At 46.2% G+C, this 288,358-nt stretch overlaps 3 protein-coding genes across 3 annotated transcripts; 1 reads left to right on the forward strand and 2 right to left on the reverse strand.

The window, feature by feature from the left end:
• The first annotated feature begins 17,545 nt into the window (after positions 1-17,545).
• Positions 17,546-19,110, forward strand: LOC139242972 (transmembrane protein 215-like). The gene has a single exon (XM_070870609.1). The coding sequence runs from the start codon at positions 17,998-18,000 to the stop codon at positions 18,619-18,621; it is 624 nt and encodes a 207-aa protein (XP_070726710.1). The 5' UTR covers positions 17,546-17,997; the 3' UTR covers positions 18,622-19,110.
• Positions 19,111-45,928: 26,818 nt separating this feature from the next.
• LOC139261308 (atrial natriuretic peptide receptor 1-like) lies at positions 45,929-210,200 on the reverse strand. The gene is made up of 25 exons (XM_070877062.1): positions 210,124-210,200; positions 205,975-206,113; positions 200,976-201,081; positions 193,005-193,146; positions 190,961-191,084; positions 188,026-188,130; positions 176,601-176,703; positions 175,368-175,507; positions 175,170-175,242; positions 162,145-162,153; positions 155,019-155,157; positions 152,720-152,806; positions 125,493-125,636; positions 118,499-118,620; positions 117,964-118,105; positions 114,416-114,468; positions 96,584-96,681; positions 96,351-96,470; positions 84,756-84,849; positions 83,295-83,382; positions 51,815-51,954; positions 50,428-50,580; positions 50,163-50,261; positions 48,479-48,570; positions 45,929-46,126 (listed from the first exon to the last, which is right to left on the reverse strand). Exons 1-25 carry the CDS (start codon positions 210,198-210,200, stop codon positions 45,929-45,931), a joined length of 2,787 nt encoding a protein of 928 aa, XP_070733163.1.
• Positions 210,201-229,144: 18,944 nt separating this feature from the next.
• Positions 229,145-255,406, reverse strand: LOC139268956 (thioredoxin-like). Its single transcript, XM_070887853.1, has 5 exons — positions 255,298-255,406; positions 250,584-250,688; positions 235,020-235,079; positions 233,121-233,186; positions 229,145-230,089 (listed from the first exon to the last, which is right to left on the reverse strand). Exons 1-5 carry the CDS (start codon positions 255,322-255,324, stop codon positions 230,027-230,029), a joined length of 321 nt encoding a protein of 106 aa, XP_070743954.1. The 5' UTR covers positions 255,325-255,406; the 3' UTR covers positions 229,145-230,026.
• Positions 255,407-288,358: the final 32,952 nt, after the last annotated feature.

Consider the following 288,358-nt stretch of genomic DNA (forward strand, 5'->3'; position numbering starts at 1 on the left):
GGCAGAGTCTCGGTTGAGGAGATCTTCGAAATGCTCCTTCCAGCGGTCCCAGACTGTCTCGGTGTCTTTGATGAGTGTTTCCCCATTCTTGGCCAGCAGTGGGGTGGGGCCTTGGGAGTTTGGACCGTAGGTGGCCTTGACTGCGATGAAGAATCCTCGCACATCATGGCTGTCGGCCAGCTGCTGTATCTCGCGTGCTTTCTCTATCCACCACCTGTTCTTCAGGTCCCGGGTTGTTTGTTGGACCTCAGCCTTGAGGCGTCTGTAATGCTGCTCTGTTGTTCCGGAGTTGGGTTGTTGTTTAAGGCTCAGAAATGCTCTGCGCTTGCGATCTATTAGCTCTTGGATCTCCTGCTCATTCTCATCCAACCAATCCTGGTGTTTCCTGGTCGAGCGACCGAGCATTATTTGCAGGCACTGGTTATGGAAGTCTGGAGGGCAGACCAAGCGCTGTGGGCATTCTGCATTTCGGGGTCATCAAGGCACGCCAGGTTAGCTGTGAGGAGCTGACTGTATAGCGCTCTCTTAGCAGGGTCTTTAAATGCCCCGGAATTGACTTTTTTGCGGCACTGCTTCTGCTGCCGCCTCTGCTTTGGGGCTATGTTGATGTCAATGACGCATCGAATTAGGCGATGATCCGTCCAGCAGTGGTCAGCTCCTGTCATGGCGCGGGTGATGCGCACATCCTTGCTGTTGTGTTACATAATGTATTTACTGTAACATTAGACCACTGAATGTATTTTTACACTGTATACACCATACCTGTACCACCAGAGGGTGCTACTGGTGGAGACCCAAGGATCAGCTGCACACTGCAGGTAACCAAGTATAAAAGGGAGCTCACCTCACTGCATCCTCATTCAGGGAGCTAAATAAATGGACTAAGGTCACAACAGTTCAAGTACAATACCTTACCTCGTGGAGTCATTACTAGAGTGCTTGCATATGTAACAACTGGCGACGAGATTATGAATTTCCACGCGCAACATGGTTAACCTAAGCAACTTTCAAAAATTCGCTGATGGAGAAGATTGGGATAGAAACATAGAAACAAACAAAATAGGTGTAGGAGTAGGCCATTCAGCCCTTCGAGCCTGCATCACCATTCAATAAGATCATAGCTGATCATTCAAGTCAGTACCCCATTCCTGATTTCTCTCCATACCCCTTGATCTCTTTAACTGTAAGGGCCATATCTAACTCCCTCTTGAATATATCTAACGAACTGGCATCAACAACTCTCTACGGTAAAGAATTCCACAGGTTAACAACTCACTGAGTGAAGAAGTTTCTCCTCCTCTCAGTCCTAAATGGCTTACCCCTTATCCTTAGACTGTGACCCCTGGTTCTAGACTTCCCCAACATCGGGAACATTCTTCCTGCATCTAACCTGTCCAGTCCCATCAGAATTGTATTTGTTTCTATGAAATCCCCTCTCATTCTTCTAAACTCCAGTGAATACAAGCTCAGTCGATCCAGTCTCTCCTCATCTGTCAGTCCTGCCATCCCGGGAATCAGTCTGGTGAACCTTCGCTGCACTCCCTCAATAGCAAGAATGTCCTTCCTCAGATAAGGAGACTAAAACTGAACACAATATTCCAGGCGAGGCCTCACCAAGGCCCTGTACAACTGCAGTAAGACCTCCCTGCTCCTATACTCAAATCCCCTAGCTATGAAGGCCAACATGTCATTTGCCTTCTTCACCAAGTGCTGTACATGCATGCCAACTTTCAATGACTGATGTACCATGACACCCAGGTCTCATTGCACTTCCTCTTTTCCTAATCTGTCGCCATTCAGATAATATTCTGCCTTCCTGTTTTTTCCACCAAAGTGGATAACCTCACATTTATCCACATTATACTGCATCTGCGATGCATTTGCCCACTCACCTAACCTGTCCAAGTCACCCTGCAGCCTCTTAGCATCCTCCTCACAGCTCACATCGCCACCCAGCTTAGTGTCATCTGCAAACGTGAAGATATCACACTCAATTCCTTCATCTAAATCATTGATGTATATTGTAAACTCCAGTGAATACAAGCTCAGTCGATCCAGTCTCTCCTCATCTGTCAGTCCTGCCATCCCGGGAACTAGCACTGAGCCCTGTGGCAACCCACTAGTCACTGCCTGCCATTCTGAAAAGGACCCGTTTATCCCGACTCTCTGCTTCCTGTCTGCCAACCAGTTCCCTATCCACGTCAATACATTATTCCCAATACCATGTGCTTTAATTTTGCGCACAAATCTCTTGTGTGGGACCTTGTCAAATACCTTTTGAAAGTCCAACTGCACCACATCCACTGGTTCTCCCATGTCCACTCTATTGGTTACATCCTCAAAAAATTCTAGAAGATTTGTCAAGCATGATTTCCTTTTCATAAATCCATGCTGACTTAGATCGATTCTGTCACTGCTTTCCAAATGTGCTGCTATTTCATCTTTAATAATTGATTCCAACATTTTCCCCACTATCGATGTCAAGCTAACTGGTCTATAATTCCCCATTTTCTCTCTCCCTCCTTTTTTAAAAAGTAGTGTTACATTAGCTACCCTCCAGTCCATAGAAACTGATCCAGAGTCGATAGACTATTGGAAAATGATCACCAATGCATCCACTATTTCTAGGGCCACTTCCTTAAGTACTCTGGGATGCAGACTATCAGGCCCTGGGGATTTATCGGCCTTCGATCCCATCAATTTCCCTAACAGAATTTCCTGACTAATAAGGATTTCCTTCAGTTCTTCCTTCTCGCTAGACCCTTGGTTCCCTAGTATTTCCGGAAGGTTATTTGTGTCTTCCTTCGTGAAGACAGAATCAAAGTATTTGTTCAATTGGTCTGCCATTTCTTTGTTCCCCATTATTAATGCCTTTGTGGAAAGGCTCGAACACTTTTTCATCGTGAACGCGAGACACACCGACCTCGCTGGCTGATAAGTGCAGAGCCATCCTGCTCAGCAGTTGTGGGCCCACTGTCCATGGCCTCGTCAGGGACCTGCTAGCCCCAGTGAAGACGACAACCAAAATGTACACGGAGCTCGTAACAATGCTACAGGAACAGCTGAAACCTAAAGAGAGCATCCTCACAGCCAGACACCGGTTCTACACCCAGCAGCAGCCCGAAGGCCAAGAAATCGCAAAATATGCTGCAGACCTGAGACGATTGGCTGCACCGTGTGATTTTGGCGACCACCTCACCAAAGCACTAAGGGACATCTTCGTTATTGGAATCGGCCACGAAGGCCTCCTCCACAAGCTGCTCTCTGCGGAAACTATGGTCACCCTGCAGAAGGCAATTAAAGTGAGTCAGGCATTCATGATTTCGGCCTGCGATTCCAAGAGGATGATGACTCACCCCTAGGACTCTAACCCGACAATTACAATTAAGCGAATGGCGCCTTTCAGAGGCAAGGCTGCTACCCCGAGTCCCGCAACCCTGAGTCCACCACATGGGGCCAACCGGCCAGCCCCATGCTGGCGCTGTGGAGGAAATCACAGAGCCCACCAGTGCCGATACAGAGAATATAATTGCAAAGGCTGTAACACTAAAGGTCATCTCCAGCAAATGTGTAGAAGAAATTTTACTCACCGAGTTGCTGATGAATTGGCCGATTACCCGGGCTCCAGCACTGATGAAGACGAAGGAGTTAGATGAAGTCCTTACTACTAGGGGGATCAAGGGGTATGGCGAGAAAGCAGGAATGGGGTACTGAAGTTGCATGTTCAGCCATGAACTCATTGAATGGTGGTCGGGCTAGAAGGGCCGAATGGCCTACTCCTGCACCTATTTTCTATGTTTCTATGTTTAATGCAGCCTACCTCGTGGAGAGAAAGAAGATGGCACCCGCACCACGAGGTGAAACACCTGAAATCAAGATGGCCGTGACCAGACCACAAGGGGCAGCGTTGAGGGAGCAACACGTGATGCCGAGCAGCGAACCGGATTGGGGTAAAGATTGCAAGGCCCTTTTAAAGGAGATCGGCAACCCAGCACAATTAAAGGGACAGTTCCACTCTTTGTACAGTGATGCCGGTGACCCTAATGTAAAAGATGTAATCAACAAATGCAGGTATCTAACTGTAACCTTGCACAGAGATGCTGATAGTACACAGGAAAGTGATATAATTGACAAATGTGAATTTGTAAAGACAACTAACAATTTTGAGTCGGTTGATTGCGGTCGGAGCCAGTGTATCAGGAATGCCAATGATGAAATGAGATGTGATGGCGGGTTCTACGTGCACGCCGACAAAGCTGAGGGCAACCTCCCGTGGGAAGCACCCAGGTCCAATGGGCTACCCGATCATGTAGCCTGCAACTCCAGGACCAATATGATGCCCCAGGGAGTGTGGCCACACACACAGTGGGAGCTTACCCACCGCCAGCGATCAATGGACGGCACAGGCACCACCACTGGCACCCTGCCCCAGATCGACCCTTCTCTAGGGCCAACACCGGGAGCAGAAGGCCAGCATCCTTGGGCCCTCCCATCGGGACCTGGGATGACCAGCCTCACACCATTGCTGAAGGGCAGCAGGGAGATCCTGCAGCCCTCAAAGGAGGACAGCGAGACCACACATTCCGATGTCTCTGCCCACCACTAAGCAACGGCAAAGGCCATGAGACACAGCCAGGTGAGCAATCCGAGCCCACCCAGCTGGCAAGGGGGCACAGTCCGGTTGATCTGGAACGAGCGTCCTCACCCACTTGCACCCACACCCCAGGGGCAAGATTGTAATACCGCGTATGTACCTTACCTGTAATATGTACTTGTTCCCTTGTTCCACTGCTGAACTCAAAACAGTGATATAACTAATCCTATCAGTCATTCTCTGTACATGGACGCCAATGCAGATGTCAAGCCCCACATGGTCTATGTATGGCAGGGGGGGCGGGGGGGTGGAATGGATGTATGTAACCATGGACACACATGGATCACACCCAGAACCCACACCAACACTCACCACAACTTCCAACCGTCCACTGCTAACCATTTCCCAATAACGTGGCAATAAGGACTTGCAGCTCTACAGGGAGAGAGCCGTTCCCAAGCACAGTCAAAGTGCAAGGACTTTGGGCACTCAAGTCGAGGGCCAGAGCACACAGCGCAAAAGCCAATGGCACAAGACTTAGGGGGGAATGATGTTGTGTATGCATAATGTATGTATTGTAACATTAGACCACTGAATATAACTTTACACTGTATACACCATACCTGTACCACCAGGGAGTGCTACTGGTGGAGACCTAAGGGTCAGAAACTGTAAGGGTCATCTGCACACTGCAGGTAACCAAGTATAAAAGGGAGCTCACCTCACTGAATCCTCACTCAGGAAGCTACAATAAATGGACTAAGATCACAACAGTTCAAGTACAATAACTTACCTCATTGAGTAATTACTAGAGTGCTTGCATATATAACACTTGCAATTCCTGGCTCGGACGATGACATAGTTGAGCAGGTACCAGTGTTTGAAGCGAGGGTGTTGCCACAATGCCTTTTATTTGTCCCTCTGGCGGAACAAGGTGTTGGTGATGACAAGTTCATGTTCTAGACATTTTATCAGGAGTAGGCTACCGCTGGAGTTGGTTTTCCCTACCCTCTCTCTGCCAATCACGCCTCCCCAGAGGGCTGTGTCCTTGCCAACCCTGGTATTGAAGTCACCGAGGAGGATAAGTTTGTCGTCCGCGGGGACGTGGAACAGGAATTTTTTGAGTTTGGAGTAAAAACCCTCTTTGGTCTCATCTGTTGCATCGAGTGTTGGGGCGTACGCACTGATGACTGTGACGCATTGATTCCAGGATAGGGTGAGTCGAAGCATCATGAGGCATTCGTTAACCCCGCAGGGGGAGTCTTTGAGGCGGTCGACCAGCTTGTTTTTGATGGTGAAGCCGACTCCGTGGAGGCGGCATTCTTCCTCTGGTTTCCCTTTCCAGAAGAAGGTGTAACCTCCATCTTGTTCCTTGAGCTGGCCTTCCCCTGCCCACCGGGTCTCGCTTAGGGCGGCGATCTCGATATCAAAGCGTCTAAGTTCCCAGGCAACTATGGCGGTGCAGCGTTCCGGCCTGTCACTGTTGGGGTTGTCCATGAGGGTCCTGATGTTCCAGGTCCCGAACTTCATGTTAGAGGAGTGGAAGATGCCTATACGTGAGTTCTTTTAACATGGGGTGGTCGTTGCACACTGGCTACCACACGGGCTTAGCTGAGCAAGGTCTTGGTCCAGTGGCAAGGGGGTCCAAGATGACTGGAGACAAGGCACTGCTATATGGGCCTAGTTGCCTACGGCGAGATGTTGGCCACAGGCTCGGCGCTCCGAGGTGGTCCGAGGTTTGGTTGGGGGAAGGCATTGGGAGGGTCAGTGACCCACTGGGGTTCAGAGTGGGAGGTCAGGGGAGTCACCGCCATGGTACTCACCACATGCTGGAGGAGGAGGAGAGCTCCAATTGTCGCTGTAATAGGAGGAGGTCACCTGTGGGGAAGGAGAGGTCCAGCCGTCGTCGAGGAGGCCCAGGCACCGTTGTGGAGAAGAGGTCCAATTGCCGCTGGAGGGGTGAAGGCCCGCTGCTGGAGGGGTGATGGCCTGCCGCTGGAGGGGTGATGGCCCGCTGCTGGAGGGGTGATGGCCTGCCGCTGGAGGGGTGAAGGCCCGCTGCTGGAGGGGTGATGGCCTGCCGCTGGAGGGGTGATGGCCCGCTGCTGGAGGGGTGAAGGCCCGCTGCTGGAGGGGTGATGGCCTGCCGCTGGAGGGGTGATGGCCCGCCACTGGAGTGGTGATGGCCCGCTGCTGGAGGGGTGATGGCCCGCCACTGGAGTGGTGATGGCCCGCTGCTGGAGGGGTGATGGCCCGCTGCTGGAGGGGTGATGGCCCGCCACTGGAGGGGTGATGGCCCGCCACTGGAGTGGTGAAGGCCCGCCACTGGAGGGGTGATGGCCCGCCACTGGAGGGGTGAAGGCCCGCCACTGGAGGGGTGAAGGCCCGCTGCTGGAGGGGTGAAGGCCCGCCACTGGAGGGGTGAAGGCCCACTGCTGGAGGGGTGATGGCCCGCTACTGGAGGGGTGATGGCCCGCTGCTGGAGGGGTGATGGCCCGCTGCTGGAGGGGTGATGGCCCGCTGCTGGAGGGGTGATGGCCCGCAGCTGGAGGGGTGAAGGCCAGCCACTGGAGGGGTGATGGCCCGCCACTGGAGGGGTGAAGGCCCGCTACTGGAGGGGTGATGGCCCGCCACTGGAGGGGTGAAGGCCCGCTACTGGAGGGGTGAAGGCCCGCTACTGGAGGGGTGAAGGCCCGCTACTGGAGGGGTGAAGGCCCGCTACTGGAGGGGTGATGGCCCGCCACTGGAGGGGTGAAGGCCCGCTACTGGAGGGGTGAAGGCCCGCTACTGGAGGGGTGATGGCCCGCTACTGGAGTGGTGATGGCCCGCTGCTGGAGGGGTGATGGCCCGCTGCTGGAGGGGTGATGGCCCGCTGCTGGAGGGGTGATGGCCCGCTGCTGGAGGGGTGAAGGCCCGCTATTGGAGGGGTGATGGCCCGCTGCTGGAGGGGTGATGGCCCGCTGCTGGAGGGGTGATGGCCCGCTGCTGGAGGGGTGAAGGCCCGCTACTGGAGGGGTGATGGCCCGCTGCTGGAGGGATGATGGCCCGCTGCTGGAGGGGTGATGGCCCGCTGCTGGAGGGGTGATGGCCCGCTGCTGGAGGGGTGATGGCCCGCTGCTGGAGGGATGATGGCCCGCTGCTGGAGGAGTGGTGGCCCGCTGCTGGAGGGGTGATGGCCCGCTGCTGGAGGAGTGGTGGCCCGCTGCTGGAGGGGTGATGGCCCGCTGCTGGAGGAGTGATGGCCCGCTGCTGGAGGAGTGATGGCCCGCTGCTGGAGGGGTGATGACCCGCTGCAGGAGGGGTGATGGCCCGCTGCAGGAGGGGTGATGGCCCGCTGCTGGAGGAGTGATGGCCCGCTGCTGGAGGAGTGATGGCCCGCTGCAGGAGGGGTGATGGCCCGCTGCTGGAGGGGTGAAGGCCCGCTGCTGGAGGGGTGAAGGCCCGCCGCTGGAGGGGTGAAGGCCCGCCACTGGAGTGGTGATGGCCCGCTGCTGGAGGGGTGATGGCCCGCCGCTGGAGGGGTGATGGCCCGCTGCTGGAGGAGTGATGGCCCGCTGCTGGAGGGGTGAAGGCCCGCCGCTGGAGGGGTGAAGGCCCGCCACTGGAGTGGTGATGGCCCGCTGCTGGAGGAGTGATGGCCCGCTGCTGGAGGGGTGATGGCCCGCTGCTGGAGGGGTGAAGGCCCGCCACTGGAGTGGTGATGGCCCGCTGCTGGAGGGGTGATGGCCCGCTGCTGGAGGGGTGAAGGCCCGCCACTGGAGGGGTGATTGCCCGGTTGCCTGGTCTGAGGCTCACTTGATCACCGGGCGTCATCGTGGATCGACGAACCTGGTCGTCGTCGCCGATGGGTGGTATGGTGGGAAGCTTGAGGTAGGCCCGATCTTGTGGGATTGGCAGAGTTGGGTTTAGAGTAATGGTTTAAGTGTTTAAGACCTCCTACTAGGGCCTATTAGGGCTAGGGAAGTTTAGATAGTGGGAGGGGGGAGACTGAGGGTGGAGAGTTGCCGGATGGTAGAAGATGGTAGTTGTTCAGCAGGGGTGCTCCCTAAGGAGCTGCCACCCCTGCAACCATCTGTATCAATTAGTAACAGTATCAATCGAAGCACAGAGCATGAAAAGATTTCGGCCTAGAACTGCATTAGAGCCCTGCCCGTTGTGTGGGTGTAAAATGGGCGCCAGGCATCCAATGTGATGTGCAGAATGTGCGTGTGCATTCCATGCCAGACGTGCCCTGCCCGCCGTATTAGTAAAGTCTCCTGCATAGGCGTCCAAGGCCCACGCCTTAAACGGGTGTTAGTTGCATATGTAAATAGGGAGCCTGAGTGTAACACACTTACTTCTATCACACTTCTCAGTCACCTGTCATCATGATCAAACTTATTATAATTATTCCCAAGTTGAATAGCACTTTGTGAGTTGAGCAGGTCTTCCTGAGAGTGGATTGTTGTTGCTGATATTTCCGTGAACAAAGATAGAATTGAGGAGTAGATGAAGAATCTGGAGAAGCAGAGAATAACCTTTGTAGAGGATTTACAGGGAAGGACTAACTACTTTGCATGAGTGTGTGTGCGTCAATTCCGTCTTGGCAAACGCATCCTGACATTTCATGTGTTAGGTGCCGAGATAAAGTCGCCCTTCTTCACAGCGATTACATTCACTGCCTGTAGCTTCGAAGTTATCTGCAGCTATGGCGAGCATGGCAGATTCCTTCGAGGCACCTCTGAGTGATCACAGTGGAATCCCCGCTAACAATGTGCAAGCCACTCAGGAATCTCTGATGCACAACTTTCAAATTTATTCACTTTACAAAATATAAGGAGCCACAGGTTTGCCACAAAGAAGCAGTTCCATTGCACGGCAGTCTTACCATGTAAGTTGCGAATCAACAGTTCTCTTCATGTGAGGAGAGGGGCTTCTTGCCACAATGCTACGGAATATCTCAAGTAGAAGGGCTGTTATTTCCTGTACATTTGTAAAAAAATGTTTAATTAATTCTCAGGATGTGGGTGTCTCTGGCAGGGCCTGCTCATCTCTATTTTCCCTTGAGAAAGTGGTGATGAGCCGCTTTCTTGAAGCGCTGCAGTCTGTGTGGTGAAGGGACTCCCAAAGTGCTGTTAGGAGGGAGTTCCAGGATCTTGACAACAATGAAGAAATGGCAATATACTTCCAGGTCAGGCTGGTGTGTGACTTGGAGGGGAACGTGGAGGTGATGGTTTTCTCAGATACTTGCTGCCCTCATCCATCTAGGTGGGAGAGGTCACGGGTTTGGGAGGTGCTGTCGAAGAAGCCTTGGCTGGTTTCTATGGTGCATCTTGTAGATAGTACGCACTACTGCCATGGTCCATTGGTGATGGGGGGAATGGATGTTTGAGGTGGTGGATGGGTGTTGATCAAGTGGACTGCTTTGTCCAAAATCTAATTCTGCAGATGTCTGGGAATTTCCATGGGTTAATTCAATCCCAAGTTCCTTGGCTATCTATGAATGTGTTTAAATTCTCCAGTGAACTGGTAAGCTAACAGTGCGTGACAAAAAATAAGCGTCTTTGTGTTAGGCTATTGATTCGGTTCTTTTATTGTTAGTCATAATACACATAACATTAATGTTTGCTTCTTCAAGGTCCAGGGATACACTCCAAAGACTTGGGCACAAGATATAGGCTGACACCCCCAGTGTAGTACTAAGGGAGCGCTGAACTGTCAGAGGTGTCGTCTTTTGGATGAAATGTTAAATCGAGGTCCTGTCTGCTCTCTCAGGTGGACGTAAAAGATCCCATGGACTATTTTGAAGAAGAGCAGGGGAGTTAGCCCCAGTGCCTTGGCCAATACTTATCTCTCAACCAACATCACTAAACTAAAACATTATACCTCCTTATCCTTCTTGACCTCTTTGCAACCTTTGACATGGTTGACCCCACCATTCTCCTGCAACGTTGCTCCTCTGTTGTTCAGCTTAGTGGGACTGCTCTCACTTGGTCTCATTCTTATCTCTCTAACAGTACCAACAGCATCAACAATGATACTCTTCTTGCCCCCATACCGTAATCTGTGGAATCCCCCAAGAATGTATTCTTAGCATCTTCCTTTTCCTTATCGACATGTTGTCCATAGATGACATCATCCAAAGACCTGGTGTTAGGTTGTACATCTACGCTGATGACATCCAGTTCTACCTCTCCACCACCATTCACAACCCCTCCACTATCTCTGGGTTGTTAGACTGATTGTCAAACATCCAGTCCTGGATGAGCCACAATTTCCTCCAATTAAACATTGGGAAGACTGAAGCCAGGCCCCCACCACAAACGCTTACCCTTGCGATTCCACCAAGGTCACTATTTCAAGTTGAACTGTGGCCTCTTCTGTATCTCAAAATCTCTTTGCCCCACCATTGGTGGCCGTACCTTCAGTCATCTAGGCACTAAACTCTGCAATCCCTCCCTCTCCTCTTTTAACATCATCCTTAAAACTCACGTCTTTGATCATGCTATTAGTCACCTCTCCTAATATCTTCTTCTTTGGCTTGTTTGATTTTCATCTAATTATGCTTCCATGAAGTACCAAGGGATGTTTTTCCATGATAAAGGTGCTATATAAATGCAAGTTGTTATAGTAGTAGTATACTCCTGTTGATTTCTTCAAACTAGCGGGTAAATCATGTTAACAGACCATGTAGTACAGGTTAAAATACTAAGTAGAATTTATTGTACAAAATAAAATTATATAGAATAAATCAGTAGATAAAAACATAGACTAGTACAGCACAGAAGGAGGGCATTCAGCCCATCGAGTCGGCACTGGCTCTTTCAAGGAGCAATCCAATTAATCCCACTGCTCTTTCCTGTATCCCTGCAATTTTTTCTCCTTCAAGTATTAATCCAATTCCTTTTTGAAAGCTACTATTGAATTTATTTCCACGACCCTATCAGGCCGTGCATTCCAAATACTAACCACTTGTTCCATAAATCTTTTTTCCTCATGTTTCCACTGGTTCTTTTGCCAATCACTTTAAATATATTCCCTTTCGTTATTGACCATTCAGCCATTGGAAACAATTTTTTACTCTATCTAAACCCATCATAATCTTAAACATCTCTATCAAATCTCCTCTTAAACCTCCTTGCTCTAAGGAGAACAACCACAGCTTGTCCAATCTATCCACATAACTGTGAGCCCTCATCCCTGAAACCAATCAGATAAGCACAACCAATACAATGGGCTGGATTTTCGGCATGTTGTTGCCTCAGTTCACACCCCAGAGGGGCAGTAATGGCTGTGGAAATAATTTCCGGCTAGGTGGCCAACTTCATGCACTTCGCTGGGACATTTGGTGCCAGTTTTGTGGAGGGCGTAGAGCAGTACCGCCCGGGAGAGTCGAGCCAGTGTGCAACGCCCCTGTTTGCAACATGTTCTGAAATTTGTTTGCAGCAGGACCCATAGTGCCCTGTAGCGCGCCCTAGTGGGACTGCCTGGGAAAATGGGTGGTCAGAGCTGTTCCAGCTGGGACAGGAAGGAATGATTACCTCAGTGTGATTGATTTTTTTTTGTTTTATTTTTACGATTTATGTTTAGGTGGGGTGAGCAAGGTATTGGGAACGTGTTTTGTGTTTTTTTTGCCGATTTTTTTCCCCATGGAAGCCATTCTTAGGGCGCTCCGAAGCCGGCTCTTTAGCTCGGGATTTTCAGTTGCTCAGCCGGCTGAGCGCCTTAAAAGTGGTGTGAAACACCTCCCTTAGCACTCCGCTCCACACTCAAGGCCCAGCTGATGAATTTTGTGGCTGCAGACGCAAACCATTTCCCGGTGCAAAATTTACCATCCAGCCGCCATTAGTGCCCTAATTAGCCTCCAACCGAATTTCCGCCCCAATATTTTTTACACAATTTATTCTAAAACAATGAAACTTTTGAAGATTTACCAGTTATTTGCAGTAATCTAAGAATAAGACTCCCGAATATAAAACTATGCATGAGAAATTAACCTCCGATGCCCCTATTATCCCCCAACATGTATAGCAACATAACAAAATTAGGAAACTGAAGAATACGGGGCATCAATCTGGTTCTAGTTCACAAGAACATAAGAACATAAGTAATAGGAGCAGGAGTAGGCCATTTGGCACCTCAAGCCTGCTCCACCATTCAATAAGATCATGGCTGATCTGATCCTGGTCTCAACTCCACTTCCCCGCCCATTCCCCATAATCCTTGACTCCCTTATCATTCAAAAATCTGTCTATCTCCATAAGAATTAGGAACAGGAGTAGGCCATCTAGCCCCTCGAGCCTGCTCCGCATCTTAAATATGTTCAAAGCCCCAGCCTCCACAGCTCTCTGGGGCAGAGAATTTCAAAGATTCATGACCCTCTGAGAGAAGAAATCCATCCTCATTTCTGTTTTAAATGGGGGACCACTTATTCTAAAACTATGCCCCCTAGTTCTAGATTCCCCCATGAGGGGAAACATCCTCTCTGCATCTACCCTTTCAAGCCACTTCAGAATCTTATACTTTTCAATAAGATCACCTCTCATTCTTTTAAATTCCAAGGGGTATAGGCCCAACCTGCTCAACCTTTCTTCATATGACAACCTCTTCATCTCAGGAATCAACCTCATGAACCTTCCCTGACCTGCCTCCAATGCAAGTATACCCTTCTTAAATATGGAGACCAAAACTGTATGCAGTACTCCAGGTGTGGTCTTCCCAACGCCCTGTACAGTTGGAACAGGACTTCCCTACTTTTATACTCCAGCCCCTTTGCAATAAAGGCCAGCATTCCATTTGCCTACCTGATTACTTGCTGTACTTGTATGCTAACTTTTTGCGTTTAATGCACAAAAAAAACCCAGATCCCCCTGTACAGCAGCATTTTGTAATCTCTCTCCATTTAAATAATAACTTGTTTTTTTATTTTTCCTACCAATTTTTCCACATTATAGTCTATCTGACAAATTTTTGTCCACTCACTGAGCCTATCTATATCCCTTTGTAGATTCTTTGCATCATCCTCACAACTTGCTTTCCCACCTATTGTAGTATCATCAGCAAATTTGGTTACATTACACTCTGTCCCTTCATCCAAGTCATTAATATAAATTGTAAATAGTTGAGACCCCAGCACTGATCCCTGTGGCACCCCACTAGTTACAGTTTGCCAGCCTGAAAATGACCCATTTATCCCGACTCTCTGTTTTCAGTTAGTTAGCTAATGAAACTGAACACTGTGCAATCATCTGCGAGCATTCCCACTTCTGACCATATGATGGAGTAGCTGAAGATAGTTGGGCCTAGATCACTGCCCTGAGGAACTCCTGCAGTGATGTCCTGATGCTGAGATTATTGGCCTCCAACAACCACAATCATCTTCCTTTGTGCTAGGTATGACATCAGTGGAGATGCCAGTGTTGTAGCTGTACTAGAACAGCTTGGCTAGTGGCGTGACTAGGTTTGGCGTATAAGTCTTTAGCATGACAGCTGGTATGTTGTTGAGACCCATGGCCTTTGCTATATCCAGTGCGTTCAGGCATTTTTTTAATATCATGTGGAGTGCATCAAATTGGGTGAAGCGTGGCTTCTGTGATGGTGGGGACCTCAGGAAGAGGCCGAGATAGATTATCGACTTTGCACTCCTGGCTAAAGGTGGTTGCAAATGCTTCATCCTTGACTTTTACAGTCATGTGCTGGACTCTGCCATCATTGAGGATGGGGCTATTCATTGAGCCTCCTGCTCCCGTTCGTTGTTTAATCATCCACCATCATTTACGACTGGATGTGGCATGATTACAGAGCTTTGATCTGATCCATTGGTTTTGGGATCTCTTATCTCTGTCTACAGCATGCTGCTTCCGCTATTCAGCATGCATGTAGTCCTGTGTTGCTGCTTTCTCAGGTTGGCACCTCATTTTTAGGTATGTCCGGGCTCTTGGCATGCTCTTCTACACTCCTCATTCAACCAGGGTTGGTCTCCTGTCTTAATGGTTATGGTATAGAAAGTGATATGCCGGTCATGAGGTTACAGATTGTAGTGCAATACAATTCTGCTGCTGCTGATGGCCCACAGCTCCTCATGGATGCCCAGTTTTGAGCTGTTAGATCTGTTCTGAGTCTGTCCCATTCAGCATGTTGGTAGTGCCACACATGATGTAGGGTGTCCTCAGTGTGAAGACGGGACTTTGTTTCCACAATGACGTCTCTCTCTCTCTCTCTCTCTCGCCTGATCTCTCTGTCTCTCTCAAGCTTTCTCTCTCTCTCTCTCCTTCTCTCTCTCTCTCCTTCTGTCTCCTGCCTTCTCTCTCTCTCTCTCTTTCTCTCACTCTCTCTCTCTTGCCTGCTCTCTCTCGCATTCTCTCTCTCTTTCTCACTCTCTCTCGCCTTCTGTCTCTTGCCTTCTCTCTCGCTATACCTCTCTCTCTCGCTCTCTCTCTCTCTCTCTTTCATTTGCCTTCTCTCTCGCCTTCTCTCTCTCTCTCTCTCTCGCCTTCTCTCTCTCTCTCTCTCTCACCTTCTCTCTCTCGCCTTCTCTCTCGCCTTCTCTCTCTCGCCTTCTCTCCCTCTCTCTCTCGCCTTCCCTCTCTCGCCTTCTCTGCCTTTCTCTCGCTCTCTCTCGCCTTCTCTCTCTCGCTTTCTCTCTCAATCTCTCTCTCGCCTTCTCCCTATCACTCTCTCTCTCTCTTTCTCTCTCTCTCTCTCTCTCTCGCCTTCTCTCTCTCTCTTGCCTCCTCTCTCTCGCCTTGTCTCTCGCCTTCTCTCTCTCGCCTTCTGTATCTCACCTTCTCTCTCTCTCTCTCTCGCCTTCTCTCTCTCGCCTTCTCTCTCTCTCTCTAGCCTTCTCTCTCTCTCTCGCCTTCTCTCTCTCGCTCTCTCTCTCGCCTTCTCTCTCTCGTCTTCTCTCTCTCTCGCTCTCTCTCTCACCTGCTCTCTCTCGTTTTCTCTCTCTCTCTCTCTTTCTCTCGCCTTCTATCTCGCCTTCTCTCTCTCTCTCGCCTTCTCTCTCTCTCTCTCTCGCGCCTTCTCTCTCTCTCTCTCACCTGCTCTTTCTCGTTCTCTCTCTCTCTCTCGCCTTCACTGCTACTAGTGCTGTTATGGACAGATGTATCTGCAACAGGTAGATTGGTGAAGCCGAGGTCAAGTAGGTTTATCCCTCGTGTTGGTTCTCTCACCATTTGCTGCAGGACCAGTCTGGCAGCTATGTCCTTCAGGCCAATTCGGTCAGTAGTGGTGCTACCATGCCACTCTTGGTGATGGACATTGAAGTCCCCCAACCAGAGTACATTCTGTGCCCTTGCTACCCTGTTCTTCCAAGTGGTGTTCAACTTGGAGGAGTACTGATTCATCAGTTGAGGGAGGGCGGTGGATGGTAATCATCAGGATGTTTCCTTGCAATGTTTGACCTGAAGCCATGAAACATCATGGGGTCCGGAATCAATGTTGAGGACTCTCGGGGCCACTCCCTCTTGACTGTATACTACTGTTGCCACCTCTGGTGGGTCTGTCCTGCTGGTGGGATGGAAGGTATGTTTCTGTGAGTGTGACTATGTCAGGCTATTGCTTGACTAGTCTGTGGGGCAGCTCTCCAAATTTTGGCAAAAGTCCCCAGATGTCCGTGACTTTGCCGGGTCGACTGGGCTGGGTGTGCCATTGTCGTGTCCGAATCCAGTGCTGAGGTCGATGCCGGGAGATCCGTCAGATTTTCTTATTATTATGGATTTTCATAGCGGTTTTGTACAACTGGTGGCTTGCTAGGCCATTCCAGAGGGTTGTTAAGCGTCAACCACACTGCTGTGGGTCCAGAGTCACATATAGGCCAGGTAAGGACTGCAGGTTTCCTTCCCTAAAGGGCATTAGTGAACCAGGTGGGTTTTTACACAATCCGATAGTTTCATGGTTACCATTATGGACATTAGCTTTTTATTCCAGATTTATTTATTCATTATTTTATTACTTGTACTCACGTCTCTGGCTCATTAGTCCAGGCCTCTGGATACTAGTCCAGTAACATAACCACTAACCTACCGTACCCCCAAGTAGGGCTGGAGGAGGTTACAGAGAGATGAAGGGGCTTGATGTCAAATGTTGTCTGAGAACGCCTTGGGACAATTTACTACATTAAAGGCGCTAAATAAATGCAAGTTGTTGTTGAATTCCTCCACTTCACATCTCTCATCTCCTGCTGCCCATTTTAGAAAAAAAACACTCAGCATTGAGGAGCCTCCACCAGTGCCCAGATCGAGTGCCCAGAAATGCCAAGAGTCCCTCTTCCATGTGCTATATATAGGAGGTGCAACCGAGGCGGGCCGCTTGTCACTGGATGGGTTTTCATAACGAAAGTGTTTCGGATGTCAGAGAAGTTCCTTTGCCGAGATACATACTCATATTTCTCAACCCAGGGGAAACCAGTTCCGAGTTGAGGAAGTACTTAAAAGGGAGGAGAAATACTTTTGGCAGCTTGTGAGTTTTTTTTTGTCCATTTGAAAGATTGCACAATCGCTTCCCAGGGGGGAATCGTGTGTCAGTCATCATTGTTACCAAAAACTTGGTAGGTCTTTCTATAACAGCAAAGCGCTAATATTGTGTGTGTAACCGTACACACACTCCATGTGTGTCTAACCCGTGAGTGCAGTTACACAAATGTTTAACTTAACGGCATTCCCTTCACTTGGTGACTATTTAGTGCCCTTATGATTAACCTGGTCAAATACAGGTACATGCATTTGCAATATAATCCAGGTACAGTTAAACTGTATTGAGGGGAGAGAACTCCCTTTCAATAAATGCAATCAATATATAAAGAGGAGGACGTCATTACATGAATGCTGAATATTAATGGTAACACTAGAGACAGCGGGAGAGATGGACAGCATCTCCATCGGAATTCGTTAGCAATTTCCAGCGAAGTAAAGTACAGACTGTGTTGCATGAATGTGTATATAAGCAGTTCTAGGCGTTTAACCAGAGTTAAATGTAAAAGGATATCTGATTAAGGAGAGCTGGATGATAAGATGATCCTCTTAGTTCATCACGACAGTGTCTCGCTGATTAACACACAGCGACCGGGCTCTCTGATGCCCCAGTCAGTATGGGAAGGGTTTCCAGTTACTCTTGGCTCTTCTCGAGTTTCTGCTCATTTTATTCACCCTCCATCTCTCTTACTCCGATGTGACCCGATGACTGAAGAGCCAAGTCTGTTTGCTCAGAGTCACTAACACACTTCCAGATCATCAGACGGGATACCAAGGCTGGCTGAAGTTGGAGCCCAGAGGGTATAATCTCCTCTTATCAGAGAGAAGACAAAACAGGAGGGAATTGGGGGAAAATACCCCAGAAAAGGACCGTCTATCCCACTCTGTGACAAGAACGTCTTCTGGGTTTTCAGCACCCGGATTGTTAATTACCAAACCTAATGCTTCACAATGAGACCTGACAACATCAACCCTAGGACAGGGCTAGTGGTGGCTCTGGTCAGTGTCTTCCTGGTGTTTGGGTTTATGTTCACGGTGTCTGGAGTCAGAGGGGAGACCCTGGGGGATATTCCTCTCATTGCCATCGGGCCTGCCATCTTCTTACCAGCACTGGCTGCCATCCTTCTGGCCAAGAAGACGGACGGATGCTCCAAGTGGCCCGCCTGCGGCCGTCCCACCACCAAAGGAGGTGCCGAGGACCAGCTGCTGGCTGACCAAAGCGTCGGAGGGAGCTGGCAGGATGTGTCCAAGAACTCCACCCGGACCCAAACCCCCGAAGTCGAGGAGGGAGGCTTCGCCGTGGACTCCAAGAGCCTGATCAGGAAGAGCGACCAAGAAGCGGCCAGGAGATATCTGGAGACCTATTACCCGTCCGGTGTCTTCAACTCCTGCGTCTTCGACCGCCTCTGCTCGAACCGGGACAGCGCCTTCTACACCAGCGTCTACTCCACCCGGGACAGCGTGGTGTACTCTCCCCGAGACAGTGTGCCCTATGGGAGGTATTACTGCTGTTACCCTAGCCCGGGGGAAGCCCGGCACGTTAGACTTTGCTGGGACTACGAGACAATAGTGTGAGCAGGCTCGGAGATATGGGAGAAATGGATAAGGGGACAAACTTGAACCCGAAGTGCAGCCGCCGCAGCCGAATAGCGGCTCCTCTCAAACAAGTTCCAATGCTTAGCCTCATCTTTGGGTGGTTTTAATGACAAACCGAGATCTGAATTTTAGGTTGCAGCCATTAGAATTTAAAAAAATGCGTGTATTGTAAATTAAATAAAAGTTGACACGAGGACAATTCAGGTTTAAGTGTTATTAAATATTAAGATGGCTTAATGTGCAAACTGTGTACATTGGACAAGTAGCTTGATTTGTTCAGTAGACTCTTAACCTTTGCATTATTTTCTGCAGCGACTAATGTTTTAGACTAGAATTTGATTTGTACGCGTTACATTACACAAGAACTTTGCCTGAAGTATGTTAGAAGGAGCGTGGTTTTTGTAAATCCGCATCGAGGTTGCAGTTTACAATGACCCAAAACATAAAAACATTCATTTTTTAAATTTATCTTATTGTTGTCATTTTTCTGTCGCTCTCTTTATTGCGCGAGACCATGAAGGGTGAATTGTGAAGGGAAGAGTGAGTCTTTTTAAATTTCACTCGATTTTTCACTTACAGGGAAACTTAAGCGGGGGTGGATGGCTAAACTTTGAAGGCCAGTGATCGTGTTTGTCATAATATCACGTTCAATTGTGTACTTCGGCGTCATTTATGTCAATGCTGTGTTCGCAAACACGTTTTTTTTAAAGGCTTGTCTCTTTAAACAGCTTCCGCTTTAAGAAGCAATCGGTGCTCCGGGAGCAAATTGTGCCCAAAATTGCACTAATTTTGAGAAGTGTTATTTTTTCTTTCGAATTTCTGCTTAAACTCACTTGTATATCGCAGAACACAAAATCTGCCACAAACCAGCGCAATTGGGCAGCGTTTTAAAACGCAATTAAAATAAAATTGCTTTAAAAAATATTCCTTGATATATTTAAGAATGGTAACTTGGTGCAGTTTATTAATACAGTTGAAAATGGATTTATCACAAAAACATTTTCAGTCAGTGTCAATCCACCACCTATGAATAACCCGATTTAAAAAACTATACAGAATCATTTCCTAGTCACATTACATTCAAAAGCTTTTAAAACTTGTTAATGAGTGCCCTTACACCCAAAAGAACCAGCTTAATTTTTAGAGCCTTTTCGAAGGCTCGCAACTGAGCGCAATTAGTGGAAACTCCCAATAGTGATTAACCCATTCAAGGTCAATTTTGTGATTTTTTTTTAGTCTAGCGCTAAAGATCGCGGAAACCCGATTTGCACTGAATGTAATTTGAGCTTAAAATTTTACCAATTATTTTTATTCATTCACACGATGTGGCATTGTTGGCAAGGCCAGGATTTATTGCCCATCCCTAATTGCCCTTGAGAAGGTGGTGGTGAGCCACCTTCTTGAAGCACTGCAGTCTGTGTGGTAAAGGGACTCCCACAGTGCTGTTAGGGAGGGAGTTCCAGGATTTTGACCCAGCGATAATGAAGGAACAGCGATATATTTCCAAGTCAGGATGGTGTGTGACATGGAGGGGAACTTGGAGGTGTTCCCATAGGCCTGCTGCCCATGTCCTTCTAGGTGGTAGAGGTTGCGGATTTGGGAGATGCTGTCAAAGAAGCCTTGGGAAGTTGCTGTAGTGCATCAGAGTGTCAGCTGTTTCTCAGTGGGTAGCACATTCGCCTCTGTGGGTCAAAATCCTGGAACTCCCTCCCTAACAGCACTGTGGGAGTCCCACTCCAGGGGCTTGAGCACAAAAAATTTGGGTTGACACTCCCAGTGCAGTACTGGGGGAGTGCTGCACTGTTGGCGGTGCCGTCTTTTGGATGAGACATTAAACCTGCTCTCTCAGATGGACGTAAACGATCCCATGGCACTATTTAGAAGAAGAGCAGTTATCCCCAGTGTCCTGGCCAATATTTATCCCTCAATCAACATAACAAAAACAGATTATCTGGTCATTATCACATTGCTGTATGTGGGATCTTGCTGTGCACAAATTGACTGCTGCGTTTCCTACATTACAACAATGACTACACTCCAAAAGTTTTTCATTGCTGGTAAAGCGCTTTAAGACGTCCGGTGGTCATGAAAGGCGCTATATAAATCTAAGTTTGCAGATGGTTTTGCGATGGTTACTGTAGTGTATGGAGAACGAGTCAGACTGAACACTGTGAGCTCAAAGTAAAGTGTGACCTTAGTCTTTTATTGCAGACGTCTCCAGAGTGCCTCTCCAACCTGTGAAGCCTTCTTAAATACCTGTGCTCCCAAGGGATTATGGGATCCCTTGGGACTCTGGGGAATGAGCCCTCTGGTGGCTGTACAGAGTAAATACAAGTCCACATCTATAACAACATTCCCCCCCAAAGTCAATAGTGTAACTATTTACAATGTGAGTCGATCTGGGGCCCTTCTTGCGCTGGTTGATCATCTCGGTGTGAAAGCTGGTGTTGTTGAATCATTTGTTGGGCCATCGCTGGGCTGCTGTGCAGCTGGCCTTGCTGGGCTGCCTGGTGTGTTGGGTCCTGTAGGGCTGCTGTGGATGATGGGTTCTGCTTCGTGGTCAACTGTGGTGTTGGTTGCCACTGGTGTGTATGTTGGGGGATCAAAAAAGGTAGGGTCCAAGGTGGGTTGCTCAGGGTAGTCCGTGAATCTGAGTTTGATTTGGTTCAAGTGTTTCCGGTGAATGAGTCCATTTGAAAGTTTGACCCGAAAGACCCTGCTCCCCTCTTTGGCCATGACAGTGCCGGGAAGCCACTTGGGACCTTATCCATAATTTAATACAAATACAGGATCATTGACTTCAATCTCGCATGACACATTTGCGCTATCATGGTATGCACTTTGTTGAAGCCGCCTGCTCTCTACCTGTTCATGTAGATCAGGGTGAAGTAATGAGAGCCTTGTCTTAAGTGCTCTTTTCATGAGCAGTTCAGCAGGTGGGATCCCAGTGAGTGAATGGAGTCTTGTGTGGTAGCTAAACAGGACTCGGGATAGGCGAGTCTGCAGTGAGCCTTCAGTTACCCTCTTCAAGCCTTGCTTGATGGTTTGCACTGCTCTATCTGCCTGACCATTGGACGCTGGTTTAAACGGGGCAGATGTGACATGTTTGATCCTGTTACGGGTCATGAATTCTTTGAACTCAGCACTGGTAAAACATGGCCCGTTGTCACTCACCAGGACATCGGGTAAGCCGTGAGTGGCAAACATGGCCCGCAGGCTTTCAGTAGTGGCAGCGGACGTGCTAGCCGACATTATCTCACATTCAATCCACTTAGAGTGCGCGCCTACAATCACAAGGAACATTTTACCCAAGAATTGGCCTGCATAGCCGACGTGTACCCTAGACCACGGTTTGGAGGGCCAAGACCATAAACTTAGCAGCGCCTCCCTGGGTACATTGTTTAACTGCGAGCATGTTTGAATGCATCGATACCGGGCCACCACACGTGGGATCTGGCTATCGCTTTCATCATTACCCGATGCCTGGGTGGGTACTGTGGAGGTCATTGATGAAGGTGTCTCTGCCCTTCTTGGGGACCACTACTCGATTGCCCCACAGATGGCAGTCTGCCTGTATAGACATTTCAACTTTGCGTCGCTGGAATGGCTTTATTTCTTCCTGCATTTCCACTGGGATACTGGACCAGCTCCCATGAAGCACACAGCTTTTGACTAGAGATAATAAGGGGTCCTGGCTTGTCCAGGTTTTGATCTGCCAGGCAGTGATGGGTGATTGCTCACTCTCAAATGCTTCCATAATCATGGCTAGATCTGCGGGCTGCGCCATTTCCACCCCCATGGTGGGCAATGGCAGCCTACTGAGGCGCAGTTTTCTGTGCCTGGCCTGTGGCGGATGGCATAGTTGTATGCGGACAACGTGAGCGCCCATCTCTGGATGCGGGCCAATGCGTTGGTATTTATCCTTCTATTCTCGGAAAACAGGGATATAAGTGTCTTATGGTCAGTTTCCAATTCGAATTTTAGCCCAAACAGGTATTGATGCATTTTCTTTACCCCATAGACACACGCTAACGCTTCTTTTTCAATCATGTGTAGGCTTTCTCGGCCTTAGACAGACTCCTGGATGCATAAGCAACCAATTGCAGTTTCCCGAAATCATTAGTTTGGTGCAATACACACCAAACGCCATATGACAAAGCATCACATGCTAGTACCAAACGCTTACATGGATCATACAACACAAGCAATTTGTTTGAGCATAACAATTTTCTCGCTTTTACAAAGGCATTTTCTTGGCTTTTGCCCCAAACCCATTCGTCCCCTTTTCATAGTAAGACATGTAGTGGTTCTAGCAGTGTGCTGAGACCTGGTAAGAAGTTACCAAGGTAGTTCAAGAGTCCAGAAATGACCGCAGCTCCATCATGTTCTGTGGCCTCGGTGCTTTCTCGATTGCCTCCGTCTTCGCGTTGGTGGGCCTGATACCATCCGCCGCAATCCTCCTTCCCAGGAACTCCACTTCAGGTGCCAGGAAAACGCACTTCGAGCATTTTAACCTGAGCCCCATGTGGTTTAGTCGACTAAGAACTTCCTCCAGGTTCTGCAAGTGCTCAAGTGTCGTCCTGGAAGACCACGGTGTGCGGGACCGACTTCAGTAAACTTTCCATGTTTCTCTGGAATATCGCCGCCACTGATCGGATTTCAAACGGGCATCTGTTATAAACAATAAGACCTTTGTGTGTGTTGATGATTCCTCCAGTTCCTGCGTCATGTAGGCTGAAGTCAGATCCAGCTTCGTGAACGTCTTTCCTCCCGCCAGCGTTGCAAAGAGATCGTCAGCTTTTGGTAGTGGGTATTGGTCCTGCAGGGAGAAACAATTGATAGTTACTTTGTAATCGCCACAGATTCTGACAGTGCCATCTCCCTTGAGGACTGGGACAATAGGACTGGCCCACTCGCTGAACTCAATCGGTGAAATGGTGCCCTATCCTTGCAGCCGGTCTAGCTCGATCTCGATCCTTTCTCTCATCATGTACAGTACTGCTCTCACCTTGTGATGAATGGGTCGCGCTCCCGGAATTAGGTGGATCTGCACTTTTGCTCCTTGGAATTTCCCGATGCCCAGTTCGAACAGCGAAGGGAACTTGTTTAAGACCTGGGCACACGAAGTGCCATCAGCGGGCGATAGCGTTTGGATGTCGTCCCAGTTCCAGCGTATTTTTCCCAGCCAGCTCTTGCCGAGCAGCATGGGACCATCACCCGGTACCACCCAGAATGGTAGCTTGTGCACCGCTCCATCGTAGGAGACCTTTACGATAGCACTGCCGATTACAGGAATCAGTTCTTTTGTGTAAGTTCTTAGTTTTGTGCAAATTGGAGTTAAGACTGGCCTTGAGGCTTTGTTGCACCACAACCTTTCGAAAGTCTTTTTGCCCATGATGGACTGGCTTATGCCCATGTCCAGCTCCATTGACACCGGGAGTCCATTTAGTTCAACATTCAGCACTATCGGGGGACAATTTGTGGTGAATGTACCTCTGCCTCCTGTATCTGAGGTTCTGTTTCGTCGTGATCTTCCATGGATCTGTCCTCCTCTGCAGTGTGGTGTTTTGCAGGTATCACAGGCTTAGCAGCTCACCTGCACACTCGTTGGAGGTATCCCATTGTTCCACAGCCATTGCAAACGTATCCTTTGAATCGGCAAGAATGGAAACGATGATCAGCCCCGCTGCGCCAACAAGGTGTTAATGGCCTTGCATTCATCATCCTTGATGGTGGACTCTGAGCCATCTACAGATGTGCAGCTGCAGGCATGTGTGACCTGCCCTGTACATTACAATTCGAAAACAACATCACTTTGTTCACAGTACTTGTAGCAGCACTTGTGTGCTGAGAGATTTGCTTCATATTGTCACTGGTGGCTATGAACGCCTGGGTTATCGCTATGGCCTTACTCAAGGTTGGGGTCTCTACAGTCAAAAGTTTGCGAAATATGGTTTTGTGGCCAATGCCAAGTACGAAAAAGTCTCTGAGCATGTGCTCCAAATGTCCTTCAAATTCACAATGTCCTGCAAGGCGTCTTAGCTCAGCGACATAACTCGCCACTTCCTGGCCTTCAGACCTTTTGTAGGTGTAGAACCGGTATCTCGCCATCAGAACGCTTTCCTTCGGGTTCACATGCTCTCGGACCAGTGTGCACAAATCGTAGTATGATTTCTCCGTGGCTTTCGCTGGAGTGAGCAGATTCTTCATGAGGCCATACATTGGTGCCCCACAGACGGTGAAGAGGATCGCCCTTCGTTTGGCAGCACTCTCTTCCCCATCTAGCTCGTTGGCCACAAAGTATTGGTCGAGTTGCTCCACAAAAGTATCCCAATCATCTCCCTCCGAAAATTTCTCCAGGATGCCCACTGTTCTCTGCATCTTTGGGTTCGCTATCTGTATCTCATTGCCAGTTGTTGTGTATGGAGAAAAAGTCAGACTGAACACTGTGAGCTCAAAGTAAAGTGTGACCTTAGTCTTTTATTGCAGATCTCCAGAGTGCCTCTCCAACCTGTGAAGCCTTCTTAAATACCTGTGCTCCCAAGGGATTATAGGATCCCTTGGGATTCCGGGGAATTAGCCCTCTGGTGGCTGTACAGAGTAAATACAAGTCTACATATATAACAGTTACGTCAATTTCGGGCGAATTCAGCTGAAAAAAAAACAGCGCAACTGAGCGGAAACTCTACCCGCTGTGTTTATTTCAGTAACAGATTTGCTATGGGCTGGAGTGGAATGTTTGGATGAAGAAACGATAATCTGCATTTAGTCAGCAGAAATGGTCTGGGTCAGAAGTGTCCATAGGTTAGCGGACTTGTTGTCTCTCCCCTTCCCCCCCAATGGACTGGACCATCTGCTTTAAAAAAAAATTAAAGTTCAGTTTTAGACACATCAAATTAGCTTCTTTATTTCTTTAGATAGAATGATTTAACAGTTGCAACTTTCAGGAAGTAGATCTTCCCAAGAAAATTTAAAAAAATGTTCCGCGTGAAGTAACTATCGACATTATAGCACCGAAATGCAACCTGCTCTCTCGAGTATCACAGCCTTTTTGCTTCAAGTGCGAGAACGATCGATGTGCCCCAGAGAGAGGCCACATTAAACTGCGAGAAGAGGATTTAAGCAAAAGTTGCAAACCCGAATGAGAAGGGATTTTGATCTGGATTATTCCTGTGCTATAGAATCATAGAATGCTAAAGCACAGAAGGAGATCATTCGGCCCATCGTGCCTGTGCCGCCTCTTTGAAAAAGCTATTCAATTAGTACCACTCCACTGCTCTTATCTCACAGCCCAGCAAATATTTCCCCTAGTTAACGTATCATAGAGGGACTCCTACACTTAATGAGAACATACCCCACCCACATTAGGTGGAGAGATATGCAGGTGTGTCTGCAGAGAGATTAGGAATAACTGGCTGAGGCGCCAAACTCTATTAGAACTCAATGGCCCAAAATTTGTGGTCGGAGGCTCCCTGCAAAAAATCTAAGGTTCAGCGCATTACGCTCCTGAGCCTCGATGCGTAGGCCTGCGTAGAGGCCCACCTATCCCGGGGGTGCATATGGTTTGCAAGCACCTCTGGGATCACGTGGGCTTGCCCAACTAATTAAAGAAGGGAATCCCCATTCAAAGTTTTGAGGAGTTCCATTTTTAGGGAACTCCCATAAGTATAAATTGGGATAGCTTAAAAAATACACGACCACAGGAAATAAATTTTAAAAAATCATTACATATTTAAAATGAATTAAAATGCCATTTAATTAAATATTTTAAACAAAAATGTAATTTTTTGAAAAACAAAATTATGGGGTGGAAATTCGGTTGAAGGATACTTAAGGTGCTAATGGTGGCGGGACAGTAAATTTTGCACTGGAAAAAGGTTTGCATCTGCAGCCACAAAATTCAGTAGCTGGATCCTGAGTGTGGGGTGGAGCGCTAAGGGCACCTCTCTTAGGGCACTAGGCCGGCTGAGCAACTGAAAATCCGTTGCTAAAGAGCTGGCCTCGGAATGCCATGAGAGAGGCTTCCCTGGGAAAAAAAAATCACCCAAAAAAACACAAAAAACATTTCCAATATCCACATAAAGACAAATAGCAAAAATGAAAAGAACCACAATCACACTTACCTCAGGTAGTCATTCCTTTCCTCACTGCTGCCGGGACAGCTTGGACCGCCCACTTTCCCAGGCGGTCCCTCTGCAGCGTGCTACGTGGCACTACAGAGTCAGCGCGAAACAAAAATCATAGCGTTGTGGAGCAGCTCGACGCTCCTGGGCAGTACTGCTCAGCACTGGCACACTGAATGTGCTGTGTGGTGCGAATTCTGGTGCTCACAGCTTCGACCTCTTTAGGGTCCCTGTTCCAACCCTTTCCAGGGGCGCTCACCGACTGAATTTCTACCCCCTGATGTTTTAACGGGACTAAAAATAAACTTACCTTAATGGACAGGGTTTATCACGTATAAGTGATTGATAACATTTTATTTTACTATTTTTAAAAACTCTTACGCTGGTAAAAGCAGACCTTATGCCTGCTTTTACCAACGTAAGAATTTCAAGGGCATTCGATGGGCAGAAGTTGGGCAAATAGACCAACTCTCTGCCCGTGGAGGCACTTTTCTTTCGCTTTGGGTTCTGGGTTTTAGGCGCATGCGCAGTGCATGCCATACCTGGAAACTGCGGGGCCTCTAAGGACGCATTGCTCATAAATAAGTTTTACTGACAAATAAGCAAGAAAAAGATCCACTGCAGTTGTAGAAGCATAATCCTGGTGTAATTAAGGCTCACCCCATCCCCAAAATCAAAATTAAGCTCTGATGGTATGTTGCGTAAGCATAAAAATATAAGTAATTAGAAAAAGGATAGCATGCGCTTCAGTAAGTGATTCCAAAGAAGATTCATGTTCCTCCTTTTTTGAGAACAAAGGGAAAGATATAGAATTAGGAGCAGGAGTAGGTCATTTGGCCCCTCAGGCCTGCTCCCCCATTCAATAAGATCATGGCGGATCTTCTACCTCAACTCCACTTTCCTGCCCTATCCCCATATCCCTTGATTCCTTTAGGTGCAAGACCACCCCAACCTCTGTCGTTGAACTACAGTATGCGGGCGGCGCCTGCGTCTGCGCATATTCAGAGGCTGAACTCCAGGACATAGTCAACCTATTTACTGAAGCGTACAAAAGCATGGGCCTTACGCTAAACATCCATAAGACAAAGCTCCTCCACCAGCATATCTTCGCCGCACAGCACTGCCCCTCAGTCATCAAGATCCACAGTGCGGCCCTGGACAACGTGGACCATTTCCCATACCTCGTGAGCCTCTTATCAACAAGAGCAAGCATTGACGACGAGATTCAACAGCGCCTCCAGTACGCCAGTGCAGCCTTCAACCGCCTGAGGAAAAGAGTGTTCGATGACCAGGCCCTCAAATCTACCTCCAAGCTCATGGTCTACAGGGCTGTAGTAATACCCGCCCTCCTGTATGGCTCAGAGACATGGACCATGTACAGTAGACACCTCAAGTCGCTGGAGAAATACCACCAACGATGCCTCCAAAAGACCCTACAAATCCCCTGGGAGGACAGACACACTAACATTAGTGTCCTCGTCCAGGCCAACATCCCCAGCATTGAAGCACTGACCGCACTTTATCAGCTCTGCTGGGCAGGCCACATTGTCCGCATGCCAGACATGAGACTCCTAAAGCAAGCGCTCTACTCGGAATTCCTTCATGGCAAACGAGCCAAAGGTGGACAGAGGAAACATTACAAGGACACCCTCAAAGCCTCTCTGATAAAGTGCAACATCCCCACCGATACCTGGGAGTCCCTGGCCAAAGACCGCTCTAAGTGGAGGAAGTGCATCCGGGAGGGCGCTGAGTCTCATTGCCGAGTGCATGCAGAAAACAAGCGCAGGCAGCAGAAAGAACGTGCAGCAAACCAGTCCCACCCACCCTTTCCCTCAACGACTGCCTGTCCCACCTGTGGCAGGGACTGTGGCTCTCGTATTGGACTGTTCAGCCACCTAAGGACTCATTCTAAGAGTGGAAGCAAGTCTTCCTTGATTCAGAAGGACTGCCTATGATGATGATGATGATGATGATGATGATGATGATAGTGGCCAAATATCTATCAATCTCTGTCTTGAATATACTCAATGAATGAGCATCCGCAGCCCTCTGATGTAGAAAATTCCAAAGATTCAGAACCTTCTAAGCGAAGAAGTTTCTCCTCATCTCAGTTCTAAATGGCTGACCCCTTATCCTGAGACTAAGTCCCCTAGTTTTAGACTCTCCAGCCAGGGGAAACAACCCCTCAGCATCTACCCTCTCAAGCCCTCTCAGAATCTTATGTTTCAATGAGATCAGCTCCTATTCTTCTAAACTTCAGAGTTTAAAAAGGTGGAAGGTAACCCATATTGTGGAAAGTGGGAAAGTGGAGTGAGCATGCACAGCCTCAACTTCCCCCATACAGCCCCATTAATGGTTTGGGCCACATTTGGAATGCAGCTCTCTGATAATAACCGGTGATGGTCAAAATGGTCTATTTATATTAAGGTTGCCAACTCTGGTTGGATGTATTCCTGGAGGTTTCATCACATGACCTCCCACCCCCACAAACAACCTCCCCCCACCCCATCTCCCAATATTTTAAAAATGAAGAAACAACAGTGTTCAAAGAAAATGAAAAAAACCCACCATCTTCTTGATGGCCCTGTAATATTTATCCCGAGTGTTGCTCGTTAATTCCTGGAGAAGCCAGGACAATGCTCGAGGGTTGGTAATGCTGACTTATACTGAAGAGTTTGCACAGGTAAAAATACATGACAGTCCCTTCCCTCTGCCTGCCCATCTGCTAAGATGTTGTGTGCCAAGATTCTGGAGATCTCAAAATACATATTTTTCTCTGTGTTGTTTCTGGTTGATGCTAAAAATAGATAGAAGAGAAGTGATGATATTTAGGTTGGAACAGTTAAATCTGCTAAATAGGGTGATAAGGTGTCTTCAGGAGGCAGTCAATTTAGAATTAATTCGATGTTTGGAGCCTGACAAGGTTACGTTCACAGGAATGCAACATGCAATCCATTTTGGTGAAAAACTAATATTTGAAATGTTTAAATTACCCTGGGCTTATAAAGAAATTGTCATGTATGTAGACCATGTATACTAACTATATAGTTAAAAAAGGTGTGCCACCAGAGGGCACTGCGGTGGGAGACCTGAGGGTCACCTGCATCGGTATGCATGGTCCAGTATAAAAGGCTGCCTACCATGCTTGAGTTACAATAAATGGGACTAAGGTCACAACAGCTCAAGTACAATACTAGACCTCATGGAGTCATTCATAAGAATGTTAAAGACATAACAATTGGCAACGAGATTATAAACTTTCACACAAAAATGACTAACGGTGCATTAGAAAAGTTTTCAGAGGGTGAAGATTGGGAAGCCTTTACGGAGCGGCTCGACCAATATTTCGTAGCAAAGGACCTGGTAGGCGATGATCCGGCCACGCTGGCAGGTAAACGCAGAGCTATCCTGTTGACCAGATGTGGGCCCGCGGGCTATGGCCTCGTCAGGGACTTGCTTGTACCAGAGAAAACAATGACCAAGTCATACGAGAAGCTGAAAGTGCTAATTCGGGACCAACTCAAACCGAAGGAGAGCATCCTCACGGCCAGGCATCGATTTTATACACACCGCCGCCCCGGGGGCCAGGAAATTGCGAAGTACGCTGGCAGGACCGTGTGAATTTGGCGCATCCCTTGCCGATGCATCGCGGGACGTCTTCGTAATTGGCATCGGTCATGAGGCCCTACTGTCTGCCGAAACCACCATCACTCTGCAGAAGGCCATCAGCATCAGCCAGGCGTTCATGACCTCAAGCAGCAGCTCCAAGCAGATGATAACTCACTCTCAGGACTCAAATCCAACAAGTACTGTAAATAGAATGGCGCCTTTCACCGGCAGAACTGTTGAAAGTGAATCTGCCCAGGGCAGAGCGTACAGGCCCCGAGTCCTTTAACTCAGAGTCCGCCGAGGGGTGCAAATGTAAGTCGAGTAGCACCATGCTGGCGTTGCGGAGGTAATCACAGGGCTCATCAGTGTCGGTTCAGAGACTATCTGTGCAAAGGCTGCAGCACAAAGGGCCATCTCCAGCGAATGTGCAAAAGAGCTGTGACTCACCACGTGGAAGAAGAGTCAGCAGATGGCTGTGAATCCAGCGCGGATTACAAGGAGATGGCTAGAGAGGCAGCTCAGTGTATGGAGTATATACCTGCACCACAAATTGTCCTCCAGTGATAATGGAAGTCGCGATAAATGGCATTCCAGGCTTCATGGAAGTGGACATGGGGGCGAGTCAGTCAGTAATGAGCCAGGAAGCCTTTGAAAGGCTATGGAATGCTCAAGCTGAACGACCCAAGCTGGTCCCGGTTTAGGCAAAGCTGCGCACCTACACCAAGGAACTGATATTAGTTGTTGGTAGTGTGGATGTAAGTGTATTCCATGATGGCACGGTGCACAATTTACCACTGTGGATTGTTTCAGTTGATGGACCAAAGCTACTTGGAAGAAGATGGGTGGGGAAGATTCATTAGAACTGGGAAGACTTTATCCTTCCAGCGATCGACATCCCCTGTGCTCAGAGCAAGCCTCCACCTTCGGTTGGACCAGGCACTGGAGAGCAGATCTGCGCAGCCCCCGAGGTACAGACCGCTCATCACGGCTGCATGGCGATGATCCGGCCGAGGCGACCCGAACGCACCTTCCCGGTTTCAGTGGAAGGACTCCTGGGGAGAAAGATTGGATCCAAGGGCGCCTTCCCAGCTTCATTGGCAAAATCCCTGGGAAAGAAGATCGCGGCAGTTGACGTCATGGACAGGGAAAAGATGGAGTCCAAACCATGAGGTGCAGCACTAATGGAGCAACGACATGTGGTTCCACACAAGGAAGACGGATAAAAGTAGTAAGGCCATTTTAAAGGAGGCCAGCAACCCGCCATTTTTGAATGAACTGCTTGAAATTGGTAACCAATGTAAAAATCCAGCTGTAACGAGAAAAATGTTGTTGAGCGATGTCGGGTGCAAATTGCAATCAGCCAATGTAGATGGCGAACACCTAACGGTTGTACACAGGTCCAGCGGGCTACCCAATGCTGTAGCCTGCATCCCCGGGACCCACAGCTGACAGAAGTAGGCAAACCGCAGAGTAAATGATCCCCGGAGAGCAGAGGCACCGGTAGCGATACCCTGCCTCAGATCGGTTTAACATTGCAGGCAGCCGATGGCCTGAACCGCCATGGGCCAGAAACAGTAAATTGCGCCTAAGCTCGCAGTCGGCTACCGTCGCCCACTAACCGGGTGGTAAAGGCACAGCCCACAAACCCACTCGCCATGGCAATGCCCAAGAGTGAAGGGTCACCTGCAACGGCTCCTCCGAACGAGACCTGGACCAGCCAGGATCCCAAACTAGAGAGTGCTCACAACGGTGCCCTCAAGAAAAGCGAGTCAGCAGTCCCCTGCTAACTGCTAGACAAGACGAGGCAGCCCCACCATCGCTTAGACGAAACGCTCACCCATTCAGACCGTTTCCCAGGGAGCAGCAGCGAAATTGTGCAAACGAAAAGGGCAGAGAGGTCACAGACACATCAGCTGTCTTTGGGCCTGCCCGACAGTAGGAGTAACGGCAAGAGCCCTGAGCTCCGGCAACTTGAGCAAAACAAGCTCACCTCGCCCACAGACCCACTAGCATGGGGCACTGCACCACCACCAGACGACCCGGATCTCATCTGGCTGTGCTGGAACTAGACTGTCCTTGTGTACCTGTACTGATATACCTGTACTGATCATGTAAATGTACCACACAAAAAGAAACGCAACTGTAATCCACCCAACAAATGTACCAAGATGTAAATATAAAACCCCATGTGATGAACTTGAATACAACTTGCATGTAATGGGCCATTAGCATGATCTCTGTGTGGGGGGGGAGAATGGAGTAGTCATGGACTCACAACCTGAAACCACGGGGACCTCCACTGGCAACAAATCTCACTACCAACCCACCCAAGCTAGAAGCGACACTCCAATGGTCAACCAGGAAGAGCAAAGCCCAGGTCACCGTCAATGTACGAGTCAATTTGCATTAAAGCCTTGGGGGGAACTAATGTCATGTATACTAACTGTATAGTCACATAAGGTGTGCCACCAGAGGGCACTGCGGTGGGAGACCTGAAGGTCACCTGCATAGGTGTGCAGGGCCCTGTATAAAAGGCTGCCCACCATGCTTGTGTCTCACTCTGGAGTTACAATAAATGGGACTAAGGTCACAATAGGTCAAGTACAATACTAGACCTCGTGTAGTCATTCATAAGAGTGTTAAAGACATAACAGAAATAAAGACATGCATTTATATAGCACCTTTCATGACCCAAAATGTTTTACAGGAAATGAAGTACTTTTGAAGTGCAGTCACTGTTGAAATGTAAGAAATGTGGCAACTAATTTGCACACAGCTAGGTCCCAGAAACAGCAATGTGATAATTTCTGTTTTAGTGATGTTACTTGAGGAATAACTATTGATCCAGAACACTGGGTACAACTCCCCTGCTCTTCTTTGAAATAGTGCCATGGGATCTTTTACATCCACCTGAGAGAGCAGACAGGACCTTGGGTTTAATATCTCATCTGAAAGTCGACATCTCTAACACTGCAGCACTCCCTCAGAGTCAGCCTAGATTATGTGGTCAAGTTTCTGGAGTAGGACGAACTTTCTGATGCAGAGGCAAAAGTGCTACCCAATGACACTTTATTGTCACAAACAGCTGCTGAATCATTTTATTTAGCCTGTTTAACTTCTCTCTATTACTACAAATCAAGAATTAGAAAATGGCCAGTCTTGGTTTTTAAAGAGAAGTATTTTCATGTCTTCGTGTAAAGGTCCTGCTTTTTTTGCGCTATTAGTTGCTAACATTGCCCCTCCCCCCACTCTTATGCAGGACAATTCCTTTAAAATAACAACTAGTTAAAAATCTTTCCTGTAAAATTACCTGGCAATCATCAGCTTTGATTGCACTACAAGCCAAGTATATTTTATGCCCTTTGGCAGTGCAGGTCGTGGATATGAGGTAGGGCACTAGATAGTAGAAATGTTACTGTATTATGTCCACAAAATGAGTACCTTCTCTTTTAGGCAGTGAAATGTCTTACGTTTGTCAAATGTAAATTAAAAATAAGATTGTACAATTTCAGCATCTAATTTATTATTAAAAATCTATAAATATCTAAGCCAGTTTTGTATGCGTTCATTTTCTTTTGGAGAAGGAGGTAGCAGTTTGCCCGCATCGAGCTGAGGTATGTCAGTTTTTTGAGGGGAATGAAAGATTTTCAGTTTGATGTTCAAACCTCTTGTTTCTGATTGGGCGTTTTGAGCTCATCCTCCTCTGAAAAGCCTGTGCGCTCAGTGCCTTGCTCCTCATGCAGCATTAATCCTCGCTATGTTGTGCAACGCGCAGCAGACCACGATTCTGGAGACCCTGGCTGATGCGTACTGAAGGGCTCCTCCAGATCTGCCAAGGCATCTGGAGCATATTTTCAGCATGCTTATTGTTTGCTTTATGACACATCTGGTGGGCAAGTGGCTTTCATTATATCTCTCCTCTGCTTCAGTACTTGGCCTCCTCAAGGGTCATGAGCCACGTCTTTAGTAGATAGCCCTTATCTCCAAGCAGCCAGCCAGAAAGTCTGTTTGGAGGAGCAAAGAGCTGAGGGAGGGTGGACTGGTGCATGATGAAAAAGTCATGATGGCTGCCAGGGAATTTGATGATCTTCCTATGGTTGCAGACGAGCTCCACATTGAGGGAGTGGAAGCCCTTGTGATTGACAAACACACCTGGGTGATGATGGGGGTGCTTTGATGGCCACATGTGTACAGTCGATGACGCCCTGCACCCGTGGGAAGCCAGCCAGAGCAGCAAAGCCCTGCGCCCGCTCAGTAACACTGGCTTCACCAGTGGCAAAGTTGATATAATTGGCTGACTTGTCAAACATGGCATCGATGAGCTGCACGGTGCATCTGTGGGCGGCCAACTGTGAGATGTCGCAAGTGTCAGATCTCTGGAAGTTGCCTGAGGCGAAGAAGTTGAGGGCGCTGGTGACTTTGACAGTCACTGGTAAGGCGTGTTCTCCAGGTCCTCTGGCTGTAGGTCTGGTTCCAGCAAGCTACAAATGCCTGCGACGACCTGGTGCGATAGCCTGAGTCTCCTGAAGCACTGCTGCTCAGTCATCTTGAAGAAACTCATCCTCTGCCTGTATACTGTGTTGCGGGTATCGCCTATGGTGCGGAGCAGCCCTGCATTGATGGTCGCTCGCCTCTGCTGTTTGGGTCGCGGGCGCGCTAGCAAATGCACCTGAGTTAAAGGCGCGTGGAGACGGGAGGGTGGCAGGATGACAGCAGGTTGTTGACCCATTCTGATTTATTTCCACTTTTATTCCCGACCTGCCTACAATCCCGCCGCACGGACGCATTAAAATTCCAGACAATTTTTTTCTACAGCCTTGATCAATAAATATTCTTCAAAAATGGCACTGTTCGGTGTTCCTAGAATTTATTTTCTCTTTTCCATTCCCTTAGCCCCGCTACAGGAGCTTGGGTGGGAGGCATGTATGCAGGCTCTGCCATTACCCCTCTGAAGCTGGTTCCTGGGAGGCGAGTGAGCGAATGATGCTCTGTCTTGTTTCCACTTTCCCTCCCTGGCTATACAGGGAGTCCGAAACTGGAGGTCATAAATATAAGATAGTCACCAATAAATCCAATAGGGAATTCAGGAGAAACCTCTTTAGCTAAAGAATGGGAAGAATGTGGAACTCGCTACTACAATGAGTAGTTGAGGTGAATAGCGTAGATGCATTTAGGGAGAAGCTGGAAAAAGCACATGAGGGAGAAAGGAATTGAAGGATATGTTGATAAGGTGAGATGAAGAGGAGCGGGAGGCGGCTCGTGTGGAGCATAAATGCTGGCATAGACTGATTGGGCCGAATGGCCTGTTTCTGTGCTGTAGACGTGATGTAACTCTGGTTGGCTGTATACCTGGAGGTTTCATCATATGACCTCCTGTCTCCAACCACTGCCCAGTCAAACAGCCCTTTTCCCCAACTCCAATATTTTTATAAGTAATAAACTAAAGTGCTCAAAGAAAATGAAAAAACTCTATATTGTTTTGAATGCCACTATGCTTTTTCTCCCGGCTGTCAAATCCCACCATGGCAGCTGAGGAATTTAAATTCACTTAAATGAAGTTAATTAAATAAATCTGGACTAAAAGGCTAGTAATGGTGGGCGCAGAAGATCGGGGCGCAACGGCGCAGCGCCACCGCTAAATTCCCGCCGAATATGGCGGGAGTCGTTGCCAGCAAGTGAAAGGTGAGAACAAGGGGAACTCTATAGTGATTTTGGGGGGGAGGGGAACGGGTGAGGGCAGAAGTGCAAGAAATGGAATGGACACGGCTGCGGGCCATATCAACCATGGTAGAGGGGAATCCTTGGTTGAGGAAAAAGGAAGACATATCGGAAGTACTAGTATGGAAGGTGGCATCATCAAAACAGATGCGACAGAGTCGGAGAAACTGGGTAAATGGAATGGAGTCCTTACAGAATGCGGGGTAGGAGGAAGTGTAGTCCAGGTATCTGTGGTAGTCAGTGAGCTTATAGCGAATGTTTCTTGATAGCCTATCCCCAGAAATGGTAACAGAGAAGTCGAGGAAGGGAAGGGAAGAGTCGGAGATGGCCCATGTGAAGGTGAGGGAAATTGGAAGCAAAGTGAATGAAATTTTCAAGTTCAGGACGAGAGCAGGAAACGGCACCGATACAGTCATCAATGTACCGGAAAAAAAAGTGAGGGAGGGGAATCGAGTAGGAATGGAACAAATAATGTTCCACATATCCCACAAAAAGGCAGGCGTAGCTAGAACCCATGTGGGTTCCCACAGCATCACCTTTTATTTAGAGGAAGTAAGTAGAGTTAAAGGAGAAGTTGATCTTGTAAGCTTTCTATAATGGGTGGGCAATTCTAGTTGGCTTACTGCCCAAGGTGAAATTGATCCCCACAGAGTTTCCCCTCTTAGCTGTGCCACCAGGACTAGCTGTTGGGTGAAGTGAAAATTGACAAGTGAGTCACCTCAGGCCCAACCAACCTCGAATTTCCTCAGAGCAAATCATCCTCTCTGGCAGTCAGAGGCTAAAAAAATCCAAGTTATTACGTAAATGCAAGTATTGATATTTATAGATAAGACTTACTCAAGTTACTGATGGTATGGGGCGGTTTTGAATACCTCCTTCATGCCAGAAACTGAGCAATAGGGTCCTAGAAATCATAGGGATTGACTTATCGCCTTGTTCCTGCCGTTGCTGTAACCGCTGCAATCTTCCCCCAAGCGGGAATACTGGAGTGTCCACAAGAATAGGTCAACTATCATAGAGAAAACGAATGACAGTTTTAGTGTGTGTCTATAACCAAATAAGGTTATCTGTCAATAAGGCTATATTTTCAGATATGAATAGCAGATGAAATCCAAGACTTGAGTGATCTGGGCTGACACTTCAGTGCCCTACTGAGGGTGTGCTGCAATGTCAGAGGTGCCGTCTTTCAGATGAAACCTTAAACCAAGGTCTCATCTGCATATTCAGGTGGATGTAAAAGGCAGTCAAGGAAAACGCAGAGTTCTTTCAGTGTTTTGGCCAACATTTGCCCATTAATCAACACTACCCAAAAATAAACAAAGTAACTGGCCCTTTTCTTATTTACCATTTGTGGGACCTTGCTGTGTGCAAACTGGCTGCAATATTTGCTTGTGTATCAACAGAGGCATGCTGTAAATGTGAAAGAATCATAGAATTAGAGAATGATCGAGCACAGAAGGCGGCTATTCGGCCCATTGTATTAGTGCCGGCTCTTTGAAAGAGCTATGCAATTAGTTCCACTCCTTGATTCTTTCCCCCATAGCCATTCAAATTTTTCCCCTTCAAGTATTTTGAAAGTTACTATTGAATCTGCTTCCTCCATCCTTTCAGGCAGCACATTCTAGATCATCACAACACTTTGCGTAATTTTTTTCCACTCATTTTCCCACTGTTTTTTTTGTCAATTACCTTAAATCTGTGTCCTCTGGTTACCGACTCTCCTGCCATTGGAAAAGTGCTATGTAACTGCCAATCTTCATCTCGTGTCACATGTTTCAGTTCCCTCAATACAAGTTTTATTGGTAGATTAATTGAGTCAATTAATTGCATTTAATATTTTGGCAGATATTATTGTGAGATGAGCTACTGACTGCATATGCTCAGATTGCAGAATCTATCTTCTGTTTCAGAGAGTTACTCCACTGGGCAAAAACATCAATTCCAAGCTCAGGCTTATGGGAGAGGCTGAGCCCTTCAAGTAAAATCTTTGACAAAGGTATTAAAAGCCACAGAAGATAATTCAAAGAAAAAAATTAATCATGCTATTTGTAATTTTTCAAATTTATTATTTTGTTTGAAACCTTATTTTATACATTAGAAATGTCAATTACAGAGTAAAAAAGGCAGACCTTTTTTCCTCAAAAGTGATTTAATTGGTTCATCAACAAAGTGTGACAGTAAAATGTTGACATAGGGGTTTCCCATTATAAATATTTACATAGTCTTTTTTCTTTCTGGCATGGCATATGGGATTTCCAGTATAAAAGTGTGACACAGGATGTAAGTGGTCAGGAAGAGAGAGACAGGACAGAGCCACCAGAGGTGGAGGCACAGTGGTATATAGTTGGGAGGGAGTGGCTCTGGGAGTCTTCGACATTGACTCTGGACCCCATGAAGTCTCATGGCTTCAGGTCAAGCATGGGCAAGGAAACCTCCTGCTGATTACCACCTACTGCTCTCCCTCAGCTGATGAATCAGTACTCCTCTATGTTGAACACTACTTGGAAGAAGCACTGAGGGTAGCAAGGGCACTCTGGGTGGGGGTCTTCAATGTCCATCAGAAAGAGTGACTTGGCAGTACCACTATTGACCGAGCTGGCTGAATCTTGAAGGACATATCTGCCAGACTGGGCCTGCAGCAGCTGGTGAGAGAATCAACATGAGGGAAAAACCTACTTGACTTCGTCCTCACCAATCTACCTGTCGCAGGCGCATGACAGCATTGGTAGCAGTGATCACTGTGCAGTCATTGTGGAGACAAAGTCCCAACTTCACACTGAAGATACTCTCCATCGCATGGTGTGGCACGACCACTGTGCTAAATGGGATAGATTCAGAACAGATCTAGCTGCTCAAAACTGGGCATTCATGTGGGCCATCAGCAGCAGAATTGTATTCCACCACATATATGTAACATCATGGACTGTCATGTCCCTCACTCTACCATTACCATTGAGCTAGGGGACCAAGCCTGGTTCAATGAGGAGTGCGTAACAGCATGTCAGGAGAAGCACCAGGAACACCTAAAAATAAAGTACCAACCTAGGAAGCTGCAACACAGGACTACATGCATGCTAAACAGTGAAAGCAGCATGCTATAAACAGAGCTAAGCGATCCCATAATCAACGGATCAGATCAAAGCTCTGCAGTCCTACCACATCCAGTCGTGAATGGTGGTGGACAATTAAACAACTAACGGGAGGAGGAGGTTCCATGAATATCCCCATCCTCAATGATAGCGGAGCCCAACTCGCAAGTGCAAAAGACAAGGCTGAAGCGTTTGCAACCATCTTCAGCCAGAAGTGCCGAGTGAATGATTCATATTGGCCTCCTCCTGTAGTCCCCACCATCCCAGATGCCAGTCTTTAGACAATTCAATTCATTCCAAGAAATGGCTGAGCACACTGGATACAGCAAAGCCCATGGATCCTGACAACATCCCGCTGTTCTGCTGAAGACTTGTGCTCCAGAACTAGCCGTGCCTCTAGTCAAGCTCTTCCAGTACAGCTACAACACTGGCATCTATCCGACAATGTGGAAAACTGCCCAGGTATGTCCTGTCCACAAAAAGCAGGACAAGTCCAATCCAGCCAATTACCGCCCCATCAGTCTACTCTCAATCATCAGCAAAGTGATGGAAGGTGTCGTCGACAGTGCTATCAAGTGGCACTTACTCACCAATAACCTGCTCACCGATGCTCAGTTTGGTTTCTGCCAGGACCACTCAGCTCTAGACCTCATTACAGCCTTGGACAAAAGAGCTGAATTTCAGAGGTGAGGTGAGAGTGACTGTCCTTGACATCAAGGTAGCATTTGACCAAGTGGGGCATCAAAGAGTCCTCGTAAAATTGAAGTCAATGGGAATCAGGAGGAGAAATCGCCACTGGCTGGAGGCATACCTAGCACAAAGGAAGATGGTTAGGGTTGTTGGAGGTCAATCATCTCAGCTCCAGGACATCGCTGTAGGAGTTTCTCAGGGCAGTGTCGTAGGCCCAACCATCTACAGCTGTTTCATCAATGGCCTATCCTCCATCATAAGGTCAGAAGTGGGTATATTCCCTGCTGATTGCACAGTGTTCAGTTCAATTTGCAACTCCTCAGATAATGGAGCAGTCCATGCCCGCTTGCAGCAAGACCTGGACAACATTCAGGCTTGGGCTGATAAGTGGCAAGTAATATTCGCGCGAGGCAATGACCATCTCCAACAAGTTAATGGACAATGGACAATGGACAATGGCCCTTGACATTCAACGGCATTACCATCGCTGAATTCTCCAACATCAACATCCTGGGGGTTACCATTGACCAGAAACGTAGCTGGACCAGTCACGTAAATAATGTGGCAACAAGAGCGGGTCAGAGGCTGGGTATTCTGTGGTGAGTGCCTCACCTCCTGACTCCCCAAAGCCTTTCCACCATCTACAAAGCACAAGTCAGGACTGTGATGGAATACTCTCCACTTGCCTGGATGAGTGCAGCTCCAACAACACTCAAGAAGCTCGAAACCTTCCAGGACAAAGCAACCCACTTGATTGGCACCCCATCCACCATCTTAAACATTCACTCCCTCCACCACCGGCACACCGTGGCTGCAGTGTGTACCATCTACAAGATGCACTGTAGCAACTCACCAAGGCTTCTTCGGCAGCACCTCCCAAACCTGCGACCTCTACCACCTAGAAGGTCAAGGGCAGTAGGCACATGGGAACACTATAACTTGCATGTTCCCCTCCAAGATATACATCATGCTGACCTGGAAATGTATCGCTGTTCCTTCATCATCGCTGGGTAAAAATCCTGGAATTCCCTCCCTAACAGCACTGTGGGAGTACCTTCACCACAAGGACTGCAGCGGATCAAGAAGGAAGCTCACTACCACCTTCTCAAGAGCACCTGAGAACTCACTTTTAATAAATGCTGGCTTTGCCAGTGACGCCCACATCCCAAGAACAAATAAAGAAAACTTACTGTGCCACCTAACAATAGAAAAAGAGCTGTTGGCAGTTTCCTCTATCTTACTGAAAAGATCCCTCTGTAAATGACAAAAAATGACTATTACCAAGAACATAGTTGGCACTGAGTCTTTGTCCAACAAATAAGATATAAAATGGAAGGGATCGAGGAGGCCCTGGAGCTGGTAGCCAGGAACACTGGTGGCAGAGGGCTCCCAGTGATCCCGGAGCGCGGCACTGCACCCCAAGGTGACGCACCCCCATTGAGAGCCAGCAGCAACATCTTGCTTCTGGCTCGGAGCACGTTCCCACCTCGGGACCGTCCTCTCCCATATCCGTCCAAGCAGCGTTTTGGCCGTCACCACCGCCGCCCTCCCTCAATGAAGCATCCCCTGAGGAGCTCCTCGGCTTAGCGGCTTGGAGTCAGCAGGAGAAGGGGAAGGGGTAGAGGTGGGGAGGAGAAGCGGGGCCAGGTGGGGGGGGGGGGGGTGGGCAGGGGGAAGGGATGGTTTGTACCGAAATACTGATTATTTCAGACTAATGTTCGGTTTAAATGTTTTTTATTTAACAAAACCTTGAAGCGCATTGGCTCAGATAGCTGCACTGTTACACGCTAGTGATTCCTTAACATCAAAAGATATAATGACACTTCACTTCAATCAACTTAAACTTCAACTGTCACCAAGGTGATGCCCAGCAGTGTGTCAGCCTTGTAAATAACATCAACGTTCTTTCAGGCAAAGCGATCATTGATGAGCTCCCAACATAAGGCTCTTGCAACTATCATGCCACCACGGGCCCTTTCATACGGTCTACAGGGGGGCGGGGGCATGGCTTCAGCATCAGCCTGATTGTCTGGGCCGATGTCAGCATCTGCCTCCTTGTCCTCCTCTTCCTCTCTCCGGTGAGGTGGACTGTCAGACACATCAGGCAATTCTTGTCCCCTCCTGATAGCCAAGTTGTGCAGCATGGAGCACACCACCACGAATTGAGCTACCTGCTCAGGGTGGTATTGGAGATTGCCTCCTGAGTGGTCCAGGCACCTGAAGCACTGCTTCAGCACTCCAATGGTTTTCTCCACGATATTGCGAGTTGTTCTGTGGCTCTCGTTGTATCGCCTCTCGGTTTCGATGTGGGTGTCACGCAGAGGGGTCATCAGCCAGGTGACGAGGCCATATCCTTTGTCACCAAGCATTCAGCATTGACCTTGTGGCTGATTGTTGAACAAGTCAGATACAGTGCTCTCACGCAGGATGTGAGCATCATGGATGCTGCCTGGAAATGGAGCATTCACTGCCAGTATAATTTGCTGGTGGTCGACAACCAGTTGGACTTTCAGGGAGTGGAATCCCTTGCAGTTCCTGAAAACCTCTGCATCCTGAAAAGGTACCCGCATCGCGATGTGCATACAGGCTATTGCTCCCTGCACCTTGGGGAAGTTTGGAATTCTGGAGAATCCTAGAGCCCTCTCACTCTGTGCCTCCCTGGTCATAGGGAAGCTGATCAAGTCCCTCCTGCGTGTGTACAGGGCTTCAGTGACCTGTCTAATGCAGCAATGTGTGGCATGCTGAGATATACCGCAAATGTCTCCAGCTGTGGCCTGAAAAGAACCCGAGGCGTAGAACGACAGTGCCACAGTGACTTTGACCTCGACGGACAGTGCAGTAGTGATGGTGCTGACAGGCTGCAGATCTGCAATGATCAGCTGGCATACCTCAGTGATAACCTCTTTGTGGAAGCGCAGTCTCCGAAGGCAAGTGGTGTCGGGCAAGTTGAGGTAAGACTGCTTCTCCCTGTACCTGCGGGGGGTGTAACGTCTGGTCCTCCTCATCAGTCTGGCACGTCTCACACTGGGCACATAATGCTATGGAGCGTACCTTCGGTGATCTCGAGTCTGCTGCGTGTAATTGGTCACCAAGAGAGGGTGAGAAAGGACAGGCCACATTGCAGTAGCTCTCTGTTTTCCACCGATTGGTCACAAACAAGGTATGTCCTGGCGAAGACAGCTATTCAATTCCAATCGGTCACAGTGTGGTCAAGATGTTTGTACAGATGTTCACATCAACTCTAATGACCTGCAGAGTACATCCGAACTCCCCCGAGGTTGAAGCACAGCAGCCTTTTAAAGGATGCGACATGTGATCTAGAACATGGCGTCCATAACGCTGTGATTAGTTCCGGTTAGTTCCACTTTTTCTGAGCGTTTTTTTGGGCGAGTGATATTGTGGGCGATATGTGTGCGAGGTGGTGAAATTGACGATGGGCGATCTCATGGCCGCTAGTATCGGTAAATATGCTCTTTACAACAAAATAAAGTGGGCGGGCGTTAATAGTGAATCTCGGCGTTAAATCAGTGTGGAAAGTAACGCTGGGTGATATTATGGACGTTGATTTCGCCCATTCTGATGATTCCGCCCAAAAAAAGTGGGCGGGTGGTAATATTTTTTCCCGGCGTTAAGCACATGGAGAAAGTAACACTCAGCGATAAGTTTCCTAAAAATGCCTGTCAGTTTCCATTTTGTGCCAAAATGGGTGATATATGGGCATTATACGTCATTTCAGCGGTAAAATGGGCGTTAAGTGGGTGTTAAGCATGCAAAAAAAGTGGAGGTTCGAGCCCATAAGAATCTGAGGTTGATTGACAGGGTAAATGCTGTGAGGTTGATTCCCTTGGCTGGAGAGTCTAGAACTAGGGGTTATAGTCTCAGAATAAAGTGTCGGCCATTTAGTACTGCGATCAGGAGTAATTTCTTCACTCAAAGGGTTGTGAATGTTTAGAGAATTCTAAAGTGGATGCTCAGCCATTGAGTATATCTGTTGGGCGAGCCAAATTGTCCACATGCCCAACACGGGACTCCCTAAGCAAGCACGCTACTCGGAACTCCTATACGGCAAGCGAGCCCCAGGTGGACAGAGGAAACGTTTCAAGGACACCTTTAAATCCTCCTTGATGAAGTGCAACATCCCCCACTGGGAATCCCTGGCCCAAGACCGCCCAAAGTGGAGGAAGATCATCCGGGAGGGCGCTGAGCACCTCGTGTCTCGTCGCCGAGAGTATACAGAAATCAAGCACGGACAGCGGAAGGAGCGTGCGGCAAACCAGACTCCCCACCCACCCTTTCCTCCAACCCTGTCTGTCCCACCTGTGACAGAGACTGTAATTCCCGTATTGGACTGTACAGCCACATGAGAACTCACTTTTAGAGTGGAAGCAAGTCTTCCTCGATTTTGAGGGACTGCTTATGATGATGATGATATTCAAGACTGAGAGGGATAGATTCTTGGGAATCAAAGGGTATGAGTTAAAGCGGGAAAGTGGAGTTGATGTAGACATTCACCCATAAACATTGAATGGTGGAGTAGGCTCGAGGGGCTGTATGACCTACTCCTGCTCCTATTTCTTATGTTCTTAACTACGCAGAATATGTTTCCTCCATCTTGACCTAGTATAGGGCTCTTCAGAGTACAAAATATGGATTTAAAAAAGAATAATTTATGGGATGTGGGCGTTGCTGGCAAGACCAGCATTTATTGCCCATTCCTAATTTCCCTTAAGAAGGTGGTGGTGAGCCGCCTTCTTGAACCGCTGCAGCCCATACTGCTGTTCGGTAAGGAGTGCCAGGATTTTGACCCAGCGACGATGAAGAAATGACAATATACTTCCAAGTCAGGATGGTGTGTGATTAGGAGGGGATCTTGGAGGTGGTGGTGTTTCTATGTGCCTGCTGCCCTTGTCCTTCCAGGTGGTAGAGGTTGCAGGTTTGGGAAGTACTTCCGAAGAAGCCTGAGTGAGTTGCTGTAGTGCATCTTATAGATGGTCCACACTGCTGCCACAGTGTGCCAGTGGTGGAGCGAACGAATGTTTGAGGTGGTGGTTGGGGTGCCAATCAAACGGGCTGCTTTGTCCTGAATGGTATCGAGCTTCTTGAGTGCTTCTGTGTGTGTCATATAGAATACGTGCAAGTGAATTACATTGCAATAATCCAATAAAGAATGTTCAAATGGCGTCATGAACCATAAGAGAGAAAATTGAATCATTTATGTTCTAATTCTGAACCTAGTCTTAGTCTCTTCCCTTCAAATCACATACAACACTTGATTATATAATCTGGGCCAGGCTTCCCATTAGATTTGTGACATCAGAAAATTACCTCACTGAATCACATGATGGTGTAATCTGTGGCTCAGTAGGTAGCACTCTCGCCTCCGAGTCAGAAGGTTGTGGGTTCAAATCCCACTCCAGTCACTTGAGCACAAAATCTAGGCTGGCACATCCAGTGCAATACTGAGGGAGTACTGCACTATCAGAGGTGCTGTCTTTTGGTTTGAGATGTTAAACTGAGGCCCTGTCTGCTCTCTCAGGTGGATGTAAAAGATCCCATGGCACTGTTTTGAAGAAAAGCAGGAGAGTTCTCCCCAGTGTCCTGGCCAACATCACTTGAATTGTCTCTCATAGTCTTCTATATCATCAACCAACATCACTAAAAACAGATTATCTGGTCATTATCACATTATCACATTACTGATTGAGGGATGTTGCTGTGCGCAAATTGGCTGCCGCGTTTCTCACATTATAACAGTGACTACACTTTAAAATAGCATTTGATTGGCTGTAAAGCGCTTTGGGACATCCTGAGGTCATGAAAGGTGCTGTAGAAATGCAAGTATTTCTTTCTTTATGACATGGCTTCCAAAATTACAAGTTTCTTGCAGCAAATTACAAAAAAATTGTCTAATTGTAGATTTCTTTAGTTAACTATTACTTAGTTGTTGAACACACAAAGGTAAGGTTGCTTCCACTCAGAAATTGTCTATGTAGCACTTGAAATGCTGAAAATATTAAATTACTTCTACTTGCTGGTCTTAAATTATAGATTTGTGGGCTACCAGGCATTAGATTGACGATCATTGTTCAACACCCCAGGAATTATGCTATATGTCTCTTTCTCTGACTCTGGGATGGGAGTGATGTTTTCCAGCTGTGCTTTCTTCAGTGATGCATTCGTTGGTGTATTCACTGATGTGTTTGATGATGCACTTTGTTTCCCTTCAACCCAGTAAGTCATCATGTCGCCTTTCCCCTGCAAATGATAGAAGGTGTGAGACAGATTACATAGAATTACTTGGAATCTACAGCATAGAAACAGGCCATTTGGCCCAACTGGTCTATGTCAGTGTGTATGCTTCCCACAAGCCTCCTTCTATTCCTTTCTCCCTCATGCATTTATCTAACTTCCCCTTAAAAGCATCTACGCTATTCCCTTCAATCACTGCACGTGCTAACGAGTTCCAGATTCTGACCACTCTTTGAGTAAAGAAGTTTCTCCTCAATTCCTTGTTTAATTTATTGGTGACTACCTTATATTTATGGCCTCTAGTTTTGTTATCCCCACAAAATCAGGCCATTCTGTGAAGGAATTCTACCTTATAACTTCTGAAAAAATAAGACAATTGTTGAAATAGCAGTTCTGAATTGGCTAATTTGGAATCCTAGCTATGAAAGAATTCTAGCCTTCAAAGGCTGAGCCTGGATAAGTAACTTTATTAACTTCTTAAACTAAGACAATTGTTGAAATAACAGTCAGATGCATTACCTAATTTGGATTCCCCATCGCATTGACCAGAGCTTGGTAATCTGACAATGGACATATGTGGACACTGTCGTTAGTTCAGCCAAATTGACTAAATTTGAAATAGCTATCGCATAAACATGACCAAATTCTTGGGACTATGGATAGTTATTGTATGACTTCTTAAAAAAGGACACATGTTGTAACAGCAGTCAAGTGCCACATCGCACAAACAAATGGCACCTGCCCTTTGACCATAGATGATAACATCACAATAGCCATATGTTGACACAGTCAGCTAAAAAATAACTAGCTTTACTTAACTTGGTCAACAAAAGGCACTCGTGGCTAGCAAAAAAAAGAAAGGTATAAAGGGTATAAATATTGAGAGCTTGGATGAGTTTTTTTAGACACACTTAAACAGGCATAATCGTCTCTCAACTATCAGAGCAAGGCAGAAGGCATTGGTGCTTGCTCTATAGACTTCTACTACTAGGAGATTTAAGGTAAATGCTACCGTGATAATTGATGGATATCCTGCTTAAACAATTTTAAGAACTGTAATAATGTAACGAAATTTAGATTTAAAAGTTAGATTCTCTACTAGAAATAAGATTGTATTTTTGACCTTTTTTAAGAACTGTTAATGTTGCAATTGACTGACTCACCAACTGTAAATTGCAGATCAGTTCTTTAATAAACCTCTATATATCTTAGAATTGTCTCTCATAGTCTTCTGTATCATTAACTCACGAATCACATCTCTGTACACTCATTTGGTGAAGAGCTGTATTATCGAGGAGACGCCCTGGACCCTTATAATATCTGGGACATTACAATCTGGCTGTAACAATCTCGAGTTTTTAATTTCCTTCAGGGAGAGATAGACCAGACCGTCAGACTCATTCAGCATCTTTAGGACTTGGCTCCCTCAACCTTAAGTTGAGTGAACACTTGAGAAGTACGCCTGATCCGGGATAGGCCCAAAGGGTGGTAAAAATCACCACAATTCAGCCCAACTGGTCCGTGCTGGTCTTTATGCTCCACACAAGCCTCCTCCCACTCTACGCCATCTCACCCTGTCAATATAACCCTTCTATTCCTTTCTCCCTCATGTGTTTATCTAGTTTCCCCTCATAGGCATCTACGCTATTCACCTCAACCACTGCATGTGGTAGCGAGCAACACTCCTGTGGTCTGGAGGTCCCACGCAGGCCGCTCACCGGCTTTTGCATGCGTGAAAATTTGAATGCACCGCGCAGCCAGTTAAAGAGACCACGCATGCAAAAATAATTTGAGAGAATATTGGTAGTGAGTTCCACATTCTCACCATTCTCTGGGTAAAGAAGTTTCTCCTGAATTCCTTATTGGATTTATTAGTGACTATCTCAATTGGATGGCCCCTAGTTTTAAGAACATAAGAACATAGGAATAGGAGCAGGAGTAGGCCATTTGGCCCCTCGAGCCTGTTCCGCCATTCAATAAAATCATGGCTGATCTGATCTTGGCCTCAACTCCACTTCCCTTGGACTCCCCTTTGAGACTGCATAGCCCTTCTAATTCTGTCATTGACCTACACGGATGAAAGCCATTCCAAGGAAATGCCATCAAGCTTGGCTCTGTTTACATTTACTTTCTCTGAGATATATGCAATCAACCTGGAATGTGAATTAAAAATAACTTTGACGCACGGAACTATTAGCCTGGTCAGGGGATCAAATTAACTCATGACTCACGAGTTTGATTTGATACCGTGATAAGGCTCAATATTCATTTTAAAAAATTATTTTGTGCACATCATCATCATACCTATTTTTAATTTGTCCCACTAAAAATTCATCATATAACGCCAAGTTAATGTACCTTTATTTGCAATGTGCCGCGACATATTAAGATGTATCCTCCAAACTGCTCCAGTAGACTATATGTGCTGGAACTACATTGTATCTTCAGTGCTAAAATATAAGCAGTTCAGTATTTAGAATCATGGAATCATACAGTACAGGAGGAGGCCATTCGGCCTGTTTAGAAGAGCTATCTAATTAGTCCACCCCCCCCCCGTTCTTTCTCCCATAACCCTGCAAATTTTTCCTTTTCAATAATTAGGGCCTGTTTCACATCCTTGCTGATATATTTTTGCAACCAGACTCAAAAATGTGCTGATTGTTTTATAAATTTACATTTTTTCCCTATTTTACCACAGTTTACCTCTTCCCCCAATGATTACTTACTTTCACACATATGAACATAGGAAAATGATGGGCAGGAAAGGACCAGCTGGTCCATCATGCCTGCCCCACACTCATGATTCCTGGACCATATCTACTGTTATCACCATCAATGATTTCTAGTCTATAGGCTTTGACTGGTAGCCCATGGTACAACCTTGGGCATGGCTGGAAGGCCGTAAATCTCTCCTTTTCACTGCGCTCGCTATCATTGTCCTTCTCTTTCTCTTTTTTTAGCAGTATGGTGGGTAAAGGATGTCTAATTGTTGACAGAGGTGATGATACACTATAAACAAAGAAAGTATTGACTCCAGCATGGAGGCAGGCGGAACTTACAGCAGGACTTACAGCAAACAGTCTATTTTACATCAAACAGCAAACAGGGTCTCATCATAGGCAGTCCCTCGAAATCGAGGAAGACTTGCTTTCACTCTAAAAGTGAGTTCTCAGGTGACTGTACAGTCCAATACAGGAATTACAGTCTCTGTCACAGGTGGGACAGACAGACGTTGAAGGAAAGGGTGGGTGGGGAGTCTGGTTTGCTGCACGCTCCTTCCACTGCCTGTGCTTGCTTTCTGCATGCTCTCGGTGACGAGACTCGAGGTGCTCAGCGTCCTCCCGGATGTTCTTCCTCCACTTAGGGCGGTCTTTGACCAGGGACTCCCAGGTGTTGGTGGGGAGGCTTTGAGGGTGTCCTTGAAACGTTTCCTCTGCACAGAGGAAACAGAGTCATTTTAAACAGAGTCTATTTAAAAAGAGTCTTGATGAACTGCAGCAAACAGAACGTATGACCAAAATTTCAGCAAAGGTTCCTGATAAAAGCAGGATTACTTCACCAGTAAAATGAAGTGAATGGAGGATAGTTACATAATACAAATTCTGTGCGTAAGATCAATCCCAGACACTTACAGCAGTGCGGTTTCCACACGTGACTGATGGGTTAATTACCCAATCATCTCCATTCTGGATGAGGTTGGTGGTGCTACTGTATGCTGCCTACTATAAAACAAGGAAAGCCTTTGGCCGAATGCAAGCTGTGAATTTCTTTGATCCAGCGCTTGTAATTCCTGCTTGTGTGCAAATCTGACTGCAGCACCTTTTTAAGCTGTTTATAGTTCCCAGGCCTGGAGAACTGGGAAATTCTACTTCCTGATTGCTGAGTTTTGACTAATCAGGAAAGAAGCTACAAGCTGGGGAATGTTAAGGAACTGATGCGCTCTCTCACTCTCTCTTTCTCCCTTTAGTATTTGTCTACACCCCCATCATTATTCAGAAAATAGTATTCAAAGGTGCCAAAACAATCACAACATGCAGTCCACCTTCACTTGTTGACTCCATCCTTGAAGCTGTGTTGACGGTGTCACCAAATAAACAGTAACGAGGCATCTTCGTCCCAACCACACCGGCAACCACAGGTCCTGCAGTTACCAACATTACCAAAAAAAAACAGAGTTCAGTGTATTTGCAACATGTTGGTAGCTACACGTGCAACGGTGTGATAAAATGAGACAATAGAATATTAGAACAATGTCAAAAGGCTTCACTATGGTACTCTTTCACCTACTGATGTCTGGGTTACATTACCTGAGTGGATTCCAGCCCGTATCTTGAGTTTTGTTTGAGGTTTGTGCGGAATTTTGAAAGTGTTACACACAGCTACCAAATCCAGGGCCATACTTGCTATCTCACTCGCATGACCAATGCCATTTTCCTTTGGCACGCCTGAAACTACCATATCTGCAACATAAAACATCAGAGCACTTTGCACCTTTCCAACCTTTTTATTTGTTGTTGAAATCTTACTTTTTAAAACACCTGAGATTTGCAAATTCTGTACCTTCTCGGGTTAGTGTTCGGGCACAGGGACAGCGATGGGACTGGAAGTTGAGGGCCTTTCCTGTGTCTGTTGGGTTTTCAGCCCAATGATGCAACCACAGCAAATTCTGATGGAGAGGGCATAGTGGTACTTCTTCTGCCTACCCCCACACCCCTCCCCTCCCGACCAACCATCGTCTGGACTTCAGCTTGGAGGGGATGTTTGGGGGAGGATGTTGGCGGTTGTGGGGGGGGGCCTGGAATGTCAGATGTGTTGCCATGAGGCCTAAAGCAGGCCTAGGTACCATTCTAGGCCGCAAATGGGACATCTCAGGCAGACAACAAATGGCATTCAAACCCTAGATTTGCCATTGTTTCTTGGTCGGATTGTGCAGCCATATTGACCCGTTTGGCTGCACTGAAAATCACTACCAATTTTGCCATAAGGTTGCCAACTCTGGTTGGACCTATTCCTGGAAGATTCATCACATGACCTCCTGTCTCCAACCGCCAACTTCAGTCAAACAAAATTTTTTTTCTCATTTCCAATATTTGTGTAACTAATAAACAATAGTGTTCAAATAACGCAATTTTTTTCTAATGGCCCTAATATTTTTCTCCCTGGGTTGCTCACAACAAATTAACCTTTAATTCCTGAAGACTCCAGGACAACGCTGGAGAGTTTGCAACCCCTATTTTACCAGAACAACCCTACATTCAAGCCTCCTCAATGGGTACGGTATCTTTGTTTTCATATCCTTCCACGGCCTCACCCCTCCCTATCTCTGCAACCTCATGCAGCCCCACAACCACCCCCGAGATCTCTGTGCTCCTTCAATTATGGCCTCTTGTGCATCCCTGATTTGAATCACTCCACCTTAAGATGCCTAGGCCCCAAGCTCTTCCTTAGCCTCTCTGCCTCTCTACCTCCCTCTCCTCCTTTGGGATGCTTCTTAAAAACTACCTCTTTGACCAAGCATTTGGTTACCTGTCCTAATTTCTCCTTATGTGACTCGGTGTTAAACTTTGTTTGATAACACTCCTGTGAAGTGACTTGGAACATGCTACTATGTTAAAGGCGCCATATAAATACAAATTGCTGTAAAAGAAACAATTAACTACTAAGATTTAAAAAAAATCTAAGTGCAATACATACATGCATCTCCTATAGTTTCCACTTTGTAGACGTCATGATTGTCTATAATTTCATCGAAGGTTGTGTATAATTTGTTTAGCAATTCTACAACTTGATACGGTGTACTAGTACTTGACAGCTGTGTGAAGCCTTCAATATCACTGTGAAACAAAAAGAACAATGTCTAAATATAAACTTCTTTACCCAGAGAGTGGTGAAAATGTGGAACTTGCTATCACAGGGAGTAGTTGAGGCGAATAGAATAGATGCATTTAAGGGGAAGTTAGATAAACACATGGGAGAAAGAAATAGAAGGATATGCTGATGAGGTGAGATGAAGTAGGGTGGGAGGAAGCTCGTGTGGAGCATAAACACCGGCACGGACCAGTTGAGCCGAATGGCCTGTTCCTATGCCGTAAATTCTGTGTAATTCTATGTAGAACTCACTGAAAGGAATATACCATAATATGATATACCCGAGCAATAAGAACAAGCTGTTTGTATGCAACAGGACTTTACATTACATGGATATCTGCAATTGTCTCCCCTCCACTTGCCCAATTGTTCATTCTACACGTATGAGCCTATCCAATCATGGGGCCATCACAACTCAACCCAATGTGTAGATCCAAGGTGCCACTGCCACCTTAGCTGAGATTAACTAACTCAACACAGACATAAGGTGTCATGTATGTAACCATCACACAACTGTAACCTTCATGTAACAACTGCACACTGTACATATATCCTAGAAATGCACACCTTGACCACAGGGGGTGAACTTGAGGGAGACACTCCTCACCTGGGCATTCAGGTATTTAAAGGGAGGTCCCATGCAGGGTCATCATTTCTTGGTCATGGGAATAAAGGTTAAGGTCACACAGTGACCATGTCTGCAGTACATGCCTCGTGTGATTTTGTAGCAAGGTGCAGGGACACCACATTTGGCGACGAGAAACGGGAATCACCGAACCACGAGGATGGCCACCGGTAGCACGGAGGAACATTACTGTGTGGGTGAGGACTGGGACGACTTCGTTGAGAGACTCCAGCAGAGCTTTGTCACGAAGGACTGCTGGGAGCGGCAGCGGCTGACAAGCGGAGGGCGCATCTACTGACTAGCTGTGGACCAAAGACGTATGCGCTGATGAAAGACCTGCTCGCACCCGAGAAGCCGGCGGACAAGTCCTTCGAAGAGCTCAGCCAGCTGATCAATGAGCATCTCAAACCAGCGAGTAGCGTACACATGGCCCGGCACCGGTTCTATACACACCGGCGTTGGGAGGAACAAAACATCTCGGACTTCGTTGCGGATCTGCGGCACTTGGCCAGCCTCTGTATGGTCACAGACGCCTGCAGGGGGGAGATGTTAAAGGATTTTTTCATTGAGGGCATTAGTCATGCTGGGATTTTCAGGAAGCTCAAAGAGACCAAGGACTTGACTTTAGAAGGGGCAGCGTTGATAGCTCAGATCTTCATGGCAGGGAAGAGGAGACCAAGCTAACTTACACGCGCCGCCCCGGTTCCAGGGAGTTAACATGGTGAACGCGGCTCAGGACCCCGCAGGCAGGCAAGGGCATTTCGAAACCGCCCAGGCAGCAACAGACTTGAGGGTGGGCCCGCAACAGGGACAATGGAAAGGGGATCGGCAATTCACGCCATCACGAGGAACAATGCGTCACGTGATGGGACCATTGACACCCACCACCAGAGTGCTTAGAAACAACCAAAGGGACAATCAGAGAGGAATGTCTGGTAACAGCCCTTTTGTTAACAACAATCTCAGCTCATGCTGGAGGTGCTGGGATAGACATACTGCGAAAAGCTGCAGGTTCCAGCAATTTATCTGTAGGAATTGTAACGTCAATGGACATTTGGCCAGAATGTGCAGAAAGGCTGTAGCGAGGCTAATCTACGAGACAGAGGAACCAGACGGGGGGTCTGCAATGCAGGATGATGCTTGGGGCAAAACCATGGATGCTGAGGTTCAGCGGGTTCATGTGGCTGACGTCCACAGCTCATACACCAAAACGCCACCCATGATGATGAAAGTTTTATTGAATGGCATCCCGGTAAGCATGGAGCTGGACATAGGAGCCAGCCAGTCCCTTATGAGCGCCCAACAATTTGAGAGACTATGGCCACACAGAGCTAGCAGGCCCAAATTGGAATGCATTGACACGCAGCTACGGACGTACACCAAAGAGATTATCCCAGTGCTAGGCAGTGCAAACTTGGTGGTAACATGTAATGGATCACAGAACCAGCTGCCACTCTGGATTGTCCAGGGAAATGGCCCTGCGCTTTTGGGGAGGAGCTGGCTAGCCGAGATGAACTGGAAATGGGGGGATGTGCACGCCATTTCATCTGTGGAGCGAAGTTCATGCTCACAGGTCCTACAAAAATTCGGGTCACTGTTTCAACCCGGTGTCGGAACTTTCAAGGGCACCAAAGTAGTGATACACATCACTCCGGACACCAGACCAGTGCACCACAAAGCCAGAGCGGTGCCGTATGTGATGCATGAGAAAATTGAAAGTGAATTGGACAGGCTGCTCAGAGAGGGCATAATTTCGCCCGTGGAATTCAGTGACTGGGCAAGCCCCATCGTTCCTGTCCTTAAAGCGGATGGCTCGATCAGGATTTGTGGCGACTACAAGGCCACCATCAACTGAGTGTCCCTGCAGGACCAATACTTGCTCCCAAGAGCGGAGGATCTTTTTGCCATGCTGGCAGGCGGCAAGCTGTTCACTAAGTTGGACCTCACTTCGGCCTACATGACTCAGGAACTGGCTGAAGAATCCAAGCTTCTGACCACCATCACGATGCACAAGGGTTTATTTATCTACAACAGGTGTCCGTTTGGCATACGTTCAGCGGCTGCTATCTTTCAGAGGAACATGGAAAGCTTGCTCAAATCCATTCCTGGAACAATCGTATTTCAAGACGACATCCTAATAATGGGATGAGACACCGAGGAACACCTCCACAACCTGGAGGAGGTGCTACACCGACTGGACCGGGTAGGCTTGCGGCTGAAAAAGGCCAAGTGTGTGGTTTTGGCCCCAGTGGTCGAGTTTTTGGGCAGGAGGGTTGCCGCAGACGGGATTCGGCCCACCGAATCTAAAATGGAGGCGATCTGTTGTGCACCCAGACCCGGCAACACATCGGAGTTGCGATCATTCCTGGGACTTTTGAACTATTTTGGGAACTTTCTGCCGAACTTAAGCACATTGTTGGAGCCGTTACACGTGCTCCTGCGTAAAGGTTGTGAATGGTTTTGGGGGGACTGTCAAGAACGGGCTTTCAATAGGGCGAGGAACCTGCTTTGTTCTAACAAGCTGTTGACCTTGTACGACCCCTGTAAAAAATTGGTTTTAACGTGTGATGCATCATCCTATGAGGTTGGGTGCGTGTTGCAGCAGGGTAATGATGAAGGCCGACTCCAACCGATGGCTTATGCCTCCAGGTCGCTCTCCCAGGCAGAGCGTGGATACGGCATGGTCGAAAAGGAAGCACTCGCTTGTGTTTACGGGGTGAAAAAGATGCACCAGTACCTTTTCGGTAGACGGTTCGAGTTAGAAATGGACCACAAGCCGTTAACATCCCTGTTGTCCAACAGCAAGGCTGTCAATGCCAATGTGTCGGCTCGCATACAGCGATGGGCCCTCACGCTGGCTGCATATGACTACACCATACGGCACCGGCCAGGCACCGAAAATTGCGCTGATGCGCTCAGCAGGCTCCCACTGGCCACCACGTAGGGGGTGTCGGAGCAAAACGCTGAGATGGTCATGGCCGTTGAGGCTTTTGACACCGCAGGCTCCCCTATCACAGCCCGCCAGATCAAAATCTAGACCAACAGAGACCCCCTTCTGTCCATGATAAAGGAATGTGTTCTGACTGGGGATTGGGCGCCCGCACACAGGGCGTGCCTCGAGGAGGTCAGACCATTTCACAGACGGATGGATGAGCTCTCCATCCAAGCTGACTGCCTGCTATGGGGTAGCCAGGTAGTCATGCCCCAGAAAGGAAGGGAAGCATTCATCGGGGAACTCCACAGTGAGCACCTTGGCATCGTGCTAATGAAGGCCATTGCCCGGCCACATGTATGGTGGCCGGGAATTGACTCAGACCTGGAACACTGGGTTTTCAGGTGCACGACGTGCGCCAGCTGGGCAATGTCCCCAGGGAGGCCCCACTCAGTCCATGGCCCTGGCCCACCAAGCATTGGTCACGTATTCACGTAGACTACATGGGCCCGTTCATGGGAAAAATGTTCCTGATCGTTGTCGATGCATACTCGAAATGGATCGAGTGCATCATATTAAACTCGTGCACGACATCCATCGCTGTGGAGAATCTGCGTACGGTTTTCGCGACCCACGGCTTGCCGGACATTCTGGTCAGCGACAATGGCCCGTGCTTCACCAGCCATGAATTCCAGGAGTTTATGTCGGGTAATGGTATCAAACACGTTCGGACAGCGCCTTTCAAGCTGGCTTCCAATGGCCAGGCGGAACGTGCGGTCCAAGTCATAAAACAAGGCATGCTTCGTATTCAAGGACCCTCCCTTCAGTACCGCCTATCGCGCCTCCTGCTGGCCTATAGGTCCCACCGGCACTAGCTCACGGGAGTCCCGCCAGCGGAACTCCTCATGAAACGCATGCTTAAAACGCTGCTGTCCCTCATTCATCCAGCCCTGAGGGCAAGCGCCAGTCCCAAACTGAGTGCCATGATCGAAACTCAAGGGAGAGGTGCATAGAAATGGATGACCGCATATTTGTTCTTAACCATGCTTTGAGACCCAGTGACTTGAGGGCACCATAATTGGCAAAGAGGGGAATAGGGTCATAGTGGTCAGATTCAACAATGGGCAGATATGCCGCAAACATTTGGACCAAGTAAAGAAAAGGTTCAGCATAGACACTGAGGAACCTGAAGAAGAGCATGAGATGTCACCCACACCACTGCCAGTGGACGAGCAATGAGGACAATCCACAGCATGCACAGTCCCTGCGGCCAGCCCGGACAGGCCGGAATCACCTCAGGTGACAGAGACGCATGCCGAGGCTCAGCCACCAGAGCCCCAACTGCGGCGCTCCACGAGAGAGCGTCGACCACCTGAAAGATTTGACCTTTGACACAAAAAGATGTGAGGGGGGAGGTGATGTCATGTATGTAACCATCACACAACTGTAACCTTCATGTAACTGTAACCTTAATGTAACCACTGCACACTGTACATATATCCTAGAAATGCATACCTTGACCACAGGGGGTGAACTTGTGGGAGACACTCCTCACCTGGGCATTCAGGCATTTAAAGGGAGGTCCCACGCAGGGTCATCACTTCTTGGTCCTGGGAATAAAGGTTAAGGTCATGTAGTGACTGTGTCTGCAGTACATGTCTCATGTGATTTTGTAGCAATGTGCAGGGATACCACATAAGGGGCTAGGTTTTACATTTTTGTGCAGATCGCCCAAAAATGGGTGGTATTTCTGGCATGGGCGGTAAGAATGGGTTTCAGATCGCTGGCTTGTCGCCCATTCTCAAAGCCCCTAGTCTCTATTTTTGAAATTGGGCGTTACCACGAGTGATATGGAATGGGCGTTAGCATTAAACCTCTCTGACCTTCTGCCGAAAAGTGGCGCCGTCCTTAGCAACGGCACAGCAACGCGTGATTCCTGCGATTTAGGAGGTCAAACGTCATCATGACATGCGCAGAAGAGGAGACAGAGAGAGAGGGAGCTGAGAGGGATTGAAGGCTTGTGTGGATGTGATGTGGCTGCTTTGGGAGGAAGGAGGGAGAGTTTAGAGCTTCAGAACAAAAATTAGCTGTTACCAGCCAGATATTTACCTGAATTTGGCCTATAATGGAGGGAGAGGAGGAGGTCTATCAGCAGATGTGAGGTCTTTCACTTTTATCGGGAATGTTGTAGTCAAAGCCTGCGGTCACGGTGAATGACTTTATGTAAAGAATGATAATTATCATAATAATCATGATTACATCTGTCGGTTATGTGTTGTATCAGTCTTTGTGACAGTACCTAGCAATGATATCACGCAATGATCTCATGCCATGTCGTCCTATCACCTTTTACAGAAGAAGCTCTCGACGATGAGGTCCATGCAGAGGCAAACGGGTGGGGGGCCATCAGTTCCCAGTGACATCACTGAGATGGAGGAGCGGGTGTTCACACTCATGGGGAAGCACCACCGGACAGCCACGCAAGCATCTGCAGACCCTGAAGTGAAGCAACGTGAGTAAAGTTTACACCATTGCATGATATAAAGTCAATAGATGCCACACCCACTCATATCCGAACAATCATATATGATAGATGATTTCTAAAATTGTCCTAGAAATAATGCTGGCCTAATGAAAATCATTGCAATGCACAATGTGTTGATGGTCATGAAATGTGATGTCTGTGATGATCTTGATAGCGGTCATGCTTTTGTCATGCATACGCTGTGTGAAGTGCTGGAGTCACCTTGTGACCCTAGCACCCTCTTCTCCTCTAGTAACCTCATTTGTGTTTTGCAGCTCAGACAGCAGTGCAGCCCCAGGTAAGACCACAGAGGCCAGAAGATGGGGGCGCGGGGCCGGACTCGCCGGACGATCCTACATCTGGTGCTGAGGAGCTCCGATTTTCTGCTGGGTTTGTTCGCTACAGATGAGAGCGGGGACTTTGAGGAACCTGCATTGCCACGTACCAGAAGCCATTCCACCCCGAGGCCATCTCGTGCTCCTCCGGTCATTGCTGCCTCCACTCTGGAAGTACTGGCCCCAAGCACCTCGCCACAGGGCACCCCATTTGTCCCCAGGATGGTGCCAACCCCATGGAGGTTTCGTAGATGTGACAGGTCTGGTCCACGAGCCCGACATAAGAGTGGAGAGATGGTACAGTTATCTAGGAGGACTGTAGACATTGGTGACCAGCTCCTCGACGCATTGGGGGACATATCCCGACAGCTGGCCATCATGACTGAGTATGTCCCACGGATGGCGGAGGCCCTGGAGGCGATAGCCAGGAACATTGCTGGCACAGGCCTCCCAGTGGTCCCAGAGCACGGCACTCCACCCCAAGGTCCCGCACCACTACTGTGAACGACAGATGAGAGGCAGGACCAAGATCTTGTTTCTGGATCAGAGAATGTTTCCCCCTCGGCACCCACCGCTCCAGTATCCGTGCAACCACCGCCTTTGCCTTCATCCCCCCCAATGAGGCACTGGCTAAGGAGCTCTTCGGCCAGGCGGCATGGAGCAAGGAGGGGAAGGGGTAGAGGTGGGGAGAAGAAGGGGAGGGGGGAAGGAAAGTGAGGTACATGTCGGCAGGTGATGGCTGTGTTATATCTCCATCTGGGTGTATGCAATTTGTTGTAATGTATTGGGGCTGGGGACCACCCTCCTGCTTTGCATTTGTATTCTGTGTTGTTGGACATGTTGACCATTTGATTGATGTCAAGGTGGAAAAAGTGGTGTGTGGGCGGGAGTGGGGTGTTTTTGCCCGTGATACTTATGATTTCAGACCAATGTTGGTATAAATTGTTTTTATTGAACATAACCTTATTGCGCATTTTCTCAGATAGCTGGACCGTTACGCACTGGTGATTCCTTAATATGAAAGGATTAAATAAAATGTAACTTCAATAACGTAAACTTTAACTGGCACCAAGGTGATGGCCACCATTGATGTCTGAGCTGCTCACAGCAGTGTGTCAGCGTTGTCACTCACAACAACATTCTTTCAGGCAAATCGTTCAGATATCAGCTCCTCACGTAAGAGTCTTGCAGCTATGTAGCCACCACGGGCCCTTTCCTGTGGTCTGGAGGGAGGCGTGGGCATGGTTGAGTAGCCAGCCTGATTGTCTGGCCCGAGGTCAGTGTCCAGCTCCTCGTCCTCCTCTTCCTCTCTCTCCTGAGGTGGACCATCAGTCCCTTCTGGCAATTCTTGGCCCCTCCTGATAGCCAGGTTGTGCAGCATCGAGCACACGACCACAAATTTAGCTATTTGCTCAGGGTTGTATTGTAACTCCCCTCCTGAGTGGTCCAGGCTTCTGAAGCGCTGTTTAAGCAGTTATTGTTTTCTGGACCACATTGCGTGTATCTCTGTAACTCTGGTTGTATCTCTTCTTGGCTTCGGTGTGGGTATCATGCAGAGGGGTCATCAGCCAGGTGGCTAGGCCATATCGGTTGTTACCAAGCATCCAGCAATGTCCTTGTGGCTGACTCTTAAACATGTCAGAGACAGCGCTCTCACGCAGGATGTGAGCCTCATCGAAGCTGCCCGGACATTTGGCATTCACTGGCATTATGATCTGGTTGTGGTCGACAACTAGTTGGACCTTCAAGTAGTGAAATCCTTTTCTGTTAAGAAAAACCTCTGGGTCCTGAGAAGGTGCCCGCATGGCGATGTGAGTGCACTGTATTGCTCCCTACACCCTGGGAAACTTAGCAATGAGGTAGAATGCTCCAGCCCTGTCAGTCTGAGCCTCCGTGGTCATGAGGAAGCTGTTAAGGTCCATCCTTCACACGTACAGGGTCTCCGTGACCTGTCTAATGCAGCGATGTGTGGCATGGTGAGACAGAGGCGAAATCTCGAGCGCGGAGGCCCGAAAGGAACCGGACGTGTAGAAAGACAGTGCCGCGGTGACCTTGACCTCGACCGACACTGATGTCCTGATGGCAGGCTGCATATGTGGCCTGATGGGCTCACATATTTCATTGATCACCACCTTGTGGAAGCGCAGTCTCCGAAGGCAGGTGTGCTCGGACACGTCGAGATAAGACCTCTTCTCCCTGTACTTGCTGGGTGTTTATGGTCTGGCCCTCCTCCTCATTCTTGCACATCTTAAATTGGGCACGTAATAATGTGCATCAGACATTGAGCCATTTGCACTCTGCAGCATCTGCATATTAATCGATGCAGGCTGAGAAATGGCTGGCCCCATTGCAATGAAAGTATAATAGCGCTTAATCAGAAGCAATAATTTCCTCACTAAAATACACCTAGAGTAAACCCTCAATAGTCCAGAGTCTGAAACTATGTCTGTTGAGATGGTCACTTCACCTGAGAAGAACTCCAGAGTCAATCCAAACTCCCTCGAAGTTGAAGCAACCTTTTGAATGAAGCGACCTGCGATTTTAAAAATGGCGCCCACACTGCTGTGATTCGTTCAGAACAGTTCCACTTTTTCAGAGCGGTGTTTTGGGCGAGCGATAGTGTGGGTAAGATGTGTGCGAGGTGGCGAAAGTGACGCTGGGCGATCTCCTGGGCGTTAGTTTCGGCAAATGTGATAATTACGACAAAAAAAAGTGGGCGGTCGATATTATTGAATCTCAGCATCAATTACGTGTGGAAACTAACGCTGGCCGATATTATGGGCGTTGATTTCACCCATTCTGATGATTCCGCCCCCAAAAAATGGGCTGACGGTATTATTTTTTCCCGGCGTTACGCACATGAGGAAAGTAACACTCGGCAATAAGTGTCCGAAAAATGGGCGTCAGTTTCCATTTTGTGGCTAAATGGGCGATATCTGGGCGTTATAAGTCATTTCAATGGTAAAATGGATGTTAAGTGGGCGTTATGCATGCAAAAAAAAGTGAAAAATCTAGCCCCTGAACACTATCCTGGAGGATTCCTCACATGACCTCCTGCCTCCAAGCCCAATCAAACATTTAAGAATTGAACAACATGCCTTCTCAATGGTTGCTGCATCCTGGTTTTCAAATCCCTCCATGGCCTTGTCCCTCCATTTCTCTGTAACCTCCTCCACCCTTACAACCTTCAGAGAACTCTGCGCTCCTCCAATTCAGGCCTCTTGCACATTCCCGATTTTCATCGTTCCACCATTGGGACTGTGTCAGCTCTTTGAAAGTGCTATCCAATTAGTCCCATTCACCTGTCCTTTCCCTGTTGCCCAGCAAAATTTTCCTTTTCAAGTATTTATCCAATTCCCTTTTGAAAGGTACTTCCACCACTCTGTCAGAAAGTGCGTTCCCGATCATAACAACTTGCTGAGTAATAAATTTCTTCTCAAGTTGCCTCTGCTTCTTTTACCAATTACCTTAAATCTGTGTTCTCTGGTTACTGTCCCCTCTGTTAGTGGAAACGGTTTCTCCTTATTTACTCTATCTAAATCCTTTATGATTTTGAACACCTCTATCAAATCCCCCCTTAACCATCTCTGCTCTAAGGAGAACAACACCAGCTTTTTCTAGTCTCTCAACATAACTGGTACCATTCTAATAAATCTCCTCCGCATCCTATCTGAATGTGGTGCCCAGAATTGGCCACGATACTCCAGCTGAGGTCTAAACAGTGCTTTATAAAGTTTCATAATTTTCTCCAGTTCTTCAACACACCCATTGAGATGTCTTGTGGAGCACTACAGAAATGGAACAACGGAGTTTGCTTTTGGGAGGGATAGAGTATTAAACTATCAGCATTTTCTATTAGCCGATCACAGAGAAAATTGGCCAATGGCAATGGAGGAGTCTACAGCCCAATATCTTACTTTGAGAGTGATTGTGGTGTTTTTAAGCAGCAGATGAAAAAAGAGCAAAATATTTCTATAGCATCTTTCACAACCTCAGGTGTCCCAAAGTGCTTTACAGCCAAGGAAGTACTTTTAGTCGCTTTTGCAATGTTCGGGAAACATGGCAGGCAACGTGCTCACAGCAAGCTATCACAAACAGCAATGAGATAAATCACCAGATAATCTGTTTTAAAGATATTGGTTGAGGGATAAATAATAATAGAAGAATTTTAATGGAAAAGACATTTTTTTAATTGTATCAAAAAGGTACATTTTCAGACTTCAAGTGATCATTATCAGCAAATTTCAGACCTGCTGTGACAGAAAGCACTGTGATGGTCAAAAAACAACATTAAAGGCCATTAAAGGTCAAGAAAGGACCAGTCTTTATCTTATTTTATCGTACATCTTCCAGCTCCGATTCGGAGCAACAGTTGCCTCAGATATCGCAGTGAGCTCTCTGTTACTTTACAGTGCTGAGCAGCAATTTTCTAGTGTTCAGTCACACGTGTATCACCACTATCTTCTTGACATTACACTTTGGGATACATGCATATACACCCTTAACCTGTTCCGTGCAAAACTCTGTCCTCTGCTATTTTACTCCAGCCCTCTATCCCTCCAAGATCTCTGCGCCCCTCCAATTTTGGACTCTTGCGCATCCCCGATTTGCTTCCATTGGCGGCCGAACCTTCAGCTGCCGAGGCCCTAAGCTCTGGAATTTTTTTCCCCAAACCTCTCCGTCTCTCTGTCTCTCTTTCCTTCTTTAAGACGCTCCTTAAAACCTACCTCTTTGACCAAGCTGTCCTAATATCTCCATACGTGGCTCAGTATAACATTTTTGTCTCATAACTCTCCTGTGAAATGCTTTGGGATGTTCTACTACATTAAAGGCACTATATAAATGCAAGTTGTTGTTGTTGTGTTAACCCATTTATTTTAAACAAAATTAATGACACCGGTTTAAATAGAAGAGAAAGAAATTTCATGAAAATACATTAAGCTTTCATACATTACTGTCTCATGATGGAATTGCAAGGCCAGTGTATTTTAGTAGATCATGTATACATCACATTGCAAATAATTAGATTCGTCTTGTATCACATGGCATGTTCACACTTGACACATGGATTAGTTGCCATATCATACATTAAGACAGAATTTAAGGCTACAACTTAGTTATAATTCTCCCACTACCTGGAAATGTTCATAACATTCTCCAAGTGGATGAGACGTTAAACCATCTGCCATCTCAATTGGACGTAAAAGATCCCATGGCACTATTTGAAGAAGAGCAGGAGAGTTCTCCCCGGTGCCTTGGCCAATATCCCTCAAGCAACAATATTTATCTTATTCCTGTTTGTGCGACCATGCTGTGTGCAAATTGGCCGCTGCATTTTCTACATTACAACAGTGACTATACTTCATAAACAGTACTTCATTGGCAGTAAAGCACTTAGGGTCATGAATGGCAAGTTCTTTCTTTCATGTAATTGCCACCAGAACCTTCTACAATGTTCTAACAAATTCTGTACAAACTGTAATAAGTAAAGTTATACATTATCACAACAGCATTTATTTATCAAAAGTACAGTAAACAGACTTTAGCAAACAGCTCATCATTTTACTTTTATATGCTGACTGTCATCTTTCCTGGCACTGGTACATGAAAACATGGCAACGTGAGAAACAGTGTGAAATACATACTGGATCAAGTGTCTTCCCCTCATAGTTTTAATGTGCTTCTGAAGTGCGATCAGAATTTAATGGCCCAGAATTTGCTGCCAAAATACATCAACTATTTGGAGTTGGGAATCGGAAGTACAATTCTGGAATTTAGAGACGACACTAAATTGGGGCGTGTAGTTAATAATAAGAACATAAGAACATAAGAAATAGGAGCAGGAGTAGGCCTTACGGCCCCTCGAGCCTGCCTGCTCCGCCATTCAATAAGATCATGGACTCAGCTTCACTTCCCCGCCCGCTCCCCATAACCCCTTATCCCCTTATCGTTTAAGAAACTCTATTCCTGTTTTAAATTTATTCAATGTCCCAGCTGCCACAGCTCTCTGAGGCAGCGAATTCCACAGATTTACAACCCTCTGAGAGAAGAAATTTCTCCTCATTTCTGTTTTAAATGGGCGGCCCCTTATTCTAAGGTCATGCCCTCTAGTTCTAGTCTCCCCTATCAGTGGAAACATCCTCTCTGCATCCACCTTGTCAAGCCCCCTCACAATCTTATACGTTTCAATAAGATCACCTCTCGTTCTTCTGAATTCCAATGAGTAGATGCCCAACCTACTCAACCTTTCCTCATAAGTCAACCCCCTCATCTCCGGAATCAACCTAGTGAACCTTCTCTGTACTGCCTCCAAAGCAAGTTTATCCTGTCTTAAATATGGAAACCAAAACTGTACGCAGTATTCCAGGTGTGGCCTCACCAATACCCTGTATAACTGTAGCAAGGCTTCCCTGCTTTTATACTCCATCCCCTTTGCAACATAGGTCAATATACCATTGGCCTTCCTGATCACTTGCTGTACATGCATACTATCCTTTTGTGTTTCATGAACAGGTACCCGCAGGTCCTGTTGTATTGCGGCACTTTGCAATCTTTCTCCATTTAAATAATAACTTGCCCTTTGATTTTTTCTGCCAAAGTGCATGACCTCACACTTTCTGACATCATACTCCATCTGTCAAATTTTTGCCCACTCACTTAGCCTGTCTATGTCCTTTTGCAGATTTTTGTGTCCTCCTCACACATTGCTTTTCCTCCCATCTTTGTATCGTCAACAAACTTGGCTACAGAGGAGGATTGCAACAAGGGACAACGGCAGCAAGCGCATGAGAACACCACCACCTCAAAATTCCCCTCCAAATCACACACAAATTCTGGCTTGGAAATATATTGTGTTCCTTTATCGTCGCTGGGTCAAAATCATGAAACTCTCCACCCAACAACACTGTTGGTCTACCTTCACCACATGGACTGCAGCGGTCCAAGAATGCAGCTCACCACCACCTTATCTTGGACAATTTGGGATGGGTAATAAATACTGGCATTGCCAGAGACGTCCACAGCTCATGACTGAATTAAAAACATACAGGAAGACTGTTATGTCTTTAGATGCTCTGATAATGACTCCACGAGGCAATGTGTTGTACTTGAATTGTAGTGACCTTAGTCCTTTATTGATAACTCCAGAGTGAGGATCACACCTGGTGGCCTGCCTTTTATACTAGGCCTGGCACATCTGTACAGGTAACCTACAAGTCTCCCACTGCGATGCCCTCTGGTGGCACACCTTGTGATAGTACAAGCAGTAACTATGTAAGATACATGACATCATTCTCCCCCAAGCCTTTAGTACAAATTGCCTTCCTGCATTGACTGTGCTCTGGGCATAGCTCTATCTGGTTGACCCTTGGAGGGTCGTTTCCATCTTGGGCGAGTAGCTGGTGCTAGTAGTTTCTGTTTGTGCATTCATGACCACTCCATTCTCTCCCCTCCCACATATAGAAACATAGAAACATAGAAAATAGGTGCAGGAGTAGGCCATTCGGCCCTTCTAGCCTGCACCGCCATTCAATGAGTTCATGGCTGAACATGCAACTTCAGTACCCCATTCCTGCTTTCTCACCATACCCCTTGATTCCCCTAGTAGTAAGGACTTCATCTAACTCCTTTTTGAATATATTCAGTGAACTGGCCTCAACAACTTTCTGTGGGAGAGAATTCCACAGGTTTACCACTCTCTGGGTGAAGAAATTCCTCCTCATCTTGGTCCTAAATGGCTTACCCCTTATCCTTAGACTGTGTCCCCTGGTTCTGGACTTCCCCAACATTGGGAACATTCTTCCTGCATCTAACCTGTCTAACCCCATCAGAATTTTCAACGTTTCTATGAGGTCCCCTCTCATTCTTCTGAACTCCAGTGAATACAAGCCCAGTTGATCCAGTCTTTCTTGCTTGGTCAGTCCCGCCATCCCGGGAATCAGTCTGGTGAACCTTCGCTGCACTCCCTCAATAGCAAGAATGTCCTTCCTCAGGTTAGGAGACCAAAACTGTACACAATACTTCAGATGTGGCCTCACCAAGGCCCTGTACAACTGTAGCAACACCTCCCTGCCCCTGTACTCAAATCCCCTCGCTATGAAGGCCAACATGCCATTTGCTTTCTTAACCGCCTGCTGTACCTGCATGCCAACCTTTAATGACTGATGTTATGCCAGTGGCTCATTATATTCATATACATTCAAGTCCAGAAAAAAAAACATTCATTTACATCACTACATTTGTGGTACAGTTGTGAGGCAAGTAGATTTGACTGGTGAGGTACATACTTGATATAGACTTGGAATCAGTACGGGTGTCAACACCAGTGCATGAGGACAAGCTAGTGCCAGGATTGCTGGATGGTGTCCAGGTAGTCTGGTGGCGGCGCGGTGCCCAGTGCTGGCAGTGGGAACCTGGTTGGCTCAAGTTGCCTGCTTTTGGGGCCTTTGCCGTTGCTCCTAGCGTCGGGCAAGTTCACAGATGCCTGTGACCTCCCTGTCCTCTCCTTGCACCCTGGGTGCTGCTGTTCCCTGAGGAGCAGTCGTCTGGCAGTGCACAGGGAACTGCTGACTCGCTTGCCTGGGCGTTATTTGGTTTATAATCCTGGCTAGTCCCGGTCCCATTTGGGAGAACAGTTGCGGGTGACCCTTCGTTCCCGGGTGTAGTCTTGGTGGCGATAGGGTTTGGGGGCTGCGCCTTAGTGTGGTTTGCTCTTTCAGGCTCGTGGCGGTTGGTGACATCGGGTGCCTGAGAGGTGGAGCCGATCAGGGGCAGGGTATAGATATCGGTGCCGTTGCCCTCCTGAGATCGCTTGCTCTGCAGCTTGTATGTATTGGCTGCTTGTGGCCACACTCCATGGTGCATAACTCTGGTCCCAGGGATGTAGGCTACTACATTGTGTGCTCCTGATGGGTGTCTGCCCGTTGCATTGACTGAATGCAGTTGAAATCCTACATCACACAACGTTTCATTACTCATAGTAAATAACCTGCAGCTCCGATCGCGATCGCGTGACTTTTCTTTGCTTATTGCATGTACACAACTCTGATCATCAATTGCACATTTTACATCTAACTCATAGTTGCTCTTACATTGATTGAGAATGTAGAACTGTCCCTTTAAGTGTGGTGGGTTGCAGGCCTCCTTTAAGAGAGCCTTGCCATCTTTACCCAAATCCTCTTCTCTGTTTGGTGCCATGTGTTGCTCCATCAGCGCTGCACCTTGTGGTCTTGCCGCCGCCATCTTTTTCTTCAGCGCATCACCTCGTGGTTTGGGCGCCATCTTTCCTCCATCCACGATGTTAACTGCGGTGATCCTCTTCTCCCCGGTTTCTGCCACCGAAGCTGGGAAGTCGCCTTTGGATCCGATTTTCTTTCTCCGGAGTCCTGCCACTGGAGCCGGGAAGGTGCGTTTGGGTCGTCTCAGCTGGATCCTCTCCACGCAGTCGTGCTGAGCGGTCTGTGCCTCGGGTGCTGTGCTGGCCTGCTCTCCGGTGCCGGGTATCAGGTGAGGGCTTGCTTTGCCTCTGAGCACCGAGGACGTCGATCATTGGAGGGATGAAATCTTCCCCGCTCCAATGGATCTTTTTCATCCACCTTCTTCTGAGTAGTGTTGGTCCATCACCTGCAACAATCCACAGAAGTAACTTGTGCATCGCGCCATCATGGAGTTCCTTTATATCCGCACTACCAACGACTGGGATAAGTTCATCGGTGTAGGTGTGAAGCTTTGCCTGAACCAGGACCAACTTGGGTCGTTCAGCTTGATTGTCCCATAGCCTCTCAAAGGCTTCTTGATTCATTACCGACTGGCTCACTCCCGTGTCCACTTCCATGAAGACTGGAACGCCATCTATCTCGACTTCCAGCCTCAACCGGGAACACTCGGTGGTGCAGGTAAGCATGCCATATACCTCATCATGGGGCTGAGCTGCCTCTCTGACTATTGTTTCATAATCCGCACCGGATTCATGGCCATCTGCAGTCTCTTCATCAACACAGTGAGTCATATTTCTTTTACACATTCGCTGGAGGTGACCCTTTGTGTTGCATCCTTTACAGACATAGTCTTTAAAGCGGCACTGGTGAGCCCTGTGATTCCCTCCGCAACGCCAGCATGGAGCTACTCGATTAGCCCCCCTCGGCGGACTCTGAGTTAAGGGACTCGGGGGCCTGTTCTCTCTTCCCTGAGAAGGTTCACATTCTACAGTCCAGCCTCTAAAAGGCGCCACTCAGTGCACAGTACTTGCCGGGTTTGAGTCCTGAGGATGAGTCATCTGCCTAGAGCCGCAGGTCGAGGTCATGAATGCCTGGCTCACAGAGATGGCCTTCTGCAGTGTCACTGTGGTATCCGCAGACAGTAGCTTATGAAGAAGGCCCTCGTGGTTGATTCCAATGACAAAGATGTCCCACAGCGCTTCGGTGAGGTGGTCGCCGAAATCACCCGGTGCTGCCAGCCTCCTGAGGTCTGCAACATATTTCGCGATTTCTTGGCCTTCGGTGGGTGTAAAACCAGTGTCTGGCTATGAGGATGCTCTCTTTGGGCTTGAGTTGTTCTTGGATCAGCTTCACAAGCTCTTTGTACGTCTTGGTCATTGTCTTCGCTGGTGCCAGCAAGTCCCTGACGAAGCCATAGACAGTGGGCCCACAACTGGTTAGCAGGATAGCTCTGCACTTACCAGCCAGTGTGGCCGGGTCGTCTCCTGTCAGGTCGTTTGCTGTGAAGAAATGGTTGAGCCTCTCCAGAAAGGCGTCCCAATCACCACCATCGGCGAACTGCTGCAACGTACCAAGGGTAGCCATTTTCATGTGAATGTCCGTAATCTCGTCACTAATTCTTATGTCTTTAGATACCCTGATAATGACACCGCGAGGCAAAGTGTTGTACTTGAACTATAGTGACCTTAGTCCTTTATTGATAACTCCAGAGTGAGGATCACACCTGGTGGCCTGCCTTTTATACTAGACCAGGCACACCTGTACAGGTAACCTACAAGTCTCCCACTGCGGTGCTCTCTGGTGGCACACCTTGTAATAGTACAAGCAGTAACCATGTAAGATACATGACAAAGACATTAATAAACTTGCAGAATGGACGTGAAATTGGCAAATTAACTTCAATATAGATAAATGTGAGGTAATATATTTTGATCAGAACAAGTAAGAGGCTACATACTCCTTGTAAAATAAGTGTCTAAAAGGGGTAGAGGAGCAAAGGGATCTAGGGGTACAGATGCACAAATTACTAAAAGTAACGATTCAGGAGAATAAGACCATTAAAAAAAAGCAATCAAAGGACTGAGATTCATTTCTAGAAGGAAAGAATTGACAAGCAGAGAACTTATGTTAAACTTATATAGAACCTTGGTTAGACCACACTTGGAATATTGTGTACAGTTCTGGTCTCCATATTATAAAAAGGGTATAAAGGTACTGGAGAAGAAAATCATCATCAGAGGCAGTCCCTCGGAATCAAGGAAGACTTGCTTCCACTCTAAAATTGAGTTCTTAGGTGACTGAACAGTGCAATACGGGAATTACAGTCTCTGTCACAGGTGGGACAGACAGTCGTTGGAGGAAAGGGTGGGTGGGACTGGTTTGCCACACACTCCTTCCGCTGCCTGCGCTTGTTTTTCTGTATGCTCTCGGTGACAAGACTCGAGGTGTTCAACGCCCCCCTGGATGCATTTCCTTCACTTAGGGCGGTCTTTGGCCAGGGACTCCCAAGTGTTGGTGGGGAAGTTGCATTTTATCAGGGAGGCTTTGAGGGTGTCCTTGAAATGTTTCCTCTGCCCACCTGGAGCTCGCTTGCTATGTAGGAGTTCCAAGTAGAGCGCTTCCTTTGGGAGTCTTATGTCAGACATGCGAACAATGTAGCCCGGCCAACGGAACTGGTCAAGTGTGGTCAGTGCTTCGATGCTGGGAATGTTGGCCTGATCGAGGACGCTAATGTTGGTGCGTCTGTCCTCCCAGGGGATTTGCAGGATCTTGCGGAGACATCGTTGGTGATATTTCTCCAGTGATTTGAGGTGTCTACTGTATATGGTCCACATCTCTGAACCATACAGGAGGGTGGGTATCACTACAGCTCTGTAGACCATAAGCTTGGTGCCAGATTTGAGGGCCTGGTCTTGGAATACTCTTTTCCTCAAATGGCCGAAGGCTGCACTGGCGCTCTGGAGGCTGGTGTTGAACCTTGTTGTCGATGTCTGCCCTTGTCCAGGGCCACGCCTGGGTGGCAGTGCTGAGTGGCAGGGTCAGATTGGTGGAGGACCTTTGTCTTACAGATGTTTAGTGTAAGGCCCATGCTTTTGTACGCCTCAATAAAGATGTTGACTATGACTTGGAGTTCAGCCTCTGAATGTGCGCAGATGCAAGCATCGTCCTCATACTGTAGTCCGACAACAGAGGTTGGGTCATAAGAACATAAGAACATAATAAATCATGGCTGATCTTATCTTGGCCTCAACTCCATTTTATGAAAGGGAAATCAAGTTTTACAAATTTGCTGGAGTTCTTTGAGGATGTAATGAGCTGGGTGGATAAGGGGGAACCAGTGGATGTGGTGTATTTGGATTTCTGGAAGGCATTCGATAAGGTGCCACATAAGAGGTTATTGCACAAGATAAAAGATCACGGGGTTGGGGATAATATATTAGCATGATAGAGGATTGATTAACCAACAGAAAACAAAGAGTCGGGATAAATGGGTAATTTTCTGGTTGGCAAACAGTGACTAGTGGGATGCAGGGATCGGTGCTGGGTCCTCAACTATTTACAATCTATATTAATGATTTGAATTAAGGGACCGAGTGTAAGGTAGCCAAGTTTGCTGATGATACAAAGATGGGTGGGAAAGTAAATTGTGAGGAGGACACAAAAAATCTGCAAAGGGATATAGACAGGCTAAGTGAGTTGGAAAAAATTTGGCAGATGGAGTATAATGTGGGAAAACGTGAGGTTATCCACTTTGGCAGAAATAATATAAAAGAAAATTATAATTTAAATGGAGAAAAATTGCAAGGTGCTGCAGGACAGAGAGACCGGGGGGTCCTTGTGCATGAAACATAAAACGTTATTATGCAGGTACAGCAAGTAATCAGGAAGGCAAATGGAATGTTGGCCTTTATTGCAAGGGGGATAGAGTATAAAAGCAGAGAAATCCTGCTACAACTGTACAGAGTATTGGTGAGGCCACACCTGGAATACAGCGTACAGTTTTGGTTTCCATATTTACCAAAGGATATACTTGCCTTGGAGGCAGTTCAGAGAAGGTTCACTAGGTTGATTGAGGAAAGGTTGAGGAGGTTGGGCCTCTACTCATTGGAATTCAGAAGAATGAGAGGTGATCTTATCGAAACATATACGATTTTAAGGAGGTTTGACAAGGTGGATAAAGAGAGAACGTTTCCACTGATAGGGAGCTAGGGAGCATAGTCTTATAATAAGGGACTGCCCATTTAAACCTGAGATGAGGAGGAATTTCTTCTCTCAGAGGGTTGTAAATCTGTGGAATTCGCTGCCTCAGAGAGCTGTGGAAGCCGGGACATTAATAAATTTAAGACAGAGCTTCTTAACCGATAAGCGATTAAGGGGTTATGGGGAGCGAGCAGGGAAGTGGATTTGAGTCCATGATCGGATCAGCTATAATCGTATTAAATGACAGAGCACGCTCGAGGGACCGTATGGCCTATTCCTGCTCCTATTTCTTATGTTCTTATGTTCTTATAATGAAGGGGCTTGACAAGGTGGATGCAGAGAGGATATTTCCATTCATAGGGGAAACTAAAACTAGGGGACATAGAGCTAGAACATCCACTTTTTTTGTATGCTTAACGCCCACTTAATGCCCATTTTACCACTGAAATGACATATAACGCCCAGATTTGCCTATTTAGCCACAAAATGGAAACTGACGGGCATTTTTCAGAAACTTATCACCGAGCATTACTTTCCCCATGTGCCGGGAAAAAATAATACCGCACACCCGCCCAAGGCAAATGATATGTTGGCCTTCATAGCTAGGGGGCTTGAGTATAGGAGCAGGGAAGTCTTACTGCAGTTGTACAGAGCCTTAGTGAGGCCTCACCTGGAATATTGTGTTCAGTTTTGGTCTCCTAGTCTGAGGAAGGACGTTCTTGCTAAGGTTCACCAGACTGATTCCCGGGATGGCTGGATTGACATACGAGGAGAGACTGGGTCGACTGGGCCTGTATTCACTGGAGCTTAGAAGGATGAGAGGGGATCTCATAGAAACATATAAAATTCTGATGGGAGTGGACAGGTTAGATGCAGGAAGAATTTACCCGATGTTGGGGAAGTCCAGAACCAGGGGACATAGTCTAAGGATAAGGGGTATGCCATTTAGGACTGAGATGAGGAAAAAACTTCTTCACTCAGAGAGTTGTTAACCTGTGGATTTCCCTACCACAGAGAGTTGTTGATGCCAGTTCATTGGATATATTCAAGAGGGAGTTAGATATGACCCTTACGATTAAAGGGATCAAGGGGTATGGAGAGAAAGCAGGAAAGGGGTACTGAGGTGAATGATCAGCCATGATCTTATTGAATGGTGGTGCAGGCTCGAAGGGCCGAATGGCCTACTTCAGCACCTATTTTCTATGTTTCTATGTTTTGGGCAGAATCATCAGAATGGGCGAAATCAACGTCCACAATATCGGCCAACGTTAATTTCCGCACTGATTTAACATCGAGATTCACTAATATCGCCCGCCCACTTTTTTTTGTCGCAAGTAAAGATCATATTTATAGAAACTAGCGGCCATGAGATCGCCCAATGTCACTTTCACCACCTCATACACATATCGCCCACAATATCACTCGCCCAAAAAAAACTCCCGGAAAAAGTACAACTAACCGGAACTAATCACAGCATTATGGACGCCATGTTCTACACCATAAAAAGCTGCTGTGTTTTAAACTCGGTGGAGTTCGGATGTACTCTGGAGGTCGTTGGAATTGATGTGAACATCTCTACAAACATCTTGACCATACTGTGACCGATTAGAATTTAATAGGTGTCCTCATCGGGACAATTGTTGTTTGTGACCAATCGGTGGAAATCAGAGAGCTGTTGCAATGGAGCCAGTCCTTTCTCACCCTCTCTTGATAACCACTTACATGCAGCAGACTCGAGATCGCCGAAGGTACGCTCCACAGCATTATGTGCCCAATGTAAGACATGCCAGACTGATGAGGAGGACCAGACTTTACACCCCCCGCAAATACAGGTAGAAGCAGTCTTACCTCGACTTGCCTGACACCACCTGCCTTCGGAGACTGCGCTTCCACAAAGAGGTTATCACTGAGGTATGTTCATAAGGGGAGATCTGCAGCCTGCCAGCACCATCAGTACTGCACTGTTTGTCGAGGTCAAAGTCACCGTGGCACTGTCGTTCTATGCCTCGGGTTCTTTTCAGGCCACAGCTGGTGACATTTGCGGACTTTCTCAGCATGCCACACATTACTGAAGCACTGTACACATGCAGGAGGGACTTGATCAGCTTCCCTATGACCAGGGAGGCACAGAGTGAGAGGGCTCTAGGATTCTCCAGAATTCCAAACTTCCCCAAGGTGCAGGGAGCAATAGACTATACGCACATCGTGATGTGGGCACCTTTTCAGAATGCAGAGGTTTTCAGGAATTGCAAGGAATTCCATGCCCTGAAAATCCAACTGGTTGTCGACCACCAGCAAATTATACTGGCAGTGAATGCTCCATTTCCGGGCAGCATCCATGATGCTCACATCCTGCGTGAGAGCACTGTATCTGACTTGTTCAACAATCAGCCACAAGGTCAATGCTGGATGCTTGGTGACAAAGGATATGGTCTCGCCACCTGGCTGATGACCTCCCTGCATGACACCCACACTGAAGCCAAGAAGCGCTACAACGAGAGCCACAGAGCCACTCGCAATATCGTGGAGAAAACCATTGGAGTGCTGTAGCAGCACTTCAGATGTCTGGACCACTCAGGAGGCGAGCTCCAATACCACCCTGTGCAGGTAGCTCAATTCGTGGAGGTGTGCTCCATGCTGCACAGGAGGGGGCAAGAATTGCCTGATGAGTCTGATAGTCCACCTCACCAGAGAGAGGAAGAGGAGGACAAGGAGGCGGGCGCTGACATCAGCCCAGTCAATCAGGCTGATGCTGAAGCCATGCCCCCGCCCCCCTGTAGATCGCATGAAAGGGCCTGTGGTCGCATGATAGCTGCAAGAGTCTTACGTCAGGAGCTCATCAATGATCATTTTGCCTGAAAGAACGTTGGTGTTATTTACAAGGCTGACACACTGCTGGGTGTGCAGGTCATACATCAATGGTGGGCATCACTTTTGTGACAGTTAAAGTTTAAGTTGATTGAAGTTAAGTGTCATTATACCCTTTGATGTTAAGGAATCACTAGCATGTAACGGTGCAGCTATCTGAGCCAATGCGCAACAAGGTTTTGTTAAATAAAAAACATTTAAACTGAACATTTGTCTGAAATCATCAGTATTTCTGTAAAAAACAACCCTCCCCCCCCCGCCCCGCTGCCCCCACTTCTCCTCCCCACCTCTTCCCCTTCCCCTTCCCCCCCTGACTCCAAGACACCTGGTCGAGGAGCTCCTCAGGCGATGTTTCATTGGGGCGGGTGGGGGGGGGGGAAATGATGGCCGAAACGCTGTTTGGATGGATATGGGAGAGGACGGTCCTGAGGTGGGAATGTGCTCCGAGCCAGAAGCAAGATGTTGCTGCTGGCTCTCATGTGTGGTTGGCAATGGGGGTGCGGCACCTTGGGGTGCAGTGCAGCGCTCCGGGACCTCTGGGAGCCCTCTGTCACCAGTGTTCCTGGCTACCAGCTCCAGGGCCTCCACCATCCCTTCCATGTTATACCTTATTTGTTGGACAAAAACTCGGTGCCAACTATGTTCTTGGTGCTTAATAGGCTTTTTGCTGCTGGTGAATCTCCCTCATGCCTCCCACAACAGCCAAACAAGCACACATCACAGCCACACACGCTTTCAGTGCCTCTGAGCTCCCGCTCTCTCTGTCTCCTCTTCTGCGCATGTCATGATGACCCTTGACCTCCTGAATTGTGGGAATCGAGCGTTGCCATGCCGTTGCTATGGACGGCGACACTTTACGGTAGGTCAGCGAGATTTAATGCTACAGCCCATTTCATACCGTTCGCGGTAATGCCCATTTTCAAAAATGGAGACTAGATGCTTTGAGAATGGGTGAGAAGCCGGAGATCTGAAAACCCTTTATTGCTGCCCATGCCGGAAATAACGCCCATTTTTGGGCGATAAGCGCAAAAGTGGAAAATCTAGCCCATAGTCTCAGAATTAGGGGCCACCCATTTAAAACTGAGATGAAGAAGAATCTCTTCTCTCAGAAGGTTGTAAATCTGTGGAATTCTCTGCCCTCGAGAGCAGTGGAGGCTGCGTCATTGAATATATTTAAGGCGGAGATAGGCAGATTTTTGAGTGAGAAGGGAACAAAGGGTTATGGGGAGTGGGCGGGGAAGTGGAACTGAGTCCATGATCAGATCAGCCATGATCTTATTAAATGGTGGAGCAGGCTCGAGGTGCCAAATTATTTCTTATGTTCTTACGTTCTTATATTCCCTGCCCACTCCCCATAATCCTTGACTGCTTTATCGTTGAAAAATTTGTCTATATCCACCTTAAATATATTCAATGAACCAACCTCCACAGTTCTCTGGGGTAGAGCATTCCAAAGATTCATGACCCTCTGAGAAGGTGCAGAAAAGATTTAGTAGAATGATACCAGAAGCGCCAGGAAAGATTGAACAGACCGGGTCTCTTTTCTCTCGAAAAGATAAGACTGAGGGATGACCTGATAGAGGTCTATAAGATTATGCAAGGATTTGATAGGGTAGGGTGATACCCACATGAATTGCGAATCGCAGCCTGTTATACATCTCTCCCATTGACTTAAATGGAAATGAAAATCAGGAGCGATGTAAAACATGCTGTCAATTCGTTAGTTAACCCTTTACACCCTGCCATCATGCTCGTGAATCTGCCCTTTACCCTGTCCAAGGCCAGCATATCTTTCCGGTAGTTCTATCCTCGTAACTGAATGCAGTACTCCAGATTTTGGCATTTTTTTAGGGAATATTGTATAAATAATTGAAACAGAGGAAAGTGCAGGGGTACGTGGAGAGAGTGGGGCAAATTGATTTGTTTTCTAATCCGCCAGCAAAGAGCTGGCACAGACACAATGGGCTGAATGGTTCTATTTGCACTTTGGCCCACTCTGAAACCTCCACAAAAACAATCTGTTTCAATACCTTATTTGTACAGGTATTGTAATTTCTGTATATATCTCTATTGGCGAATAAACCTACATAATGGATTAGCTTGTTATACCAGTGCCTGGTGCGGCTGATATCATCTCTCTTCTAAAATGCAACAGATAGAGTAATGGAATCCCAGCATGCTATAGGTAATAATGAAAGGAGTTATTTAATTAGAAATTGGTTGGTGCCAACAGTGGCCATGAGCCAGGCAAACTGTTATATATGCAGACTATAGATATACTCTCTGTGTAGTCACTATAGTTGCATAAGATGGAGACTTGTTTTCCTGATGTACTGTCAGTAAGGTTTACACTGTGTATATACATGCTGGCACCATTAGAGGGTGCAACTGGTGGAGACCAGGGTTTCCTGCCCTGGTGGCAGGGGCTGTATAAAAGGGTAACCACCATGCGGCTGCCTCACTCTGGAGTTACGAATAAAGGACCAAGGTCACTACAGTTTGAGTACAACACATTGCCTCGTGGAGTCATTCATAAGTACATTACTGGCGAAGAGAATACGGACTTTCACGCGATTTTGGCTACCTTTGGCACACTAAAAGACTTCGCAGATGATGATGATTGGGATGCCTTCATGGAAAGGCTCGAGCAAATGACCTAGCAGGGGAGACGGACGCATTGGCGGAGAAGCGCAAGGCAATATCGCTGGGCCCGAGGTCTACCGCCTCGTCGGGGACTTGCTGGCACCCACGAAGGATAAGACATACGATGAGCTGACTGAACTAATTCGCGACCAACTAAAACCAAAAGAGAGCATCCTCATGGCCAGGCACAGATTCTACACTCACCGCAAACCTGAGGGCCAGGAGATTGCAAAATATGCTGCCGACCTCAGGAGACTTGCTGCACCGTGTGATTTTGGCACGCATCTCAACGAAGCATTGTGAGACATCTTTGTTATGGGAATTAGCCACGAGGGCGTCCTTCACAAACTATTATCTGCCGACACCAAAGTCAACCTGCAGAAGGCCATCAGCATCAGTCAGGCGTTCATGACCTCGACCTGCAGCACCAAGCAAATTATTCATCCTGTGGACTCAAACCCAGCAAGTACTGTACACAGAATGGCGCCTTTCACAGGCAAGACTGTAGAATGTGGCTCTGCCCAGGACAAAGAGCACAGACCTCAGGGTTCCAGAACTCAGAGTCCGCCGAGGGGTGCTTATCGAGTAGCACCATGCTGGCATTGCGGAGGAAACCATAGGGCTCACCTTGTTCCGCCAGAGGGACAAGTACAAGGCAACACCCTAGCTCCAAACTCTGGCACCTGCTCGACTATGTCATAGTTCGAGCGAGGGATCGCAAGGACGTGCACGTCACCTACACCACAACAGGAGCTGACAACTGCTGGACGGACCGCCACCTAATCCGTTCCATCATCATCATTAATATAGCCCCATAGCGTTGACGGCAACTGAAGCAATGCCACAGAAAAATCAACATCGGGGCTCAAAGACCCAGCTAAGGGAGCCCTATACAGCCAGCACCTCACTGCCACCCTGGCGACCCTCGATGACCCTGAGACGCAGAGTGCCCACAGTGCTTGGTCTGCCCTCCAACCCACCATAACCAGTGCCTGTGAAGAGACACTCGGTCACTCAACCTGGAAACACCAGGGTTGGTTTGATGAGAATTGTTATATTTGTAAACCTGTAAATACCATGTTTAACCACCAGAGGGCTCATCCCCTGGAGTCGCAAGGGATCCCACAATCCCTTGGGAGCACCTGTACATAAGGAGGCCTCAGAGGCTGGAGAGGCACTCTGAGATCTGTAATAAAGGACTACGGTCACACGTTACTTTGAGCTTACAGTATCTAGTCAGACTTTTTATTTGAGATGTAACAACTGGCGACGAGATACAGATAATGAACCCCACTGCAACAATGCAGAGAACCGTGGGCATCCTGGAGAAATTTTTGAAGGGAGATGATTGGGAAACCTTCGTGGACCAATACTTTGTGGCCAACGAGCTGGAAGGAGAAGCGAACGCTGCCAAATGAAGGGCGATCCTCCTCACCATTTGCGGGGCACCAACGTATGGCCTCATGAAAAATCTGCTTGCTCCAGCGAAACCCACAGAGGAGTCGTGCGATGATTTGTGCACACTGGTCCGGGAGCATCTAAACCTAAAGGAAAGCGTTCTGATGGCGAGGTACCGGTTCTACACGTACAAGAGGTCTGAAGGCCAGGAAGCGGTGAGCTACGTTGCCGAGCTAAGGCGCCTTGCAGGACATTGCGAATTTGAAGGATACTTGGAGCACATGCTCAGGGACTTCTTTGTACTTGGCATTAGCCATGAAGTAATACTTTGCAAACTTTTGACTGTAGAGATCCCAACCTTGAGCAAAGCCATAGTGATAGAGCAGGCGTTCATCGCCACCAGTGACAATACCAAATAAATCTCTCAGCGCACGAGGGCTGTTGCAAGTAATGTGATCAAAGTAATGTTGTTTTCAAATCGTAACATGCAGGGTAGGACTCACATGCCTGCAGCTGCACGTCCGCAGATGTCTCAGAGTCCACCATCAAGGATGGTGAATGCAAGGCCATTAACACCTTGTTGGCGCTGCGGAGGTGATCATCGCTTCCATTCATGCCGCTTCAAAGGATACGTTTGCAAGAGCTGTGGAACAATAGGACACCTCCAACGTATGTGCAGGCGAGCTGCAAATCCTGCCAATCCTGCAAACCACCATGTTGCAGAGGAGGACAGATCCACGGTGGATCGCAGCGAACCAGAGCCTCAGGCTGAGGAGGCAGAGGTATATGGGGTGCACACATTTACCACAAAGTGTCCCCCGATAATGCTGAAGGTTGAATTAAATGGACTCACAGTGTCAATGGAGCTGGACAGGGGCGTGAACCAGTCCATTATGAGCAAAAAGACTTTCGATAAATTGTGGTGCAGCAAGGCCTCAAGGCCAGTCCTGACTCCCATTCGTACTAAACTGAGAACGTACACAAAGGAACTGATTCCCATAATCGGCAGTGCTACTGTAAAGATCTCCTACGATGGGTGGTACCGGGCGATGGCCCCATGCTGTTTGGCAGGAGCTGGCTGGGAAAGATACGCTGGAACTGGGACGATGTCCGAGCACTCTCGTCCGTCGATGACACTTCATGTGCCCAGGTCCTAAACAAATTCCCCTCGCTGTTCGAACCGGGTATCAGGAAGTTCCAAGGAGCAAAAGAGCAAATCCACTTGATTCCAGGGGCGCGACCCAGCCATCACAAGGCGAGAGCGGTACATGATGAGAGAGAGGGTAGAGATCAAGCTGGACTGGCTGCAATGAGAGGGCATCATTTCGCCGATCGAATTCAATGAGTGGGCCAGTCCGATTGTTCCAGTCCTCAAGGAAGATGGCACCGTTAGAATCTGTGGTGGTTACAAAGTAACTATCAATCGTTTCTCCCTGCAGGATCAATACCTGCTACCAAAGGCAGACAACCTATTTGCAACGCTGGCGGAGGAAAAACGTTCACGAAGCTGGACTTGACCTCGGCCTACATGACGCAGGAGCTGGAGGAATCATCGAAGAGCCTCACCTGCATCAACACGCACAAAGGCCTCTTCATTTATAACAGATGCCCGTTTGGGATTTGATCAGCCGCGGCGATATTCCAGAGAAATATAGAAAGCTTACTGAAGTTGGTCCCACGCACGGTGGTCTTTCAGGACGACATCTTGGTTACAGGTCGGGACACAAGCGAGCATCGGCAGAACCTAGAGGAGGTTCTTAGTCGACTCAACCACGTGGGACACAGGTTAAAATGCTCGCAGTGCGTTTTTCTGGCGCCCAAAGTGGAGTTCCTGGGGAGAAGAATCATGACGGACGGCATCAGGCCCACTGATTCGAAGACGGAGGCAATCAAGAACGCACCGAGACCACAGAACGTGACGGAGCTGCGGTCGTTTCTAGGACTCCTGAGCTACTTTGGTAACTTTTTACCGGGCCTTAGCACACTGTTAGAACCACTGCACTTTTTACTGCGTAAAGGAGATGAATGGATATGGGGTAAAAGCCAAGAAAATGCTTTTGAGAAAGCTAGAAAACTGTTATGCTCAAACAAATTGCTTGTGTTGTATGATCCATGTAAGCGTTTGGTATTAGCATGTGATGCGTCGTCATACGGTGTTGGGTGTGTATTGCAACAAGCTAATGAATCTGGGAAATTGCAACCGGTTGCTTATGCATCCAGAAGTCTGTCTAAGGCCAAAAGGGCCTACAGCATGATCAAAAAAGAAGTGTTAGCATGTGTTGATGGGGATAAAGAACATGCATCGATATCTGTTTGGGCTCAAATTTGAATTGGAAACCGACCATAAGCCACTTATATCCCTCTTTTCTGCAAGTAAGGGGATAAATACGAATGCATTGGTCCACATCCAGAGATGAGCGCTCACGTTGTCCGCATACAACTACGCCATCCGCCACAGGTCAGGCACAGAAAACTGTGCCAATGCTCTCAGTAGGCTGTCATTGCCCACCACAGGGGTGGAGATGGCACAGCCCGCAGATTTAGTTATGGTAATGGAAGCATTTGAGAGTGAGCAATCACCTGTTACCTTCCAACAGATTAGAACCTGGACGAGCCAGGACGCCTTACTGTCCTTAGTAAAAAAAACTGTGTGCTCCACGGGAGTTGGTCGAGTGTCCCGTTAAGATACAGGAAGAAATAAAGCTGTACCAGCAGCGCAGAGATGAAATGTCTATACAGGCAGACTGCCGCCTATGGGGTAATCGGGTAGTGGTGCCAAAAAAGGGCAGGGACACTTTCATTAGTGACCTCCACAGTACCCACCCAGGCATTGTAATGATGAAAGTGATAGCCAGATCCTATGTGTGGTGGCCCGGTATCGATGCAAACTTAGAGTCCTGCGTGCACAAATGTAACACATGTTCACAGTTAATCAATGCACCCAGGGAGGCGCCACTAAGTTTATGGTCTTGGCCCTCCAAACCGTGGTCCAGGGTCCATGTCGACTATGCAGGTTCATTCTTGGGAAAAATGTTCCTCGTGGTTGTAGATGCCACATCCAAATGGATTGAATGTGAGATAATGTCGGCAAGCACACCCGCTGCCACCACTGAAAGCCTGTGGGCCATGTTTGTCATGCACGGCCTGCCTGATGACTTTGTGAGTGACAATGGGCCGTGCTTCACCAGTGCCGAGTTCAAAGAGTTCATGATCAGCAATGGGATCAAACATGTCACTTTTGCCCCGTTCAAACCAGCGCCAAATGGTCAAACACAGCCAGCAGTGCAAACAATCAAGCAGAGCTTGAAGAGTGTAACTGAAGGCTGACTGCAAACTCGCCTATCCTGAGTCCTGCTTAGTTACCGCACAAGACCCCACTCGCTCACTGGGGTTACCCCCGCTGAACTGCTCATGAAAAGGGCACTTAAGACAAGGCTCTCGTTAGTCCACCCTGATCTACACGAACAGGTAGAGAGCATGCAGCTTTAACAGAATACATATCATGATTGCGCAAATGTGTCATGCGAAATCGAGATTAATGATCCTGTATTTGTGTTAAACTATGGACAAGGTCTTCCCGGCACTGTCGTGGCCAAAGAAGGGAGTAGGGTGTTTCAGGTCAAACTTTCAAATGGACTCACCTGCAGGAAACACTTGGACCAAATAAAACTCAGATTCACGGACTATCCAGAACAACCCACAATAGACTCTACCTTTTTCGACCCCCCAACACACACACAAGTGGCAACCGACCCAGCGGTTGACCATGAAGCAGAACCCATCACCTGCAGCAGCCTAGCAGGACTTACCACGCCCAGCAGCCCAGCAAGGCCAGCTGCGCAGCAGTCCAGTGAGGACCCAACAAACAACTCACCAAAACCAGCATTCGCACCAAGACGATATCCCAACACGAGTCATGCTTCCAGGAGAGGAGAGGAGAACATTTGAAATAAAAGGGGTGGATCGGTTGCAGGGTTTAAGTTTCTCAGCTGGGCAGTTGTGTGCTTGGATGCAGGATCATTTCGCGGAGGGTTTTGCAGCAAAATGGTTCCACCATGTCAACAATAAATACATATTAAAGAAAGCCTGAGATGCAAGTTCTCCATTTTTTACTCTCTGCCATGATGGCGAGGCTTGATGCAATTTAATTAATTTTGTTTGTTTCCAAACAAATATTACGAAACAATTGGGAACTGTTTTTCATTCACAAAGGGGCACTGTTTCTCTGACATTGTCAGGATTGCTCACTTGCTAAACAGCAATAGTTGCTGACAGTGGTAGCAAATATATATATACAGCTATGCTTCCTGTCACTCAGACTGAAGATGTTACTTCTGTAACAGCTTGCTGACACTTTGCTATTCAAGACTGCTTCGTGTAAACTGATTCTTTTAATAGAATCCCTCTCATTTTACAATATTCTGCCCTCTTTAGCTGGTACAGTGCGTGGTCAATATCCCTGGCGTGCAGTTTACAGACTGGGTCGGTCGAGAAGACGTAGCTCATTTTTTCTCTGCCCACATTTATCCATTTGTCACATACACACAGAGTTGCGCATATATTTACCTGAAGAATATTGTTGCGCTAGCATAGTTCTGAGCTTGAGTCATGATTCCTTGCCTTAGGTCATCGGCTACTTGCTTTGGCAACATACCTGAAACAGGAACAATATTTTAGACACACATACAAACCAAATGTAAAAGAAGTGCAATCTGTCAGTGCAAATGTCCTCTTCTCATGTTTTCCTAAGAGGGTCAGCAGATCCCAACCCATTTGCCAAGCATAGATTTTTTCTTCCACTGCATTTAAAACAATTTAGGATTGTGTTCCCTCTGTAACCTCAAATCTTAAATGCATAGAGTTGGGTGTATTTTTGCATATAGTTTATAAGGCAATATACAGGATATATGGAAACATACTTGTTCCCTGCATACAGTAAGACCTGGACGACATTCAGGCTTGGGCTGATAAGTGGCAAGTAACATTCGCGCCACACAAGTGCCAGGCAATGACTATCTCCAACAAGCGAGAGTCTAACCATCACCCCTTAACATTCAATGGCATTACCATTGCCGAATCCACCACCATCAACATCCTGGGGGTCACCATTGACCAGAAACTTAACTGGACCAGCCACATAAGTACTGTGGCAACAAGAGCAAATCAGAGGCTGGGTATTCTGCAGTGAGTGATCACCTCGTTGAGTGCAGCTCCAACAACACTCAAGAAGTTCGACACCATCCAGGACAAAGCAGCTCGCTTGATTGGTACCTCATCCACCACCATAAACATTCACTCCATCTACCACGGCGCACCGTGGCTACAGTGTGTACTGGGAGTGTGTACAAGGTGCACTGCAGCTACTCGCCAAGGCTTCTTCAACAGCATCTCCAAAATCTGTGAGCTCTACCACCTAGAAGGACAAGGCCAGCGGACGCATGCAAGTTACCCTCCAAATCAAACGCTATCCTGACTTGGAAATATATTGGCGTCCTGCATCGTCGCTGGGTCAAAATCTTGGAACTCCCTCCCTAACAGCACTGTGGGACTGGCTCAAGAAGCCAGCTCACCACCACCTTCTCAAGAGCAATTAGGGATGGGCAATAAATGCTGGCCTTGCTAGCAACGCCCATATACCAACAATGATTAAAAAACACTATATAAAGAAACATACAGTATATACTCCCACGTAAGATGGCCACATTAGTTTCTAGCCAAGAAGGCTTGACAAAACATCTGTCCCACAAGATGAAGGTTAACATTCTAACCCATACAATGACATTGCTCTGCCTAAAAATAGGTTAATGCTTCTGCCAAAACAGTGGACAAATTAATATCACCTGACATCATTAGACATTCACCTTCGGACACTGCTAATGATAATTTATAGACTTGCCTATAATCTGGATTCTTCAGAGTAAAGCATAAGGAGGGCTGTTTCTTTAAATCATAATTAATAATCATATTTCTCTTAAACTGTCAGAAAGCGAGTGGGTTTTTTCAAGGTGTGACTGCCTCAAGACTTACTGTAAAGCAAACGATCTGTTTTCTGTTTCTCGTGGACTAAGTCTTGCGTCCTTTCAGCTACCAAAATTTCCAGGTGCTTGCTGTACTTCTCCATCTTAAGTACATAGACACAAATAAGTTAAGAGCTAGCCAGTCATGTAACAGAATCAGAATAAGTCCTAACTTGTTTCTTTCACTATAGTATGGAATAAACACCATTAAATTTCCAACCTGAAGTGTGGGCCAGGTGAGGTGATCTCTATTTAGCCCATGTTTTGGGCCATGTTTCTGTTCTGCTTTGTAAAAATGGCTAGGCCCAACTTCCGTCATGATGTTGCCCGCCGTTTATGCACCTTTGAATAGGGAACTGTCAAGGTGAAACCGGGGAAAAGAACTGCCTTCTTACTGCTAGAGGCTCCACCCATTTATCACTGGTGGGTACACATGCGTATTTCCAGAGGCCCCATCTACCTCCTGCCAGATGCCCCACCCACTTACTGCCAGATGCTCCGCCCACTTACTGCCAGATGCTCCGCCCACTTACTGCCAGATGCTCTGCCAACTTACTGCCAGAGGCCCCACCCATCTACTGCCAGAGGCCCCATGCACTTACTGCCAGAGGCCCTGTCTACCTATTGCCAGAGGCCCTGCCTACCTACTGCCAGAGGCCCTGCCCACTTACTGCCAGACGCCTGCCCACTTATTGCCAGAGGCGCCAGCCATCTACTGCCAGAGGCCCCATGCACTTACTGCCAGAGGCCCCGTCTACCTACTGCTAGAGACCCTGCCTACCTACTGCTAGAGGCCCTGCCTACTTACTGCCAGATGCTCTGCCCACTTACTGCCAGATGCCCCCCCCACTTACTGCCAGATGCCCCCCCCACTTACCACTGGAGGACCTCTGATTTAGGCAGCCAGTGTTCCTGGCGGAAAGAGACAGGGATCTAATTCAGATATTCAAACTGAGGGGTTCACTGATGTTGTCAGGACCTCCCCCATGCACCATTTTCATGTCAATCAGCACTGCAACAACTACTTCTTCATCCCGCCCATGAAGCATGAGCAGTAGAGGCTGAGAGGTAGTCATTACAGCACTAATTAAAGGGATCTTTAGCTGTTGACTGCCGCTCATTTCATCTTCAATCTTGAGAGTTTTCAGCTTTTTTCACACAAAATATGGAATAGATTCCCAGATTGAGTAAAACGAAAGAAGATCTTATACTGTGTCTTTCCAGAATACAGTACTTCCTAATGTGCTTTACTTTCGAAGTACTTTCGAAGTGTAGTCACTGTTGTAATGTAGGAAACGCGGTAGCCAATTTAGGTACAGCAAGCTCCCACAATAGCAACGTGATAATGACCAGATAATTTGATTTTTGGTGATGTTGGTTGAGGGATAACTATTGGTCAGGACTCTGGGGATAACTCCCCTGCTCATCTTTGAAATAGTGCTCTGTGATTTTTTTTATGACCATCTGAGAGGGCAGACGGTTTAATGTCTCATCTGAAAGACGGCACCTTCGCCAGTGCAGCACTCCCTCAGTGCTGCTCTGGGAGTCAGCCTGTATTTTGTACTCAAATGTCTGGAGTGGGACTGAAATCCATGACCTTCTGACTCAAAGGCGAAGTACTGGAAGCAAAAACCTTGCAGTTATTGAAGAAACAATTGAAAGCTGCAATGAGGAAGTTTCTAGATGTATGAACTAAGATAACCTTCCTCATTCATAAGTATTTTGTGATCTTGTAAACTAAAATAGTTTAATGTATAATTTTTAGATCATACGTCATCAATTAGGAAGGGTGTTTTAGTATCTGAATGTAATGTGATATATTTTATGTTTTTTTTGACAAATTGCTTCAAAATTGAAGCCTTTCCTAAAATCCTACAATTGACACTCGCTGGCAACATATCTCAGGATATGGTAGTGTAATGGTTATATTACTGGACTGGTAATACAGGCCAGGACTAGTAACCAGAGAGCAAAGTTCAAATCCCGGTTTGAGAATTTGAATTCAGTTTGAAAAACCTGGAGATAAAAAGTTGATATCAATAAAAGTGACCATGGATTGATGTAAAAATCCAACTGGTTCACTAATGTCCTTTACGGAAAGAGATCTGCTGTGCTGACCTTGTCTGGGCATATATGTGACTCCAGTCACAGCACCAATGTGGTCAACTCTTGACTGCCCTTTGAAGTAGCCTAATTTGGGCAATAACTACTGGCTTTGTGATGCCCATATGTGAATGAATTTTAAAAAAGAACTGAAGGGTTTTACTTAGAATTACATAAAATGTACGGCACAGAAACAGCCCATTTGGCCATTGCTACACACGAGGCTCCTCCCACCCTAATTCATCTAATCCGAGCAACATACCCTTCTATTCCTTTCTCCATCTTGTACTTATCTAGTTTCCCTTTAAATGCATCTATTCCATTCGCCTCAACTACGCCACGTTGCAGGTTTCACATTATCACACTCTCTGAGTAAAGAAGTTTTTCCTGTATTCCTTATTGGATTTATTGGTGACTATCTTATATTTATGGACCCTAGTTTTGGACTTCCCACAAGTGGAAACATTCTCTCTAAGTTTATCCTTTCAAATCACTTGATAATTATAAAGACATGTTGAATAATTACTTGTGTCTAGCATGCCGGACATCCCAAGGAAATTAATATTGAATTAGGGATGGGGACAAACCAAAATTAACGTAAGCAAAAATAACAGTAATGAAGAAAATAATGGCACTAAAGAGTGACAAATCTCCAGGACCAGATGATTTCTATCCCAAGGTTTTAAATGTGAGAACATTGCAGATGCCCTAATTATAATCTTCCAAAGTTTTCTCGATTCAGAAACTGTTTCTTTAGATTGGAAAATTGCACAAGTCACTCCGCTATTTAAGAAAGGTGAGAGAGGGAAATCAGTGAATTATTGACTAGTTAGTCTAATATTTGTTGTCAGAAAATGATTGGAGTCTTTAATTATGGATAGAGTGACTGAACACCTTGAATATTTTCAGCTGATCGGAAAGAGCCAGCATGAATTTGTAAAGGGTAGGTTATGCCTGATGAACCAGATTGCATTGTTTGAAGGGGTGACTAAAGCAGTGGACATGGGAATGTCTATGGATGTTATTTATATGGACTTCCAGAAGACATTTAATAAAGTCCCTCATAAGAGACTGTTTGCTAAAGTTGATGCTCATGGAATTGAAGGCAAATTATTGACCTGGCTAGGAAATTGGCTGAACGGCAGGAGACAGAGAGTAGGGATAATGGGCAGGTACTCTAATTGGCAAGAATGGTGTCCAACAGGAATCTGTGTTGGGGTCTCAACTATTCACGGTATTTATTAATGACTTAGATGATTGGAGAGAAAGCCACATATCCAAGTTTACTGATGACACAAAGATAGGTGGCATAGTAAGCAGTGTAGATGGAAGCATAAAATTACAGAGATATTAATAGATTGAGTGAATTGGCAAATCTGTGGCAAATGGATTTCAATGTAGGCAAGTGCGAGGTCAAACACTTTGGACCTAAAAAGGATAGAGCAAGGTACTTTCTAAATGGTGAAAAGTTAGAAACAGTGGAGGTCCAAAGAGACTTAAAGGTTTATGTACATAGATCTTTAAAATCTGATGGATAGGTACGGAAAATAATCAAAAAGGCTAAGGGTCTGCTGGGCTTTACACTTAGAGGACTAGAATACAAGGAAGTAGAAGTTATGCTACAGCTATACAAAGCATAGGTTAGACCATGCCTGGGGTACTATGAGCAGTTCAGGGCACCACACCTTAGAAGGATAGAAGTCTTGCAGGGAGTGCAGCGTAGGTTTACCATAATGATACCCGGACTCCAAGGGTTAAATTACGAGGAGAGATTATACAAACTAGGGTTGTAGTCCCTAGAATTTAGAATGTTAAGGGTGATTTGATTGAAGTTTTCAAGATATTAAGGGGAACTGACAGGGTAGATAGAGATAAATTATTTCTGCTGGTTGGGGAGTCTAGGACTAGGGGATATAACCTAAAACTTAGAGCTAGGCCTTTCAGGAGTGAAGTTAAGAAACACTTCTACCTGCAAAGGGTGGTAGAAGTTTGGAACTATTTTCCATAAACGGCAGTTGATTCTAGGTCAACTGATAATTTTATATCTGAGATTGAAGGCAAGCGATAAAGTTAGGTTAAAGATCAGCCATGATCTCATTAAATGGCAGAACAGGCTTGAGGAGCTAAATGGCCTATTCTAGTTTTTTGTTCCTAAGTTCCTATAAGACCTGTATCAGACCACTCTCGGCCTTCTCTTTTATTTCAGTATTTCCTGATAGGCATAATCCAGTTCTGGTATCATCCTTGTAAATCTTCTTTTGCAGCTTCTCCAGTGCCTTTATATCCTTTTAGTAACATAGGGTGGAATTTTACTAACCTCGGTGGGTCCGTTGGGGGCGATGTCGGTGGCGGATCCCAACCCTGCTGCTGGCTCCATCCCACTCTGTGAAATGAATTTCCCTTGATAGGGCTTGTTAAGCACATCCAGCGCATGCAAACACTGACAAGCACTGCACAGAGGTGCATGGCTGCACCCAGGCTCTCCCATGACTCTCCATATGTTTATGGAGGGAGTCGCAACATGCAGGGAGGTCCTCTTCCCTTTCCATGGGTGGAAGAGATCTCCTCAGGAAATCAACACAGCCTGGTTGCACATTGCACAGGAGGGCACAAGCAGGGATGTGTTCAGGAGGACCTGGCTGCAGTTGCGCAAATGCTTCAATGATCTCAGTAGATCATGAAACATTAGTACAAAGCCACACTCAACTTCATCCTGCTGTGCCACTTATCACATCCCCCTCACTCTGCCTTCCCTACCCTACTCCTGCACATCCTTCCTCACATCAACTTACCTTGGGCCTCCACCCATCCCTCTCTATCTCTATGATCACATCCCATCTCACTAGCCACCTCTCACACTCACCCTCATCCTAGTACAATCATACCAACTAACAAAACACAAGGGTGCTTTATGCAATGTTCATGTAAAGTTTCTGTTAATGTGATGCCAAACATTGAAACCTTTATTTTCAATAATTTGCATTCTTGGACAGATCTGTGTGCATCTTTGGAAGTGATTTAGTGAGTTGCAGTGAATGGTGAGACATAACTGTACCCCCGCCACCCGCCCCCGCCGCCCCCCCCAACCCCGCAATGATCATGAATGTGAAAGGAATGAATTGGGCATAGAAACTGTCATGTATTCAACCAGCATTGTAACCCATGTATAAACTGACCTAAGTTGTACACCGTGAGAACACTGACCACTAGATGGGAGACACTCCTAACCTGGACCTTCGGGTATCAAAGGGGAAGCTCCACCCACCTTCATCACTTGAGTGCTAAGGAATAAAGGACAGGTCACAGACTGACCTTCTCTCAAGCATGGGCCTCGTGTGCATTTATACTGTGTAGTAAGGACGTATCAATGGCGACAAGAAACTGGGATTTAAACCACGCGAGCATGGCCACTAGCAGAACAGACGAGAGGTACTGTGTTAAGGAATGGTTGGGACAGAGATTCAACATTGTTAAAGCAGCACACAGTTCTCCAGGCAGACAAGGGCAATCGGGCATGCCCCAACATGTAGTCGAACCCAGAGGGGGAGTTCGACAGAGACAATGGCAAGCTGAACAGCGATTCACACCATTGCAAGGGACAATGCGGCCAGTAATGGGGCCATCAACACCTGTTAATGGTGCACTCAAGGACAATAACAGGGGCAGTCAGGGACAATCGACTGGCAAGGGACCTTTTGTTTCAAACCGCAACTCATGCTGGAGGCGTGGAGGCATACATTCAGCTGGAGTTTGCAGAGATGAGCAAAATACCTGCAGAAATTGCAGACATGGACACTGGGGGAAATCGCTGGAAGCTGAAGTTCAGCGAGTTCATGTGGAGCACGTATACAGTTCATACACCAGGACGCCACCGATAATGATGAAAGTGCTCCTCAATGGTATCCCAGTATCAATGGAGTTAGACACGGGTGCCAGCCAATCCCTGATGGGTATCAAACAGTTCGAAAAGTTGTGGGCATCCAAGGCCAGGAGGCCAAAATTATCGCCGATTGACGCACAGCTACGGACTTACACAAAGCAGATCATTCTGGTGCTAGGTAGCGCCACGGTAGTCGTGACCCACAAAGATTAGGAGAACAGGTTGCCACTCTGGATTGTCCCAGGGGACGGTCCCGCACTACTGGGGAGGAGTTGGCTTGCTGTCATGAACTGGAAATGGGGCGATGTCAATGCAATTTCCTCTGTGGAGCGAGTATCATGCTCACAGGTCCTGGACAAATTTGACTCATTATTTCAACCCGGCATTGGGGGCCAAGGTAGTGATTCACATAAACCCGGACGCCAGACCAGTACACCACAAGGCCAGAGCGGTGCCGTACGTGATGCGGGAAAAGATAGAAGGCGAATTGGACCGCCTGTTGAGGGAAGGCATCATCTCGCCAGTTGAATTCAGTGACTGGGCGAGCCCGATTGTGCCGGTGCTCAAGGCGGATGGGTCGGTCAGGATATGTGGCGATTACAAGGCCACCATCAATCGGGTGTCACTCCAAGACCAGTACCCGCTACGAGAGCGGAGGACCTCTTTGCGACGCTATCCGGTGGCAAACTTTTTTCAAAATTGGACCTGACCTCAGCTTACATGACCCAGGAGCTGGCAAGTGAGTCGAAGAAGCTGACCACCATCACGACACACAAGGGGTTGTTTGAGTACAACAGATATCCGTTCGGGATTCGCTCGGCCGCCGCGATCTTCCAACGAAATATGGAAAGCCTCAAGTCGATTCCATGGACGGTGGTTTTTCAGGACGACATCCTCATTACAGGTTACGATACTTAAGAACACCTCCACAACCTGGAGGAGGTGCTACGCAGACTGGACCGGGTAGGTCTGCGACTGAAAAAGGCGAAGTGCGTCTTCCTAGCTCCAGAGGTAGAATTCCTGGGGATGAGGGTAGCAGCAGACAGGATCAGCCCTACTGCATCCAAGACGGAAGCGATCCAGAGAGCACCCAGACCCCGTAACACGACGGAGCTGCGTTCGTTCCTGGGGCTCCTGAACTATTTTGGTAACTTTCTTCCCAAATTGAGCATGCTGCTAGAACCGCTACACGTGCTCCTACGCAAAGGTCACGAATGGGTTTGGGGGGACAGCCAGGAAAGGGCTTTTAATAGAGCACGCAATTTGTTATGTTCCAACAATCTGTTAACGCTATATGACCCATGGAAGAAACTTGTGTTAACGTGCGATGCGTCGTTCTATGGTGTCAGGTGTGTGTTGCAGCATGTGAATGCCAAGGGTCAGTTACAGCCGATAGCTTATCCCTCCAGGAGTCTGTCCCAGGCAGAAAGGGGCTACGGGATGGTAGAAAAGGAGGCGCTCGCATGTGTATATGCGGTAAAGAAAATCCACCAGTACCTGTTTGGCAGGAAATTTGAGCTGGAGACAGATCACAAACCCCTAACGTCCCTTTTGGCCAACAAGGCCATAAATGCAAACGCATCGGCCCGCATACAGAGGTGGGCACTCACGTTAGCCGCCAATGACTATACAATTCGGCACAGACTGGGCACTGAAAACTGCGCCGATGCACTCAGCAGGCTCCCACTAGCCACCACCGAGGGGGCTATCGAGCATGGTGCTGAGATGGTCATGGCTGTTGAAGCTTTCGGAAGCGAAGGCTCACCCGTGACAGCCCGTTAGATTAAAGTCTGGACAAATAGAGACCCGCTATTGTCTCTAGTCAAGAAATGTGTCCTGAATGAAGACTGGGCAGCCACGTACAGGGCATGCCCTGAGAAATTTAAACCATTTCACAGGCACAAGGAGGAACTCTCGATTCAGGCTGATTGCCTACTGTGGGGAAACCGTGTAGTCATGCCCCAGATGGGCAGAGAGGTGTTCATCAGAGAACTCCACAATGGTCACCCGGGCATTGTCACAATGAAGGCAATTGCCAGGTCACACATTTGGTGGCCAGGGATAGACGCAGATCTGGAACTTTGTGTTCGCAGGTGCAACACGTGTGCCCAGCTGGGCCATGCGCCCAGGGAAGCCCCCCTTAGCCCCTGGCCATGGCCCGCCAAGCCTTGGTCACGCATCCATGTGGACTACGCAGGTCCTTTCATGGGGAAGATGGTTTTGGTTGTAGTAGACGCCTACTCCAAATGGATCGAGTGTGACATTTTAAATTCAAGCACATCCTCTGCCACGGTAGAAAGTCTACGGGCAATGTAAGCCGCCCACGGTCTACCGGACATCTTGGTCAGCGACAATGGCCCGTGCTTCACAAGCACTGAATTCCAGGACTTCACGGCAGGCAATGGAATTAACCATGTTAGAACGGCACTGTTCAAGCCGGCCTCAAACGGCCAGGCAGAACGAGCAGTGCAGATAATCAAACAGGGGATGCTCAGATTCCAAGAGGGTTCCCTACAAACCTGCTTATCACGCCTCCTGTTGGCCTATAGATCACGACCACACTCGCTCACAGGGGTTCCATCCGCAGAGCTACTCATGAAAAGGACGCTCAAAACCCGATTATCCCTTATACACCCCACCATGAAGGAAATTGTCGCGAGCAGGCGCCAGTCACAATATCACTACCATGACAGGAATGCGAGGGCACGATGTATTGATGTAAATGATCCTGTTTTTGTCCTCAACTACGCTGCAGGGCCCAAATGGCTCGCAGGCACTGTGGTTGCCAAAGAGGGAAATAGGATTCTGGTAGTTAAACTTACCAATCTGCCGCAAACATGTGGATCAAACAAAAAGGAGGTTCAGCAACCCCATAGAAGAAGCAGAGGAAGAACACGATATAGAGTTCACTCCACCACAGGTGACCGAACACCGGAACCAAAGGGAGGAGAGCCCAGTCACTGTGGGCAGTCCGGACAGGCCTGAGGCAGTGCAAACAGCAGACATTCAGGCCAGCACCCAACAACCGAAGCCCCAACTCAGGCGCTCTACAAGGGAGCGTAAACCACCAGAGGGACTCAACCTGTGATCCCAATAAGACTTTGGGGGGGGAGGTGATGTCATGTATTCAACCAGCATTGTAACCCATGTATAAACTGACCTAAGTTGTACACTGTGAGAACACTGACCGCTAGGTGGGAGACACTCCTAACCTGGACCTTCAGGTATAAAAGGGGAAGCTCCACCCACCTTCATCACTTGAGTGCTAAGGAATAAAGGACAGGTCACAGACTGACCTTCTCTCAAGCATGGGTCTCGTGTGCATTTATACTGTGTAGTAAGGACGTATCAGAAACATAGAAACATAGAAATCTACAGCGTAGAAGGAAGCCATTTCGGCCCATCGCGTCCGTGCCAGCATTGTAGGGATGCTTTATGGTGTAGGTGTGGGGTGCTGAAAACCTGGCACATCATGTGGCAGTCAGGGTGTGCAGCATCAAGTGAAGTAAATCTGATCATGGTGAGGCCATCCCTGGCCTCCCAGGCAGCATTGTGGTCGGATGCTGATACCCTCTCTCCTGTGCAGCATCAGATTATTGCGGAGAAGGTCGGTGGTGCTGTTGTTGATGCTGCTGGTGTGCCTGGTGCTGCTGGTACTGAGACTGATTGTGGTGGGATTCTGAGCACCAAGGTGAGAGACTATAAAGGGGACCAATGCTGATGGAATTGATGGCAAGTGAAGTAGAGATGTCAGAATTGATCTGTCAATGGTGAGAGAAGTAATGAGGTCAGACTGTATGGAGACTTGTGTAAAGACTTGCAACATGGTAAATCTGTTGTGGAAATGCAGTGACTCAGAGCTTGAGGCTGAGGGAAGATATCCCTGTAAGGTCGGAGCTTTTACTTTACGTTTGAAGCTGTCACCTCAGCAGCTGATTCAATGGCCACTGAACTCCCACCTCAGCTTCACAGACGTGGTCCATGACCAGTGTGGACCCTTTGGGCAAGCTATCAAATGCAAAAGGTAAGCTGAAAATCATTCTTAAGTGGCTCTAAACAAGCCACTAATTACTTGAATTGTGTCCCCCGCTGCCTGTCGGGTCTGCTCACGCTGACAGACCCAACATTGGGAAAGGCGCAAGGCGGCGGGTTTACAGCAGGGTCCCAACCTGCCACCGATCGCATCCACTTACCCCTCACAAAATTCCAGCCATAGAGACCAGAACTGTGCACAGTGTGGTCCAACCATTGTTTTATACAAGTTTAACATAACTTCTCTGCTTTTCAATTCTATTCCACGAGACATGAACCCCAGTGCTTTGTATGCATTTTTCTTGCACTCAGCTGGTTCTCTCTTCCTTGCCGCAGGAGACTGTCTTTACCTTGTTGACCCTTCTATAGCTTGGGACTTCAAGCCAACAGTTGATAAATGATTTTTATTGCTCCTGCGAGCACACAAGTTCAGAACTTGGGGCAAGCCCAATTCCTATGGCCAAGTTTTCTATTCCTTTGTTGAACGTGATCAATCAATCACTAGTTAGGGGATTTTAATCATTCAATTCATATATTTTTTGATGTGCTGTAAAACTGGATGACGGAGTGTGCCAATGATTGAAGCACATGATGTGTTGTGCCAGCTAGCTAGGGAAAAGCAGATAACACACATATAATTATATAGCACAGAAGGAGAGCAATTGGCTCATTGTGCCTATGCCATCTCTCTGAAAGGGCTATCCAATTAATCTCACTTCCCTGCTTTTCCTCCATAATCCTGCAAATGTTTCCTTTTCAAGTATTTATCCAATTCCCTTTTGAAAGTTGCTATTGAATCTGCTTCCATCGCACTTTCAGGCAGTGCATTCCAGATCACAATGACTCGCTGAGTAAATTAATTCTCCTCATCCCCCCTCTGGTTCTTCTGCCAACCTGTGTCCTCTAGTAACCAATCCTTCTGTCAGTGGAGACAGTTTTTCTTTATTTACTCTAACAAAACCCTTCATTAATTTTGAACATCTCCATTAAATCTCCCCTTAACTTTATCTGCTCTAGATTGAAGGAGATCTAAGGAGAACAACCCCGGCTTCTTCAGTCTCTTAACCCAAGGTGCTTAGGTGCACTTCTTGGTCAATCAGCCAAGTTGCAACATTCTTAGGCTGGACTATCCTTACCTTCTGATTTAGGAGAACAATTGTGCAATAGAACTGAAAAACGAACAGGGTAACAATTTAACTTTATATCCAACTAGGATCCATAAATATAAGGTAGTCACTAATAAGTCCAATAAGGAATTCAGGAGAATGGTGAGAATGTTGAACTTGCTACCATGTTGGGCAGTTGAGGTGAATTGTATAGATGCATTTAAGGGGGAGCTGGATAAGCACATGGAATAGAAGGATATGCTGATCGGCTGAGATGAAAAGGGGTGGGAGGAGGCTTGTGTGGAGCATAAACACCGACATAGACTAGTTTCTGTGCTGTACATACTATGTAACTAAAATATATATATGTAACATATAACCTTGGACTTTGCAGCAACAATTAGGGAGGATATCAGCACTTGTATTTACTGTGATTGATTTGTTTTAAATAATATATACTTAAATTCCAATTTTCCATCAGTACCAGGGCCATCATCATGTCCACAGGGCTGACTTTATTGGGATTAATTTTATGCAGGTACTTCTTGATCTGTTCAAACGTGGGTCGCTGGGTTAGATTCTGTGCCCGGCACTTTCTAATCAGCTGTGGAGCAAAAGGATAAAACCAAGTTGGTAAAAAAGGTCCACTTTACTCACAAAGTTATTTAATAATTCCTGTATTAGCTCAGAGGGTTTTTTTTGCACTGACTTCCTTACCATGATATATTCGGTGGGGCAAGGGCAGGCATTTTCTGATTTTCCACTTATTAATTCTGGTAAAGGTGCGCATCGCCCACATTCAGTAGAATTTCCATCTTCTCTCTGAAGTATAATTTAAGGACACGTGTTAAAAATTCTTGTGGACAGAGTCATTTTTGATTAAAAGATGCGTCACAATTTTCTCGGTGTCAAACTTCTTGGTTGAAACAGGCCCAACCTCCTGTTTCCATGATAATACTGACCATTGGCACAAAGCAACAAAATGCACTGCAGCAACTCACCAAGGCTTCTTCGACAACACCTCCCAAACCCGCGACCTGTACCAACTGGAAGGACAAGGGCAGCAGGCGCATGGGAATACCATCACCACCAAGTTCCCCTCCAAGTCACACACAGCGTCCTGCCTTGGAAATATATTGCCATTCCTTCATCGTCGCTGGGTCAAAATTCTGGAACTCACTCCCTAACAGCACTGTGGGAGTACCTACACCAACCGGACTGCAGCAGTTCAAGAAGACGGCTCATCACCACCTTCTCAAGAGCAGTTAGGGATGGGCAATAAATGCCGAAGGGACCACACCCTCCACGACACCCTAGTCCATTCCGCAGTCACCCCCAGCAACCCCTCCCCTTCCCATGGCACCTTCCCGTGCAAGAGCAGGAGATGCAACACCTGCCCTTTTACCTCCTCCCTTCCCACTATCCAGGGCCCTAAATACTCCTTCCAGGTGAAACAGTAATTTACTTTTACTTCTTTCAATTTAGTATACTGTATTTACTGCTTACGATGTGGTCTCCTCTACAATGGGGAGACCAAACGCAGATTGGGTGACCGCTTTGCGGAGCACCTGTGTTCAGTCCGTAAGCGTGACCTCGAGCTTCCGGTTGCCTGTCACTTTAATTCCCTGCTCCACTCCCATTCCGACATCTCCGTCCTCGGACTCCTACACTGTTCCAATGAAGCTCAACGCAAGCACTTTACAGCCTTCTGGACTCAACATCGAGCTCAACAATTTCAGATAACCCCTGCCCATTTTTGGCTCTCTTGCCAGCCTCCCCCCCCTACCCCCCCAGCCCGATTTTATGTTTTTTTTTCTCTTTGTCTCCAATGGCAGCTGGTCATTATTCCACCGTTTATACCATTCTGGACTAACTTTTTTCTAACATCTGTCATTACCATTTCTTTTCAGCTCATCATCCCTTTTGTCTCTCTGATCTCTCCTGTCTTCCACCCTATGCTAATGTGGTATCTTTGTTTAAGAAGAGAGAAAGGGATAGACCGAGTAATTACAGGCCAGTCAGCCTAATCTCAGTGGTGGGAAAATTATTGGAAAAAATCCCCGAAGGACAGGATAAATCTTCATTTAGAAAAACACGATTAATTAAGGACAGTCAGCACGGATTTGTTCAGGGAAGGTCGTGTCTGACTAACTTGATTACATTTTTCAAGCCGGTAACCAGGAGGGTCAATGAGGGCAGTGTGTATGATATAGTATGTATGGATTTTTGCAAAGCTTTTGTTAAGGTCCCACATGGCAGACTTGTCACGAAAGTAAAAGTCATGGGATCCAGGGCAACGTGGCAAGTTGGATCCAAAATTGGCTCAGAGGCAGGAAGCAAAGGGTAATGGTTGATGAGTGTTTTTGTGACAGGAAGGATGCTTCCAGTGGGGTTCCACGGGGCTCAGTAGTAGGTCCCTTGCTTTTTGTGGTATACATCAATGATCTAGACTTGAATATAGGGGGTATGATTAAGAAGTTTGCAGATGATACTAAAATCGGCTGTATGGTTGATAATGAAGAAGAAAGCTGCGGACTGCAGGAAGATATTAATCAACTGATCAGGTGGGCAGAACAGTGGCAAATGGAATTTAATTTGGAGAAGTGTGAGGTAATGCATTTGGGGAGGGCTAACAAGAAAAGGGAATACACATGAAATGGTAAGACACTGAGAAGTGTAGAGGAACAAAGGGACCTTGGAGTGCATGTCCACAGATCCCTGACGGTAGCAGGCCAGGTAGATAAGGTGGTTAAGAAGGCATTTGGAATGCTTGCCTTTATTAGTCAATGCATATAATTCAAGAGCAGAGCGGTTATGCTTGAACTGTATAAAACACTAGTTAGGCCACAGTTGGAGTACTGCGTGCAGTTCTGGTCACCGCATTACAGGAAGGACGTGATTGCACTGGAGAGGGTACAGAGGAGATTTACGAGGATATCGCTGGGATTGGAGAATCTTAGCTATGAGGACAGATTGGATAGGCTGGGTTTGTTTTCCTTGGAACAGAGGAGGCTGAGGGGAGATCTCATTGAGATGTATAAAATTATGAGAGGCCTAGATAGAGTGGATAGAAAGGGCCTATTTCCCTTAGCAGATGGGTCAACAACCAGGGGGGCATACATTTAAAGTAATTGGTTGAAGTTTTAGAGGGGATTTGAGGGGAAATTTCTTCACGCAGAGGGTTGTGGGGATCTGGAACTCACTGCCTGAAAGGGTAGTAGAGGCAGAAACCCTCACCACATTTAAAAAGTACTTGGATATGTACCTGAAGTGCCGTAATCTACAGGGTTACGGACCTAGAGCTAGAAAGTGTGATTCGGCTGGATAGCCTCTTGTTGGCCAGCATGGACACGATGGACCGAAATGGCCTCCTTCCGTGCTGTAAACTTCTATGCTTCTATGAGCACAGACCTTCCTTTTTGTTCTTTCTTCCCCTCCCCCTTTCAGTGCTCCTTAAGAATGTTCTTTTCGAACTTTCGCCAGTTCTGACGAAGGGTCATTGATCTGAAACGTTAACTCTGTTTTTCTCTCCACAGATGCTACCTGACTCGCTGAGATTTCCAGCATTTTCTGTTTTTATTTCAGGTTCCAGCATCTGCAGTATTTTGCTTTTGAATAAATGCTGGCCTTGCCAGTGATGCCCACATCCTGTGAATAGATTTTTAAAATGTAATTTTAATTCCTTCAAAGTTGCACGATTTTCCCATTGATTTCCCTTCAAGTATTTATCACATTATTTTTTAAATGTTACTATTGAATCTGTTTCCACCACTCTTTCTGAATAAAATCTGAATAATTAAAAATAAAATTGTCTATAAATATTCAGCATGTTATGGGATCAGTGTTGACGAGAGCCAAGGAAAGTAGCACTGTATTGAGGAATGTGCCGTGCGTGGTATTCATACAATAAGTAATTGTTTTGAGTTACAGAAAAAAACGAGAGAACCGAGAGATATAAAAAAAATGCTGGGAATCTCAAGTAACAACAAAAAGTATGGGACAGACACAGCAGATGTAGGGCGAGTTTTGATTGGTCATGCCTGGAGAGTCTTGAACTATGGGGCAGAGTCTCAGGATAAGGGGTCGTGATTTAGGACTGAGACGAGGAGCAATTTCTTCACTCAGAGGGTTGTGAATCTTTGGAATTCTCTACTCCAGAGGGATGTGGATGCTCAGCTGTTGAGTATATTCAAGACAGAGATCGATAGATTTTTGATTACTAAGGGATATGGGGATAGTGCAGGAAGATTGAGTTGAGGTAGATCAGCCATGATCTTCTGAAGGGCGGAGCAGGCTGAAGGGCCCATGTGGCTTACTCCTGCTCCTAATTCTTATGTCTACCAAGACAAACCAACTATTTCTGCAGGCACGGGCCTATCTACATGCCAATAGCCTTCTCAAGGTCCGAGACAGTGGAAAGGCAGTTGCAAAGGTTTTGCCATTTGGTTGAAAGACACCTGCCCTGCTGCACACCACAGGGCCTGGGGGTCATCTGTCCAGTGCCACTAACGTTCAACTGTGGCAAGAAGGCAGGTTCCTGATCTTTGCGGCAACATTGACCTGTTGGGCGGTGGAGCGGCACTAATGGCGACCCAGCTCATACCCCACCTCCATTGCAACAGCTATTGAATGGGGATTGGACATTGGCCGTACTCTGTCACTTGCCTGCAGACTATGGCTGCACTTATCTATCTTTCCCAGGTCTCAGACCTGGGTCTATCTGTGCCAGGTTTATGCATCCTTGTCTACTTGTCCCTTTCAGTTGCAGTTCATGTGCCTTTTGAGGCTCATCAAAGAATTTTTCTCAGTCTGTTGTGTCACTCAATTGTTCCCCATCCCCTTAAGTTTCACATACATGCAATCCTCTACACCCACCTCCTCTACTCCTGCCCGCATATCCACCTTTAGCTAAACTAATGAGCTGACCAGAGGAGGCTCAGGGACTTCCCTTGTGCCTCGGCCCTAATATTTCTCTTTGAGTCTGTCGCAAACCCATCATTTGGGTTCAACCCACTGCAAAAGTGGAAAGTTGAGGCTATTGTATTTAACAGACAGATGGGGAGATTTTTCACTTGTAGCATTTGAATGTTAAGTATTACTGAGGCAAAATAAATCAGGCGAGGAGGACTGTGCACTTATAAAGGAGCCTGCCTGATTTTCTGCCCATTAAATGAAGCAGGCTCCAGCAGAGATGTTCGATTTTCCATGCCTGAGCCTTTACTGCCGAAGCACTAAAGAGGAACATCTGTCTTTATATTTTCTGGGCAGCCGTGAGATACGACAGATGCTTCTTGTGGTAACCAAGGTTTATTCAAGATTACTTTCAACTATGAGTTATCGGCTCAACTTCCCTTGCGTCGATAATTAAGGCTGACCTACGATTTTCTTGTGTGCAAACTGAAAAGTGCAGTCACTTCATACGTGCATAACCTCGTCTCCCATGACCATTCCATTGCCTGAACAGAAAGGCTCAGCATTCTTTTTTTTTAAAGGTGCTTCCCTCCTCCTGCCCGCCTCCCCCTCACCAAAAAGGTAACCTAAATAAAACTCCAGAATAGCTGCAAGATCTTGGGGTAGAAATTCCGACATCCCCGGGCCTGTACAAAGTTTCTACAGACCCGGGAAGACATCGGAAAAGCTGGTTTTCAGCACGCAATGCGTATGCGCTGAAAACCGGCTTTTCCGATCTGTCAAGCTGGAGCTTGACAGATCGTAGTCAGATCGGGAGCGAGGACATTTGTATGGGCAAGATTGCGGGACTTACCCATATCTTGCCTGGCAAATGTCCTCAAAAATCTTGCGCCTGAAAAGACAGGCGCATAGCCTACCTTACAGGCGCAAGTGTTTTAAAACACACAAAAACATATTAAAATAAAGTTATGAAAATATATTTTATTGTTAAAAACCCTCCCCACTACGGTAAGTTTATTTTAAGACATAATTAAAAACTTTTTAAAAATTGGGAAAATATATATTTTTTATAAGACATTACATAGAAAATAGAAATATAGGCCCCAAGTTTCCACATGATTTGCTCCTGATTTTTAGGAGCAACTGGTGCAGAACGGAGTATCTTAGAAATCGGAATTCTCGTCATTTAGTTTGCTCCAGTTCTAGTCAGTTAGAACAGTTTCACTTTGGACAAGAATTTTTTTTTCAAAAGGGGGCGTGTCCGGCCACTTATGTCTGTTTTCAAAGTTTCGTCAGTGAAAACTTACTCCAAACTAACTTAGAATGGAGTAAGTGAAGATTTTTGTACGCTCGAAAAAACCTTGTCTACACTTTAGAAAATCAGGCGTAGGTTACAAATCAGGCGTAGGGAATGGTGGGGGGGGGGGCGGGGTTTAAAGGGAAGTTTACAAACATTAAACACTTCAGTTTTACAAATAAAGAGCCATCATCAATAATAAATGATAAATACATCAATAAATCAACCAATAAATCAATCAAAAAAAATTAATAAGAAATAATTTTTTTAAAAAATCAATAAATAAAACATTTTCTACTTACCGACTGCAGCACCGGGAGCCCTCCAACAGCATGCTGGGATGCCCCCTCCAGTGTGTCTGTCAGTGTCTCTATCTCTCTCTGTCTGTCTGTGTGTCTCTCATTCTCTGTCTGTCAGTGTCTGTATTTCTGACAGCGAGGGGAGGGGGAGGAGGGGGGTAGAGGGAGAGAGGGGGGGAGCAGAGGGAGGGAAGGGGGAGGGATGGGGGAGGGAAGGAAATGGGGGGAAGGAGATGGGGGGAAGGAGATGGGGGGTGAAGGAGATGGGGGGGAAGGAGATGGGGGAAGAAGATGGGGGGGAAGGAGATGGGGGGGAAGGATTGGGGGGGGAGGAGATTGGGGAGGGGGAAAGGAGAAAGGGGAGGGAGGCTGAACGGGCCGGGCCCGAGACTTCGGGCAGGCCCCGTCCCCAGCACCAGATTTACAGGTAGGTGTCGGCGGGGTGGTGGGAGGGAGGTCGGTTCGGTTCGGGTTGGGGGGAGGGAGGGAGGGAGAGGGAGGTCAGGTCGGATCCAGTCCGGGGGCGGGGGCGGGGGGGTGCGGGAGTCGGGTCGGGTCCAGTCAGGGGGGGGTAGCGGGAGCGGGAGTCAGGTCGGGTCCAGTCGGGGGTGGGGGGGGGAAGCGGGAGCGGGAGTCGGGTCCGGTCCGGTCCGGAGGCGGGAAGCGGGAGTCGAGTCGGGTCGGGAGGAAGCAGGAGCTGGCCGTGGGAGGATCCTTATTCACGCAGCCCCAGTGAGGCCGTTCGGCCAGGGCTAGGGGCTGCGTGCTTCTGCCCCTCCCACGCAGTTTCGTGCGCCTGGAGCTACTGCACTTGTGCGCCCACTGTAGTACGCATGTGCAGAGGTCCCGGCACTGTTTTCAGCGCAGGGACCTGGCTCCGCCCCCTACAGCTCTTGCTGCGCTGCGCCGAGGGCCAGAGGACCTGCAGGGAGGTGGAGAATACGGAGGGTTTTTTTAGGCGTACTTTGTGGCGCGAAAAATGGGCGTCCAGGTCGGGACTGCGCCGTTCTAGGCGCGGCTCGAAACTTGGGCCCATAGAAAATAGGTGCAGGAGTAGGCCATTCGGCACTTTGAGTCTGCACCACCATTCAATAAGATCATGGCTGATCATTCACCTCAGTACCCCTTTCCTGATTTCTCTCCATACCTCTTGATCCCTTTGGCCGTAAGAGCCATATCTAACACCCTCTTGAATATATCTAATGAACTAGCATCCACAACTCTCTGCGGTAGGGAATTTCACAGGTTAACAACTCTCTGAGTGAAGAATTCTTTCCTCATCTCAGTCCTAAATGGCTTACCCCTTATTAGACAATATCCTCTGGTTCTGTACTTCCCCAACTTCGGGAACATTCTTCCTGCATCTAACCTGTCCAGTCCCGTCAGAATTTTATATGTTTCTATGAGATCCCCTTTTATCCTTCCAAACTCCAGTGAATACAGGCCCAGTCGCTCCAGTCTCTCCTCATATGTCATTCCTGCCATCCCGGGAATCAGTCTACTGAACCTTCGCTGCACTCCCTCAATAGCAAGAATGTTCTTCCTCAGATTAGGAGACCAAAACTCAACACAATATTCCAGCTGAGGCCTCACCACAGCCCTGTACAACTGTAGTAAGACATCCTTGCTCTTATACTCAAATCCCCTTGCTATGAAGGCCAACATACCATTTGCCTTCTTCACTGCCTGCTGTACCTGCATGCCAACTTTCAATGACTGATATACCATGACATCCAGGTCTCGTTGCACCTCCCCTTTTCCTACTTTGCCGCCATTCAGATAATATTCTGCCTTCGTGTTTTTGCCCCCAAGTGGATAACCTCACATTTATCCACATTATACTGCATCTGCCATGCATTTGCCCACTCACCCAACCTGTCCAAGCCACTCTGCAGCCTCTTAGCGTCCTCCCCACAGCTCACACCGCCACCCAGCTTAGTGTCATCTGCAAACTTGGAGATATTACACTCAATTCCTTCATCTAAATCATTAATGTATATTGTAAAGAGCTGGGGTCCCAGCACTGAGCCCTGCGGCACCCCACTAGTCACTGCCTGCCCTTCTGAAAAGGACCCGTTTATCCCGACTCTCTGCTTCCTGTCTGCCAACCAGTTCTCTATCCACGTCAGTACATTACCCCCAATACCATGTGCTTTAATTTTGCACATCAATCTCTTGTGTGGGACCTTGTCAAAAGCCTTTTGAAAGTCCAAATACACCACATCCACTGGTTCTCCCTTGTCCACTCTACTCGTTACATCCTGAAAATATTCTAGAAGATTTGACAAGCATGATTTCCCTTTCATAAATCCATGCTGACTTGGACCGATCCTGTTTTTTAAAAAGAGTTGTTACATTAGCTACCCTCCAGTCCATAGGAACTGATCCAGAGTCGTAAGACTGTTGGAAATGATCCCCAATGCACCCACTATTTCTAGGGCCACTTCCTTAAGTACTCTGGGATGCAGATGATCAGGCCCCGTGGATTTATAGGCCTTCAATCCCATCAATTTGTATCTTCCTTCGTGAAGACAGAACCAAAGTATTTGTTCAATTGGTCTGCCATTTCTTTGTTCCCCATTATAAATTCACCTGAATCCGACTGCAAGGGACCTACGTTTGTCTTCACTAATCTTTTTCTCTTCACATATCTATAGAAGCTTTTGCAGTCAGTTTTTATGTTCCCAAGAGGCTTCCTCTCATACTCTATTTTCCCCCTCCTAATTATACCCTTTGTCCTCCTCTGCTGAATTCTAAATTTCTCCCAGTCCTCAGGTTTGCTGCTTTTTCTGGCCAATTTATATGTCTCTTCCTTGGATTTAACACTATCCTTAATTTCCCTTGTTAGCCTTGGTTGAGCCACCTTCCCCGTTTTATTTTTACTCCAGACAGGGGTGTAAATTGTTGAAGTTCATCCATGTGATCTTTAAATGTTTGTCATTGCCCATCCACCTTCAACCCTTTAAGTATCATTCGCCAGTCTATTCTAGCCAATTCACGTCTCATACCATCGAAGTTACCTTTCCTTAAATGAATAACTAATTTAAATGAATCTAAAATATGTTGTATATATTTTCTATTTTTTATTCGTGTTTTGGGTGTTTGGGGGCGGGGGGGGGGGCGGTTTCTCATTCATAATAATGGGAACTCCAACTTACGAAGTTCCCATTATTATGAATGAGAAAATACTGTATCTTGATTGGCTGGCCAGAGCCTTGTGACTCCAGCTCCAGCTCCAGTTTACAGACGTTCCTTCGAGCATGCGCTGCGACAAGCAGGAAGAGGAGGCCTGTGGATTGGGAAATTGAGCGGGCGCAGCAGCTTCAGGTAAGTGTACATTATTTCTCTAAAATCTAGTCGAACGCCCACGGGAAGGAGAAAGCGGAATTTCTGTGCCCTTATCTTATATTTTATAGTTTCCAGACCAGTTGCTTTATTTCCAATGACTAAGTCCTTGGTCCCACCAGCTCAAGAGACACCAGTTGATCAATTCTATCTGCACTTGTCATTTCCAAAGAAATCTAAGGCACGCATTGAAGAGAATAATAATTTGTTAACATTATCAACAACCAATGTTCACCAGAATGATACCGGGGCTAAACTGGTTAAATTACGAGGACAGGTTGCAAAAACTGGGCTTGTATTCTCTTGAGTATTGAAGATTAAGAGGTGATCTAATGGAGGCATTTAAAGATGATTAAAGGTTTTGATAGGGTAGAAACTATTTCGTCTGGTGTGGGTGTCCAGAACAAGGGACATAGGGCTAGATTTTCCACTTTCATTTGCATGCTTAACACCCACTTAACGCCCATTTTACCGCTGAAATGACGTATAATGCCCAGATATCGCCCATTTAGCCACAAAATGGAAACTGATGGACATTTTTCGGACACTTATCCCCATATGCGTAACGCTGGGAAAAAATAATACCGCCCGCCCTCTTTTTTGGGGTGGAATCATCAGAATGGGCGAAATCAACGCCCATAATATCGCCCAGCGTAAATTTCCACACGTAATTAACGCTGAGATTCAATAATACCAACCACCCACTTTTTTTTGTCATAATGATCACATTTGCTGAAACTAACGCCCAGATTGCCCAGCGTCACGTTCACCACCTCGCAAACATATCGCCCACAATATCGCTCGCCCAAAAAAACGCCCGGAAAAAGTTCTGAACTAATCCCAGCGGTGTGCGTGCCATTTTTAAAATCACAGGTTGCTTCATTTAAAAGCCTGCTTCAACTTCGGGGGAGTTTGGATTGACTCTGGAGTTCTTCTCAGGTGAAGTGACCATCTCAACAGACATACTTTCAGACTCTGGACTATTGAGGGTTTATTGTAGGTGTAATTTAGTGAGGAAATTATTGCTTCTGATCAATCGCTATTATACTTTCATTGCAATGGGGCCAGCCATTTCTCAGCCTGCATTGATTAATGCTGCAGAGTGCAGATGGCTCAATGTGTGATGCACAGCATTATGTGCCCAATTTAAGACAGCAAGAATGAGGAGGAGGGCCAGACCATACACACCCCGAACGTACAAGGAAAAGAGGTCTTACCTCGACGTGTCCGAGCACACCTACCTTTGGAAACTGTGCTTCCACAAGGTGGTGATCAATGAAATATGTGAGCTCATCAGGCCACATATGCAGCCTGCCATCAGGACATCAGTGTCAGTCGAGGTCAAGGTCACCGCGGCACTGTCTTTCTACGCGTCCGGTTCCCTTCGGACCTCCGAGGTCAAGATTTCCCTTCTGTCTCACCATGCCACCCATCGCTGCATTAGACAGGTCACGGAGACCCTGTACGCTCGAAGGATGGACTTTATCAGCTTCCCCATGACCACAGAGGGCTGGGGCATTCTACCGCATTGTTAAGTTCCCCAGGGTGCAGGGAGCAATACAGTGCACTCACATCGTCATGCGGGCACCTTCTCAGGACCCAGAGCTCTTTTGTAACAGAAAAGGATTTCACTCCCTGAAGGTCCAACTAGTTGTCGACCACAACTAGATCATAATGGCAGTGAATGCCAAATGTCCGGGCAGCTTCGATGATGCTCACATTCTGCGCTGCGTGAGAGTGCTGTCTCTGACATGTTTAAGAGTCAGCCACAAGGACAATGCTGGATGCTTGGTGATAACTGATATGGCCTAGCCACCTGGCTGATGACCCCCCCCTGCATGATACCCACACCGAGGCCAAGAAGCAATACAACCAGAGCCACAGAGACACACGCAATGTGGTCCAGAAAATAATAACTGTACTTAAGCAACGATTCAGACGTCTGGACCACTCAGAAGGGGAGCTACAATACAACCCTGAGCAAGTAGCTAAATTTGTGGTCGTGTGCTCCATGCTGCACAACCTGGCTGTCAGGAGGGGCCAAGAATTGCCAGAAGGCACTGATGCTCCACCTCAGGAGAAAGAGGAAGAGGACAACGAGGGGCTGGTCACTGACCTAGGGCCAGACAATCAGGCTGGCTATATAACCGTGCCCACAATCCCCTCCAGACCGCAGCAAAGGGTCCGTGGTGGCTATATAGCTGCAAGACTCTTACGTGAGGAGCTGATATCTGAACGAGTTGCCTGAAAGAACGTTGCTGTAAGTGACAACGCTGACACACAGTTGTGTGAGTGCAGCTCAGACATCAAAGGTGCCCATCAACTTGGTGCCAGTTAAAAGTTTACGTTGTTTGAAGTTAAGTTTTATTTAACCTTTTCCTGTTGAGGAATCACCAGTGTGTAATGGTCCAGCTATATGAGACAATGCGCAACAAGGTTACATTCAATAAAAAAAAATTTATACCAACATTGCTCTGAAATCATAAGTATCACGGGCAAAAACACCCCGCCCACACCCCACTTTTTCCACCATTGACATCAACCAAATGTTCAACATGTCCAGCATACAAATGCAAAGCAGGAGGGTGGCCCCCTCCTCCAATACATTACAACAAATTGCATACACCCAAATGGAGATATAACACAGCCATCACCTGTGGACACGCACCTCACTTTCCTTACCCCCGCCCCTTCTTCTCCCCATCTCTACCACTTTCCTTCCTCGCTCCACGCCGCCTGGCCAATGAGCTCCTCAGGCGTTGCCTCATTGGGGGGGATGAAGGCAGAGCTGGTGGTTGCACTGGTACGGAGTGGGGGGTGCCGAGGGAGGAACATTCTCTGATGCAGAAGCAGGATCTTGGTCCTGCCTCTCATCTGTCGTTCGCAGTGGTGGTGCGGAACCTAAGTGTGGAGTGCCTCGCTCCGGGACCACTGGGAGGCCTATGGCAGCAGTGTTCCTGGATATCGCCTCCAGGGCCTACGCCATCCGCGGAACATACTCAATCATGGTAGCCAGCTGTCGGGATATGCCCCCAATGATTTGAGGAGCTGGTCACCAATGTCTACTGTCCTCCTGGACAACTGTACTATCTCTCCGCTCTCCTGTCGCGCTCGTGGACCAGACCTGCCGTGTCCACGAAACCAGCGAGTGGTCGGCGCCGTCCTGGGGACAAATAGGGTGCCCTGTGGTGACGTGCTTGGGGCCGGAACCTCCAGAGTGGAGACGGGAATGACCGGAGGAGCATTAGATGGCCTTGGGGTGGAATGGTTTCTGGAGCGTGGTGATGCAGGTTCCTCAAAGTCGGCGCTCTCATCTGTAGAGAACTGACCCAGCGGATTGACGGGCGAGAATCGAGGCTCCTCGGCAGATGTAGGATCGTCAGGCCCTGCGCCCCTATATTCTAGCCTCTGTGGCCTTGCCTGGGGCCGCGCTGCTGGCTGAGCTGCAAAATACAAATGAGGTTATTGGAGGAGAAGGGGGTGCTATGGTCAGAAGGTGATTCCAGCGCTATACACAGCATATGGACGACAAAAGGACCACTGCTATCAAGATCATCACAGACATCACATTTCATGACCATCAACACATGGTGCATTGCAATGATTTTCATTAGGCCAGCATTATTTGCAGGCCAATTTTAGAAATCATCTATCATACATGATATTATGTCTGTGATGTACTTATGAATGAATCCATGAGGCAATGTGTTGTACTCAAACCTTGGTCCTTTATTTGTAACTCCAGAGTGAGGCACAAGCATGATGTGCAGCCTTTTATACTGGACCCTGCCACCAGGACAGGAAACCCCCGGTCTCCACCAGTTGCACTCTCTAGTGGTGCCAGCATGTATATACACAGTATAACCCTTACTGATAGTACATCAGGTAAACAAGTCTCCATCTTATGCAACCACACAGTGACTACACAGAGAGTACATCCATAGTCTGCATATACAACATCACTCTCCGCCAAGCCCTTTGTGCCAATTACCTTTTCACTATGTGCTCTGGCTTAGCTCTCCCCAAACTTAAGTGCCAATAGCCCTTGCACCTTGGCTGTGCTTTGGCTTGGCTCTCTCCCTGTTGACCCCCAAGTCCTTTTGAAACAACGTCGGGTGGTGGTTACCAGATTAGATGGTTCGAGGTTCCAGTGGGTTCTGGATGTGCTCCATGTGTGTGTCCATGGCTACATACATCCATTTCACCCCCACCCCCACAGCGAGATCATGCAGCTGGCCCGTTACATTAACATACAGGATCGGACACAGTGCAAGTGCATTGAAAGGAAGAAAAAAAATGTTTTTTTCAGTTTGTATCGTGACACCTTGTTCAGTGATTTACATTTATTGCGTTTTATGGTCGTGTGCCAGGATTGGGTAGATTGCATTCATGGTTCAGTCATGGTCAGTACTGAGGTAGCAGTACAGGTATGCGAGGACGCTAGTTCCAGAACAAGCGGACAGAGTCCTAGTCTGATGGCGGCGCTGCGGCCCCTGCTAATGAGGTGGGCTTGGTTCGCTCACCTTGCCAGGACTCAGGGCCATTGTCGTTGCCTAGTGGTGGGCAGAGCCACAGATGTGTGTGGCCTCCCTGTCCTCCTTTGAGGGCTGCAGAGTCTTCTGCCTGCTCTCTAATGGTGTTGGGAACCTGGCTGTTCCAGGTCCCGTTTGGGGAACTCGTTGGTTCTGACCTTTCGCTCCTGGACATGGCCGAGGTAGCGACTGGGTCTGTGGGCTGCGCCGTTTCCACCCGGGTGGTGGACAACGACGGCCGACTGTACGTATTGGCGCAGTTTTTGTTTCCAGGTCCGTGGCGAATAGTGCCATCGGGTGCCTGCAACGTGGGATAGACGCGGGGCAGGGTATCAGGATCAGTGCCTTCACCCTCCGGAAGTCACTCGCTTGCTATTTTTGGGGACACTCCATTCCCGACATCTCGCAACAACATTTTGTTCTTTACATTAGGAATAGTACCGATAATTCACAACAATATTTTGTTCACAATCTTAATTGGTTCGTTACATTGATTGCCATGCATACAATGTCTCTTTAAGTTCAGTTGGTTGCAGGTCTACTTTAAGAGAACCCTGCTGGCTTTACCCCTGTCAAATCCTTTGTTAGACACCACGTGTTGGTCCCTCAGTGTTGCATCTCGTGATATTGCCGCAGCCATCTTTTTTTTCCAGCCATGCTGCACCTCGCTGCAGCAGGGACGCCACCTTGCCTCTGTCCTCGAGGTCGACAACCTTGATCCTTCTCTCCAGATTCTGCCACAAAAGCTGGAAGAGTGACTGTGAATTCGATCTTCCTCCCCAGGAGTCCTGCCACTGGAGCCGGGAAGGTACTTTTAGGTCGTTCCGGTCGGATCATTGCCACGCAGTCGTGATGGACGGTCTGTGCCTCAGGTGCTGCGCTGGTCTGTTCTCTGGTGCCTGGCCCAAGCGAAGTTGAGGTTTTGCTCTGCCTCTGAGCATGGGGGACATCGATTGCTGGAGTGAAGAGGTCTTCCCATTTCCACTGGATCGTCCCCATCCATTTTCTTCTGAGTAGCGTTGGACCATCACCTGCAACAATCCACAGAGGTAACTTGTGCACCACGCCATTATGGATTACACATACATCCGCACTACCAAGGACTGGGATCAGCTCCTTAGTGTAGGTGCGCAACTTTTCCTGTACTGGAACTAGCTCGGGTCGGTTTTCGTTCCATAGCCTCTCGAAGGCATCCTAGCTCATCACTGACTGGCTCGTTCCCATGTCCACTTCCATGAAGACTGGAATGCGGTTTATCTCGACTTCTATCTTCACTGGAGGACAATCGGTGGTGCGGGTATACACTCCATTCACTTCTTCTTGGGGCTGAGCTGCCTCTCGGGCCAAATCATCATACTCCCCGCTGGATTCAAAGTCATCTACCAACTCTTCTGCTAGACGGTGAGTCGTATTTCTTTTACACATATGCTGGAGGTGGCCCTTCATGTTACAGGCTTTACATACGTACTCAGCAAACTGACACTGGTGAGCCCTATGGTTTCCTCCGCAACGCCAGCATGGTGCTACTCGATTAGCACCCCTCGGCGGACTCTGAATTCTGGAACCCTGAGGTCTGTGCTCTCTGTCCTGGGCAGAGCCATGTTCTACAGTCTTGCCTGTGAAAGGCACCATTCTGTGTACAGTACTTGCCGGGTTTGAGTCCACAGGATGAATAATTTGCTTGGTGCTGCAGGTCGAGATCATGAACGTCTGACTGTTGCTGATGGCCTTCTGCAGGCTGACTGTGGTGTCGGCAGATAATAGCTTGTGAAGGAGGCCCTCGTGGCCAATTCCCATAACGAAGCTATCTCGCAATGCTTTGTTGAGGTGCATGCCAAAATCACAAGGTGCAGCAAGTCTCCTGAGGTTGGCAGCATATTTTGCAATCTCCTGGCCTTCAGGTCTGCGGTGAGTGTAGAATCTGTGTCTGGCCGTGAGGATGCTCTCTTTTGGTTTTAGTTGGTTGTGAATTATTTCAGTCAGCTCATCTTATGTCTTATCCTTAGCCTTCGTGGGTGCCAGCAAGTCCCTGACGAGGCGGTAGACCTCGGGTCTACAACTGGTCAGCAGTATAGCCCTGCGCTTCTCCGCCAATGTGTCCGTATCCCCTGCCAGGTCGCTTGCCACAAAATATTGCTCGAGCCTTTCCGTGAAAGCATCCCAATCATCACCCTTTGCGAAGTCTTATAGTGTGCCAAAGGTAACCATGATCGTGTGAAAGTCCTTATTCTCATCGCCAGTTATTATGTCTGTGATGTACTGATGAATGACTCCACAAGGCAATGTGTTGTACTCAAACTGTAGTGACCTTGGTCCTTTATTTGTAACTCCAGAGTCAGGCACAAGCATAGTGTGGAGCCTTTTATACTGGGCCCTGCCAGCAGAGCAGGAAACCCCTGGACTCCACCAGTTGCACCCTCTAGTGGAGCCAGCATGTATATACACAGTGTAAACCTTATTGATAATACATCAGGTAAACAAGTCTCCATCTTATGCAACCATACAGTGACTACACAGAGAGTACATCCATAGTCTGCATATACAACATCTGATTGTTCGGATAGAGTGGGTGTGGCATCTATTGACTTTACATCACGCAATGGTGTAAACTTTACTCACGTCGCATCACTTCAGTGTCTGCAGATGCTTGCGTGGCTGTCCGGGGGTGCTTTCCCACGAGTGTGAGCATCCGCTCCTCCATGTCAGTGATGTCGCTGGCAACTGTTGGCCCCCCCACCTGTTCACCTCTGCACGGACCTCATCGTTGATAGCTTGTTCTATAAGAAGTGACAGGACAACATGTCATGAGATCATTGTGTGATATCATTGCTGGGTACTGTCACAGAGACTGATTACACATAACCGACAGATGTAATCGTGATTATTATGATAATTATCATTCTTTACCTAAAGACGTGCACCGTGACCACAGGCTTTGAATACAACATTCCCGGTAAAAGTGAAAGGCCTCACATCTACTGATAGTCACTCATGACTGTTACAAATCAAATTATATAAATACATGTAATACTTGTAATACTTATAAATAAATGTAATACTTACTCTTGCGGATCCCACAAGATCGTTCCATTGTTTGTGGCATTGGTTGTCCTCATGCACCACGTTGGTTGCTGATGAGACCACCTCTGCTATCTCGGTCCATATCTTCTGATAGGCCTTTGGGGTGGGCTTCCCACGCTCTCCCTGGGTCAAATCACCCCAGCATAACTCGACCTCCTTATGGAGGGAGGCATTTGCCTCGTCCGAGAACCTCCTCGCTCTTTTGCACCTTCCAATGTGCTCCTCTCCCAGCTCACTGCTCTTGCCAGTGTCAGTCTCCACAGCGTGCTGTGATGCCTCCTCCTCTCGCTCCATTAAAGGCCAAATTCAGACAAATATCTGGCTGGTAACAGCAAATTTTTGTTTCCCTATTTGCTCTAAAGCTCTAAACTCTCCCTTCTTCCTCCCAAAGCAGCCACAGCACACCCACACACGCCTTCAGTCCCTCTCAGCTCCCTCTCTCTCTCTGTCTCCTCTTCTGTGCATGTCACGAAGAAGCTTGACCTCCTGAATCGTGGGAATCGAGCATTGCCATGCCATTGCTAAGGACGGTCAGAGTGATTTAACACTACCGCCCATTTCATATCGCTCACGGTAACGTCCAATTTCAACAATGGAGACTAGGTGCTTTGAGAATGGGCGAGAAGCCGGCGATCTGAACACCCATTTTTACTGTCCACGCCGGAAATAATGCCCATTTTTGGGTGATCTGTGCAAAAATGTAAAATCTAGCCCATAACCTTTAAATTAGAGCTGGGCCATTTAGGGGTGATGTCAGGAAGCACTTCTCTAAATGAGCACAGTTAGGGCAGTGGAAATCTGGAATTCTCTCCCCCAAAAAGCTGTTGAGGCTGGGTGGCAGTTGAACATGTCAAAACTGAGGTTGATAGATTTGTGTTAGGCAAAGTGTATCAAGGGTTACGGAACGAAGCCGAGTAGATGGAGTTAAGATACAGATCAGCCATGATCTAATTGAATGGCTCGAGGGGCTGAATGGTATCCTCCTGTTTCTATGTTCCTAATAGAAATACAAATATATAACAGGTTGTCATAGAGTCTTGATCAAAGGATAGTGTTGGATTCTGCCTCACACTTTTCATTAAACTTACCGGCACAGGGTCACTTCTGGTTGCAATTTCTAGTAGAATGATGGCATAGCTGTAAGAATAACAAATATCTTCCTTTAACAATCATTTCCAGAAAGGATTGTAGAATTTACCAATATCTCGCAAAGATTCCAGGTACCTTTCCCCTACAGAGGAGAAGAATCCCTTTCTGGGCTTTTAAAATGAGTTTAAAGGGGCAGACGAAGCCAGCGGGGGATAAAAGGGGATGCATTCATGGAGACCCCACCCCCAGTGTTTGGACTCATAGGAAAGGGAATTCAAAACGGACCTAAATTACAGAAGCTTGAGATCCCCTAAACATCTATGGAAAGGAGCATATCAATTTTAAGATTCTACAACATTTTGGCTGCGAAAAAAAGTTACCAAATACAGGAGGTGGGGCCAACCTCTGAAGCAAATTCGTGTATTAAGGATCCCAGACTATTCACCCCCTAAGAGATAATCGAATTACCCAATCAAGCACAATGGAAATCATGGTCAGGAAACTGCAATCCTAAAACAATGCAAAACCAGTGATAGCACATTCTCACACCCTAATCGAGTTACTGCTGACAAAGGAGACATTTGAAAATCAATGGACAGAACAGTTTAAACAGAGCCCAAGAGATTTGATGGGAGATAACGGAGCCTTTTTTTGGGATATATCTATCCCCCAGTTTTACAAGGAAAAACTAGCAGAACACAGACTGGAACTCGCACAGACTCGAGCAGAACACAGACTGGAACTCGCACAGAAACTAGCAGAACACAATCTGGAACACGGACACAGACACAAGCAGCCTGCTTCCTCTACAGTGGAGAAATGGAATAGTGAAGGAAACTACCAGAACTCATCAAGAACTGACCGAGCACAAGGCCCACGAAACAAAAGGTTGTCAGCAACCAAATTGACAACCACTCTACAATCTACTTCTGAACGACCAACGGGGGAGAAATTACCAAAAGGGACTAACTAAAACTATTCCTAACCAAAGAAAGTGGGTACTTACCCCATACATCCAAAACGCAACAGCGCATCAACGGACGCAGCCCAACTGAAGACTACGCAGTCCGAAGTCCTCTCCTCCGTTCGGGGTACGGCTCGCCTAGAAGGCCAAGTGCAGCGAACCCCGAAACCGCGATTCACCGGCAACTGTCTAAAGGGATTTGTGAGCATAGCCCCTGAACCACCAGAGCTATAACTTAGTTAGTTAGGGGAATTGGGAGGGGGGAGGCTGGGATAACTTGTGAAAATGTATCTGCATTCTCCTCTTTACCCCATTTAGAGTTTAAGCTGTATTCTTTTCTCCACAGGCTGTAATTTGACATTTTATTCAATGTGTTGTACCCCTCAGTGTGTATTGGTCTGTGTGTGCTATTAAAGGTGTTCCTTCTACTTCTTTTTTAAACACAATAAAGCCATACCTGCTTTCTACCTTGAAACCGATCGTCTGTCCAAGTCTGTCACAGTCCCTTCATAATTCCAGTGTCTAGAACCAAGGGTGTGGGAGCGATTTGGAACCGCTCATATAAGGTCAGAAGGGAAAGCTGACCCCTCCGAAAACCACCCCTTACAGGATAGATGCTGGCACAAAGCTTCAGTCCTGGACATGAAGCTGTAATGAGCCCCATTTTACTTTGGCGTCACGCATGCATTACTTCAGTACATTTTGTTTAGTTCCTTTTCCACTTTGTAGAATCTCCATGTGCAATGCATCTTTCCCAGCTAAAATGGCGACTTAATTTCCATTGCCCCAATTGAGCTCCACTGGCATAAGTTGGGTACAGGAGGCCCAATTAAGTTGGGACTTTTGGTGGGACCTGGTCTCTGCTCAGATGGTGCTCACATCAAACTCATACAGGGTGCCTGGGGCAGGTGGAACTTTCAAACATGATTGGCGTCAAAGGAGGTGGAGCACGGGGGAAGAAATTCCCCCGCCAGGAAGCAAGCCTCTCAGTGGTTGTACCACTTCCCTTCTCATTATCAGCACATCCAACTAAGAAACAGAATGAGAAGGATTGGAAGGGGAGCTCATCAGAGTTTGGATCCTCAACTAGTCCAATGCTTTCCAGCAAGAGACCAATCTCTTCGTATCCTGCATATCACCAAATGATGGTCCACGTGACACACCTGGCAATCGAACCTCCTGTAAGTACGCATGTCCCAGCATCTTGCATGTGATGGACACCAACAGTCACACACCTCAAGGCAGCAAATAGCAGTGGCTTTTACTTTCACTTGCACCTTAGGGTTTCCAACCCTACAGGATTGCCCGAGAGTCTCCAGGAATTAAAGATTAATGTCCTGGACACTGCTGTGAGCAACACCCAGAGGATAAATCATAGACATTCAAAGAAAATTGTGTGTGATTTCAAAATATTTCTTTGAACATTTATTAGTTATAAAAATATTAGAGGCGGAATTAAAAAGGCATGTTTGATTGACAGTCAAGCGTCATCCAATTGGGTAATTAAAAGCCTGTTTGCTTTCCAATTGACGGTGGGAAGACTGGCGCTGCGATGATGGACATGTCAGGCGACGAATGATGGAAGCGTGGGGGCGGGGCAACTGGAGACCAGAAGTCATGTGAAGTAACCTCCAGCAATACGTGCAACCAGAGTTGGCAACCCCTATTGCATCTACAAGTACAGAATTGCGGATGCGCTCTGGAGCATTAATTGAAGGCTAAACACTCTTTAAAGAGGGCATGTTACTTTCTTATATTTCTCCTATTTTTCCACATCTCCTGCTACCGCTATGCATCAAACCTCCTGAAATTAATTACAGGGCAAAAAGGTCTCTGAAAATACCATTGCTAAGCCAATTTCTAAGTAGCATACAAGAATGGGCTGGTGACAACTTGTCCCAATGTCCGTCCCTTGCTCCACACAACGCCTAACCTCTGCCCAGTCGCTCAGCAGAGCAGAGTAGCTGACATTACAAAGTTATTGGGGTTGGCGAGCCGACCTGCATGCCACAAGTCTATGGTACCACACATTTGTGCTCCAATGAACTGCACTGATGCACGTCCTCAAACTAGATTGCCTTGTGGGTGTGCATGAATATACACTTAAGAAGAAAGCCTTGCATTTACATAGTGCCTTTCACAACCTCAGGACACATCAAAGCGCTTCACAGACAATGAAGTACTTTTGAAGTGTTGTCACTGTTGTAATGTCAGAAACGTGGCAGCCAATTTCGGCACAGCAAGCTCCCACAAACAGCAATGTGATAATGACCAGATCATCTGTTTTTTTAGGGATGTTGGTTGAGGGATAAATATTGGCTAGGACACTTTGTAGAACTCCCCTTCTCTGCTTTGAATAGTCCCGTGGGATCTTTTACGTGAGAGGACAGTTTAATGTCTCATTTGAAAGATGGCACCTCCGACAGCACAGCACTCCCTCAGTACTGCATTGGAGTGTCAGCCTAGATTTTGTGCTCAAGGTCTGTGGAGTGGGACTTGAACCCACAACCGTCTGACTCAGAGGTGAGACCCACTGAGCCACGGCTTAAAATAATATTTTGATTCATTCTTCTGGTTACCTGTACACATCTGTAGCAGGAGATAGTTCAAAGTTTGATGTAATCTGGGCCTCAGGAGGTAAGTATACTTGAATCAACCTCTGTCGGTATGTTGTAGGGGGCTCCGCGAAGTCCTCCTTTCTGTAAACTGGCAAGCAGAAGTCTGGTGGAAAACACAGGATACTTTATGAACACAGGACACAAATTTAAGGCAATTCGCAAAAGAACCAGAGGAAGGTGAGGAGAAGTTTCTTTACGTAGCGAGTTATTATCATCTGGATTGCACGGCCTGAAAGGGTGGTGGAAGCAGATTCAGTAGTAACTTTCAAAAGGGAATTGGATATATACGTGCAAAGGAAACATTTGCAGAGCTATGGGGAAAGAGTAGGGGAGTGGGACTAATTGGATAGCGCTTTCAAAGAGCCGGCGCAGGCTCGATGGGCCAAATGGCCTCCTTCTGTGCTGTATCATTCTATGATAAGAAGGTTTGAATGGATGGATTCAGAAGCTGGGTGACTGGCAGTTTTCTGAATTTTAATACATTACCATTTCTCACCTGTAAGTTTGCAAACCCAACGGTCATCAATCACCGTGTTTGTGGATTTTAATCTGCCGTGGTAAATTTTATTCTGGTGAAGGTAAGCCATCCCTCTGGCGATATCAGTGGCAAATGAAAATCTGGGGTGAAACCACACAGTATTATCCGACATTTGTCAGGTAAAGTACACAAGACTGAAATACAATTATATCATCTAATATTACCCCAGGTCTTCAATAATCAGCTAAATTCAAAGAGGCAATGTCTTCATGACAAGCTTTTTTGTTTGTTTGTTTACAAAATACACAATAGCCAAGATTTTGCTGTCAAAGTAACGGTGTGACTAATGGCGATCGCCGTTTCTTAAGTGTGACTGCTGCAGGAACTTCAGACGAGGGGATGATGCGCAGAAAAATGAAACTATCCAAAGGTTGCTGTCTGAGTTGCACCACTTTGCCGTTAGCTTCTTGAAAATGACATCTCGCTGTCTACCTCATCAGTGATATTGCATTGATCGGCATAAAGTTGCTGCATTTGTGCGGTAGATACGAACTAAAGTGTAAAGTGTTAGCCGTGGCTCAGTAGGTAGCACTCTCACATCTGAGTCAGAAGGTTGTGGGTTCACGTCCCACTCCAAAGACTTGAGTATAAATATCTTGTTGGTTGAGGGATAATTGCTGTTCAAGACACTGGGAATAGCTCCCTTGCTCTTCTTTGAAATAGTGCCATGGGATCTTTTACGTCTATCTGAAAGGGCAGATGTGGCCGCCATTTAACGTTTCATCCAAAACATGGTACCTTCAACTCACAACCTTCTGACAAAGTTTGGATGGAACCAGGGCAGGTGGGCATGGGGGAGAGGGCAGAAAACGGCACTGGGTTACACTCTGCCATAACCCCACTCATTGGACACCCATCAATGATCACACCCGTTGGTCCCTGTTGTTCAGTGCTGCTGTGGGTAGAGCAAAGACTAGTTGTAATTTAAAGACCAAAAATCCTGTGCAATTGATCATTGCGAATAATTTATTGCGCAAGCCTTATTGTCAGAAGCAAAAGAATTGAAGCAAGCTGATCCATTCTCCATCCCCACTGCACATTAACCCAAGTTGTCCACATCTTTATGGTGGATCTGTATGTGTGAGCATGTGGATATATATGTGAGTGTATATGTGTGAGTGTGTGGTTATATGTGTGAGTGAGTGTGTGTGTGTATGTGTGAGTGTGTATGTCTGAGTGCGTATGTGTGAGTGTGTGTGGGTATATATGTGCGTGTGTGTGGGTATTGTGTGAGTGTGTGTGTGGGGGGGGGATTGTGTGTGTGTGTGTGAGTGTGGATATAGGTGTGAATGCGTGTGGGTATTGTGTGTCTGAGTGTGGATATAGATGTGAGTGTGTGTGTGTGTGTGTGAATGTGTGTGTGTATATATGTATGTGAGCATGTGTGGGTATTGTATATGAGTGTGGATATAGGTGTGAGTGTGTATATGTGTGAGTGTGTGTGTGCATATGTGTGAGTGTATGTGTGTATATGTGTGTGTGTGAGTGTGTGTAGGTATTGTGTGTGTGTGTGTGTGTGTGTGTTTATGTGGACAATGGATAAGACATCAGTGGGTTTGTCTGTGATGTATCCCAGGTTAAATAGTCAAGCAACACTCAATGGCAAGATCCGCACGTCATTCGGTTGAGATACAGGAGGGTGGTCTTCGCTCTTGGAAAGCCCATCCAAGAGGAGGCAGCAATTTCAGGACTTAGAGAAAATGGTGGTGGGAAGTGTAATCATAAGTATAAGAATATGTCATTTGCTGTAAAAGTTTACTGTAACTTGACCAAACTTAAAATCTGACCAAATTTAATATACCAGCGTGCCTTGAGAGGCCAAGAGATTTTCTGCTGAACAAATGTAAATATAAAACCGCTGCGGCTGCAAGCTGTTAATCACAGATAAGGAAGCGACAGACCTTGAGCAGGAACAAACTGTTGGGCAGTTACAAACAACAGGAACATCTGACAAATGGTGTAACCGGCCTTGGGGCCCAATGATTAACTGATTAGTTGAACTGATTAGTTGCTAAGACGAAGAGAAAACCAAATGCCGACGATTTGACACATAGCTGGAGACATGCATACAGTGCTGGGCTGCCAAGTTTTGGGTTATAAAAAGTGCTGCTAAAAGACACAGAGGGCTGCAGTCGGGCAACTTTGTCAGTTGCCAGGTACTAATCATCGCCGAACCGACCACTCGCTGGTGTTAGTACGTATGTATTTTGCTTATAATCGCTTGAGTTTCGAGTGCAGGTTGTAGACTGTGCATGCTTACTTAGAATATAGAATGTGGGTCATAGCCTGTGTGTGTAAGGATAAGGTGCAGGTTGTAGCCTATGTATGCTTATTTGTAATACATATTCTTGTGTGAGCTTGCTTGTAACCTCTTGTTGATTTTAAAGTTAAGGGGCTAGATTTTCCATTATTTTGGCATGCATAACGCCCACTTAACATCCATTTTAACGCTGAAATGAGGTGTAACGCCCAGATATCGCCCATTTAGCCACAAAATGGAAACTGACGCCCATTTTTCGGAATTTATCAGTCGGAGTTACTTTCAGCATGTAATTAACGCCGAGATTCAATTATACTGACCGTCCTCTTTTTTTTGTCGTAAAGATAAAATTTGCCGAAACTAATGCCCAATATATCGCCCAGCGTCATTTTCACCATCTCGCACACATCTCGCCCATAATATCGCTCGCCTAAAACACCGCTCTGAAAAAGTGGAACTGTTCTGAACTAATCACAGCGGTGTGGACGCCATTTTTCAAATCGCAGGTCACTTCATTGAAAAGGCTGCTTCAACTTCGGGGGAGTTTGAATTAACTCTGGAGTTCTTCTCATGTGAAGTGACCATCTGAACAGACATCTTTTCAGACTGTGGACGATTGGGTTTTACTGTAGGTGTCTTTTAGTGTTGAAATTTATTGCTTGTGAACAATCAGCATTATATTTTTATTGGAATGAGGCCAGTCATTTCTCAGCCTGCATCGATTACAATGCAAATGCTGCAAAATGCAAATGGCACAACGTCTAATGCACAGCATTATGTGCCCAATCTAAGATGTTCCAGACTGAGGAGGAGGTCCAGACCATACACACCCCGCACTTACAGGGAGAAGCGGTCTTACCTCGACATATCCGAGAACACCTGCCTTCAGAGACTGTGCTTCCACAAAGTGGTGATCAGTGAAATGTGTGAGCTCATCAGGGCAGATCTGCAGCCTGCCATCACCTTCAGGACATCATTGTCCGTTGAGGTCAAGGTCACCGCGGCACTGTCGTTCTACATGTCTGGTTCCTTTCGGGCCTCCGCGGTCGAGATTTCCCCTCTGTCTCACCATTCCACACATTGCGGCATTAGACAGGTCATGGAGGTCCTGATTGTGCATAGGATGGATTTTATTGGCTTCCCCATGACCACGGAGGCTCAGACTGACAGAGCTGGAGCATTGCTAAGTTCCCCACTGTGCAGGGAGCAATACAGTGCACTCACATCGCCATGCGGGCACCTTCTCAGGACCCAGAGGTTTTTCGCAACAGAAAAGGATTTCACTCCCTGAAGGTCCAACTAGTTGTCGACCACAACCAGATAATAATGGCACTGAATGCCAAACGTGTGGGCTTCGATGAGGCTCACATCTTGCGTGAGAGCGCTGTCTCTGACATGTTTACCAGTCAGCCACAAAGACAATGCTGGATGCTTGGTGACAAACGATATGGCCTAGCCACATGGCTGATGACCCCCCCTGCATGACACCCACACCAAGGCCGAGAAGCCACAGAGACACACGCAATGTGGTCCAGAAAACAATTAGTGTGCTTAAGCAGCGCTTTAGATGCCTAGAGCACTCAGGAGGGGAGCTACAATACAACCCTGAGCAAGTAACTCAATTCGTGGTCATGTGCTCCATGCTGCACAACCTGGCTGTCAGGAGGGGCCAAGAATTGCCAGAAGGGACTGATGCTCCATCTCAGGAGAGAAAGGAAGAGGAGGATGAGGGGCTGGATGCTGACCAAGGGCCAGACAATCAGGCTGACTATGCAACCATGCCCACGCCCCCCTCCAGACCGCAGGAAAGGGCCCGTGGTGGCTACATAGCTGCAAGACGTACGTCAGGAGCTCATAAATAAGCGATTTGCCTGAAAGAATGTTGCTGTTATTGATAAAGCTGACACACTGCAGTGTGTGCAGCTCAGACATCAATGGTGGGCATCACCTTGGTGCCAGTTAAAGTTTAAGTTGATTCAAGTTAAGTTTAATTATACCCTTTCATGTTAAGGAATCACCAGTGTGTAACGGTCCAGCTATCTGAGATAATGCGCAACAAGGTTATGTTGAATAAAAAACATTTAATACGACCATTGGTCATAAGTATCACAGGCAAAAACATCCCATCCCCACCCCACTTTTTTGACCCTTGACATCAATCAAGTAGTCAACATGTCCAGCAACACAGAACACAAATGCAAAGCAGGAGGGTGGTCCCCTTGCCCCATACATTACAACAAATTGCAAACACCGAGATGGCGATATAACAAAGCCATCACCTGCGGACATGCACCTCAATTTCCTTCCCTCCTCCCCTTCTTCTTTCCACCTCTACCCCTTCCCCTCCTCGCTCCACGCCGCCTGGCCAAGGAGCTCCTCAGGTGGTGCCTCATTGGGGGTGATAAAGGCAGAGGCGGTGGTTGCACGGGTACGGGAGCGGGGGGTACTGAGGTGGAAACATTCTCGGCTTCAGAAGCAGGATCTTGGTCCTGCCTCTCATCTGTCATTGGCACTGGGGGTACGGGATCTAGGAGTGGAGTGCCGCGCTCCGGGACCACTGGGAGACCTGGGCCAGCAGTGTTCCTGGCTATTGCCTCCAGGGCCTCCGCCATTCGCGGAACGTACTCCGTCATGGTGCCGGAGATGCTGGCCAGCTGTCGGGAAATGCCCCCCAGTGCATATAGAATCTGGTCACCTATGTCTACAGTTCTCCTGGACGACTTTACCATCTCTCCGCTCTCATGTGGCGCTCATGGACCAGACCTGCCGTGTCCACGAAACCTCCGCGGGGTTGGCGCTGTCCTGGGGACAAATGGGGTGCCTTGTGGTGGTGCTTGGGCCCGGTACCTCCAGAGTGGAGGCGGGAACGGCGGAACGAGCACTAGATGGCCTTGGGGTGGATTGGCTTCTGGAGCGTGGCGATGTGGATTCCTCAAAGTCTGCACTCTCATCCGTAGAGAACAGACCCAGCTGATTGATGGGCGAGAATCGGACATCCTCTGCAGGAGATGTAGTATTGTCCGGCGAGTCCGGCCCCACGCCCCCATCTTCTGGCCTCTCTGGACTTGCCCTTGGGACATGCAGCTGGCTGAGCTGCAAAACACAAATGAGATTATTAGAGGAGAAGGGGGTGCTAGGGTCACAAGGTGATTCCAGCGCCACACACAGAATATGCATGACAAAAGCACCACGACTATCAAAATCATCACAGACATCACATTTCATGACCATCAACAGCTTCTGCATTGCAATGATTCTCAGGAGGCCAGCATTATTTATAGGACAATTTTAGAAACCATCTATCATATATTATTGTTCAGATATGAGTGGGTGTGGCATCAATTGACTTTAGATCATGCAATAATGTATACTTTACTCACATGGCATCACTTCAGGGTCTGCCGCTGCCTGTGTGGCCGTCCGGGGGTGCCTCCCCACGAGTGCAAGCACCCGCTCTTCCATCTCAGTGATGTCGCTGGTGACTGGTGGCCCCCCCACCCGTTCGTCTCTGCACAGACCTCATCGTCGAGAGCTTCTTCTGTAAAAGGTAACAGGACGACATGGCATGAGATCATTGCGTGATATTATTGCTAGGTACTGTCACAGAGACTGATACAACACATAACCGACAGATGTAATCATGATTATTATGATAATTATCATTCTTTACCTAAAGACGTGCACCGTGACCGCAGACTTTGACTACAACATTCCTGATAAAAGTGAAAGTCCTCACATCTGCTGATAGTCACTCATGACTCTTACAAATCAAATTATTTAAATACATAAGTACATGTAAATAAATGTAATACTTACTCTTGCAGATCCGACAAGGTCGTTCCATCGTTTGCGGCATTGGTTGCCCTCACGCACCTCGTTGGTCGCCGACGAGGCACCTCTGCTATCTCGGTCCATATCTTCTGTTAGGCCTTTGGGGTGGGCTTCCCACGCCCTCCCTGGGTTAAATCACTCCAGCGTAACTCGACCTCCTACAGGAGGGAGGCACTTGCCTCGTCCGAGGACTTCCTCGCTCTTTTGCGTCCTCCAATGTGCTCCTCTCCCAACTCACTGCTCTCGCCAGCGTCAGTCTCCACAGCATGCTGTCACGCCTCCTCCTCTCCCTCCATTATAGGCAGCAAATTCGGGCAAATATCTGGCTGGTAACAGCTAATATTTTTTACACAATTTGCTATAAAGCTCGAAACCCTCCATCCTTCCTTCCAAAGCAGCCACACCCCATCCACACACGCCTTCACTCCCTCTCAGCTCCCTTTCTCTCTGTCTCCTCTTATGCGCATGTCATGATGACCCTTGACCTCCTGAATCACGGGAATCGAACGTTGCCATACCGTTGCTAAGGACGGCAACACTTTACAGCAGAAGATCAGAGAAATTTAACGTTAACGCCCATTTCATATTGCTCGCGGTAACACCCAATTTTTAAAATGGAGACTAGGGGCTTTGAAAATGGGTGAAAAATGATTTTTACCATCCACGCCGGAAATAGCGCCCATTTTTGGGCGATCTGCACAAAAGTGTAAAATCTAGCCCAAGGAAACTTATTCCAGAAATCTTTGTCTTGAGTTGTCTGTTCCACGGGTTTGACCTCTATAAACTGTTGGACGGGTTAAAGAACAGGGGAAGTAAAACGTCTTACATAAGTTTATGAAATTCTCCACTTTAAATCCATACCTGAAACCCCAGTTTAATGGGATATCTTCATTGAGGAGCACATCATTCAAGCTGCCTTTCGGGCAGTACTCTGTTATTATTGCCACATTTGGTATTTCAATACAACCACCATTAAACTTGCAGAGGTTCGGATGGTCAAGTTCCCTGTCAAATCCAAACAGAGGTAAAGATTGTAAAGTTAACAGATTCCTTAAGTTCCTGGTTAACAGCACATGTGTGTGTGGTAAAGAAAAAGCTTGCATTTATACAGTGCCATTCACTGCCTCAGGATGTCCCACAGCACTTTACAGTCAATTAAGTTCTTTTTTTGAAGTGCGGTCACTGTTGTAATGTAGGAAATGCGACAGCAAGCTCCCACAAATAGCAACATGATAATGACCAGATCATTTTTTTTTTGTGATTTTGGTTGAGGGATAAATATTGGCCAGGACATCAAAGAGAATTGCCCTGATCTTCTTCGAATAGTGCCATGGGATCTTTTACGCCTGCCTTGGTTTAACGTCTCATCTGAAAGACGGCGCCTCCAACAGTGCACTGCACCCTTAGTACTAGCACTGGGCGTTTCAGCCTATATTGTATATTCAACACCAACAACTTGCATTTATATAGCACCTTTAATGTAACAAGACGTCCCAAGGCACTTCAGAGTAGCATTATAAAACAAAATTTGATGCCGAGCCACATATGCAGGGACAGATTAAGGGTGCCTTGGGCCCTGGGCAGTACCCCGGCCATGGGCCCCCTACTCCCATTCACATTCTGCAGTAAATTACTTTAGTGAGCTAAGTCACAGGGCACTATACTGAGTATGCATCAGGTCAAGGTTAGGTCAGGTCTACATCTCAGTTTTGTTTTCATTGATACTATGACGACACTAATTTAATATTTTATTATGTTACCAAACAATCAAACCAATACTTTGATGAAACCCTGTATAAACAATAAACAATGCTTTAATTTTAAAAAATCCTTACATTTTGAAATTAAATCAACAATGACAACACTTTAGAACAAGACAATGCAATTTTTTTGGAAGACCATCATTTATCATTTGCATTCCAGTTTCTCCACAGAGGCAACTACAAGTATAACATTACATTGGTCTTTTCCTAGATTTTTGTCAGCTTAACTCGTCAATGATTTTTGAGGCGTCAAGTCCTCTCAGTAGGCCGCACTCAATGCTCATGATTGAAAAAGTATTAAGTTGATCTTGTTCCATTCGGTTCCTGACCTCAACCTTGATGTATTTTAGCTTCGAGAAGGATCGCTCACCACTGCAATTTGATACCATCATCGACAGATATATCCGAAGAGCTATTTCGATGTTAGAAAAGTTTTGGGAGAGGGCTTGTGTATGGAGGAATTGGTGCATTCTCAGCTCTGCTGACTTAGTTTGTTTGACATAAATTGAGGTTTGAAGCTCTGTTGAGGGTGCCACCAAGCTAGAAAACTGGATGAATTCACTTTCAATCATAAGTTCCAGATCTATGGGATAGGAACGGGCAAGATTTACTGCGGCTTACTTGATCTCATGAGTCGAGAGAGTAGCTAGCTTGGACAGGAATTCAAACTTACAGTTGATTTCCTTGTATGCTTCAAGGTGGTGTTTCAAGGTACTGATTAGTTGATCAATGAGGACGAGGAACACTTCAGTTTTTAATTTCTCTTTGGGTGACAGCACAGCGTTTTCAGCAACACCATCATCATAGCAGCGGTTGTGTACTTGGACGGGCCTCTGAGCTGAACTGTACTCGTTGTGACCACACAGTTTAATCCCTGAGTCTTCGAACTCCTCAACATCTGACCGCTGGGTCTTGACAAAATCGACAAGGGACTCAAGTAAGGACAACATGACATTCAGATTCCAGCTGGTCTCTTGAAGCGAGAGATTGGTCAGGTGAAAGCGCTTCAGGACTGTGTTCCAAATAACAATGACAATAGCTGAATCCAGTTCGCCCAGTTTGTCAAGTTTCAACTGAGCTTCATTTCAGCATTCAACTTTCAGTTCCACGTCAGTTGCCAGGAATTCCAACACTTTGCATATGGGAGTGTAACCTTTGAGCAAGGCTGACACTGCTTCATACCTTGTTGACCATCAAGTAGCAGAAAGCTGTTTGACGACAGACAGCCCTAAAGGCTTTCGTTTTTCATAAAGCAGTCTCCAGCGATACAGCGATGCAGAGAGAAAAGTGTACATGTACGATGTCAAAAAATCTGACGATCACTGGGCTATTTTCGGCACTGTTTTTCCGCACAAGGTTGAGTGAGTGCGCTGCACATGATATAAATATCGCATATGGGCATTGCTCTTTGATGATAGTTTGGATAACAATGTATTTCCCACTAATATTTGAAGCATTATCATAAGATTGTCCGCGACAATTTTATATGTCGATCCCATTTGTCATGTATCTCACATTACTGTATATAATTGTATCTTACCATGCTATACATGACTGTAACTGGATATGACCTGTAACAATATGCATACCTTACCACCAGGGGTGCACTTGCAGGAGACACTCCATACCTGTCCCACTGAGGTATATAAAGGGAGGTCTCAGGCAAGTGCAGCACTGGAAAGCTGGAATTAAAGGTGCAGGTCCTGAGTGACCTTGACTTCAGCATGTGTCTCGTGTAAGTCAGTACATTAGAGTCAGGACTTAACAGTGGCGACAAGTTACGGGATCACAGAGTCCACAGAATGGCTACCAACAGCTCAGATGAGAAATACAATGCTGGAGACAATTGGGATGACTTTATAGAAAGGCTCCAGCAAAGCTTTGTGACCAAAGACTGGCTGGGCGACGATAAGGCAGACAAGAGAAGAGCCCATCTCTTGACCAGCTGTGGCTCGAAAACATACGCTCTAATGAAAGACCTGCTGGCACCCGAGAAACCAGCAAGCAAGTCGTTTGAGGAGTTGAGCACACTGGTGAGAGACCACCTGAAGCCAGCGAGCAGCCTACACATGGCCAGACACAGGTTCTACAACTACAGATGCTGTGTGGGCCAAAGCATACCCGACTTCGTGGCGGAACTTCGGAGGCTGGCTAGTTCATGTGAGTTCTCCGATGAACTAAGGAGAGAAGTACTGAGAGACTTTTTTATTGAAGGAATAGGCCATGCAGGCATATTCCGAAAGCTTATAGAGACTAAGAACTTGACTCTAGAGGCAGCAGCACTGGTCGCCCAGATGTTCTTGGCAGGCAAAGAAGAAACGAGGCTGATCTATACTTCGGGTACGACAACCAACGAGGCATCAGAACAAGGAGTTCACATTGTGAAACAAACCGCTACCCCCACACACAGACAAAGGCAGAAGAGCAGGCCTTCAACAGCAGATAGTGATGCCAGGAGCCATCAAAATCAAGGGCCACATGAACGGCCGATCACACTCATCAACCCACAATGCGAGCAATCAACAACGGATTGAGAGAAGCTCAAGGGAGATCAGCCAGACACAGCTCATCCTTGGGAAACAACGGAAACGGTCTGTGTTGGAGATGTGGGGGAAGGCACTCAACCAGGGTGTGTCGATTTCAGCATGCCGTTTGCAAAAACTGCAACTACACAGGGCATCTGGCTCGCATGTGCAGAAAAACAGCAGCTCGGCTGGTATACGAATCGTAAGGGTCGGAAAGTGGACCAGAAGACGGTTGGAACAGCGCACGGGACGCCGAGGTACAGCGGGTTAACACGATCAATGTCCACTGTTCTTACACCAAGACGCCTCCAATTATGATGAGGGTTCTACTCAACGGGATACCCGTCAACATGGAACTGGATACGGGGGCCAGTCAATCCCTCATGAGCGTTCAACAATTTGAACAGCTGTGGCCGCACAAAAGCAACAGACCAAAACTCACAAAGATCGACACCAAACTAAGGACCTATACTAAAGAAATCATCCCAGTCCTTGGCAGCGCCATGCTCTCAGTCACACACAAAGAGATGGTGAACCGACATTCCCTGTGGATTGTCCCCGGGGATCTCCCAGCCCTGTTGGGGAGAAGCTGGCTAGCATAACTTAATTGGAAATGGGATGATGTTCACGCCATGTCGTCAGAGGAACGGGCCTCCTGCTCAACAGTTCTAAGCCGTTTTGAACATCTTTTTCAGCCAGGTGTGGGCACCTTCAAAGGGGCTAAAGTTAGAATCTACATCACACAGAGTGCCAGACTGGTCCATCACAAGGCTAGAGCTGTGCCTTATGTGATGAGGGAAAAGATTGAAAACGAACTGGACCGGCTTCTGCGGGAAGGCATAATTTCTCCCGTGGAATTCAGTGACTGGGCAAGCACCATTGTCCCCGTCATGAAGCCTGATGGATCCGTGCGAATCTGTGGGGATTACAAGTCTACCATAAATGGAGTCTCCCTACAGGATCAATACCCGCTGCCCAGAGTGGAGGACCTATTTGCCACATTGGCTGGAGGAAAACTTTTCTCGAAACTTGACCTCACATCTGCGTATATGACGCAAGAACTGACCGAAGAATCTAAGCTACTCACCACCATCAACACACATCGAGGCCTTTTTGTGTACAATTGATGCCCATTCGGCATCAGGCCGGCAGCTGCTATATTCCAGCGCAACATGGAGAGTCTGCTCAAGTCTATCCCGGGGACGGTTGTGTTTCAAGATGACATACTCATCACGGGCAGGGACACCGACTCTCATCGCCGCAATCTTAAGGAAGTACTAAGTCGATTGGATCAGGTAGGCCTAAGAGTTAAGAAATCAAAGTGTCTGTTTCTTGCGCCTGAGGTTGAATTTTTGGGCAGAAGGATTGCCACTGATGGAATCCGCCCAACCGAATCCAAAACCGAAGCAATTCGCCTGACACCCAGGCCCCGGAATGTCTCGGAACTGCGCGCCTTTCTCAGGCTACTCAATTACTTTGGGAACTTTATGTAGAACTTGAGCACGCTGCTGGAGCCTCTCCACGTGCTACTCAGAAAGGGGTGCGATTGGTTTTGGGGGGACGCCCAAGAACGCGCCTTCAATGAGGCATGCAACCTTCTATGTTCCAACAGTGTTTTAGTCTTTTTTGACCCAGGTAAAAAGTTAGTCCTTATGTGTAATGCGTCAGCGTACGGGGTCGGGTGCATTTTACAGCATGTCAATGATGCGGGTAAATTGCAGCCCGTTGCTTATGCCTCCAGGTCACTTTTGCGGGCGGAGCGCGGGTACGGTATGGTTGAGAAGGAGGCGCTCGCGTGCGTGTACGGTGTCAAAAAGATGCACCAATATCTTTTCGGGGCCAAGTTTGCATTAGAAACCGACCACAAACCCCTCACGTTCCTACTATCTGAGTGCAAGGCAATCAACGCCAACGCCTTGGCGCGCATTCAGCGGTGGGCACTCATGCTGGCGGCTTACAACTACACGATAAAGCACAGACCAGGCACAGACAACTGTGCCGACGCGCTTAGCAGGCTACCCCTGGCGACCACAGAAGGGTCCGATGAACAGGACTGTGAGATGGTCATGGCAATCAATGCCTTTGAATCCACAGGTTCGCCCATGACGGCTCGCCAAATCAGAGCCTGGACGACCAGCGACCCCACGTTATCCCTAGTAAAAAGATGTGTTTTAATCGGTGACTGGGCAGAGGCTCGCGATGCCTGCCCTGAGGAGGTCAAACCCTTCCATAGGCGCATGCATGAACTCTCACTACAGGCAGACTGCATGATGTGGGGCAGCCGAGTAGTTATGCCCTTACGAGGCAGGGAGACGTTTGCCCTGGAGCTCCATCGCGAGCACCCGGGGATCGTCCTTATGAAAGTCTTAGCCAGATCTCAGGTCTGGTGGCCTGGCATTGACGCGGACTTGGAGCTCTGCGTCCGTCGGTGCACCATTTGTGCTCAACTCAGTAATGCCCCCAGGGAGGCCCCCCTAAGCCCCAGGTCCTGGCCCACCAAAGCGTGGTCGCGGGTGCATGTAGACTATGCGGGCCCATTCATGGGCAAAATGTTCCTCGTAGTCGTTGATGCATTTTCAAAATGGATCGAGTGCACCATTTTAAACTCGAGCACCACCTCCACCACTGTGGAGAGCCTTAGAATCATGTTTGCAATGCACGGCATTCCTGACATATTGGTCAGTGATAATGGTCCGTGCTTCACCAGTGCAGAATTTCACGATTTTATAGTTGACCACGGTATTAATCACGTTAAGACGGCACCTTTCAAGCCGGCCTCCAATGGCCAGGCGGAGCGAGCAGTGCAGATTATTAAACAAGTCATGCTCAGAATCTAAGGTCCCACGCTGCAGAGCCGCTTGTTGCGACTGCTGCTGGTATACAGATCTCGTCCGCATTCGTTGACTGGGGTTCCCCCCGCGCAACTATTGATGAAACGAACCTTAAAGACCAGGCTCTCGTTAATCCTCCCAGACATGCATGAAATTGTTGAGGCTAAGCGTCAAAAGCTAACTGAGTACCATGACCGAAATTCGAGGGGGAGGTGGAATGAGATAGGGAAAAAAGTGTTTGTGCTAAACTATGGCCGGGGTCCCAACTGGCTTGCAGGGACAGTAACAGACAAAGAGGGAAACAGTCTACTGGTTGTACAAATGGACAATGGCCAAACCTGCTGGAGGTATGTAGCCCAAGTAAAATGTAGATTCACTGATAACACTGAAGAACCAGAGGCAGACTACAATGTGGAACTCACACCACACCTGATGGACAGACAGGTGGAACAACCTGAGGAAAGGGCAGTCTCAACAGACAGCCCAGGCGAGATACCAGCGAATCACACCGAAGGAAACACAGGCACCAAGGCAAACAACTGAACCACAACTAAGACGCTCCACGTGAGAGCGCAGACCACCTGAGAGACTGAATCTAAAAAGGCAATAAGACCTTGGGGGAGGGTGATGTCATGTATCTCACATTACTGTATATAACTGTATCTTACCATGCTATACATGACTGTAACTGGATATGACCTGTAACAATATGCATACTTTACCACCAGGGGTGCACTTGCAGGAGACACTCCATACCTGTCCCACTGAGGTATATAAAGGGAGGTCTCAGGCAAGTGCAGCACTGGAGAGCTGTGAATTAAAGGTGCAGGTCCTGAGTGACCTTGATTTCAGCATGTGTCTCATGTAAGTCAGTGCATTAGAGTCAGGACTTAACACCATTCTCATCCAGAAAGGCTAGTTATATTTCTGCTATTTCTTGTCCAGTATGACTGATTATCGGCAAGAACTTTAGGAACCTTTCCTCAGGACCAGTCGGTAGAACATAGCGAATGACAAATGTTAGCTAATCTAAGTGTTTGACATGTGGCGTTGAATCAACAGATATTGAATAGAACTTCGCTGATTTCAATTCCTGGATAATCGTCTCAAGTACTTTGCCACCCATCACACCAATCAATTCTTCACAAGTGGTGGCAGACAAGTATGAAATATGATCCTTGCCTTTGTTGGCAAACTGCTTGTTGTGTTCAGCAAGAAATGCATCGTAGTTTACGAGAATCTCCAATACGCCCAGATAATTACCATTACAGGAGTGCAGCAGCTCAGAGTGAGAAAACAGAGTTTGGTAAGTGGGGGAGTTCGGAGACGTGGGGGCGGGAGATGTTGCTTTGCTTTGTTTTTCCTAACTTTTTCCACAGAGCGGCGGTGTACCTGAGCGGGAGCAGACCGAGGCCCGAGAGTGGGGATAAAAGCCGCAGCAGACCACAACATATGGCCAGTGTGATCTCCTGGACTAGTTTCGATCACCTGGTTGGGTCTGTTGTGTATAGAAGAACTGCCACGAGGCTGAGTACTGTGAGCTAAACTTAGTGTGACCTTAGTCTTCCTTATTACAACTCTAGAGTGCCTAAACAACATGGCAGCCAACCTTTTATACTGGCCCTGCATGTGTGTGCAGGTGACCATTAAGACTCCAACATAGTTACATACATAACATCCCCCCCCCCCCCAAAGTCTTCGGTACAAATTATTTACAAGTTGAGGCGATCCGGAGCCCTTCGCTCCCTGGTTGATCGTCTAAGTTCAAACCCTGGCGTGTGTGAGTTGGTCGGACCATTGCTGCACTGCACCGCGGCTGGTCTGACCGGACTGTCAGGAACGGTGGGTTCACCCACATGATTGACAGTGAGATTGATTGCTGGTTGGCTGTGTGTTGATGGATCGTCGATGGTGATGTCCTCTTCAAGTCGTTCCTGGTTGTTTGCAATTTGGTCTGATCTAAATGCTATCTGCATGTTTGGCCATTTAACAGTTTGATTATAAACACCCTATTCCCTTCCTTGGCCAAACAGTGCCAGCAACCCACTTGGGACCATGACCATAATTCAGGACAAACACAGGGTCGTTAACATCAATGTCATGTGAAACAGCCGTGCAATTGTGGTACATATTCTGCCGGTGTCGCCGGATTTCCACGTGATTATTGAGATCCAGGTGGACTAGGGAGAGCCTAGTTTTGAGGGCTCTCTTCATTAACAATTCTGCCGGGAGAACCCCGGTGAGCGAGTGGGGTCACGTCCGGTAACTGAGCAGAATGCGAGACAAGCGGGTCTGCAGGGAGCCGTCCGTCACGCGTTTCATGCTCTGCTTGATTGTTTGGACTGGCCGCTCAGCTTGACCATTAGACATGGGCTTAAACGGAGCAGACCTGACATGCTTGATGCCATTGCGGGTCATAAACTCATTGAATTCCGAGCTGGTGAAACACAGTCCATTGTCGCTGACAAGGACGTTGGGCAAGCCATGGGTGGCGAACATGGCCCGGAGGCTTTCAATGGTGGCTGTGGATGTGCTGGATGACATGATTACGCATTCAATCCATTTGGAGTAAGCATCCACAACTACTAAAAACATCTTTCCGAGAAAGGGGCCGGCAAAATCTACGTGGATTCTGCACCACATGATTTGGAGGACCATGACCACAGACTTAGTGGAGCCTCCCTTGGTGCATTGCTCAGTTGCGAGCATGTGTTGCACTAATGCACGCATGACTCCAAGTCCGAGTCAATGCCGGGCCACCAAACATGCGACATGGCAATTGCCTTCATCATGGCAATGCCTGGGTGGGTACTGTGTAGGTCACGTATAAACGTTTCCCTGCCTTTTTTTTGCAAAACCACGCGATTACCGCATAAGAGACAATCCGACTGGATGGACACTTCATCTTTGCGTCGGTGAAACAGCTTAATTTCATCTTGCATTTCCCCAGGAATGGCCAACCAGTTCCCATTTAAGACACAACTCTTTACTAATGAAAGCACAGGATCCTGGCTGGTCCAGGTCCTGATCTGGCGAGCTGTGACCGGTGACCCCTTGCTCGCAAAAGCATCCATGACCAGTAGCAAGTCTGCGGGCTGTGCCATTTCAACCCCAGTGGTGGGTAATGGTAGCCGGCTGAGAGCATCGGCACAGTCTGTGATGGATAAATTAGTCATAAGCGGATAATGTTCGTGCCCATCTTTGGATGAGGGACAAAGCGTTGGTATTTATACCTTTGCTCTCTGAAAACAGCGAAATGAGCAGCTTGTAGTCAGTTTCAAACTCAAACCGGTCCAAATAGGTATTGGGGCATTTTCTTAACCCCATATACATATGCTAATGCCTCTTTCTCAACCATACTATGGGCTCTCTCAGCCTTAGACAGACTTTTAGATATGTATGCAACCGGTTGGAGGTTACCCGATACATTGGCTTGCTGTAACACACAGCCGACCCCATACGATGAGGCGTCACAAGCTAGCACTAAACGTTTACATGGGTCATAGTGTACAAGTAACTTATTTGAACATAGCAGGTTCCTGGCCTTCTCAAATGCTGTGTCTTGAGATTTGCCCTAAACCCAGTCGTCACCCTTACGTAACAACATGTGCAAAGGCTCTACCAACGTGCTCAACCCGGGTAGAAAATTACGGTAATATTTGAGGAGTCCCAGGAACAAGTGCAGCTCCGTCACTTCTGTGGTCTGGGTGCATTCTTGATGGCCTCTGTCTTTGAGTCCATGGGCCTGATGCCGTCTGCTGCAATCTTTCTCCCCAAAAATTTGACTTCTGGCGCCAGGAAAACACACTTGGAGCATTTCAGCCTGAGTCCCACTCTGTCTAGGCGACTTAGAACCTCTTCCAGGTTGTGTAGATGTTCGATGGTGTCATGACCAGTGATCAGGATGTCATCTTGAAACTCAACGGTGCGTGGAACAGATTTCAGCGAACTCTCCATGTTTCTCTGGAAAATGGCTGCAGCCAAGCGAATCCCGAAAGGGCACCTGTGGTATATAAACAGCCCTTTGTGTGTATTGATGCACATCAGTCTTTTCGAAGATTCAGCCAGCTCCTGTGTCATGTAGGCGGAGGTTAGGTCCAACTTGGTGAACGATTTCCCTCCCGCTAACGTTGCGAACAGGTCATCCGCCTTGGTCAGCGGGTACTGGTCCTGTAGTGAGACTCGGTTAATCATTACCTTGTAGTCTCTGCAGATTCTGACATTGCCATTGCTTATTAACACTGGAACAATTGGACTGGCCCACTCGTTCAACTCGACTGGCGATATGATTCCTTCGCATTGGAGTCTGTCCAGTTCGATCTCGACTTCCGCCCTCATCATGTACGGAACCGCCCGAGCCTTGTGATGGACGGGCCGTGTATCGGAGCCTAGATGGATCTGTACCTTGGCGCCTGTGAAGTTGCCGATGCCTGGTACGAATAGCGAGGGAAACTTGCTCAGCACTTGAGCACACGAGGCGTCATCCACTGAAGATAGTGCTTTGATGTTGTTCCAATTCCATCTAATCTTTTCTAGTCAGCTTCTGCCGAACAGCGTTGGGCAATTGCTTGGCACAATCCACAACGATAGGTCATGCACAGCTCCATCATACGATACCTTCACTGCTGCACATCCAATGACTGGTATGAGCTCTTTGGTGTAGGTTCGCAGCTTTGCGTTAATCGGGCTCAGTTTGGGCCCTTGTGCTTTCTTGCCCCACAGTTTCTCAAATGCCTTCTGGCTCATTATTGACTGACTCGCACCCGTGTTCAACTCCATGGATATTGGAACTCCATTTAATTTGACTTTCAGCATTATAGGAGGGCTCTTGGTGGTGAAGGTATGTACCCCATACACTTCTTCCTCGGGTTGAGTTGCCTGTGCTGTGCGATCCGCGCCAGATCGATCATCCTCTGCCACGTGGTATGTCGCAGCACGTTTGCACATTCGCTGGAGGTGCCCCATCGTTGCGCAGCGTTTGCACACACAGTGCTTGAATCGACATTAATGGGCCCGATGATTACCCCCGCAGCGCCAACACGGTGCTAATGGATTCACATTCACCCCTAATGGTGGACTCGGAATCATCACAGGTCTTGCAGCCGCAGACGTATAGGCCCTGCCATGTGCAGTTCACCCTGCTAGCGATGTCATTTTATGCACAGTATTTGCCAGTGAGCTTCGATGTTGAGAAGATATCTGTTTGGTGTTATCGTCCATGGCCATGCATGCCTGGGCGATCGTGATGGCCCTGCTCAGGTCTAGGGTTTTGGCAGCTAGCAGCTTTCGAAGAATGACCTTGTGGCTGATGCCCAGCTTGAAAAAATCCCACAGCATTTGCCCCAACGCAGCTCAAAAATCGCACGGTCCCGTGAGGCGTCTCAGGTCGGCGACATAATCCGCCATGTCCTGGCTCCTGGAGCGATGGTGTGTGTAAAAATGATATCTGGCCATGAGGATAGTCTCCTTTGGCTTGAGGTGGTCCCAAACAGCGTGCACAACTCGGTATATTCCTTCTACGTTGGTTTTGTCGGTGCGAACAGATTTTTGATGAGGCCGTATATTTTAGGCCCACAGACGGTGAGGAGAACTGCCCTGTGCTTGGCCGCGTTAGTGTCTCCTCCCAGCTCGTTGGCCATGAAGTACTGGTCAAGACGCTCGACGAAGGCTTCCCAATCATCACCCTCTACAAATCCCTCTAATATTCCAACGGCAGCCATGGTTGCGTGAAGGTTCGTATTCTGTTACTCATTGCTAATTGTTGTGTATAGAAGAACTCCACGAGGCTGAGTACTGTGAGCTAAACTTAGTGTGACCTTAGTCTTCTTTATTACAACTCCAGAGTGCCTAAACAACATGGCAGCCCATCTTTTATACAGGCCTTGCATGTGTGTGCAACAGTCATGCCCTCTGGTGGCAAGTATTACATAATTACATACTTAATAGGGTCGGAGAGGAATTTTCCCAGATTTTTTCCCTAATTGGCCTGGGTTTTTAATTTTTTTTTTGCCTCTCCCAGGAGATCGCATGGCTCCGGGTGAAGAGAACTCTGCTGTATAACATCACAGGTAAGGCAGGTAAGTGATTGGTAGTGATAGTGGGCTAAGTTTTTCTTTTAAATTAACATATAACATATAACTAAATTCTAAAAACTAACCTTTATTTGTTTAACTAATTTAATAAACTATATAGGGTAAATACTTGATTAATGCTAAACTAATTAATAAAATAAAATAATAGGAGAACAGGAGATGTGTTGCTGCTGCGGTAAGTGTCTGCGGTTTGACGAACTTCGGCTCCGAGTTGAGGAGCTGGAGTCCGAGCTGCAGACATTGCGAGACATCAGGGAGGGAGAAAGTTACCTGGATCTTTTGCTGCAGGAGGCAGCCACACCCTCTAGATTAAATACTTTAGAATTGACACGTGGTCAGGGACAGGAGGGGTGTGACTGCGAGTAAAGCAGGTAAGGGGATCCAGGAGGTAGTACTGCAGGAGCCTAAGTCCCTGCACTTGTCCCTGAGGTTCTTTCAACCCTTGTGGACAAGTGTGCAGACTGTGGGGTGGATGAGCAGACTGACCAAGGCACCGTGTTGCAGAAAGCCATTCAAGTCGGGGGAGTAAAGAGGCAGGTGGTTGTAGCAGGGGACAGTATAGTTAGGAGGATAGATAGGGTTCTCTGCAGCCAAGAGCATGCGTCCCGAAGGTTGTGTTGCCTACCTGGTGCCAGGGTAAAGGACATCTCCTCTGGGCTGGAGAGGAACTTGGAGTGGGAGGGGGAGGATCCAGTTGTCGTGGTACACGTAGGTACCAATGACATAGGTAAGACAAAGGGCCCAAGTTTCCACATGATTCGCGCCTGATTTTTAGGAGCAACTGGTGGAGAACGGACTATCTCAGAAATTGCAATTCTCCACATTTTTCTTTCTGCAGTTCTAGTCAGTTAGAACAGTTTCACTTTGGAACAGAATTTTTTCTTCAAAAGGGGGCGTGTCCGACCACTGACGCCTGATTTGAAAGTTTCCACAGTGAAAACGTACTCCAAACTAACTTAGAATGGAGCAAGTGAAGATTTTTGTAGAACTGAAAAAACCTGTTCTACACATTAAAAAATCAGGCGCAGGTTACAAATTAGGCGTCCAGAACGAGGTGGGGGGGGGGGGGGGGGAAGGGAAGTCATTAAATTCTACAATAAATCCTTATTTATACTTCTACAAATATTATACAAATAAATCCAACCTGAATAAACATTTATAAGCAAAGAAAAGATTAAATAAACCATCTTCCTACCTGTGTGAAAGTGCTTCAGGCACAGTGAATGCTGCAGTCAGCCTCACAAGTTGAGGCAGCCGTTCGTTCCCGCGGGGGGGGGGGGAGGAAGCCGTTCGTTCCCGCGGGGGGGGGGGGAGGCAGCCGTTCGTTCCCGCGGGGGGGGGGGAGGAAGCCGTTCGTTCCCGCGGGGGGGGGGGAGGAAGCTGTTCGTTCCCGCGGGGGGGGGGGAGGCAGCCGTTCGTTCCCGCGGGGGGGGGGGAGGAAGCCGTTCGTTCCCGCGGGGGGGGGGGAGGAAGCCGTTCGTTCCCGCGGGGGGGGGGGAGGAAGCCGTTCGTTCCCGCGGGGGGGGGGGAGGAAGCTGTTCGTTCCCGCGGGGGGGGGGGGGAGGCAGCCGTTCGTTCCCGCGGGGGGGGGGAGGCAGCCGTTCGTTCCCGCGGGGGGGGGGAGGCAGCCGTTCATTCCCGCGGGGGGGGGGGGAGGAAGCCGTTCGTTCCCGTGGGGGGGGGAGGAAGCCGTTCGTTCCCGTGGGGGGGGGGGGGAGGAAGCCGTTCGTTCCCGTGGGGGGGGGAGGAAGCCGTTCGTTCCCGTGGGGGGGGGGAGGAAGCCGTTCGTTCCCGCGGGGGGGGGGGGAGGAAGCCGTTCGTTCCCGTGGGGGGGGGAGGAAGCCGTTCGTTCCCGTGGGGGGGGGGAGGAAGCCGTTCGTTCCCGCGGGGGGGGGGGGGAGGAAGCCGTTCGTTCCCGTGGGGGGGGGGAGGAAGCCGTTCGTTCCCGTGGGGGGGGGGAGGAAGCCGTTCGTTCCCGCGGGGGGGGGGGGGAGGAAGCCGTTCGTTCCCGTGGGGGGGGGGAGGAAGCCGTTCGTTCCCGTGGGGGGGGGGAGGAAGCCGTTCGTTCCCGCGGGGGGGGGGGGAGGAAGCCGTTCGTTCCCGTGGGGGGGGGGGAGGAAGCTGTTCGTTCCCGTGGGGGGGGGGGGGAGGAAGCCGTTCGTTCCCGCGGGGGGGGGAGGAGGCAGCCGTTCGTTCCCGCGGGGGGGGGGAGGAGGAGGAAGCCGTTCGTTCCCGCGGGGGGGGGGGGGAGGAAGCCGTTCGTTCCCGCGGGGGGGGGGGAGGAGGAGGAAGCCGTTCGTTCCCGCGGGGGGGGGGGAGGAGGAGGAAGCCGTTCGTTCCTGCGGAGGGGGGGAGGAGGAAGCCGTTCGTTCCCGCGGGGGGGGGGGAGGAGGCAGCCGTTCGTTCCCGCGGGGGGGGGGGGGAGGAAGCCGTTCGTTCCCGCGGGGGGGGGGGAGGAGGAGGAAGCCGTTCGTTCCCGCGGGGGGGGGGGGGAGGAAGCCGTTCGTTCCTGCGGGGGGGGGGGAGGAGGAGGAAGCCGTTCGTTCCCGCGGGGGGGGGGGGGAGGAAGCCGTTCGTTCCTGCGGGGGGGGGGGAGGAGGAGGAAGCCGTTCGTTCCCGCGGGGGGGGGGGGGAGGAAGCCGTTCGTTCCTGCGGAGGGGGGGAGGAGGAAGCCGTTCGTTCCCGCGGGGGGGGGGGAGGAGGAGGAAGCCGTTCGTTCCCGCGGGGGGGGGGGGGAGGAAGCCGTTCGTTCCTGCGGAGGGGGGGAGGAGGAAGCCGTTCGTTCCCGCGGGGGGGGGGGGGAGGAGGCAGCCGTTCGTTCCCGCGGGGGGGGGGGGAGGAGGAAGCCGTTCGTTCCCGCGGGGGGGGGGGGAGGAGGCAGCCGTTCGTTCCCGCGGGGGGGGGGGAGGAGGAGGAAGCCGTTCGTTCCCGCGGCGGGGGGGGGGAGGAAGCCGTTCGTTCCCGCGGGGGGGGGGGGGAGGAGGCAGCCGTTCGTTCCCGCGGGGGGGGGGGAGGAGGAGGAAGCCGTTCGTTCCCGCGGGGGGGGGGGAGGAGGAAGCCGTTCGTTCCCGCGGGGGGGGGGGGGAGGAGGAAGCCGTTCGTTCCCGCGGGGGGGGGGGAGGAGGAGGAAGCCGTTCGTTCCCGCGGGGGGGGGGAGGAGGAGGAAGCCGTTCGTTCCCGCGGGGGGGGGGGAGGAGGAGGAAGCCGTTCGTTCCCGCGGGGGGGGGGGGAGGAGGAGGAAGCCGTTCGTTCCCGCGGCGGGGGGGGGGAGGAAGCCGTTCGTTCCCGCGGGGGGGGGGGGGAGGAAGCCGTTCCCGACGGCGGGTGGGGGGGGAGGGGAGGAGACAGTGAGAAGGCTGCAAGAAGCCTCAGTGCTGATGTGCTGATGGCAATGTGCTTTTATTAAAAAATGTTCAAAAATTAAACAGCTACAAAAAACTACAAAAATGGCCGAGTGCCAATGTTTCCTTCACACTGCGCGTGCTCGAACGCTCCAACGCGCACGCGCAGGTTTGCCGGCAGGAAAAAAACTAATTTAAATGGTACCCGCCCCCTCCCACTTACAAAATCGGCGCGAGTGTAGGCTCCGTCCCTCTGGGCGCCGCGCCAAGCAGACATGGAGCTGCAGGGTGCTCCAGAATCGCGCGGTTTTTTTCCGGCGCTGTTTTCGTCGCGAAAAACGGGCGCGCAGCTCGGAGGGGCGCCCGTTTTTTATCGTCTGGAAACTTGGGGCCTAAGAAAGAGGTTCTGCTCAGAGAGTTTGAACAGCTAGGGACTAAATTGAAAAGCAGAACCACAAAGGTAATAATCTCTGCATTATTATCTGAGCCACGAGCAAATTTGCATAGGGTTAATAGAATCAGGGAGATGAATGCGTGGCTCAGAGGTTAGTGTGGGAGAAGTGGGTTTCAATTCATGGGGCATTGGCACCAATACTCGGGAAAGAGAGAGCTGTTCCGTGGAGACGGACTACACCTGAACAGTGCTGGGACCAGAGTTCTAGAGAACCGACTAACGAGGGAGGTAGACAGGGCTTTAAACTAAATAAAGGGGGGGGCGGAGGGGGGTGGGGGGGGGGACGGGGGAGGCTGGTCGCAGTAGAGAGCAATCTAGAATGCTAAAGAGAAAAGGAGGGAGAGAGAAAACAGGGAATTATAGACCGGTCAGCCTGACCTCAGTAGTGGGTAAAATGATGGAATCAATTATTAAGGATGTCATAGCAGCGCATTTGGAAAATGGTGAAATGATAGGTCCAAGTCAGCATGGATTTGTGAAAGGGAAATCATGCTTGACAAATCTTCTGGAATTTTTTGAGGATGTTTCCAGTAGAGTGGACAAGGGAGAACCAGTTGATATGGTATATTTGGACTTTCAGAAGGCTTTCGACAAGGTCCCACACAGGAGATTAATGTGCAAAGTTAAAGCACATGGGATTGGGGGTAGTGTGCTGACATGGATTGAGAACTGGTTGTCAGACAGGAAGCAAAGAGTAGGAGTAAATGGGTACTTTTCAGAATGGCAGGCAGTGACTAGTGGGGTACCGCAAGGTTCTGTGCTGGGGCCCCAGCTGTTTACACTGTACATTAATGATTTAGACGAGGGGATTAAATGTAGTATCTCCAAATTTGCGGATGACACTAAGTTGGGTGGCAGTGTGAGCTGCGAGGAGGATGCTATTAGGCTGCAGAGTGACTTGGATAGGTTAGGTGAGTGGGCAAATGCATGGCAGATGAAGTATAATGTGGATAAATGTGAGGTTATCCACTTTGGTGGTAAAAACAGAGAGACAGACTATTATCTGAATGGTGACAGATTAGGTAAAGGGAAGGTGCAACGAGACCTGGGTGTCATGGTACATCAGTCATTGAAGGTTGGCATGCAGGTACAGCAGGCGGTTAAGAAAGCAAATGGCATGTTGGCCTTCATAGCGAGGGGATTTGAGTACAGGGGCAGGGAGGTGTTGCTACAGTTGTACAGGGCCTTGGTGAGGCCACACCTGGAGTATTGTGTACAATTTTGGTCTCCTAACTTGAGGAAGGACATTCTTGCTATTGAGGGAGTGCAGCGAAGATTCACCAGACTGATTCCCAGGATGGCGGGACTGACCTATCAAGAAAGACTGGATCAACTGGGCTTGTATTCACTGGAGTTTAGAAGAATGAGAGGGGACCTCATGGAAACGTTTAAAATTCTGACGGGTTTCGACAGGTTAGATGCAGGAAGAATGTTCCCAATGTTGGGGAAGTCCAGAACCAGGGGTCACAGTCTGAGGGTAAGGGGTAAGCCATTTAGGACCGAGATGAGGAGAAACTTCTTCACCCAGAGAGTGGTGAACCTGTGGAATTCTCTACCACAGAAAGTGGTTGAGGCCAATTCACTAAATATATTCAAAAGGGAGTTAGATGAAGTCCTTACTATTCGGGGGATCAAGGGTTATGGCGAGAAAGCAGGAAGGGGGTACTGAAGTTTCATGTTCAGCCATGAACTCATTGAATGGCGGTGCAGGCTAGAAGGGCTGAATGGCCTGCTCCTGCACCTATTTTCTATGTTTCTATGTTTCTAAAAGGAAGCAATGCAGCAAAGTGATTGTGGTAAGGATAACCAGATTATGTCAGGAAGGGACAGAGCATACAAACGAAAGAGTGCATTAACAAATAGGGTCCAGATAAGAAAAAATAGCGATAAGACAAATAGGGCTATAGTACAAAATAATGTTAAGATGTCTAATCATGTTAAAAAGGCAAACTTAAAAGCATTGTATCTGAATGCACGAAGCATCTGTAATAAGGTCGATGAATTAACAGCGCAAATAGGTGTAAACGGATATGATATAGTTGCAATTACGGAGACATGGTTGCAGGGTGACCAGGGTTGGAAACTGAATATCCAAGGATATTCAATATTTAGGAAGGACAGGCAAAAAGGAAGAGGAGGTGGTGTGGTGTTAGTAAAGGATGAAATCAGAGCAATAGTGAGAAAGGATATTGGCTCAGAAAATCAAGATGTGAATCAGTTTGGGTGGAGTTAAGGAGCACCAAGGGGCAGAAAACATTGGTGGGAGTTGTCTATAGGCCTCCAAACAGTAGTGGTAGTGTAGGGGATGGCATCAAACAGGTAATTAGAGATGCATGCAGCAAGGGTACTATAGTAATCGAAGGTGACTTTAATCTACATATAGACTGGCCAAACCAAATTAATACTGTGGAAGATGAATTCCTGGAGTCTGTACGAGATGTTTTTTTTAGACCAGTATGTTGAGGAGCCTACCAGGGAACAGGCTGTCATAGATTTGGTATTGTGTAATGAGAAGGGGTTAATTAACAGTCTTGTTGTGCGGGGTCCTTTAGGGAAGAGTGACCATAACATAATTGAATTCTTTGTTAAGATGGAAAGTGAAGTAGTCCAATCCGAAACTAGAGTCCTAAATCTAAACAAAGGAAACTACGAAGGTATGAGGCATGGATTGGCTGTGATAGATTGGGAAGATTCATTAAAAGGCATGACGGTGGATAGGCAATGGCTAATATTTAAGGAACAAATGCATGAATTGCAACAGTTATACATTCCTTTCTGGCGTAAAAACACAAAAGGAATAGTGGCCCAACCATGGCTAACAAAAGAAATTAAGGATAGTATTAGATCCAAAGAGGAGTTATACAAAGTTGCCAGAAAAAGTAGCAAGCATGAGGATTGGGAACAGTTTAGAATTAGCAAAAAAGGGCCAAGAGGGGAAAAATAGAATGAGAGTAAACTTGCAAGGAACATAAAAACCGACTGCAAAAGTTTCTACAAGTCCGTAAGAAGAAAAAGATTAATGAAGACAAATGTAGGTCCCTTACAGACAGAAATGGGAGAATTTGTAATGGTGAACAAGGAAATGGCAGAACAATTAAATAAATACTTCGGTTCTGTCTTCACGGAAGAGGACACAAATAACGTCCCAGAAATGCTAGGGAACCAAGGGTCCAGTGAGCAAGAGGAATTAAAGGAAATGATTATTAGTAAGAAAATAGTGCTGGAGAAACTAATGGGACTGAAGACCAATAAATCCCCAGGGCCTGAAGATCTGCATCCCAGAGTACTAAAAGAGATAGTCATAGAAATAGTAGATGCATTGGTCGTTATCTTCCAAAATTCTATAGATTATGGAACAGTTCCTGCAGATTGAAGGATGGCAAATGTAACCCCACTTTTTAAAAAAGGAGGGAGAGAGAAAATAGGGAACTACAGACCGGTTAGCCTGACATCAGTAGTAGGGAAAATGCTAGAGTCTATTATAAAGGATGTGATAACGGCACACTTAGATAATAGCAACAGAATTAAACAAAGTCAACACGGATTCATGAAAGGAAAATTATGTTTGACAAACCTACTGCAATTTTTTGAGGATGTAACTGATAGAATAGATGAGGGAGAACCAGTGGATGTAGTGTATTTGGATTTTCAGAAAGCCTTTGATAAAGTCCCACATAAGAGGTTAGTGTGCAAAATTAAAGCACATAGGATTGGGGGTAATGTATTGGCATGGATTGAAAATTGGTTAACTGACAGGAAACAGAGAGTAGGAATAAACGGGTCTTTTTCGGGGTGGCGGGCAGTGACTAGTGGGGTACCACAGGGATCAGTGCTTGGGCCCCAGCTATTCACAATATATATATAAATGATTTGGATGAGGGAACCAAATGTAATATTTCCAAGTTTGCTGATGACACAAGATTAGGTGGGATTGTGAGATGCTGCAAGACGATTTAGATAGGTTGAGTGAGTGGGCAAACACATGGCAGATGCAGTATAACGTGGATAAATGTGAAGTTATCCACTTTGGTAGGAAAAACATAAGGACAAAGTATTATTTAAATAGTGATGGCTTGGGAAGTGTCGATGTACAGAGGGACCTGGGTGTCCTTGTACACCAGTCATTGAAAGCAAACATGCAGGTGCAGCAAGCAGTTAGGAAGGCAAATGATATGTTGGCCTTCATTGCAAGAGGATTTGAGTACAGGAGCAAGGATGTCTTACTGCAGTTATACATGGCCTTGGTGAGAACAGACCTGGAGTATTGTGTGCAGTTTTGGTCTCTTTACCTAAGAAAAAATATACTTGTTATAGAGGGAGTGCAGCGAAGATTCACTAGGCTGATTCCTGGGATGTCGTAAGAGGAGGGACTGGGTCGACTAGGCCTGTATTCACTAGAGTTTAGAAGACTGAGAGGGGATCTCATTGAAACGTATAACATTCTGATTGGGTTGGATAGACTGGATGCGGGGAAGATGCTTCCCCTGGCTGGGAAGTCTAGAACAAGGGGTCACAATCTCAGGATACGGGGTAGGAAATTTAGGACCGAGATGAGGAGAAATGTTTTCACTCAGAAAGTGGTGAACTTGTGGAATTCTCTACCACAGAAGACTGTGGGGGCCAAGTTACTAAATATATTTAAGAGGGAGCTAGATAGATTTCTAGAAACAAAAGACATCAAGGGGTATGGGGAAAAAGCTGGAATATGGGGCTAGATTCTCCCCTTTTTTTGCATGCTTAACGCCCACTTAATGTCCATTTTATCGCTGAAATGATGTCTAACGCCCATATATCGCACATTTAGCCACAAAATGGAAACTGGTGGGCATTTTTCAGAAGCTTATTGCCGAGTGTTACTTTCCCCATGTGCGTAATGCCAGGAAAAAATAATACTGCCCGCCCACGTTTTTGGGGCAGAATCATCAGATGGGCGAAATCAATGCCCATAATATCGTCCAGCGTTACTTTCTGCACGGAATTAAAGGCGAGATTCAATAATACCACTTGCCCACTTTTTTTTGTTGTAAAGATCATATTTGCCGAAACTAGCGGCCATGAGATCGCCCAGCGTCACTTTCACCACCTCACACACATATCGCCCACAATATCGCTCGCCCCAAAAAACGCCCGGAAAAAGTGCAACTAACCGGAACTAATCACAGCGCTATGGACGCCATGTTCTACATCACATGTCGCATCCTTTAAAAGGCTGCTGTGCTTCAACCTCGGGGGAGTTCGGATGTACTCTGGAGATTGTTGGAGTTGATGTGAACATCTGTTCAAACATCTTGACCATACTGTGACCGATTGGAATTTAATAGGTGTCTTCTTCGAGACATTCGTTGTTTGTGACCACCAATCGGTGGAAAACAGAGAGCTTTTGCAATGGGGCCTGTCGTTTCTCACCCTCTCTTGATGACCAATTATATGCCGCAGACTCGAGATGGTCGAAGATACGCTCCACAGCATTATGTGCCAGACTGATGAGGAGGACCTGACGTTACACCCACGCAAGTACAGGGAGAAGCAGTCTTACCTGGACTTGCCCGACACCACCTGCCTTCAGAGACTGAGCTTCCACAAAGAGATTATCACTGAGGTATGCCAGCTGACAAGGAGAGATCTGCAGCCTGCCAGCACCATCAGTACTGCACTGTCCGTCGAGGTCAAAGTCACCGCGGCACTGTTGTTCTATGTGTCGGGTTCTTTTCAGGCCTCAGCTGGTGACATTTGCGGTCTGTCTCAGCATGTCACACATTGCTGCATTCGACAGGTCACTGAAGCCCTGAACGCATGCAGGAGGGACTTGATCAGCTTCCCGATGACCAGGGAGGCACAGACTGAGAGGTCTCTAGGGTTCTCCAAAACTGCAAACTTCCCCAAGGTGCAGGGAGCAATAGACTGTATGAACATCACGATGCAGGCACCTTTTCAGGATGCAGAGGTTTTCAGGAACTGCAAGGAATTCCATTCCCTGAATGTCCAGCTGGTTGTCGACCACCAGCAAATTATAATGGCAGTGAATGCTCAATTTCCGGGCAGCATCCATGATGCTCACATCCTGCGTGAGGGCACTGTAGTTGACTTGTTTAACAATCAGACACAAGGTCAATGCTGGATGCTTGGTGACAAAGGATATGGCCTCGCCACCTGGCTGATGACCCCCCTGCATGACACCCACACCGAAGCCGAGAGATGATACGAGAGCCACAGAGCCACTCGCAATATCGTGGAGAAAACCATTGGAGTGCTTAAGCAGCACTTTAGATGCCTGGACCACTCAGGAGGCAAGCTCCAATACCACCCTGAGCAGGTAGCTCAATTCTTAGTGGTGTGCTCCATGCTGCACAACTTGGCTATCAGGAGGGGACAAGAATTGCCAGATGAGTCTGACAGTCCACCTCACCAGAGAGAGGAAGAGGAGGACGAGGAGGCGGACGCTGACATCGGCCCAGACAATCAGGCTGATGCCCCCGCCCCCCTGTAGACCGCATGACAGGGCTCTTGGTGATATGATAGCTGCAAGAGCCTTACATCAGGAGCTCATCAATGATTGCTTTGTCTGAAAGAACATTGGTGTTATTTACAAGGCTGACACACTGCTGGGTGTGCAGGTCATACATCAATGGTGGGCATCACCTTGGTGACAGTTAAAGTTTAATTTGATTGAAGTTAAGTGTCATTATATCCTTTGATGTTAAGGAATCACCAGCGTGTAACGGTGCAGCTATCTGAGCCAATGCGCAACAAGGTTTTGTTAAATAAAAAACATTTAAATCGAACATTTGTCTGAAATCATCAGTATTTCTGTAAAAAACAACCCTTGTCCCCCCCCTCCCACTTCTGCTCCCCACCTCTATCCCTTCCCCTTCCCCTCCTGACTCCAAGCAGTCTGGCCGAGGAGCTCCTCAGGCAATGCTTCATTGGGGGGGGGGGGTGACGGCAGCACCGCTGCTTGGACGTATACGGCAGAGCACGGTCCCGAGGTGGGAACGTACTCTGAGCCAGAAGCAAGATGTTGCTCCTGGCTCTCATGTGTGGTTGGCAATGGGGGTGTGGCACCTTGGGATGCAGTGCCGTGATCCGGGACCACTGGGAGCCCTCTGCCACCAGTGTTCCTGGCGACCAGCTCCAGGGCCTCCACCATCCCTTCCATGTTATATATTATTTGTTGGACAAAAACTCGGTGTCAACTATGTTCTTGGTGCTTAGTAGGCTTTTTGCTGCTGGTGAATCTCCCTCGTGCCTCCCACAACAACCAAACAAGTACATACCACACCCAGACATGCCTTCAGTCCCTCTGAGCTCCCTCTCTCTCTGTCTCCTCTTATGCGCATGTCATGATGACCCTTGACCTCCTGAATCGCGGGAATTGAGCGTTGCCATGCCGTTGCTAAGGACGGCGACACATTATGGCAGAAGGTCAATGAGATTTAATGCTACCACCCATTTGATATCGCTCGCGGTAACGCCCAATTTCAAAAATGAAGACCAGGTGCTTTGAGAATGGGCGAGAAGCTGGCGGTCTGAAAACCCATTTTTACCACCCATGCCGGAAATAACGCCCATTTTTGGGCGATATGCACAAAAGTGTAAAATCTAGCCCATGGTGTTGAGATAGAGGATCAGCCATGATCATATTGAATGGCGGTGCAGACTCGAAGGGCCGAATGGCCTACTACTGCTCCTATTTTCTATGTTTCTACTTGGAGACCCAATGATTTAATCTCTGCCTTGCAATGAAAGACCTCGTTCACAGAGAAATGTTATCACACAGGCAGCCCGCCCTAGCACCTTGCGCCAGTACTGTCATTCATTTTCAAAATGGAAGACAATATGACCATCCACACAACCAGTGCCTGCTTGTTTAGTGCACATTACTACCATGGCTTCTCTATGCTGGTGGCTGTTTTCGTGAGATGAAATCCTCTCATCTCCATGCTTCCAGTCATTAAACCCATGAGTAAAGTAGCTACTTGTTTGTGCTGTGACCTTGCCAGCAAAGCAGTATACTCTACTGTTTGAAGGTGTATAACAGAGCCACGTTCAATCCACACGTTCCCCTGTCAGTGGGTGCACACGTGTGAAGGACTTCGAGCAGTATCGGCGACATCCTTCCTTGGCATGAATCAGGTTTGGGAGTCATTATCATCATTTCGGCAGCCTCACTACCTTTTGCAATCCAATGGCTTTGCTTGTCTTTGAGATATTGTCTCCCCACAGCCAAATGTCATTCGTAAGTTGAGTCCCTGTCAGCTTAATATGCACCAGTTGGTTTTCATCTTCTTCAACTTTTTGGACTTTGAAGCTCCAATTCAGCAAACTCCAGATCTGGTGCCACCAGTGGTTTCGTTGTTGAAGTTGACTGCACTGCGTCGTCTTGGCCTTCATCTTCATGAAGGCATTTGACAAGGTGCCACATAAAAGGTTACTGCACAAGATAAACGTTCACGGGGTTGGTGGTAATATATTAGCATGGATAGAGGATTGGCTGACTAACAGAAAACAAAGAGTCGGGATAAATGGTTCATTTTCGGGTTGGCAATCATTAACTAGTGGGGTACCCCCGCAGGGATCAGTGCTGGAACCACAACTATTTACAATCTATATTAACGACTTGGAAGAAGGGACCAAGTGTAATGTAGCCAAGTTTGCTGACGATACAAAAATGGGAGGAATAGCAATGTGTGAGGAGGACACAAAAAATCTGCAAAAGGACATAGACAAGCTAAGTGAGTGGGCAAAAATTTGGCAGATGGAGTATAATTTTGGAAAGTGCTAGTCAGAAAGAAATCAACGAGCAAGTTATTATTTAAATGGAGAAAGATTGCAAAGTGCTACAATACAGCGGGACCTGTGGGTACTTGTGCATGAAACACAAAAGGATAGTATGCAGGTACAGCACGTGATCAGGAAGGCCAATGGGATCTTGGCCTTTATTGCAAAGAGAATGGAGTATAAAAGCCAGGGAAGTCTTGCTACAGTTGCTTTGCTTTATGTACTTGCTTTGGAAGCAGTTCAGAGAAGGTTTACTAGGTTGATTCCGAGATGAGGGGGTTGATTTATGAGGAAAGATTGAGTAGGTTGGGCCTCCACACATTGGCATTCAGAAGAATTATCTTATCGAAACATATAAAATTATGAGGGGGCTTCACAAAGTGGATGCAGAGAGGATGGTTCCACTGATAGGGGAGACTAGAACTAGGGGGCATAATCTTAGAGCAAGGGGCTGCCCATTTAAAACTGAGATGAGGAGAAATTTCTTCTCTCTGAGTATTGTAAATCTGTGGAATTCGCTGCCTCAGAGAGCTGTGGAAGCTGGGACATTGAATAAATTTAAGACAGAAATAGACAGTTTCTTAACCGACAAGGGGATAAGAGGTTATGGGGAGCGGGCAGGGAACTGGACCTGAGTCCATGATCGGATCAGCCATGATCATATTAAATGGTGGAGCAGACTTGAGGTGCCGTAAGGCCTACTCCTGCTCCTATTTCTTATGTTCTTATGTTCTTATGATCTTGAGTTTTTAGTTGGAAAAAATTATCTTGTTTAAGCAGTTTAGCTACTTCTTGTCTCTTTTGCTCCTCACGTAGTTGATACTCTTTCCTTTTTTTCGCCCCCGATTTGTGTGTAGAATGCATCTCTAGAAAAAGGACATCTAAAATCTGTTTACATCAAGTCAAGAATAATATGAGCCTGAGCCCTTGCAGCTTAGATCCGCTCTAGCTACATCACTTATGTCAATACTGTTTACCCTTACCCTTAATCCGACCATGTATGGGCCCCACTCTCGGCTTGGGTGGCGGGAGACTTCCCCATCTGCCCCCACACCCCCCACCGCCCCCCCCTGCACATAAGGAGGTATTAGGTCAGATGACAAAAGCTTAGTCAAAGAGGTAGGTTTTTAAGGAGCTTCTTTAAGGAGTAGGGAGAAAGATGGAGAGGTTTAGGGATGGAATTGTAGAGTTTAGGGCCTTGGTGGCTGAAGGTACGACCGCCAATGGTGGAGCGATTAAAATCCGGGTTGCGCAAGAGGACAGAATTGGAGTCTCTGATGTGGGACTTGATGAAAATGTGGCCTTTTGATCCAAAAATTGAAATTCTTTGATCGATTGGGACATGTTAACTACGTTTGGACTGCCATAGCTAGAAATGAATTCTGTCTAATTCCATTATTGTGTAATGTATTTCCTCATAGCAAATCTTGCAAAGCATTAGTTGGAGGATTACCCTGCTTATAACGATAGGAACATAATGAGTCCTGTTACCGAGAGCATGCAGAAATCAAGCACAGGCAGTGGAAAGAGCGTGCGGCAAACCGGTCCCACCCACCCCTTTCCTCAAGGACTATCTGTCCCATCTGTGACAGAGACTGTGGTTCTCGTATTGAACTGTACAGCCACCTAAGAAGTCATGTTAAGAGTGGAAGCAAGTCTTCCTTGATTCCTATGATGGTGATTATGTAAGATAATAATGTGAGGTCTAACCCCCCCACAACACCTCTCCCTGGTTTTCTCAGGACTTCCCTGCAATATGTCACTGGATCATGGCCTGCAGTGGGTTCAGGGTCACCATTTGTGTTTTAATGAGGTGGAAGGGAGGTTTCCCCACCTCCTGCCTCATTTTGTTGTCAGTTGGAGGCCACGGCTTCGGGCTGTCCGATGAAACATTGCTCAATGTCTTGCTCTTGAACCCCAGTGCAGCGATGATGAAAGGAACGAAGGTCAATGTTTTTTTAAAACCCTCATCTAGAATGACCTATGGACTTCAGGGCCTTCCTGCTACTGTCCTGTAGGAGTTAGAAGGCGCCAATGGCAGTTGTCGAGATGCGAGGTCTAGCTGGGGGACAAGCCTGCACCACCAGTGAACCTGGAATCTTCACTAGACCTGTGACCAGAAAACCACATAGACTTCCTTCATGAATAGATGTAGCACAGCTGAATGGTGTCGGTTTCAAGTGAAGGATGGCATGAACGGAGCGAATGGCCTCCTATCATGCGCACTTATCTAGGTGACTATAGCCAAATCAATCGAACTATGGTATCCGTAAAAAAAAATACGATTGACTGTTTGTGACTCACCGGACTTGTTTCACCTCTTTGCGAATCGCTTTCGAAAGGGTAAAGGTTCTCTTCTTTATTTTCTTGATGGCAACTGTTCGACCATCACTGCAATGGCAGAAAGAGTAATGGTGGTGAGTTTAATCATTTCAGTGTTAAGGACTAATGCTAAAATGATTACAGATCATCAATTCAATCAAATGGATTCATGGTGAGGCATTTACTTGATACAATGCCGAAATGGTATTAAGCTGTATAGGGACAAAGAGCTTGGAAATGCATAGTGAGGGAGGGTTGCGCGCACGTGCAGTCAGAGGCAGAGCTGTAAAAAGTTAAAGGTGCTATATAAGTGCATGTTGTTGTTGTAGCTAACCCGTGCTATACCTACAACAACAACTTGCATTTATATAGCACCATTAACGTAGCAAAACATCCCAAGGTGCTTCACTGGAGCGATTTATCAAACAAAATTTGACACCGAGCCACTTAAGGGGATATTAAGAAAGGTGGTCAAAGAGGTAGGTTTTAAGGATCATCTTAAAGGAGGAAAGAGAGGTAGAGAGGATTAGGGAGGGAATTCCAGATCTTAGCTCCGTTTTAAGGTGATTGGCAAAAGAGGCAACATGAAGAAAAACATTTTTACGCAATGAGTGGTTAGGATTTGGAATGTACTACCTGATAGGGTGGTGGATACAGATTCAATAGTAGCCTTCAAAAGGGAATTGTATAAATACTTGAAGGAGAAAAAATTGCAGGGATCTGGGGAAAGAGCAGGGGAGTGGGACTAACTGGATTGCTCTTTGAAAGAGCTGTCGCAGACTCGATGGGCCGAATGGCCTCCTTCTGTGCTGCACTATTCGATGATTCAATGACTGCCTCAAACGTTATCTGTAACCCTGGGGCTTCCTGCTACCCAGCTAAGTAGCTCAGAAAGGCAGAATGCTCGGAAATCCCTGCTCTTGAGTTGCAGAGGGAAAAGTCGAGGAGAAAAATAATTACAAAAAAGCAGCATCTAGAGCACAGGATGATCAATTAGTTAAAAATGGGAGATAGAAAATAGGCAATTCAGGAGAAATCTCTTTACCCAGAGAATGGTTAGAATGTGGAATCGCTACCACAGGGAGTGGTTGAGGCAAATAGCGCAGATGCATTCAAGGGGATGCTAGATAAACACATGAGGGAGAAAGGAATCGAAGGATATGCTGATAGGGTGAGATGAAGAGGGGTGGAAGGAGGCTCCTGTGGAGCATAAAACACCGGCACAGACTTATTGGGCTGAATAGCTTGTTTCTGTGCTGTAAATACTTTGTAAGATATGCACATGTCACATATTGCGAATGTATTCCATCCGTCGAAAGGGTAAATTTAACAGAATGCAGCAACCTAACCAAATGACATTACTTTGATGGCGGTTCTGCAGCAGCATTTTCCTGTGGACACATGAGATGGTTTCTCTTCAGTATCCCTGACGTCAGGGTATGTTGTGGTGTTTAAGGATGGTGAAACTGCAGCTGCTGCAGACTGGGGAGACATCACTCACTGTAAATAGACATTAACCCGGGGAGATGGAAAACAGTTATGCGGCTGTAATTAAACTAATTGCCTCATTTGCCAGGACAGAATGAGTGCCTAGAAAAATATTCAGATAGGGTGAGATGTAGTAGAGTGGGAGGAGGCTCGTGCAGAGCATAAACACTGCTGCAGACCAATTGGCGAATGGCCTGTTTCTGTGCTGTGCATTATGTGAAGCATGTGTGTGTGCATATACACAGGATTAGCCAATGAGGTATCATTGAGTTAGCCAGCAGAGCTGTTACTGTAAAACTGCTGGAAATACAAGAAGACTTGCATTTATATAGCATCTTTCATGACCTCAGGATATCCCAAAACGCTTTACAGCCAATGAAGTACTTTTTGAAGTGTAGTCATTGCTGTAATGTAGAAAACATGGCAGCCAATTGCGCACAGCAAGCTCCCACAAACAGCAACGTGATAAATGATCAGTGATGTTGGTTGAGGGCTAAATATTGGCCCAGGACACTGGGAAGAACTCTCCTGATCCTTTTCAAAATAGTGGCCGCGGTATCTTATACATCCACCTGAGAGAGCAGATGAGGCTGCAGTTTAACATCTCATCTGAAAGACAGCACCTCTGACAGTGCAGTGCTCCTAATGCAGGCTACAACTTCTGCTACATTCATTGAAGGAAACCGAGAGTTAAAGCAAGTGGTCACTAAACAAAGAGCCAGATTGGAAACCAATGATTTTCATTACTACATTCAAGTATTAATGGATATATTTATAGTTGTGCTTCACTTACAATATCCCCGTCTGGGTAAACTGCTGTTTTCTGGATGCATTGAGAGCTCCTGTACAAGAGCTCACTGTGGTGACACAGCTGGTATTGGAATCACTGGCACCATTTGGAATGCTGATGGTGCTGCCCATCATGGTATGATCTGCAAGAGAGTTAAAAAATATCGCATCAAGAAGGGTGGCTTGGATTCGGCAAAAAGCCATTCGGAAGTCCGTTTCATCTTACTGACCAGAATTTTGTTGTGCCAAGTAAACATATTCAATTTATGAAAAGGAATGAAGGAAAGAAAGAAGGAAAGAAGGAAGGAAAGATGGAAGGAAAGAAAGACTTGCATTTATATAGCGTCTTTCATGACCACCGGATGTCTCAAAGTGCTTTACAGCCAATGAAGTACATTTGGAGTGTAGTCACTGTTGTAATGTAGGAAACGTGACAGCCAATTTGCGCATAGCATGCTCCCACAAACAGCAACTCAAGCTCCGTGTTTCGGAGCTTGAGCGACGGTTGGAGTCACTGCGGTGCCTCCGTGAGACTGAGAGCTACGTGGATAGCGCATTTCTAGAAGTGGTCACCCGCAGGCAGATAGGGATTGGGTGACCACCAAACAGAAGAGGAGGACTAGGCAGGTAGAGCAGCAGTCCCCGAGTCCATCTTGCTCTCCAACCGGTACTCTGTTCTGAGTACCAGTGGGGGTGATGGTGGCTCTGGGGAATGCAGCCAGAGCCAAGTCCACGGCACCACGGGTGGCTCAGCTGCACGGGGGGGTGGGGTGCGGAGAAGAATGGAAGAGCTATAGTGGTAGGGGATTCAATAGTCAGTGGAGAAGACAGGCATTTCTATGGCTGCAGACGTGACTCCAGGATGCTATGTTGCCTCCCTAGTGCCGGGGTCAAGGATGTCACTGAGCGGCTGCAGGGCATTCTGGGGGGAGAGGGTGAACAGCCAGAGGTCGTGGTCCACATCGGTATCAATGACATAGGTAGAAAGAGGGATGAGGTCCTACAGGCAGAGTTTAGGGAGCAAGGAGAGAGTATAAAAAGCAGGACCTCAAAGGTAGTAATCTCCGGATTACTCCCGGTGTCACAAGCTAGTGAGGACAGAAATAGGAGGATAGAGCAGATGAATACATGGCTGGAGAGATGGTGCAGGCGGGAGGGCTTTAGTTTCCTGAGGCATTGGGACCGCTTCTGGGGGAGGTGGAACCTGTACAAGCCGGACGGGTTGCACCTCAACAGAGCCGGGACTAATATCCTTGCGGGGGAGTGGGGATTGGGGGGTTGCTAGTATTGTTTGGGAGGGTTTAAACTAGCTTGACAGAGGAATGGGAACCTGAAAATAGATTCAGTAGTGAGGAGAGTAAAGCTGGAATTGGAAAGCAAAAACAAAGAAAATGAGTTTGAAGGAGAGAGGAAACAAGCAGGAGAAAAGGGTAAAAAAGCAAATTTAAAGGCACTTTGTCTAAATGCACGTAGCATTCGTAACAAAATAGATGAGTTGACAGCACAAATAGATACAAATGGGTATGATCTGGTAGCCATTACAGAGACATGGTTGCAAGGTGACCAGGACTGGGGATTAAATAGTCAGGGGTATTTGACAATCCGGAAGGACAGACAGAAAGTAAAAGGAGGTGGGGTTGCCCTGTTGATAAAGGATGGAATCACTGCAATAGTGACAAACGATATTGGCTCAAATGATCAGGATGTTGAAACAGTTTGGTGGAGATAAGGAATAATAAGGGGAAAAAGTCACTGGTGGGCATAGTTTATAGGCCCCCTAACAATAGCAACTCTGTTGGTCGGAGTATAAACCAGGAAATAACGGGGGCTTGTAAAAAAGGAACAACAATAATCATGGGTGATTTTAACCTCCATATTGATTGAACAAATCAAATTGGTCAGGGGAGCCTTGAGGAAGAGTTCAAGAGTGCATAAGGGACAGGTTCCTTGAGCAGTATGTAACGGAACCAACCAGGGGGCAGGCTATCTTAGATCTGGTCCTGTGTAATGAGACAGGATTAATAAACAATCTCCTAGTAAAGGATCCCCTTGGAATGAGTGAATATAGCATGGTTGAATTTCAAATTCAGATGGAGGGTGAGAAAGTTGGATCTCAAACCAGCATACTAAGCTTAAATAAAGGAGACTATGAAGGTATGAGGGCAGAGTTGGCTAAAGTGGACTGGGACAATAGATTAATGTAGGACGGTTGATGAACAGTGGCGTACATTTAAGGAGATATTTCACAATTCTCAAGAAAAATATATTCAAGTGAGGAGGAAAGGATGTAAAAGAAAAGATAGCCATCCATGGCTAACTGAAGAAATAAAGGACGGTATCCAATTAAAAACAAGGGCATACAAAGTGGTCAAAGCTAGTGGGAGGACAGAAGATTGGGAAGCTTTTAAAAGTCAGCAAAGAATGACTAAAAAAATGATTAAGAAAGGGAAGATAGACTATGAAAGTAAACTAGCACGGAATATAAAAACAGATAGCAAGAGTTTCTATAGGTATATAAAAAGGAAAAGAGTGGCTAAAGTAAATGTTGATCCCTTAGAGGATGAGAATGGGGAATTAGTAATGGAAATGGCAGAAACTCTGAACAAATATTTTGTATCAGTCTTTACAGTAGAGATCACTAACAATATCCCAACAGTGGATAATCAAGGGGCGAGAGGCAGGTGGGGCGGTGGGGGGGGGGGGGGTGGGGGGTGGGGGTGGGGGGGTGGTGGGGCAGGAACTTAACACAATCACAATCACTAAGGAGGTGGTACTCAGTAAGATAATGGGACTAAAGGTAGATAAATCCCTTGGACCTGATGACTTGCATCCTAGGGTCTTAAGAAAAGTAACGGCAGAGATAGTGGATGCATTGGCTGTAATTTACCAAAATTCCCTGGAATCTGGGGAGGTCCCAGCAGATTGGGAAACTGCAAATGTAACGCCCCTATTTAAAAAAGGCAGACAAAAAGCAGGAAGCTGTAGACCAGTTAGCCTAACATGTGTGGTTGGGAAAATGTTGGAGTCCATTATATTAAAGATATAGTAGCAGGACATTTGGTAAAGCAAAATTCGATCTGGCAGAGTCAGCATGGATTTATGAAGGGGAAGACATGTTTGACAAATTTGCTGGAATTCTTTGAGGATGTAACGAACAGGATGGATAAAGGGGAACCAGTGGATGTAGTGCATTTGGATTTCTAGAAGGCATTTGACAAGGTGCCACATAAAAGGTTACTGCACAAGATAAAAGTTCACAGGGTTGGTGGTAATATATTAGCATGGATAGAGGATTGGCTAACTAACAGAAAACAAAGAGTCGGGATAAATGGTTCATTCTCGGGTTAGCAATCAGTAACTAGTGGGGTGCCGCAGGGATCAGTGCTGGGACCCCAACTATTTACATTCTATATTAACGACTTGGAAGAAGCAACCGAGTGTAACGTAGCCAAGTTTGGTGACGATACAAAAATGGGAGAAAAAGTAACGTGTGAGGAGGACACAAAAAATCTGCAAAAGGACATAGACAGGCTAAGTGAGTGGGCAAAAATTTGGCAGATGGAGTATAATGTTGGAAAGTGTGAGGTCACTTGGCAGAAAAAATCAAAGAGCAAGTTATTATTTAAATAGAGGAAAATTTGCAAAGTGCTGCAGTACAGCGGGACCTGGGGGTACTTGTACATGAAACACAAAAGGTTAGTATGCAGGTACAGCAAGTGATCAGGAAGGCCAATGGAATCTTGGCCTTTATTGCAATGGAGATGGAGTATAAAAGCAGGGAAGTCTTGCCACAGTTATACAGGGTATTGATGAAGCCACACCTGGAATACTGCATACAGTTTGGTTTCCATATTTACAAAAGGATATACTTGCTTTGGAGGCAGTTCAGAGAAGGTTCACTAGGTTGATTTCGGAGATGAGGGGGTTAACTTATGAGGAAAGGTTGAGTAGGTTGGGCCTCTACTCATTGGAATTTAGAAGAATGAGAGGTGATCTTATCAAAACATATAAGATTATGAGGGGGCTTGGATGCAGAGAGGATGTTTCCACTGATAGGGGAGACCAGAACTAGGGGGCATAATCTTAGAATAAGAGGCCGCCCATTTAAAACTGTGATGAGGTGGAATTTCTTCTCTCAGAGGGTTGTAAATCTGTGGAATTCGCTACCTCAGAGAGCTGTGGAAGCTGGGACATTGAATAAATTTAAGATAGAGATAGACAATTTCCTAACCGATAAGGGAATAAGGAGTTATGGGGAGCAGGCAGGGAAATGGACCTGAGTCCATGATCGGATCAGCCATGATCATATTAAATGGCGGAGCAGGCTCGAGAGGCCATATGGCCTACTCCTGCTCCTATTTCTTATGTTCTTATGTGATAATGATGAGATAATCTGTTTTAGTGATGTTGGTTGAGGGATAAATATTGAACCAGGACACTGGGGATAACTCCCCTGCTCTTCTTCAAAATAGTGCCATGGGATCTTTTATGTCCACCTGAGAGAGCAGACAGGGTCTCGGTTTAATGTCTCATCCAAAAGATGGCACCTCCGATCGTGCAGCAGGTAAGAAGGAAGGAAGGAACGACTTGCATTTATATAATATCTTTCATAACCTCAGGGCTACGCAAAGCGCTTTACAGCCAATGAAGTACTTTTTGAAGTATAGTCACTGTTATAATGTAGGAAACGTGGCAGCCATCTTGCGCGCAGCAAGCTCCCACAATTGCACAACACAGCAATTAAATAAATGATCAGATCATCTGTTTAGATGTTGGTTATTTGATAAATTTTGGCCAGGGCGCCAGGGAAACTCCCCTGCTCTTCTTCGAAATAGTGTTGTGGGATCCTTTATGTCCACCTGAGAGGGCAGATGGAGCTTCAGCTTAATGTTTCATTTGAAAGATGGCACCTCTGACAGTGCATCACTCCCTCAGTACTGCACTGAAGTGTCAGCCTACAATATGTGCTCAAGTCTCTGGAGTAGGATTTGAACCCACAACCTCCTGACTCAGAGGCGAGTGTGCTACCCACTGAGCCATCATCATCATCATCATAGGCAGTCCCTCGGAATTGAGGAAGACTTGGTTCCACTCTTAACATGAGTTCTTAGGTGGCTGAACAGTCCAATACGAGAGCCACAGACTCTGTCACAGGTGGGGCAGATGGTCGTTGAAGGAAGGGGTGGGTGGAACTAGTTTGCCATGTGCTCTTTCCGCTGCCTGCGCTTGTTTTCTGCACGCTCTCGACGATGAGACTCAAGGTGCTCAGCGTCCTCCTGGATGCATTTCCTCCACTTAGGGCGGTCTCTGACCAGGGACTCCCAAGTGTCAATCGGGATGTTGCACTTTATCAGGGAGGCTTTGAGAGTATCCTTGTAACATTTCCTGTGCCCACCTTTGGCTCGTTTGCCGTGAAGGAGTTCCGAGTAGAGCGTTTGCTTTGGGAGTCTTGTGTCAGGCATGCGAACAATGTGGCCTGCCTAGTGGAGCTGATCAAGTGTGGTCAGTGCTTCAATGATGGGGATGTTGGCTTGGCCGAGGACGCTGATGTTGGTGCATCTGTCCTCCCAGGGGATTTGTAAGATCTTGCAGAGACATCGTTGGTGGTATCTCTCCAGCGACTTGAGGCGTCTGCTGTACATGATCCATATCTCTGAGCCATACAGGAGGGCAGGTATTACTACAGCCCTGTAGACCATGGGCTAGACTTTCCACTTTTCTGTCTATCGCCCAAAAAATGGGTGATGTTCCAGCGATGTTCGATGTCCCAGCCTTCCCGATAGCTGGCTAATCGGCCATTTTTTGGATGGCGATTTTCCATTCAGTGATAGGCCAGCGATGTCAAATGGTCAGCGATGTGACGCTCGCCCAACGAACTTCCAGCGATGTGGAAGTTAAAAGCTCCCCTAGCAATGGCCTTCTGTGCATGCGATTTTTGTTTTTGGTGACAGGTTTTCCCACATTTCGGGAGGTCAAGGGTCATCCACACATGCGCAGAAGGCTATTGGGGAGAGAGAGAGAGGAGAGATAAAGGAGAGAGTTGATGGAGTTGGAGAGAGGAGATATGTGGAGTTTTGATAAATCATTTTGATAAACTTTTGATAAGCCATTGGAAAGTTGGATAAAGTGTATTTTGGTGAGAGTTGGAGATTTGGATAAATTGTAGCGATGTCATCATTATCATCGTCCGAGAGCGTGGATGGGGGTCGGAAAAGGGCAATGCCGTTTTCTGACGAGGCCAACGAGGCCCTCGTCGAGAAGGTCCAGTCCAGGTGGACAGAACTTACCCAGGGTGCTAAGGGCAAACCTCCACCCCAGGCATACAGGAAGCTGTGATCCGAGATTGCAGACGTCGTTTCCTCGGCGTCCCACAAGGCGAGGGGGTCTGACCAGTGCTGGCATCAGCTAGAGTAAGTACAGACTTTATATTGTATTGATGAAGATTGTTATTAAAACTGTAATAGTAAATCTCCTGAATTGAATTAAATTTTGAAAATTCTTACATACATTCTTACATACGCATATATACATATATAGTTCCAAAACATGCTGATCTTTGTTATAACCGTGCATCAATTGTCGATCTCATTTGCATGTAATGTTTGAAGATATTGTCTTTCAATGAAACTACCTAGTCAATTAGTTTATGCCATGCTCTTTTCACGTCTGCAGAAGAAGATATCTAACAACAGGGCGCAGCGTAGGTGCACCGGAGGGGACCCTGCTTACATGCAGACTTTAAGTAAGCTGGAGGTGCGTGCAGCAGTGCTGGTGGGGACCACTAGTCGCTCGGCCACCACCCGTGGTGTTGCGGGACCCACCCATGCGTCATGTGAGTAATGTGTAAAACAGTTTTATAGTAATGTAACATCAGTTAATTAAAATGCAATGTACGGATGATGTAATGTCATGCCAATCATGAATGCAGCCTTTGTGCTACTCTCAGGTTGACAACATAAAAACATAAGCAATAAGAACAGGGGAAGGTCATCTGGCCAACTGCCCCCTTCTCTGTGCACTCCCCATAAACCCCTGTGTCCATCTGCAACTGATGCAGCTGCGGCAGGTTTTCTGGGGCAGTTAAATCCACATGATACATTAATATGTAAAGTCTTGTCGGTAATGTGTACCCTTCTGTTCTAATAAACTCAGTAGGCTCAATTGTGCTTTGAAGGTCAATCAGAGGCGCAAGTGGAGTCCGCACAGGAGGAGGAGGAGGACACAACCAAGCCAGAGTAGGAGGAAGAGCAAGAAATGGAGGAAGCCACAGAGGTGGATGAACCTGCGGCCACCGTGGAAGTTGCTATTCGACTGAAGTGGCACCGGGACCAAGTGGCGTGCAGCCGGCAACGCCAAGGCACATTATAGTGCGCACGCTGACCCCATGGAGGTTGGGTCAGTGAGCTCAGCACTCGCCTGCAGTGGACCATCAGATAGAGGGCCTGCCTGTGCAAGGAGATGATCGCGATAAATCGCGAGCATCTCCTGCGGTTCGCGCGGGATATTTCCCGGGTGTCTGCTGCCCAAGCAGAGGCAATGCAGCAGACGCCGGAGGAGATGCGTGCACAGACCGCCGCCACAATGCCTTGCGGTATGCCTTGCTGGCTGAGCATGGCGCTGCACCCCAAGGTGCCGTCATCAATTGAAGCACAACCCCCAGCACACAAGCGAGTCAGGAGGAAGCACTTCCTTCTGACTTGGAAGACGATGCCCCTGTCCGTGCTTCATCTTCCCCTCCAACACCCCCCTAACAGCTGATCGTGCCACCATCACCCCCACCACGGCAGGAAGTCTTGCCATTGCCCACTGTACGCCAACGTCATCTCGGTACCTGGGGACCAAAATGGGCAGGTGGGGCTAGGGCACGGGGGGCGTCCAGGATCTGGAGGGAAACGTGGCCGCAGTTAGGGAGGGGGGCGTTATTGTTGTTCATGTTTATTTTGTTTTTCTTGTTGTTCTTCTTATTACTGTTGCTGTTGGGTGGGGGGTGTCTGGGTGGGGGGTGGGTGGTGTTTAAAATTGAAATTGTTAATAATAACATTTTGTTGAATCTTACAATTGTTGTGCATTGTCTTTTAATAACGTAAGTAAAGTTAAGTTAAAACATTAATGCAACTGTTGTACATTTAAATATAAATAGAAGAATAAATATGAGTTTATGAGTCAATAAAAGGATGTTAAAAGCCCATTGTTTTAGCAGCTTTCTCCTTCTTCCATGTTCAAAATGGTGTCCGTAGTGTCAACCTCTGTGAGGAAGACCAGGAAAAAGCAACTATTCTCCAGCAATGATCTCGGCGAGCTATCAGCCCGGCGATGTGCCGAAAGTTGGGCTGGGCGATGTGCGGGTGATCACCTCAGCAATCACCTCGGCGATGTGAGCCAAAGGTTAGGAGGATGAATTTTCGGGCGAAGTTCCAGCCTAACTTTCCACTTTTCAGTCAAAATGGGCGATAGCAGGCCATTTTGGGCAATATATGGGTGATGTTCCAGCGATGTGAAGTGGAAAGTCTAGCTCCATGAGCTTGGTGACAGTTTTGGGGGTCTGGTCTTCAAACACTCTGTTCCTCAGGCGGCTAAAGGCTGCACTGGCGCACTGGGCGCTGTTGAATCTCATTGTCAATGCCTGCTCTTGTTGATAAGAGGCTCACGAGGTATGGGAAATGGTCCACATTGTCCAGGGCCATGCTGTGGGTCTTGATGACTGGGGGGCAGTGCTGTGCGGCGAGGACAGGCTGGTGGAGGACCTTTGTCTTACAGATGTTTAGCGTAAGACCCATGCTTTCGTACGCCTCAATAAATACGTTGACTATGTCCTGGAGTTCAACCTCTGTATGTGCGCAGATGCAGGTGTCGTCCGCGTATTGTAGCTCGACGACAGAGGTTGGGGTGGTATTGGATCTGGCCTGGAGATGGTGATGGTTGAACAGTTTCCCACCGGTTCTGTAGTTTAGTTCCATTCCAGCGGGGAGCTTGTTGACTGTGAGGTGGAGCATGGCAGCAAGGAAGATTGAGAAGAGTGTTGGGGCGATGACGCAGCCCTGTTTGACACCAGTCCGGACGTGGATTGGACTGTAATGGATCTGTTGGTAAGGATCATGGCCTGCATGTCATCGTGGAGCAGGCGGAGGAGGGTGACGAACTTTTGGGGGCATCTGAAGCGGAGGAGGTTGCTCCATAGGCCCTCGTGGTTGACAGTGTCAAAGGCCTTTGTAAGGACGAAGAAGGCCATGTATAAGGGCTGGCGTTGTTCCCTGCATTTTTCCTGCAGCTGTCGCGCTGTAAAAATCACGTCCCTTGTGCCCCCTAGGGGACGAAATCCGCATTGCGAGTCCGGTACGGAGAAGACGGTTGAGGAGGACTCTAGCGACGACTTTCCCAGTGGCTGATAACAGGGAGATTCCTCTATAGTTGCCGCAGTCGGACATGTCCCCCTTTTTTAAAGATGGTCACAATCACTGCATCTCTGAGATCTCCCGGCATGCTCTCCTCCTTCCAGATGAGAGAGATGAGGTCATGTATTCGTGCCAACAGTGCCTCTGCGCCATACTTCAGTGCGTCAGCGGGGATTCCATCTGCTCCCGTTGTCTTGTTGTTTTTAGAAACATAGAAACATAGAAAATAAGCGCAGGAGTAGGCCATTCGGCCCTTCGAGCCTGCACCACCATTCAATAAGGTCATGGCTGATCATTTACCTAAGTACCCCTTTCCTGCTTTCTCTCCATATCCCTTGATCCCTTTAGCCGTAAGGGCCATATCTAACTCCCTCTTGAATATATCCAATGAACTGGCATCAACAACTCTCTGCGGTAGGGAATTCCACAGGTTGACAACTCTCTGAGTGAAGAAGTTTCTGCTCATCTCAGTCCTAAATGGCTTACCCCTTATCCTTAGACTTCACCCCTTATCCTTGCTACTGGACCAAGACCTAGCTCTGTCAAGCCCGTGTGGTGGCTGGTGTGCAACGGTCAACCCACGGTAAAAAAATGCACGCACAGGCATCTTCCACCCTTCAGGATGTAGTTCAGGTCCTTCAATGAAACACCTGTGAACTCGTCCTTTTTTTGGCGTGGAAGCAAGTCATCCTCGTTTCGAGTGACCGCCTATGATGACTGAGGGAGTGCTGCACTGTCCGAGGTGCCATCTTTTGGCTGAGATGTTAAACCCTCTCAGGTGGGCATAGAAGATCCCAATGGCACTATTTCGAAGAACAGCACGGGAGTTCTCCCCAGTATTCTGGCCAATATTTATCCCTCAACCACATCATTAAAAAATAGATTATCTGGTCATTATCACATCAACTTAAGGACAACAAGGTTACAGGAGCGATTGGAATCCCTGTTGAGGCACTGAAGTATGGTGGAGAGACACTGTTGGCGCGAATACATGACCTCATCTCTCTCATCTGGAGGGAGGAGAGCATGCCGGGAGATCTCAGAGATGCAGTGATCGTGATCATTTTTAAAAAGGGGGACATCTGACTGCGGCAACTACAGAGGAATCTCCCTGCTATCGGCCATTGGTAAAGTCGTTGCTAGAGTCCCCCTCAACCGTTTTCTCCCTGTGGGGGAGGAGCTCCTCCCGGGGTCACAGTGCGGATTTCATCCCCTACGGGGCACAACGGACATAGAAACAGAGAAACATAGAAACATAGAAAATAGGTGCAGGAGTAGACCATTCGGCCCTCCGAGCCTGCACCGCCATTCAATAAGATCATGGCTGATCATTCACCTCAGTACCCCTTTCCTGCTTTCTCTCCATACTCCTTGATCTCTTTAGCCGTAAGGGCCATATCTAACTCCCTCTTGAATATATCCAATGAACTGGCATCAACAACTCTCTGAGTGAAGAAGTTTCTCCTCATCTCAGTCTTAAATGGCTTACCCCTTATCCTTAGACTGTGTCCTCTGGTTCTGGACTTCCCCAACATCGGGAACATTCTTCCTGCATCTAACCTGTCCAGTCCCATCAGAATCTTATATGTTTCTATGAGATCCCCTCTCATCCTTCTAAACTCCAGTGAATACAGGCCCAGTCGATCCAGTCTCTCCTCATATGTCAGCCGTGCCATCCCGGGAATCAGTCCGGTGAACCTTCGCTGCACTCCCTCAATAACAAGAACGTCCTTCCTCAGATTAGGAGACCAAAACTGAAAACAATATTCCAGGTGAGACCTCACCAAGGCCCTGTACAACTGCAGTAAGACCTCCCTGCTCCTATACACAAATCCCCTAGCTATGAAGGCCAACAGCGCATTTGCCTTCTTCACCGCCTGCAGTACCTGCATGCCAACTTTCAATGACTGATGTACCATGACACCCAGGTCTCGTTGCACCTCCGCTTTTCCTAATCTGCCGCCATTCAGATAATATTCTGCCTTTGTGTTTTTGCCCCCAAAGTAGATAACCTCACGTTTATCGATATTATACCTCATCTGCCATGCATTTGCCCACTCACCTAACCTGTCCAAGTCACCCTGCAGCCTCTTAGCGTCCTCCTCACCACCAACCAGCTTAGTGGCATCTGCAAACTTGGAGATATTACACTCAATTCCTTCATCTAAATCATTAATGTATATTGTAAAGAGCTGGGGTCCCAGCACTGAGCCCTGCGGCACACCACGAGTCACTGCCTGCCATTCTGAAAAGGACCCGTTTATCCCGACTCTCTGCTTCCTTCTGTCAACCAGTTCTCTATCCACGTCAGTACATTACCCCCAATACCATGTGCTTTAATTTTGCACACCAATCTCTAGTGTGGGACATTGTCAGAAGCCTTTTGAAGGTTCAAATACACCACATCCACTGGTTCTCCCTTGTCCACTCTACTAGTTACATCCTGAAAAAATTCCAGAAGATTTGTCAAGCATGATTTCCCCTTCATAATTCCATGCTGACTTGGACTGATCCTGTCACTGCTTTCCAAATGCGCTGCTATTTCATCTTTAATAATTGATTCCAACATTTTCTCCACCACTGATGTCAGGCTAACCGGTCTATAATTACCGCTTTCTCTCTCCCTCCTTTTTTAAAAAGTGGTGTTACATTAGCTACCCTCCAGTCCATAGGAACTGATCAAGAGTCGATAGACTGTTGGAAAATGATCACCAATGCATCCACTATTTCCAGGGCCACTTCCTTAAGTACTCTGAGATGTAGCCTATCAGGCCCCGGAGATTTATCAGCCTTCAATCCCATCAATTTCCCTAACACAACTTCCCGCCTAATAAGGATTTCCTTCAGTTCCTCCTTCTCATTAGACCCTTGGTCCCCTAGTATTTCCGGAAGGTTATTTGTGTCTTCCTTCGTGAAGACAGAACCAAAGTATTTGTTCAACTGGTCTGCCATTTCTTTGTTTCCCATTATAAATTCACCTGAATCTGACTGCAAGGGACCTATGTTTGTCTTCACTAATCTTTTTCTCTTCACATATCTATAGAAGCTTTTGCAGTCAGTTTTTATGTTCCCTGCAAGTTTACTCTCGTACTATATTTTCCACCTCCTAATTAAACCCTTTGTCCTCCTCTGCTGAATTATAAATTTCTCCCAGTCCTCAGGTTACTGCTTCTTCTGGCCAATTTATATGCCTCTTCCTTGGATTTAACACTATCCCTAATTTCCCTTGTTAGCCACGGTTGAGCCACCTTCCCCATTTTATTTTTACGCCAGACAGAGATGTACAATTGTTGAAGTTCATCGATGTGATCTTTAAATGTCTGCCATTGCCTATCCACTATCAACCCTTTAAGTATCATTCGCCAGTCTATTCTAGCCAATTCACATCACATACCATCGAAGTTACCTTTCTTTAAGTTCAGGACCCTAGTCTCTGAATTAACTGTGTCACTCTCCATCTTAATTAAGAATTGTACAATATTATGGTCACTCTTCCCCAAGGAGCCTCGCACTAGATTGCTAATTAGTCCTTTCTCATTACACGTCACCCAGTCTAGGATGGCCAGTCCTCTAGTTGGTTCCTTGACATATTGGTCTAGAAAACCATCCCTAATACACTCCAGGAAATCCTCCTCCACCGTATTGCTACCAGTGTGGTTAGCCCAATCTATATGTGGATTAAAGTCGCCCATGATAACTGCTGTACCTTTATTGCACGCATCCCTAATTTCTTGTTTGATGCTGTGTCCAACCTCACTTCTACTGTTTGGTGGTCTGTACACAACTCCCACTAGCGTTTTCTGCCCTTTGGTATTCCGCAGCTGCACCCATACAGATTCCACATCTTCCAAGCTAATGTCCTTCCTTACTATTGCGTTAATTTCCTCTTCAACCAGCAACGCTACCCCATCTCCTTTTCCTTTCTATCTATCCTTCCTGAATGTTGAATACCCCTGGATGTTGAGTTCCCAGCCTTGGTCAACCTGGAGGCATGTCTTTGTAATGCCAATTATATCATATTCATTAATTGTTGCCTGTGCAATTAATTCGGCGACCATACTACGAATACTCCTTGCATTGAGGCAGAGAGCCTTCAGGATTGTCTTTTTAACACATTTTGACCCTTTAGAATTTTGCTGTAATGTGGCCCTTTTTGATTTTTGCCTTGGGTTTCTCTGCCCTCCACTTTTACTTTTCTTCTTTCTATCTTTTGCTTCTGCCCCCATTCTACTTCCCTCTGTCTCCCTGCATAGGTTCCCATCCCCCTGCCATATTAGTTTAACCCCTCCCCAACAGCACTAGCAAACACTCCCCCTGGGACATTGGTTCTGGTCCTGCCCAGGTGCAGACTGTCGGGTTTGTATTGGTCCCACCTCCCCCAGGACCGGTTCCAATGTCCCAGGAGTTTGAATCCCTCCCTTCTGCACCACTGCTCAAGCCACGTATTCATCTGAGCTATCCTGCGATTCCTACTCTGACTAGCATGTGGCACTGGTAGCAATCCTGAGATTACTACCTTTGAGGTCCTACTTTTTAATTTAACTCCTAGTTCCCTAAATTCACCTTGTAGGACCTCATCACATTTTTTACCTATATCGTTGGTACCTATATGCATCATGACAACTGGCTGTTCACCCTCCCCCTCAAAAATGTCCTGCAACCGCTCCGAGACATTCTTGACCCTTGTACCAGGGAGGCAACATACCATCCTGGAGTCTCGATTGCGGCCGCAGAAATGTCTATCTATTCCCCTTACTATAGAATCCCCTACCACTATAGCTCTCCCACTCTTTTTCCTGCCCTCCTGTGCAGCAGAACCACCCACGGTGCCATGGCGATTCACGTGAGCCAGGCCTACATGGTTTCAGCTGGCGACTCCAGGCGAATACTGACCCAGGACTCTAAACTGGCAAATACAGTGCACTGCATGGCTACTTCTAAAGGCAGAAATACTGCTCCGAGTCCCGCAACCCTGAGTCCGCCACAAATGGTAAACCGGATGGCTCAGTGCTGGCGCTGTGGAGGAAACCACAGCGCCCACCAGTGCTGCTACAAAGGGGGAGTTAGATATGGCCCTTATGGCTAAAAGGATCAAGGGGTATGGAGAGAAAGCAGGAAAGGACTGAAGTGAATGATCAGCCATGATCTTATTGAAGGGCCTACTCCTGCACCTATTTTCTCTGTTTCTATGTTTCTACACATGCATAGGCTGCAAATAGAAAGGGCACCTTCAAAGAATGTGCAGAAAATGCTTCACTCACCGCGTCACCAAAGAGTTGGCTGACCACCGGGGCTCTGACACAGATGAAGATGAAGCTGCTCAATCCCTGGAAGAAGAAAATGGAATTTATACCTGCTCCACCGAATTTTCTCTGTGGACGATGGAATTTGACATCGACGGAGTCCCAGTTTCTATGGAGAACGACATCGGGGCAAGCCAGTCTTTGATGAGCCAAACTGCCTTTGAAAAAATTTGGATAAATCCCGCCAATCGACCAAAATTGTCTCCTGTCCAAGCGAAGCTGCTCACCTACACCAAAGGTAAAATCCCGGTCGTTGGCAGCGTGGACGTCCAGGTCTCCCAGGGCTGTCTTATGGCTTTTTCTACCTCGTGCAGTGTTGGGGTTTTGCTGAGGTGGTGGTGGGTGGCATGCTGCGGGATGGAGTCGAGAACACTCGGGTCAAAGGCAGAGTCTCAATTGAGGAGATCTTCAAAGTGCTCCTTCCAGCAAGCCCTGACTGCCTCGCTGTCCTGATGAGTGTTTCCCTGTTCTTGGCCAGCAGTGGGGTGGGGCCTTGGGTGTTTCGACCGTAGGTGGCCTTAACTGCGATGAAGAATCCGCGCACATCATGGCTGTCGGCCAGCTGTTGTATCTCCTCTGCTTTCTCCATCCACCACCTGTTCTTTAGGTCCTGGATTTTTTTTGTTGGACCTCAACCTTGAGCTGTCTGTAATGCTGTTTTGCTGCTCCCGAGTTGGGTTGTTGTTTAAGGCTCAGAAATGCCCTGCACTTGCGATCTATTAGCTCTTGGATCTCCTGATCATTCTCATCGAACCAGGTCTGGTGTTTCCTGGTTGAGTGACTGAGCATCTCTTCATAGGCACTGGTTATGGAGGCCTGGAGGGCAGATCAAGCGCTGTGGGCATGCTGCATCTCAGGGTCATCAAGGTGCGCCAGGTTAGCTGTGAGGAGCTGACTGTATAGGGCTCTCTTAGCTGGGTCCCTCAGTACCCCGGCATTGACTTTTTTGAGGCAGTGCATCTGCTGTCCCCTCTGCTTTGGGGCAATGTTGATGTCAATGATGGATCGGATTAGGTGATGGTCCGTCCAGCAGTCGTCAGTTCCTGTCATGGCACGGGTGATGCGCACATCCTTGTAATCTCTGGCTCGGATAATGACATAGTCGAGCAGGTGCCAGTGTTTGGAGCGAGGGTGTTGCCATGTTGCCTTGTATTTGTCCCTCTGGCGGAACACGGTGTTGGTGATGAGGAGTTCATGTTCTAGACATTTTGTCAGGAGTAGGGTACTGCTGGAGTTGGCTTTCCCTACCCCCTCTCTGCCAATCACGCTTTCCCAGAGAGCTGTGTCTTTGCCAACCCTGGTGTTGAAGTCACCGAGGAGGATCAGTTTGTTGTCCGCAGGGACGCAGGACAGGGATTTTTCGAGGTTGAAGTAAAAACCCTCTTTGGTCTAATCTATTGCATCAAGTGTTGGGGCGTACGCACTGATGACTGTGGTGCACTGCTTCCGGGATAGGGTGAGTCGAAAAGTCATGAGGCGTTCGTTAGCACCGCAGGGGGAGTCTTTGAGGCGGTCGACCAGCTTGTTTTTGATGGTGAAGCCGACTCCGTGAAGGCGGCGTTCTTTTTCTGGTTTCCCTTTCCAGAAGGAGGTGCAACCTCCACCTTGTTCCTTGAGCTGGCCTTCCCCTGCCCACTGGGTCTCGCTTAGAGCGGTGATGTCGATATCAAAGCGTCTAAGTTCCCGGGCAACTATGGTGGTGTGGCGTTCTGGTCTGCCGCTGGTGGAGTTGTCCATGAGGGTCCTGACGTTCCAGGTCCTGAACTTCATGTTAAGGAGTGGAAGATGCCTGTGCGTGAGTTCTTTTAACGTGGGGTGGTCGTTGCACACTGGCTACCACACGGGCTTAGCTGAGCAAAGCCTTGATCCAGTGGCAAGGGGGTCCAAGATGACTGGAGACCAGGCACTGCCATATGGGCCTAGTTGCCTACAACAAGATGTTGGGAGCTCCCCCACTAATTGATTCCCATCCTCTACCATCGGCAACCTTCAACCCCCCAACTTCTCCTAGCCCTAATAGACCCTAATAGGGTCTTAAACCATTTCTTTAAACCCAACCCCAGTAGTTCAGGCTTACCTCAGGCTTCCCACCACACCACCCATTGATAACCGGGACTCCTGCGACGAAGATCGGGACCCCTGCAGCTAAGACCGGGACTCCAGCGACGAAGACCAGGACCTCCTGCGGCAAAGACCGGAACCTCCAGCGGTGAAGTCCGGGACCTTCTACGGTGACGACCTAGACCTGGTGATCGGCCTCCCAGCAGTGATCGGAACACCTCCAGTGGTGGCAGATGGGCCTCTTCCCCCTGACGACGCTGGACCTCCTCCACTGAGCCGCACTGACAATGTCATACATTTTGCCGTTTTCATTCTTGTTGATTACATGCTCGTTGCTTGATCCAGTCTTGCTAACAACAACAACTTGCATTTATATAGCGCCTTTAATGTCCCAAGGAGTTTCACAGGAGCGTTATCAAACAAAATTTGACACCGGGCCACATAATGAGACCAAAAGCTTGGACAAAGAGATAGGTTTTAAGGAGCGTCTTAAAGGAAGACAGAGGTAGAGAGGCGGAGAGGTTTAGGGTGAAAATTCAAGAGCATACAACCTGGGCAGCTGAAGGCATGGCCGCCAATGGTGGAGCGATGAAAATCGGGGATGCGTAAGAGGCCAGAATTGGAGGAACGCAGAGATCTCGGAGGGTGGTAGGGCAGGAGGAGATTACAGAGATAGGGAGGTGGCGAGGCCATGGAGGGATTTTAAAACAACAATGAGAATTTTAAAATCGATGCATTGCCGGACCGGGAGCTAATGTAAATCAGTGAGCACAGGGGCTGACAGGTTAATGGGTCTGGGTGCGAGTTAGGACACGGGCAGCAGAGTTTTGGATGAGCTCAATTTGACATTTCCGATAATCCAGCAATTGATTAATTCAGAAATAAACTGAATAGAGTGGGATACAATGATCATTGAAGATTTGGCCATTGTTTTGACTGTTGACACATCTTGCAATCGTGAAAATAATATTTTGAAAAGTTGTGCAAATACAACAGAAAATATATAAGCCCATAATTTGCTGTCAGTGGTGAAGCAAAGACATTCGCTGTTGGTCCGGAAGTAAGCTTCCCACAAAGATCTCGCGATCTCTGTGGCGAGAAGTTCGGCTTTTCCGATGTGCAATTGAAATCAGCGTAGTATAGCAGGAATCCCATAGTGCGAGCTGCTGTGACATCAACAAGTTGTCTAAGCAGCCAATCACAATGCAGAATTTTTACAGAGTGAGAACCAGGAAATAGAAAGCACTAATAATCAATCACTTAAAAATTTTTTTGCAGAGCACAAAATAAAGATTGGGACATATACATGGCGCTAGGGTAGAAGCTGAAATATCATAAAAAAACCTTTAAAAATTTTTTAATTAATTTTTAAATCTAATCATTTTTTACATAATAGAGAAATTTGATATTCCACCAAAATAAAATTAGTTTTTCAGGGCCAGAACGGTTGTTTATCAGTAGTTATCACACAAATCACCGTTAGAAACCCAGTTACACATCATTTGAATGTGTCTAACTTATTATGGGATTTCAAACAGCGCTATTTGTTCGGAAAAGGGGAAGTTTTTGTCAGATCAGTGATTTCATGGATTGCCGGCTCTGGGTTGGGCCGGTGGGAGGTTGTCCACAACACAGCCTGCGGAGGAGTAGTAAATGACAGACCACAACTTCAGAATTTCTACATTAGGCTACATATGCGCTAAATCCTGAAGTTGCGGTTAGTTTCAAAGATGAAATGACAGCGAAAGCTGTCAGTTCGCCATCATCAGGACTGCAAGTTCCGGATCAATCTCTTGAATGTCAATAATGCAGACCTGGTGCACTTTCTATTGCTGTCATGCTAATGCATTTACTCTGTTATGCATTAAATATGACAATAAACAAACACCAAACATCGTTCCAACTCAGGTTATGGAACAAAGAAGTTAAGATACAGATCAGCCATGGTCTAACTGAATGGCGGAACATGCTCGAGAGGCTGAATGACCTACTCCCGTTCCTATATTCTTAACTCAGGGTCTCTGCTTGTTATATGTTCGCAGACTCACATAATCTGAGCTAAGTAACACATATCTTCTCTCGTATATTTTCTATCTGCTTCTAGGAATAGGCTGTATTTAACAGATGAAAAGAAGTGCATGCAGATTGGAGGAGCTTACTTCATCGAAGACCTTTGCCTTCCTCATGAGGAAAAGGCACTGGAGATTCTGGGCTTGGGGGGATTGAGGAAATGGGGAGTTAGAACACAGAAGCCTTCCTCATTCTTTGTTTTGAATTCTTTATCTCCTGACTCATTCATTCACTCATTACAGGTTGTATTGCAACCAGACAGCAATCAGTCTGAGGCACTAAAGATCTGCAGCAGAGTATACCAGAATGTCTTGCCACTTAAGCTTTGTTTCAAAGGGGTATATTTGACTTGAAAGTACTTTTGGTTCTTAGAAGTTCCTTTGAGTCAATTTATTATGGAGCACAGTGGAAACTTTTGTATTGTGGATCATAGTAGTTTCTGGGAACCACAAGAATTCAGGAATCATGCAGCAAGTATCTCCACGTAAACTTGCTTCAGCTCAAAGTTACCAAATTTGACAAAGTTACTGAGTTAGAGATATTGTAGGGGAATGACTTGTTAGACAAGTCCCCCTCCAAGAACATTGGATATCTCAAGAGTTACGAGGAGCAATCCAATTGATGCCAATCAGTTGACAATAACCACAGCAAGCAAAGCTTTTGGACCAGACCAATGAGTCAAGGCATTCAATTCAAATGCAAACATCCTGTGGGATTATATGCTATGCATGTTTGATTGTCTGCTTTATTTTGTAGAGCAAACATTCTTTTGAATCTTGTGAATGGCTGACCTTCCAATATAGTAGAGTTTGTGTTCTGGAATTTCATCAAAGAACCTTGGAACTATCTCTGGGTTGTGTAAAGTATTTGCTTCATGGGTTCTTTGCTTAAGAATTCATAGTAACACATTGCTATTAAGAACTATTAGTAAATGTTTAACAATCACAACTCACATTACCAGTACATCCACTAAGCTCACAACTGCATACCTCATCGTGGATTCCCTAAACCCAACTGGCTGGGGTTTTATTGAGTCTTGTGAACACCATGTGACTGGTTAAGCCACTCAAAATTTAACAGCTCTACAAACCTCTGAGCATACTCACAGGCGCACACATTACAGGTTGTATTGCAACCAGACAGCAGTCAGTCTGAGGCTGTAAAAAAAGATCTGCATATCTGTGCCTTCATATATTGCATAGAACATATATTCTGTGCAACTCGCATAGACAATTTTACAACTGTGTGCTGCCATCAGCAAGAAAGAATCCAATAAATAATCCATCAACTTTATGTCTACAGCTATCAACTTTACTACAACGTACAAACCTTGCTTAATTTGATTGAAGTCAATTATCCAGCTTTCATCCCACAACATCTTTTGCTTCTGGTACTGAAACCACTGTGATCAAAACAAAATGTAAAGGTGCAATGATGTTGTATACTCTATGTTAACATTCATTATCATTACATCTTGTTTTATGGAAATGGGTCGAAGATTGCGGAGAACATCAGATGACGACCTACCACTATGGTAAGGATGAAGCCAGTGCAGACCAGCGAGATGGGGAAACTTATGGCAATTTTGATGGTGGTTGTGCAGTCACCGCAGTCTGCTGGACATGTGGAGCAGGTTTCATCCTCGTCGCAGTTACCATCTCCACACACTCAACACAGGAACAGGAAGATGTTATTGGTACATTGTTACACTGCTTGGTGCTGGGCAATAAAATTACATATTCCATAGAAGTTATAGCACAGAAACAAACCATTCGGCCCAACAGGTCTATGTCAGAGATAATGCTCCACATGAGCCTCCTCCCACCCCTCTTCATCTCATCCCATCAACATAACCTTCCATTCCTGTCTCCCTCACGTGCTTATCTAGCTTCCCTTTAAATGTATCTATGCTATTCTAATTGTGGTAGCAAGTTCCACATTCTAACCACTCTCTGGGTAAAGACGTTTCTCCTGAATTCCTTATTGGATTTATTAGTGACTATTTTATAATTATATTTACATGTTCCAGTATTCAAAATGACCACCGTTCTTCAAATATCTACAAAAGCAGTTGAGATTGAAAGTTGTCCACAATTTCATTAGAAAAGATCTTTTGCTTGGTGACCATTGTATGGTTTATTTTGTGAGCTTTGGGATTCACAGAGGCACATTGGAGAATCATAGTCACAAAAATTGTGGCGGCCTGAATGATATAACACCTTTCACGACCTCAGGATACCCCAAAGTGCTTTACAGCCAATTAAGTACTTTTGGAAGTGTAGTCACTGTTGTAATATAGGGAAAGGTGGCAGCTAATTATTGCACAGCAAGCTCCCATAAGCAGCAACGTGATAATGACCAGACAACCTGTTTCTTTAGTGATGTTGGCTAAAGGATAAATATTGACCCAGGACACTAGAGAGAACTCTCCTGCTCTTTTTCGAAATAATGGCTGTGGAATCTTTTACGTCCACCTGAGAGAGCAGACGGGACCTTGGTTTTAACGTCTCATCCAAAAGACGGCACCTCCGACAGTGCAGAGCTCCCTCAGTACTGGTGGGGGTCTTAAAGCAAAGCAAACCAAATTAGGGATGACTTATACCTGGAGATGCAACTCATCCCCATGGTGTTTGCAAGCAGGGGGGGGGGGGGTCCTATTGAGAAGACATAGTCCCTCTAAAATTATTCCAATTTTGTAGCATTCTTTTTTTAGATCACCAACTCTTACAGTAATGCACAGTATATTTTATTTTGAATTACCTCTTGCAGGTAACACTGTGGTTTTAGCCTCCAATGCAGCTTGCATCCGCCCCACCTTTATGTGAGCTATTAAGGAAGTTACACCGAGATGGACAAGGACCACCTACATTCAGAAAACACGAGAAGATATAATCAGCACATTCAAAGACCTGTGCACTGTCCTACACATTGACAATTGTATGCCCTGTCTAAAATAACTGGGTTGCCCCAGTTTCAGCACCCAAAAAACAAACAAAATAATATTATTACTGGTGCACTCTAATCCCTGCGGTACCCACTGGTCACAGAAGGCCTCAAAAGCCTGTGGTACCTGGTATTCCCAGGCTGTCTCCCACCCAAGTACTAACCAGACCTGACTCTGCATAACTTCTGAGACCAAACCAGAGTGGGTGCAATTTTTTTTTTTTAATTGGATTTTTTTAACATTAAACATACTTACAACATTATGATCATTTCCTTTGTACCATACAATTTTTCCCTTACCAGTTTTTAGCCACAGAAATGAAAGTAATTAAAGACATTAACCGCAACATCATTATTATTCTTAAGGGCTGGATTTTCGGCTCTTTAGCGCTTCTGTTTGCGCCCTGGCGGGACGGTAAATGCTGTTTTTTGGGAGTTACGCCGGACATTCAGGTTTTAGTGCCTGGCCGGTAGATAAATTCAGCTCATGGCTTGCGGCAGCTCAAAAACTTACCGCCCGCCCTCTAGTTTCACTGAGATCATGATGTCAATCGTCATGCAACGCTCCGCTAGCGTTCTGGATGCAAAATTCACCCTTAAAGCCTCATTTAACTCCCGCCCCAGGAAACGTCTGAAAAAAGAGGCATTCCCAGGGTGCAGCAGGTGGTATTGGCAGTATTTTTACATGGAGGGATGAGGATCCTACAACGCAGCTCACATTGACTGCAACGGTTGCGCACATCATGGTGCATAAGCTCCGACTTGCAAACGGCACTTTTATTTGCCATTACAGTGCTCTTACAAGGTGAGTGAGAAAATTTAATGGGGGCATTACTAGTTCGGCAGCGTATCATGCTCCATGCTATTGTCAGGCGGCATCAAGCTAGAAGTAGAGCTCTTGGCCATGTCGGCCCATGGATGAGGAGAGGCCGAAGACGTCTGGGGAGGAGGGCTTACACCCCACGGGTTTACAGACAGCAATGCTCATACCTTCAGCTCCGAGGAGCAGTGTGGGAGAAGGCTGCGTTTCCAAAAGGAAGTGCTGACAGAGATATGCCATCTCCTACAGGCAGACCGATGCCTGGACCGCTCTGGAGGCAGCCTTCAATACTCCCCTCAACAGGTATCCAAATTCATTGTGGTGTGCTGCATGCTGCACAACTTGACCATCATGAGGGGCCAGGCATTGGCAGTGGGGATTGCATGCCCATCTCAGGAGGAGGAGGACGACGAACCTCGCGAGGCCTCCATTGGATAGCCACACCATCCACGGAGGAGGCAGCGTGGAGATGCTGCCAGACCAGGAGTCGCACGCCGCCAGCTCGTAATGGACTAGTTCTCCTAAATGGATTAAACTGAGGGATGGAGCTAATACTGGTCACGCTATGTGCTCCCATAAAGGCACATCTCCGGTGAATGTTGGAATGATGCACAAGATACCAACGGCAAATTATGAATCATAAATTTTATTGCAACAAAGTCACAAAAACTCGCCTCACCGAAATAAAACCATACAATATACAACGTTATGTTGCAGGGCACTAAAATACAACAAGACTTTTTTAACGCCGCAATTTTTGGCTCAGGCGCATAAAGTGCGTTGTGTAACGCCTGATTTAACGCCCCGATCATGGATCATCATTTTTTTGCCGAATTTCCCAGTCAAGGTGCAAACATTTTTCAAGCGGTATTTTTACTGCCCCACCGTGATTAACGTCCTGAAATCGGAAAAGCCGAAAATCAAGCCAACTGTCTTTCCTTTACCATTCATTAGCTCCAGAAATTAAAGTTCAATTTGTCGCTCATGAGATATATTAATCTATTGAACTTCAAAAACTAGTCAGAAAATGCCATCCTTGAATTCTAATAAAATTCACAAAACCTTATAATGCTCCTTCAGTCTATGTCTGAAATACTCTTTCAGGTTGATTTTTCTCCCCTGATAAACCCGACCATTCCTTCCTTGGACAATCATGAATCTGGCCACACTAAGTATTAAATTAATCGTATCTCCACTATATTTAGGCCAACTCTTTTGCAATCTTCAAAATTGAATCCCATGGGATTCCGTTTGCGGCTCTTTGGCCCCCACCCAGCAAGAAAACCTGACACAATTGTCGAACATAGAATCTGAAATCATTTCAGTGCGTACTTAAGACCAGTAAATGGGACAGGGTCTCGTCTTGTGACCCACACCACGGAGGTCACAATTTTATGTAATTGGAAAGAAAATGGGACATTAATTCATTAGTTCGCATGCCTCAGTCTGCTTGGAGAGTGGCTCCATGAAGTATCTATACTGCAGTGAACAATTGAAGCCAAGCAACACCTGATTTTTACTGTTGGAAGGTCATTGACCTGAAGTCTTGAAGGGGTAATTTTAACCTCGCCCGCTCATTGGGAAACTGACGTGTTTGGGGACCCGCCCGATTTTACACCCCATTGAAGTCAGTGGAGACTAATATTGTGGGGGATATAAAACCGCCATTCCCCCAACCACCCCCCCACCCACCCGCTCCCCCCCTCCAATCCCATGAAATTACTGCCTGGCCTGTTAGGTTAAAATTGCCCCAATGTTAACTCTGTTTCTCTCACCACAGATGCTGCCTGACCTGCTGAGTGTTTCCAGCATTATTCTGTTGTTTACTTCTCATTTATACATCTGGCTCAAACAGTACTTCACCTGCCCAGATTAGCACTGCTATCTAACCATCTATATCCACTCCGGTTAAATTTAACAGGTACATTAGAGGCCCAAGGTGTACTTTTGGACTCAGGTTTAACAGAGCACCAGTTACTCTCCATGTAGTGCTTCAGAATCAAATCGTGTGAACTGGGTGTTCAAATCCTCACCTTCAAATCCCTCCATGATCTCGCCCCTCCCTATCTCTGTAACCTCCTCCAGCCCTACCACACTCCGAAATCTCTGCGCTCCTCCAATTCTGGCCTTTTGTGTGTCCCTGATTTTCATCGTTTCACCATTGGTGGCCATGCTTTCAGCTGCCTGGGCTCTAAGCTCTGGAATTCCCTCCCTAAACCTCTCCTCCTCTCTGCCTCTCTCTCCTCCTTTAAGATGCTCCTTAAAACCTACCTCTTTGACTAAGCTTTTGGCCACCTGCCCTAATAACTCTTTATGTGGCTTGGTGTCAAATTATGTGAAGCGCACATGGAATGTTTTACTACGTCAAAGGCGATATATAAAAGCAAGTTGTTGTTGTCGGGGCAATCTTTAGAAAATAGTTTCATAGACACTGAAGTTGCAGCATTTCTGCAGAAAATGTTTCTTCATTTGTGGGATCCTGCTCCCTTGCTCTACTGTTTATGCCCTAATGAGGACGGTTTGCAGTGGGGGAGTTTCAATTTGCACAGTTCACTTATATATGTTTCTTGTGATCTCGCCCACCTGAACCCATGGATTTTACCAGAGTGCGCCAACCCACACATTTTCAGACCCAGAATGTATGGCTTTAAAGTGCGGACTGAATTACACTTTCATTGGCCCAATTATTCCTCGGCTTTAGCTGAAGACTCCATTTGGTCTTGCCTTCCCACCATGGGAGCTTGACTCATATGTATTCATTTGCTTTCAAATAAAAATAAGTTTTGAATACCGGGGGGCATCGGAGCGGAATTTCCGAGATTCTTTCCCACAAATTGGCCTGGATTTTTAAATCTGTTTATCCGCCAATTCCAGGAGAGCACATGGTTTCACATGGGGTGGAATGTATATAATGTGATACACAAGGTATCAGAAGTGAGTGGAACAAACTGGATGGGTAATAGAATCATAGAATGATACAGCACAGAAGGAGGCCATTCGACCCATTGTGCCTGTGCCGGCTCTGTGAAAGAGCTCTCCAATTAGTCCCACTCCCCCGCTCTTTCCCCATAGCCCTGCAAAATTTTCCCCTTCAAGTATTTATCCAATTCCATAAGAACATAAGAAATAGGAGCAGGAGTAGGCCATACGGCCCCTCAAGCCTGCTCCGCCATTCAATAAGATCATGGCTGATCTTTTATTTCAACTTCACTTTCCTGTCCAATCTCCATGTCCCTTGATTCCCTTAAGTCCAAAATCTATCAATCTCAGTCTTGAATATACTCAACGACTGAGCATCCACCGCCCTCTGGGGTAGAGAATTCCAAAAATTCTCAACCCTCTGGGAAGTGAAGAAATTTCGCTTCATCTCAGTCCAAAATGGCCAATCCCTTATCCTGAGACTATGACCTCTAGTTCGCGACTCTCCAGCAAGGGGAAACAGCCACTCAGCATCTACCCTGTCAAGCCCGCTAAGAATTTTATACATTTCAAAGGTAACGTCGATGGTTTGAGGCGTGAATTGGCTAGAATAGACTGGCAAATGATACTTAAAAGGTTGACGGTGGATCGGCAATGGCAAACATTTAAAGATCACATGGATGAACTTCAGCAATTGTACATCCCTGTCTGGAGTAAAAATAAAACAGGGAAGGTGGCTCAACCGTGGCTAACAAGGGAAATTAAGGATCGTGTTAAATCCAAGAAAGAGGCATATAAATTGGCCAGAAAAAGCAGCAAACCTGAGGACTGGGAGAAATTTAGAATTCAGCAGAGGAGGACAAAGGGTTTAATTAAGAATGGAAAAATAGAGTACGAGAAGAAGCTTGCTGGGAACATAAGAACTGACTGCAAAAGCTTCTATAGATATGTGATGAGAAAAAGATTAGTGAAGACAAACATAGATCCCTTGCAGTCGGATTCAGGTGAATTTATAATGGGGAGCAAAGAAATGGCAGACCAATTGAACAAATACTTTGGTTCTGTCTTCACGAAGGAAGACACAAATAACCTTCCGAAAGTACTAGGGGACCGAGAGTCTAGTGAGAAGGAGGAACTGAAGGATATCCTTATTAGGCGGGAAATTGTGTTAGGGAAATTGATGGGATTGGAGGCTGATAAATCCCCGGGGCCTGATAGTCTGCATCCCAGAGTACTTAAGGAAGTGGCCCGAGAAATAGTGGATGCATTGGTGATCATTTTCCATCAGTCTATCGACTCGGGATCAGTTCCTATGGCCTGGAGGGTAGCTAATGTAACACCACTTTTTAAAAAGGGAGAGAAGAGAGAAAGCGGGTAATTATAGACTGGTTAGCCTGACATCAGTAGTGGGGAAAATGTTGGAATCTGTTAAGACCTGACTCTAATGCACTGACTTACACGAGACACATGCTGAAGTCAAGGTCACTCAGGACCTGCACCTTTAATTCACAGCTCTCCAGTACTGCACTTGCCTGAGACCTCCCTTTATATACCTCAGTGGGACAGGTATGGAGTGTCTCCTGCAAGTGCACCCCTGGTGGTAAGGTATGCTTATTGTTACAGGTCATATCCAGTTACAGTCATGTATAGCATGGTTAGATACAGTTATATACAGTAATGTGAGATACATGACATCACCCTCCTCAAAGGTCTTATTGCCTTTATAGATTCAGTCTCTCAGGTGGTCTGCACTTTCGCGTGGAGCGTCTTAGTTGTGGTTCAGTTGTTTGCCTTGGTGCCTGTGTTTCGTTCGGTGTGATTGCTGGTATTTCGCCTGGGCTGTCTGTTTCGTTCGGTGTGATTGCTGGTATCTCGCCTGGGCTGTCTGTTTCGTTTGGTGTGATTGCTGGTATCTCGCCTGGGCTGTCTGTTGAGACTGCCCTTTCCTCAGGTTGTTCCACCTGTCTGTCCACCAAGTGTGGTGTGAGTTCCACATTGTAGTCTGCCTCTGGTTCTTCAATGTTATCAGTGAATCTACTTTTTACTTGGTCTACATGCCTCCGGCAGGTTTGGCCATTGTCCATTTGTACAACCAGTAGCCTGTTTCCATCTTTGTCTGTTACTGTCCCTGGAAGCCATTTGGGACCCCGGCCACAGTTTAGCACAAACACTTTGTCCCCGATCTCATTCCACCTCCTCCTCGAATTTCGGTCATGGTACTCAGTTAGCTTTTGACGCTTAGCATCAACAATTTCATGCATGTCTGGGAGGATTAATGAGAGCTTGGTCTTTAAGGTTCGTTTCATCAATAGTTGCACGGGGGGAACCCCAGTCAATGAATGTGGACGAGATCTGCATGCCAGCAGCAGTTGCGACAGGCAGCTCTGCAGCGTGGGACCTTGGATTCTGAGCATGCCTTGTTTAATAATCTGCACTGCTCGCTCTACCTGGCCATTGGAGGCCGGCTTGAAATGTGCCGTCTTAACATGATTTATACCGTGGCAACTATAAAATCGTGAAATTCTGCACTGGTGAAGCACGGACCATTATCACTGACCAATATGTCAGGAATGCTGTGCGTTGCAAACATGGTTCTAAGGCTCTCCACAGTGGTGGAGGTGGTGCTCGAGTTTAAAATGGTGCACTCAATCCATTTTGAAAATGCATCAACGACTACAAGGAACATTTTGCCCATGAATGGGCCCGCATAGTCTACATGCACCCGAAAGCACGGTTTGGTGGGCCGGGGGCTTACGGGGGCCTCCCTGGGGGCATTGCTGAGTTGGGCACAAATGGTGCACCGACGGACGCAGAGCTCCAACTCCACGTCAATGCCAGGCCACCAGACCTGAGATCTGGCTATGGCCTTCATAAGGACGATCCCCGGGTGCTCGCGATGGAGCTCCCGGACAAACGCCTCCCTACCTCGTAAGGGCATAACTACTCGGCTGCCCCACATCAGGCAGTCTGCCTGTAGTGAGAGTTCATGCATACGCCTATGGAAGGGTTTGACCTCCTCGGGGCAGGCATCGCGAGCCTCTGCCCAGTCACTGGTTAAAACGCATCTTTTAACTAGAGCTAACCTGGAGTCGCTGGTTGTCCAGGCTCTGATTTGGCGGGCCTCATGGGCAAACCTGTGGATTCAAAGGCATTGATTGCCATGACCATCTCACAGTCCTGTTCGTCGGTCCCTTCTGTGGTCGCTGGGGTAGCCTGCTAAGCGCGTCGGCACAGTTGTCTGTGCCTGGTCTGTGCCTTATCATGTAGTCGTAAGCCGCCAGCGTGACTGCCCACCGCTGAATGCGCACCGAGGCGTTGGTGTTGATTGCCTTGCACTCAGATAGGAGGGATGTGAGGGATTTGTGGTCGGTTTCTAACGCAAACTTGGCCCCAAAAAGGTATTGGTGCATCTTTTTGACACCGTACACGCACGCGAGCGCCTCCTTCTCAACCATTCCGTACCCACGCTCCGCCTGTGAAAGTGACCTGGAGGCATAAGCAACAGACTGCAATTTACCCGCATCATTGACGTGCTGTAAAACACATCCGACCCCGTACGCTGTTGCATCACACGTAAGAACTAACTTTTTACCTGGGTCAAAAGAGGCTAAAACTCTCTTGGAACATAGAAGGTTGCGTGCCTTATTGAAGGCGCGTTCTTGGGCGTCCCCCCAAAACCAATTGCACCCCTTTCTGAGTAGCACGTGGAGAGGCTCCAGTAGCGTGCTCAAGTTCTGCATAAAGTTCCCAAAGTAATTGAGTTGCCTGAGAAAGGCACGCAGTTCCGAGACATTCCGGGGCCTGGGTGCCAGACGAATTGCTTCGGTTTTGGATTCGGTTGGGCGGATTCCATCAGCGGCAATCCTTCTGCCCAAAAATTCAACCTCAGGCGCGAGAAACAGACACTTGGATTTCTTAACTCTTCGGCCTACCCGATCCAATCGACTTAGTACTTCCTCAAGATTGCGGAGATGAGAGTTGGTGTCCCTGCCTGTGATGAGTATGTCATCTTGAAACACAACCCTCCCCAGGATGGACTTGAGCAGACTCTCCATGTTGCGCTGGAATATAGCAGCTGCCGACCTGATGCCAGCTTCTCTCCAACAGGGCTGGGAGATCCCCGGGGACAATCTACAGGGAAAGTCGGTTCACCATCCCTTTGTGTGTGATTGAGAGCATGGCACTGCCAAGGACTGGGACGATTTCTTTAGTATAGGTCCTTAGTTTGGTGTCGATCTTTGTGAGTTTTGGTCTATTGCTTTTGTGCGGCCACAGCTGTTCAAATTGTTGAACGCTCATGAGGGATTGACTGGCCCCCGTGTCCAGTTCCATGTTGACGGGTATCCCGTTGAGTAGAACGCTCATCATAATTGGAGGGGTCTTGGTGTAAGAACAGTGGACATTGATCATGTAAACCCGCTGTATCTCGACGTCCCGTGCACTGTTCCAACCGTCAACTGGTCCGCTTTCCGACCCTTCCGATTCGTATACCAGCCGAGCTGTTGTTTTTCTGCACATGCGAGCCAGGTGCCCTGTGTAGTTACAGTTTCTGCAAACGGCATGCTAAAATCGACACCTCCTGGTTGATTGCATTCCCCCACATCTCCAACACAGACCGTTTCCATTGTTTCCGAAGGATGAGCTGCGTCTGGCTGATCTCCCTTGAGCTTCTCTCAATCTGTTGTTGATTGCTCGCATTGTGGGTTGAAGAGGTGTGATCGGCCGTTCATGTGGCCCTTGATTTTGATGGCTTCTGGCGCCACTGTCTGCTGTTGAATGCCTGCTCTCCTGCCTTTGTCTGTGTGTGGGGATAGCGGTTTGTTTCACAATGTGAACCCCTTGTTCCGATGCCTCGTTGGTTGTCGTACCCGAATTATAGATCAGCCTTGTTTCTTTTTTGCCTGCCAAGAACATCTGTGCGACCAGTGCTGCTGCCTCTAGAGTCAAGTTCTTAGTCTCTGTAAGCTTTCGGAATATGCCTGCGTGGCCTCATCCTTCAATAAAAAAGTCTCTCAGTACTTCTCTCCTTAGTTCATCGGAGAACTCACATGAACTAGCCAGCCTCTGAAGTTCTGCCACAAAGTCGGGTATGCTTTGGCCCACACAGCGTCTGTATTGTAGAACCTGTGTCTGGCCATGTGTAGGCTGCTCGCTGGCTTCAGGTGGTCTCTCACCAGTGTGCTCAACTCCTCAAACGATTTGCTTGCTGGTTTCTCGGGTGCCAGCAGGTCTTTCATTAAAGCATATGTTTTCGAGCCACAGCTGGTCAAGAGATGGGCTCTTCTCTTGTCTGCCTTATCGTCGCCCAGCCAATCTTTGGTCACAAAGCTTTGCTGGAGCCTTTCTATAAAGTCATCCCAATTGTCTCCAGCATTGTATTTCTCATCTGAGCTGTTGGTAGCCATTCTGTGGATTCTGTGATCCCGTAACTTGTCGCCACTGTTAAGTCCTGACTCTAATGCACTGACTTACACGAGACACATGCTGAAGTCAAGGTCACTCAGGACCTGCACCTTTAATTCCAGATCTCCAGTGCTGCACTTGCCTGAGACCTCCCTTTATATACCTCAGTGGGACAGGTATGGAGTGTCTCCTGCAAGTGCACCCCTGGTGGTAAGGTATGCTTATTGTTACAGGTCATATCCAGTTACAGTCATGTATAGCATAGTAAGATACAGTTATATACAGTAATGTGAGATACATGACAGAATCAATTATTAAGGATGAAATAGCAGCGCATTTGGAAAGCAGTGACAGGATCGGTCCAAGTCAGCATGGATTTATGAAGGGGAAATCATGCTTGACAAATCTTCTGGGATTTTTTGAGGAACGTAACTAGTAGAATGGACAAGTGGATGTGGTGTATTTGGACTTTCAAAAGGCTTTTGACAAGGTCCCACACAAGAGATTGATGTGCAAAATCAATGCACATGGTATTGGGGGTAATATAGAGAACTGGTTGGCAGACAGGAAGCAGAGAGTCGGGATAAACGGGTCATTTTCAGAATGGCAGGCAGTGACTAGTGGAGTGCTGCAGGGCTCAGCTTTTTACAATATACATTCTATGATTTGGATGAAGGAATTGAGTGTAATATCTCCAAGCTTGCAGATGACACTAAACTGGGTGGCGGTGTGAGCTGTGAGGGGGACGCTAAGAGGCTGTAGGGTGACTTAAGACAGGTTAGGTGAGTGGGCAAATGTGTGGCAGATGCAGTATAATGTGGATAAATGTGAGGTTATCCACTATGGGGGCAAAAACGCAAAGGCAGAATATTATCTGAATGGTGGCAGATTAGGAAAAGGGGAGGTGCAACGAGACCTGGGTGTCATACAGATGCAGCAGGTGGTAAAGAAGGCAAATGGTATGTTGGCCTTCATAGCTAGGGGATTTGAGTATAGGAGCAGGGAGGTCTTACTGCAGTTGTACAGGGCCTTGGTGAGGCCTCACCTGGAATATTGTGTTCAATTTTGGTCTCCTAATCTGAGGAAAGACATTCTTGTTATTGAGGGAGTGCAGCGAAGGTTCACCAGATTGATTCCTGGGATGGCCGGACTGAAATATGAGGAGAGACTGGATCAACTGGGCCTTTATACATTGGAGTTTAGAAGGATGAGAGGGGATCTCATAGAAGCATACAAGATTCTGACGGGACGGGACAGGTTAGATGCGGGTAGATTTTTCCTGATGTTGGGGAAGTCCAGAACCAGGGGACACAGTCTTAGGATAAAGGGTAGGCCATTTAGGACTGAGATGAGGAGAAACTTCTTCACTCAGAGAGTTGTTAACCTGTGGAATTCCCTGCCGTAGAGAGTTGTTGATGCCAGTTCATTGGATATATTCAAGAGGGAGTTAGATATGGCCCTTATGGCTAAAGGGATCAAGAGGTATGAGGAGAATGCAGGAAAGGGGTACTGAGGGAATGATCAGCCATGATCTTATCGAATGGTGGTGCAGGCTCGAAGGGCCGAATGGCCTACTCCTGTACCTATTTTCTATGTTTCTGTGTTTCTATGTAGATCACCTCTCATTCTTCTAAACTCCAGAGATTATAAGCCCATTCTACTCAGCCTGGCAGAGTAAGCAAGGTACTATCAGCCGTGTGTGGGCCCGAGCTTGTCTGAGCTTCCCTTTTGAAAGTTACTATTGAATCTGCTTCCACCACCCTTTCAGGCAGCGCATTCCAGCTGCGTAAAAAAAAATTCTCATCTCGCCTCTGGTTCTTTTGCCAATTATCTTAAATCTGTATCCTCTGGTTACTGACCTGTTTGCCACTGGGAACAGTTTCTCTATCAAAACCCTTCATGGTTTTGAACACCTCTATTAAATCTTCCCTTAACCTTCTCTGCTCTAAGGAAAACAATCCCAGCTTCTCTAGTCTCTCTGCATATCTGAAGTCCCACGTCCCTTACACCATTCTAGTAAATCTCCTCTACACCCTCTCTAAGGCCAGAGGGTCTTTTCCTGTCTGACACTGTTCGTACGTTCACATGTTCATAAGTTACCTTGGCAGTCCAATTTGTTTGGCTCATTTTCCCTGCCGTAGATATCGTGTGAGTAACGATCTGGCCATCATCTGGGATCCACGGACCACAAATCCCCCCTTTCACCTTCAGTGACCAAATAAAATGAATGTTAAACAGTTTCAATAACTTGGGGTACATTTTGAAATAATTCAACAACCAAATCTTCCTTGTGTTTTGGAATTTAAAAATAAAGCATTCTGGCTGAGGACATGCAATGTTCAAGAGGTTTCGGGTGTCAGGCTAGTGAATGGAACATCAATCATCGCAGAGCACTCCCAGGTCTGGCTTAGCCTATTGAAGGCAGTCTACTATAAATGACCGAAACTCAGTGATTCCAGTGGCATTGAGGGCCCACATTTACAGGCTCACAAGACACTATGGATAAGGAAGACCATTTGGCTCATCTTAGTTCACCTTTCCAGAAAGATTTTAAGTCCCCCCCCAGCTCCTGTCCATCATAGAGTCCAATTGTTTCTGTAATGATTCCAGGGTTTCTGCCTCCACTGCTCTATCTAGGACTCCATTCCGCAAGTTGATCAATCTTTTGAGTGAAGAACTTTCTGATATTTGTACTAAATTTAACTTTTACTAGTTTTAATCTGTGCCCCTTGATATAGTCTCACAGTTTAACTTAAAAGTAATATTCCAGATTTACCTTTTTCTATTTCCTTAACTATCATATATTTTTCTATAAGACCGCCTCTCAGTCACATCAGGCTGGAAGGACTAAGATTGCTCAAAGTTGAGACTGCCTGACACTAGGGATCAGCCTCATGGACACTCTCTGCATTTCTTCCCGTTCTTGAATGTCCTCATTACTTCTTGGAGAGCAGAACTGGATGCAGTACGTCACGTCTGACCAGAGATCTGTACAGCTTAATCATGACTTCCTCTGGCTTGTATTCTACCGTTTCATCGATGTAAAGAATGAAATAATTTGCAATTATATAGCACTTTTCACATCCTCAGGACATCCCAAAGCACTTAACAGCCAAGGAAGTGCTTTTGAAGTGCAGTCACTGCTATAAAGTAAAGAAATGTAGCAGCCAATTTGCGCAGAGCAAGATCCCATAGACAGCAATGAGATAAATGAGTAGATCATCTGTTTTTGAGAGATGTTGACTAGCACAATGGGAGAAACCCCTGCTCTTCTTTGAATGGCGCTATGATATTTTTTTACATCCATCTGAGGGTGAAGACAGGGCCATGGTTTAACGCCCCATCTAACACTCAGCGGCCTAGAAATTGTAATGATCTGATCATAGCAACACTCGCTGCGCCAGCCCAAAGATGGCAGTGTCAGAACCGCGGGACATTGGTCCACCGGCCTCACTTGTCCAATACTGGTGAGCTGCAGGTGTCAATCGTGGCTACAAAAACAGCTGGCCGGTTGTGAGGAGGAGTGAAAGCAGCTGACTAAAATGTCAGTCAAGGGCAGAGCCATGTCCGCAGTTGGGGGGTTGGGGGGCAGGGTTGGGGCGCTTGGAGTGGTAATTGGAAAGGGGTGAATGTGGGCTGGCAACTGCTCGCAGCTTTAATGTGGAGCCAGGAGGAGGAGCGGCTCTTCTCATCGCTCTACATTTAGGTAAATATCAAATGTTGAACTTGAAGGCAGCCTCCAGTGATCCCTTCAAGGACACATGATAACACCGAATTTAGATTTGATCCATCGAAATTTCAGGCTGGATTGAATCTGATCACTGCGTTGATCATAGAATCATAGCATCTTACAGCACAGTAGGTCATTCTGCCCATCATGCTTGTGCCGGCTCTTTGAAAAAGCTATCCAATTCATCTCTCCCCCTCCCTCCCCCCGCCCCCGCTCTTTCACCATAGCCCTGCAAATGTTTCTTTTTGTGTATTCCCTTTTGAAAGTTAGGCAGCGCATTCCACATCACAACAACTCGCTGCGTAAATGTTTTTGTCATCTCCTCTCTGGTACTTTTGCCAATTACAGTAAATCTGTGTCCTCTGGTTAGTGACCCCCCCTGCTACTGGAAACAGTTTCTCCTTATTTACTCTATCAAAACCCTTCCTAATTTTGAACAGCTCTATTAAATCTCCCGTTAACCTCCCCTGCTTCTCTGATCTCTTCCTGTAACTGAAGTTCGTCATGCTTAGTACCATTCAGTAAATCTCCTCTGCATCCTCTCTAAGACCTCAGAATGCATTTCTCTGTGTAACGAACATCATCTTGGAATTCATAGGAATAAGCACAGCAAGCTTCAGGAAGATTCTAACAGCAGCAGAGCTGGACATAAACAAACATTCACTGTCACGTTTGATACTAGGGATCCTTCAGTTTATCCAAAGTAGAAACCGACAGAAATTCTCCATTAAGAGAAATTCTCCGCCAGCAATGCAATCCCCCTTTTGCACCACTTTTAAGCACGCCAGTTAATACATTCTGTTAACTTCCTGTCTCTGCAGTTTGAACTCATGCCCAATAAATGGGTTAAGGACTGCCTTAAAGAAAGTGCAGAGAGAATGTTAATAAATGTGAATGCGTTTCCTACTTTAAAACAGTGGCCACACTTCAAAAGTACTTAAATGGCTATGGGACGTCCTAAGGTCATGAAAGACGCTTATATAAATGCCAGTCTTTTCTTCTTTTAACCGATGCCCAAAGCTAGCATTGGGAAAGTCATGCACTCCAATGAGCAAATGTGAAAAATGACTCCACTGCCTCGAAGTCACACTGAGCGAGTAAGCGAGTAAACAAACACACTTGGCATTTTATCCACATACTAATCCTAGCACCAGACAGTTACTTTCATTTAATGAGCTCCAACAGAGAGACAGATCTCTGATCAACTGATTACATTCTTTCTTTTTCAAGGAAAGGGATGCACAAGGCAGAGTTTAATAATTTGCAGATAGTATATTCCTACTTGGCAGGGATCTGATCACTAACCATAAAAGCCAGCGGGCAGGAGTGTATGTTGGCATGATGCACACAGCAGTTGTCTTCATTTGCATTCTTCCAGTTTGAGGGGCACTCTTTCTCTTCACAGAATGCCTTCGCTTCTCTGGGATCGCTAGATTATAGCAAAGCAGATCAATTATTTTAATTGCAGAAGACTTTTTTAGTAGGTTTCATTTTTATGTTGAGAAATTCATATGGTGAGCAAGCTTGCGACGTAGTAAAGGAATCTGTGGACTTTCTGTTAAACTGTGCTATCTTCCACAGTCGTGATTTTTGGTGCCCTATCTGGTGAGGCATGTTAATGGAAAACTTTCATTTCAAACACCCAAATATCAAGTACTTGTGGGTCCAGTACAGCACAATAAGATACAGAACAAGCTCTCTCCCACTCTTCCCCAACAATGTACATTGACCTCAACCAAGCACTCTCGATCACCCCATGTGATATTTCTCCAGCTCCCATACCTCACATCATTGACGCTTTTAGTATGACATTGGAAATTAGGGCAGTTTTATTCTATAGACCCATGCTCACTGGGATCTGGTTCAAGAATCCCCAGACTCATTTCACATAGGATCCTTGTAGCCAGCAGACAGAGGAGACTTTTACCCCATCAGTCTAAACTGGGTTCGAATCCAGGTCCCACTGAATGAAAGCTCAGTGTCTAATTCACTGTGCCTCCCTGGTTCCCTTGTATAGTGAATGTAAAAGATAAAATTTAAATTGCAAATAAAGAGCCTTGACTATATTCTCTGATACTGTGGGATACCCAGAAATTGTAAGTATATTTTCATCAATTTTGATTCATTTATAGTAAATTTTAGACACCCTTTGTTTTGCTCTGTGCGAAGTACAGATTTATCTGATCACTCTGTGCTGTACCAACAACAACAACAACTTGCATTTATATAGTGCCTTTTAACGTAGTAAAACATGCCAAGACACTTCACAGGAGCGTTATCAGACAAAATTTGACACCGAGCCACATAAGACGATATTAGGGCAGGTGACTAAAACTTGGTCAAAGAGGTAGGTTTTAAGGAACATCTTAAAGAAGGATAGTGGTAGAGAGACAGAGAGGTTTAGGGAGGGAATTCCAGAGCTTAGGGCCTAAGCAGCTGAAGGCACGGCCACCGATGGTGGAGCAATGAAAAGTGTGGATTGAATCTGATCTGCTCTTATTGTGCTTTGAGGGGAGAATTGCTGTACCACAGCCGCTGTTTGGCTGCTGTGTATATAATACATCAATGCCTCTCTCAAATAGGCAAAATTAATTTGTAAATCAATGCCTCGCTCAAATAACTCTCAGCAAAATTCAGCCTCTCTGTTACTATTCCCGATTTACCTATGCGATTTATTCAAATTGCTGCTCTGAGGTCGACTAGGGTACCCGAGAATAATTTCCTTTCCATCCTTTCACATCTGAATGTACAAGGTGGATAATTAAACGAAAGTGAGAGCTGAAGTCGAAAGACAAATAGTACTATATTGACATACATAATGGCCTCCCTGCCACATAAGGTGCACCCTCCAATTTGAGACCTCCTCCCGGATAAACATAATAATAATTATTAATTCAAGCAGACGGTACCTCAATTTAATTTTATTCTTTCCGCAGCCTATTTATGAGATAATAGTGCAATTAGAATTTAAAATATTGGGACAAAGATGGAGGGAGGCCAGCTATCCTTTATTGGGGATTTTAATTATTTAGGAAGTCACTTTTTAAACAAAGGCAGCACAGAATGCGGATCAAATGTAGAACCTTCCTGCCCAACTCTCCAAAACATCGGAAGAGCTTCACCCCTCCTTGAACGCTCCATTTGCACGTCAAGCAGTTAGCACGGATAGGTAAGTTTACCCATCCCACACTCGCAGTGGGGAGCTTCACTCAGCAGTGTAGCAGGTGACAGAGAATTGGCGTGACAGTGTCTCTGATTCACATTCCCTTTCATGTGTGGCTCCCAGCTGGGTGTGCGCAATCAGTGAATGTACCATCAACGTCAACACAAATAACTCAAGCAGAAAAGCAGTACCCACACGTATGAGAGTATGCTGTTCTCCACCGCCCAGTGGTAAAAATGATCTGTCACTGTTACTGCATAGGTCACATTGAATTCTTCACCACTCAGCACCTTCTCTGAAGGTCTCTGCACCCAAGCCATCTCTAGACCTGCGGAAGAAAGAAAAATGTTTATTAAACAAGCTAAGGATTTGATACAAGTTAGAAAAACGGTTGCAAAATCCACTAAAGAAAGACTTGCAGTTGGACGTAAAAGATCCCATGCCACTATTTCAAAGAAGAACAGGGTAGCTATCCCCGGTGTCCCAGCCAATATTTATCCCTCAATCAACATCACTAAAACAGATTATCTGGTCATTATCTCATTGCTGTTTGTGGGACTTTGCTGTGCACAAATTGGCAACTGCGTTTCCTACTGGTCATGAAAGGCGCTATATAAATGCAACTCTTTCTTTTTTTATATAGCGCCTTTCACATCCTCAGGACGTCCCAAAGTGCTTTACAGCCAATGAAGTACTTTTGAAATGGAGTCACTGCTGTAATGTAGGAAACGCAGCAGCTAATTTGCGCACAGCAAGCTACCACAAACACCCAAATTAACTTCTCTGACTTGCTTGAGTGTTTCCAACATTTTCTGGTTTACTTTCAGACTTCCAACATTTTTAGTTTATCATTCCTCTACTTTAATTTTGGTCAGGAATCAAAGGTTGTCAGAACCCAACAAATGTGTTCGGGAATAATCCACAAGGGAATAAACCTTTTGCGGGAAATAATCCTTTAGAAACATAGAAACATTTACAGTGCAGAAAGAGGCCATTTTGGCCCATCGTATCCATGCCGGCCGACAAAGAGCCGCACGGCCCTCAGTCAGCAGCCCTAAAGGTTACATATAAACCCATGAACAATGACAGAATGGCAAAGAGCACCCAGCCCAACCATTCTGCCTCACACAACTATGACACCCCTTATACTGAAACATAAGAACATAAGAACATAAGAACATAAGAATTAAGAACAGGAGTAGGCCATCTAGCCCCTCGAGCTGCTCCGCCATTCAACAAGATCATGGCTGATCTGGCCGTGGACTCAGCTCCACTTACCCACCCACTCCCTGTAACCCTTAATTCCCTTATTGGTTAAAAATCTATCTATCTGTGATTTGAATACATTACTTGAGCTAGCCTCAACTGCTTCCTTGGGCAGAGAATTCCACAGATTCACAATCCTCTGGGAGAAGAAATTCCTTCTCAACTCGGTTTTAAATTGGCTCCCCCGTATTTTGAGGCTGTGCTCCCTAGTTCTAGTCTCCCCGACCAGTGGAAACAACCTCTCTGCCTCTATCTTGTCTATCCCTTTCACTATTTTAAATGTTTCTATAAGATCACCCCTCATCCTTCTGAACTCCAACGAGTAAAGACCCAGTCTACTCAATCTAGCATCATAAGGTAACCCCCTCATCGCCGGAATCAGCTTAGTGAATCGCCTCTGTACCCCCTCCAAAGCTAGTATATCCTTCCTTAAGTAAGGTGACCAAAACTGCATGCAGTACTCCAGGTGCAGCCTCACCAATGCCCTGTACAGTTGCAGCAGGACCTCCCTGCTTTTATACTCCATCCCTCTCGCAATGAAGGCCAACATTCCATTTGCCTTCCTGATTACCTGCTGCACCTGCAAACTAACTTTGTAGGATTCATGCACAAGGACCCCCAGGTCCCTCTGCACCGCAGCATGTTAGCATGTTGTAATTTCTCCTCATTCAAATAATATTCCCTTTTACTGTTTTTTTTTCCAAGGTGGATGACCTTACATTTTCCGACATTGTATTCCACACTCTACACTCTACCCTAACCGGAGCCATATGATCTCCTGGGAGAGGCAAAAACCAGATAAAAACCTGGCCAATTTAGGGAGAACAAAATCTGGGACAATTCCTCTCCGACCCATCCAGGCGATCAAAATTAGTCCAGGAGATCACCCTGGCCGTATTCAATTCCCTGCAGTACTTACCATTAATACTGAATCGGCCAACAAAAGGTCATCCAGTCTAATCCCAATTACCAGCTCTAGGTCCATAACCCTGCAGATTACTGCACTTTAAGTGCCCATCCGACTATCTCTTAAAAGTGGTGAGGGTTTCTGCATCCACCACTCTTCCAGGCAGCGAATTCCAGATCCCCACAACCCTCTGCGTAAAGAAGCCCCCCACCTCAAATCCCCTCTGAACCTTCCACCACCCACCTTAAAACTATGGCTCCTCATAATAGACCCCTCCATGAATGGAAATAGGCCCTTACTATCCACTATTTCCAGGCCCCTCAATATTTTGTACACCTCAATGAGGTCTCCTTCATCCTCCTCTGTTCCAATGAGAACAAACCCAGCCTATCCAATCTGTCCTCATAACTAAGATTCTCCATTCCAGGCAGCATTCTCATAAAGCTCCTTTGCACCCTCTCTAGTGCAATCATGTCCTTCCTATAATACGGGCGACCAGAACTGCACGCAGTACTCCAGCTGTGGCCGAACCAAAGTATTATACAATTTAAGCATAACCTCCCTGCTCTTATATTCTATGTCTCGGCCAATAAAGGCTTTCTTAACCACCTTATCCACCTGGCTTGCTACTTTCAGGGATCTGTGGACAAGCACTCCAAGGTCCCTTTGCTCATCTACACTATTAAGTGACCTACCGTTTAATGTGTATACCTTTTCCTTATTAGCCCTCCCAAAGTGTATCACCTCACACTTCACTGAATTAAATTGCATTTGCCATTGCTCTGCCAACCTGACCACTAGATTGATATCCTACTGCAGCCCATGATTTTCTTCTTCATTATCAACCACACAGCCAATTTTAGTGACGTCTGCAAACTTCTTAATCATACTCCCTATATTCAAATCTAAATCGTTGATATATACCACAAAAAGCAAGGGACCCAGTACTGAGCCCTGCAGAACCCAGCTGGAAACATCCTTCCAGTCACAAAAACACCCATCAACCATTACCCTTTGCTTCCTACGTCCAAGCCAATTTTGGATCCAACTTCCCACTTTGCCCTGTATCCCATGGGCTTTAACCTTCTTAACCAGTCTACCATGTGGGTCCTTATCAAAAGCTTTGCTAAAGTCCATATACACTACATCGTATGCACTACCTTCATCGACCCTCTTGGTTGCCTCCTCAAAAAATTCAATCAGGTTAGTTGCAGAAGATCAGTCAAATTCCGCAAGATTCTTGATTTTTACTCTCACATTCACATTCCCAGTTGAACTATTGCTTCTCCCCAAATATTAGTGACTGCACTTCAGAATTAATTCATTTACATGTGAAGTGCTTTGAGAGAATATTTCAGGAATGGGATCAGGCATTTCATAAAATGTACGTCAGTCTACACACAAAACTGGCTCATTGTAAAACAAAACTGATCAATCAACTAACGGCAAGGTGAAAGATCAAAAAATTAATGATAACACTCTGAATAAGTATAGCTTGCGTCTTGTGTAAAATATTTTCAAATATAAGTTAAATACTTGAAAAGGAAAAATTTACAGGGCTTGGGGAAAGAGCAGGAGAATAAAACTAACTGGACAGCTCTTTCAAAGAGCCGGTATAGGAGCGATGGGCTGAATGGCTTCCTTCTGTGCTGTATCGTTCTATGATTCTAAAGTTCACTCTTCAATTACTTGGAACTACAGGAGTGGAAACCTGGAATTCTAACACCCAAAAAGCTGCCACCGGTATGATATCGGGTCTAAAAAGGTTAAATTATGAGGATAGGGAGCATAGACTGGGCTTGTATTCCCTCGAGTATAGAAGATAAAGGGGTGATCTAATTGAGATGTTTGAGGTGATTAAAGGATTTGATAGGGTCGAGAGAGAGAAACTATTCCCTCTGGTGGGGGAGTCCAGAACAAGGGGGCAAACCTTGAAATTGGAGCTAGGCCATTTGCGGTGATGTCGGGAAGTACTTCTTCACACAAAGGGGAGTGGAAACCTGGAACTCTCTCCCCCAAAAGCTGTTGAGGCTGGGGGTCAATGGAAAATGTAAAAACTGAGATTGATAGATTTTTTGTTGGGCAAGGGGTATTAAGGGATATGGAACTAAGGTGGGTAGATGGAGTTGAGATACAGGTCAGCCATGATCTAATTAAATGGTTGAACAGGCTCAAGGGGCTGAATTATCTCCTCTTGGTCCGACATGCCCACAACTGAAAAGTTGGAAGTGATCTTATTGGAGCCAGCCATGCAACTTCAGATCTATAGTTTACTCTACATCCTGTTGGTGCTTGTAGGGCGGGCACTATTTCAAACTACCAGGTGGATGTAGATATATTCTGACAGATTGGGCTCAATTTAATCCCTCATTCTCTCCTGAGACAGTTCATATATTGATGCTGTGCACTAAAGAAAGAAAGACTTGGATTTATATAGTGCCTTTCACGAGCACCGGACATCCCAAAGCGTTTTACGGCCAATTAACTACTTTTGGAGTGTAATCACTGTTGTAATGTGGGAAACAAGGCAGCCAATTTGCACACAGCAAGCTCCCACAAACAGCAATATGATAATGACCAGATTATCTGTTTATGTAATGTTGATTGAGGGATAATATTGTCTAGGACACCAGAAATAACTCCCCTGTTCTTCTTCGAAATAATGCCATGTGATCTTTTACATTCACCTGAGAGGGCAGACCATCTGAAAGACAGCACCTGCGACAGTGCAGCACTCCCTCAGTACTGGAGTATCAGCCTAAGTTTTTGTGCTGAAGTCTCTGGAGTGGGACTTAAACCCACAACCTTCTGACTCAGAGGTGAGTGTGCTACCCACTGAGCCACAGCTGACACTCGCTGACCAACTGTACCCCGAGCATGGGGCAAACTTGGCTGGTGTTAAGCACCTTTAAAGTAGCCATTGCCTTTTTCCAGTTCGTTGTTGTGCACACTATATCACCAGTTTACAGGTTGTTTACTCAGTGTTACAAGCATCCCGAATATTTTTCATTCCATTTAGGTAACGGTTTCCCGCTGAATGTTACTCCTTCCTCAACCCCCAAACATTCTGTTATCCAAAAATAGTTCCTTTCTTTTAAAGAAATTAATTGCAACTAAACACCACCCAATTTATAAACAAACAGAAACAAAACTGTTCCGACCGTACAACCTGCAGATCGTAAGAGAAGCAAACAGAAATCGCTGGAACCCGTTTCAATTGGGACTGCAACATTTTTTGCCGTTTTGATCTGGGGTATCGTGCATTTTAAAATACTTGCCCCCAGTGGTTAATTTTCTTTCAAAGGTTGCTCAGATTTGAGGTTGTGTCTCTGGGTTGGATTCCGTGCACATATTATAGTGCTGGATTGGTTTGGAAATGGTCAAACTCCATGAGATTAATAGACACGGAAGTCGTGGAAGTAGATTCAATAGTAACGTTTAAAAGGGAATTGGATAAATACTTGCAGGGGAAAAAATTGCAGGGCTATGGGGAAAGAGCAGGGGAGTGGGACTAATTGGATAGCTTTTTCAAAGAGCCAGCACAGGTACGATGGGCCGAATGACCTCCTCCTGTCCTGTATCATTGTATGATTCTACGAGGTCTACATGGCTGGGTGGAGAGGCAAGCAGGGGTAGGAAAAAATCTATCGCTAAAGTTCTCGGAATATTTCTAAAATGATACCAAATTTAATCTGTTCACAACCCAGCTCATTAGTCCCACCGTGACGACAGTAATTGCAGTTTATTACATGCTGTAAAATGTTACATACACAATCTAGTATGCACATAGTATACAGGTGTTTCTCGACACACACTGGGAAGAGAGGCTTTTACATTCCCATGGTTAATTCTCATGTAACTCCTCTCTCCTCACTCACAAACTTTATTTCACCAGATTAATCGCTCTTTTCTTTTCATCTCCTTCTACATTTCCAATGATTGATTCCACCCTGATTTGTTCTTTCGCACTTTTCCCATTCCAATGACATTTCACTCCCTCTCTCACTCTTTGCCCACGGGTTTGTTTATCTAACCACAGACTGCTTATTAATACCACAATTAACCCCCACCATTCAAACCCCTGAGAGTATCCATGGATTGTAACCCATGGATTGTAACTGGCGGATTGTAACCCGTGGATTGTAATTGGTACATTGTAACCCGTGGATTGTAACTGGTGGATTGTAACCTATTGATTTTATTCCATTGTGTCGCCCCATGGATTTTATCCTATGGATTGTAACCCATGGAGTGTAACCAATGGATTTACCCTCTGGATTTGCCCTATTGATTTTACCCTATGGATTGTAATCTATTGGGTTTGCCCTATGGATTGTAATCTATGGATTTTACCCCATGGATCGCAACGTATGGCGTGTAACCTATGGATGTTACCCTATGCATTTTCCCATGGATTTACCCCATGGAGTGTAACCTGTGGATTTTACTCTATGGATTTGCCCTATGGATTTACCCTATGGAGTATAGCATGTGGATTTTACCTCATGTATTACAACTTATGAATGTCACCCTGTGAATTTGCCCTGTGGATTTACCCTATGGAGTGTGACCTATGGATTGTACCCTATGGATTGCAACCTATGGATTTATCCTGTGGATTTACCATATATATTGTGACCTGTGGATTTTACCAATGGATTTGCCCTACGGATTTTAACCTATGGATTTTACCTTATGGATTGTAACCAATGGATTGTAACTTATAGATTGCAACCTATTACAGCAATCACGTTCAGTTATTAACCAAGACAGATGTTACCCCCAAAAACTGCTGCCCCCGAAACAAATGTGGGAGGAGGAGGAAGGAGAATCACTGAAGGAAAATATCTAGTTCGGAGCGATTTCAAACTGCAGATAAATAAATTTCTAATATTGCCGAGGTAGAGAGGTGCAAGCTATCCCCTCACCCCCACCTCCCAAATAACTTTAGATTGTATTTCGACACCAATCTGAATCTTCAGACAATTGCAGAAAGACGAGAGGACGCGTAACCCTGACACTGAATGGAGACATCAGCAGCAACAGCCGGCACTCCGGCTCCTTGCTCATTATCTCTCCGAACTTGCTGCATGGCCCACAGAATACCACTTCGTTCATATACTTTAACCACGTTGAGGATAACTCATAAACTATTAACCGATTACCAATAAAAATCCAGGGTGTAATTTCCAATTTCTGCCATTGATTCAACCCCCCCCCCCCCCCATTCACTGCTGTTACCATTTAATTTCTGTCACTATCTCGGAGTGGCGTTCAAAGTTGGTAAAACAGTTGAATTGCTTCAACTTCGAAAATGTGTGTTCGAATCCAAGTTCACCGGAGGTGCAAAACCCAGCTTTCTTCCTAAATTGAAAGGAATGCTGGAAAATCTGGACTGGTCACAAAAATGCTGGAAATACACAGCAAGTCAGAGAGCAAGAAACCCCCTCACAAACAGGGGCCTTTGATCAGACAGCGACATCCCCGGTTCAAACTCTCTCCAGCCTTTCCATTTCCAAATACAATTATTTGTCAGAAAAATTACACGATCCCGGCTCAAAGTCTTCTGTGCATTTTCTAGAACTTAACCTGTCGTTTGAAGGTTTCGCCAATGATATTTCTAATTGCATCTATAGTTACTGTTGAATCTGCTTCCACCGTCCTTTCGGGAAGTGCATTCCAGATCATAAAATATTTCTCCTTATCACACCTCTGGTGCTTTTGCCACAACAACAATATTAAACAAAAAATACAAAATTGTGTGTGTGTGTGTGGGTGGGGCAATGAGAATTATTTCAAAATTAGATTGAAAGGGGGGATTGCAGGGCCTGGGGAAAGAGCAGGGGGGGAGGCACTAATTGGATAGCTCATTCAAATAGCCAACACGGGCACAATGGGCCGAATGGCCTCCTCCTGTGCACTGTATGGTTCTACGATATAATGACAGCGACCGCTTTATAATAGGACATCAAACAACAACTCACCCCCACAGTCTATCATGTTGTATTCGTGTGGGTGTTCCAGGGGCCAGCAGTCATACTCAGTGTTGTCCAGGTCATGCCACTCTCGTGTGCTTTTCGTCAGCATTGCCTTCCGAAACAAGAGAGGCAAAGCGTGCAAAACAATCTGGTTTAAAAATGTCCCCAGTAACAAGACCATCTCCCCGAACTCAAACCTTCCCTTTCAGCAACTGACAGACAGCTCATTCTCAGCGATGTTTGATTTAAAGTTTTATAATTGCAGGTTAATTCGTTCCTATTTTCAATCTGGGTTTCACAAACAAATATTTTTGCTTTCTCCAATTTTCAACAAGCAGAGTCTGTATATATATATATAAATAATTGCATGACACACCGTGATCTTTCTGGACTCATTTGTAAGTGGTATTTTACATTTTAATACGTACAGAGTACATGGGGGTTCTATAGTTTATATTGTCGAGTACATCTACAGATAATGTTGAGCACTATTTTTTTAAAGAAAACCTACCAGCAGATAGCAAACAACGAAACGAGCAAATCTGTCCGACTTCAGCGCTGGCATAATCTTCTGCAGCGTAATGCACAATGAATCCAGTCGCCAGTTCTGGGTATTTTAAATGTTTTTTTAAGCCTGTGATTTTTTTTTTCCTGCTGTGAATTCTCTGAGCGTGTTTCACTGGGGCTAGACCAGCTTCTATGAGCATGCGTCGAAGTCTGGAGCATGTACTCACAAGGGGGAAAGAGCGAGAGGCAAGGGACCATGTCACCCTATGCCATCTCAATATCTATCTAAAGATACTGATCCGCATCTCGATACCTGGAACCAAAGATCGAGCCACTTCACAGACAAAACCCCAAACGTTGGTTTTGCACAACCCAAATTCTTGAATACCCACCCCTTTCCTCCAAATGTAGAATTTGCTTGAAATGAAGCTTTTTTGAAGTTAGCCCATTATATAATCTTTAAGCCGACTGTAAACGGTGCACTTGGGCTTCAGTGACAGCACAGTAACTTGGGCCTCCAACCTATTCCACGTGGGTGTGGAGAGCAAGCAGAGGGGCAGAGCCAACAGGGCATCAAACGCCACTTCACAAATCACAGCAACAGGAGGGAAACGTGCTGAGTCAGGACATTTTATGTAAATAACTCGATGTAAAACAAACAATCGAGTAATTAATCATTCGTTTTGACTTCAAAAGCTGAGCAGGAACTTAGTGTTGACTGAACATAGGAACAGGAGGTGGCCATTCAGCCCCTCGAGCCTGTTCCCCCGTTCAATTAGATCATGGCCCATCTCTATTTTAACTCCATCTACCCACCTTGGTTCTGTAACCCTCAATACCCATTGCCTAACAAAAATCTATCAATCTCAGTTTTGAAATTTTCAATTGACCCCCAGCCTCAACAGCTTTTTTGGGGGGGTGGGGGTGGGGGAGGGGAAGAGAGTTCCAGATTTCAACTACCTTGCAAACATAAGGCTGATGTAAGCAACTCGGCATTCTCCTCACATCAGATTTTGAGGTCTTGTGCTTTGCAAATTGGCACAGTGAATTCACAAGCCCTTTAGTATGCAGGTACAGCAGGCGGTGAAGAAGGCAAATGGTATGTTGGCCTTCATAGCTAGGGGTTTTGAGTATAGGAGCAGGGAGGTCTTACTGCAGTTGTACAGGGCCTTGGTGAGGCCTCACTTGGAATATTGTATTCAGTTTTGGTCTCCTAATCTGAGGAAGGACGTTCTTGCTATTGAGGGAATGTAGCGAAGGTTCACCAGACTGATTCCCGGGATGGCTGGACTGACATATGAGGAAAGACTGGATCGACTGGGCCTTTATTCACTAGAGTTTAGAAGGATGAGAGGGGATCTCATAGAAACATATAAAATTCTGATGGGACTGGACAGGTTAGATGCAGGAAGAATGTTCCCGATGTTGGGGAAGTCCAGATCCAGGGGACACAGTCTAAGGATAAGATGTATGCCATTTAGGACTGAGATGAGGAGAAACTTCTTCACTCAGAGAGTTGTTAACCTGTGGAATTCTCTACCGGAGAGAGTTGGTGATGCCAGTTCATTGGATATATTCAAGAGGGAGTTAGATATGGCCCTTATGGCTAAAGGGATCAAGGGGTATGGAGAGAAAGCAGGAAAGGGGTACTGAGGTGAATGATCAGCCATGATCTTATTGAATGGTGGTGCAGGCTCGAAGGGCCGAATAGCCTACTCATGCGCCTGTTTTCTATGTTTCTATGTTTAATATGGCCTGCCTAGATGAACCGAATCATGTGTAATAAAAACAGAAAATGCTGGAAACACTCAGCAGGTCAGGCAGCATGTGGAGAACAGAGTTAACGTTTCAGGCCAATAACCTTTCGTCAGGACAGTAAAATAATGTGTACCTTATTCCTCCATCTGCATATGTCTTCGTACCTTTTTAAACTCTGTTCATTATGCTTTCGGACATTCTCTCTATTCTTGTTTTTTCTCTCTCTCTGCCCATCCCGGTTTAATCTCTACCCATGTGTTCTGCAAAATGCTCCTGAAGCCATCCTTGCTCTCTCCCTTTCCCGTCTACAAGGGCTCATTACTCTCGCCTTCATGTGGGATATTGCTTGGCCGTGGACATCAAATTTAACCACCTTATTCAAGGTTGTAGGTTAGTAGTAATGATATTATAAATTATCTCGGAGTGAATGCTGTATCTCCATATAGATGGTAGAGTGACATATCCGTGTATTAGTGCCCAGTGAGGCTTTGTGTTTCCTGGTTGCTTTCCACTGAACCATATTTAATATTTATGGCCATGTAGAAAGTGCCGTCTGAATCAGTCAAGAAACGTCCAAACCTCTTAACTACGCGATAGTGACGCTCGGGTTTATGGACATCGGAAGTAAATTAACATTTTCACTTTATAATAAACCTTCACCTAAGGACCTGAGGTTCTAGGGGCAGAGTGTTGACCAGAAAGATGCCTGGGATGGTGTTGCTAATAGAGAATGGCATAGAGGGAATGCGAAGGTCAAATTGGCCACAGTCTCTAGTTTTGCAGTGTATGCCACGATGCATTCACACCACAGCTGGAGGATGGGTGTGAAGTGATTGTGTTGGAGTTCAGGACTGGAGTTCAGGTCCTTCATTGAAACATCTGTGAACTCGTGTGGAAGCAAGTCATCCTCGTTGGAGGGACCGCCTATGATGATGATGAGCTGCTCGTTCTCTGTCTTTCTTCCCCTGAGTGTCAGCAGTGACTCAGTGGGTAGCACTCTTGCCTCTGCGTCAGAAGGTTGTGGGTTTAAGTCCCACTGGATCTGGAATGCACTGCCTGAAAGGGCGGTGGAAGCAGATTCAATAGTAACTTTCAAAAGGGAATTGGATATATACTTGAAGGGGAAAAATTTGCAGGGCAATGGAGAAAGAGCAGGGGAGTGGGACTAATTGGACAGCTCTTTCAAAGAGCCAGCACAGGCACGATGGGCCAAATGGCCTCCTTCTGTGCTGTATGATTATATGAAAAGGTGAGGACAGAGTCTGATCCTTCTGAGCATTGAGGAGAAAAAGTATATTTGAATTCAATATTCTGCTGAACAAGGTGAAATGGCAGTGCGAAAAATGAAACCATTTTTAATTGTTGGTACTCCATGTCATCTTTATTTCAAGTTTGCCTTTTTCCCACGTGAGAGCCCCAATCTTTGCTTTTCTCCCTTTTATAAAAAGTTAGAATTTAGGAGCTTACCCACTTCCTTGTTCATGGTCTGTGAGAATTCTTCACTGTGATTGGCTGCTTAGACAGGCTGTTGTTTAAGGCTCAGAAATGCCCTGCGGTTGTGATCAATTAGCTCTTGGATCTCCAGATCATTCTCATCAAACCAGTCCTGGTATTTCCTGGTTGAGTGACCGAGCGTCTCTTTGCAGGCACTGGCTATGGAGGCCTGGAGAGCAGACCAAACGCTGTGGGCATTCTGTGTCTCGGGGTCATTAAGGCACACCAGGTTAGCTGTGAGGCGCTGGCTGTATAGGACTCTCTTAGCTGGGTCCTTAAGTGCACCGGCATTGACTTTTTTGTGGCACTGCTTCTGCTGGCCCCTCCACTTTGGGGCTATGTTGATGTCAATGATGGATCGGATTAGGCGGTGATCCGTCCAGCAGTCGTCAGCTCCTGTCATGGTGCGGGTGATGTGCTCATCCTTGCAATCCCTGGCTCAGATGATGACATAGTCGAGCAGGTGCCAGTGTTTGGAGCAAGGGTCCTCAAAACTGCCACCAAGCTCATGGTCTACAGGGCTGTAGTAAACCCGCCTTCCTGTATGGCTCAGAGATATGGACCATGTGCAGTTGATACCTCAAGTCACTGGAGAAATACCACCAACGATGTCTCCGCAAGATCCTACAAATCCCCTGGGAGGACGGACGCACCAACATTAGCGTCCTCGACCAGGCCAACATCCCCAGTAGTGAAGCACTGACCACACTTGATCAGCTCCGCTGGGCAGGCCACATTGTTCGCATGCCAGACACGAGACTCCCAAAGCAAGTGCTCTACTTGGAACTCCTTCATGGCAAACGAACCAAAGGTGGGCAGAGGAAATGTTACAAGGGCACTCTCAAAGCCTCCCTGATAAAATGCAACATCCCAACTGACACCTGGGAGTCCTTGACCAAAGACCGCCCTAAGTGGAGGAAGTGCATCCGGGAGGGCGCTGAGCACCTCAAGTCTCATCGCCGAGAGCATGCAGAAATCAAGCACAGGCAACGGAAAGAGCATGCCACAAACCAGTCCCACCCACCCCTTCCCTCAACGACTATCTGTCCCACCTGTGACAGAGTCTGTGGTTCTCGTATTGGACTGTATAGCCACCTAAGAACTCATTTTAAGAGTGGAAGCAGTCTTCCTCGATTCCGAGGGACTGCCCATGATGATGAGACAGCCTGTTAACATCACGGCAGTTCGTACTTGGGGATCCCCACTATACTACGTTTATTTGAATAACACGTTGGAAAACCCGAACCTCTCGACACAGAAATCGCAAGATCTTTGCTTCCTTGCGGCCTTCGCCGAAAAGTCCGGGCCATAGTCTTCCACTGAGTGGGACTGACATGGATAAACTTGCTCTGGGTTTGGGGACTGTAGCTTTGTTGCAATGCCATCTAGTGGAGATGACAAACATTACAAGAAGTTTCATAAGCCAGTTTGTACCGTGAAATATTATCAATCCTTTTGACAACAACAACAACTTGTATTTATATAGCACCTTTAACGTAGCAAAACATCCAAAGGTGCTTCATAAGAGTATAAGACAACAACATTTGACATCAAGTCACTAAAAGAGAAATTATGGCAGGTGACCAAAAGCTTGGTCAAAGAGGTAGGTTTTAAGAAGCGTCTTAAAGGAGGAAAGAGAGGTAGAGAGGTGGAGAAGTTTAGGGAGGGAATTCCAGAGCTTGGGGCTTTGACAGCTGAAGGCATGGCTGCGAATGGTTGAGCAATTATAATCAGGGATGCTCAAGAGGGCAGAATTAGAGGAACGCAGATATCTCGGTGGGTTGTGGGGCTGGAGGATATTACAGCAAGGCCATGGAGAGATTTGAAAATAAGGTTGAGAATTTTGAAATCGAGGTGCTGCTTAACCGAGAGCCAATGTAGGTCAGCGGGCACAGGGATGATGGGTGCGAGTTAGGACATGGGCAGCCGAGTATCGGATCACCTCTAGTTTACGTAGGATAGAATGTGGGAGGCCAGCCAGGAATGCGTTGGAATAGTCCAGTCTAGAGGTAACAAAGGCTTCAGCAGTGGATGGGCTGAGGCAAGGGCAGAGACAAGCAATATTATGGAGGTGCAAATAGGCGGTCTTAGTTATGCCACGGATATGTGGTTGGAAGCTCATTTCATTGAAAGTTGTGCTAAGACAGGTTAAATTTTTCAATGATGAGGGAGGGGGGATAATTTAAGTACCAATTTAAGATTCTCAGAAAGAAAAAAAAATGTTTGTTACTGAAATTATAAGCAGATTCTAACACAGCTTTTTCAAAGTAATTCTGTTTTAGGCTACTCTAACAATGCTGAGTTTGGAAAAGATTAAATGTGTTAATCTGATAATATTTGATTGTGACACAGCAAAGCTTTCTTAGAGGTTATATAGATGAGTTGGACTTGGGCAAAGGGAATACGATCTCAAAGTTTGCTGACTCCACAAAGTAGGGGGTAGACTTCAGGAAGTAATGGTCCAGATATTGCTTCCAAAATAACAGCAAGTTTGATGGCGCTCACTGTTATTAATGTGTAAATTGTCCAGCAACTTGTAATGATGGAGAAATACGCTGTGAATTGTGAATCACCACTAGTTGCTGTATGATTTGTGCCTCGTGAAAATGGTAGCTCACCCTTAACCTCCCTTTGAGTTTCAAGAAATTGCTCAATTTGTGCATTAAATATAAAAGTAGGGAAGTCTTGCTACAACTGCACAGGGCATTGGTAAGACCACACCTGCGTACAGTTTTGGTCTCCTTATTTAAGGAAGGATGTATTGGGGGCAGTTCAGAGAAGATTCACGAGGTTGATTCCTGAGATGAAGGGGTGGTCTTATGAAGAAAGGTTGAGCAGGTTGGCCTACACTCATTGGAGTTTAGAAGAATGAGACGTGATCTTATTGAAACATATAAGATTCTGAGGGGGCTGGACAGGGTAGATGCAGAGAGGATGTTTCCCCTCATGGGGGAATCTAGAACTAGGGGGCATAGCTTCAGAATAAGGGGTCGCACATTTAAAAAGGAGATGAGGAATTTCCTCTCTCAGAGGGTCATGAATCTTTGGAATTCTCTACCCCAGAGAGCTGTTGAGACTGGGTCATTGAATATATTTAAGGTAGAGATACACAGATTTTTGAACGATAGGGAAGCCAAGGGATATGGGGAGCGGGCAGCAAAGTGGAATTGAAGTCAAGATCAGATCAGCCATGGTCTTATTGAATGGTGGAGTAGGCTCGAGGGACCAAATGGCCTACTCCTGCTCCTATTTCTTATGTTCTTAACTTATGTTCTAATTGCGCATTAAACTCGTCGTAGAAAGTTAGGGCTGGTACTTAACAGTGTAAGTATCCTTTTCATGAGGAGATTTATGTTCCTGCAATGACACTCAATCTCTTCGACCCAGAAAGGGAACTTGTGGAGTCTCATTTCTACCGGTAATAAATTGTTGATAAGATTTTTTTAATTTAATTTTTTTTTCTTACTTTTCCTTTCTGTCTCTTTTTCTCTCTCAATCTAATCTTTCCCTCTTTTTATTTTGCTTTCTGGTCCTGATTAGACTCTAATTCACCCTATTTCAACTTCGTCGATCCTCTGTTTCTTTCTCAATCCTTAAATCTCATTGGTTAAGGAGATAGACTGTCAGTCCCTTTGTTCACTAAGGTCTCAGATGCCCCATCGCTCTTGCCACGCCGTTATCAGCAACTTGCATGGCAAAAAACTTTGGAGCTGAGGGTGAGGGAAAAAAGTCTAAGGAACAGAGCTTGCTGCAAAATGCCCCACTCCAGCAAGATCTGGGGCAAAATTGCCATCTCTGTAATATTGCCTGTCTCTGTCACTACCTCACTCTCACACTTAAACACTCATTTGCAACTTCCTTACATCCAGGCTCAATTTCTCCAATGTGCTCTTTAGACTCCCTACACAAACTCCACTGCCTGCATGATATTGGCTCACTTTGAGGCATGCTTAATTTTGTCTCACGGTGAATTAAATCCAACCTCTTCAGTTGATTTCTTCCACACAATGGTGGAACCTAAAGTCTTGCTTTGAGATAAGCGCATCAATTTGGGAACTTTATTGTGGATAATTCAGGCAAGCAATGTTTGGGATACCAGCTGGAGATACTTATGCACTTTTGTAATCCCAAAGGTTTATAGTCGCTGTGCCTCCAGCAGCTCCTGCACACTGATGTTGAACATTGTAGAGATTCTCCACTGGGAACAAGTCCTGAATCGTTGAACGGCTCAATTCCATGACAAGCAGTAAGGCGGCAAAATAAGAGATTTGTTTCCACACCTCATTTCTTTACATCTATTTTGCTTTCATTCTCATTGACCTATTTTTCTCATCTTTTCGTATCTCGATTGTATTTCACTTTCCTCTCATCCGTCTTAATTCTACATACCTTTCCGTCCCCTCATATTTCTAGTCACTCTTCATATCCTGTTTCATCAAATCCCTTATTATTTTATTTTAGCATTTCACTCTTTTCTCTTCTCTTAATTCTACTTACTTTCACATTAACTCAGATCTCATTTTGTTTTCTTTTGTGTCTCTTTTCTTTTGTCTCTCTGTCAGGACCACTCAGCTCCAAACCTCATTACAGCCTTGGTCCAAACATGGACAAAAGAGCTGAATTCCAGAGGTGAGGTAAGAGTGACAACAAGGCAGTGACTGCCCTTGACATCAAGGCAGCATTTGACCGAGTGTGGCATCAAGGAGTCCTAGTAAAATTGAAGTCAATGGGAATCGGGGAAAGCTCTCCACAATGGAAGATAGTTGTGATTGTTGGAGGTCAATCATCTCAGCCCCAGGACATCACTGCAGTTGTTCCTCAGGACAGTGACCTAGGCCCAACCATCTTCAGTTGCTTCATCAATGACCTTCTCTCCATTATGTCAGAAGTGGGGATGTTCGCTGATGATTGTAGTGTTCAGTTCCATTCGCAACTCCTCAGGTAATGAAGCAGTGCATGCCCGCATGCAGCAAGACCTGGACAACATTCAGGCTTGGGCTGATAAGTGGCAAGTAACATTCATGCCACACAAGTGCCAGGCAATGACTATCTCCAACAAGTGAGAGTCTAACCACCACCCCTTGACATTCAACTATTGCCGAATCCCCAAATATTAACATCCTGGGGGGGTCACCATTGACCAGAAACTTAACTGGACCTGCCACATAAATACCATGGCAACAAGAGCAGGTCAGAGGCTAAGAGGGCAGACGGGGCTTTGATTTAATGTCTCATCCAAAAGACATCTGTCTGACAGTGCAGCGCTCCCTCAGCACTGCACTGGAGTGTCAGTCTGGACTTTTGTGCTCATGTCTCTGGAGTGCGACTTGAACCCACGACCTTCTGACTCAGACGCCAGAGTGCTACCCACTGAGCCATGGCTGGCGCTGCTTACCTTTTCCTGTTCTCAGATCCATTTCTAATTCTTTCTTTTTTCAGCTCATTCTTTTCCCTGCTAGTTTCACCTGTCATTTTGGATTTATCATTTGATCCACGTGTTTTCTATATTCTTCCCTCATCTCCCTTGTTTTCTCAACTTCTCATTATTCTATATCACTTTCTTTCTCAACTCTAAATTTGCATATATTTTCCTTTTTATAACTCCCTTTCCCATCTCATTCTTCTTTGTCATCATCTTATTTTTCATCTTCTTTATTCGACATTGCTCTCCTCATTTAACTTGCCTTTCAATAGACATCTTTTCAAATTCTTTACCTGTCCTGATCTTGTTTATCGATTTCGTTTTTCTCTTTAAATCTGCAACTTTTTCTATTTACCTCATCCCCTAATTGCTTTCTTTTTTCTCATACGAACATAGAATTAGGAGTAGGAGTAGGCTATATGGCCTCTCGAGTCTGCTTCGCCATTCAAAAGATCATGGCTGAACTTTGACCTCAACTCCACTTTCCTGTCCGATCCCCATATCCCTCGATTCCCCTAATTCAAAAACCTATCGGCCTCAGATGATGCCTGTCATTATCTTATTTCACGTCACTCCTCATCTTCCTTGTTTTAATCTTTTATATTCCTTTCATATTTACTCTCCTCAATTCTTGCATTTTCTACTTATCTTTTCCTGTGCATTTTCTCCCCCTCTTTCTCTATTATCTCATTTCCACATAACTTCCCATTCTCCATCTTTTTCAGTTTCATTTTTCACTCATCTCATTTTGCTCGCCTATCACGTTATTTCCCTTTCTCTTTATCAAATCTTTTAATTCTACAATTTTTCTTTTATCTTCCTGCTTCTGCTATTTCTTTTTCCTATTTTTCTTTCACTTTCTCTCCTCGTTTTCTCCTCACATCTTGTCTCCTTGTCATCTTGTTATTCTAATGCACTTTCTCCTTCATCTCTCACTTTCCCCTTTTCCTTCTTTCCTTTCCTCTCATTTTCTACTTACCTTTTCCTCTCCATTTTCTAGTTTTATGTCATCTTCAATTCTTTTCCATTTTCTCAAATCTCTTACTATTGTATTTCAATTATCTTTATTGATTTACTTTATTATCATAGTCCTGTGTTTTCATCTTCTCGTTACTCATTATTTTATTTCAGTTCCTCCCCATCACTTTGGCAGCTGCTCTTATCTTTCCCTTCCTTCTGTCTTTTACTATTTCTCTCTTTCTCTGCATCTCATTCCTTTTATTTTCTATTTACCGTTTCCTTTCCCTGTCACATTATTCAAGGTTACTTTCTCTTTCCTCCTCATTTCCTTAACTCTATTTACCTTGTTTACGATTCTCTTTATTCCAATTTTCTTTTTAATCTTCCCATTTTCTACTAACCTTCTTCCCCATCCCCTCTTTTTCTGCTTTCTTGCTCTCTCTCTTCACAAATTTATTTGTTTTGTCTAATAACACTCCTGTGAAGCACCTTGGGACATTTTACTATGTTAAAGGTGCTATATAAATACAGGTTGTTGTTATTATCCCATTTATTTTCTCTTCTCCCCTTCTCATTTTCTATTTACTGTTTCCTTTTCCCAGCATTTTTCCAGGTAGGTCATTATCATATTTCTGTTACTATTTGATCTTACACTTCCTATTTTCTTATTATGCTGACCATTATGCTCCCAGTGCTGTATTCTTGGTACCTCTCAGCGACATCATGTGTACTCCATAGACATTGAGCTCTAATCAGCCTGGACACTTGCACTTAAGACCAGAACCCAACCAATTTGCCACTGTCCCGACAGACTTCTGCCGAACAGCGGGAATCCAACAGAACAGCCCCACAATTTCAAAGCAAACCTCTCCTCCTTTTCATGCCCAACCCTGTCTTTCTATATCTCCAGATTACCATATCTTCTCTCTATCTTTCTCCCTGTACATGTCTCTCTATATACCATGTCACCATCTCTCCCTTGCATGCCTGTCCCTCTATATCTGCACTAACCCTAACTGCACTTGTGACTCTCTCTATAACTCCATGTCACTTAGATTATATAATAATCTCCATGTTTTCCCCACTTGCACATTATAAACTAGCGTGTGATGTCATCATTTCATTCAAAAGTCCATTGTCAACAGTGCCTATGAGGCTTTCATAGATAACCATAATCTATTGATGCCTGCCCCATAGGCAAGTTGGTTTTTGTGATGTCTGTAAGCTTGTAATGTTTGGAGCTCCACACTGTGGATGTGGACGTATTGTGTACTGCAACTACAGCGTTAATAATTAAACAGAAGCAGGAGGTTCCGGTGGCTTCCGAGAGAGCTGCCTGCCATGTTAGAAAGCTGTATGTGCTTGTAATCTGTGAATATATCATATTTGACGGCGACATGGGATTTTTCGGATCATTTAAAACTGAAATTTTGTTGGTGAAGGATTCAGCCAGCCGACAGAGAGACTTTGGGAGCTTCTCTGTCTTTGGAAAAAGCTACAAAATCCAAGGTAAAATACAGCACACTGTGTGAACAGCTAGAAATTAAAATGGCAGCACCCGCAGGTGTAATGGAACATTTGGGTGAATATAGACATGACCGGGAACGTTTTAAAGCATATGTGGATCGGCTAGAAATATATTTCACTGCAAATAACATAATCGAAGTTGCAGACAATGCAGTCCAGAATCAGACGATATTGGAATGTAAGAGAGCGATCTTGTTATCGGAGGCAGGTCCGGCTTTACATGAAACACTGATAAATCTGCTTGTGCCTGCCGAGCGAAAGGACACAATGCTTAAAGAGATTTTAACGAAGCTGGAGCAGCACTATAACCCCAAACCATTAGAAATTGCTGAAAGCTATCGTTTCGGTATACAAAATCAAAAAGCTGATGAAGTATCAGTGATTATATTGTAGCATTAAAAAAGCTATCTATTCACTGTAATTGCGGAAACTTTCAAAACTGAGCATTGCGGGATCGTTTTGTTTGTGAGGTGAAAAACAATGCGATCAGAAGAAAGTTATTGACGACGCATGACTTGACTTTTGAGCTTGCTTGTCAGACAGCAAGGTCGATGGACATGGCCGATCAATATTCCTGAGATTTCATAATAATTACGGTCGTCAGTCAACCGAGGTGAATCGCCTGCAGGTTCAAAGTAAAAGACGGTAGGGGCCCAAAGTCTCAGAAAGTGGAAATTCTAACAGAGCATTGAAGTCGTGCTATAGGGGCCAGGGATAACACATTGCTCAAAGTTGTCCATATGTGAAGGCAGAGTGTTTCTTCTGCAGAAAGACTGGGCATCTTGCGAAGGCATGCCGACTGAAGGGTAAACCAGTTTTAAAAGCTATGAGTAGAAATCCTCTGAGATTACATAGCATGGAAGAACAACAACAGGACGTGGAGATGTTAGAGTTACACGTCATCAGGAGCTCGAGGTTACCAGACAGCGATTCGAAAAGTATCAAAATCCACAAAGAATTTGCGGGATTCAAGATACCAATGGAAATCGACACTGGTGCATCCGTGAGTGTAGTACGGGAGTCGCTGTACCTCGACAAATTGTGTGATTTCCCATTGGAGAAATCCAAGATGGAGCTGTGAGGCTACTCAGAAGAGAAAATACCTGTGGTAGGTCGTATCACTGTACTGGTGAAATATAAGGATCAATTCCAGAACTTGCCTCTAATAGTAGTGAAAGGAGACAAGCCTTCCTTACTAGGAAGAAATTGGTTGAGATCACTGAAGCTGGATTGGAATGAGATTTTCCATGTTGAAACGAGATTTGCATCAATGATGATGTTATCAAGAAGTATCCGAAGGTGTTCTGCGAAAAGGGCAGTCTGATCCAAGGCTTCAAGGCGAGTGACAGGTTACAGAAGGACGCTAGATTGGTTTACTACAAACCACGTTCTGTACCATATGCACTCAAGGAGAACGTTGAGCAAGAACTAAAAAGACTAGAGACTGAGAACATTATTTGTAAGATAGAGCGATATAATTGGGCTACACCCATTGTTGTTGTACCTAAGCCCGCTGGTAAGGTAAGATTGTGTGGTGATTATAAAGTAACCATAACCCAGGTTCTAGAGGATAATGTCCCGAATACATTGCCGAATATAGAAGATTTGATCACAACACTGACAGGTGGTCAGATTTTCTCAAAACTGGATCTTATGAATGCATACTTACAGCTTGAACTAGATAAGGAGTCCAAGTCATGTTTGACTTTAAATACTGATCTAGGCCTATATCAATTTAATAGGCTACTGTTTGGAGTGTCATCCACTCCTGCCATATTCCAAGGGATGATGAACCAGATTTTGCAAGGTATTGAAGGAGTAGTATGTTATTTGGATGACATACTAATTTCAGCACCAATAGGCAAATTCATAATAACATATTGAATGAAGTCCTCAAACGGCTAGAGAAGCACAGAGTACGAGTGTTTGCTCGTAAGAATGAGTTATTTAAAAACTCAGTGGAGTATTTAGGGTACAGTGTAGACAAAGATGGTTTACATCCAACCATGGGAAAGCTGGATGCAATCAGAAATGCACCCACTCCCAGAAATGTCACTGAACTTCGTTCATTCTTGGGTCTTTTGAACTATTATGGGAAGTTCCTACCAAATTTGGCTACAGTATTACATCCACTGAATGAACTATTGAAAAAACAGGTCCATTGGAAGTGGTCAAAAGAATGCGATACAGCATTTAAGGAGTGTAAAATCAAATTGGTAGAGGGCAACATGTTAGTTCACTATGAGATATCTAAGGAGATTAAGCTAGCATGTAATGCCTCTCCGTATGGAGTTGGGGCAGTGATCTCTCATGTATCACGTAGTGGGGAGGAGAGAGACCAATTGCTTTTGCTTCACACTCTCAGTGCCAGTGAGCGTAATTGTGCACAAATTGAAAGGGAAGCTTTGGCATTAATTTTCAGGGTCAAGAAGTTCCACAAATACTTGTATGGTCATAGGTTTACCATCATTACGGACCATAAGCCCCTAACAGCAATCCTCCATCCAAAGTCCCCAGTTCCAACATTAGCTGCAGTCCGAATGCAGAGATGGGCTTTGATTTTGTCAGCATATACATATGATATTGAATACAGACAATCAGCTGATCACAGTAATGCTGATGCAATGTCTAGATTGCCTTCCCCATCACAAGTTACACTGGATAGGGAAGAAGTGTTCTATTTTTCATACATTGATGAACTACCAGTCACAGCTGAAGAGATTGGTAGAGCAACCAAATGTGACCCAGTGATGTCAAAGATGTATGATTATATTGCAAATGGATGGCCAACCCAGGTAACAGACAAAGATATTCATCCATTCTTCATTCGAAGGAATGAATTATCAGTCGATAAAGATTGTATCATGTGGGGTGCAAGAGTGGTTATACCAAATAAATTCAGGTCCAAATTATTAGGAGACCTCCATGACCAGCACCTGGGAAATTGCTTGACCAAGAGTTTTGCACACAGTTATTTATGGTAGCCAGGTCTTGATAAAGATATAGAGTATGTCGTGAGTCAGCGTATGACATGTCAATCGGTAAGCAAGCAACCGCCATCAGTACCATTACAACCATGGAAATGGCTTCCCAGGGTGTGGCAAAGGCTACATATTGATTTTGCTGAGTTAGAAGGAAAACAATTGTTCATTGTGATTGATAGCCATTCGAAGTGGGTTGAGGTGTTTCCAATGTGGAAAATAACACCAAGTAAAACATTAGACATTTTGCGAAGTTTATTTTCTTCATTTGGCCTCCCTGAAGAAATTGTTTTGGATAATGGACCACAATTTCGTTCAGAAGAATTTGCACAATTCACGAGCAAAAATGGTGTGAAACATTCCAAAGTTCCACCGTAGCACCCTCTTCGAATGGTGCAGCAGAGCGCACTGTACAAATTGTAAAACGTGCCCTCATAAAACAAATGTTGGATCCAAATCCAAAGAAACGACAGTTGTCATTGAATCACAAATTGGCTAATTTTCTGATTACATACCGTAATACTCCTCATACAACTACTGGTCGAACACCAGCAGAGTTGTTTCTCAAACGACAGCCACGAACCAGATTCTCGTTGTTAAAACCAAATTTGACACAGTCCGTAGAAGAGACACAATTAAGACAGAAAGAGAATCATGATAGAGGTAGAGTAAAAGAGAGAAGTGTGAAATTAAACCAGAAGGTGAGAATGAAGAACCATCACCATAAATGGTTAAAGTGGTTACTAGAAAGAGTGGTGAAGATATGTGGTCCTTGCACATATTTGGTCAAGATGTTTGATAATGGACAGGTTAGATTTGTTCATATTGATCATATTTTACCTACAGACATGGAAGGAGTTGAAGGTGGAATGATTCAATTATTTCTAACTCATCAGATAGTTTTGATATACCAGTAGCATATCCTACATCTAGTGTTCTGGAAACAAATCCAAGAGAAAATCAGAATGGAAGTCTGAGTCTGAGTCAGGAAAACAAACAGCCTGAAAGTAGAGTGAATTCAAATGAAAATCAAGGAAATTCCGTGGAGGAAAACTTTCCTCAGGATGAGCCTCGAAGGAGTTTAGATTCAACACCATGTTTGGAAGGTTCTGTTCGCAAGCAAAGGTATCCTCTTCGAAACAGAAAACAAGTGGTTAAGTCAAATTTGTAAATATGGAAAAAAATAAGTCTGTATCTTGTGTTATGTATAACCATGCAAGTTATGTATGATGTTGTTATAATAACTACTTCATTAAGGAGGGAGAAGTGTAATGTCTGTAAGCTTGTAATGTTTGTAGCTCCACACTGTGGATGTGGATGTATTGTGTACTGCAACTACACAATACATGCAACAAAAATTAATAATTAAACAGAAGCAGGAGGTTCCGGTGGTTTCCAAGAGAGCTGCCTGCCATGTTAGAAAGCTGTGTGTGCTTGTGCTCTGTGAATATATCAGTTTTGAACTCCATTTTTAACCTTAAAAAGTGCTGATATCTTCCTTTTCTCTCTCCTCAACCCCCCCCCAAAAATGGCAATTGAACAATTCACAAAAGTGGGATGTACCTATCCATATTGTAATTCATATTCTGCACCATGACATAACTGCAGATAATTAGCCATTTCACAAGTGATTGAGTTTCTATACTCCTCCTGTTACATCCCTATATTTCACAATGCTAAGGAAGTGTATGGAATAGTACATGGCAAGCGAGCCCCAGGTGACCAGAGGAAACGTTTCAAGGACACTCTCAAAGCCTCCTTGATAAAATGCAACATCCCCACCGACTCCTGGGAATCCCTGGCCAAAAACCACCCTAAGTGGAGGAAGAGCATCTGGGAGGGTGCTGAGCACCTCGAGTCTCGTTGCCGAGAGCATGCGGAAAACAAACGCAGAAGTGGAAGGAGCATGCGACAAACCAGACTCCCCACCCACTCTTTCCTTCAACAGCTGTCTGTCCCACCTGTGACAGAGACTGTAATTCCTGTATTGGACTGCTCAGTCACCTAAGAACTCACTTTTAGCGTGGAAGCAAGTCTTCCTCGATTTTGAGGGACTGCCTATGAAGATGACAGTGAACATTTGTTTCCTTGCATTAGCCTTGGCTCAGTGGGTGGCACTCTAGCCTCTGAACACTATTGAATCTGCTTCCTTTCAGGCAGTGCATTCCAGATCACAACTCACGATGTTTCCTCATGACACCTCTGGTTCTTTTGCCAAATACCTTAAATCTGTGTCCTATGATTACTGACCCTACTGCTGCTGGAAACAATTATTCTTTATTTACTCAAATTATTACATTGATCCAGTATTTAAGAATTAAAATATCTCCTTCAGATAGTGGCAGCGGAATGCAGATGCACCGTATTTAAATGTGCCGAGGAACAGTTAAGTGTACCAGAATGGCTTAGTTATAAAAATACTGCCATTTTAAAAAAAGCACATGCTGATGTTTTTTTCAAAATTCCACCCCTTTTGAAAGCTGCAAGTCGACATGATTGTGTTGCAGTCACAGAGAATTCTTCAACTAAAATAGATAAGTGTGCATTGTGGCGAGTCCCAAATGATTCAATATTCAGATCTCAGTGTGCTAAGGTGCAACCAGGTTAAAGTAATGGATTAGTGAGAGGGAGAGCGCAGTAAAATCCGAAACACACGTGAGATTTATAACCATCATTAGTGTGCTAACTTGGACTCAGTTAGGATTGTCCTGGAGTCTCCAGGAATTAAAGATTAATCTCGAGGACAATCATAGGGGCAATAAAAAGGTTTAATTTTTAAAGTTTTGTTTGAATAGTTTTGTTCACTCGGTATAAAAATATTAGACATGTGGTGGGAGCAGGGCTGTTTGACCGACAAGCATTATCCAATCAGGTATCAGTTTGTTCATTTTCTGATTGGCTAGGAAGGTGAGGCACCATGAGGATGGACATGTTGGGCGGCCAGTAGCGAGAGTGTGGGGGCGGAGGCTGTTGGAGGCAGGTGGTCATGTGATGTAATCTCTAGGAATAGATCCAACCAGAATCGGCAACCTTAGACTCAAGAGACTGACCTGAATGTATTAATTTACATTTATTACACTGAAGAATTTATTAATATTCTGAGGCAGAAGACTCATCATATTCTTGTTATTTTCATGAGTCTTGCTGTTCTCAGGTGATCAGCAAAGTCTATAAAAAGGCAAATATAAATGAATCTACCAAGCATCTTCAAAAACAGGTTTCCATTCTATGAAATATGTTGTGCTGGTGCCACTTTAAAAAAAAGATACCTATATCATATTTAAGTAATACAACACCAACTTGTATTTATATAGTGCCTTTAAAATAGTAAAACATCCCAAGGCACTTCACAGGAGAGTTATAAGACAAAAATTTGACACCGAGCCACAAGAAATTACGGCAGGTGACCAAAAGCTTGGTCAAAGAGGTAGGTTTTAAGGAGCATCTTAAAGGGGGAAAGAGGTAGAGGTGTTTAGGCAGGGAGTTCCAGAGCTTGGGGCCTAGACAGCTGAAGGCACGGCCACTGATGGTTGAGCAATTATAATCAGGGATGCTCAAGAGGGCAGAATTTGAGGAACACAGATATCCTGGGAGTGGGGGAGGGTGGTTGTGAGGCTAGAGGGAATTAGAGAGATAGGGAGGGATGAGGCCACGGAGAGATTTGTAAACGGGATGAGAATTTTGGAATCGAGGTGTTGCATAACTGGGAGCCAAGGTAGGTGAGCGGGAGTTGGTGCGAGTTAGGACACGGGCTGCGAGTTTTGGATGACCTCAAGTTTACAGAGGGTGGAATGTGGAAGGCCATCCAGGGATGCGATGGTGTAGTCAAGTTTAGAGATAACAAAGGCATGGATAAGTGTTTCAGCAGCAGATGAGCTGAGGCAGGGGCGGAGACAGGCAATATCTGAGTTGGAAATATGTGGTTTTATTATGCCACAGATATGTGGTCGGAAACTCATTTCAGGGTCAAATATGACACCAAGGTTGCGAACAGTCTGGTTCAGCCTCAGACAGATGCTAGGGAGGGGGATGGAGTCATTGGCTAGGGAACGGAGTTTATGGCAGGAACAAAAGACAATGACTTTGGTATTCCCAATATTTAATTGGAGAACATTTCCGTTCATCCAGTTGGACAAGCAGTCTGTGACAATTTAGTGACTGTGGAGGGGTTGAGAGAAGCGCTAGTGAGGTAGAGCTGGGTGTCGTCAGTGTACACGTGGAAACTGATTCTGCGTTTTCGGATGATGTCGCCAAGGGGCAACATGTAGGTGAGAAATAGGAGAGGGCTATGGATAGATCCTTGGGAAACAGCAGAAGTAACAATGCAGGAGTGGGAAGAGAAGCCATTGCAGGTGATTTTCTGGCTACAATTAGATAAGAATGAAACCAGACGAGTGCAGTCCCACCCAGCTGGACATATGTAAAGAGTACAAACTGCTTGATTGATTTACATCTCAACACTGGATTTGGCATCTCATTCATTGAAATATGGAGCACATCTCCACTAAAACCTTTAGAGCTTCGATGCCGTAGCTTGTAGTTGTTGGGCATCCTGGAAAGATGTACGTTAGACATCTTGGAGGGGGTTAAGGGTTAACAATCAAACTTGTTTGCATCTTGCAACAACAGACTTTCAAATATAAACAGGATGACTTTGAAGTATCGTGAGAGGAAGGCATGGCTTGTCTTCTGATATGTAAAGTGCTTATATAAGGAAATAAGTGTTAGTAATTACATCAGTCATGACTGATTAAAGTGCAACTTTAGGGTAATAAATATGGATAGGAGATATCCATTAGCTATAGTATGGAAAGGTGACAGTTGATAAAGCCTGTTCTTCAAAGCATTTAAGGGCAGTTAGTTCATTAAGTCTTGTTTAAGGTAAGTAGCTTAAGTGTTTACATGAAAACTGTCTTCAAGGGATGTGAAAATAGATACGTCATGCAATCTTATCTATGACATGTACTTTTGATGTAAGCAAAATTTGTTTAAAAGAGCATGGTTTTTAACATTTTTTTATTTTTTATAAAGAGGGCTCGAAACAGTGGTGGGCAAAATACAGCCCACGGGCTGTAGCCGGCCCACTGGAGCTGCACATTCATCAAAGTCTTGAGGGGGGGCCTGAAAAGAGCTCACTCAGGGCTAATGCGGCCTGGGAGTAGGCTGCGGCCTTGAACCGGGGCAATTCAAAAAAATAAATAAAGCTGCCGGGACTGCTGCAGATCTGCTTCCATTTTGTGTCTCAGAGCTGATCTAATGTCTGTTTGCGGCTCTCTCCTGCTCTGTCTCTATGAACCACTTTCCGAAAACCCACTGCTCCTTGCTGGCTGGTGAGGGCGCTGGTATATACACTACTCCTCAGTCGAATCCTGGCTGTTCATCTCGACCACTCTTTTATCAGAGATCCGCACTGCGCTTTTCCTCTCCCGGTACCCAGAGTACGGCGGCAGGGGAGTTCTCATCACCGTCTTAAGACAAGTGAGGGGATCCGGAGCACAAGGACTCCAAGAAGCACGAGGGTAGATCAGGCCTTGTGAAGCCTCGGACCCGACACATACTCAGCACACTAAAAAGTGAACACCTCTCATCTCAGAGGCCTCGCAGACTCGAACCACGTAGACTTTCAGTACAGCATGTAATTGATCAATCATTTAATTCATTTAATAATGGAAGATTTAAAAAACCACCTGTTGTGCACCTTGAATTTATGTTTATGCAATGTTTCCCTTTTTTTTGCTATGATTCCATCTTATCATCCTCTAATGCTCTGCTGCACATGTTCTATTCAGTACCTGGTGCAGCTCACCCATCAGCACATCCCCGCTGATGCCTATTGAATGCCACAAATTTATAGTTCTGTTTAAATCCCTTTATGGCTGTAATGTCTGTAAGCTTGTAATGTTTGTAACTCCACGCTGTGGATGTGAATGTATTGTGTACTGCAACTGCAGAGTTAATAAACATAATTAGCCTGTTCCGGAACCTTCTAACAGAGCTGCCTGCCATGTTAGAAGCTGTGTGTGCTGTATTCTGTGAATATATCACATTTGGCAACGAGGATGGCATTTTTCGGATGATTTAAAGCTTAAATTTTGTTGGTGAAGGATTCAGCCAGCCGACAGAGAGGCTTTGGAAGTTTCTGTCTTTGGAAAAAGCTTCAAAAATCCAAGGTAAAATACAGCACACGGTGTGGACAGCGAGATTAAAATGGCAGGTGTAATGGGACATTTGGGTGAATATACACACGACCGGGAACGTTTTAAAGTGTATGTGGATCGGCTAGAAATGTATTTCACTACAAATAACACAATGGAAGTTCCAGACAATTCAGTCCAAAACCGGACTGTGTTGGAACGTAAGAGAGCGATCTCCTTATCGGAGGCAGGTCCGGCATTGTATGAAATGCTGGTAAATCTGCTTGTGCCTGATGAGTGAAAGAACACAATGCTTAAAGAGATTTTCACGAAGCTGAAGCAGCACTATAACCCCAAACCATTAGAAATTGCTGAAAGCTAGCGTTTTGGGATTCGGAATCAAAAGACTGATGAATATCAGTGATTACATCATAGCATTGAAAAAACTATCGATGCCCTGTAATTTTGAAAACTTTCAAAACCGAGCATTAGGGGATCGTTTTGTTTTTGGGGTGAAAAATGATGCGATCAGAAGGAAGTTATTGACGAAGGATGTCTTGACTTTTGAGCTTGTTTGTCAGATAGCGAGGTCGATGGGCATGGCCGATCAATATTCCCGAGAATTGCATAATAATTACGGTCGTCAGTCAAACGAGATAAATCACCTGCAGGTTCAAAGTAAAAAGCGGTGTGGGCCCAATGTCTCAGAAACTGGAAATTCTAACAGAGCGACGAAGTTATGCTATAGGTGCCTGGGACAACACATTGCCTTCACGCATGGACAACTTTGAGCAGAGTATTTCTTCTGCAGAAAGACTGGGCATCTTGCAAAGGCATGCCAACTGAAGGGTAAACCAGCGTTCAAAGCTGTGAGTCCAGCATTCAATGCTATGAGTAGAAATCCCAAGAGACTACAAAGCATGGAAGAACAACGGGACGCGGAGATGTTAAAGTTACACGTCATCAGGAGCACGAGGTTAATGGACAGCGATTCGGAACAAAATCCAAATAGCTGTTGCGGGATTCAAGATACCAATGGAAATCGACACTGGTGCATCCGTGAGTGTAGTACGGGAGTCGCTGTACCTCGACAAATTGTGTGATTTCCAACTGGAGAAATCCAAAATAGAGCTGCGAGGCTACTCGGGAGAGAAAATTCCTGTGGTAGGTCGTATCACCGTACCAGTGAAATACAAGGATTAATTTCAGAACTTGCCTCTAATAGTAGTGAAAGGAAACAAGCCAGCCTTACTTGGAAGAAATTGGTTGAGCTCACTGAAGCTGGATTGGAGTGAGATTTTCCATGTAGAAGTGAGATTTACATCAACGGATGATGTTATCGAAAAGTATCTGAAGGTGTTCTGCAAAACGGGCAGTCCGATCCAAGGCTTCAAGGCGAGTGTCAGGGTACAGAAGGACGCTAGATCGGTTTACTACAAACCACGTTCCCTACCATATGCACTCAAGGAGAACGTTGAGCAAGAACTCAAAGGACTAGAGACTAAGAACATTATTTGTAAGATAGAGCGATGTAATTGGGCTACACCCATTGTTGTTGTACCTAAGTCCGCTGGTAAGGTAAGATTGTGTGGTGATTATAAAGTAACCATAACCCAGGTTCTAGAGGATAATGTCCCCAATACATTGCCGAATATAGAAGATTTGTTCACAACACTGACAGGTGGTCAGATTTTCTCAAAACTGGATCTTACGAATGCCTACTTACAGCTTGAACTAGATAAGGAGTCCAAGTTATGCTTGACTATAAATACTCATCTCGGCCAATATCAATTTAATAGGCTACCGTTTGGAGTATCTTCCGCCCCTGCCATATTCCAAGGGGTGATGACCCAAATTTTCAAGGTATTGAAGGGGTAGTATGTTATTTGGATGACATATTAATTTCAGCACCAAATAGGCAAATTCATAATAACAATGAATGAAGTCCTCAAACGGCTAGAGAAGCACAAAGTAAGAGTGTCTGCTTGTAAGTGAGAGTTATTTAAAAATTCAGTGGAGTACTTAGGGTACAGAGTAGACAAAGACAGTGTACATCCAACCATGGGAAAATTGGATGCAATTAGAAATGCACCCACTCCCAGGAATGTCATTGAACTTCATTCATTCTTGAGTCTTTTGAACTATTATGGGAAGTTGCTACCAAATTTGGCTACAGTATTACATCCACTGAATGAACTTTTGAAAAAACAGGTCCATTGGAAGTGGTCAAAAGAATGTGATACATTCAAAGAGTGTAAAAGCAAAATTGGTAACCGTATTAGTTCACTATGACATATCTAAGAGATTAAGCTAGCATGTGATGCCTCTCCGTATGGAATTGGAGCAGTGATCCCTCATGTATCAAGTAGTAGGGAGGGGAGAGACCAATTGCTTTTGCTTCACGCACTCAGTGCCAGTGAGAGTAATTATGCACAAATTGAAAAGGAAGCTTTAGCATTAATTGTTGGGGTCAAGTAGTTTCACAAATACTTGTATGGTCGTAAGTTTACCATCATTACGGACCATAAGCCCCTAACAGCAATCCTCCATCCAAAGTCCCCATTTCCAACATTAGCTGCAGCCCGAATGCAGAGATGGGCTTTGATTTTGTCAGCATATACATATGATATTGAATACAGACGATCAGCTGATCACAGTAATGCTGATGCAATGTCTAGATTGCCTTCCCCATCACAAGTTACACCAGATAGGAAAGAAGTATTTTATTTTTCATACATTGATGAACTACCAGTCACAGCTGAAGAGATTGGTAGAGCAACCAAATGTGACCCAGTGATGTCCAAAATCAGGTATCAGACAAAGATATTCATTCATTCTTCATTCGTAGGAATGAATTATCAGTCGATAAAGATTGTATCATGTGGCGTGCAAGAGTGGTTATACCAAATAAATTCAGGTCCAAATTATTAGGAGACCTCCATGACCAACACCTGGGAATGTGCTTGACCAAGAGTTTTGCACAGTTATTTATGGTGGCCAGGTCTTGATACAGATTTAGAGTACATCGTGAGTCAGTGTACAACATGTCAATCGGTAAGCAAGCAACCATCGTACCATTACAGCCATGGAAATGGTCTCCCAGGGTGTGGCAAAGGCTACATAAGGATTTTGCTGAGTTAGAAGGACAACAATTGCTCATTGTGATTGATAGCCATTCAAAGTGGGTTGAGGTGTTTCCAATGTGGAAAACAACAATTAAAACATTAGACATTTTACAAAGATTATTTTCTTCATTTGGCTCCCTGAAGAAATTGTTTCGGATAATGGACCACAATTTTGTTAAGAATTTTCAGTTCACGAGCAAAAATGGTGTGAAACATACCAAGGTTCCACCTTACCACCCTGCCTCAAATGGTGCAGCAGAGCGCACTGTACAAATTGTAAAACATGCCCTCATAAAACAAATGTTAGATCGAAATCCAAGGAAATGACAGTTGTCATTGGATCACAAATTGGCCAATTTTTTGATTACATATTAAAATACTCATACAATTACTGGTAGAACACCAGCAGAGTTGTTTCTCAAACGACAGCCATGAACCAGATTCTCGTTGTTAAAACCAAATTTGGCAGTCCGTCGAAGAAGACACAATTAAGACAGAAAGAGAAGCATGATAGAAGTAGAGTAAAAGAGAGAAGTGTGAAATTAAACCAGAAGGAGAGTGAAGCACTATCACCATAAATGGTTAAAGTGGTTACTAGGAAGAGTGAAGAAGATATGTAGTTCTTACACATACTTGATAAAGATCTTTGATAATGGACAGGTTAGGTTTGTTCATATTTTACCTACAGACATGGAAGTTGTTGAAGGTGGGAACAATTCAATTATTTCTGACTCATCAGATAGTTTTGATACACCAGTAGCAAATCCTAAATCTAATGTACTGGAAACAAATGCAGGAGAGAATCAGAATAAAGTCTCAGCCAGAGTCAGGAAAACAAAGAGCCTGAAGTTAGAGTGAGTTCAAATGAAAATCACAGAAATTCCATGGAGGAAAACATTCCTCAGGCTGAGCCTTGAATGAGTTTAGATTCGAGACCACGTTTGGAAGGTTCCGTTCGAGAGCAAAGGTAACCTCTTCGAAACAGAAAACAAGTGGTTAAGTTAAATTTGTAAATGAAAGTGATGTATGATGTTTGTTATAACTTCTTCATTGAGAAGTGTAATGTCTGTAAGCTTGTAATGTTTGTAGCCCCACACTGTGGAGGTGGACGCATTGTGTACTGCAACTGCAGAGTTAATAATAAACAGAACCAGGCTGCACCGGAGGCTTCCTGACAGAGCTGCCTGCCATGTTAGAAGCTGTGTGTACTGTGCTCTGTGAATATATCACAATGGCCTTACCGCTACCCTTCTCTGCAAGCTGCAAAGTCTGTTGCCAAAACTCTCCGATCTTCTGCCCCTGGTCTCCTGTACATCGCCCATCCCTTCACACCCCTATTCACAGCTTAGCCTTCACTCTGCTGGGGCCCAAAGCTCCAGAATTCCCTCACTAAATCTGTATGCCTTCGTCAAGCCCCTGCTTTGATCAAGCTTTGTGGCACTCCTGTATCTACTTACTTAGGCTCAGCATCTATTTTGTTAAATGAGCCTCAGGGAAGCACCTTGGGACATTCTGCTACATTAAAGACATGCTGTTATTGCATGTGGCTTGCTATATATTGTCTGACATATGTGCTACAAAGCTAGTTTTAACCTTACAAGGCTGCCAACTCTCCTAATTGTTGTAGAGACTCCCAAATGGGGGCATGAATCTCCTGGCACTGCTGCTAGCCATTACAAAACCTGTACATTTCACGTAGTTTTTGATTTTCCTTGCACTCATCCATTGAGAGAAAACTGAAGCAGAGCAAAAGCTTGAACAGAGACCTAGAGCAGCCAGCACACTGGAAATAAGAGACCCAGGGGAGCAAACACACTAGGAACAAGAGATTTAGAGTAGGCAGCAGTGGGAACGCACCACCTAGGGAAGGCAGCACAGTATGAGCATCATAGGCAGTCCCTCAAAAATCAAGGAAGATTTGCTTCCACTCAGTGATTTCTCAGGTGACTGTACAGTCCAGTATAGGAATTAGTCTCAAGTGGGACAGTCGAAGGAAAGGGTGGGTGGGGAGTCTGGTTTGCCACACGCTCCTTCCACTGCCTGCGCTTGTTTTCTGCATGTTCTCGGCGACAAGACTTTAGGTGCTCAGCACCCTCCCAGATGCTCTTCCTCCACTTAGGGCAGTCTTGGGCCAGGGATTCCCAGGTGCTTATGTGCACAGAGGCTGAACTCCAAGCCATCGTCAACATCTTCAAGGCGTACGAAAACACGGGCCTTACACTAAACATCCGTAACACAAAGGTCCTCCACCAACCTGACCCTGCAACACAGCACTGGCCCCCGGTCATCAAAATCCACAGCGCAGCCTTGGACAACGTGGACTATTTTCCATACCTTGGGAGCCGCCTACTATCAAGCAAGGGCAGACATAGACGATGAGGTCCAACACCGCCTCCAGTGCGCCAGCGCAGCCTTCAGTTGCCTGAGGGAGAGTATTCGAAGACCAGGACCCCAAATCTGGCACCAAGCTCATGATCTACAGGGCTGCAGTGATACCTGCCCTACATGGCTCAGACGTGGACCATATACAGTACCTCAAAGCACTAGAGAAATACCAACAGTGGAAACAAGGGACCTAAGGGAGCCAGCACAGTGGGAACAAGAGATTTAGAGCAGAGCAATAGCAGCCTAGTACAGCCAGCATAGTGAAGAGACCTGGAAACATCAGGGCCAGCAGCCAACCAACTGCATCTTCTGTGGTAGCAAGTAGGAAGCCAGCCAGGCACAGCAGAAGAATGGTACCACTTGTATTCAGCACTAGAATCAAAGCAGAAGTGGGCAATGCGCTGTAAATACTGGTGCCTTTGGTTTGTTGGGTGTTCCGATTCTTGCTGCAGAAACCGAGCTGGTATCAGGTGTTAAGACGTTTGGCATTTACAGTATAGAGAGCAGGAACTTTATTGGCCACAGTAGATCAGGAATGTCAGCATGAACAGAAGGAAGTTTGTGTTACTATTGGAGTCATGTGTTCCTGTTCCCATGCAACTCCTGATTCTACTGCCAAGTTGAAAATGTCAGTATTCCATTTGCTTTTCTGCAGAAGCAGAGAATCTCAAGAAGATTACAGCACCAATCTTTCTCGATAATTTCTTGAGGCTTGCTGCCACCAGCTTCTTCTGATTTATTTACCGGTTGACTGCATATCCTTTTTAATAGTCTTGCAAAGATTATATATGAATCAGCATGTAATAATGCTATCATAACTTTTCAACAATTTTAATTTATACAGCACCTTTAATGTAATAAAAACACCCCAAGGTGATTCACAGCAGCATTATCAAACACAATTTGACATCAAGCTACATAAGGATATTCAGACAGGTAACCAAAGTTTGGGCAAAGAGGTAGGCTTTAAAGAGAGACTTGAGGGGGGAGAAACGGAGTTTAGGGAGGGAATTCCCGAGCTTAGGCAGCTGAAGACACAGCCACCAATGGTGAAGCGAAGGAAATCAGAGATGTACTAGAGGCCAAAATTGGAAGAGCGCAGAGATCTTGAGGACTGGAGAAGGTTACAATGATAGGAAGGATTTGAACATAAGGATGACAATTTTAAAATCAAAGACTGCTAAAAATGTTAAAGAGTATCTACAGCAGTTTGAATAAGTTACCACATAATAATGTTACGCAGGCACAGCTGTAAAACTGGTCTGTTTATATTGTGGGAGACATGAATTAAACTTTAAATTTAAAAGAATCAAGCCTCTTTTAATAAAACACAACAAAATGTTAGTGCAAAAGGCACTTTTAACAATGGGGACATTAAAACATACTTACCACCAGTATGTTGCTTACATTTATACATTTAGAAGGTGTATGCTTAAGTGAAAATGGCACTGGCAGTTATTTTAGACAAAGAAAACCATTGATGGCTGAATGTCTCGTTTAATGCTTTCAGTAAACTAAAAATATCTTAAGAGGCCAGATTGTTATCTGTGAACACTGAACTACCCACAACATAAAGAATGAGGCAGAAAACGATAACATTTAAGTTAACTATCTTTGTCTTATTTGCCACAAGCATCGATTGTCATGGTCCTCTCAATGATTGTAATGTCTGGAGACTGATGGAATCTTTAAGAGGCAATAGGTGTGTTTGAAGCTGTGTAGGATTTATATATTATGTCTGCACTGAACACAGTTCAAGAAAGAATCAACTGAAGGGTTAATTTCTGTGCTCATTTTCATGGAATCTTGCACATTTTGCATTTCATGTCAGCATCGAGCACTCCAAGGTTAGGCATAGCACAGATAGAATGGAAAACAACAATTTTTGCACAATGAAATGGTTTAATGTAGAAACAGCAGTTTGTGGTGAATCCATTTTTTTTTATAAACATAGCTGGAAACTGCAGCAAGTCAACAACCCAATAATTTGTCCTGTAATTAAATCCCTCTCAGGTGCATGTTTTACATTAAGCAGAAAGGAGTTCAAATATGGAGTAAGGGGCAGGGACGGTTGAAAGAAAAAAAAAGTGTTTATAAATGAAAGGGCAACTACAATTTGCATGACTGCACACTCTTCAAAACTGGATCCATAACCTATCAAATTGTAGGGTAACAGAACACCGTTCCTAAAAATCAAATTAAATGTATGTAAATTAATGACAAAGCTTCTTTTGCTTCTCTTAAAAAAAACTGCCAGTTAAGAGATTTTGGAATATATTTTTAAAAAATATATAAAAAGGCTCCAGTGTGAGTGCCCACTTCCTTCTAACAAGTTTCCCCCAAATGGAGCATCTGGACACTAAAGTGCTTTGGCATCAGCTGGAATTATATATTATGCCCTGTGCAAACTCCAAGTGGTGTGAGACTACCAATGCAAGGTAGTCTCACATCTTTTCTTCAGTGTGCTCAGGGAATTCGACTGGGACCAGATTCCCAAGCTGTCCCCAGCACTTCACATCGATGAAACTTGTTTTTGCATCAAATTGGATGTGGCTATATAACTGCACAATGACACTGCCCCAAATACTAGACAGATAACCAGACTTTACAATCATTTCACAGAGTAAAACATCTTTGCACTTGGAAACTCAACTGAAGCGATTTTCACATTGCAGACAAGTAATTAATACCCTTATTAGAAACTAAAGATTAATTATGAATTTTTTTGGTTTGAAACGACAGGTTCCATTAGATTAAAGCGCCATTACTGCAGTTCTTGAACTTTTTCTTCCAGCGTTGTTCGATTGGCTCCAGAAAACGCAAACACCTAAGGAAATGGAAAAATACTAGTATTAAAACTAAACACTGTATTTGAATAAGCCACAACAAGATTTAAACTAAAGCCTTTCAGGGCAGCCAAGAAGGATATTGAGCAAAGCAACATTTATTATGAAGGGTTATTAAACATTGCAGAGGAAGCCCGTTAAACTTTACATAAAAATAGAATCAAATCTTAATCAGTATTGGTATGTTACATGCAGTTGACTAAAAGGCACAGTGCAAAAGCCTAATTTTCCTTGTTAAAACCACTGTCCGCAACTCAAGTTAAAATCTCCCATTTCCAGTAAACCAAGTTGGAAACAATTTATTGCTACAATTTTTAATTTCTTGGTGAGCATAGAATAAAAATGTTGTATTCCAAAACCGCAATTGTATATATCCACCCTGCCTTCTATAGCGAAAAACCACAAGACTTCATACACTGCTGCACGAGACCATAAATCGAGGATTATGTCCAGACAAAGCAATCTGAGCCACATGAAATACTAGGACAGGCGACCAAAAGCGTAGTCATGGGAGGTAGGTTTTAAGGAGTGTTTGTTTTAAAAAAAAAGAGATGGAGAGCAGAGGGAATACCAGAGTTTAGGGTCTAGACAGCTGAAGACAGTGGAGCGAAGAAAATCAGGGATGCGCAAGAGGCTGGAATTGGAGGAAAGCAGGAGATCCGAGGGTTATGTGTGTGTTTTATTTTTATTCGTTCCTGGGATGCGGGCATCGCTGGCAAGGCCGCCATTTATTGCCCATCCCCAATTGTCCTCGAGAAGGTGGTGGGAGGGCCACCTTCTTGAACTGCCGTAGTCCTGGTTTACTCCCACTTCTGTCATAGCAGTTTGTACAACTGAATGGCATTACAAAGAGCAATTAAGAGTCAACAACATTGCTGTGGATCTGGAGTTACATTTAGGCCAGACTGGGGCAAGGACAGCAAATTACCTTCCCTAAAAAGGAAATTAGTGAACCAAATGGGTTTTTACAATAATCCAGTAGTTTCATGGGCACTATTACTGATGCTAGCTTTTTTTTATTCCAGATTTATTTAATTAATTGAATTTAAATTCCCCAGCTGCCATGGTGGGATTTGAATTCACATCACAGGCTTCTGGATTTCCAATCCAGTATTTTAACCACTATGCTACCAAACGCCCAAATATTAACAGAGGCCTAATTTACTTGAGCCCTCGCTCATCCAAACCAGTCAATGCAGACCCTCCATTAATTAAGTGCCATCAGTTTTCTAATAAGGATTATATTGCCCATACAGTTGGCATGCAACAAATAAAAGATTGTTTTAAGATGTTGGCCTCCTCCCACATGCCTCTGCAAGTCTATCTAGGAAGTAGCCAAAGCATTTGCCTTGTTTGGAGCAGAAAAACTGGCAGGGACCAGTTGGCCCAAATGGCCCATTTCTGTGCTGTATACTCTGGACTAGAGGGGTCAGAAGTTCATTCTGGTTTGCAATTGGGAATGCAAATTCTTCAGCCTGTATTGTAGTTCCTAGGACAAGAGGTCCTTAGTGTACCAGTGTATTTTTTTTTATTTGTTGCAGGCCAACTGTATGGGCAGTATAATCCTTACTGGAATACCGATAGTATTTCATTAGACTGCATCAACTGGTTTGATGCCTGCAACAGCTTCACGGGGCATGTATTGGGGTGCAGGCTACTCGTGGGGGCGAAAATTAAAGGGGGAGGTGCGGCAGCAAAAAAAAGCCGGACTTACCAGTTGCTGCCTTGTTTGTAGATCACAGTGTCTGTGCCGCAATCATGCAGCCCGGCATTCCGCTTCTGTGCTGGGCTGCTGCCACGGCACCCCGCTCCCTGGTGGTCCAGTGATGGCCACGTTTCCTGCCCAGAGTTGGCAGCTTGGCCCTCCCCTTTAAATGGAAGGGGAGAGCCTGGTCTACATGCCAGCACTAAGCATCCCACTGCAAACGTCATGAGGCTTTGCACACTGCTCCACGATATTTTGTGCTCCACTTCTTGGGGGCAGTAAGCTTGAACATAGGTCACGGGGTGTGACTTCTGTGCCTGGCGCAGGAACACCCGCCTCACGGCTGAAATGGGGCAGTACTGAATTTCACTCCCTTAATGTTTTTTTTTTAAATAAAGGAAATTTCTGGTAGTTTTCTTCTATAAAAAAAGGATTATTTCAAGCAAAAAGCACTTTTCTGGACTTTCCTCCCCTTGAATACTGTCTTTAATGCAAAATTAAGGAAGCATTTCTGGCTTTAAAAAAGATGTGCAAGCTAGAATACAATTTCGTTTTACTTTGTCACAAGTTAGTGGTTTCTCTTACAGCGGTTCCTTCAGGAACAAAATGCACGTCAACAATCAAATTCAATATGAGACAGGCTAAATGACATTAGCAACCATTCCCCTGGATCAGCAGTCATTTCCAAATCAAAGGCAGGCTCCCAGCAGGATTCTTGCCACCAAGAGGGAGCCCGTCGCTGTAACAGGGAAATTGAGGGTGCTATATCAGCATTAGAAGATGCAGCGAGACCTTAAAAAGGGGTAGAAGAGCTCCAAAGAAACAGGAACTTACTAGCTAACTTGGTAGAGACCAAGGTCTACACTTGGTGAGCTTATTTTGTGGGTCCTTTTAGAGGGAGTGGACTCTTCCATTGACAAAATTCAAGGACCTTCCCAACACCTCCCAGGCCTACGATCACTTTTCCAGCAGTCACAGGCAAATGGGAAAGAAAAGGACTGGGGGAGCTATTTTCCAGCCTCCTCCACCAGTAATTACATGCAGCGGACAGCTGCAGGGAAATGGAGCTTGGATGGGGTAGGCAGTAGTAGGTTTGGTCACTTTATCTCCCCCCCCACCCCACCAATTTCTGCAGCGGATGAACTGTAGAGGAAAAACCCAGCCTGTATTCTGAGGAGATGGACACACAAAATGCAAGCAATCTCAGGTGGTAACAAGTAGGTGCTCGAGTTATGAGCAAAAACTGCTTAGACCCCACGTCACAATTGTGATCATTTAATTTAGCCATCCCACCACATCCCAGTTACCTTCTCTCCATTCTTGTAGAAATGGAATGTTGGCATGCAAGTTATTTCACAGTTTTCAGCAATATCCTAAAGATGACAAACCAGAAATTAGTTCAACAGAGTCAGTATCAATTCAAGTTTTTACAATGAATATTAACTTGTACAATGCAGTATACATATTGAGCATTTGGATTCCCTGGAGTAGAGAAGATTAAAGAGTGATTTAATTGAGGTGTTTATGATTAAAAGGAGTTGATAGGATAGATAGAAATTATTTTCTCTGGTAGGAGAGTCCAGAACAATGGGACACAACCGTAAAATTATAGCTCGGCCGTACAGGGATGATGTCAGGAAGCACTTCACACAAAGGGTAGTGGAAATCTGGAACACCACTTTCTTCACCACGGCTAACTACTGTTCCTAGGCTCCCATCATTTGGAATCTAAATACTTTTCAAATACTATACTGGGTTTAAGTCTACCAGATCACAGTTAATTTGGAGTTGGGGAAAACCAAGAATGAAAAAGGTTTTTTATGTTTTATTTAAATTTTAGCTCTTTCCCAAAGAAAGCATTTCACCATCAAGATACTTAACTGACAGGTTCCTGTATAATAAAAACCCCTGCCCCCTCTTTTTAAAAAAAAAAACCAAAATCTGTTCACACAGCACAGAAAAAGGCCATTTGACCCATTGTAGCTGCTCTCTGAAAGAGCTATCCAATTAGTCCCACTCCCCAGCAAATGTTTCCCATTCAAGCATTTATCCAATCCCCTTTTTAAAGCTACAAATATTATTGAATCGGCTTCAGACAGCGCACTCTAGATCATAACTCACTGCGTAAATCTTTTTGCCCCTTACGTCGCCTCTGGCTAACTTAAAAATCTGTGTCCTCTGGTTACTGACCCTTCTGCCCTTGGAAACAGCTTAACCTTATTTACTCTGTCAAAACCCTTCATGATTTTGGACACATTTATTAAATCTCCTTTTCTCTGCTCTAAAGATAACAACCCCAGTTTCTCTAGTCTCTCCATGTAACTGAAGTCTTTGATTCCAGATACCATTCTAACAAAATCTCCTCTGCACCCTCTCCAAGGCCTTGACATCCTAAAGTATGGTGCCCAGAATTGGACAATACTCTAGCTGAAAGTCTAACCAGTGGTTTATAAAGGTTTATCAGTTTGTTCTTATGTACACTGTCATAACAGATCACTAGAGTTGGGCATTAAATGTTTTTATCATATCTTAGGCAGTCCCTCGAACGAGGATGACTTGCTTCCACACGAGTTCATATGTTTCAATGAAGGACCCAATATTCCAGTCCTGAACTCCAATTGAAGGGGTGGAAGATGCCTGTGCATGGATCTTTTTTAACGTGTGGTTGCACACCAGCCACCACACGGGCTTGACAGAGCTCGATCTTGGTTCAATAGCAAGGATTAACCAAGACAACTGGAGACCAGCTCTGCTGCACGGACGTAGTGGATGCACGCATCGCAGTGTGGGCTGGCCCGTGCTGCCCCTGGGCCCCATACCCTCATTTGCACCACCCCCATCTTTTGGTGAATCACCTTATGGAGCAAATAGTCACGAGTATTAGTCCCTAATTGGGAAGGGGGGGGGGGGGGGGGAGGGGAAAGAGGAAGGTGCATGGTCCTTTTAATGGGCTACGTGGCACATTTAAACTTCCGCGCATGGGCGGTTTTTCCATTACAAAGCCATCAAGCGGCCTGCAAGGGTCATCAAGGCCTCTGCGCGGCCACGCAGCTTAACAGGAACACTGGTCATGAGACTTTGATTAAGGTGTCAACCCTGTCTCAGTGGGTAGCACCATCGCCGAGTCAGAAGTGTGTTATGTGTATATAGATCTACATTCAAAATTCTGTAGAATGTAAATTCTACATTGACAAGCTCCAACTTACAGTTGCATCATCCACATCTACTTCACAGAAAATCACATTTGGATTTTTCTCTGCCAACTCCTGTAGAAATATAAAAACATTTTTTTGTCAGTGATCCAGTATTGAAACTCGCTCCTCCCCTCTAACTGCATTGCTGGGCATTCTACAAATCAATGAGTATAAAACCCACTGCAAATCCAAGAAAAGAAAAAAAAAAGTGAGGGAAAAGCCATTCTGTTCAAACATCACCCCTCTACTGAGACAGATAAGATTTTTGTCAGGCAAGGGTACTGGCTTTAAGGGTTACAGAACCAAGGCAGGAAAATGGAGTTAAGATGCAGATTAGCCGCGATCTAATTGAATGGCGGAACAGGCTCGAGGGGCTACTCCTGTTTCTAGTATCCCAATTCTCTCATTAGATCAGAGTTTCATTTTTAACATCCTTAATATTTTTGCTTATATTACCTCATAACACACAGTGAAGAATTTCTTTTAAATGTACATTTTAAAACTAATCAAACTCAAAATGGACAAAACCCCTGGTCAAGATGGATTGCATCCATGTATTTGAAAAGAATCTAGGGAAGAGAATCTTACTAATTAGTTAGAAAAAGGTGTAGTGCCAGCGTGCCAGCTAACGCATTAGCTTTATTTAAGAAGGGGGATAGAACATGTCCAGGGAATAATAAGAACATAAATAGAAGCAGGAGTAGGCCACACAGCCCCTTGAGCCTGCGCCACCATTCAACACAATCATGGCTGATCCGGTCCACTTCTTGCCCGCTCTCCATAACCCCTTATAATTTAAGAAACTGTCTATTTCTGTCTTAAGTTTATTCAATGTTTCAGCTTCCATAGCTCTGAGGCAGCGAATTCTAGGGATCTACAACCCTCAAGAAATTCCTCCTCATCTCAGTTTTAAATGGGCAGCCCCTTATTCTATGACACCCCCTAGTTCTAGTCTCTCCTATCAGTGGAAACATCCTCTCTGCATCCACCTTCTCAAGCTCCCTCATAATCTTATAAGTTTTGATATCATCTCGCATTCTTCTGAATTCCAATGAGTAGAGGCCCAACCTATCCTCATAAGTCAACCTCCTCATCTCCAGAATCAACCTTGTGAACCTTCTCTGAACTGCCTCCAAAGCAAATAGATCCTTTTGTAAATATGGAAACCAAAACTGCACGCAGTATTCCAGGTGTGGCCTCACCAATACCCTGGAGCAAGACTTCCCTGCTTTTATACTCCATCCCCTTTGCAATAAAGGCCAAGATTCCATTGACCTTCCTGATCACTTGCTGTAACTGCATACTAACCTTTTGTGTTTCATGCACAAGTAAACCCAGGTCCTGCTGTACTGCAGCACTCTGCAATCTTTCTCCATTTAAATAACTTGCTCTTTGAGTTTCTTTCTGCTAAAGTGCATGACCTCTCACTTGCCAACATTATACTCCATCTGACAAATCTTTGCCCACTCACTTAGCCTGTCTATGTCCTTTTGCAGATTTTGTGTTCCTCATACATTGCTGTTTCTCCCATCTTTGTATAGTCAGCAAACTTGGCTACGTTTACTCGGAAGAAGGGACCGAGTGTGTTGATATAGATTGTAAATAGTTGGGAGTCCCAGCATTGATCCCTGCGGCACCCCACTGGTTACTGATTGCCAACCAGAGAATGAATCATTTATCCCTACTCTGTTTTCTGTTCGTTAGCCAATCCTCTATCCATGCTAATATACTACCCCCAACCCTGTGAACTTTTATCTTGTGCAGTAACCTTTTATGTGGCACCTTGTCAAATGCCTTCTGGAAGTCCAAATACACAACATCCACTGGTTCCCCTTTATCCACCCTCATTATAGCCTCGAATTCCAGCAAATTTGTCAAACATGACTTCCCCTTCATAAATCAATGCTGACTCTGCCCGACTAAAATTTTGCTTTTCCAAATGTCCTGCTACTGCTTCTTTAATAATGGACTCCAACATCTTCCCAATCACAGATATTAGGCTAAGTGGTCTATAGTTTCCTGCTTTTTGTCTGCCTCCTTTTTTAAAATAGGGGCATTACATTTGCAGTTTTCCAATCTGCTAGGACCACCCCAGAATCCAGGGAATTTTGGTAAATTAAAACCAATGCATCCACAATCCCTGCTGCTACTTCTAAAGACCCTAGGATGCAAGCCATCAGGTCCAGGGGATTTATCTGCCTTTAATCCCATTATCTTATTGAGTACCACCTCCTTAGTGATTGTGATTGTGTTAAGTTCCTCCCCCCTATAACCCCTTGACTCTCCACTGTTGGGATATTGTTAGTGTCCTCTACCGTAAAGACTGATACAAAATATTTGTTCAGTGTTTCTGCCATTTCCATGTTCCCCAGTCTCATCCTCTTATGGGATGAACATTTACTCTAAGCCACTCTTCCTTTTTATATACCTATAGAAACTCTTGCTATCTGTTTTTAGATTTCATGCTAGTTTACTTTCATAGTCCATCGTCCCTTTCTTAATCATTTTTTTTTTTTTAAAGTCATTCTTTATTGGCTTTTAAACGCATCCCAATCTTCTGTCCTCCCACTAGTTTTGGCCACATTGTATGCCCTTGTTTTTAATTATAGACTAGTCAGCTTTATATTGGTAGTAGGAAAAATAATGGAATCCCTAGTAAAAGGAGATAGAAGAATGTCTGGAAACAAAAAAATAATAGTCAGCATGGACTTCAAAAGGGAATGTCTTGATTGTTACCTCCAAAATATTCAATGAGGTTGGTCAGAGAGAGTAGTCAATGGTAATACAATGATGAATAAGGCCACAGAATGTGGAGTCAGGGGCAGAAGGTAGCTATTCACAGTGGCTGGTGAGTAGTGGTGTTCCACAAGGATCAGTGCTGGGACCACGGTTTACAATTTATACCAACAATTTAGACTTTGGAATCAAAAACACAATTTCTAAATTTGTGGATGACACCAAATTGGGGGATATAGCCAATACTGAGGGCATCAATAAACTTGCAGAACGGGCATATAATTGGCAAGTGAAGTTCAACACAGATGTGTGAGGTAGTACATTTTGGTAGGAAAAATAGGGAGGCCACTTCTAATTGGAGGGAGTGTCTAGGAGGGGTAGAGGAACAAAGGGATCTCTGAGTACAAATACAAAAATCCAGGTCTGGCCTCACCAATACTTTGTATAGCTGTAGCAAGACTTCCCTGCTTTTATACTCCATCTGGATGGAAAAATCACAGACAGCAATTACCCAAATTTGTGCCGGGTGCTCCTGATGGGCAAACTTCTTACTCTTGAGCCCTGGAGGAAATTCAGCAAACTGCATGTCTCTTTTGCAAGCCTAACCAAAAGCTACCAACCCTTACCCATGTTGGCTCCATCTTTAGTTTTTCTGTACCCATTGACAGTATTGGTTTCTTCTGACCGTAAGTAGAACTCCCATATTTCCTCAATTATTAAAGCTGATTCCAAGCAGCAGTTTCCTCTTTTATGCCAAATGTTCCTTTACCTCTTTACTGAATTTTTCAAAACTCTTAAAAAACCAAAGTCCACTCATTTGAATACTGTTCGCTTACCTGAAAATCTGTTACATTCCTCAACATAAAAGAAACTTTGTTATCTATTGGGTAATCGCTCTCACCTCTAATGCAAACTTTCTCATTGTTTTCTGTTATTGATATTAAATTTTCCTTTCTTGTTCCTTGCAAGTTTCTATGGGACAGAATTGCCAGTCTAAAGAACAGTTTCTGTGATATTTTGCCTTTTTTGACATTAAGATACTTAACAAATTTGGCCAAAGGTTAGGAATGGAGGTTTTGAAATATCGGCGAAAAACAGATCGCCAAGTTGCAATGCAAAAAAAAAAAATATGACCGCCTAAAATAGGCCGTTCGGCGATCCTATATTTGCATGAAAAAACACATGAGGAAAGCCTCGATTGCAGCCCCAGAAACAGCAGTAGGCATGAAGATCTGCAAAAAAAATAAGTGGAAGTTTTTATTTTCTAAATTCTTTGTGATTCATTGGTTAAGTGTATTGTGAATATTTTCTGATTTTTAATTTTTTGCAATGATGTGTGTGTTTTCTCCCCTCCCAGAGCCTGTATTTTTGGCGTTGATAGGCCTCGGGCTAAAGTTGGTGAGGACTGCAGTTCCCACCGCGAATCCTCATGCAACGCCAATTTTTTAAATCAATCATCGACAGGCATATTTTTGTACCAATTTTGCCCCCTTTTTAAAAAAAAAAGGCAAAATTATTATGTTTCCTAAAATTGATGTCCAAAACCGAACAAAAACTGAATTTCTAGCCTTTTCTTTAGCTGATGATTGCACTTCATATTTATCAACTTTCTCCAGACCACAGGTCTTTAATGTCAGACTTTAGTCCCTTCATTGCTCTTCTACATGCCCTTAAATTGGACAAATCAAATGTTTTTCTCAACTCCTCAAAGTGGTGTTTTTGCCTCTCACTGTCACCTGCTGAAATTCTTGGTCTCTGACACCGACCTCAAATGGATCTTCCATATCCCCAAATTTGCTAAAACCTAAGAAGCTCTACTCCTTTCGTGTGGTAAACATTTTTGCATCTCAACAGTTGGAAATTCTTTTCTAGCCCTTCTTACATTCCCAGATAGGATACAAGAAAATTCTTGTCACATGGGCAATACGACTAGTATCCTTTCCCACATCTACAGACTGTGGTTAGTACTCCCTGAACTTTACCAAGCTCTAAATACAATGCGCCTCCCCCCTACATCGTCATCATGTTGAAAGCAATCCGTCATTTCACTGTGTAGTCTCCTACTTTCACTTATTCTTTCCCAGGATCTCAAAACTGTGAAACAATCATCTTTCCTTCTCTGCACAACACTCAAGCCAAAACCCAAACTTGGCATTGACAATCACCAATTCCTGATTTATCTTCTCTTATTCTTTACAGCCTTACTGGTTGCATCCTGCACGGTTGACCATGCTCATCTTTATTGCTAAGCCAAAGCTGATAACTGACTAAATCTATCAGAGCAGTTTCTAGCTGCGCACTTAATTCTGCCAACTGAACAATTCAGAACTAGAAAAAAAAGTAATCTCACTGTTGAAATGTATTACAGGAAATTAGTGACTGTCGTTATTAATTTTCCTATTTACCCACACCTGGTTCTCAGGCATCTGATAATAGAAAAATCTCAGTAAAGTGCACTCCAAGGTATGTACAAACAGAAAGCTGAAAGTGAAAACCATGGGTGATTCAAAAGGCTATGTGCGATCGTGATACACAGTCAGCACAATAGAATTAAAAAAAAACTAACTTAACTGAAGACTCATTGGAAAACACGTACAAAATCCCAGTATTAAAACCAGGCTTAAGTCACATGAACAAAGGAAACAGCAAGACAAGTGAACTCAGTTTACAGATGCAAAACTAAGCCGCTCTCCATATGATCACTAATGTCCTCTTAAGTACTCAAGATGTATACAGATGAGGCCTATCTTCTCATTCAGCCAAAAAACACAGCAACCCCCCAATGACCTCCATAAGCTACTAAATTACTAAACGTTGCACCTTCACTGGCCATCTTGGAAATCTCTTTCATGAATTGATCCGCTGGTGTGAAGAAGCTCCTCCTGACCCTAGTCTTACTTTGAACCTATCCCATCCTTGTCCCTAAAGTCTTGGTTCACATTGAATTGAGTCCAATTGGAAGCAAAATAAGAAATTGCAATGTGGGTGTAATTTAAAAGGAATATTAGCCACTTAAAAGAGGCTACACAAGGGCTGTTAGACATGTTGGAAAGTTAAGGGTTACTAATCAAATTGACCCATTAGTGGTCACAGGGCAACAGGCTTTTTAAGATAAAAAAGAAAACAGCAGTGTTTCGATGAGAAGGATGGATGGATTATGTTCTGCTCCAGATGTCCGATCATCATCTACAAGGGATGCCTGTGCAAAGAGATATGTATGTCATGAGCAACAGTGACCATGAGTGACTAATGTATAGCTTCAGTGGCTCGTGTAATAAACATAGGCAGAGGAACAATTAACCACGGTAGAGTGGATGGTTAGGTAAATAAGTAGTCAATAAACTGCTGAGACGATCAGAGAACAGATCATCAAGTCTTGCTTGTGGAAAGTACATTGGAAGTAAAACAACCAAGACTATTTACATGCATAAGCTGTTCTTGAGCAGATAAATCATGTCTTGTATGGAAAATGTACCTTTGAAACAGGCCATTCTGCCCAACCAGTCCATACCAGCGTTTATGCTCCACTTGAGTCTCCTCCCGCCTTTCCTTCTTTAACTGTCAGCATAACCCTCTATTCTCTTCTCCCTCATATACTTGTCCAACCTCCCCTTAAATGTATCTATGCTATTCACTTGAACCACTCCCTGCGGTAGACAGTTCCACATTCTCACCACTCTGGGTAAAGAAGTTTCTTCTGAATTCCCTACTGGATTTCTTATATTGATGGCTTCTAGTTATGTGCTTACCCACAAGTGATACATTCTCTCTGTATCCACTGTCAAAACCTTTCATAATTTAAAGACCTCTATTAGCTCACCCCGCAGCCTTCTTTTTTCAAGAGAAAAAAAAAAAGAGACCCAGCCTGTTCACCGTTTCCTGGTGTATACACTCACATTTCTAGTATTATCCTTGTAAATCCTCTCTGCACCCTCTCCAGTACCTCTATGGCTGGATTTTCCTTTTAAATCGCCCCCGCCCGATCCTTAGCGGTGTTCCGGCGGTTGCACCTTTTTCAGCCGCCAGAATGCCGCTGGTGCTTGCTCCCGCTGTTTTTGGGTGGTCCATGTTGGTGGCGGCGAAGCGGTGAGGGAGCTAAGTGCAGCGGGCGGTCAAAGCGGGACCAAAGTCAGCTGTCAGTTTTCCTGTATAAAAAAAGGAAAGCTGAACTGCTGTCTGAAAGGGGGCGAAATGGTTATCTGCACATTTGCAGCCATTCTCCTGCGTTTTTGGGGTCAAGGGTAACTCTGCACATGCTCAGACAACAGAAGGACAGCTTGGTGCAGTGGCCGGGGAAAGGGGCCCGCAGTTCCGTAGCATTAGCCAGTCAGTTTAGAATTTGCTGCACATGAACTTGGTGAATTCAGCAATAGGGTAATGAGTTGCTATTACTGAAACTAGTTAGTTAATGAGTTGCCACTTCAACTTGCAGCTGGTTACAGTAAGTGTTGTCGGGCTTAATAGGCACCAAGGGGTGCATCACAGTCCGTAGACGGGAAGGAGGGTGTATTTTCAGTGTTGTTTTTAAACTTGTCGACAGGGCTGAGGGTAAGGTGTGATTTGATGTTGGGCAGGGGTCAGAGGTTTTACTGTGATGGTATGAAACTCTTTTTGGAGTTTATCTGAAAAACATAAAACATTAATCCGTGCCACCCGACCTGGATGACACACCAGACATTTACAAGGCCCATTTTTTTCTTTCTTTTTTGTGTTTTTTTTTGTGTTTTTCTTTTTTTGGGCACGAAAATCACATTTTTTCCCCAGTGCCCCCTATAAAAGGGAAGGGGGAACACTAAAAGCACCGGCAATTAAAACAAATTAAACTTTAAAACGTAAAATCAAATCAAAATTTGGTTGCCGGGCGTGATGATGCACTCCAGTCCCTCCGGTGCCCACCTCTCGCGGAAGGCTGCGAGCGTACCGGTGGACACCGCGTGCTCCATCTCCAAGGACACCCTGGACCGGATGTAAGAGCGGAAGAGAGGCAGGCAGTCAGGTTGAACGACCCCCTCGACCGCCCGCTGCCTGGACCGGCTGATGGCACCCTTGGCCGTGCCCAGGAGCAGTCCTACGAGGAGGCCCTCGGACCTACCCGCTCCCCTCCGCACAGGGTGCCCAAAGATCAGGAGAGTGGGACTGAAGTGCAGCCAGAATTTCAGGAGCAGCCCCTTTAAATAATGGAACAGGGGCTGCAACCTCGTGCACTCAATAAAAACATGGAACACGGACTCCTCCAGACCGCAGAAATTGCAGGCGGCCTGGGAGTCCGTGAACCGGCTTAAAAATTTGTTGCACGGCACTGCTCCGTGCACCACCCTCCAGGCCAAGTCCCCGATGAATAGTGGGAGGACTCCCGCATAGAGTGCCCTCCATCGGGGACCCCCGCCTCCTCCGGACGGCAAGATGGTACGCCATGGCGTGTCCGGACGGCCGGCGAGGATGGCAAAGTTGAGTGTGTGCAGGAGCAGCCCGTACAGGAAACCCCTCCGCGCGGAACTGAAAGGCACGGAGGGGATTTCCCCGAGGCGGCTCAAGTTGTGAGGCGCCGGCCCCCGAGGGAGGTTCCGGGGTTTGGCGCCGATGAGGAATTCCGTCCGGACGGGGGTCAGTTCGGACGGGACCTCCCCACGTGCTTGAGCCTCCTCGATGCACCTAACAGAGTCAGGGCCCAAAGCTGTTTTTAGCGACTTGATGGCTTCGGCCGCGTGGCGGACGTTGGCTGAATTTAAGCGCCGCGCCAGCGTGCCTGGCGCCATCCAGCCCGCTCCTCCGCCATCGAGCAGGTCCCTGACCCTGGTCACTTCACCAGCCACAGCCCTCTCTTCCGACCGCCACATAAAACCTCGGTCGTGGAGGTACGGATTCCCGAGCAGCGGCTCCTGCAAGACAGCCGCCACTCCAGCCGGCGGAGAGCTGCGCTTGGTGGAGACTTTGTTCCAGACCCTGATGAGTTCCTTGTAAAAGATAGGCAGCTCCCGGAGGGCGGTCCTGACACCCCCCAAGTTTGTGATGGTATGAAGCTGGTTCAGTGCAAGGGCAGCAGGGCGGTGATTGAGGGAATCAGGCAAGTGGATTGCAGGTTGTGAGCACAGAGTTTTAGCAGAGAGAGGCTGATGCATTATTGGCAAGGGGGAGCGGGGGGGGGGGGAGGTTAAACTTGTGTCAGGCAGTGATTGTTGCTGGATAGAAGGGGGCCAGCAAGCAGAGTGCCTTTCGGCGGAAGCCGGATTGGCCAGCCACTTAAAGTGTACCAGAAGCGACTGCCGCGGTGGAAAACTTCAATCGACTATTTCTCACTGGCTGGTGTGGCCACGGCTGGAAGGGGGATTTTCTCTGCTGTCCAGTGTCGGATTTCTTTCGGGCATACCTTGTTGGAAAACCCTGGCGCCGTCTACGGCGACAGTCCTCTACCGATCGATCGAGAGACTACATTGAAACGACGCTTCATCCGCCGGGCAGCTGGTATCCGGTGTAGTAATTCGGGTATTAACTATGGGAGGCAACAGTGGAACTGGCCCAGGTAAACAATGCCTGCACAGGCTGGAGGAGCGGAACAGGGTGTTATGGACGGTGAGCGGCTGCCACTTTGCCCGGTGGGGGTACAGCCGTTGGCTGGAGACCGTTTACTGACTGCTAGCTCCCCGGGTTGGCCACAAGCCCTTCTTGGGTGCGCTGCGCTGGGAAGAGGAAGGCAAGAGGCATCGAACTGTACCTGAATCGGACAGGCCGCCCATCGGAAAGCAGGCTGGAAATCCCTGAAACCTATGGAGGCAGACAGGTTTAAATCACGGGGAACAAAATGGCTACCTCGCCTCTGGTCAATCAATAACCGGCTAATGTGTGGCAAATGGTTAACCAAAGTTGTAAAAATTGTTTGAGACCAAGCCTGAAAGTGGTAAATCATTAACCACAAATTGTGGGAAATGGTTAACCAAATGGCTGTTGCTTTATTTTTTGGGGGGGCGGGGGGGGGGGGAGAAAGAGACGAGGTTAAACTTGTGTCAGGCAATCATTATTGCAGGATGGAACGGGGCCGGTAAGCTACAAGCAAAATGGAGGGAGTCATAAGGCTGGGCCCAAGTCAGGTAAGTACTCCAGAATTGGGCAGTATCCAGCGCAGCGTTAAAGGGATGTAGCAGGCCTTTTTAAAAGAAAAATGATGATTTTAATGGAATTTAGGGTTGGGAGGGAATTTTCCGATTTCTTTGGATCTCCAAAGTGGGCAGGCGCTTTACAGCAACGCTGGCGGTAATGGTAGGCCCAAATTACCGCCGGCACCAATTTCCATTTTTTATGAAAACGGGCAGTAACTGGACAATTTGAGAAGAAACTCTAGCCCCAAATCATGTAACTAATTTACTTGAATTCTTTGAGGATATAACGAGCATGGTGGATAGAGGTGTACCGATGGATGTGGTGTATTTAGATTTCCAAAAGGCATTCGATAAGGTGCCACACAAAAGATTACTGCAGAAGATAAAGGTACGCGGAGTCAGAGGAAATGTATTAGCATGGATAGAGAATTAGCTGGCTGGCAGAAAGCAGAGAGTCTGGATAAATGGGTCCTTTTCCGGTTGGAAATCGGTGGTTAGTGGTGTGCCACAGGGATCGGTGCTGGGACCACAACTGTTTACAATATACATAGATGACCTGGAAGAGGGGACAGAGTGTAGTGTAACAAAATTTGCAGATGACACAAAGATTAGTGGGAAAGCGGGTTGTGTAGAGGACACAGAGAGGCTGCAGAGATTTAGATAGGTTAAGCGAATGGGCTAAGGTTTGGCAGATGGAATACAATGTCAGAAAATGTGAGGTCATCCACCTTGAAAAAAAAAACAGTAAAAGGGAATATTATTTGAATGGGGAGAAATTACAACATGCTGCGGTGCAGAGGGACCTGGGGGTCCTTGTGCATGAAACTCTTTTAGGAAAACGATCAGGGAGAGGTCAAGGCTGTAACACAATAACAGCGAGGATGGGATTCGAACACATGCGTCCAAAGCACAATTGATTAGCAATCCGTTGCCTTAACGTCTCGGCCACCTCGTCTCCATGAATCCCAAAAGGTTAGTTTGCAGGTGCAGCAGGTAATCAGGAAGGCAAATGGAATGTTGGCCTTCATTGCGAGAGGGATGGAGTACAAAAGCAGGGAGGTCCTGCTGCAACTATACAGGATATTGGGGAGGTCGCACCTGGAGTACTGCGTGCAGTTTTGGTCACCTTACTTAAGGAAGGATATACTAGCTTTGGAGGGGGTACAGAGACGATTCACTAGGGCTGATTCCGGAGATGAGGGGGTTACCTTATGATGATAGATTGAGTAGACTGGGTCTTTACTCATTGGGAGTTCAGAAGGATGAGGGGTGATCTTATAGAAACATTTAAAATAATGAAAGGGATAGACAGGATAGAGGCAGAGAGGTTATTTTCACTGGTCGGGGAGACTAGAACTAGTGGGCATAGCCTTAAAATACAGGGGAGCCAATTTAAAACCGAGTTGAGAAGGAATTTCTTCTCCCAGAGGGTTGTGAATCTGTGGAATTCTCTGCCCAAGGAAGCAGTTGAGACTAGCTCATTGAATATATTCAAATCACAGATAGATAGATTTTTAACCAATAAGGGAATTAAGGGTTATGGGGAGCTGAGTCCACGGCCAGATCAGCCATGATCTTGTTGAATGGCCGAGCAGGCTCGAGGGGCTACTCCTGTTCTTATGTTCTTATGAATGTTGGGGGAAGTCCAGAACCAGGGGTCACAGTCTAAGGATAAGGGGTAAGCCATTTAGGACCGAGATGAGGAGAGACTTCTTCACCCAGAGTGGTTAACCTGTGGAATTATCTGCCACAGAAAGTTGTTGAGGCCAATTCACTAAATATATTCAAAAAGGAGTTAGATGTAGTCCTTACTACTAGGGGGATCAAGGGGTATGGCGAGAAAGCAGGAATGGGGTACTGAAGTTGCATGTTCAGCCATGAACTCATCGAGCCTGCACCACCATTCAAAGGGCCGAATGGCCTACTCCTGCACCTATTTTCTATGTTTAAATCCTTTTTACAATACAAAAGACTTGGATTTATATAGCATGTTTCACTACCACCAATGTCTCAAAGCGCTATACAACCAATGAAGTACTTTTGGAGTGTAGTCACTTGTGCGACCAAAATCGTACGCAGTACTCAAGTGTGGTCGAACCAAGATTCGATACAAGTTTAGCATAACTTTCCTACTTTTCAATTCAATACCTCTACAAATAAACCATAGTGCTTGGTTTGCCTTTTCTATGGCCCTGCTAACCTGTGTTGCAACTTTTAGTGATGTGTATTTGTACGCCGATCCTTTTGTTCTTCTACCCCACCTAGACTTGCACCCTCCAAGTAATAAGTGACCTCCCTATTCTTCCTACCAAAATGTAATACAAGTTGGACCTCTCCAGCTCAGCCTGCAAAACTCTGACCTCGCTCTGTGTGCGTGTGCAGAAATCTCCCAGCCACATTTATTAATTAACACAGGTTTGGTGTTAGGAGGTTTAAAAAACCTCCCATCAGGTCCAGCTTCAGCAGCTCAATCAGCTGCCTGCTCTTCCCATTCCCAGTTACCTCACCGAACAGAGCCAGGGAATGCTGGAAACGAGAATGCCATCCTCGCAAAGCAGCATTTCCACAGCACAGAACAGAGCCAGGAAGCATGGGAAACAGGGACTAATGTCGAACCACAGATGTTTCTAGACCAGAGAGGTCCAACCTTACCTCACATTTATCTGTGTTGAACTTAATTTGCCCATTCTGCAAGTTTATTAATGTCCTCTTGTAATTTGTTGCAGTCCTCCTCAGTATTGATTATCCCCCCCCCAAACTTGGTGTCATCTGCAAATTTAGAAATTTTATTTTTGATTTCAAAATCTAAATCGTTAATGTAAATTGTGAACAGCAGTGATCCCGGTACTGATCCTTGTGAAACACCACTATCTGCCACTGAATAGCTACCCATTACTCCTACTCTGTCTTCAAGCCAGCTAGCAATCCATTCTGCTACTTGTCCCCTGACTCCGCATTCTCTGACCTTGTTTATCAGTCTATTATGGGTTACCTTATCGAAAGCCTTTTGAAAATCTAGGTAAATTACATCTTCTGCATTATCATTGTCTACTCTCGGTTAACTCTTCAAAAAATTCAGTAATGTTGGTCAAGCAAGACTTTCCCTTTTGAAACCAATGCCGACTATTCATTATATTTTGTGTTTCTAGATATTCTTCTACTCTCTCCTTTAGTAGGGATTCCATTACTTTTCCTACCACTGATATTAAGCTGACTGGTCTATAATTCCCTGGACAGGTTCCACCCCCCTTTTTAAATATAGGTATTAAGTTAGCTATATGCCATTCCTCTGGCACTACATCTTTTTCTAACAAATGTTTAAATATGTGTAGTAATGCCTTTATCATCTCTTCCCTAGATTCCTCTAAAATGTGTGGATGCAATCCCCTGGGTTTTATTATTTAATATATCCCCTTTTTCATTTTAAATGCATTTATCTCATCCAATGTCATGTTCACTTGTTCAAATCACCCTGGTAAATACCAAAGTGAAATAATTATTTTAATATTTCTGCCATCTCCCCATCATAGCCAGGATAGTACCCTATTCCCATCCCAACCTTTTTATTGATGTGCCTGTAAAATATTTTACTATTTTGTCTTATGTTCCTTGATAATTTAATTTCATAGTTCCTCTTTGTTTGATTGCTCTCAATCTCTTTGTATTCTCTCTCATCATGCCCCTGCTGTCTATGTACTTAATGTATGCCTCTTTCCTTACCCTCTATTGTGCCCTTATGGCTTTATTCGTCCATAGAGCCTCATTAGTGTTTAGTTTGTTCTTTCCTTTTAGCAGAATATATTTTTCCTGCACTCTGTTGAACACCGTTTTAAAGGTGTCCCATTGCTGTTGCCAATATTGTTGCCCATTTTATTTTCCCAAGTTCTATTCTTAGCCCCTCAAAAATCAGATTTTCTCCAATCTATTAACCTAGTTTTCATCATACTTATGTCCTTCTCAATCATCATCATCTTAAAGCACATTATATCATGGTCACTATTGCCTAGATGTTCCCCTACTTTTACTTCTCTTATCTGCTCTGATTCATTCCCCATTACTAGATCGAATAGCAAATCCTCCTTTGTTGGGCTTTTTACATACTGGTTAGAAAGGACTCCTGTACACATTGTAGGAACTCCATTCCCTTATCTCCTTTACCTACCTCTTCCACCAATGAATATCAGGGTAGTTGAAAACCCCATGATTATTCTTCTATGCTTTTTTACTCATTTCCAAATTTGTCTGCATTTCTTCTTCCACCTCCCTTCCACTATTAGCTAGTTTGTAGACTACAACTATTAGTGTGATTCATCCTTTATTATCTTTTATCCATATGGATTCTAGTTTTGTCTTGCTGATAGCTGCGTCCCCTTTTTCTACTGTCATTATCTTATCCCGAATAAGTACAGCTACTCCACCTCCCCATTTCCCCCCCCCATCATTTCTAAATATGTTATACCCTGCAATGTTTAATTCCAAGTCCTGATTTTTTTTAAAGTAAGCAAACTGAAATGTATAAAAGAGGTTACTTGGAGAGCTGGAAAGAGAGAAACCCAAAGCTGCTCTGTTGAGGTAGTGTATAGATTGATCACCTGTGCTGTATGAATAAAATGTATTCCATATACTCCACTATCAAGTGTCTTGCGCTTACTCGAAGCGCATTGTTGTGAACCACAGGAGGAAGGATGTTAATTCAAAAAGGGGCTGGGAACAAAAACCCATACAGCCTTCAGAATATACATTTGAACCCATGTGAAAACTGGGATCAAGCAACAGCAACGCTGTACCAAACTGTTTCAGGCTGGTGAAATGAACATTATGCTGCACGAGTATGAGAAACATTGCAGTCTTTGGCATTCCAAGGTACCTTCTCCACAATGCAGCAGTGCAGCATGCCTACAATAAGCCAAAGGCATAAAAAGGTGAAGGCTGGTGACTTTCACCATCACTTGTAGTACTATGGCTACAAGTCAAATTAAATCATTAGAAACAACTCTCTCTCAGACCTCACCACAGGATTCCTGGAACAATTAGAGTTTCAGCCATGATCTTATTGAATCACTGAGCAGGCTTGATGGACTGTCTGGTTTACTCCTGCTCCTATTTCTGATGTAAATGCACCCTGCCTGTGCTTCCAAGTCACAGGGTACATCTGCCTGGTATCCCCTTGTTCCTCTTTCTCTTCTCCCTTCCAAAAACAGAGATTCCAATGGGGAAATACATTTCGCACATCTAGGAGGGCGTAACGAAATTTTGGCAGTGCTAGAACCCATGGCACAAAGACTTCTCACCAGTTAGGTAGGCACCAAAATGTGTTTAAAAAAAATAGTCAGTCTACCCTATGTCCTTTTAATATTCATCTCTGCATTTAACTGTTGCCTAAATCCTGGAATCCCTTCATACATGGACTTCTAGATCACTTTCAACCTCACCTTTAGCTACTGCTACAGAGTGTTACCCTTCTCCTCCTCCCCACCCCCCCCCCACACAGTAACTTATGATTATATTAAATTTAATCTGCCGCTACTCTGGTTTCTATAGATCCCTGGCTGCAGGCCTTCACAAGTCTGGCGTCATCCGTAAACCTGACTACTTTGCAGAGTTTGAATCTCTATTCCGTACTCCAACCGCACCACTCCCTAGCCAGTACCTGATACTTCCATCGCTCAAAGCTTACGCAGCAGCCTCTCAAGAAACTTCATTAAAGGCTTTCCGGAAATATAATTATGATTTCATCAGTACTTACAAGGAAGCGTGGATGGATCCCTTTACAAGGCCCACACCACGTTGCAGAGAAGTCAATAACCACCAGTTTGCATCCTGCCTCCTTTAGCAACATTTCAAAATCTTTCTGAAAAATAGTATGGGATTTCGTTAGTGGCATTCAACCTACATAACACATTGCAGCTCGCAGCCTCTGTACACACTGTTACTCAGAATCAATGTTCCTTTAACCACATTGTAGATACGGATTTGCCACATTGTTGTTATTTGACTCATGTCTTACTTTACCCACTTTCCTCCTCCTCCCCCTCCTCACAGTTGAATGCAGGAGGAGTGTTTGGGGCCCCAAAGGAAAAAGGGCAGGCGTTGCATCTCCCGTGCTTGCACAGAAAGGTGCCATGGGATGTGGAGAGAGTGGACCAGGGTGTAGCGGAGGGAACGGTCCCTTCAAAATGCTGCAACAGGAGAGGGGAGATCTGTTTGGTGGTGGGATCACGCTGGACGTGACAGAAATGGTGGACGATATATCATTGAATGTGGAGGCTGGTGGGGTGGGAGTTGAGGACAAGGGGAACACGATCATACTTCTGGAAGCGAGGTGAAGAGGCGAGAGCAGAAGTGTTTGAAATGGAACGGACACGGTCAAGGGCGCCATCAGCCACAGTGGAAGGGAATCCTCAGTTGAGGAAAAAGGAAGACATACACTGGTATGGAAGCTGGCATCATTGGAACAGAGGCAACAGAAACTGGGAGAATGGAAGAGAGTCCTTACAGGAAGTGTAGTCAAGGTAGCTGTGGGAGTCAGCAGACTTATAGTGGATATTGGTTGATAACCTATCCCCAGAAATAGAGATAGCAAAGTCGAGGAAGAGTTGGAAATGGACCTTGTGAAGGCGAGGGAAGGGTAGAAATTGGAAACAAAGTTGATGAAATTTTCTAGTTCGGGGCAAGAGCAGGAAAAGGCACAGATACAGTCACCAATGTACCAAAAGAGGTGATGGAGGGGACCCAATAGAATGGAGCAAAGAACGTTCGATATATCCCATGAAAAGGCAGGCATAGCTAGTAGCCACACAGGTTCCCATAGCAACACCTTTTATTTAGAGGAAGTGAATGGAGTCAAAGAAGTTGTTCAATGTGAGAACAAGTTCAGTGAGGCAGAAGGAGGGTGGTGGTGGTGGAAAGGGACTGGTTGGGCCTCCATTCAAGAAAGTGGAGCACCCTCAGGCTATCCTGGTGGGGGATGGAGCCACAGATGGATTGAACCTCCATGTTGAAATGGAGACGATTAGGGCCAGGAAACTGTTGAAGTGGCTTGGGTTGTCGAAGAGTCGCATATGTCGCTTGGAAGAGACTGGACAAGGGGAGGGAAAAAAAAAAGAATTGAGATAGGAAGAAATCAGCAAGAACAGGCTGAAACAATGGGAATACCAGGGGAGTCCTGTTTGTGGATCTTGGGAAAGAGGAGAAGTGTGTTGAGAGGTTGGGGGACTAGGAGGTTGGTGGCCGTGGAGGGAAGATCTCCAGAGGATACGAGCCCAGTGACGGTCTTGGAAAGGGTGGCTTGATGTTCATGGTCTGGGGGAGGCATCAGAGCATTGACATTCAGCCTCTGCAAGGTCGAGGTCGTTTCACCAAACAGCAGGTTTAATTACAATATTAGGGTTGGATCCGAGAGAATAGAGCGCAGCAAGTTCAGATGGAGATAAGTTAAGAGTGAATGAGGGGAGCAGAGAAATTGAGACGGCCAAGATCACTCCGGCAGTTCCAAATGAACAGATCTAAAAAGGACCAAGAGGCCAGAGGAAGGGGTCCAGATGGAACGAAAATTCTGAAGGTGGGGAAAAAGATTGGTAGTGCTAGGGAAGTCCTGGGAAAAGAAGTGGGCGTCGAGCTCAAATTTAATTGAGGTGGGAGTGTAAGGGGATGAAGCCAAGGACTGATAGTTCAGGGTCAGAGACGACAGTGAAAACACAGCAAGGGTCAAGATTGGAAGAGATGGGGTCAGAGGAAAAAGGTTTCCAGAGGGGCATTGATATCCAAGAGGAGTTGTTGAAGCTTGCGATCCGACACTGAAAGGAAGAATAAAGTTACCGTTAAAGTGCCGAATGAGACAATGGATAAAATAGAACTGCTGACCAGGACAGCTTTGAGATAGAGCAAGTCAGTGCTGGTGAAGAGGGGTTGTGAGCATACATGTGACTGCACACAGCATTGAATGTACATCTCAGGATGCGGCAAGAGCAGTGGTTCAATTTCCACTGAATTTCCTAGAGGTATCTGTAATCATAGGTGGATCAGAAACATGGGGAAGGGTGGAATCCATGTGGAATAAGTTGGAACCAGAGACAGTTGCTGAGTTCCTTACTTCTGAAGGGTTTCATTCATTGCAGAAACAGTACCTACATCTAAACCAGCAGATATTCATTTTATGCCATACGCGCTGATATGGTTGCTATAAAATTTATGGTCAAGTCCGTTACAGCACTGACAACATCTACTGGCAAAATACTTGTTCAATTGATGAGAAATTGGATAAAAGGAGCATTGATCTAATAATTTAAGCAGCTTACTGAAGTAACAACAAACCCTGTTATTCTTTTCAAAAAGCAATTAGTGGAAAAGATTGCTCTGTATGACACAAGCCTAAGTCTGACTTGGGGACAACACCAGCAGCAACTGTGCCAGTGCCAATGTCAGCAAGTCCACCACTACCAAAGCAGCTTATCAGTTTCATGGTTGTATGGCCACACCATGCCAAACATATTGTATGTTCAATAACATAAAGAGCAATAAACCCCCAACAAAGTAAAATCCAGTGGGATTTAAAAAAAATCAAGCTGTGTTTTTTTTAAACTTCTGTAGGAACTTCAGCTAACTCCAGGTCAAGGCATCATGAACAGGCCTGGATTAGCATCGCTCACAATTCCCAGGAAGCTCTTTACATGATTCTAGATGTAGGACTGTGTATTGCTCTGTATGTAGTCTTCGGATTAATGTTTTGAAACAATAATTACTACAGATAAATTTTTGAATCTGTAAGCAAACAGAATTATCCTAACATTGCCCTATCAAAATGCAAGTTCTTGAAGGTGGTCAGCCCATAAATAATGTTCAAATTTTAATAGATCACAAAAAAGTGAATCTGACCACGCACATTTCTTCTGATGGAGCAGTAAACTAGAGTGAGTCTTCTGACCATCTACACGTAAAAGGTCTAGTTAAATAACTAAGACAGAATCAATACCGACTTAAGTGGTCAAAACTATTATTGCAAAACTTGTTATTGCACAATCCAGACACAAAAATAACCCTGAAGTCTGCCTAAAATGCTCAGCCCTGGTATAGCCTCTTCATGCTAAGTGCATCAGAGCTCTCCCTTCCAGGCTTTGGTACAATGTGTTACAAACAAATACAGAACTTTAAAAAAAATTATAACTGAAATACCAGCTTTGCAGTACCACTATTTTCCCCATTACTTGCACCATTAAAAACAGCACGTGATTTGCAATCAGCAGCCAAGCAAAAGCGCTTGCCGCTGGCTCTCAGATCTCTGTGGCGAGAAGTTCGCCTTTTTCGACGTTCAATTGATTGCAGCACTACGCTCGGATTCCAATGAGGCCAACAAGCTGTCCAGAATTCTCAGTCAAAAAAAACAGGAAGTGATAATGCTTTTATCCAGACTTTAAAAAAATGTTAAAGATTGGGACTCTCGCATGGGGATAAAGTAAAAGTTGAAATGTCACAATGGAGAAATTTCACATTCCAGAAATATAAAAATGGAGCAGCTTGAGAAAGATTGGGAGTCAGCTTGACTTGAGAGGGGTGATACGCAAGAAGCCAGAGTTAGAAGGATGGCGAGTTTGGGAGCAGAGGGGAAGGTTATGGGCTGGAAGAGGTTACGGTAAGGGAGGGAAGATGATATTAAGGATGAGAATTGTGAATTTAAAGGACTTGTAGGAGCCAATAAATGTTAGTTTCAAAAACACCTCAACCGGTATGAAATTCATCAGAAAATAACACTTAGTATTTATTTTCTGATAACTTCAGTATTTCTCAGAAGCACTGAATTGGTTTGACTATGGCAAAAATCACTGCTCCCTCATTTTAACTTAAACATGGGCCAATTTTAGATCTAAAAATCGGGAAAAGCTACAGAAAGGTTCGAGATAACAAGTCCCTGCAATAATTTACTCCAAATGCAGCGTGCGGTGTGAGCGTGTCCTTCAATTAAATACATATTTTTAAAAGTTGAAACGTTACACGATGAGTGTCCAGCGCAGAAACCACCGGAAGGACTCATCCATTCGGTCCTGTTGTCCCATGCCCCACAAAAACACTCAAAAAAAGGACATTTTGACCACGATCATTCGGTCGAACATCGCGTCAACTAAACTCTTTTGATGATTGTGAAAAAGAGTAGAACGATTATTTTAATCGCAATTTAAAAATAAAATGTTTTCTTTCCCGTACCTACCTTTTGATGAACCCAAAATGGCGATGGCGAAAATGAGCCCCCCCCCCCACCCGGCGGGGCGAGACCCGACAGGAGAGGCGCGGAGCTTGCGAACACGGCCGGAGCCCGAGACAATCAATCGGCGGGATGGAACACTCGCTCGCACCTGTGCCTGTGAGTTAATCAATCCCCCCCCTCCCCTCAGACTGCAGTCCAGGGGAATGGAACACTCGCAAAAGCGCCTCAAGACAACACTCCCAAGTGCGAAAACATTGCTAACCTGGTTCTCAAGCACACGGACTCCCATCTTCAGTCTCCGCGCGTACAGCACCGCACCGTTACTGGGCAGCTATGTATGCAGAAGGTGGGACGGCGTTGCACGCTGGGATATTGGATGAGGCGATTTTAAATGCAGGGATGACTTGACGCAATTTCTATTAGCGCAAAACAGTCTGTTGAATGTTAAGCCAGTCGCATCCTAAACGGTTGTTTACTCAGTTGCACCTGTGTCCATTACAAGTTTTCTGAGATATTCTCGTTATATGTAGCCTGTGTCTGCGGGTCTCGCATATTGACAACCAGCACAGCTTGGTGTTTCAATATAACTTGTAGTATTTACCCTCCAATGCAATAGATTTGTAAAATGCGGCCCCAGAAATATACAGCTAAATCAAGCCAAGGTTCTTTTTGGTCTTTTTTTGTTTCAATTTCTTGCAAAGTTATCACTGGCTTTTTCTTTACCTTTTTTTAGGATACAGTATGCCTTGAATTTATCTTTTTCTTTGCAATATTTTTTGTTCATTGGAAATAGCGTAATGATATCAATGCACACCCTCTTGTGCCTTTCCCAAATGGCTATTGTTGGTTGATCCTATACTTGTAACAACGCCCATCTCTGCCCTTGTCTCCGCTCATCTGCTGCTAAGACCCTCATCCATGCCTTTGCTACATCTAGACTTGACTATTCCAACGCACTCCTGACCAGCCTCCTACGTTCCACCTTTCGGTAGAAACCATCAGCGGCAGGTCGTGGCCATGGGCAGCGTGGAGGCATGCCACTGCAAGGTACAGCGCCACCAATGTTCCCTTTAAACTGTGTGACCGAGCAGCACTCTGGACTTCCCACACAGCTAGCTTACCGGCTTTACAATGGCAAAAACTGCACCTGTGCTGTATTTTGAATGGGCAGTGGAGCCCCTTAAAGGGGCAGTGCAGCCAAAAAAAGAATTAAAGGAACATTGCCTACAATCCTCTGAGATAGCTGCATTCCTCTAATTCTGGCCTCTTGGGCATCTCGGGTTTTAATCGCTCCAGCATTGGCGGCCATGCCTTCAGCTGCCAATGTCCTAAGCTCTGGAATTCCCTCCCTAAACTTCTCCACCTTTCTACCTCTCTTTCCTCCTTTAAGATACTCAAATCTTACATCTATTCTAATATCTCCTTATGTGGTTCAGTGTCAACCTTCCTGTGAAGCGCCTTGACATATTTTACTACGTTAAGACACTATGTAACTACAAGTTGTTGTTGCTCAATGCCCACACGTGTACTTTCAGCGGAGGTGGCAAGAATTAGAGTAGCACAAACTCTTGAACAATTTTCCATTCCCAAACCCAAGTTTCCACTCCTAAAGTAGGTGCCCTACTATCAACCCAGGTGAAACCAGGTAATTCAGAATGAAAATTGAACCTGGAACCTTCTAGATCTCATGTTTACATCCATCATTCAAGTTATCACGATCCTCATTCAGTTAATATGAGATCAGCAATTCACCTGTCTGATGAATATTCCTCTATTTGGGGTCAAAATTCAGTCCCGCCGTCTTTGAGGCGGCGTCACCGTCTGAATGGAGATTTTGCCGCCACCAGCCATGAAATTCCGTTTTGCCGACTGAAAAGGGGATTGCAGTGTTAAATCAGGCATTGCATGCTACTCTGGAGATGGTAAACGGCTGTAAGTGGGGAGGCAACATCCAGGCGGCAATCATCATTTGTAACTGCAACTCTTTTGGGGGAGAAAAGTAAACATTAAATCAAGTGCCTCCCGATCTGGGGGACACTCCAAACATTTTTCAAGGCCCTTTTTTGTGGTTTTTTTGGGGGTTTTTTGTATTTTTTTCTTTTTTTTTCAGCACTAAAATAATTTTTTTTTCAAGTGCCCCTTATAAAAGGGGAGGGGGACACTTAAAAACCCGGCAATTAAAACAAATTAAACTTGAAAACATAAAATCAAATTAAAATTTGGTTGTCGGGGGTGATGATGCACTCCAGTCCCTCCGGCGCCCACCTCTCGCGGAAGGCCGCGAGCGTACCGGTGGATCATTTGTAACTGCAACTCTTTTAGCGGAGACAAAATAAAACATTTAAATCAAGTACCCCCCCCCCCCCACTCCAAACATTTTCCAATGCCCTTTTTTGTTTTTTTGGGGGGGTTTTTGTGTTTTTTTGGGGGGCATTAAAATCGTATACTTTACAAGTGCCCCCTATAAAAGGGGAGGGGGACACTAAAACCTGGCAATTAAAACAAATTAAACTTTAAAACTTATCAATTCAAATTAAAATTTTGTTGCCGGGGGTGACAATGCACTCCAGTCCCTCCGGCGCCCACCTCTCGCGGGAGGCCGCGAGCGTACCGGTGGATCATTTGTAACTGCACCACAGACATACTGCCGCCACCTGGATTCAATTGAGGCAGTGATTGGGCGCGGCACTGCCTCGTGCACTCCTCCCTTCCTCCGCACTCACTCACAGGGTGAAGATGGCAGATGCAGTAGCAGCTCACCAGCGGCTCACCACTTCTCCGATGCCGCCATCGATGCACTGCTTGATACCCTGGAGAGGTGTCGAGAATTACTCAGCACGGAGGTTGGCAGGAGGCCACAGCCCCAAACGTTTCGAAGGCTCTGACAAGAAGTCACTGAAATAGTGCCAGCGAGTGACACCCCAGGACAGCCACCCAATGTTGCAAGAAGTGGATCAACATGACTCGGTTGCTGAGGGTGAGTATCTTTTACATTAACCTGCACATGCCATGCTCTGAGCTCAATGTGCAGTCTCTCCTCAATATGAATGTGTCTGACCCCCATGCTCTACGTGGGTGAGGCCAGATGCACAGTTCACATTTGCATCCTCACCCACTCCAAGGGTCTGCATGTGCTGTTAACCTTCCTACTCTGTAGTGGAGACCCACCCCTCATCTTGTTACCTCTTCAGTCTTCATATGCGCCTGGAAGATGCTATCCTCACAGTAACTGTTCGGTCCTTGCCCCCCCCTCAGTCAAGCATTGCCACAAGTACTCGCAGCTAATAGAAGTTACATCGACTTTTAAAGACTCTCATACACTAACATGTTCTGAACTATGTAAGACACTTCGGACTGACGGATAGAAGGGCACTAACTCTGAATGTCCTCTTCAATCTTGCAGGCCAAGCTTGCACAGATCACAACAGATCAGACGCGGACTGGAGGAGGGTACTCTGAGGTGCAACCCCTAACTCCTGTGGAGGAACGCATCTCGACCCTGATGGGCGCACAAATGAGTGTGGTGGCGGTGGGTCAGGCTGAGCCCCCTTGGGACAGTGACGGTATGTTGAGTTCCTTTGCAGTCTCTAGTAGGCCACTTAGCCATGACACCAAAATCCTTCACCACTTTCCATGAGACTGGCATTTCCAAATGCCTTTCCCAGTTCTGGCCCCCTCCCTGAAGGTAACCACTCTTTTCTGCCTTTGTGCTTTCAGATGATGACTCAGACAGCTAGGGGCCTTCACGCCAGTCTTCCACTGCGGGGACAGTGTAGAAGAGGAGGAGACGGAGGACACCTTTTTGGACATGACAGAGGATCCAGCGTCCTCAGAGAGCGGGGCCAGCAGCTTTTAGTTGGAAGGCGTGGTCAGGGTATTGGAGGTGAATGATGCTCCGGGACCCAATGGCCTGGAGCAACGCCATGAGGGAGGGGAAACCAAGGGGCCACCTCCCTGGAGGGTGAGTGCACGCCTGAGTGATGCTCAGCAGCACTCTGATGATGAGCCCGAATTAGAGGATGTCGCAAGACAGTCATTGCGGATGCACAGCGGTCTGCTGGGTGCATTGGCAAGGGTGCCCGACAGTCTCGATGCACTAGCTGAGAGGATGGAGGCGTCCATCTCAAATGTTGAACATGCCTCTCAGCAGCCTGTGGAGCACATCCTTGGTAGTGACCATGGGGTCCCAGACATGGTAGCACGGGCTATGGCTGACGTGGCAGTAGCTATTGAGCACCAGGCTGACACAATGGTCGGCCTGCATACTGTCATGTCGCCAGTGTGTGGTGGCATCAATCAGCTCTGTGATGTGCTGCAGACGCAATCTGCCCTGATGCAGAGCCAACTTGATACCGCACAGGCACTGACCGCTGCCATCGTGTCTGGGGCCCCATCAGTTCAGTGGGGACTTAACGTTGCCGAAGCAGGGTAGCAATCTGTGCTCACCCAGATTGCTCCAGATGCTGAGGCTCTGCCCCGGGAGAGTAGCATGTCGGGCCTGTTGGAACATGATGTATTCTCTCAGGATGACATTTCGCCCTTGCCCCTGCTGCTCTCTGCAACCCATCCCTCACAGAGTGCTGCCGCCCATGCTGAGGTGATGCAGTCTGCATCCAGGCCTTCCCGGGCCAGAGCTGGTTCAGAACGTTCTGCTGGGCCATCAGCTGTGACAGTGGCGCCAACAGAGCGACCTTCTACCAGCCTTACGCAGGTGCTGAGACTCATTGAGGAGGAACAGTAGGCGTGGGGGGAAGGGGTGGGAAAGCACTCAGAAAGACCCACTAAAAATGTGTGTGCTAGTAGCCAGAGATGATAACCTTGCTCGAATATGACTCATGTAAATAGTTGCACTTGGATGAGCCACCAAAGAATTGTGTGCTAGATTGTACAAATCCCCTGGGAGGACAGACACACCAACATTAGCATCCTCGACCAGGCCAACATCCCCAGCATTGAAGCACTGACCACATTTGATCAGCTCTGCTGAGTAGGCCACATCGTTCGCATGCCAGACACGAGACTGCCAAAACAAGCGCTCTACTCGGAAATCCTTCACGGCAAACGAGCCAAAGGTGGGCAGAGGAAACATTACAGGGACAACCTCAAAGCCTCCCTGAAAAAGTGCAATATTCCCACTGACACTTGAGAGTCCCTGGCCAAAGACCGCCCTAAGTGGAGGAAGTGCATCTGGGAGGGCGCTGAGCACCTCGAGTCTCATCGCCGAGAGCATGCAGAAATCAAGTGCAGGCAGCGGAAAGAGCGTGCGGCAAACCTGTCCCACCCACCCTTTCCCTCAATGACTATCTGTCCTACTTGTGACAGGGACTGTGGTTCTCGTATTGGACTGTTCAGCTCCCTAAGGACCCATTTTAAGTGTGGAAGCAAGTCTTCCTCGATTCCGAGGGACTGCCTATGATGATGATGGTGTGCTAGTGGCGAGAGATAGTGATCTTGCTCAAACATGAACTCATGTAAATAGTTGCACTTGAATGAGCCACTAAACAATTGTGTGATAGTGGCCAAAGATGCTGTCCTTGTTTGAATATGAACTAATGTAAATAGTTGCACGTGGATGTGGGTGAGAATGTTTCAAGGGGTCTTACTTCAATGATTCTTTGCTGAGGGTGATGGCGTCCTTTTGTGCTTCTTTACAGTACACTATGGTTTTTGTTGTCATTAAAAATTCTTTTAATTTGTCACATTCCTCTCTTGCCAATTATATACATGGAGGCTTGGAGGGTTGGGTGCGATGTCTTCAACAGATCCCCAGGTGAATAGGCTAGCCATTCGGCACATCTTGCGTCATTCACTGGAATTGATGTGCGTTAAGTCACTGACAAGCAGCCCTTGCAGCCGCGATAGTGTCAGGCTGCCTCCTCCTTGGCTGAAGCTCCTCGTCTTCCTGCTCATCATCGTTGTCCTCCTGCGATGGAGCTGCCTTATGATGGCCAGGTTGTGCAGCCTGCAGCACACGACAGTGAAGACTCCATCCGGTGAATACTGAAAAGTCCCTCCAGAGCGGTCAAGGCAGCATAAACGCTGCTTCAGAACCCCAATAGCTTGCTCTATCATGGTCCTGGTTGCGATATGGCTACTGTTGTAGCACTGCTCGGCAGGGATGGTGGGGTTGCAGAGTGGTGTCATCAGCCGGGTGGCGAGACCATACCCTTTGTCGCCAATGAGCCCTTCATGCGGTGGCTGGAACAGTCGTGGCATACTGCTCTCCCGCAGAATGAAGGCATCGTGGCAGCTGCCAGGATAGTTGTGCATCGACAGCAAGGATCATCTGCCTGTGCTGAACGTTGATCAGCTGAACATTGAGGGAGTGGTAGCCCTGTGGATTGCAAAACACCTCTCCATTGTGAAGCGGGGCCCGCAATGCTACATGCGTGCAATCAATGGCTCCCTGAACCATGGGGAAGCCCGCTATCCTGACGAAGCCAAGGGTGCGCTCATCCTGGCTCTCCCTGGACATGCTGAACTTTATGTAGTCCATTCATCGGCTCTAGAGAGCGTTGGTCATCTGACAAATGCAGCAATATACTGCAAACTGTGAGATGTTGCATATGTCGCCTACAGGAGACTGGAAGGAGCCGGTAGCATAGAAGTTGAAGGCAACTATCACTTTCACTGCCACTGACAGTGAGGTCCTGGTGCCGATGTCAGTCTGCAGGAGGTGGCAGAGCTCGGTGACCACCTCCTTGTGGGACCACAGCCTTCTTGTGCACGATAAACCCTGCGTCTGTACAGCCTCCTGCCCCGAGGTCTGGGGCCTCTCCTGTGGCGTGGACCCAGATTGGCCTGAAGCTGTCCCTAGCCAGCATCTTTGAAGTCTGTGCTGCAGGCCGATGTGGTGTGCCATCATTGCCCCCATTAAGTTGCAGAAGGTAGTCACGATATGCTAGTCGCCAATGAATCTGACTTGAAACCCATCAATGTTTGCGAAATGCTAGTTGTGAAGCTGAGTAGTCGCAGCACACCAATACCTACACACTCTGCGAAGTGAGAACGCAGCACTGACTGTGACCTCTGTGGGCCGGCTGCAACTCCCTTTAAATACTGCCCCAGAATCTTTACCTCGACTTGTATACGCCAGCTTTTTGAGGCGTGTTCCCCACCAGCTGGTAAGTGAGACGGCAAAAGTGAAGTTGGCGCCAGGAGACATTGCAAGCGTACTGACGTCAGGATTTCCATGGCGGTAGTTGGTGAGGCAGCAAATCTTTACGCCCTTGAAAAAACAGAACCGAATTTCCCATCAGGTGGCACCCTAGCCTAACGCTGCCTCCCAGCCGTTTACACCCCGTTGCCGCATCTCCCAGGCGGTATCAGCTGGCGGTAGCAACCGAATTTCGACCCCATTTTACTTGGCATCCCTTGTCTTGTATATCTCTTAAAACTAACAATTTGTTACAATGCCATAACTTTAATGATAAGGCACTCTGTAGTACTACCACTTCTCCATCTAACTGATCATTAGGTTTTACACAATGCCATTAATTATACATCTGAACAAAATAATATTGTTTGCCTCATCAAAACAAATGTAGCTCTTCCAGAGTATACTCCAGCTATATAAAGACTTTATTACTCTTCAATACATAGATTGTGCATCACAGAAACAGGCCATTGGGCCCAACCGGGTTCTGCTAGTGTTTGTACTGCACAGAAATCTCCTCCCACTCTTAACCTCTTTCCATCCTGCCCCCATATCCCTCTATTTCCTTCTCCCTCCTGTATGTATTAAGCTTCCCCTTAAGTGCATTATTGCTATCTGCTTCAACCATTCTACATTAGACTATTAGGGTTAGAAGCTCCACTTTTGAGCTTATCGCCCAAAAATGGGCGTTATTTCCAGCATGGGTGGTAAAAAAGGGTTTGCAGATCACCGGCTTCTCGCCCATTCTCAAAACGCCTAGTTTACATTTTTGAAAATTGGCATTACCGTGAGCAATATCAAATGGGCGGTAACATTAAATTTATTTGACCTCCTGCCGTAAAGTGTGGCCATCCCTAGCAATGACATGGCAATGCTCAATTCCCGTGATTCAGGAGGTCAAGGGTCACCATGATATGCGCAAAAGAGAGAGAGGGAGCTCAGAGGGACTGAAGGCGTGGCTGGGTGTGGTGTGGCTGCTTTGGGAGGAAGGCAGGAGATTTTAGAGCTTCACAGCAAGTAGGCAAACAAAATGTAGCTGTTAACAGCCACATATTTGACTGAATATGCCCTATATTGGAAGGAGAGGAGGAGGCATCACAGCACGCTGTGGAGACTGATGCTGGAGAGAGCAGTGAGGTGGGAGAGGAGCACATTGGAGGCCGCAAAAGAGCCACGAGGTTCTCGGACGAGGCAAATGCCTCCCTCCTGCAGGAGGTTGAGTCATTCTGGGGTGATTTGACACAGGGAGGGCGTGGGAAACCCACCCCAAAGGCCTACCAGAGGATATGGACCGAGATAGCAGAGGTGGTCTCGTCGGCGACCAACGAAGTGCGTGAGGGCAACCAATGCCGCAAACGATGGAACGACCTTGTGGGATCCGCAAGAGTAAGTATTACATTGATTTACATATACTTGTATAATTTGATTTTATTATCAGCAGATGTGAGGTCTTGCACTTTTACCGGTAATGTTTTATTCAAAGCCTGCGGTCACGGTGTACGTCTTTAGGTAAAGACTGATAATAATCATAATAATCATGACAACATTTGTCGGTTATGTGTTGTATCAATGTCTGTGACAGTACCTAGCAATCATATCACTCAATGATCTCATGCTATGTCGTCCTGTCACCTTTTACAGAAGAAGCTATCGACGATTAGGTCCATGCAGAGGCGAACGGGTGGGGGCCACCAGTCCCCAGCGACTTCACTGACATGGAGGAGCGCATGCTAGCACTCATGGGGAAGCACCCCCGGACAGCCACGAATGCATCTGCAGACCCTGAAGTGATGCCACGTGAGTAAAGCTTACACCATTGCATGATGTAAAGTCAATAGAAGCCACACCAACTCATATCCGACCAATCATAGAAACATAGAAAATAGGTGAAGGAGTAGGCCATTCAGCCCTTCGAGCCTGCACCACCATTTAATAAGATCATGGCTGATCATTCCCTCAGTACCCCTTTCCTGCTTTCTCTCCATACCCCTTGATCCCCTTAGCCATAAGGGTCATATCTAACTCCCTCTTGAATATATCCAATTAACTGGCATCAACAACTCTCTGCGGCAGGGAATTCCACAGGTTAACAACTCTCTGAGTGAAGAAGTTTCTCCTCATCTCAGTCCTAAATGGCCTACCCCTTACCCTTAGACTGTGTCCCCTGGTTCTGGACTTCCCCAACATCAGGAACATTCTACCCACATCTAATCTGTCCCATCACGTCAGAATCTTATATGTTTCTATGAGATCCCCTCTCATCCTGCTAAACTCAAATGTATAAAGGCCCAGTTGATCCAGTCTCTCCTCATATGTCAGTCCAGCCATCCCGGGAATCAGTCTGGTGAACCTTCACTGCGCTCCCTCAATAGCAAGAACGTCCTTCCTCAAACTGAACACAATATTCCAGGTGAGGCCTCACCAAGGCCCTGTACAACTGCAGTAAAACCTCCCTGCTCCTATACTCAAATCCCCTAGCTATGAAGGCCAACATACCATTTGCCTTCTTCACCGCCTGCTGTACCTGTATGCCAACTTTCAATGACTGATGAACCATGACACCCAGGTCTCGTTGCACCTCCCCTTTTCCTAATCTGCCGCCATTCAGATAATATTCTGTCTTCGTGTTTTTGCCACCAAAGTGGATAACCTCACATATATCTACATTATACTGCATCTGCCATGCATCTGCCCACTCACCTAACCTGTCCAAGTCACCCTGCAGCCTCTTAGCGTCCCCCTCACAGCTCACACCACCACCCAGTTTAGTGTCATCTGCAAACTTGGAGATATTACAGTCAATTCCTTCATCTAAATCATTGATGTATATTGTCAAGAGCTGGGGTCTCAGCACTGAGCCCTGTGGCACTCCACTAGTCACTGCCTGCCATTCTGAAAAGGACCCGTTTATTCCGACTCTCTGCTTCCTGTCTGCCAACCAGTTCTCTATCCACATCAGTATATTAGCCCCAATACCATGTGCTTTGATTTTGCACACCAATCTCTTGTGTGGGACCTTGTCAAATGCCTTTTGAAAGTCTAAATACACCATATCCACTGGTTCTCCCTTGTCCACTCTACTAGTTACATCCTCAAAAAATTCCAGAAGATTTGTCAAGCATGATTTCCCCTTCATAAATCCATGCTGACTTGACGCTCCAGAACCCATTCCACCCCAAGTCCATCTTTTGGTCCTCCGGTCATTCCTGTCTCCACTCTGGAGGTGCCGGCCCCAAGCATCTCTCCACAGGGCACCCCATTTGTCCTTAGGACGGCGCCAACCCCGCAGAGGCCTCATGGACGCGGCAGGTCTGTTCCACGAGCGCGACATGACATCGGAGAGATGGTTCAGTTGTCCAGGAGGACTGTAGACATTGGTGACCAAGTCACTGCTTTCCAAATGCGCTGCTATTTCATCCTTAATAATTGATTCCAACATTTTCGCCACTACTGATGTCAGGCTAACCGGTCTATAATTACCCGCTTTCTCTCTCCCTCCCTTTTTTAAAAGTGGTGTTACATTAGCTACCCTCCAGTCCATAGGAACTGACCCAGAGTTGATAGATGATCACCAATGCATCCACTATTTTAGGGCCACTTCCTTAAGTATATCATAGATGATTTCTAAAAGTGCCATAGAAATAATGCTGGCCTAATGAAAATCATTGCAATCCACAATGTGTTGATGATCATGAAATGTGATGTCTGCGATGATTTTGAGAGCGGTGGTTCTTTTGTCATGCATATGCTGTGTGTAGTGCTGGATTCACCTTGTCACCCTCGCACCCCCTTCTCCTTATTTGTGCCTTGCAGGTCAGCCAGCAGCGCGGCCCCAGGCAAGGCCACAGAGGCCAGAAGGTCGGGGTGCGGGGCAGGAATCGGCGGATGATCCTACTACATCTGGTGCTGAGGAGCTCCGATTGTTGCCCGTCAATCTGCTGGGTCTGTTCTCGATGGATGAGAGCGCGGACTTCGAAGAACCTGCATCGCCACGCTCCAGAATCCATTCCACCCCAAGGCCATCTTTTGGTCCTCCGGTCATTCCCGTCTCCACTCTGGAGGTGCCGGCCCCAAGCATCTCTCCACAGGGCACCCTATTTGTCCTCAGGACGGCGCCAACCCCGCAGAGGCCTCATGGACACGGCAGGTCTGTTCCACGAGCGCGACATGACATCGGAGAGATGGTTCAGTTGTCCAGGAGGACTGTAGACATTGGTGACCAGCTCATCGAAGCTTTGGCGGGCATATCCCGACACCTGGCCACCATGTCCGAGTATATTCCGCGCATGGCGGAGTCCCTGGCTGCGATAGCTAGGAACACTGCTGCCACAGCCGTCTCAGTAGTTCCAGAGGGTGGCACTCCACCCCTAGGTGCCACACCACCACTGCGAACGACAGATGCGAGCAAGTACCAAGATCCTGCTTTTGCATCAGAGAATGTTGTCCCATTGGCACCCCGCGCTCCCGTACCTGTCCAACCAACGCATCTACCTTCAGCCCCCCCAATGAGGCACCGCCTGAAGAGCTCCTCGGCCAGGCACCGTGGAGCGAGGAGTGGAAGGGATAGAGGTGGGGAGAAGAAAGAAAAGGAGGAAGGAAAGTGAAGTGCATGTGCGCAGGTGATGGCTGTGTTATATCTCCATCTGTGTGTATGCAACTTGTTGCAATGTATGTGGGCTGGGGACCACATTCCTGCTTTGCCTTTGTAGTCTGTGTTGCTGGACATGTTGAACATGTGATTTATGTCAATGGTGGAAAAAGTGGGATGTGGGCAGGGGTTGGACGTTATTGGCTGTGTTACTTATGATTTCAGACCAATGTTGGTATTAAACTTTTGTTATTGAACATAACCTTGTTGCGCATTGTCTCAGATAGCTGGACCGTTGCACACTGGTGATTCCTTACTGTGAAAGGATTAAATACAACTTAACATTAATTAATGTAAACTTTAACTGGCACCAAGGTGATGGGCACCATTGATGTCTGAGCTGCACACACACAGCAGTGTGTCAGCATTGTCATTCACATCAGCGCTCTTTCAGGCAAATCTTTCCAATATCAGCTCCTCACGTAAGAGTGGGATTCAAGAAATGCCAGCCACACTGCTGGCGTCCGTCCCGATTAGTTCCAATTTTTGTGGCCGGTTTTTTGAGCGGGCGATATTCTGGGCGATATGTGTGCGAGGTAGAGAAATTGATGGTGGGCGATCTCCATGGCTGCTAGTTTGGGTAAATATGCTCTTGACGACAAAAAACAGTCGGCGGGCATTATTATTGAATCTCGGCATTAAGACTGTCAGTTTCCATTTTGTGTCAAAATGGGTGATATCTGGGCGTTATACGTCATTTCAGCGGTAAAATGGGTGTTAAGTGGGCGTTAAGCAGGCAAAAAAAGTGGAGGTTCTAGCCCATAAAATGATACAGCACAGAGGGGGTCATTCAGCCCATCATGCCTATGCCGGCTCTTTGAAAGACCTATTCAATTCATCCCATTCCCCTGCCCTTTCCCCATAGTCCTGCAAATTTTTCCCCTTAGAAGATTTTATCCAATTCCCTTTTAAATGCTACTATTGAATCTGCTTGACTGTAGGACTAATTAATTCAATGGTATAATGTGGGTGAAAGTGAAATTATCCTCTTTGGTAGAAAGCATAGAAAAGCAGAATTTTTTTTGAAGGTTAGGGATTCGTAAATGTTGTTATTTAGAGGGATTTGGGGGTCCTTGTACATGAATCTCAGAAAGTTAACGTGCAGATACAGCAAGCAATTAGGAAAGCAAATGGTATGTTAGCCTTTAGTGCAAGGTGGTTGGCGTATTCTATAGCAGGAAAGGGGTACTGAGGGAATGATCAGCCATGATCCTATTGAATGATGGTGCAGGCTTGAAGGGCCGATTGGCCTACTCCTGCACCTATTTTCTATGTTTCTATGTTTCTATGTTTCTGTGTATAAGAATATACAGCCCAACCCGCAAGGCCATCAGCAGGCCGGGGCCATTGGAGGGAGCAGTGTGTGGCGGCCTAGCCTGGAAATCGTCGCGGTCCCAGCCTGCAAGAACATCAGCAGGCCGGGGCCATTGGCGGGAGCTGCGTGCGGCGACTTACCACTGCAGGGAGCAGCACGTACTGCTGCAGGAGAACGATAGCTACGAAGCCAGGACACTGATTGCAGTGCGGGCAGGCACAGTAGGAGGAGCGAAGGAGCCGCAAGAATCCGTAGAGGAAAGTGACCGGGGCCCAGAAGAGGCGTGAATCGGGCCCAGAAGAGGCGAGGGTCCAGGGGCAGCACAGGCCAGCCCACACTGCAATATGTGTGCGCGCTTGGTCAGTGCAGCAGAGCTGGTCTCCAGTTAGTCTTGGGTAATCCTTGCCACTGGACCAAGACCTAGCTCTGTCAAGCCCGTGTGGTGGCTGGTGTGCAACGGCAACCACATGTTAAAAAAATCCAAGCACAGGCATCTTCCACCCTTCAAGATGTAGTTTGGGATCTGGAATATTAGATCCTTCATTGAAACACCTGTGAACTCATCCTTTTTTGGCGTGGAAGCAAGTTATCCTCACTTCGAGGGACTGCCTATGATGATGATGATGATGATGACCATTTTGGTCTCCTTACCTACGGAAGGGTATACTTGCCTTAGCGGGGTGCAACAAAGGTTCACAAGGTTGATTCCTGGGATGAGAGGGTTGTCCGATCAGGAGAGATTGAATAGAATGGGTTTATCTTCTCTGGAGTTTAGAAGAATGAGAGGTGATCTCATTGAAATGTACAAGAACCTTAGAGGGCTTGATGGAAGAAGCTGAGAGGCTGTTTCCTAGCTGGAGAATCGAGAACTAGGGTTAATAGTCTCAGAATAAGGGGTAGGCCATTTAGGACTGAGATGAGGAGAAATTTCTTCACCCAGAGAGTGGTGAACCTGTGGAATTCTCTAGACTGATTCCCGGGATGGCGGGACTGACATATCAAGAAAGACTGGATCAACTGGGCTTGTATTCACTGGAGTTCAGAAGAATGAGAAGGGACCTCATAGAAACGTTTAAAATTCTGACGGGTTTAGACAGGTTAGATGCAGGAAGAATGTTCCCAATGTTGGGGAAGTCCAGAACCAGGGGTCACAGTCTAAGGATAAGGGGTAAGCCATTTAGGACCGAGATGAGGAGAAACTTCTTCACCCAGAGAGTGGTGAACCTGTGGAATTCTCTACCACAGAAAGTTGTTGAGGCCAATTCACTAAATATATTCAAAAAGGAGTTAGATGTAGTCTTTACTACTAGGGGGATCAAGGGGTATGGCGAGAAAGCAGGAATGGGGTACTGAAGCTGCATGTTCAACCATGAACTCATTGAATGGCGGTGCAGGCTCGAAGGGCCGAATGGCCTACTCCTGCACCTATTTTCTATGTTTCTATGTAAAGGGTTGTGAATCTTTGGAACTCACTACACCAGAGGGCTGTGAATGCTCAGTCGTTGAGTATATTCAAAACTGATATCGATAGATTTGTGGACAGTAAGGAATCAAGGGATATGGGGATAGGGCAGGAAAGTGGAGTTGAGATAGAAGATCAGCCATGATCTTATTGAATGGTGGAGCAGGCTCAAGGGGACGTATGACCTACTCCTGCTCCTAATACTTATGTTCTTATGTAACGAGGAAACAATTTCCTCTAATGGGGGAATCCAGAACAAGGGGGCTTAACCTTAAAATTAGAGCTAAGTCATTTCGGAGTGAAAGCAAGAAGCACTTTTGCACACAAATAGTAGTGGAAATCTGGAATTCTCTCCCCTAAAAGGCTGTGTATGCTGAGCCAATTGATATTTTCAAGACTAAAACCAATAGATTTTTGTTAGGTAAGAGTATCAAGGGATATGGAGCAAAGGTGAGTAAATGGAGTTAAGATGCAGATCAGTCATAATGTAATTGAATGGTGGAATAGGCCTGAGGGGCTATAACTGGGATGCCTCTAAGTTTTCATAAATTGTTGACTCACTTTTATTGCAAATTTATTGATAAGCTATTCAGATAATTAATAAATCTGCAAAACAGAAGAGAAGCATTTAAGTTAGAAGTTCGATGATCAAATTCACAGAGATAGCTCTTAAGATAATGCTCTATGACTGCTACATGTATGCAGTCTGCATAGGTGCTGTTACAATGTTTTAATTTCCATGGAAACAGGCCTGGTTAATTGAGGCTTTGATGTTGTTCTAAATGTCTCCGCAGGCATCATTAGCATGGGATGCCCATTGATGAATCAAGGTTGCCTTATTAGTATACCGAGATCAAAACCTACTCATCAAGTGCAAATGTTCTCTGAGATAATGGACCTGGCTGAAAATGCCTGTTTCCATAGAAACCAACCACTTGTAGCTGGTGGAAATAATTCATGGCGAGCTTTAGTTGAATGGATACCATGGTGATATAACAATAGTTGGCTGAATTAAATTAATTTTTTCACATAAATCCCACACAGTATTTTGATTAAGAAAGTAACAGAATATTTGGGGAATTTGTTGACAGATTTTCTGTCTTTAAACCTAGGTAGTCATCTGCAGCATCTAGCAGATCAGCTTGAAATAATTTGTTATCTACTAGTTTCATTAAGCTGAGTTACAGTTTTAATGTGATATATAAACTGAGTTGATGACTACAGCGGTAAACTACTGACTGAATGGTATACACATAACTAAGACTGAATGGTATACACATAACTAAGACTGAATGGTATACACATAACTAAGACTGAATGGTATACACATAACTATACAGGGAACACATAAATCCAGTCGTGCAATAGATGTTTTTGTAGACTTTGAAAAGGCATTTGATAAAGTACCACATAACAGACTTTCTTGGAAAATAGAAGCACATAAAAGGGTATTTAAGGGACGGTGGTAACTTGGGTATGTAATTGGCTAAGGAATAGGAGACAAAGAGCAGTGGTGAATGGTGAATGGTCATTTTTCTGACTGGAGGGAAGTATGCAGTTGGCTCCCCCAGGGGTCTGTACAAGGACCCCAGTTCGAGCAGCGTGAGTCCGGCGTGCGTGGAGAGGCCTATAAAGGCCCAACGTCGGAGGGGGAGCGGCAGTTCGAGCAGCGTGAGTCCAGGGTGCGTGGTGAGGCCTATAAAAGGCCCAACGTCGGAGGGGGAGCGGCAGTTCGAGCAGCCTGAGTCCAGGGTGCGTGGTGAGGCCTATAAAGGCCCAACGTCGGAGGAGGAGCGGCAGTTCGAGCAGCGTGAGTCCAGGGTGCGTGGAGAGGCCTATAAAGGCCCAGCTTGTGCAGCTCCAGTCGGGAGAAAAAGTAAAAAAGAAGTAGAAAGAAATCAAAAGGTGACGTCACAGCCAAAGGGGTAAGTGATTGGCTGGTGATTGGTGAGTAGCTTTACTTTTTCTTTTTTATATCAGTAAGTAACCTGTTAACAGTGTTGTCGCCAAATTAAGTGTATCTAAAGGTTAAGTCATGGCAGGAGAGCTCAGTCGCGTGATATGCTCCTCCTGTACCATGTGGAAACCCAGGGACACTTCCGGTGTCCCTGATGACTATGTGTGCGGGAAGTGTATCTGCCTCCAGCTCCTGACAGACCGCGTTGTGGAATTGGAGTTGAGGGTGGGTTCACTCTGGAGCATCCACAATGCTGAGAATGACGTGAGTAGCACGTGTAGCGAGTTGGTCTTACCGCAGGTGAATGGTCCCCTGCGGTCATCCCCCTGCAAAACAGATACACCGCTTTGAGTACTGTTGAGGGGGATGACTCATCAGGGGAGGGCAGCAGCAGCCAAGTTCATGGAACCGTGGCTGGCTCTGCTGCACAGGAGGGCAGGAAAAAGAGTGGGAGAGCGATAGTGATAGGGGATTCAATTGTAAGGGGAATAGATAGGCGTTTCTACGGCCGCAACCGAGACTCCAGGATGGTATGTTGCCTCCCTGGTGCAAGGGTCAAGGATGTCTCGGAGCGGGTGCAGGACATTCTGAAAAGGGAGGGTGAACAGCCAGTTGCCTTCGTGCACATTGGTACCAATGATATAGGTAAAAATAAGGGATGAGGGCCTACGAGACGAATTTAAGGAGCTAGGAGCTAAATTAAAAAGTAGGACCTCAAAAGTAGTAATCTCGGGATTGCTACCAGTGCCACGTGCTAGTCAGAGTAGGAATCTCAGGATAGCTCAGATGAATACGTGGCTTGAGCAGTGGTGCATCAGGGAGGGATTCAAATTCCTGGGGCATTGGAACCGGTTCTGGGGGAGGTGGGACCAGTACAGACCGGACGGTCTGCACCTAGGCAGGACCAGAACCAATGTCCTAGGGGGAGCGTTTGCTAGTGCTGTTGGGGAGGAGTTAAACTAATATGGCAGGGGGATGGGAACCAATGCAGGGAGACAGAGGGAAACAAAATGGAGACAGAAACAAAAGACAGAAAGGAGATGAGTAAAAGTGGAGGGCAGAGAAACCCAAGGCAAAAAACAAAAATGGCAACTGTACAGCAAAATTCTAAGGGTCAAAGTGTAATAAAAAGGCAAGCCTGAAAGCTCTGTGCCTGAATGCGAGGAGTATTTGGAACCCAGGAGAGAGTTCTGAGCTAGTTAGAGTGGGTGAGAGTTCAGATGAACAGGACCCCAAGAAAGAATGCAAAAGGCAGGTGGCAACAGAGCAGAGTAGCACTGGGGTAAGTGTAAACCACAAGGTGATAGGAAGGGATGTATGAATATAAAGGGGCTGCAGGAAGGGTCAAAACTAAAAATCATGGTTTAAAAACTAATAGTAAAACACTCTACCTAAACGCACGCAGCATTCGAAATAAAGTAAATGAGTTGATGGCACAAATCATTACAAATGGGTATGATTTGGTGGCCATTACAGAAACGTGGTTGCAGGGTGGCCAAGACTGGGAATTAAACATACAGGGGTATCTGACAATTCGGAAAGATAGACAAAAAGGGAAAGGAGGTGGGGTAGCTCTGTTAATAAAGGATGATATCAGGGCAGTTGTGAGAGACGATATTGGCTCCAATGAACAAAATGTTGAATCATTGTGGGTGGAGATTAGAGATAGTAAGGGGAAAAAGTCACTGGTAGGTGTAGTTTATAGGCCCCCAAATAATAACTTCACGGTGGGGCGGACAATAATCAAGGGAATAATGGAGGCATGTGAAAAAGGAATGGCAGTAATCATGGGGGATTTTAACCTACATATCGATTGGTCAAATCAAATCGCACAGGGTAGCCTTGAGGAGGAATTCATAGAATGCATACAGGATTATTTCTTAGAACAGTATGTTACAGAACCTACAAGGGAGCAAGCTATCTTAGATCTGGTCCTGTGTAATGAGACAGGAATAATAAACGATCTCCTCGTAAAAGATCCTCTCGGAATGAGTGATCACAGTATGGTTGAATTTGTAATACAGATTGAGGGTGAGGAAGTAGTGTCTCAAACGAGCGTACTATGCTTAAACAAAGGGGACTACAGTGGGATGAGGGCAGAGTTGGCTAAAGTAGACTGGGAACACAGACTAAACGGTGGCACAATTGAGGAACAGTGGAGGACTTTTAAGGAGCTCTTTCATAGTGCTAAACAAAAATATATTCCAGTGAAAAAGAAGGGCGGTAAGAGAAGGGATAACCAGCCATGGATAACCAAGGAAATAAAGGAGTGTATCAAATTAAAAACCAATGCGTATAAGGTGGCCAAGGTTAGTGGGAAACTAGAAGATTGGGAAAATATTAAACGGCAGCAAAGAATGACTAAGAAAGCAATAAAGAAAGGAAAGATAGATTACGAAAGTAAACTTGCGCAAAACAAAAAAACAGATAGTAAAAGCTTTTACCGATATATAAAACAGAAAAGAGTGACTGGAGTAAATGTTGGTCCCTTAAAAGATGAGAAGCGGGATTTAATAATGGGAAATGTGGAAATGGCTGAGACCTTAAACAATTATTTTGCTTCGGTCTTCATAGTGGAAGACACAAAAACTATGCCAAAAATTGCTGGTCACGGGAATGTGGGAAGGGAGGACCTTGAGATAATCACTATCACTAGAGGGGTAGTGCTGGACAGGCTAATGGGACTCAAGGTAGACAAGTCCCCTGGTCCTGATAAAATGCATCCCAGGGTATTAAAAGAGATGGCGGAAGTTATAGCAGATGCATTCGTTATAATCTACCAAAATTCTCTGGACTCTGGGGAGGTACCATCGGATTGGAAAGCAGCTAATGTAACACCTCTGTTTAAAAAAGGGGGCAGACAAAAGGCAGGTAACTATAGGCTGGTTAGTTTAACATCTGTAGTGGGGAAAATGCTTGAAGCTATCATTAAGGTAGAAATAGCGGGACATCTAGATAGGAATCGTGCAATCAAGCAGACGCAACATGGATTCATGAAGAGGAAATCATGTTTAACTAATTTACTGAAATTCTTTGCGGATATAACGAGCATGCTGGATAGAGGTGTACCGATGGATGTGGTGTATTTAGATTTTCAAAAGGCATTTGATAAGGTGCCACACAAAAGGTTACTGCAGAAGATAAAGGTACGCGGAGTCAGAGGAAATGTATTAGCATGGATCGAGAATTGGCTGGCTAACAGAAAGCAGAGAGTCAGGATAAATGGGTCCTTTTCGGGTTGGAAATCGGTGGTTAGTGGTGTGCCGCAGGGATCGGTGCTGGGACCACAACTGTTTACAATATACATAGATGACCTGGAAGAGGGGACAGAGTGTAGTGTAACAAAATTTGCAGATGACACAAAGATTAGTGGGAAAGCGTGTTGTGTCGAGGACACAGAGAGGCTGCAAAGAGATTTAGATAGGTTAAGCGAATGGGCTAAGGTTTGGCAGATGGAATACAATGTCGGAAAATGTGAGGTCATCCACCTTGGGAAAAAAAACAGTAAAAGGGAATATTATTTGAATGGGGAGAAATTACAACATGCTGCGGTGCAGAGGGACCTGGGGGTCCTTGTGCATGAATCCCAAAAAGTTAGTTTGCAGGTGCAGCGGGTAATCAGGTAAGCAAATGGAATGTTGGCCTTCATTGCGAGAGGGATGGAGTACAAAAGCAGGGAGGTCCTGCTGCAACTGTACAGGGTATTGGTGAGGCTGCACCTGGAGTACTGCATGCAGTTTTGGTCACCTTACTTAAGGAAGGATATACTAGCTTTGGAGGGGGTACAGAGACGATTCACTAGGCTGATTCCGGAGATGAGGGGGTTACCTTATGATGATAGATTGAGTAGACTGGGTCTTTACTCGTTGGAGTCCAAAAGGATGAAGGGTGATCTTATAGAAACCTTTAAAATAATGAAAGGGATAGACAAGATAGAGGCAGAGAGGTTGTTTCCACTGGTCGGGGAGACTAGAACTAGGGGGCACAGCCTCAAAATACGGGGGAGCAAATTTAAAACTGAGTTGAGAAGGAATTTCTTCTCCCAGAGGGTTGTGAATCTGTGGAATTCTCTGCCCAAGGAAGCAGTTGAGGCTAGCTCATTGAATGTATTCAAATCACAGATAGATAGATTTTTAACCAATAATGGAATTAAGGGTTATGGGGAGTGGGCGGGTAAGTGGAGTTGAGTCCACGGCCAGATCAGCCATGATCTTGTTGAATGGCGGAGCAGGCTCGAGGGGCTAGATGGCCTACTCCTGTTCCTAATTCTTATGTTCTTATGTTCTTATGACCATAGCTTTTCTTGTTGTATATAAATGACCTGGACTTGGGTATAAGGAGTACAGTTTTGAAGTTTGCAGATGATACAAAACTTGTATCTGTAAAACTCAAACTTGTAAGACAAATGGTATAACAATCTGTTATGTGGTACTTTATCAAATGCCTTTTGAAAGTTCATACAACATTAACTGCACAACTGGATGTATGTGTTCTGTGTATACCAATCAGTCTTAGTTATGTGTACACCATTCAGTCTTATACATAACACATAAATCTGATATGAGAGTGGTGAGAATGTGCAACTCGCTACAACAGGGAGTGGTTGAGGCAAATAGTATAGATGCCTTTAAGGGGAAGCTAGATAAGAACATGAAGGAGAAAGGGATAGAAGGATATGCTGATAGGGTGAGATGAAGTAGTGTGGCAGGAGGCTCATGGGGAGCATAAACACTGGCATAGACCAGTTGGGCCGAATGGCCTGTTTCTGTGCCGTTAATTCTGTGAGTGTGTATTATAATACCAGAAGGTATAGGACTATCGCATTACCATGCACTTCTGCAAACCAAGGAGCTAATGATTTACCAAGTAGCCTAAAAACTGAAATCAATATTTGTTTATTGTACCCTTGCACTTGGACTTAAAGGAAGAGGAAACTGAGTCATGCAGTTAATGGCGACAACATTCTTTAACTTTTGCAACCTGAGATTATGTGCAATCCAGGCTAATGGAACTTTCTTTGATGAAAGGTCATTGACTTGAAATGTTAACTCTGTCTCTCTCTCTCTCTCTCCAAAGATGCCGCCTGATCTGCTGAGTATTTTCCAGCATTTTCTGTTTTTATTTTGAGCTTCCTTCTTTCTCTGCTAGCTGAAACAGCTCTACACAATTTGTGGTTGGGTAATCTGAAGCCATTTAATGATGGTATGAATCTTCAGCACAAAACTGCCCATAATTACCCAATGATTGGTAATCTCAATCAGAGGCTAAAGAGGCAGATGGATTATGGTAATGACACTCTGATGCATTAGCGTTCTGCCAAGTTGATGGGTGCAAGACTTTCCACCATAAGCAGAAACATAGAAAATAGTTGCAGGAGTAGGCCATTCGGCCCTTCGAGCCTGCACCACCATTCAATAAGATCATAGCTGATCATTCACCCCAATACCCCTTTCCTGCTTTCTCTCCATACCCCTTGATCCCTTTAGCCGTAAGGGCCGTATCTAACTCCCTCTTGAATATATCCAATGAACTGGCATCAACAACTCTTTGCGGTAGGGAATTCCACAGGTTAACAACTCTCTGAGTGAAGAAGTTTCTCCTCATCTCAGTCCTAAATGGCTTACCCTTTATCCTTAGACTATGTCTACTGGTTCTGGACTTCCCCAACATCGGGAACATTCTTCCTGCATCAAACCTGTCCGGTCCTGTCAGAATTTTATATGATTCTATGAGATCCCCTCTCATCCTGCTAAATTCCAGTGAATACAGCCCCAGTCAATCCAGTCTCTCCTCATATGTCAGTCCTGCCATCCCGGGAATCAGTCTGGTGAACCTTCGCTGCACTCCCTCAATAGCAAGAACGTCCTTCCTCAGATTAGGAAACCAAAACTGAACACAATATTCCAGGTGAGGCCTCACCAAGTACAACTGCAGTAAGACCTCCCTACTCCTATACTCAAATCCACTAGCTATGAAGGCCAACATATCATTTGCCTTCTTCACCGCCTGCTGAACCTGCATGCCAACTTTCAATGACTGATGTACCATGACACCCAGATCCCGCTGCACCTCCCCTTTTCCTAATCTGCTGCCATTCAGATAATATTCTGCCTTGAGGTTTTTGCCACCAAAGTGGATAACCTCACATTTATCCACATTATACTGCATCTGCCATGCATTTGCCCACTCACCTGTCCAAATCACCCTGCAGCCTTTTAGCGTTCCCCTCACAGCTCACACCGCCACCCAGCTGAGTGTCATCTGCAAACTTGGAGATATTAGACTCAATTCCCTCATCCAAATCATTAATGTATATTGTAAATAGCTGGGGTTCCAGCACTGAGCCCTGCGGCACCCCACGAGTCAATGTCTGCCATTCTGAAAAGGACCCGTTTATCCCGACTCTCTGCTTCCTGTCTGCCAACCAGTTCTCTATCCACGTCAATACATTACCATGTGCTTTAATTTTGCACACCAATCTCTTGTGTGGGACCTTGTGAAAAGCCTTTTGAAAGTCCAAATACACCAGATCCACTGGTTCTCCCTTGTCCACTCTACTAGTTACATCCTCAAAAAATTCTAGAAGATTTGTCAAGCATGATTTCCCTTTCATAAATCCATGCTGACTTGGACCGATCCCGTCACTGCTTTCCAAATATGCTGCTATTTCATCCTTAATAATTGATTCCAACATTTTCCCCACTACTTATGTCAGGCTAACCGGTCTATAATTACCCGTTTTCTCTCTCCCTCCTTTCTTAAAAAGTGGTGTTACATTAGCTACCTTCTAGTCCATAGGAACCGATCCAGAGTCGATAGACTGTTGGAAAATGATCACCAATACATCCACTATTTCCAGGGTTACTTCCTTAGTCTGCATCCCAGAGTACTTATCAGGCCCCGGGGATTTATCGGCCTTCAATCCCATCAATTTCCCTAACACAATTTCCTGCCTAGTAAGGATTTCCTTCAGTTCCTCTTTCTCACTGGACCCTCGGTCCCCTAGTATTTGCGGAAGGTTATTTGTGTCTTCCTTCATGCAGACAGAACCAAAATATGTGTTTAACTGATCTGCCATTTCTTTGTTCCCCATTATAAATTCACCTGAATCTGACTACAAGGGTCCTACGTTTGTTTTCACTAATCTTTTTCTCTTCACATATCTATAGAAGCTTTTGCAGTCAGTTTTTATGTTCCCAGCAAGCTTCCTCTCACACTCTATTTTCCCCCTCCTAATTAAACCCTCTGCTATATTACAAAATTCTCCCAGTCCTCAGGTTTGCTGCTTTTTCTGGCCAATTTATATGCCTCTTCCTTGGATTTAATACTATCCTTAATTTCCCTTGTTAGCCACGGTTGAGCCACCTTCCCCATTTTATTTTTACTCCAGACAGGGATGTACAATTGTTGAAGTTCATCCATGTGATCTTTAAATGTTTGCCATTGCCTATTTACCGTCAACCCTTTAAGTATCGCTCACCAGTCTATTCTAGCCAATTCACGTCTCATATCATCGAAGTTACCTTTCCTTAAGTTCAGGACTCTAGTCTCTGAATTAACTGTGTCACTCTCCATCTTAATAAGGAATTCCACTATATTATGGTCACTCTTCCCCAAGGGGCCTTGCACAAAAAGATTGCTAATTAGTCCTTTCTCATTACACATCACCCAATCTAGGATAGCCAGCCCTCTAGTTGGTTCCTCGACATATTGGTCTAGAAAACCATCCCTAATACACTCCAGGAAATCCTCTGCACCACATTGCTACCAGTTTGATTAGCCCAATCAATATGTAGATTAAAGTCGCCCATGATAACTGCTGCATCTTTATTGCACGCATCCCTAATTTCTTATTTGATGCTGTCCCCAACCTCACTGCTACTGTTTGGTGGTCTGTACACAACTCCCACTAGCGTTTTCTGCCCTTTGGTATTTCGTAGCTCCACCCATACCGATTCCACATCATCCAAGCTAATGTCCTTCCTTGTTATTGCATTAATTTCCTCTTTAACCAGCAACGCCACCCTACCTCCTTTTCCTTTCTGTCTATCCTTCCTAAATGTTGAATACCCCTGGATGTTGAGTTCCCAGCCTTTGTCACCCTGGAGCCATGTCTCCGTGATGCTAATTACTTCATATCCGTTAACTGCTATCTGCGCAGTTAATTCGTCGCCTTATTCTGAATCTAAACCATCTCCACTGGAGCACTTACAAGAAAGAATTTCCATTTTTATAGTGCCTTTCATGATCTCAGGATGTTCCAAAGTACTTTGCAACCATTTAAGTACTTTTGAAGTGTAGTTGCTGCTGTATCGTAGAAAACGCGGCAGACAATTTGCGCACAGCAAGGTCCCACAAACAGCAATGAGGTAATGACCAGATAATCTGTTTTTAGTGATGTTGGTTGAGGGATAAAATATGGCCTTGGGGTCCCCTACTCTTCTTCGAAATAGGTTTAACGTCTCATCTGAAAGACGGCACCTCCAACAGTGTAGCGCTCTCTCAGTACTGCCCTGAAATGTCAGCCTAGGATTATGTGCTCAAGTCTCTGGAGTGGGTAAATTTGAGTTTGTGACCTCTTCATTGAGAGAAGCAAGTGCAGCTCCTATCGAATTCTACAGGCACAGAAAAAAGACTCAAATTCTTTGCTTCTGCCTTCAAGGAAAGAATCCTATTGCTTCAAGAAGTTCATTCTGAAGATACAGAATACCACACAGCAAAGCGTGCAATAACTCTAACCTAGCTGGAGTAATATGATGAAAAATTGCAATATTGGATAAATTAAAAGAAAGACAGACTTTCATTTATATAGTGCCTTTCACAATCACTGGACATCTCAAAGCGCTTTACTGTCAATGAAGTACTTTTGGAATGTAGTCACTGTTGTAATGTGGGAGGAAAGGTGAAAAAAAATCCTGTGAAGCCATTCGGTAGGTGACAATAATGAACAGATACCTCTTGTAATGCAGAAGTAGAGATAGCTAAGAAACCAGAGAAGATAACTGGAGACAAAGATAAGGTTGAAAGTTATGGAAAGACTGTAGTCATAGGGGGCACATTGCTCAAGGAGGTGGATAGCTGTGTGCGTCGAAAGGATATCTTACTGCATGGTGAGTTTGTTGGGGGAGTTAGAGCAGTGTTTATTGAGGAAAGATAATTGGCAAAAAATGCCACGGGAAGATGAGGAGAATTCTTTTTACACAGCAAGTTGTTGTGATCTGGAATGCACTGCCTGAAAGGATGGTGGAAGCAGATTCATTACCTGGAGAAACTTTCAAAAGGGAATTGGATAAATACTTGAAAATGAAAAATTTGCGGGGCTTTAATAGCTCTATCAAAGAGGTGGCACAGGCATGACGGGCCAAATGGCCTCTGTTGTGTATCTGTAAAGCATGCACTCCCATGTTCTGCCACCAGGGAGCTCATCCCCCACAGTCCCAAGGGATCCCAGCATCCCTTGGAAGCACTGTATATAAGCCTGTTCCTCACTCTGGAGTGTCTTATTAAAAATTCAGGTCACTGTTACTTTAACCTCCCTGGGGCCAAGTTTCGGCCTGAGTTGCTCCTGTTTTTTTGGAGCAACTGGTTTAAAATGGAGTATCTTAGAAATTGCAATTCTCGGCATTTAGTTTGTTCCAGTTCTAGTCAGTTAGAACAGTTTCAGTTTTCAACAGATTTTTTTTTTCAAAAGGGGGTGTGTCCGGCCACTTACGCCCGTTTTGAAAGTTTAGGCAGTGAAAACTTACTCCAAACTAACTTAGAATGGAGTAAGTGTAGATTTTTGTATGCTCAGAAAAACTTTGCCTACACTTAGAAAATCAGGCATAGGGAATGTGGGGGGGGGGGTTTAAAGGGAAGTTTGCAAACATTAAACACTTCAGTTTTACAAATAAAGAGCCATCATCAATAATAAATGATAAATACATCAATAAATCAACCAATAACTCAATCAAAAAAATTAATAAAAATGTTTTAAAAAATTTAAAAATTAATAAATAAAACATTTTCTACTCACTGACTCCAGCACCAGGAACCCTCCAACAGTGTGCTGGGACAGCACCCCGCCCCCCCCCCCCCCCCCCCAGTGTGTGTCTCTCTCTGTCCGTCAGTGTGTTTCTGACAGCGGGGGGGGGGGGGGAGAGGGAGGGAGGGGTGGGGAGAGGAGAGGGAGGGAGGGGTGGGGAGAGGAGAGGGAGGGATGGGGGGAGTGGAGAGGGAGGGAGGGGGGAGAGGGGAGGGAGGGGTGGGGAGAGGAGAGGGAGGGATGGGGGGAGAGGAGAGGGAGGGATGGGGGAGAGGAGAGGGAGGGATGGGGGGAGTGGAGAGGGAGGGAGGGGGGAGGAGAGGAAATGGAGGGAGGGAGGGGGGTGGGGGAGAGGAGGGGAGGGGGAGGAGAGGAGGAGAGGAGGGGAAGGAGAGGAGAGGGAGGGAGGGAGAGAGAGAGGGGAGGGAGGAGGCTGAACGGGCCCGTCTGACGTGAAGAAGCCGGGCCCAAGACTTTGGGTGGGGCCCACCCCCAGCAAGATGCCGGGTGGGCAGGCCCCGCCGAAGGAGTTAAAGGTAGGTGGCCGGGGGGAGTGCAAGCTGGGGGAGGGGGTCGTCGGAGCGGGGGGGGGGTCATCGGAGTGGGGGGGGGGTTGTCGCAGCGGGGGAGGGGGGGAGCGGAAGCTGGGGGTAGCCGGAACGGAGCTGGGGGGCGGGGGGGAGCGGAATGGGAGCTGGGGGGCGGGGTGAGTGGAGCGGGAGCTGGGGGGGTCGTCGGAGCGGGAGCTGGGGGGGTCGTCGGAGCAGGAGCTGTGGGGGGGTGGTTGTCGGAGCGGGAGCTGGGGGTGGGGGCCGGGCCCGGAGCAGGAGCTGGGGGGAGAGGGTTGGAACGGGGGCTGGTGGGGGGGTTGAGAGAGCCAGCTGGAGCCAGAGCAAGAGCTGGACGAGGGAGGTGCAGCCTGATCCTCGCAGTCCCAGTGAGGCCATTTGGCCAGGGCTAGGGGCTGCGTGCTTCAGGCCCCTCCCACACAGTTTCGGCACCTGGAGCTACTGCACATGCGCGCCTGTGTAGAGGTCCTGCCCCCCATAGCTCGTGCTGCGCTGCGCCGAGCTGCAAAGGACCTGCAGGGAGCCGGAGAATCTGCAGCTATTTTTTAGGCGCACTTTCAGGCGCGAAAAATGGGCGTCCAGGTCAGGGCTGCGCCGTTCTAGGCGCGGCCCGAAACTTGGGCCGCTAGTGTGCAGTCTCATCTGTGTTAGGAACACAATAACTGGCGACAAGTACACGAATCCAACGCAAAGATGCATCAAACTGTGGGCATCCTGGAGAAGTTCTCGGAGAGTGAGGACTGGGAAGCCTATGTCGAATGGTTAGACCAGTACTTTGTAACCAACGAGCTCGACAGAGAAGAAAGCGCTGCAAAAAGGACAGCGGTCCTCCTCACAGTCTGCGGGGCACCGACCTACAGTCTCATGAAGAATCTTCTGGCTCCGGTGAAACCCACAGATAACTCATATGAGGAGCTGTGTACACTGTTCGGGAGCATCTTAACCCGAGGGAGAGCGTGCTGATGGTGAGGTATCGGTTCTACATGTGCCAGCGATCTGAAGATCAGGAAGTGGCAAGCTACATCGTTGAGCTAAGGTGACTTGCAGGACAATGTGAGTTGCTACTTGGAGCAAATTCTCAGAGACTTTTTTGTACTGGGCATTGGCCACGAGTCCATCCTACGAAAACTTTTGACTGCAGTGACACCGACCCTCAGTAAGGCCATTGCGATAGCACAGGCGTTTATATCCACCAGTGATAACACCAAACAAATCTCTCAGCACACAAGTGCTAGCAATGTTCATAAATTAACTGGAACCGTGTTTGCGAGCAGAAATGTACAGGGCGGAACCCACGAGTCTGCAACTGCCAGCAGGCCTCAGGTGACCCAGATGACTCAGAGTCCGCAACAAAGGATGAATGCAAGGCAAGTCACACCTTGTTGGCGTTGTGGAGGCTTCCATTCAGCCAATTCAAGCCGCTTCAAAGGGTATGTTTGCAAGAGCTGTGGAACAATGGGGCACCTCCAGCGAGCTTGCAAAGGAGCTGCAAGCTCTGCAAAACCGGCTAACCACCATGTGGCAGAGGATCGGTCCACGGTGGTTCAAAGCAAGTTTAATCTAAGGGTTAAGTCATGGCAGGCAAGCTCGGACAAGTGTTATGCTCCTCCTGTACTATGTGGGAAATCAGGGACGCCTCCGGTATCCCTGACGACTACGTGTGCGGGAAGTGTATATGCCTCCAGCTCCTGACAGTCCGCGTTGCGGAATTGGAGCTGAGGGTAGATTTACTCTGAAGCATCCACGATACTGAGAATGACATGAGTAGCACGTGTAACGAGTTGGTCTTACCGCAGGTGAAGGGTCCACAGCCAGTTAGGGAATGGAAGACCAGCAGGAAGAGCAGCGCAAGGAAGGTAGTGCAGGGGTCCCCTGCGGTCATCCCCCTGCAAAACAGATACACCGCTTTGAGTACTGTTGAGGGGGATGACTCATCAGGGGAGGGCAGCAGCAGCCAAGTTCATGGCACCGTGGCTGGCTCTGCTGCACAGGAGGGCAGGAAAAAGAGTAGGAGAGCGATAGTGATAGGGGATTCAATTGTAAGGGGAGTAGATAGGCGTTTCTGCGGCTGCAACCGAGACTCCAGGATGGTATGTTGCCTCCCTGGTGCAAGGGTCAAGGATGTCTCAGAGCGGGTGCAGGATATTCTGAAAAGGGAGAGTGAACAGCCAATTGTCATGGTGCACATTGGTACCAACAATATAGGTAAAAAATGGGATAAGGTCCTACGAGACGAATTTAAGGAGCTAGGAGCTAAATTAAAACGTAGGACCTCAAAAGTAGTAATCTTGGGATTGCTACCAGTGCCACGTGCTAGTCAGAGTAGGAATCGCAGGATAGCTCAGATGAATACGTGACTTGAGCAGTGGTGCATCAGGGAGGGATTCAAATTCCTGGGGAATTGGAACCGGTTCTGGGGGAGGTGGGACCAGTACAAACCGGATGGTCTGCACCTGGGCAGGACCGGAATCATTGCCCTAGGGGGAGTGTTTGCTAGTGCTGTTGGGGAGGAGTTAAACTAATATGGCAGAGGGATGGGAACCAATGCAGGGAGACAGAGGGAAACAAAATGGAGACAAAAGCAAAAGACAGAAAGGAGATGAGTAAAAGTGGAGAGCAGAGAAACCCAAGGCAAAAAACAAAAAGGGCCACTGTACAACAAAATTCTAAAGGGTCAAAGTGTAATAAAAAGGCAAGCATGAAAGCTCGGTGCCTCAATGCAAGGAGTATTCGGAACCCAGGAGAGGGCTCTGAGCTAGTTAGAGTGGGTGAGAGTTCAGATGAACAGGACCCGAAGAAAGAATGCAAAAGGCAGGAGGCAACAGAGCAGAGTAGCACTGGGGTAAGTGTAAACCACAATGTGATAGGAAGGGACAATATGTATGAATATAAAAGGGCTGCAGGAGGGGTCAAAACTAAAAATCATGGTTTAAAAACTAGTATTAAAACACTCTGCCTAAATGCACGCAGTATTCGAAATAAAGTAAATGAGTTGATGGCACAAATCATTACAAATGGGTATGATTTGGTGGCCATTACAGAAACGTGGTTGCAGGGTGGCCAAGATTGGGAATTAAACTTACAGGGGTATCTGACAATTCGGAAAGATAGACAAGAAGGGAAAGGAGGTGGGATAGCTCTGTTAATAAAGGATGATATCAGGGCAGTTGTGAGAGACAATATCGGCTCGAATGAACAAAATGTTGAATCATTGTGGGTGGAGATTAGAGATAGTAAGGGGAAAAAGTTACTGGTGGGCGTAGTTTATAGGCCCCCAAATAATAACTTCACGGTGGGGCGGGCAATAATCAAGAGAATAATGGAGGCATGTGAAAAAGGAATGGCAGTAATCATGGGGGATTTTAACCTACATATCGATTGGTCAAATCAAATTGCACGCGGTACCCTTGAGGAGGAATTCATAGAATGCATACGGGATTGTTTCTTAGAACAGTATGTTACAGAACCTACAAGGAAGCAAGCTATCTTAGATCTGGTCCTGTGTAATGAGACAGGAATAATAAACAATCTCCTAGTAAAAGATCCTCTCGGAATGAGTGATCACAGTATGGTTGAATTTGTAATACAGATTGAGGGTGAGGAAGTAGTGTCTCAAACGAGCGTACTATGCTTAAACAAAGGGGACTACAGTGGGATGAGGGCAGAGTTGGCTAAAGTAGACTGGGAACACAGACTAAACGGTGGCACAATTGAGGAACAGCGGATGACTTTTAAGGAGCTCTTTCATAGTGCTCAACAAAAATATATTCCAGTGAAAAAGAAGGGCGGTAAGAGAATGGATAACCAGCCGTGGATAACCAAGGAAATAAAGGAGAGTATTAAATTAAAAACCAATGCGTATAAGGTGGCCAAGGTTAGTGGGAAACTAGCAGATTGGAAAAATTTTAAACGACAGCAAAGAATGACTAAGAAAGCAATAAAGAAAGGAAAGATAGATTATGAAAGTAAACTTGCGCAAAACACAAAAGCAGATAATAAAAGCTTTTACAGATATATAAAACGGAAAAGAGTGACTGGAGTAAATGTTGGTCCCTTAGAAGATGAGAAGGGGGATTTAATAATGGGAAATGTGGAAATGGCTGAGACCTTAAACAATTATTTTGTTTCGGTCTTCACAGTGGAAGACACAAAAACCATGCCAAAAATTGCTGGTCACGGGAATGTGGGAAGAGAGGACCTTGAAATAATCACAATCACTAGGGGGTAGTGCTGGACAGGCTAATGGGACTCAAGGTAGACAAGTCCCCTTTTCCTGATGAAATGCATCCTAGGGTATTAAAAGAGATGGCGGAAGTTATAGCAGATGCATTCGTTATAATCTAGCAAAATTCTCTGGACTCTGGGGAGGTACCAGCGGATTGGAAAGCAGCTAATGTAACGCCTCTGTTTAAAAAAGGGGGCAGACAAAAGACAGGTAACTATAGGCCGGTTAGTTTCACATCTGTAGTGGGGAAAATGCTTGAAGCTATCATTAAGGAAGAAATAGCGGGACATCTAGATAGGAATCGTGCAATCAAGCAGACGCAACACGGATTCATGAAGGGGAAATCATGTTTAACTAATTTACTGGAATTCTTTGAGGATATAACGAGCATGGTGGATAGAGGTGTACCGATGGATGTGGTGCATTTAGATTTCCAAAAGGCATTCGATAAGGTGCCACACAAAAGGTTACTGCAGAAGATAAAGGTACGCAAAGTCAGAGGAAATGTATTAGCATGGATAGAGAATTGGCTAGCTAACAGAAAGCAGAGAGTTGGGATAAATGGGTCCTTTTTGGGTTGGAAATCAGTGGTTAGTGGTGTGCCACAGGGATCGGTGCTGGGACCACAACTGTTTACAATATACATAGATGACCTGGAAGAGGGGACATAGTGTAGTGTAATTTGCAGATGACACAAAGATTAGTGGGTAAGCGGGTTGTGTAGAGGACACAGAGAGGCTGCAAAGAGATTTAGATAGGTTAAGCGAATGGGCTAAGGTTTGGCAGATGGAATACAATGTCGGAAAATGTGAGGTCATCCACCTTGGAAAAAAAAACAGTAAAAGGGAATATTATTTGAATGGGGAGAAATTACAACATGCTGCGGTGCAGAGGGACCTGGGGGTCCTTGTGCATGCATCCCAAAAAGTTAGTTTGCAGGTGCAGCAGGTAATCAGGAAGGCGAATGGAATGTTGGCCTTCATTGCGAGAGGGATGGAGTACAAAAGCAGGGAGGTCCTGCTGCAACTGTATAGGATATTGGTGAGGCCGCACCTGGAGTACTGCATGCAGTTTTGGTCAGCTTTCTTAAGGAAGGATATACTGGCTTTGGAGGGGGTACAGAGACGATTCACTGGGCTGATTCCGGAGATGAGGGGGTTACCTCATGATGATAGATTGAGTAGACTGGGTCTTTACTCGTTGGAGTTCAGAAGGATGAGGGGTGATCTTATAGAAATATTTAAAATAATGAAAGGAATAGACAAGATAGAGGCAGAGAGGTTGTTTCCACTGGTCGGGGAGACTAGAACTAGGGGGCACAGCCTCAAAATACGGGGTAGCCAATTTAAAACCGAGTTGAGAAGGAATTTCTTCTCCCAGAGGGTTGTGAATCTGTGGAATTCTCTGCCCAAGGAAGCAGTTGAGGCAACCTCATTGAATGTATTCAAGTCACAGATAGATAGATTTTTAACCAATAAGGGAATTAAGGATTACGGGGAGAGGTAGGGTAAGTGGAGCTGAGGCCACGGCCAGATCAGTCATGATCTTGTTGAATGGCGGAGCAGGCTCGAGGGGCTAGATGGCCTACTCCTGTTCCTAATTCTTATGTTCTTATGTTTATGTTCTAATTTTGAGCCTCAGAGAGAGGAGGCAGATGCTGAAGTACACGGGGTGCACACATTTTCGACGAAATGTCCACCTATAATGCTAAACGTAAAATTGAATGGCTTACCCGTAGCCATGGAACTGGACATTGGTGCTAGCCAATCCATCATGAGTAAAAAGATGTTTGAGAGACTGTGGTGCAACAAGGCATTCAGACCAGCCCTGAGCCCTATCCACACGAAACTGAGAACGTACACCAAAGAGCTTATCACTGTCCTGGTCAGTGCCACGGTCAAGGTCACCTACGAGGGCACAGTGCACGAACTGCCACTCTGGATTGTCCCGGGCGATGGCCCCACACT

Source organism: Pristiophorus japonicus, chromosome 1 (genome assembly GCF_044704955.1).
Source record: "Pristiophorus japonicus isolate sPriJap1 chromosome 1, sPriJap1.hap1, whole genome shotgun sequence".
In the NCBI taxonomy this organism is placed as follows: Eukaryota; Metazoa; Chordata; class Chondrichthyes; family Pristiophoridae; genus Pristiophorus; species Pristiophorus japonicus.

Excerpts from the sequence above, each read along its gene's own strand:
- LOC139242972 (XM_070870609.1), top strand. The coding sequence starts at position 17,998 with ATGAGACCTGACAACATCAACCCTAGGACAGGGCTAGTGGTGGCTCTG.
- LOC139261308 (XM_070877062.1), bottom strand. The coding sequence starts at position 210,200 with ATGACAGGTGAAACTAGCAGGGAAAAGAATGAGCTGAAAAAAGAAAGA. Across the intron at positions 191,085-193,004 it reads CTCTCATACGTGTGGGTACT|CGATCCCAGAGAAGCGAAGG; the intron begins GCTTTTCTGCTT and ends GCTATAATCTAG. Across the intron at positions 175,508-176,600 it reads CACAGTGTTACCTGCAAGAG|TGTGTGGAGATGGTAACTGC; the intron begins GTAATTCAAAAT and ends TCCTGTGTTGAG.
- LOC139268956 (XM_070887853.1), bottom strand. The coding sequence starts at position 255,324 with ATGGGAGTCCGTGTGCTTGAGAACCAG. Across the intron at positions 250,689-255,297 it reads TCCGTGTGCTTGAGAACCAG|AAAGATTTTGAAATGTTGCT; the intron begins GTTAGCAATGTT and ends ACTATTTTTCAG. Across the intron at positions 235,080-250,583 it reads GGATCCATCCACGCTTCCTT|GAGTTGGCAGAGAAAAATCC; the intron begins GTAAGTACTGAT and ends ATATTTCTACAG.